The sequence below is a fragment of the Anomaloglossus baeobatrachus genome, chromosome 2 (assembly GCF_048569485.1).
Source record: "Anomaloglossus baeobatrachus isolate aAnoBae1 chromosome 2, aAnoBae1.hap1, whole genome shotgun sequence".
NCBI lineage: Eukaryota > Metazoa > Chordata > Amphibia > Anura > Aromobatidae > Anomaloglossus > Anomaloglossus baeobatrachus.
The window spans coordinates 294619732-294908089 of NC_134354.1; positions in this window are offsets into that span (position 1 = coordinate 294619732).

Consider the following 288358-nt stretch of genomic DNA (forward strand, 5'->3'; position numbering starts at 1 on the left):
AAGACTCCTGGGACGCAGTAAATATATGAAAGAATCGCAGTGACAGTGAAGAAAAGGGGCGCATATGTGAAGAGGCTGAGCGGGTTTGAGAGGGAGTAGAGGTGAACTGGGTTAAAATGTAGTACTGCGCACACGCACAGAGGAAGGTGAAAACAGCGGAGATGACCAAAGGTCAAGAACATGGGAAAAGAAAAAAAAACAAAAATCGGGTGTGAATAACAGCAAGAAAGTTGGTGCATAGGAAAACAGCATTTAGAGTAAAATCTAAATTATTTAGCAGAAACCTAGTAAAGGTGGAACTGACATAAGTGAAAAGGTCATGATATGAAAAACACATTTGGTGCAATGACATTGGTCATTACGATACTCAAAGTGGTACATATAAAATTTTCTTTCTTTTAAAATGAAAAAGAAGGCAAAAAAAACGCGCTGGAAAAAAGAATATGAAGAGACAATATAAATATAATACACATATAGGTATATAAGAATGAAAACCTTAGGTTGTTATTTACTAAATATTCGATTAGATAAAATTCTAGATAAAATTAATATCGACATATTTAAAATAACAACCAATCAAAACTAGAATATGGCACAAAAATTAAGTAAAAAAAGGGTATAAAAATGGGACATAAAAAGTATATACAAAATATGTATATACATATATATGAATATATATATATAACTCTATAGTAAAGGTTTTCTTATAATTTAGTAAAAAATGCCATATCACCTAGTGATGAGGGATTAAAAAATACAACAAAGAATAAATACAATGAATTAAATGAATAAAACCAGTAATAAGGGGGCTAATAAAACACTTCATTAAGGCCAAAGGGTTTTAAAGTGCTGAGCTTATGGATCCAAAACGTTTCCTTCCTGCTCAAAGCCTCAGTCCTATTAAGTACAATAGGGTTGATTTGCTCAATAGGTGTGATTTTAAAATCTATGCTTTTATTATGTTGGATTGTGCAGTGTCTTAATAGGCCATGCAGAAGAAAGCCTGTTCTAATGTTGTGGCGGTGTGAATTGAGCCTATTATGGAGGGCTTGGCTCTTTCTGCCCACATATTGCTTGCCACACATGCAATCTACAAGGTATATTACAAAGCTAGATTGACAAGTTAAATGGTCTTTTATTTTAAAAGACTCATCACCACTGGGGGAACAAAAGGTGGTCCTGCCATGATGGATACTTTTGCAACACAGGCATTTTTTGGCACCACATCTATAAGACCCTGCTGGAGCCAGAGGTCTAAAAGGCACTGATTTCGACCTTAGTTTGCTGGGGGCTAAAATATTTTTGATGGTGGGGGCTCGCCTAAACGTGATCCCTGGAGCAGAGGGTAAAAAAGGCTTGAGGATAGGGTTACTTTGCAGTATGCCCCAATGCCTTAAAAAGACTTTCCTTATGGCTATATTGTCACTGCTATAAGTAGTAATAAAATTCAGGCTGAAATCCTGCTTGCCCGTTGCAGTAGTGTCCCCATCACTGGCAAGTCCCCTAGAGGTCCCTTGTATGGGAGGACGTCTGTCCTTTTTAGTTCCAATGAGATCCCATTGTTTTAAACTGAGGGACTCCTTGTATGCCCTCTGTATGAGGGATTTAGGATATTCCTTCTCTTCGAAACGTTCCCTCAACACTTCTACTTGTTTCTTAAAATCACAGTCCCGGGTGCAGTTTCTCCTAACCCTTTTGTACTGGTTCAGTGGGATGTTCCGCAACCATTTGTTATAGTGCTCACTCCCATAATTTATATAACCGTTTGCATCGACTTTCTTGAAAAAGGTTTTTGTGCATATTTTGTCCATCTCATGAAAAATTACCAGATCTAGATAATGTATTTCGTCGGTATGAACTGTAGAGGTGAATTTTAAGCCCCACTCATTACTGTCCAAATGATCCAAAAGAATTGGACATAGCAATTGTAGCAATGTGAGTTCAACAGGCAGGTCCGTGATACTGTTGTGGAGAAGTTTAAAGCTGGATTTGGTTACAAAAAGATTTCCACAACTTTAAACATCCCAAGAAGCACTGTGCAAGCGATCATATTGAAATGGAAGGAGTACCATACCACTGCAAATCTACCAAGACCCGGCTGTCCCTCAAAAATTTAATCTCAAACAAGGAGAAGACTGGTCAAAGATGCAGCCAAGAGGCCATGATCACTCTGGATAAACTGCAGAGATCTACAGCTGAGGTGGGAGAGTCTGTCCATAGGACAACAATCAGTCGTACACTGCACAAATCTGGTCTTTATGGAAGAGTGGCAAAGAGAAAGCCATTTCTCAAAGATATCCATAAAAAGTGTCGTTTATAGTTTGCCACAAGCCACCTGGGAGACACACCAATCATGTGGAAGAAGGTGCTCTGGTCACTAAACTTACTATTACTGTTAAGCCTGCTTTACATGTTACGATTCTGCATACGATATCGTATGCGATCGTAACCGCCCCCATCGTATGTGCGGCACGTTCAATTTTGTTGAATGTGCCGCACAAACAATTAACCCCCGTCACACGCACTTACCCGTCCATACGACCTCGATGTGGGCGGCGAACGTCCACTTCCTGGAGTTGGAGGGACGTTCGGCGTCACATCGACGTCACGCGGCAGCTGCCCAATAGATGCGGAGGGGCGGAGATGAGCGGGACGTAAACATCCCACCCACCTCTTTCCTTCCACATTGCCGGCTGGAGCCTCGGGAGGCAGGTAAGATCTGTTCAATGTTCCCGGGGTGTCACACACTGAGATGTGTGCTGCCTCGGGAACTTTGAACAACCTGACATGCAATTCGGCAGGATTCAACGACGTCTATGCGATGAACATTTTAAAACGTTTTAAACGTTTACGTTTGGCAATCGCACGTACCTGTCACACACTACAATGTACCTTACGATGCCGGATGTGCGTCACTTATGACGTGACCCCGCCGACACATCGTAAGTAGAGTTGAGCGCGGTTCTAGGTTCGAGGTTCTCCAGTTCTAGGCTCGAGTGATTTTGGGGGCTGTTCGAGATCGAACTAGAACTCGAGCTTTTTGCAAAAGCTCGATAGTTCTAGATACGTTCGAGAACGGTTCTAGCAGCAAAAAGCAGGGCTTTTTACAGCTACAGTGTGCAGGAGTCATCGCTGGCAGCCTGCCAGAAGCTGGTAACCAAGATAAACATCGGGTATCCAACCAAAGCGCTTTGGTTAGTAACCCGATGTTTACCCTAGTTACGTGCAGGAAGCCCACACTTCCCCGCTCAGCTCGCTCCGCCCCCTCCTGCCCGCGGCATGTACACATACATACATATACATACATACACACACACACACACACACACACACACACACACACACACATGGTCCCGCTCGGCTTACCTGCGGTGATGAAGTCCCGACCTCAGCGCTGTCACTGTCCTCCATGGCCGCCGCTTGTCACATCACCTTCTCTTGCTTCCGACCCGAGACTGACTAGCGGTGACATCACATGCCTCTCGCGATACTTGGTGTGAAGGCGCCGGTCATTGAACTCAGTGACAGGGGCTGTCAGTGTGCTGGAGATCAGCGCAGGTAATGTACCTCGCTGACAGCAGCACTTGTCATGCCCTGCAGTGACCTGGGCTGACCCATTGATGTTAGCTCAGGTCACTGCACTGCTCTCCCAGCCAATGGGGAACATCCTGCTCTTCATTGACTGGGACAGTGTGGATCGTCATGGCAACCCCTTGGATTACACCAGACCTGGATTTGTTTTTCATTCTAATAAATTGGTTAAAGAGGGAATGTTTTGGGGAGTGTTTTTTCAAATAAAAATGTGTTTGTCGTCTATTTTTTTTTATTACTGACTGGGTTGGTGATGTCGGGTATCTGATAGACGCCTGACCTCACCAACCCCAGGGCTTGATGCCAGGTGACATTACACATCTTGTATTAACCCCATATATTACCCCGTTTGCCACCGCACCAGGGCGCGGGATGAGCTGGGGCGAAGCACCAGGATTGGCGCATCTAATGGATGCGCCACTTCTGGGGCAGCTGCGGCCTGCTATATTTAGGCTGGGGAGAGTCCAATAACCATGGACCTCCCTCGTCTGAGAATATCAGGCCCCAGCTGTCTGCTTTACCTTGGCTGGTGATCCAATTTTGGGGGACCCCTACGTGTTTTTTTTTTAATTATTTATTTAATTTAAAATAACAGCGTGGGGTGCCCTCAGTTTTGGATTACCAGCCAAGGTGAGGTTGCCAGCTGTGGTCTGCAGCTGTCTGCTTTACCCTAGCTGGCTACAAAACTAGGGGGAACCCTACGTCATTTTTTTTTTTTCATTTTTTTGGCTAAATACAAAGCTAAGCACCCCTTAGTGCCACATGAAAGGCACCAAAGGGTGCTCCACTTTTTCTCCACTTTTTCTACATTTTTTTCTCCATTTTTTCTCCACTTTTTCTCCACTTTTTCTCCACTTTTTCTCCATTTTTTTCTCCACTTTTTCTCCACTTTTTCTCCACTTTTTCTCCACTTTTTCTCCGCTTTTTTCTCCACTTTTTCCTCCACTTTTTCTCCACTTTTTCTCCACTTTTTCTCCATTTTTTCTCCACTTATTCTCCATTTTTTCTCCACTTATTTTCCACTTTTTCTCCACTTTTTCTCCACTTTTTCTCCACTTTTTCTCCACTTTTTCTCCATTTTTTTCTCCACTTTTTCTCCACTTTTTCTCCACTTTTTCTCCATTTTTTTCTCCACTTTTTCTCCACTTTTTCTCCACTTTTTCTCCATTTTTTCTCCACTTTTTCTCTACTTTTTCTCCACTTTTTCTCCACTTTTTCTCCATTTTTTTCTCCACTTTTTCTCCATTTTTTTCTCCACTTTTTCTCCACTTTTTCTCCATTTTTTTCTCCACTTTTTCTCCACTTTTTCTCCACTTTTTCTTTATTTTTTTCTCCACTTTTTCTCCACTTTTTCTCCATTTTTTCTCCACTTTTTCTCCATTTTTTTCTCCACTTTTTCTCCACTTTTTCTCCACTTTTTCTCCATTTTTTCTCCACTTTTTCTCCACTTTTTCTCCACTTTTTCTCCACTTTTTCTCCACTTTTTTCTCCACTTTTTCTCCACTTTTTCTCCATTTTTTTCTCCACTTTTTCTCCATTTTTTCTCCACTTTTTCTCCATTTTTTCTCCATTTTTTCTCCACTTTTTCTCCACTTTTTCTCCATTTTTTCTTCACTTTCTCTCCACTTTTTCTCCATTTTTTCTCCACTTTTTCTCCACTTTTTCTCCACTTTTTCTCCATTTTTTTCTCCACTTTTTCTCCATTTTTTCTCCATTTTTTCTCCACTTTTTCTCCACTTTTTCTCCACTTATTCTCCACTTTTTCTCCACTTTTTCTCCACTTTTTCTCCATTTTTTTCTCTACTTTTTCTCCACTTTTTGTCCACTTTTTCTCCATTTTTTTCTCCACTTTTTCTCCACTTTTTCTCCACTTTTTCTCCATTTTTTTCTCCACTTTTTCTCCATTTTTTTCTCCATTTTTTCTCCACTTTTTCTCCACTTTTTCTCCACTTTTTCTCCATTTTTTTCTCCACTTTTTCTCCACTTTTTCTCCATTTTTTTTCCCCACTTTTTCTCCACTTTTTCTCCACTTTTTCTCCATTTTTTCTCCACTTTTTCTCCACTTTTTCTTTTTCTCCATTTTTTCTCCACTTTTTCTCCATTTTTTCTCCGTTCTTTTTCTATGGTCGGTCTACCCATTAGCTCTGCCATGCATACTGTAGCTCTACACCTACTGCACATGTTACTTTATGATTGACATCTCTTTCGTACCAGAGCTGTCTAAGTCTACTCTGACCCCATATTTGTCATTACTTTATTGTCCTTGTACTGTATTATGACATTTGTATCATGTGTTTCATTTCTTGCTGTGTTGCAATTTTTTTGCTGCATCCCAATTGTACCTCTACATTGTACGAGTTTATGTTATTGTTCTCTCACTCTTATTTGATACTGATTATTGTCATTTTTCATGATTACATGCAAATAAGTCCAATCTGACGAAGGCTCAGGCCGAAACGTCATTTGTAACTTGCTTTGGACAAAAACATATATGCTTATGAAAAAAATTTTTTTCTTAATACGGACCAATAAAGAGTGATTTTGCATTACTATCCGTTGTGACTTACTGACTTAGTCTGGGAGATTTAGAGTGCCGAGGTTACTCACTAATTTTATCTATTATTACCTCTGAGCCCCTATATACCAGTGAGCAGAGCTTCCTCTACAGTAGTTCTCCTGATTAGGCATGCCCTTACCTCATGAGCAGGGCATTGCAGCTTTGGTAGCAACCATTACGACATGGACTCTGCTGCTGTGGACCCGAGAAGAGTGAGTGCAGATTCATTGCACCCACACTCCTCACATGAAGGGTCCGCACTCCTAGAAAATGGGGGATACGTTCCCTGAGTGTCTCTCCCCCATATTCTAGACGGTCCAGAGTTGTCGTGGGACCCCTTTATTTTTTTTCTTACAATAAATTGGTGAAAGAGGAAGTGTTTTGGGGACTGTTTTTTCAAATAAATTTCTTTTGTCGATTTTTTTTTTTTGTTAGTACTGACAGTTTATGATGTTGAGTATCTAATAGACGCCATGACATCACAAACTGCTGGGCTTGATCTCAGGTTACTTTACAGCTAGTATCAACCCGATTTATTACCCCGTTTGCCACTGCATCAGGGCACGGGATGAGCTGGGGTGAAGCGCCAGGATTGGCGCATCTAGTGGATGCGCCACATCTGGGGTGCCTGCGGCCTGCTATTTTTAGGCTGTGAAGGCCCAATAACTATGGACCTTCCCACCCTGAAAATACCAGACCACAGCTGTCCGCTTTACCTTGGCTGGTGATCCAATTTGGGGGGGACCCTACTTTTATTGTGCAATTATTAATATTTATAAAATAATTATAAAAAAGAGCCTGAGGGGACCTCCACATTGGATCCCCAACCACGGTAAAGCTGCCAGCTGTGGTTTTCAGGCTACAGCCGTCTGCTTTACCCTAGCTGGCTATCAAAAATGGGGGGACCCAACGTCATTTTTTTTTTAACTATTTTTTAAATAGAAAAAATTAATGGGCTTCCCTGTATTTTGATTGCCAACCAAGGTAACGGCAGGCAGATGGGGGTGGCAACCCATAGCTGTCTGCTTTATCTGCGCTGAGAATCAAAAATACCGCGGAGCGCTACGTCATTTTTTTAAAGATTTATTTTTACAGCACTGTGATGTCCAGTAATCAAAATACAGGGAAGCCCATTTTATTTTTAGTTATTTAAATAAATAATTAAAAAAAATATATATGGGCTCCCGCTGCATTTTTTGTATTGCTAGCTAAGGGTAATCCAAGCAGCTACTGGCTGCTAACCCCCACTGCTTGGTGTTACCTTCACTGGCAATGGAAAATCCAGGGAAGCATTTTTTATTTTTTTTGCCAAAAAACTACAAAAAAAGGACGTGAGCTTCGCCATATTTTTGTATGCTAGCCAGGTATAGCAGGCAGGTGCTGGAAGAGTTGGATACAGCGCCATAAGATGGCACTTCTATGAAAATGCCATTTTCTGAGGCGGCTGCAGACTGCAATTCGCAGCAGTGGGGCCCAGAAAGCTCAGGCCAACCTGTGCTGCGGATTCCAATCCCCAGCTGCCTAGTTGTACCTGGCTGGACACAAAAATGGGGCGAAACCTACGTCATTTGTTTTCTAATTATTTCATGAAATTCATGAAATAATAAAAAAAGGGCTTCCCTTTATTTTTGGTTCCCAGCCGGGTACAAATAGGCAACTGGGGGTTGGGGGCAGCCGTACCTGCCTGCTGTACCTGGCTAGCATACAAAAATATGGCGAAGCCCACATAATTTTTTCAGGGGGCAAAAAACTTCTGCATACAGTCCTGGATGGAGTATGCTGAGCCTTGTAGTTCTGCAGCTGCTGTCTGTCTGTATGGAGAAGAGCAGACAGCAGCTGCAGAACTACAAGGCTCAGCATACTCCATCCAGGACTGTATGCAGAATTTTTTTGCCCACCAAAAAAATGACGTGGGCTTCGCCATATTTTTGTATGATAGCCAGGTACAGCAGGCAGCCACGGGCTGCCTCCAACCCCCAGTTGCCTATTTGTACCCGGCTGGGAACCAAAAATATAGGGAAGCCCGTTTTTTTTTAATTATTTCACTTATTTCATGAAATAATTAAAAAACAAATCACGTGGGCTTCGCCCAATTTTTGTGTCCAGCCGGGTACAACTAGGCAGCTGGGGATTGGAATCAGCACAGGTTAGCCCGAAGTTTCTGGGCGCCTCTGCTGGGGATTTCAGTCCGCAGCCGTCCCAGAAAATGGCGCTCTCATAGAAGCGCCATCATCTGGCGCTGTATCCAACTCTTCCAACAGCCCTGGAGCCGGGTGGCTTGTTGGGTAATCATGAGTTAATACTGGCTTTGTTTTACTAGCCAGTATTAAGCCAGAGATTCTTAATGTCAGGCACGTTTGACCCGGCCATTAAGAATCTCCAATAAAGGGTTAAAAAAAAACACCACACAGAGAAAAAATACTTTAATAGAAATAAATACACAGACATATTAGAGACTCCATCTTTATTACCCCCTGTCAGCCCTCCACGTTCCTGCTCTTCTGTCTTCTTTCTTTCTAGTGTAGTAGTAGTGACGATTGTAGTGAGGATGAGGTTCACCAGCTCATCACTTGGAGCTGGGGAACCTCATCCTCACTACAATCCTCACTACAATCGGGAAGCAGCGTGCAGCCTTCACTCCGTGAGTGATCAGTGCTGGCTGTCAGCGGTAACAGCGGTAACGCTGACAGACGCGTTACCATAGCAACGGTGCTCCCGGAGCCGCGGTTAGCGGTTACGTCACCGCTAACTGCGTTGCTATGGCAACGGTGATCTCCGTTAATGACCGGCTGTGTCAGCCGGTCCCTAACGGAACGGGGAGTCGACCGTGTGCTAGAGCATATGTGCACCGTGTACTGGAGAGATGCACTCGCAGGTCCTACATGACGCGTCATAGTCATGTGACCAGTCTGTAGCCAATGAGATAATAGCCACGTGACTGGTCACATGGCTATTTTGACGTCACGATAGGTCCTGCATCTCTGCTGGCAGTGCCGTCACCGGGAGGATTCAGCGATCATCGGATGGAATAGCGGCAGGAGACAGAGTGCAGAAGGGATCGCGAGGACCGGTAAGTGTTATGGAAATGTTTTTTAACTGTTTGTGTACATTTATCATGCATTTTTATGTGTTTGTGATTGCCTCCCATTATAGCCTATTGGTTCTAGTTCGGTTCGTCGAACGTTCGACGAACCGAACTCGAACGGGACCCCCGTTCGGCGAACCGACCTCGAGCCGAACCGCGACCGGTTCGCTCATCTCTAATCGTAAGATATATTGTAGTGTGTAAAGCGGGCTTTACTCATTAAAATCTATGTTAATCTTTTCAACTCCATGTGTTCACAGGGTTTGTGTGTCCATGTGAACCACACATATGTCCATTAGATCCACATGAAGTCATGTCCATTTTTTTACCATCAGCATCGATGAAAAGAGCTTATAGAAGTTTATGGGTTGGTGAACAACAAGTACAGCACACGGATGACATTGATGTGATATCTGTGTGTCGTATGTGTGACACAGACTAGAAATAATTGTATTCAATAAATTAATGTTTCCATGTGTTAAAAATGTGCAAAGATGATAGACAAATGGATAGATACAGATAGATTGATAGATACAGTGCCTTGCAAAAGTATTTGGCTTCCTTGAATTTTTTAACCTTTTCCCACATTTCAGGCTTCAAACATAAAGATAAAAATTTTAATGTCATGGTGAAGAATTAACAACAAGTGGGACACAAGTGTGAAGTTGAACGAAATTTATTGCTTATTTTAAACTTTTTAAAAAAATAAATAACTTAAAAGTGGGGCGTGCAATATTATTTGTCCCCTTTAAGTTAATAGTTTGTAGTGCCACCTTTTGCTGCGATTACAGTTGCTTGGGGTATGTCTCTTCCTTTGCAAATAGCTCGAGCTGAGTGAGGTTGGATAGAGAGCATTTGTGAACAGCAGTTTTCAGCTCTTTCCACAGATTCTCGATTGGATTCAGGTCTGGACTTTGACTTGGCCATTCTAACACCTAGATATGTTTTTTTTGTGAACCATTCCATTGTAGATTTTGCTTTATGTTTGGGATCATTGTCTTGTTGGAAGACATATCTCCGTCCCAGTCTCAGGTCTTTTGCAGACACCGACAGGTTTTCTTCAAGAATGGTCCTGTATTTGGCTCCATCCATCTTCCCATCAATTTTAACCATCTTCCCTGTCCCTGCTGAAGAAAAACCATGATGTTTGACAGTGGTGATGGTGTGTTCAGGGTGGTGAGCTGTGTTGCTTTTACGCCAAACATATCGTTTGGCATTGTGCCCAAATATTTCGATTTTAGTTTCATCTGACCAGAGCACCTGTTAGGGCCAGATGGATGGGCAGACCCGGGAGGTGTATCCACTGGACCGAACTCCCCGAAGAGGGAACGGAGTCCGGTAGCCGGAGCACTTTAGGTAGCAGAACAGTCCGTGCAATTAGAACACAATGGAGAAGTCCCTGGGACCACGGGGTCACTGATGGTGGTCCGGGTGACAGAGCTCAGGTTCGGAAGCCGGGATGATGTCAGGCGGGGTCCGGAACCGTTGGAGCGAGATGACGGGTCACCGCAGGGAACCGGGATGGTACGGACTGTCAGGATGGTAGATAGGCAGCGTTCGGGGTTCGAGATACAGCAGGACCGGATGGCAATGCAGGATCGGCTCTAAAAGAGAGAGAGGTAAGTATCTCACAGGAACACAAGGAGACCTGACTCCTAGCTTGGGAAACACGAACAACAGGCCCCGCCCCCTTGGACATTAATCCCCTTTATACCCTGTACCTGTGTGCATCATTTCCTGTCAGTGGACACTGGCCCTTTAAGAAAGGGTCAGTGACCGCGCGCGCGCCCTAATGCGCATGCGCGCGGCCCGGGTGCCAGAAGCCAGGGCAGGAAGCTGAGAGGAGGAAGCAGCAGAGCCGGCCAGGGGCTGGGAAGCCGACAGGCGCCGGGAGCGGGGACCAGGGGGCCTGGGAAGCGCGGCCAATGGAGGCTGGAGAGCGGGGAGCGTGGCAGGTGAGCCGGGGAGCGGAGCAGAGGACCCGGGGAGCGTGACAGTACCCCCCCCACGCCCCCCTCCCCGCAACCGGGACAGGAAGGCACGGATCAGCGGAGTGCCCACATTCTCCCTGGGCTCCCAGGATCTATCCTCAGGACCATACCCTGCCCTGTCCACCAGGAAGAACTGTCGGCCTCGTACGGTCTTCATGGCCACGATATCCCTTACCGCATAGATGTCGTCCTCAGCAATAGGAGGAGGAGCCGGACTGGCAGCAGCGGAGAAGGGACCAAGGACAACCGGCTTGAGCAGAGAGACGTGGAAGGAGTTGGGTATCCTCATCGTGGCCGGAAGCTGCAGTTTGTAGGAGACCTCATTGATCTTGCCGATGACTTTAAACGGTCCGATGTAGCGAGGTCCCAGCTTGTAGGATGGTAACTTCAATCGGACGTACTTGGAAGCAAGCCAGACGAGATCTCCCGGAGAGAAACATGGAGGATCCAGACGTCTCTTGTCCGCGTGTCTCTTCATCCGTAGGGAGGCACGTGCAAGGGACGCCTTAACTGAGTCCCAAATGGTTGTAAAGTCACGGAGTACTGCATCAGCAGCAGGGATGTCCGAGGAAGAGGATACAGGCAATGGGACAGACGGCTGAAGTCCGTAGACGACATGGAAGGGAGAACAGGAGGAGGACTCACTGACGTGGTGATTATGGGAGAATTCAGCCCAAGGAAGAAGTGTGGACCAATCGTCATGATGGGCGTTGACGTAGTGACGTAAGAAAGAGGTCAATATCTGATTGACCCGTTCCACTTGGCCGTTCGACTGAGGATGGTAGGCTGAAGAAAAGTCCAGAGTCACTCCCAGATGTTTACAGAGAGCCATCCAGAAGCGGGAGGTGAACTGAGTTCCTCTGTCGGACACAATGTGTGATGGAAAGCCGTGCAAGCGGAAGATGTGATGTATATAGGCGTCCGCGAGTTCCTGGGCAGAGGGCAGTCCAGCCATAGGGACGAAATGGGCCATTTTAGAGAACCGATCCACCACGACCCATATGACTGTGTGTCCGGAGGACAATGGCAAGTCCGTAATAAAGTCCATCGCAATGTGTTGCCAGGGAACTGAGGGTATGGGCAGAGGCAGAAGACGGCCATATGGCAGGTGTTTGGGCGTCTTGTTCCTGGCACAAGAAGAGCAAGCAGAGACAAAAGAGGCGACGTCCGTGCGAAGGGATGGCCACCAGTAATGACGTACAATCGCACTCCATGTCCTCTTCTGACCAGCATGACCGGCTGTTTTCGAGGCATGGCCCCAGTGTAGCACTTTATGCCTGTCTGTCTCAGAGACATAGGTCTTCCCGGGCGGTATCTGGGCCAGGGTGACAGGAGCCACCGGAATAATCTTACTTGGACAGACGATGGGTTGGGATGTCTCCTCTTCCTGCTCCATGGGCATGAAAGACCTAGACAAGGCATCAGCGCGTACATTCTTGTCCGCTGGTCTGAAATGGAGCTGGAAATCGAACCGGGCAAAGAACAAGGACCACCTGGCTTGCCGGGGGTTCAGTCGCTGAGCAGACCGCAGGTATTCCAGGTTTTTGTGGTCCGTGTAAATAATGACGGGGTGCACTGCTCCTTCCAGAAGATAGCGCCATTCCTCCAGAGCCAGTTTGACCGCCAATAGCTCTCGGTCACCGATGGTGTAATTGCGTTCAGGGGCGGAGAAGCTCTTGGAGAAGAAACCGCAAGTCACCATCTTCCCGGAGGAGGACTTCTGCATGAGCACTGCTCCGGCTCCTGAGGAGGAGGCATCCACCTCCAAGGTGAACTGGCGGTTTAACTCTGGACGGTGGAGTACAGGAGAGGAGGCAAAGACTCGCTTTAGAGAGCCAAACGCGGCGTCGGCCGCAGGTGACCAGTCCTTTGGATTAGCCCCCTTCTTGGTCAAGGCGGAGAGAGGAGCAGTCAGAGCAGAGAAGTGAGGAATGAACTGGCGGTAATAATTGGCGAATCCCAGAAAACGTTGGATTGCCTTCAGTCCAGAAGGAGGAGGCCAGTTGAGAATGGCAGAGACCTTCTTTGGGTCCATCTGCAGTCCGGTCTCGGTGATGAGGTAACCCAGGAAGGAGAGAGAAGACTGTTCGAAGACACACTTCTCGTACTTGGCGTACAGACGATTCTCTCTCAGTCTTTGTAGAACCTGTTGCACGTTCTCTCGGTGGGTCTGGAGGTCCGGAGAGAAGACAAGGATGTCATCCAGATATACCACCACACAGACGTAGAGAAGGTCCCGGAACACGTCGTTCACTAATTCTTGGAAGACGGCTGGTGCGTTACACAGGCCGAAGGGCATCACGCAGTATTCATAGTGCCCATCACGAGTGTTGAACGTGGTCTTCCATTCGTCCCCCGAGCGAATACGGACCAGGTTGTAGGCACCCCGAAGATCCAACTTGGTGAAGACACGAGCTCCTCTGAGCCGATCAAACAATTCGGGGATGAGCGGCAGGGGGTACTTGTTTTTTACGGTAATTTGGTTCAATCCCCGGTAGTCTATGCATGGTCGTAGGTCGCCCTCTTTCTTCTTTACGAAGAAGAAGCCAGCTCCAGCAGGAGAGGAGGATCTCCGAATGAATCCCCTAGCCAGGCTCTCTGTGATGTACGTAGACATGGCCCTTGTTTCGGCTGGAGACAATGGATATATCCTTCCTCGAGGTGGTGTAGTTCCCGGGAGCAGGTCAATGGCACAATCGTAAGGACGATGTGGCGAAAGTACCTCTGACTACTTCTTATCAAAGACGTCTACGAAGGACCAATAGGCTGAGGGTAGTCCCGGTAGGGTCTCTGGAACCGGAGGTCGCCGGATGGGTTTTATGGTCTTCAGACAGGTATCATGGCAAGAAGACCCCCATCGAGTGATATCGCCAGTGCCCCAGCTGACTGAAGGTTCGTGTGTCCGCAACCAAGGAAGACCCAGCAGGATTTGATGTGACATGTGTGGGAGGACGTAGAGAGCGATGTTCTCGGTGTGCAGAGCACCGATACGCAGTTCAAGCGGCTTGGTGATCCAGGAGATGGTGTCAGAGAGAGGTCTCCCATCCACAGAGGCAATCACAAGAGGTTTGGCGAGTGGAGTAACAGGCACCTGGTATTTGTCCACCGTGGCCTGCCGGATGAAATTGCCTGCTGCCCCAGAATCGAGGTACGCCTCAGCCGTAAACCGCGTCTCTCCCGTTGTCACTTGCACAGTCCATGTAACCGGGTCTGAGAGAGTCCCAGCACCTAGGGTGGCCTCTCCTACCAACCCTAGGCTTTGGAGTTTCCCGGTCTCTCTGGACAGGCGCGTAGCAGGTGTGTGCCCTCTCCGCAGTAGAAGCAGAGACCCTTGGCGAGTCGCTCTGCTCGACGTTGTTCAGACTGTCGCACACGGTCGATCTGTATGGGCTCATGGACGGAGGCACCAGAGGTCGTTGACTGGAGTACGGCGGGCTTCTGTGGAGGAGAGGCATGCCGTACCGGACGTCTCTCACGGGACACCTCTTTGGACCGCTCCTGAAAGCGAATGTCCACTCGAGTCGCTAGGGTAATCAGGGCGTCCAGGGTGGACGGTACGTCACGTCCAGCCAGCTCATCTTTGATTCGACCCGAGAGTCCTTCCCAGAAGGCGGCGGTTAGGGCCTCAATATTCCACCCGAGTTCTGAAGCCAAGGTGCGGAAACGGATGGCGTATTGACCCACCGTCAGAGTTCCTTGACGTAACCGGAGAAGAGATGAAGCAGACGCGGAGGCGCGGCCTGGCTCGTCAAAGGTGCCGCGAAAGGCCTGCAGGAACTCTTGGAGATTCTTGGTCATAGGGTCCTCCTTCTCCCACAAGGGGTTCATCCACGCCAGTGCCTCGCCCTCTAGGTGAGACATTATGAAGGCGACCTTGGCTTGGTCGGAGGCAAACAAATGCGGCAGCTGCGTGAAATGAAGGGAGCATTGGTTTATAAACCCCCTGCAGGTCTTGGGATCTCCGGCGTAACGGGATGGTGAAGCCAAACGAAGTCTGGAAGCATCCGAAGAGGCTGCCACGGGAGCGGGAGCCGTGGATTGACTAGTGGAGACCCGGGGCGCAGAAGATGTGACCGAGGCTTGTAGCGTGTTCAGGCGGGCGTCCACGGAAGTCATAAAGTTCAGCATGCGGGTCTGGACTTCACGCTGGCGTTGGAGTTCCTCTTGCAAGGCCGCTAGTACTTCGGCGGGATCCATGGCCTGTTCTTACTGTTAGGGCCAGATGGATGGGCAGACCCGGGAGGTGGATTCACTGGACCGAACTCCCCGAAGAGGGAACGGAGTCCGGTAGCCGGAGCACTTTAGGTAGCAGAACAGTCCGTGCACTTAGAACACAATGGAGAAGTCCCTGGGACCACGGGGTCACTGATGGTGGTCCGGGTGACAGAGCTCAGGTTCGGAAGCCGGGATGATGTCAGGCTGGGTTCGGAACCGTTGGAGCGAGATGACGGGTCACCGCAGGGAACCGGGATGGTACGGACTGTCAGGATGGTAGATAGGCAGCGTTCGGGGTTCGAGATACAGCAGGACCGGATGGCAATGCAGGATCGGCTCTAAAAGAGAGAGAGGTAAGTATCTCACAGGAACACAAGGAGACCTGACTCCTAGCTTGGGAAACACGAAGAACAGGCCCCTCCCCCTTGGACATTAATCCCCTTTATACCCTGTACCTGTGTGCATCATTTCCTGTCAGTGGACACTGGCCCTTTAAGAAAGGGTCAGTGACCGCGCGCGCGCCCTAATGCGCATGCGCGCGGCCCGGGTGCCAGAAGCCAGGGCAGGAAGCTGAGAGGAGGAAGCAGCAGAGCCGGCCAGGGGCTGGGAAGCCGACGGGCGCCGGGAGCGGGGACCAGGGGGCCTGGGAAGCGCGGCCAATGGAGGCTGGAGAGCGGGGAGCGTGGCAGGTGAGCCGGGGAGCGGAGCAGAGGACCCGGGGAGCGTGACAGCACCTTCTTCCACTTGTTTGGTGTGTCTCCCAGGTGGCTTGTGGCAAACTTTAAACAACACGTTTTATGGATATCTTTGAGAAATTGCTTTCTCCTTGCCACTCTTCCATAAAGACCAGATTTGAGCAGTGTACGACTGATTGTTGTTTTATGGACAGACTCTCCCACCTCAGCTGTAGATCTCTGCAGCTCATCCAGAGTGATCATTGGCCTATTGGCTGCATCTCTGATCAGTCTTCTCCTTGTTTGAGATGAACGTTTGGATGGACGGCCGGGTCTTGGTAGATTTGCAGTGGTATGATACTCCTTCCCTTTCGATATAATCACTTGCACAGTGCTCCTTGGGATGTTTAAAGTTTTGGAAATCTTTTTGTAACCAAATCCGGCTTTAAACTTCTCCACAACAGTATCATGGACCTGCCTGTTGTGTTCCTTGGTCTTTGTGATGCTATCTGCAGTTTAACCCCATTACGACAGCCTTACGGAGATAAACGGCGGCAGAATCAGGTCCTTATTCTGATCCGCCGTCTATAAACGGCGGTCAGAAAAAGGTAAATAGCGCCCCCTAGCGTCAGAAAATCTCCGGGGTTTCAGCTACCGAGGGTAGCTGAGACCCTGGAGATCATGATTCGGGACGGTTTTTCCGTCCCCCGGTCACGTGATCGCCGTTACACACGGTGTAACAACGATCACATATAAGAAAATATAATCGTTGCTGAAAAATGCTTTTTCTCCCATCTGACATGATCAATCATGTTAGATGGGAGAAAAATGTTCTCCCCAGATCCTCTCCGGTCCCCCGGTGCTGACACGGTCCCCCACGGCCCCCCCCCCGACCCCCACCATGTTTTTAGCCTCCAAAATGGCGACCGCCAGCTCTGTGCGGCCGCCGAGAAGTGTCACAATCTGGTGATCTCTTTCACATCTAAGAGAGATCACCGGATTGTGACATAAGTAAAAGCTCACCCGGTCCCCTCCGGTCCTTCCCCGGTGCTGGCACGGTCCCCCACGCCCCCCCCCCCCCCGATCCCCACCATGTTTTTAGCCTCCAAAATGGCGACCGCCAGCTCTGTGCGGCCGCCGAGAAGTGTCACAATCTGGTGATCTCTTTTACATCTGAGAGAGATCACCGGATTGTGACATAAGTAAAAGCTCACCCGGTCCTTCCCCGGTGCTGGCACGGTCCCACACGGCCCCCCCACCATGTTTTCAGCCTCCAAAATGGCGACCGCCAGCTCTGTGCGGCCGCCGAGAAGTGTCACAATCTGGTGATCTCTTTCACATCTGAGAGAGATCACCGGATTGTGACATAAGTAAAAGCTCACCCGGTCCCCTCCGGTCCTTCCCCGGTGCTGGCACGGTCCCCCACGGCCCCCCCCCCCCCGATCCCCACCATGTTTTCAGCCTCCAAAATGGCGACCGCCAGCTCTGTGCGGCCGCCGAGAAGTGTCACAATCTGGGGATCTCTTTTACATCTGAGAGAGATCACCGGATTGTGACATAAGTAAAAGCTCACCCGGTCCCCTCCTTCCCCGGTGCCCAAGTACCATCAATGCCCCCTCCCCCGTTCTCCTCCAGCTTGTCTAATAGCGGGCGCATGCGACCGCTGCAATCAGCTTCTTCTGTCCCATCTAACGTGCTCAAACATGTCAGATGGGTCAGAAGTGTGCTCCCCCGGTTCCCTCCGGTTTCCCCTGGTACCTCAATAAAATTACAAGTCCCCCGCGGCCCCCCTTCTTCTCTCCTGCTCCAATATGGCGGGCGCATGCGCAGTGTGTCCACAAGAATCTGCCTCCTCCACATAGCAACCAGTTTCATTGGTTGCTGGCATTTTATCACTGTGGTAGATCCTATCACAGTGATAAAATACCCAAAATATTTACAGAAATGGCAGCATTTGGGTCTGCCTCCCTCCTCTCTCCCTTGTAGTTGATCTGGGAGAGAAGAGAGAGAGAGACTACATCTGCTGCTGCTTCTTGTCAAAAAAAAAAAGAATAGTTTATCATAAATTCAGCAAATATCCTCACCCCAAATATCCTCACCCCAAATATCCTCTCCCCAAATATCTTCATCACCTCTTTCAGCATTCCCCTTAGTTAGAATTTTTCATTTTCTATTTTAGATCAGGGTTAGTGTTAGGGTTAAAAAAAAAAAAAACAAAAAAAAAATTGTATTTTTTCTTTTTTAGTTAGACAGTGAAAAAAAAATGGCTCGCAGAACATTCACTGCTGAGCAGGTATACACGCTGCTTGCCGCCAGCAGTTCAGGCTCAGATACAGAGTCTGCCTCTGAAATCGAGGGATTTTCAGATAGTGACGACTCCGCTTCCTCCACGGGATCCCGCAGCCCAATGGTAGCCACTGCTGGAGCTTCGGCGGCTGGCCCCGTCACTGCTGGAGCTTCGGCGGCTGGCCCCGTCACTGCTGGAGCTTCGGCGGCTGGCCCCGTCACTGCTGGAGCTTCGGCGGCTGGCCCCGTCACTGCTGGAGCTTCAGCGGCAGGCCCAAGTACTGCGGTCCCACCTGAACTATGGTATCCCAACGAATCATTTTCCCCCCAAATTCCCCCTTTCATAGCAGCCCCTGGAACCAAAATAAACATAACCAATTTTGCCCCCTTCGATTTTTTCAAAATCTTTGTAAACCAAGATGTACTAGACCTTATTGTCCAACAAACCAATTTGTATGGCCATCAGTATCACTCCCAAAACCCCAACTCCATCCATTCCCGCTCTTGGATCCCCACAACCGTCTCAGAAATAAAAAAATTTTTAGGCCTTACCCTCAACATGGGTTTAGTAAAAAAACCCACTCTCCGCTCGTACTGGGCTACTAAAAGTGTCCACAGCACCCCTGTGTTTGCAGCCGTAATGCCCCGATCCCGATATGAGACCCTTTTACGATTCTTGCATTTTAGTAATAATGCCCAAGCCCCCCAAAGAAATGACCCAAACTATGACCGCCTTCAAAAATTGAGACCCCTAATTTCCCTCCTAAAAGCTTCCTTTCTAAATTCATACACCCCTGAAAAAAATGTTTCTGTAGACGAGTCCCTTATGAGTTACAAGGGCCGTCTGTCATTCCGCCAATTTATACCCTCCAAACGTGCCAGATATGGTATAAAATTATATAAAATGTGCGAAAGCACAACCGGGTACACATGCACCTTTCTAATATACGAAGGTAGGGACCGCCAAACTAATCCCCCAAACTGCCCCCAGACAATTGGCATCCCAGGCAAAATTGTCTGGGAGCTAATGACCCCATTTTTACAGCAAGGATACCATGTGTACACAGATAATTATTACACCAGTATCCCCCTTTATAAATCCCTCCATGCTGCAAACACAGGGGCCTGTGGCACAATCCGTAAAAACAGAGTTGGTCTACCGTCACAGTTGGTGTCCAGACGTCTGGAGAAGGGTGCGTCCTGCTCACTGGCAAGTGACCATCTTCTTGCCATGAAATGGAGAGATCGCAAGGACGTATTCATGCTCACCACCCTGCATGCGGGCACCACTGTGACGGTCAGAGACAGGGGCACCACCAGGGACAAAGAGAAGCCAGTCTGTGTTGCAGACTATAACAAGTATATGGGAGGCGTAGATCTGTCGGACCAGGTGCTTCAGCCTTATCTGGTCAAGCGGAAGACAAGGGCCTGGTATAAGAAGGTAGCAATCTACCTGATCCAAATAGCTACTTATAATAGTTTTGTGCTCTATAAAAAATCGCAAGGACCACTTGCCTTCCTCCAATATCAGGAGACCATTATTGAGCATCTCATTTTTGACTCTGAGGCACAGGAGGAAGCCTTCCAGTCGGAGGATGTGCGAAGACTGTCGGAGCGCCATTTTATTCACCCCATCCCTTCCACTCCCACCAACAACCGTCCTCAAAAAAGATGTCGGGTTTGTAGCAAACACGGCAGGAGGAGAGATTCTCGCTACTACTGCCCCATGTGCCCGTCCCAACCAGGCCTTTGTCTCTCCCCCTGTTTTGAGACCTTCCACACAACTAACCATTATTGAATTGCCATCACTTCCCCAAAATTGTATAATTTTATTTTTTTGCACATAATTGATATTTTTGGTTCATTGGACCCCAGCAGAGATTCTATTATTACATGTCAAATAAAAATTACTATTTTCATCAGAACAACACATCTTACCCCATTTCACAAATAATTCCAGGACACAATCATCAAACTATTATTCAGACAAATCCTTGTCCACATGCCCACGTCGGCATACTCCAGAATGTGGACCCCACTAACGTTCTTGAAAAGTCTGATCATTTGACAACTTTCCAGGACTCGGTCACTCACAAACATTTTTATTTTACCATTTATCTTAGTTTGACGGTATTTACGACTGTCATGCTACACAAAACTTGTCTTTGCATTTATATTACTTCTTTATCTTGGTGATATGGGCACGATCATTTTATTGGAGGATCTCTAGTAATGAGGCTGTCCCATATTCATACGCTATGGGCTATACTGTATGGTTTTTGCCGAACCTCCTGGACAGGCCATAACTTTTAGCATTCTGTACGATATTGGTTATTTTGTGCACATAGCGGTTCCTACCTTGGCGGGCAGAAACTTGTTATGATGTACCACGTCGCTTGGCACATTCATCCCTCATATAGGGATTGATGGGGCTAGGAAGACGTTGTATGACCAGTCTCTTTGAAAAATAAACCTGTCCTTCTTGCCCCGCTGGTGTTCATTCATCTTTGGAACAGACTCAGGTTTGCCACATAGTGGCTGCTTATTCCTCCATATTTTGCCCTTCACTCTTCTTCCTGCTACAATAGCAATTACGCAATAACTGTTTTCTTAGCAAGACCAAGTTTTATAATCAACAAACATGTTTTTAGGGGCATGCCGCCCTTTGTGAGTAATAACTCCTGGAAAGATTTTCTTGTTTGATAGCTCAATATCTCTGTAATCCTTGAATGATCCTGGAATTCCATCAGTTTTACCCTGAAGATCAAATGGTGCACCATCTATTATAGGCACATGCATGTGTTGCATCAACTGCATACAAAATGGTGGTGGCAAACTAGTCACTACCATCACTAGATAAATACATTACAGGGTATAATTTTCAAAAAATACATTTATGTGGGTTTTATGTTGTTCTTGTACCACATAGGCTCTGAAAATATGACAATCTACTATTCCAAATAGAGATAAATTTGCTTTCAAAAATTGAAATATTGCTCCTTTCCTTCCAAGGTCTGCTGTTTGTCCAAACAGAACTTTTTGACTACATGTGAGGTATCACCGCGCTCATAAGAAAGTGGGTAGCAAACTATGGGGTCCAAGTGTTGGTGTTACTTCTTGAAAAAGTGAGAAAATTGATTCTAAAGCAACATTTTTGTTAAAAAAAATAAAAATTTTCAATATAACAACCTAATGTTATCAAATTCTGTGAAGTACCTGTTAGTCCAAAATGCTCATTATACCCCTAGATAGAAGCCTTAAGGGGTCTAGTTTCCAAAATGGAGTCACTTGAGGGGGGTTTCTGCTGTTTAGGTACCTTAGGGGACCTGTAAATGCAACATGGTGCCCGCAATCTGTTTCAGCCAAATTTGCTTTCAAAAATTCAAATATTGCTCCTTTCGTTCCAAGCCTTCCCATTTGCCCGTACAAAGGTTTCTGACCACATGTGGGGTATCAGCACACTCATAAGAAAGTGGGTAACAAAGTGTGAGGTCCAATTTTTGGTGTTACCTCTTGAAAAAGTAAGAAAATTAGTGCTAAAGCAACATTTTTAGGTAAAATGTTTTTTTTTGTTTTTTTTCATTCCATATTACTTTAGTTCCTGTGAGGCACCTAAAGGGTTAATAAACTTCTTTGATGTGACTTTGAGTACCTTGAGGGGTGCAGATTTTAGAATGGTGTCACTTTTGGGTATTTTCTGTCACCCAGGCCTCTCAAAGTCACTTCAAATGTGATGTGGTCCCTAAAAAAATGGTTTTGTAAATTTTGTTGAAAAAATGGGAAATTGCTGATGAACTTTGAACCCTTCTAACTTCCTAACCCCAAAAAATTTTGTTTCAAAAATTGCGCTGATGTAAAGTAGACAAGTGGGAAATGTTATTTATTAACTATTTTGTGTGACATAACTCTCTGGGTTAAGGGCATAAAAATTAAAATTTTGAAAATTGCAAAATTTTAATTTTTTTTGTCAAATTTCAGATTTTTTCACAAATAAAATAAAAAAATATCATCCTAAATTTACCTCTAACATGAAGCCCAATATGTCACGAAAAAACAATCTCAGAATCACCGGGATCCATTGAAGCGTTCCAGAGTTATAACCTTATAAAGTGACACTGGTCAAAATTGCAAAAAATGGCCTGGGCATTAAGTACAAAACTGGCTTCGTCCTTAAGGGGTTAAACAGAACACTGAGACTATCACAGAGCAGGTGCATTAATACGGAGACTTGATTACACACAGGTGGCTTATATTATCATCATCAGTCATTTAGGACAACATTGGATCATTCAGAGATCCTCAATGAACTGGAGTGAGTTTGCTGCACTAAAAGTAAAGGGGATGAATAATATTGCACGCCACACTTTTCAGTTATTTTTTAAAAAAGTTTAAAATACATTTCGTTCAACTTCACAATTGTGTCCCACTTGTTGTTGATTCTTCACCATAACATAACATTTTTATCTTTATGTTTGAAGCCTGATATATGGGAAAAAGTTGAACAATTAAAGTATGTGAAAGTGTCTACTTGTGTAAAGACGGATACCACACATACTGGAGACACTGATGTGTGAAAGGGCTTTATAGACAGTTCTCACACATATTACATGTAGAGCTATACAAAGACACTGTGCTATACATGGTTTACAAACTATTAACTATAGTTTAACAACAATATTTAATTTATTGTAGGACATATGTTTAAACAAAAACAAAAACAAATAAAATGAATGTGTAAACGATAAATATTATGTAAAGGATTATTTTCAGAAAAATGTATAGATTGTGCTAAAAATTATACATCATTTTCTGAGGTTACGAGATTTGAAGCACTGAATGTATGAACTGAAGGCACGTGTAAAATGTCACATTACTGTTGTACACATCAGGCGTGAGTTCGCAAACTACTGAAATGCTGCAGCTTGTTCCTTTTCTTTTGTTCAGGAGGACCTCCCATTTTATGTGCTCCAGCTGAGGCCAAAGAAACATTAAAACCCAGAGGACATGACAAGGTTGCTGAGGAATTAATGAATTTTTTTTTCTTGCTGATTTGTGCCAAGTCTTTTTGTTAGTCTGTAAAGTTTTAACCCTTTTAACATTTCTAGCTGGTAAACGATTCTTTTACCAGTGTGTTCTATGCAATATTTGATTGAAAAATACATGAACATTTTAAGACATTACCCAATAGCTTGTATTTGTAATACTGACTATTGCCAGATGATCAGATTCTGCAGTCCTAGCTGAGTCACAAGGACATCTTCACACAGCATACATTTCAAGCATTTTTAATGGTGCTTTTCACATATGTTTTTTTCTCCTTCATTATTTGGTACTTGCATTTTATCTTAGTGTTTTGATAGTTCAATAAATAATTGCCAGGAAAGAACTGTTATAAAAATGCCATTCCTGTTTATCAAAAAAAGCTCTGCATTGACACCAAATAACTTAGACCCTAAGTCATCAAATCGTTTTCAACAAAATCCTGGCAACATCACAATTGGCTAAAAGAACAATAAAAGAATACAAGAGGACAGCATTCCTTCTATGTTTACATACATCTTTATGTTGTGACTAATAGGTAGAGCTTGATACATAAGAATACTATCAACTACTTCCTTAAGGGGTTAGGTTATAATGATGGGTGAGCACTAAGATGCTCAAGTGCTTGGTACTCTTCCAGAAAAATGAATCATGTTTCATATTGACTTACATTATTCTTGATAATCGAGTGGATGCCATCCAAGCATTTGACCTGCTCGTTTTGAGTACTGAGCACTCGAGCATCTTATTTCTCGGTCATCACTAGTGGGGTAAGCATGGGATGCATGCCCCTGAATTACACCAAAACCGTGCCTAATTAATCACCTATGTTCTTTAAAAGAGTTGTAGGTTGAAAACATGTTATCACCAATCAGTAGTAGAGATGAGTGAACCCAAAGTTCAGTGTTCATACCAAACACAGACTTTAAAGAAAAAAATATAGAGTTCAGATGCTTTACTTATGAAAAACCATTCATATGAGCATCGCTGTGCTCGGGTATGCTCAGAGTTCAGCCCACTGTGAGCCACTTGCACTGTTTCAATGGCCCACATTTGGGAAAACAACAACATGATCGGATATAGTGTGTATCACACAAAAAAAATGAAAAACCCAATCAACCAGACCTTGGAAATGTTCTGTTTATGGCTGGCTACATGTGAGTGTAGACCTGAACTGCCCAATTAATGACTTCCATGGGCGTTCAGATATTAGGTTTGGGACTCAAACTGAACTTTATCGAAAGTCCGGCTGAACCTGCTGAACCGGACTTCCATGGGTCCACTCATCTCTACTCAGTAGCATAGGTGATAACTCATTGATCGATGTGGGTTTGACCAGACCGGGTCACTTATGTAAAATGTTGTTTTCCTCATTAATTTCCAAATGTTTTAATATTGTCCAAATTATTATTATTTAGTTATTTTGTATCATTATTATTTGAATCAGATTTGCAGTTTTTAATACGAAAGATAAAACATAGATTTCAAAACCAAAAAGATTTATTTCATTTATTTATAGAGTTTCCTGATTTCAAGTTCTAAGACAGATCAATGATATTTGTCCTAGCTATGGTCAGGATGAATTCACCATGTAGTGAACAGCTATCTGTAGGCAGATGCTCTAAAATAGGCATTTATTGTCCTTATGGCTGCCTTCAGAAACATCAGCAGTCAACACAGTGTGATTAATACACACAGTTGGTGGACCTGAACGGAATTGTGTTTAAACATGCCTATATGTAATATAAAGGTTTACAGTCATGTATACACTATTGCCAATATATTCACATTTGTTGCAATAAAGCGATCAGGCAATACTACAGTCAAATATGACTTAGTGACGGTGCCATATTTTTGTACTATTTCGTAAAAAAAAAAGTAACAGTAGTTCACTTTTCAAACATCTCATCTAAGTATAAATTCAGTAGCTCTTGGGTAATAGTTGTTGCAGATTTCCACTTTCAGCAGAATTATTCAGCACTAAAACATTGTGTGAGAATCAAATATTTTACATATGGCGCATTTACGCAGCATAATTATTCAAAAATGTGAAACAGACTACTAGTAATCACACAGCGAATAATGCTCGTTTGTTTTTTAAAAATGATTTTTAAATTTGCTTAAGCATTATTATTCTCTGTGCATATCAGAAGTGCAGTCAGCCTCTCTAAACAAGCTATTAAACCAGTAGTAATTCGGCTGTCATGGGTTTGGCAATGTGCATAACTGTTATTACATGTAGCAACTATTGTCTTCATTATCACAACATGGATAATTACAGGACAAAATAGCACAAACAAACCAAAGCGGTCACACAGTACAGTATAGAGAAACTCCAAAAATGAACACAGTGCCATCTGTAGTCCCTCCAGCTTAGCTGCAGCTGTTGTATATTACACAGGAGTAGTGATGGGTGGACCTGCACTGTAAGGCTATGTGCGCACAGTGTGTTTTTCGTGGCGTTTTTGCGCGTTTTTCGGGTGTGTTTTTGGCCTCAAAACTGCAGGACTTTGCTTCCCCAGCAAAGTCTATGAGTTTTCATTTTTGCTGTCCGCACACATCTGTTTTTTTACCTGCGTTTTTGAGTTAAAAAAAAATGGACATGTCAGTTCTTTCCTACGTTTTTCTGCGTTTTCCCCCCATGCAATGCATTGGAAAAACGCAGCAAAACGCAGAGATCAAAAACGCAGCAAAACGCAGCCAAAAACACACCAAATCGCGGCAAAAACGCATGCGTTTTTTGATGCGTTTTTTTGACGCAGGTGCGTTTTTGTGCGTTTTTAGCGGCCAAAAACGCACAAAAATGCAGCGTCAAAAAGACGCAGTGTGCGAACCTAGCCTAAAAGTCAAGACCCGCGTGGTTTCAAACGTACCTGAGTAATTTTCAAGGAACTCTGGGTATCCAGATCCGGCACTGGGGTAATAAAAAACAATAAACGTAAAATAAAGAAAAAAGTAATAAAGTCAGCATACTATACTTACCGAGTCATTAGCGTGGTCATGACTGCTCCTGCAGCCATTCATTCACTTCTCGGGCCGCTCATTTACATCATGCATATGCACTGCTTTCCACGCCCATCGGCATCTGAGATTGGTTGCAGTCAGATGTGCCAGGCTGGGGATACACATGCTTATTGAGCCCCCAGCCTAATAAGGACCTCCAGGGATGATTTGTGGCTAATAAAATGGTGAAAGTTTTTTTGTATTTTATTCCAAATAAAGGATTTTTTCAGTGTTTGTGTTTATTTACTTTTACTTACAGATTAGTAATGGGGGGGTCTCAAAAATACTTCCCATTACTAATCTAGGACTTAGCAGCAGCTGTGGGCCAACAGTAATCCTTTTTTTCCCAATTGCCACTGCATCGGGGCAATAGGGAAAAGTGAGATCAATCCCGGGCCGGAACTGGATTTTATTTTTTACTCCAGTTAGATACACCCATAGCCGGTTATCTGCGAGTCCACCCATCACTACACAGGAGTCATTGACCACATTGTCATCTAGAAGAACTATAGAATGTGTCGCAGTTCATGGATTGGTTTTACCAATTTTAAATGTTAAATGTTACCTTACATTTACTTTTACATACAGTTAGGTCCAGAAATATTTGGACAGTGACACAAGTTTTGTTATTTTAGCTGTTTACAAAAACATGTTCAGAAATACAATTATATATATAATATGGGCTGAAAGTGCACACTCCCAGCTGCAATATGAGAGTTTTCACATCCAAATCGGAGAAAGGGTTTAGGAATCATAGCTCTGTAATGCATAGCCTTCTCTTTTTCAAGGGACCAAAAGTAATTGGACAAGAGACTCTAAGGGCTGCAATTAACTCTGAAGGCGTCTCCCTCGTTAACCTGTAATCAATGAAGTAGTTAAAAGGTCTGGGGTTGATTACAGGTGTGTGGTTTTGCATTTGGAAGCTGTTGCTGTGACCAGACAACATGCGGTCTAAGGAACTCTCAATTGAGGTGAAGCAGAACATCCTGAGGCTGAAAAAAAAGAAAAAATTAATCAGAGAGATAGCAGACATGCTTGGAGTAGCAAAATCAACAGTCGGGTACATTCTGAGAAAAAAGGAATTGACTGGTGAGCTTGTGAACTCAAAACGGCCTGGGCGTCCACGAATGACAACAGTGGTGGATGATCGCCGCATACTTTCTTTGGTGAAGAAGAACCCGTTCACAACATCAACTGAAGTCCAGAACACTCTCAGTGAAGTAGGTGTATCTGTCTCTAAGTCAACAGTAAAGAGAAGACTCCATGAAAGTAAATACAAAGGGTTCACATCTAGATGCAAACCATTCATCAATTCCAAAAATAGACAGGCCAGAGTTACATTTGCTGAAAAACACCTCATGAAGCCAGCTCAGTTCTGGAAAAGTATTCTATGGACAGATGAGACAAAGATCAACCTGTACCAGAATGATGGGAAGAAAAAAGTTTGGAGAAGAAAGGGAACGGCACATGATCCAAGGCACACCACATCCTTTTTCAAACATTGTGGAGGCAACGTGATGGCCTGGGCATGCATGGCTTTCAATGGCACTGGGTCACTTGTGTTTATTGATGACATAACAGCAGACAAGAGTAGCCGGATGAATTCTGAAGTGTACCGGGATATACTTTCAGCCCAGATTCAGCCAAATGCCGCAAAGTTGATCGGACGGCGCTTCATAGTACAGATGGACAATGACCCCAAGCATACAGCCAAAGCTACCCAGGAGTTCATGAGTGCAAAAAAGTGGAACATTCTGCAATGGCCAAGTCAATCACCATATCTTAACCCAATTGAGCATGCATTTCACTTGCTCAAATCCAGACTTAAGATGGAAAGACCCACAAACAAGCAAGACCTGAAGGCTGCGGCTGTAAAGGCCTGGCAAAGCATTAAGAAGGAGGAAACCCAGCGTTTGGTGATGTCCATGGGTTCCAGACTTAAGGCAGTGATTGCCTCCAAAGGATTCGCAACAAAATATTGAAAATAAAAATATTTTGTTTGGGTTTGGTTTATTTGTCCAATTACTTTTGACCTCCTAAAATGTGGAGTGTTTGTAAAGAAATGTGTACAATTCCTATAATTTCTATCAGATATTTTTGTTCAAACCTTCAAATTAAACGTTACAATCTGCACTTGAATTCTGTTGTAGAGGTTTCATTTCAAATCCAATGTGGTGGCATGCAGAGCCCAACTCGCGAAAATTGTGTCACTGTCCAAATATTTCTGGACCTAACTGTATATGCACTTGTACATGGGCGTTTATGTCCACCTCAATGTAGGTATTTGTATACACTAGCATGGATCTATCAATACATGTGAAACAAGTGTTTATCCACTTGTTCAATATACTATTCATTTATGTGGGGCTTTTAGGGTAGGAGGAAGAGGGGGGGTAGGAAGTAAAATTTATTAATTTTAACAGCTTGAATAAGAAGGATTAAACTCAAAGATTTTTCTTGTAATGAGTTATCCAATCCTTTAGATATATGTTCACCTCTTAAAATTATATTTACATGTATAACCCTTAAAAAGCTTCAAATATAAATATTAATTATATCACAATTTGTTTTTGTTATTTGTAGGAGAAAAATAAATTTATGAGAAATTCCAAACAGAAGCTGAATGTCCATTAAGACTAAATCCTATGAAAGAAGCCACCTAGTAAATGATAATTAAATCTGAAAGATTATCCCTCAGGCAGCATGGAGGCTTGTGATTTTGCATTACCTAGCAATGCAATAGGGTTGCTCCTGCAACAAAGGGATTTTCTGATCCTGTGATCAGTATAAATCTTGCTGTCCTTCCTATGGGAAATAGAGTCAATGTGTTATAAACGCTGGTCATGCCCTGTTTGCTCTAACATGAAAGTATTTAACTATTGATATCGAGAAACAAAACTGCCTGATGCTTTGCTTGCCTCACAGATACAGAGATATTGAAAATAAAAGTAAATGCTTACAAGATATTTAATGCTTACTTACAGATGTAGCCAAATTTTTACTTTACAAATAACACGCCATCTTGATAACTTTCCCAGATAGTAATAGTAATATATATATATATATATTTACTAATTTTGGATATTAAATAGATCAAAGTACATTGACTCACTAAGATTCATTGACAGCAATTAGACATTATGTGACAATGGGTGTACAGTACAAACTGCATATAATCTACCTGAAATATTAATGCTAAGACAACCACTTCTGATCCCACTTGTTTCTCCCAGTTAAAATAAAAGACCCTATAGTCATCCCACTTTCTGGTACCTTTCCAGTGTTGTCGTTAATCACGGTTTGGGGCTCACATGAGATTGTGACGTTACAAGAGCCCCACACCCAATGACTGCCGGCTTCTCTCTCCCCACCTTAGGACCAAATGAGTTAATTAACAGGAAGTGATGCTACGCCTGCCACTCACTTCCTGTTGATTGCTCATTTGGTCTGAAGGCGTTGCCGAAAAAGTTGGCAATGATTGAAAGCGGGGCTTCCGTGATGTCACAATGTCACGTCAGCCCTGAACCGCGATTACCGACAGCCCTGGAACGGCGACAGAATGGGTGGTGAGAACAGGATCTTTTATTTTAACAGGAGGAAACAAGTTGAATAAAAAAGGGAAGTCCTAGTAGTGGACAACCCCTTTAATGCATTGTATCATATTTGTGTAACCTGGAGCTCTTGAGCTATAAGGCAAATTCTGCAGCTCGGTCCATCACTAACCAGGTACCTTTTATAAAACATTTACATCAACTTATGTGATTATGGGACCCCCTCAGGCATCTGTGTCTTTCCTCACTTTGCATTACACTTTTTATATCTTTACTAAAATCACTTATTCATATTGTCAGTATAGTCTTTGATGTCATGATTTCTAAAGTCATCAATGACCTTCTTGCAGTTTATATTTGTGGTAAATCTTTTATGGAAATCAATAAAGCCAATAACAAGCTTGTGAAAAAGCTAGAAAAAAACAATTGCCCCACACAACATGGTGAGGTTAGCCCTTCATTTTCATTTTCTGTTCTAAAGGGAAAATTTGCTTGCACATTCAAATGAATTTGATATTCAATCAATGAAGATTAACTTGCCTAAGGTAAGATGGTTTTTACATTCATAAGGAAGTCAAATACGATTATGCATATGAGGAAATTCTACAGAGATGACTAGAGTATAATATATGATAATTATTTGAAAGGATATACTTACTCACTGATTTGCATATCTAGAGAGCCAGACAGAGATGGCAGAATGCAAAAGGTAAAGAGATTCATAGCGTTGAACAAACCAGAAGAAAACTACAGAAATAATGCAAGAAGTTAAACTGTACACAACAAAGACATAGGAAGACATAAAACCGTTAAAAATATCACAATATTTCCACTCAGAATAAATATGCATGTGGGAGTATATCAGAATCAAAATGTCATTTACATATTTCAAATGACAGAAAAAAGGTCATGATCTCCGCTTCTTACTAAACACTTGGGGCTTCATTCTATTCAATGCAAAGTGGTTTGAGAAGTGACTTTTAATGAGATTTAGGCAAATATCTAGTTTGCTTATCTATTGCTAGGTCTAGTTCTGACAGGTCTGTCTGACACATATCATTTCACATTCCTGCAGATCTGTATTAAATTTGGAATTGAAAGATGAACTAAAATAACTTTTTAAAAGATATTATGTATGAAATGCTTTAAAAGTAAAAAAAAACATATAAAGCCTAGGAAGTCAGGTTAGAATGTTCTCCAGCATCTACATTTAGGGTGTAATAACCCTTACTTATTACTTTAATTGGTACGCTATCATTAGAGAATTACTTATTGTTCAAATTAAGTTTGCATTCTATTATTTAACCCCTTCATGACAATTGATGTACACTTACATCATAGTTGGGAAGGGGTCCCAACAAAATGACATAAATGTACACCATGGCGATTAAAAAGGCATAGGAGCTGTGCCCACACGATTACTGCTGGGAGCGTATGATAAATAGCCAAGAACCGGTTTTCATCGACAGATGCTCCCCGCATCGTCTCTGCCTGTTTAACCCCCTAAATGCCAAGAGAGTAGCAGCATTTAGGGGGCTAGAAGAGGGAGTGCGCTTCATCTCCCACCAGATCAAGACCCCTGCGACGTAATCACTGGGACCCGATTGTTGCCATGACAACCTGAGGTCGTCACAATGACCACCGGCTCAACCATCTACAGCAAGCCTGTTAGACCTTCCCAGGAGCATGATCTGAGGTGATTCTGTCAGAGTAGCACCGACAGGTATAATGTATTGCAATGCTTGTGCATTACATTATTGCAATGCTTGTGCACTACATTATATTATATCAATAGTCATGGGCGGACTCACAGGTATTTGGGATTGGCGTGTGTAACTGAATTTTTAAAAAAAAAATAAAACCTTTCTAGCCCGTAATTGATCCCAGATAACTGGATGCTGCTGCCCATATAAGTCTATAGGGACTAGAATCCGGCGCCTAAAAATGGTAGTAGAAGGGATAGGGGGATTAGAGCAAGCACACTATACTTACCAAGTCTTTGGCTGTAACTGCTTCCAGGCCTCTTCTTCCAGGGCATCTGTGATTGGTTGCAGTCAGACGTTCCCTCAGCCTGTGTGAGAATGCCTGACTGCTTGCAATTACACACCCTGTGTAGTGCCGGCTCCCTTAGTATGTCGGCTCTCCTCTGCATCCTTGCGCAATGCTCCTGGCCTCCCTCCTTTCCGCCACTCACCTATGGTGCAGTCCCCACCTCGTTCCCCCCGTAGATGCCGATGGTAGTGACAGTGTAGCGCCGGCTCCCCTAATACATCAGTGCTCCTGTGCGACCTTGGACAGTGTACCTGCTTCCCTTTTCTGTGCCGTCCACGTGTAAGTGCATTCCCTGGCTCATTCCCCCATGGATGCCCATGTGATTGTATTGTCAGCTCTGCTCCCACCTAGGCTGCAGGCTCTGCACATGTTGTGTGGGGTTTCCTGGTCTCCAGTCTAGGGGGTGTGGCTGCAAACTTCCTATTCTTTTATATATCTTTTATTTATTGCTAAAGTGTCCCCAGCCTATTGCTGTAAGGCACCAGCTATTTAAGGCTCCTCCCCCAGATAGAAGGTGCCAGAGCATTGCATTGTATGGTATTTCATGAGGTTTATCTGAGTGTTTGTATTGTGCTGTTGCTGCTATGGGACTGGAGTCTGCTGCTGCTGTATCCCAGTGTATTGTATTATCCCAGTGTCTGATTCCGGTTACCTGTCTGAGCCTGCTTTCCTGTCAGTAGTCTGGTTAACAGTGGATCCAGAATATTCAGGCATCAGCGTATTTAGGGAAGAGCATAGTCAGTCACCGGAAAATTATTAGACTCCAGCCTAGTCTGTGTGTTTTGTATTTGAAGTCTTGTGGTGTTTCCTGTTATCCTGCCATGTTATGTACCCTTGGATCTGTTGTATCCTGTGAATAAATCGTGTTTTAATGTTCAACATAAAGTCTTGAAGTACCTGCTGTGCCGGCATCACTCTGCTGAGGTCCACACCTGGTGTGCCCACACCACTCTGCTGTGGTTCAGGTCTAAAAACACAAAAAAACTGAGCTGTAACAAATGTTCAATAAACATGCAACATTACAAGCATGTGAATTGCAGCCTCAAGACTAGAAAAAAACTTATTTATAGTCAGGGTATTTTTCCTACAATTTTTCTCCTTGGTTTTTTTCTAGTCTTGAGGCTGCAATTCACATGCTTGTAATGTTGCATGTTTATTGAACATTTGTTACAGCTCAGTTTTTTTGTGTTTTTTGTCTGTTATCTTGCTTGAAGGCAAGTTGGGGGTGCAGCCCTCCTGATACTGAGGCTGAACAATTACCTGCGTCTCACTTTTTGCTGTGTATTTAATCTGGGACCCAGCTGACCACTTTACCATTCATATTGAAGTTTTGGACATGACACAAGTCAGGTACAGAATATGTTTTTAACTTTAGTAGGTTAGGGACTGTCTCAGATGGGTACACCGTGACGAGGTGAGACAGCTTCTTACCTTTTTGCAAAAATGTATATACTAAGTACCCTGTTATTAAGCACTTGCAATTTATTTATTTATAGTCAGGGTATTTTTCCTACAATTTTTCTCCTTGGTTTTTTTCTAGTCTTGAGGCTGCAATTCACATGCTTGTAATGTTGCATGTTTATTGAACATTTGTTACAGCTCAGTTTTTTTGTGTTTTTTGTCTGTTATCTTGCTTGAAGGCAAGTTGGGGGTGCAGCCCTCCTGATACTGAGGCTGAACAATTACCTGCGTCTCACTTTTTGCTGTGTATTTAATCTGGGACCCAGCTGACCACTTTACCATTCATATTGAAGTTTTGGACATGACACAAGTCAGGTACAGAATATGTTTTTAACTTTAGTAGGTTAGGGACTGTCTCAGATGGGTACACCGTGACGAGGTGAGACAGCTTCTTACCTTTTTGCAAAAATGTATATACTAAGTACCCTGTTATTAAGCACTTGCAATTTATTTATTTATAGTCAGGGTATTTTTCCTACAATTTTTCTCCTTGGTTTTTTTCTAGTCTTGAGGCTGCAATTCACATGCTTGTAATGTTGCATGTTTATTGAACATTTGTTACAGCTCAGTTTTTTTGTGTTTTTTGTCTGTTATCTTGCTTGAAGGCAAGTTGGGGGTGCAGCCCTCCTGATACTGAGGCTGAACAATTACCTGCGTCTCACTTTTTGCTGTGTATTTAATCTGGGACCCAGCTGACCACTTTACCATTCATATTGAAGTTTTGGACATGACACAAGTCAGGTACAGAATATGTTTTTAACTTTAGTAGGTTAGGGACTGTCTCAGATGGGTACACCGTGACGAGGTGAGACAGCTTCTTACCTTTTTGCAAAAATGTATATACTAAGTACCCTGTTATTAAGCACTTGCAATTTATTTATTTATAGTCAGGGTATTTTTCCTACAATTTTTCTCCTTGGTTTTTTTTTGTGGTTCAGGTCTGTTGTTACTGAACCACTCTGCTGTGGCTCTTGCCTGAGTTCCTGAGCCTGTGGACCTATGCCTGATGATCCCTGCCTGATTACCGTGGTCACCTGATGACCTGTTACAGCAGATGACCGGTGCCTGATGTCCTGTGCCAGCTGATGATCTGTGCTTGATGTCTGGTGCCACCCGATGACCTGTGCCAGCTGATGACCCCTGCCTGATGTCCTGTGTCTGGTGTCTTGTGCCTGATGTCCTTTGTCTGCTGGTGCCTACCCTGTCCGTTCCTCTTCAGGACTGTGCCCCTTGTGCTGCTCTGAGTTGCTGTTCCCCCAGTCCTGCTATCACCCTACTCTGCTGAGCTGCCACAGTCCCGGTCACTGCCCTGGGAGTGCCAAATGGTGATTCACCTCACAGTGGGCACTTAGTCAAGACCCTGCCTCCAAAGGGTAAGCCCGGGTTCCCCCCGTGGTCCAGTGGGTCCATTTCTACACTCCACGCTCGCCACAGTACCACCATCCCAAGGTGGCGAGCACGTGACAACCTGTCTATGGGTCGCTGTAGATTGGTGCAAAAACAAAATTTAAAAAATTTGTTGTAGGGTCTCTTGTATTATGATACCCAGGACAGATAAAGCCCATGGCTACAGGCTGCAGCCCTTAACCATGCGCTTATTTTGGCTGTGTATCAAAATATGAGTAACTGCATGCTGCTTTTTTTTTATTTATTTATTTAAATAAATAACTTTAAGAAATGGATTGCAGTTCCACCCCCTCCAATTTTGATACCCAGCCATGATAGAGCCAACAGCTGGGAGCTGGTATCCTTAGGCTGGGAGACCAATGCTTATTGGGCTCCCCAGCCTAAAAATAGCAGCCTGCAGCCTCACAGGATTGTCACATTCCATTAGATACGACAAGACAATCCCAAAACTTTACCCAGTTCATCCCGATTGCCCTGGTGCCATGGCAATTGGGGTAATAAGGGGTTAATAACAGCTCCCAACTGCCAGTAAGCCAAAGATTAGTAATGGGAGGAGTCGATGAGTCCCTCCCATTACTAATATGTAAGTGAAAGGAAATAAACACAAACACCAAAATATCCTTTTTTTAAATAAAATTCAAAAATATACCCTCTTTCACCAATTTATTAACCCCAAAAACACCCAGGTCCGATGAAATGCACATGAGGTCCCACGACAAATCCAGCTCTTCTACATTTGAAGGCACAGCGAGCGGCTTAGTACATGATCGCTAGCTGTGGGATTCAGGCAGAGAATGAGCCAGAGCGATTAGTTATGATGTCATTCAGGTTATTTACGGGCACAGCTGGCGGTTCTCATGGTCATCTTTCACCTGTGACAAGAGGTAACCTGACCTCAGGGGACCTCAGTAAACTGTGTTTACAGACCTGCATCTCATGGCAGAAAGCTGTCTTTTGTCAAGAGATGCAGATTTTGTGCTGAAATTTTTACACCATATTTATGCACCCAATCTACACCTCCTGGCAGAAAATCGCATCACTACCGCATCATACCACATGAAGTGTTGATGCTTTTTTTTGTCAGGAGGTGTAGATTGGGTACATGAATATGGTGTAAAAATGTCATCATTAAATTTGCATCTCTTGTCCTAAGAATGCAAAAAAAAAAGATTTCTACACTATTGCGGTGTGGTTTTCTTTCAGGAGGTGCACATTTGGTGTTTAAATGTCTGCACCAGATTTCAGCACTAAATTTGCACCTCCTGGTAGAAGGCCGTACCGAAACGGCATCAAAACATTTTTTTTTTACATTTTTTTTTACATTGCCAGAGTTCCTTGAGAAACATGGGCTTGGGTCTGGTACTTTTGAAACTTCTACAGTTTGGATCTGCCCATCACTATATATTAACAATAAAAGTTAATGTCTCTAATAGGGATCAAGTAAAAAAAAGTTTTAAAAAAGTTAAAATGTAAAGATATTTTTAATGAATCAGAAAATAAAAAATGAAGGAAAATTATAAAACTGTGATAACAGTGGCACTCCTTCCCTCCCAAGCCCTGTGCTAAGGCCAAGCAGTACTGTACAGTCATGTGTGAGGGTACAGGAGAAATGATGTACCTAGTGTTCCTTTTTCTTACCTATTCCCCTTGTGAAAATTAGAAATCTGGCATTAAAACAACATTTTAGTGGTAAAAATGTAATTGTATTTTCTTTACTGCCCAAATGTATTACATTTGGGGAGACACCTGTTGGTCAATATGCTCAGTGCACCTGTAGATGAATTTATTGAGGGGTACAGTTTGTAAAATCGGGTCACTTATAGGGGGTTTCTACAGTTCTGGCACCTCAGTGGCTCTGTCAATCTGACATGACACCTGCAAATCATCCCAGCAAATTCTGCAGTCCAATTTTGCGCTCCATCTCCTCTCAGCTTTGCATTGAACCTCATAAGTAGTTCCTAATTATATTGAGGGTATTGGCACACTCAGAAAAAATGCACAACAAACTATAAGGTCCACTTTTTTCTTATTAGCTCTTATAAAAATTAAAAACTTGTGGCTAAAACAACATTTTAGTGAAAAAAAATCTATCTATTCTTTTTTCACCGCCCAATAATATAAAATTAAGTAAGATATCTGTGGTATCAAAATGCTCACTGCACCCATAGATGAAATCAATGAGGGGTTTACTTTGTAAAATAGGTTCTTTTATTTAAGACCTGCTTTTCTGGTATGTCTGGGGCTCTGCCAATGTGACCACAAAACTGAAAAAAACACACCAATTAAAATATCAAACTTTATTAATAAACACATTTTCAAAAAGTTGATGTAAAAACCAGGTTGCTACACATATAAATCAGGAAAGGGGCCTAGGGCAAGAGTCCTGATATCGCCCTTCCTGACCGCAGAGGTTGGCACCCTAATGTAGCTCAATGGCGCCCCCGCTCAACGATGACTAACCCGTCTGACCCTATACTGAATATTATAGTGCTGCTGATCTAAATGAAGGGCTTACAGAAAATACAGTGAATATTCCTTATTATCCACATTCATTCAGACCAGTTTATATTTTCTTGGGTGGGTTTTTCCACTATAATAATATTCCCATAATCCAATGACCAGTTATAATTGAGTCTACAAATAAATACTCCTGATCAAAGTAGATATAGATATTTTACATATATCCTAAAAGCTCAATTAGCTGGTCAAATCAGGGTCAAATAGAGAAAAAACTTCACGTGTGTGCAATAATATCCATCATAATTAATGTTAAAAAACAAAGCCCAATGGCCAGTACTTAGCTACACTCAGCAACTCATTGACTGACGCGTTTCTCCCCCAAAAATAATCAGTTGGAGGTTCATCAGGGGCTGTCCTCAATCAGACCACATCATATGACAAGAATAGGGCCTTATCATTCAGGAGCTGTCCTCAACCAAACCAATTTGTATATCAGTCAGGGACCATGCTGTTCCACATAGCTCAAAGCGTACACGCCGGTAATATAGTGGCTAATGACGATATGTGACATGGCATTGCCAAACCATTCCAACTAAATCTCAACTCCAATATGGAGCTCCTTCCCTCCAGAGCTTTGCAATGTGGCTCAAAAATAGTTTTTGACCACATATGGGGTATTGGCAAACTCAGGAAACATTGTGTAACAGATTGTATTGTCAATTTTCTCCTAATAAACTTTTTGAAAATTAAAACTTTGGGGCTAAAGCAACATTTTAGCGGAAAAAAATGTAATTTTCTATTTTTTTTCAGCCGTGAATCACCTGAAGGATAAAATTGCACACTACATCCACAAAATGAATTCTTTGAAAGGTGTAATTTCAAGAATGGGTTGATGTGTGGGTGTTTCTGTTGCCTTGGCATGTCAGGGGATCTTCAAATGCAACATGGCATGTGCAATCTTTTCAGCCAGAATTGAGCTCCAAAATCAAATAGCAATCTTTCCTTTCCTAGCTCTTTCGTGTGCCTAAATAGTAGTTTTCCATTACACATGGGGTATCGGTGTACTTAGGAGAAATTGCACAACAAATGGTATGATCCACTTTCACCTGTTACATTTGTCAAATGCAATATTTGGGTTTAACTTTTTCAATTTCATAGCTCAATGTTATAAAATTCTATAAAGCACCTGGGGGTTCACGGTGCTCATCACACATCAAGATATATTTCTTGACGAGTGTAGTTTTCAAAATAGGGTTACTTTTGGGGGTTTCCACTGTTTAAGCACATGAGAAACCCTACAACCACAATATGGCAACCACTATTGATTCCAGACAATTTTATGTTCCAAAAGTCATATGGTTCTCCTTCCTTTCTGAGTCCTGTCGTGTGGCCAAATAGTAGTTTCCCACAACATATTGAGTGTTGTTGTACTCAGGAGAAATTTCACAACAAATTATATGGTGGATTTTTTTCTTGTTTCCCTTGTTAAAATGCAATATTTGGGGCTAAAGGAAAATTTTTTGGGAAAATGTAAAATTTTCATTTTTTTCCTTCCACATTGCTTTAGTTCCTGTGAAGCACCTGAAGGATTAATAAACTTAGATGTGGTTTTGAGCAGGTTGGTGTCACTTTGGGTATTTTCTGGCACATAGGCCTCTTAAAGTCACTTCAAATGTGATGTGGTATGTAAAAAAATGGTTTTGTAAATTTTGTTGGAAAAATGAGAAATTGCTGATACATTTTTATTATTCTAACTTATTAACTAAAAAATAATATTGGAAAAAATAGTACTGTTGTAAAGTAGAAATGTGGTACATGTTATTTATTAACTATTTTGTGTGACATAACTGTCACCAAATTGAATAATAATAATATTTATTCATTTATATAGTGCCATTAATTGCTCAGCACTTTACATACATTGGCAAAACTGTCCCCATTGGGGCTCACAATCTATATTCCCTATCTTTAGGTCTTTGAAGTGTGGGAGGAAACTGGAGTACCTGGAGGAAACCCACGCAAAAGGGGAGAACATACAAAGTCCTTGCAGTTGTTGTCCTTGGTGGGCATTTAACTCAGGACCCCAGTGCTGCAAGGCTGCAGTGCTAACCACTGTGCCACCATGCTGCCCAACTTCCTGATATTTTCACAAATAAAAGGACAAAATATCATCTTCCATTTACCACTGTCATGAAATATAGTATGTCATGAAAGTACAATATCAGAATCAATGGGATCCATTGAAGCGTTCCAGAGTTATTACCACATAAAGTGACACTGGTCAGAATTGAAAAAAATTGTCTTAATCAGGAAGGTGAAATAGGCTTGAGGATGAAGGGGTTAAGAATTGTTGACAATATTATTTTTTCATATCACAGTTTGTATTAAAACTAAAATTGTTAATCTCGCAAGTTTCACACTGACTTCTGGGGCCTATTTTAGACTTATACTTCCTGTCCTTTCATAGAATAGATTTCAGCATTGCTCATCATCAGCAGTGGCAGGATTTCAACAGCCGGTCAACAGAAGGTGAGACCTCCTATACACTGATTAGAGCCCCCAAACATATTAATCTAATATTGGATGAACTTGCCGATATCGATGAATTTGGTTGATAATCTAATGTTTATGTTGCCACCAGTAAACCAACTGTAGATCAGACATGTCTGATTTTGGACAACCCATCGCTTTGGTCTCCCAGAGATCAGCCACTAATAGACATTTCTGGAGATGAAACACTCATAAAGAACACAGGAGCACTTTGCTATATAAGCGCACCTGTGTATTGAAGAGTTAAGGCCGCTTTACATGCAACAACATCGCTAATGAGATGTTGTTCGGGTCACGGAATTTGTGACGCATATCCGTTCTTGTTAGCGACGTCGTTGCGTGTCACACGTATGAGCAACCGCTAACGATCAAAAATACTTACCTTATCGTTGATCGTTGACACGCTGTCCATTGCCAAATATCGTTGCTGTTGCAGGACGCTGGTTGTTTGTGATTCCTGCGGCAGCACACATCACTATGTGTGACACCGCAGGAACGAGGAACCTCACCTTACCTGCGGGCCGCCCGCAATGAGGAAGGAAGGAGGTGGGCGGGATGTTCGTCCCGCTCATCTCCACCCCTCCGCTTCTATTGGGCCGCTTAGTGACGTCGCTGTGACGCTGAACGAACTGCCGCCTTAGAAAGGAGGCGGTTCGCCGGTCACAGCGACGTCGCTAGGCAGGTAAGTATGTGTGATGGGTCCAAGCGATGTTGTGCGCCACGGGCAGTGATTTGCCCGTGTCGCACAACTGATGGGGGCGGGTATGCTCGCTAGCGATCTCGCTAGCGAGATCACAGCATGTAGAGTGCCCTTAAGTCGAACCATCGGCTGAACCATTGTTTGTCTGACAGCTGTTCTTTCATTTTTGGCAGGCTTTAGGATCCATCAAGCAGAATAGGTAATGTCACAGCTGATCTTGCTCCCCTTCCATTTGCAATAGCCTTTGCATAGGCTCATTACACACTTTAACACAAAAGGTAATGCCAGAGTCTATTCATTATGACAAATGAGTAATAGCAACAAAATGTACATGTACTGTCTCCACAAACTGCAGGAATTTAGGAACTAAAAAGCCCCAGTGGCCAACGTGAAAATGATAAGATTTCTATATTTTTATACAGATTGTAATATGGGAAAAAAAAGTGCCAGTACTACTTAAAAAAATCATTTAAAAACCTGATTTAAAGAATAGATTACTTTTCTCATGATAGCATTCCTTTAATAATTGTTGCCATTAACCCCTTTCCTAGAATTAAATATTAAAATCTATGAGTATAAAAACAAAATTGCTTTTACATGGTCGTTGTATAAACTAATTTGTTTAAGTGGGTGTAGAAGGGTGATAGATCCGATTTGTGAGGGTAGTGCTAGTTGTTTACTATTCTCAAGGTAGGGACAACTATAATAGTTGCACTTCTTACTCCAGTAGCTTTTGTAAGGAGATTGGGGATGAAATATCTATCCCTCCCTTTCACCTACCTACCAGCGGAGGTGCACTATACGTTGTTGAGTACCCCCCGCTCCACGTCGTCTCTCCCTATTTTCTCCCTGCAGCTCGTCAGTTGCAACCGGGAGACCCACCACCAAGGAAAATAGATAGTGCATTCAAAGTCCTGCAGGTCCCATAGTGCCGGCTGTTATGTAGTACTATGAAGTACTCTAGTACATAACAGCCGGCACTATGGGACCTGCAGGACTTTGAATGCAGCCAGCTATTGCATATTGGACGACTGACCCCATTATGGGCCACTGACATCATGCTCTGATTACCGGTACCCTTGGATCTTTAAGAAACAAGCCTCGGATCAGTTATTCCCCTGATGAACCCCTACGAAAAATATAGGGGGGAAACGCGTCGGGATTACGGGATAGACTCTTGGATGGTCCCGGCAGATAAGTTATCCCTGCTGGGATTTTATATCTATATATAAAAATAACATTTTTTTTTCATTGATCTGAGATTTATTTAATATCTATAATATGGCTAGAACATACTTATGTACGGCTGAACAGTGAATTGTGACTAATTGCACTATCTATTTTCCTTGGTAGTGGGTCTCCCGGTTGCAACTGACGAGCTGCAGGGAGAAAATAGGGAGAGACGACGTGGAGCGGGGGGTACCCAACAACATATGGTGCACCTCCGCTGGTAGGTAGGTGAAAGGGAGGGATAGATATTTCATCCCCAATCTCCTTACAAAAGCTACTGGAGTAAGAAGTTCAACTATTATAGTTGTCCCTACCTTGAGAGTAGTAAACAACTAACACTATCCTCACAAATCGGATGTATCGCCCTTCTACACCCACTTAAACAAATTAGTTTATACAACGACCATGTAAAAGCAATTTTGTTTTTATACTCATAGATTTGAATATTTAATTCTAATAAAGTCATTTTTTTAGGAGTTTTTTTCTTCTCTTGGTTTTTCACAATTTTACTCCTACTATATATCAGCTTTGGTTATAAGCATTAACCCCTTTCCCCAGAAGCTTGTTTTCACCTTCTTTATAACGCCAAATTTTACAATTCTGACAAGTATTATTTTATGAGATAATAACTCTGGAACGCTTCGACATATTCCAGTGATTCTGAGATTTTTTTTCCTGACACATTGCACTTTATGTTAGTGGTAAGTTTTGTTTGGAGTAATTTGCATTTTTTTTAATGAAAATATTGAAAATTTGATAAATAAAGTGAAAATGTAGCAATTTTTTGGCTTTTAAATTTAATGCTCTTAAACAGATACAGTTGAAACGAGAAGTTTACATACACCATCTAAAAAGACACATTTGCAGGTTTGTCTCACTATCTGACATGAAATCAGAATAAATCTTTCCCGTTTTCGGTCAATTAGGAACCAAAATTATATTTGCCAAATGCCAGAATAATGAGAAAATTATTTTTTTAGTGACCACATTTCCCTTCAAGTGACTTTGAGGGATTTACGTGACAGAAACATGCAGTGTAAACAGATGCATAACTGAACATGACATAATATGACAAAAAATATTTTGTCTTTTATTTATTTTTTTTCTTAGATTTCCTTTAGGAGTAATTCATGACTATATTCTTTGTACCGTGTTAGCCAGTAGATATAAAAAAATTTGTTTAAAAGAACTGAAGTCCTCAGTGGTTGATACCTTTAATGGCTAACTGAAAAGTTGGTAATAAATAGCAAGCTTTCCAGACTACTCAGGTCTCTTCTTCAGGCTCAGCATACTCAGCCTGATGAAGAGACCTGAGTAGTCTTGAAAGCTTGCTATTTATTACCATCTTTTCAGTTAGCCATTAAAATGTATCAACCACTGAAGATTCTCAGTTGTTTTAAAAAAATGTTGATATTCTTACATTCATGTTTTGTATGCTTTAGCATTATAGAGTGCAACTGTCATTTTTTGGTCACTGTAGATATGCACCTGTTCACACTGCATGTTTGGGAGTGCAGTCAGTCTTTTTGTCTAGTTTGTGAGATCATGCCTTCTGACTGTGCACCCCCCATTAGCCACAGGTGATTTTATTTTCTAGTAGATGGTTCCTAGTTGCCCATACACAGAATGTTTTTAAACCCAGAGAGAGGCTTAAATTCAGAGAAGGTACCCAGTATATGAGATTGCCTTGATGTGGCTACTGGGCAGATATAGAAATTGCCATTTTTAATGCTAAATATCGCCATTTTTTTCTTAGATGTCCTTTATTAGTAATGCATGTCGATATTCTTACATTCATGTTTTTCATGTTTTAGCATTAGAGAGTGGAACTGTCTTTTTTTGTCATTGTATGTCATGTTCAGTTATGCACCTGTTCACACTGCATGTTTGGGATTGCCATCAATCTTTTTGATGACCAGTGGAGTCTGACATTCAGTGTCTCATGGAGAGCACAGGAGCAATCGGCTGAGCAAAGTCTATGAGTTAAGGCCCCGTTACACGCAACGACATCGCTAACGAGATATCGCTGGTGTCACGGAATTCGTGACGCACATCTGGCGTTGTTAGCGACATCGTTGCGTGTGACACCTACGAGCGACCGCTAACGATCCAAAATGCGGCAAAAATCATTAATTGTTGACACGTCGTTCCTTTCCCAAATATCGTTGCTCATTTTGGATGCAGGTTGTTCGTCGTTCCTAAGGCAGCACACATTGCTACGTGTGACACGGGAACGACGAACAACAGCGTTCCTGCATCCTACTGCAACGAGGTGGGAGTGACGTTAATGCGGCTGCTCTCCGCCCCTCCGCTTCTATTGGTGGCCCGCTGTGTAACGTCGTTGTGATGCCACATGAACCTCCCCCTTAAAAAAGAGTTTGTTTGCCAGCCACAGTGACCTCATTAGGAAGGTATGTGCGTGTGACGTGTACTAGGGATATTGTTCGCCACGGGCAGCGATTTACCTGTGAAGCACGCACGATGTCGCAGCGTGTAAAGCGGCCTTTAGTCAGGAAAGATATACAGTATATCACAAAATTGAGTATACCCCTCACATATTTATAAATATATTATTATATCTGCTCATGGGACAACACTAAAGATATGACACTTACAACCAATATAAAGTAGACAGTGTACAGCTTGTATAACAGTCTAAATTTGGTGTGCCTTTTAAATAATACAACACATAGCCATTAATGTCTAACCCATTGGCAACAAAAGTAAGTACACCCCTAAGTGAAAATGGCACAAATTGTGCCCCATAAGCAATTTTGCGTCCCCATGTCATGTGATTCATTAGTATTACAAGGTCTCAGGTGTGAATGGGGAGCACGTGTGATATATTTAGTGCTACTGCTCACACACTCTCTCATGCTGCTCACTGGAAATTCAAGATGGCATGTCATGGCAATGAATTCTCTGAGGCTCTAAGAAAGAGATAAAGAGATATGTTGCTCTAAATCAGAGGTGGGAAACCTCCGGCCCACGGACCGTATGCGGCCCCCGATGACTTTTTATATGGCCCCTGAGCTCATTCCCAGGGATCGCAGTACTTGGGTGGCAGCTGCTATCTTGTCGGTTGCCGGCCCTGTGTGGTGGGCATACTATTAGGTCCTCAGCCTGCTGGCCTGTGCCAGCGTGCTGAGGACGTACTTTGTGGGTGTGGTAAGTGCGAGATACACTGTGCTCTCATCCCACAGAAGAGGAGCATCAGGTTTACCGTCTTCCCATTGGTAGATGCCTCCCGGTGCTGTGAGCCTCCTGCTCCGACAGTGCTGTGAGCCTCTTGCCTCCCAGTGCTGTGAGCCTCCTGCCTCCCACGGTACTGTGCGCCTTTTGCCTCTCGTGGTGCTGCGAGCCTCCTGCCTCCCTCGGTGCTGTGAACCTCCTGCCTCCGACGGTACTGTGTGCCTTCTGCCTCTTGTGGTGCTGTGAGCCTCCTGCTTCCAGTGGTGCTGTGAGCTTCCTGCCTCCCATGGTACTGTGAGCCTCCTGCCTCCAGTGGTGCTGTGAATCTCCTGCCTCCTGTGGTGCTGTGAGCCTCCTGCCTCCCATGGTGCTGTGAGCCTCCTGCCTCTCATGGTGCTGTGAGCTTTCTGCCTCCCGTGGTGCTGTGAGCCTCCTGCCTCCCACGGTGCTGTGAGCCTCCTGCCTCCCGCGGTGCTGGGAGCCTCCTGCAATGCTGGGAGCCTCCTGCCTTCCGTTGCTATGTAACTCCTGCCTCCCGCTGCTGTGAGCCTCCTGCCTCCAACGGTGCTGTCTGATTCCTGCCTCCCATGGTGCTGTGGGCCTTCTGCCTCCCACAGTCTGTGAGCCTCCTGCCTTCCACAGTGCTGTGAGCCTCCTGTCTCCCATGGGGCTGTTTGACTCCTGCCTCCTGCGGTGCTGTGACCCTACTGCGGTGCTGGGAGCCTCCTGCCTCCCGCTGCTGTGAGCCTCCTGCGGTGTTTTGTGACTCCTGCCTCCCATGGTGCTGTGAGCCTACTGCGGTGCTGTGAGCCTCCTGCTTCCTGCTGCTGTGAGCCCAACACCCAGTGCTGTGTACCCCCCTAGTACTGTGAATGTCCACCAGTGCTATGTGCCCCCCTCCCAGTGCTGTGTGCAACCCCCACCCAGTGCTGCGTGCCACCATCCCGTGCTGTATGCCACCCCCTCAGTTCTGTCTGTGCCCCCCAGTTCTGTTCGTGCCACTCTAGTGCTGTCCTGTCACTGACAGTGCTGTCCGTGCCTGGCAGTACTGTCTGTGCCCCCCAGTGATGTCCTAGGTCCATCCCCTCCTGTAATGTGTATATCTCTCCAGCCCCTCCTGTGATGTATATATGCCCCCAGCCCCTCCTGTGATGTATGTGTCTCCAGTATCTCCTATGTGATGTATATGATTTATCAATCTGTTGACTGCGCTCCAGACTGAGATAAACCTGGAAAAGCAGTTGTGAGAAGCAACATGATCAATATCACCAAACATCATAGCTGCACCAAAGTGAAGCAGCTCCAGCTACCACAGTAGGGGTGAGTTAATTAATTGCTTGACGAAATATATTTTGGTAATTTTCAAGGTGATAATTTTGTGTGGCCCCTGAAGGTTGTCAGAAATTTCCAAATTGTCCCCGGCAGAAAAAAGGTTTCCCACCCCTGCTATAAATAAAGACGACTGTCTATAAGAAGACAGCCAACACCTTGAAACTGAGCTGCAGTATGGTGGACAAAACCAAACACTAGTTTAACAAGACAGGGTCCACTCAGAACAGGCCTCACCATGGTTGACCAACTTGAGTGTACATGCTTAGTGTCCTTTCTAGAGGTTGTCTTTTGAAAATGCACGTATAAGTGCTACTTCTAAAGGTGTTTTCAACACATGCAAAGACATGAAACCATCGAGATATCCATAAATTACATTATGTGTAATATGAGAAATGACAGATGGAAAAAGTATTGAAAACATGAAGAAACAGAGGTGCAACAAGAAATGGAAAGTCATGATACCAGCTAAAATCAATCAGCAACTAGAAAGCATGCCTGTCACTTAATGAAAAATAATACCAGCTGGTTCAACTGATGGCCTACAAAAAGGTGTTAGAAAAAACACATAGAACTATATAAAAAAAACTCACCAAAAGGAGCCAAGACAGATGATGTATGCACACACAGAATATGGTGAGCATTCCTCATAAAGATGGCTGCAGCCCAGGTGCAAGATGCTGATGTCACAGCCACTCAAACCTCCACACTAAAGGGAAGGGGCAACTGTTTAGCATAGAACTTGCACACTAATAAGGCTTGCACTGGGAGCCCATCATATAATTGGTGAAATGCACAGTGTCTGAACTGTAACATATAAATGACGCCAAAAACCTAGGTTAGGCGGGCCCATCAGCACTATATATAAGTGCCTTTCACACGGATACGCGAGATGCACAGTGTCTGAACTATAGCCTATAAATGACGCACAACACCAGGTCAGGCGAGTCAGTTAGCACTATATGAGTGCATAACACATAAAAGGCGAGCTTACATATTTTGGGCCAAAATACAAACTAATATCTCACTATTTGAGGTATGGCACATTTTATCGATTTTTACAGCATGTATGTGGAACTTTTGAATTCCGGTGGTAAAATGGTGAGCCTCTCATGTGTTATGCACTCATATAGTGCTAACTGACCCGCCTGACGTGGTGTTGTGCGTCATTTATAGGCTATAGTTCACACACTGTGCATCTCGTGTATCCGTGTGAGATGCACTTATATATAGTGCTGATGGGCCCGCCTAACCTAGGTTTTTGGGGTCATTTATAGGTTACAGTTCAGACACTGTGCATTTCACTCATTATATGATGGGCTCCCAGTGCAAGCCTTATTCGTGTGCATGTCTTATGCTAAGCAGTCGCCCCTCCCCTTTAGTGTGAAGGTTTGAGTGGCTGTGACATCAGCCACTTGCACCTGGGCTGCAGCCATCTTTATGAGGAAGGCTCACCATATTCTGTGTCTACTAAAAGGTGTCTCATTACCTAGGTGCCACACAAGAAACATCTCATAATAAGTAAAACCAGTGAGCTGTGTCAAGACCTGTGCAACCTTTTTTTTGCAAAACATACTGATGGCATTGGATGTAAAAGAATTTCCAAACTACAAAAAGTTACAGTAAGCACTGTTGAGGCCATAATTCTGAAGTGAAACTAGCATCATTTCACCATAAACTGGCCATGAGCAGGTGCTGTCTGAAAGACCAAAAGTTTGGACACACTTTCTCATTCAAAGAATTTTCTTTATTTTCATGACTCTGAAAATTGTAGATTCACATTGAAGGCATCAAAACTATGAATTAACACATGTGGAATGAAATATTTAACAAAAAAGTGTGAAACAACTGAAAATATGTCTTATATTCTAGGTTCTTCAAAGTAGCCACCTTTTGCTTTGATTACTGCTTTGCACACTCTTGGCATTGTCTTGATGAGCTTCAAGAGTAGTCACCGGAAATGATTTTTACTTCACAGGTGTGCCCTGTCAGGTTTAATTAGTGGGATTTCTTGCCTTATAAATGGGGTTGGGACCATCAGTTGTGTTGTGCAGAGGTCTGGTGGATACACAGCTGATAGTCCTACTGAATAAACTGTTATAATTTGTATTATGGCAAGAAAAAAGCAGCTAAGTAAAGAAAAACAAATGGCCATCATTACTTTAAGAAATGAAGGTCAATCAGTCTGAAAAATTGCGAAAACTTTGAAAATCTCCCCAAGTGCAGTGGCAAAAACCATCAAACGCTACAAAGAAACTGGCTCACATGAGGACCGCCCCAAGAAAGGAAGACCAAGAGTCACCTCTGCTGTGGAGGATACGTTTATCCGAGTCACCAGCGTCATAAATCACAGGTTAACAGCAGCTCAGATTAGAGACCAGATCAATGGCACACAGAGTTCTAGCAGCAGACACATCTCTAGAACAACAATTAGAGGAGACTTTGTGCAGCAGGTCTTCACGGTAAAATAGCTGCTAGGAAACCACTGCTAAGGACAGGAAACAAGCAGAAGATACATGTTTGGGCTAAATAACACAAGGAATAGACATTAGACCAGTGAAAATCTGTGCTTTGGTCTGATGAGTCCAAATTTGAGATCTTTGGATCCAACCACCGTGTCTTTGTGTGACACAGAAAAGGTGAATGGATGGACTCTACATGCCTGGTTCCTACCGTGAAGCATGGAGGAGGAGGTGTGATGTTGTGGGGGTGCTTTGCTGGTGACACTGTTGGGGATTTATTCAAAATTGAAGGCATACTAAACCAGCATGGCTACCACAGCATCTTGCAGCGGCATACTATTCCATCCGGTTTGCGTTTAGTTGGACCATCATTTATATTTCAACAGGACAATGACCCCAAACACACCTCCAGGCTGTGTAAGGGCTATTTGACTAAGAAGGAGAGTGATGGGGTGCTATGCCAAATGATCTGGCCTCCAAAGTCACCAGACCTGAACCCAATCGAGATGGTTTGGCGTGAGCTGGACCGCAGAGTGAAGGCAAAAGGGCCAACAAGTGCTAAGCATCTCTGGGAACTCCTTCAAGACTGTTGGAAGACCATTTCTGGTGACTACTTCTTGAAGATCATCAAGAGAATGCCAAGAATGTGCAAAGCAGTAATCAAAGCAAAAGGTAGCTACTTTGAAGAACCTAGAATATAAGACATATTTTCAGTTGTTTCACACTTTTTTGTTAAGTATTTCATTCCACATGTGTTAATTCATAGTTTTGATGCCTTCAATGTGAATCTACAATTTTCAGTCATGAAAATAAAGAAAACTCTTTGAATGAGAAGGTGTGTCCAAACTTGTGGTCTGTACTGTATATAATTAAAAAATTGGTGACATGTTCAATACTCATGTGCTTTAAATGTATTTGAGTGAATAAACAGTCAATTTTCTAAAAAGCAAGAGGTTTGTTTTTCAGTACCACTTGATGATGACCATTAAATAGACATTGAGCCAACACTGACTATAGGATGTTATGGAGCTAAACTTGTAAGGTCGTAGATAAGCCTCCTTGCCACCAAAAAAAAAAAAAAAAAAGAGAAAAAACAAGTAGCACTCACCAGCCAGAGATTAAGTTGGTTCTCTGGATAGTGAGTGCTGCTTGTTTTTTTTCTTCTGTTTTTTTTTTGAATGGGCAATGTTTGCTTACAGTGCAATATTTGTATATCTCGGTTGGTTTTGGACTGTGAATTTTACCTTTTGAATATCTCATCTAAATGTAGAACTCATCTCTACAATGCCCCATGTTCCACAAGATTTAAAAATCTACAAATGCAGCAAAAATGCATTAATACAAAACCTGACACTGAAATATTTATGTGAGGCTGTTCAGCTTATTGAGATTAATTCTGTGCATTCACCAAACGCTTCATTGACACTGGTGCTCGTTCAGTGTTGATGTGAGAAAAATTGTTGTCTGACTGTGCATAAAATAAATGACAAGTAGATGTGGAAATAAAGGTATTACTGTACATGTAAACTAAACAGTTCATTGTAAAAATGCAAATGACAACAAATCTCGTATTAAAGTATTATTGGGCAAGAATATGGTTCATATTTTAGACTGGATAAGCAGCATTTCATGGAAAAGAGATTGCAAAAATCAAAATGTGACTGTCATTAAGGTACCAACTGGAGCAAAAAAACATTAATTGTTAAGATTCCATACCCTGTTCATGATCATGACCCCTAAACAGCAGTGCCGCCATAGTATATATGGCACATGCTAGATGTAGTGCTTCTTAGAGGTTTTGCATTGGGATCAGTTCAAAAGTGGACCTATCAGGAGACTTTAAAATAAAAAAAACTGCACATAATATTAAATAGAGCTCGTAACTGTTTTATTCTGATATTAAGATGCATAGTTTATTGACTTATCAGTTTGTAACATTTGTGTCAGTTCAAGTCCCATCCGTTTCTGCTTTTGCCACTAGGCGGCATTTTGAATTTGTTGTGAGTGATGCGTAACAATGTTAGTCATGTTTTATACCTAGGACTTTTATTACTCCATAAGGATTTTTCGTTTTTGACAGCCCATTGCAGAGCTGCCTGCAATTTAAACCCCTGGATCTCCTACTTCCACTGTCAGTCAATTAGTTTGGCTACCTGGCTGATGCTCTTGTCCTTGTCTGTATTGCCTTCTTGATTCCTCCCACTTTCTGATCTTGATTATGAATTTTGACCATCCACTTGCTTTACTATTTTGTCCCTGACGTGACCTCTTGTCATTGACCCTACATGACGACCCATTTTGCTCCTGGTTTCTGTCTCTGGATGACTGTTCTTCTGGAGAAGACATTCAGTGGAACTCGTTATAAGACCAGGAGTTAAAAGGTGAACTTCCTGGTTTATCTACAATTTGTCAGATTACACTATGTGCAGAATTATTAGGCAATTTGTATTTTAGAGGGTTTTTTTTATTGATCAACAACTATGTTCTCAATCAACCCAAAAGACTCATAAATATCAAAGCTTAATTTTTTTGGAAGTTGGAGTGTTTTGTTTTTTAGTTTTGGCCATCTTAGGAGGATATCTGTTTGTGCAGGTAACTATTACTGTGCAGAATTATTAGGCAACTTAATTAAAGCTAAATATATTTCCATCTCACTTGTTTATTTTCACCGGGTAAACCAATATAACTGCACAAAATTTAGAAATAAACATTTCTGACATGAAAAAACAAAACCCCCAAAAATTTGTGACCAATATAGCCACCTTTCTTTATGATGACACTCAAAACCTACCATCCATAGATTCAGTCAATTGCATGATCTGTTTACGATCAACATTGCATGAAGCAGCCACCACAGCCTCCCAGACACTATTCTGAGAGGAGTACTGTTTTCCCTCCATGTAGATCTCACATTTTATGAGGGACCACAGGTTTTCTATGGGGTTCAGATCAGGTGAACAAAGGGGCCATGTCATTATTTTAGACCTTTACTGTCCAGCCACAATGTGGAGTAGTTGGATGCATGTGATGGAGCATTGTCATGCATGAAAATCATGTTTTTCTTGAACGATACCAACTTCTTCCTGTACCACTGCTTGAAGAAGTTGTCTTCCAGAAACTGGCAGTAGGTCTGGGAGTTGAGCTTCACGCCATCCTCAACCCAAAAAGGTCCCACAAGTTCATCTTTGATGATACCAGCCCATACCAGTACCCCACCTCCACCTTGCTGGCGTCTGAGTCGGAGTGGAGCTCTCTGCCCTTTACTGATCCAATCTCTGGCCCATCCATCTGGCCCATCAAGAGTCACTCTCATTTCATTAGTCCATAAAACCTTTGAAAAATCAGTCTTAAGATATTTTTTGGCCCAGTCTTGATGTTTTATCTTACGTTTCTTGTTCAAAGCTGGTTGTTTTTCAGCCTTTCTTACCTTGGCCATGTCCCTAAGCATGGCACACCTTGTGCTTTTTGATACTCCAGAAATATGGCCAAACTGGTGGCAAATGGCATCTTGGCAGCTTCACGCTTGATTTTCCTCAAGTTATGGGCAGTTATTTTGTGCCTTTTTTGCCCAACACGCTTCTTGCGACCCTGTAGGCTACTTGCCATGAAACGCTTGTTTGTTTGGTGATCACGCTTCAAAAGTTTGTCAATTTCAAGATTGCTGCATCCCTCTGCAAGACATCTCGCTATTTTGGACTTTTCAGAGCATGTCAAATCTCTCTTCTGACCCATTTTGCCAAAGGAAAGGAAGTTCCCTAAAAATTAAGCACACCTTATATAGGGTGTTGATGTCATTACACACACCCCTCCTCATTACAGAGATGCACATCACCTGATTTACTTAATTGGTAGTTGGCTTTCATGCCTATACAGCTTGGAGTAGAACAACATGTATAAAAATTATCATGTGATCAAAATACTCATTTGCCTAATAATTCTGCACACAGTGTATTATCATTATTTATTATTATAGCGCCATTTATTCCATGGCCCTTTACAAGTGAAAAGTGGTATACATAGTATTGACAAGTGCAATAATCATAAACAAAACAAAGCACAGACTGGTACAGCAGGAGAGAGGACCCTGCCCGCGAGGGCTCACAGTCTACAAGGGGTGGGTAAGGATACAGTAGGTGAGGGTAGTGTTACATCTCGTGGCTCTCCTGAGGCAAGGACTGAGGCAGTCTCCCATTCCTTGCCTGCCACGAGCACTCCTGCTCAGCAGCGCCAAAGGTCTGCCAGACTGCGCAGTGTGCAGGAGAAACCTTCTCAGAGAGGCAGCAGAAGGGTGACACCTAGTGGTTCTCCTGTTACAAGGAGTGAAGCGGTCTCCCATTCCTGGCCTGCCGCAGACTCTCCTGCTCAGCGGCCCCGAAGGTCTGCGAGGCTGCGCAATGTGCAGAGGTTTACTGCTCAGGGAAGCAGTGAGATTCCCGTTATCTCTGCACATTGTGAGACCGAGGATCCCGCCTCTATTTCCCAGAGGCAGGAGGGTGAGCATGTGCAATGCGTGGTGGGTCCTGATTCGCTCACTGACGTCACACGGCTTGATGACAAGGCTGGTGACGTGGTGAATCCTGACTGGCCAGGCTGGGACGTCGTGGACCCTGATTGGGTCAAGTCCGTCATCTCCGCCTCGCGCCCGCCCTCGGGTGGAGCTGCACCTCCTTAAAAGCTCCCCCTGCCATCATGGCGGCGCGCGACCGTCCTTCTATGTTTGGATGTCTGGCAGCGTGCTGCCACGCCACTGCTCAGGCATTACTGTCTCTTGTGGGCTTGGCCCTTGCTGCTCCGGCAGTACCTCGTTTGCAGGCCGCGTTCCTGCCTTGCTGCTCCGGCAGTACCCCCGTCAACAGGCCGTGTTCCTGTCCCAGGTGAGCTCCTCAAGTCTCCATTGGACTCACCTGGTTATTGAAAGCACACGTGCGTGGGCACCTCTGTGCTACCCTCGTGCCATATTCTCGTGACTTCCACTGGCACACGTGCGTGGGCACCTCTGTGCTTCCCCGTGCAACAGGTACACCGAGCCGTGAGATCTGTGCCATACAACCCTCACGGGTTAGGGCAGATCGGTGTACATAGATCGTCTGTGACATTCCAGACGATCGCTAGCAGCAACCCGCTCACTCTTCACCCACCATAGCGGCGGTCCCTTACACCGCACAGTGGACCTTGACCGGCGGAAGCAGTCCATTTCCCATCTTGGCACGCTTCCCCGGGTCCCCCTCGTAACATTATGGTCGCGCCAAAGGTCTGGCTATGGCTGAAGAGCAGCAGCAGTTGCTGCGTTATGTGCAGCAGTTGGAGTCACGATTGGCAGCAGTGGAGCAGTCTTCCTCCGATAAGACTACTCTGACGACAGTCGCCACCCAGGCGGCTACCCAGGAAGTGCTATTGGGCGGAAGGTCTCCTCGCCTTGCGCTTCCAGAGCGCTTTAGCGGCAACAGCTCTGAGTGCCGTGGTTTTATAAACCAGGTTACCACCTACTTAGAGCTGTCCGCGACTCTTTACGCTACCGAGAAGGCGAAGGTAGACTTCGTCCAGTCCCTGCTCACAGGGAGAGCGCTGAAGTGGTCCACGCCGTTGTGGGAGCGCGGAGATCGTGTGGTGAATAACTTAGCAGCTTATCTTGGGGCCATGAGAATGGTGTTCCTCGGGCCTCAAGTCACCCACGATTCCGCGCTGCGCCTCCTACGACTTCGGCAAGGGTCTGCTTCAGTCGGGGACTTTGCTGTACACTTTAGGACACTGGCCACAGAGCTGGACTGGCCGGATAAGGTCCTTGTCCCTGTGTTTTGGGAGGGCCTGGAAGGGTTTGTCAAAGACGCACTGGCCACACGTGAGGTGCCTGCCACTTTAGAGTCCTTGATTCAGGTTGCCTCTCGCATAGACATCCGCCAGGCGGAGCGAAGGCTCGAGGTCTCTTCAGCACCCACGTCTTCTCGGCCTAAAAAGCGTCTGACTCCCATCTTCCATCAGACAGGTCCCCCAGCCAGTCCTGTAGGCGACTCCGTGGAGTAAATGGAGGTGTCCAAGGTGGTCTCCTCTGCCCCAGGTTCTCGGTCTTGTGTCATCTGCTTTTCCTGTGGGCAGAGGGGACACATAGCTACCCGATGTCCCAAACCGTCGGGAAAAGACAGCGTCTAGTTTCTATCAGAGGGGGGACTCTAGACGCTACTTCTCCCTCTAGGTTGACTATCAGCGCCCAGTTGCAGTTCGGCACTACTCTCTTCTCTGCCCTGGCTTGCTTGGACTCAGGCGCTGAAGGCAATTTCATCTCGACCTCCCTGGCAACCCGATACTCAGTTCCCCTGGTTCTGTTGCCCAAGCCACTCAGGGTCCGGGTAGTCGACGGGTCCATACTACTCGATCCTATCACCCAGATCACCATCCCTCTCAGGATGGATGTACCACCGGGACACCATGAGCAGGTGTCCTTCCTGGTGCTTCCAGGGGGGACGGATAAGATCCTACTGGGCCTTCCCTGGTTGAGACAGCATGCTCCTATACTCAACTGGGCAACAGGGGAGATCTCATCCTGGGCAGGATCCTGTAGAGAGCACCTCGTGACTACCGAACCACCCGCTACCATTAGGTCGGTTGGGTCCTCAGGGAATACTGAGGGGCCGGGTTTACCGACACCTTATGAGGCCTACAGGGATGTCTTTTCCAAAAGGGCCGCAGATACTCTTCCTCCCCACCGGCCATATGATTGCCGAATAGACCTGAAGCCAGGCTCCGAGCCCCCCAGGGGCAGAGTGTATCCACTCTCTGCTCCAGAGACGGAGGCTATGTCCAAATATATTCAGGACAGCCTGGCGAAGGGGTTCATTCGCAAGTCTATTTCACTGGCTGGTGCAGGGTTCTTTTTTGTGCAGAAGAAGGAAGGGGATCTGCGCCCCTGTATCGATTACAGGGGATTAAATGCAATCACAATCAAGAACAAATACCCTTTGCCCCTCATTACTGAGCTATTTGATCGATTCCGCGGGGCAAAGGTCTTCACAAAGCTGGATCTACGCGGGGCGTATAATCTAGTGCGAGTCCGAAAGGGCGATGAGTGGAAGACCGCCTTTAACACCAGGGACGGTCACTACGAGTATCTAGTAATGCCCTTCGGACTCTGCAATGCCCCCGCCATATTTCAAGACTTTGTGAATGACATTTTCCGGGATTTGTATCTTTCCGTGGTTGCATACCTGGATGACATTCTTATCTTCTCCCCCGATCTTACCACCCATCGGAGGGATGTCATCCGAGTACTTAAGAGGCTCCGCACCCATTCGTTATATGCTAAGCTGGAAAAGTGCGTTTTTGAACAGGAATCCTTGCCGTTCCTGGGGTACATAGTGTCCAGTCAGGGGCTAGCAATGGATCTGGGGAAGTTGGAGACAGTGATGAACTGGCCTGAGCCCCGCTCGCTGAAGGCGATCCAGCGATTCTTGGGGTTTATCAATTATTATCGCCAGTTCATTCCCAACTTCTCGACGGTGGCAGCACCCATCATTGCCCTTACCCGCAAGGGCGCTAATCCCAAAGCATGGACACTGGAAACGGTAGAGGCATTTCACACTCTCAAAACTCACTTCTCCAGAGCTCCCATCCTTCATCGTCCAGACATCTCCAAACCCTTCCTACTGGAGGTAGACGCCTCTTTGGTCGGTGCAGGTGCAGTCCTGTACCAGAAAAACGAACGAGGAAGGAAACATCCGTGTTTCTTTTTCTCCAAGACCTTTTCTCCGGCCGAGAGGAACTACTCCATAGGGGATAGGGAGTTACTGGCGATGAAACTAGCATTCCAGGAATGGCGGCATCTCCTGGAGGGTGCGAAGCATCCATTTGAGTTTTTTTCTGACCACAAAAACCTCACATACCTCCAGACAGCACAACGTCTGAACCCAAGGCAGGCCCGTTGGTCTTTATTCTTCTCCCGGTTCCGCTTTATTATCCGCCACCTGGCCGGTGAGAAGAACGTACGGGCCGATGCCTTGTCACGTTGTATGGTTGTGTTGGAGGAGGAAGAGGAGGAGCCTCGTCTTATACTACCCCCGGACAGCTTGAGGATGGTCACTCCCACTTCTTTGGACCAGGTGCCACCTGGCAAAACCCTCGTTCCCCCTGAACTACGGAACGAGGTGCTATCGTGGGCCCATGCCTCCAAGGTCGGGGGTCACTTCGGGGTCAAAAGGACCAGAGACCTGGTGACCAGGCATTATTGGTGGCCGAGACTACCCCAGGACATACAGGAATATGTGGGAGCCTGTATGTCGTGTGCTCGGAATAAGCCGTCCCGGCAGAGACCGGCAGGTCTTCTTCACCCACTGCCAGTGCCGGATCGTCCCTGGGAAGTGGTAGGGATGGACTTCCTGGGAGATCTGCCCAAGTCAGCAGGGCACAGGGTCGTATGGGTCATCACGGACCACTTCTCTAAAATGGTCCACTTGGTGCCTCTCCCACGACTCCCGACGTCACGTGCTCTCGCCACCTTGTTCATTCGGCATGTATTTAGGTTGCATGGCATGCCTGACAAGGTGGTGAGCGACAGGGGTCCCCAGTTCGCGTCTCGCTTCTGGAGAGAGCTCTGTAAGCTCCTGCAGATAGAGCTGAACATCTCCTCCGCATACCATCCCGAGACCAATGGACTAGTGGAGAGGACTAATCAGACCTTGGTAACTTACCTCCGCCATTTTATATCCGCGCACCACGACAACTGGGCTAACCTCCTTCCTTGGGCCGAATTTGCCATTAACAATTCGGTCCATGAATCCTCTGGCCAGACTCCGTTCCTACTCAATAACGGACAACATCCCAGAATCCCAGTTCCGATGCCCATTACGTCACCCGATACTAGAGTGGAGGATTGGGCGACCAAGGCCCGGGAGATCTGGGATGACACCCAAGAGGCTCTTAAAAGGGCTAAAGACCGGATGGTGACAACGGCTGATGTTCGCCGCCGCCCTGCACCATCCTTCGCCCCTGGTGACCTAGTATGGATGTCCTCTAAGAATGTTAACCTACGGGTACAGGCAGCCAAATTCGCCCCTAGGTATCTGGGTCCGTTTAAAGTACTACAGCAGGTAAACCCAGTGGCATATCGACTCCAGCTCCCTCCACGCTGGGCTATAGCCAACACCTTTCACGTGTCCCTCCTGAAACCCGTACGACTTAATAAATTCTCGGGGTCCCTGCCGGCTCAAACCGACTCCCCGTCCGACGACCCTGAGGTGGCAAAACTTGTGGAGACAAAAGTCATACAGGGCAAGAGGTACTACCTCGTGGAGTGGGCCGGCCGTGGTCCGGAGCATAGATCCTGGGAGTTGGAGGATCATATCCGCGCCCCGGGTTTGATAGCGGCCTTCGAGCACGGACAGGGGGGGGGCCTAGACGGGGGGGTAATGTTACATCTCGTGGCTCTCCTGAGGCAGTCTCCCATTCCTTGCCTGCCACGAGCACTCCTGCTCAGCAGCGCCGAAGGTCTGCCAGACTGCGCAGTGTGCAGGAGAAACCTTCTCAGAGAGGCAGCAGAAGGGTGACACCTAGTGGTTCTCCTGTTACAAGGAGTGAAGCGGTCTCCCATTCCTGGCCTGCCGCAGACTCTCCTGCTCAGCGGCCCCGAAGGTCTGCGAGGCTGCGCAATGTGCAGAGGTTTACTGCTCAGGGAAGCAGTGAGATTCCCGTTATCTCTGCACATTGTGAGACCGAGGATCCCGCCTCTATTTCCCAGAGGCAGGAGGGTGAGCATGTGCAATGCGTGGTGGGTCCTGATTCGCTCACTGACGTCACACGGCTTGATGACAAGGCTGGTGACGTGGTGAATCCTGACTGGCCAGGCTGGGACGTCGTGGACCCTGATTGGGTCAAGTCCGTCATCTCCGCCTCGCGCCCGCCCTCGGGTGGAGCTGCACCTCCTTAAAAGCTCCCCCTGCCATCATGGCGGCGCGCGACCGTCCTTCTATGTTTGGATGTCTGGCAGCGTGCTGCCACGCCACTGCTCAGGCATTACTGTCTCTTGTGGGCTTGGCCCTTGCTGCTCCGGCAGTACCTCGTTTGCAGGCCGCGTTCCTGCCTTGCTGCTCCGGCAGTACCCCCGTCAACAGGCCGTGTTCCTGTCCCAGGTGAGCTCCTCAAGTCTCCATTGGACTCACCTGGTTATTGAAAGCACACGTGCGTGGGCACCTCTGTGCTACCCTCGTGCCATATTCTCGTGACTTCCACTGGCACACGTGCGTGGGCACCTCTGTGCTTCCCCGTGCAACAGGTACACCGAGCCGTGAGATCTGTGCCATACAACCCTCACGGGTTAGGGCAGATCGGTGTACATAGATCGTCTGTGACATTCCAGACGATCGCTAGCAGCAACCCGCTCACTCTTCACCCACCATAGCGGCGGTCCCTTACACCGCACAGTGGACCTTGACCGGCGGAAGCAGTCCATTTCCCATCTTGGCACGCTTCCCCGGGTCCCCCTCGTAACAGGTAGACATGGTCGTGCGGTGCTATAGTAGACTGAGGGTTACAGCAGGTTGTAGGCTTGTTGGAAAAGTTGTGTCTACAGGTTCCTTTTGATGCTTTTCAAGGTAAGCAAGAGTCTGATATGTTGTGGCAGAGCATTCCAGAATATGGGATAAGCACGGGAGAAATCTTTGATGCGGTGGTGGGAAGAGGAGATGAGAGGGGAGTAGAGAAAAAGATCTTATGAGGATCGAAGGTTATGTGCAGGTAAGTACTGAGAGACTAGGTCACACATGTAAGGAGGAGATAGGTTGTGGATGACTTTGTAGGTCATGGTTAGGGTTTTCAACTGTAGTGGTTGGACAATGGGAAGCCAGTGAAGGGATTGGCAGAGAGGAGAGGTCGGGAAGTAGTGGGGGAAAGGTAGATTAGTCGGGCAGCATAGTGTAGAATAGATTGTAGGGGTGCGAGACTGTTAGAAGGGAGACTAGAGAGCAGGAGGTTGCAATAGGCCAAGCGGGAGATAATAAGGGCAAGCACTAAGGTTTTTGCAGCTTCTTGGGAAAGGAATGTACTAATCTGGGAAATATTTTTGAGTTGGAGATGGCGGAAGGAGAAGAAGGCTTGGATGTGTGGCTTGAAAGAGGGAACAGAGTCTAGAGTTAATCCCAGGCAGCGAGCACGTTGGACTGGGGAGAGTGAGCAGCCATTGACTTTGATGGCTATGTCAGATGGGGTGGGAGTGAGGAGGAGGAAAGATAAATTCTGTTTTGTCCATGTTCAGTTTCAGAAATCGAGCAGAGAAAAAGGGTGAAATAGCAGACAGACATTGTGGGATTTTGGATGGAGTGGCTTGTGCCAAGTATCTCTAAGGTAGCCTTTTTAAGCATGTAGCCTTTGAAGACCTAGACTTATAAAATGCTCATTTTAATATTAGACTGGAAAGGTTCGATATGGTCTTTCTGACATGGATTCTCATACTAATTACAACAGCCTCATCAGGTCTAAGAAAAATATGTAATATTGTTAGCAGTTTGAAATTTGGTGACATGCCATGTGGTATGAAAGGTTCTATGAACAGATTACTGTGCTATATTTGCACTGAACCACACATTTCTACTACAAGAACAACTAATGATGTTAAACATCAGTCATTTATTTGATTGAATCTTATAGACAAATAATAATAAATATTATTAAGGGAAAGTGATATCACGAAAAAAAAAATGCATGAAGTGTGGATAATGGCATGCAGTATAAACGCAAAATGACATCCTGGAAAATCAAAATACAGTCAGGGCCAGAAATATTTGGACAGTGACACAAGTTTTGTTATTTTAGCTGTTTACAAAAACATGTTCAGAAATACAATTATATATATAATATGGGCTGAAAGTGCACACTCCCAGCTGCAATATGAGAGTTTTCACATCCAAATCGGAGAAAGGGTTTAGGAATCATAGCTCTGTAATGCATAGCCTCCTCTTTTTCAAGGGACCAAAAGTAATTGGACAAGGGACTCTAAGGGCTGCAATTAACTCTAAAGGCGTCTCCCTCGTTAACCTGTAATCAATGAAGTAGTTAAAAGGTCTGGGGTTGATTACAGGTGTGTGGTTTTGCATTTGGAAGCTGTTGCTGTGACCAGACAACATGCGGTCTAAGGAACTCTCAATTGAGGTGAAGCAGAACATCCTGAGGCTGAAAAAAAAGAAAAAATCCATCAGAGAGATAGCAGACATGCTTGGAGTAGAAAAATCAACAGTCGGGTACATTCTGAGAAAAAAGGAATTGACTGGTGAGCTTGGGAACTCAAAAAGGCCTGGGCGTCCACGGATGACAACAGTGGTGGATGATCGCCGCATACTTTCTTTGGTGAAGAAGAACCCGTTCACAACATCAACTGAAGTCCAGAACACTCTCAGTGAAGTAGGTGTATCTGTCTCTAAGTCAACAGTAAAGAGAAGACTCCATGAAAGTAAATACAAAGGGTTCACATCTAGATGCAAACCATTCATCAATTCCAAAAATAGACAGGCCAGAGTTAAATTTGCTGAAAAACACCTCATGAAGCCAGCTCAGTTCTGGAAAAGTATTCTATGGACAGATGAGACAAAGATCAACCTGTACCAGAATGATGGGAAGAAAAAAGTTTGGAGAAGAAAGGGAACGGCACATGATCCAAGGCACACCACATCCTCTGTAAAACATGGTGGAGGCAACGTGATGGCATGGGCATGCATGGCTTTCAATGGCACTGGGTCACTTGTGTTTATTGATGACATAACAGCAGACAAGAGTAGCCGGATGAATTCTGAAGTGTACCGGGATATACTTTCAGCCCAGATTCAGCCAAATGCCGCAAAGTTGATCGGACGGCGCTTCATAGTACAGATGGACAATGACCCCAAGCATACAGCCAAAGCTACCCAGGAGTTCATGAGTGCAAAAAAGTGGAACATTCTGCAATGGCCAAGTCAATCACCAGATCTTAACCCAATTGAGCATGCATTTCCCTTGCTCAAATCCAGACTTAAGACGGAAAGACCCACAAACAAGCAAGACCTGAAGGCTGCAGTTGTAAAGGCCTGGCAAAGCATTAAGAAGGAGGAAACCCAGCGTTTGGTGATGTCCATGGGTTCCAGACTCAAGGCAGTGATTGCCTCCAAAGGATTCGCAACAAAATATTGAAAATAAAAATATTTTGTTTGGGTTTGGTTTATTTGTCCAATTACTTTTGACCTCCTAAAATGTGGAGTGTTTGTAAAGAAATGTGTACAATTCCTACAATTTCTATCAGATATTTTTGTTCAAACCTTCAAATTAAACGTTACAATCTGCACTTGAATTCTGTTGTAGAGGTTTCATTTCAAATCCAATGTGGTGGCATGCAGAGCCCAACTCGCGAAAATTGTGTCACTGTCCAAATATTTCTGGACCTAACTGTACGTTCTTATAAAATAAAGTGCTACAATAAGTATATAAGAAAAGGATTGCATTCCAGCATATCCAATTCCTGACAAATAAATTGATATGTTAATCTATAAATGAATACATCAATATACTTACGTAGCCATGATATCATAACCAAACAGTATACGAACATTACATATTATAGCATATTGTTATGGTTGCTGTGGCTCTGGAGACTATCTTCGGATTTCTTGCTACTGCACATGTGCAAGCGCTGGAGACTAAGTCCTATCTTGGAGCCATTGCACATGTGCGGGTGACATCATCGCTGACACGAGGTCACATGTCTCTGATACCTTCTAAGCTGATTGGCCGCTGGTCATGTGCTTAAGACACGTGGTCACATGTCTCTGACACCTTCTATGCCGATTGGTCGCTGGTCATGTGCTTGTGACGCTTTGCTCGGTGATAGGCCAGCGTGACGTCATTCCTGTCGTTCTGGCAGCGGATTGGCTCTGGTGTCCTCCATCTTGGATGAGGCACAAAGTCTATATAAGACCCTGACGCACGCCGCCCGGCGCTCAGTACTCTTGGTTCATGCATGAGGGTAGACGCCCTGTGCACGTCCCTCTAGGCATCTCTCTGTAAATGATAGGTGAGCACTACCGGCAGGGTAGCGTTCTTATACCTTACAACTTCGGCTGGAGTCCGTATCCTTACTTCTTAGTGGAGCGGACATAGGCAGGTGCCTGAGGCACATGGTTCGGAAGGGCCTTGTGATTCTACTCGTAGGTGGACGTTGCCGCTAGGGTAACGTTCCTTATACTGCGCCTGGCAGTTGTTCGTATCCTCGCACACTAGGGGAACGAACAGAGGTAGGAGCTTTGTGCGGCTATGCTGCTGTCCGTCTCTTTTGCACCACTAGAAGAGCGGACCTAGGCAGGTGCCATATCTAGTGGTTCGTGTCCTCGCACACTAGTGAAGCGAACGCAGGTAGGAGCTTTGTGCGGCTTACGCTGCTGTCCGTCTCCTGGCACCACTAGAGGAATGGACCTAGGTAGGTGCCATTTCACACTCACTGCTTTTGTCTCTGTGATCATTAACAGAGATCATTCCACACACCCTCCAAGTAAGGGAGGAATTGCCTTATTTACTAATTATATTCCTCTGTGAGTTTAACAGAGGTATTGCACTCTGCCATAGTCTGCAGCAGAGTCTTTGCACGGTGGACCCTGACTGTCTGATATTCCTTTAGGTTTTATTATCAGACAGCCCCCCGTAACATTAGGACTGAGCCAAGGGTCTGGCAGTTATGGCAGAATATCAGCAGTTACACCGTTACATACAAGTACTTGAGTCGCGGCTCAAGAGTATAGAGGATAAACCTCAGACCATGGTGACATCTAAACATGATCCTCGACTTGCTCTGCCAAACAGATATTCTGGCGATGCCAGATCATGTCGTGGTTTCATTAGTCAGTGTCAGATACACCTAGAGGTCAACTCTTCTCGCTTCTCTACGGAGAGGTCCAGAGTAGGCTTTATCATCTCCTTACTTCAGGACAAAGCCTTAGAATGGGAGACTTCCCTACGGGAGCGCTCTGATGTGGTTGCTCTGAGACATCAAGACTTTCTTGATGCTCTTAAGGCAGTATTCATGGGTCCGTAGGTGACCCATGATGCGGCCCTGAGACTGTTAGATCTATCTCAGGGTTCGTTATCCACTAGTTCTTATGTCATTGCTTTTAGAACTCTGGTGGAAGAACTAGATTGGCCAGAGGTGTTGATTCCTATCTTCTGGAGAGGGTTAGCAGGCTATGTCAAGGATGCTCTTGCTACTCGTGAGGTCCCTGCTTCTCCGGAGGACTTGATCACATTAGCAACGAGGATCGATGTACGCCATAGGGAACGTAGACTCGAGGTCTCTTCCTCACGCCCTAAGCATCGGGCTATTCCAGTTGTTGAGGCTCCACTACCATCTTCCTCAGCATCTGAAACATCTCCCACTGCTATGGAGTTAGGTCATACGTCCTCCAGACTATGCAAGTCTGGTCCTCCTATATGTCACGTATGTCGTCAGGCTGGGCACTATGCCAACAAGTGTCCTAGCCGTCAGGGAAACTCCCAGGCCTAGTAACCATTAGAGGGGGGTTATTAGAGACGTCTTCTGCACCCTCTAAGTGTAGTATCCCAGGTCAGCTCTCATTCTCTGAGAATACATGGCCTATTATGGCTTTTGTGGATTCCGGAGCTGACGGGACTTTTGTGTCCTCAGGATTTGTAAAGAGACACAATATTCCCTCTATCATGTTAGAGGCACCTATTCCTGTCCGTGTTGTTAATGGGACTATGTTGTCTGACTCCATTACATTGAGGACAGTTCCCTTGCGCCTTTCCCTGTCTCAGAGTCACATAGAGGAGATTTCTTTTCTTGTTTTGCCTGAGGGTATAGACGACGTCCTTCTGGGTCTCCCATAGCTTCGGACTCATGCTCCCCTAATTGACTGGGAGTCCGACAGCATTATTAGTTGGGGTTCGAAATGTCAGTCCCAATGTCTTCCCTTACCACCTAAGGTCGTTGCGGTTGCATCAACTGATCTCTCTCCCATACCTACACCCTATTTGGATTTTGCTGATGTGTTCTCCAAACAGGGTGCTGAGGTTCTTCCACCTCATAGGCCGTATGACTGTGCCATAGACCTTATCCCAGGTTCGGTTCCACCTAAGGGCAGGGTTTACCCCCTGTCAATACCTGAGTCAGAGGCCATGTCGACCTATATAAGAGAGAGTTTAGAGAAGGGGTTCATTCGGAAGTCTGTCTCTCCCGCGGGAGCTGGGTTTTTCTTTGTTCGGAAGAAAGAGGGTGATTTGCGTCCCTGCATAGATTACAGGGGTCTCAACGCAATCACAATAAAGAACAAATACCTGTTACCTTTAATTCGGAGCTCTTTGACAGACTGAGGGGAGCTCAGGTTTTTACGAAGTTGGATCTGCGGGGTGCGTATAACTTGGTACGAATTCGAGAGGGTGACGAATGGAAGACCGCTTTTAACACCCGAGACGGTCACTATGAATACCTCGTCATGCCTTTTGGTTTATGTAATGCACCCGCAGTATTTCAGGACTTCGTAAACGATGTGTTCAGGGATTTACTGTTATCCTCCGTCGTGGTGTATCTGGACGACATCCTGATTTTTTTCTCCTGATCTGGAGACTCATCGTCAGGATGTCGTTTGTGTCCTTTCCCATTTAAGGGAGCACTCATTGTTTGCTAAACTCAAAAAATGTGTATTCGAGCAGTCATCCTTGCCTTTTTTGGGCTACATTATCTCACAAGAGGGTCTGGCTATGGATCCTGCGAAGCTCTCTGCTGTCCTGGAATGGTCCGAACCTCATTCCTTGAAGGCGGTGCAACGCTTCTTAGGATTCATAAATTATTACAGGCAGTTCATACCCCATTTCTCTACTTTGGTGGCCCCTTTGGTGGCCTTGACTAAGAAAGGTGCTAATCCAAAAGTCTGGTCTACTGAAACATCCCAGGCTTTTGAGGCAGTAAAAAGACACTTTTCAACTGCTCCCGTTCTTCAAAGATCCGATGAGAATAAGCCCTTCCTCTTGGAGGTTGATGCCTCTTCAGTGGGTGCTGGTGCGGTCTTGTATCAAAAGAACGGTGCAGGTAGAAAAAGGCCTTGTTTCTTCTTTGCTAAAACCTTTTCACCGGCAGAGAGAAACTATACCATTGGGGATAGGGAACTGCTCGCCCTGAGACTAGCCTTGGAGGAGTGGTGTCACTTGCTATAAGGAGCGAAACATCCTTTCCAGGTCTATACAGACCATAAGAATCTGACGTACTTACAAACCGCTCAGTGTCTGAATCCTCGTCAAGCCCGCTGGTCCTTGTTTTTCTCCCGCTTTCACTTCTCCATCAACTATCTGTCTGGGAGTAAGAATAACCGTATGAAGACGGTGTCCGATCGGTTTCGTCGCCCGGCTCCTGTCTTTTCTCCAGGGGACTTTGTGTGGCTCTCTGCAAAACACGTGAAACTTAGAGTGAGCTCTGCCAAATTTGCTCCTCGCTTCCTGGGTCCTTATGAGGTTCTTCGACAGGTAAATCCTGTAGTCTACCAATTGAAGTTACCCGTCCATCCTAGGATCCATGACAGATTCCATGTTTCACTGCTAAAGCCGGCTATTTTACCTCCCACTCGTGAAGTGCACTTTCCTGCCTCTGATTCCTCTCGCTCTAGCTATGAGGTACGAGCCATAGTTGGTTCTAAGATGGTTAGAGGGCGCAGGTTCTTCTTGATAGATTGGGAGGGCTACGGCCCGGAACATCGCTCTTGGGAGCCTGAGGAGGCTGTCCATGCTCCCGACTTAGTTGCCGATTACCTGCGTCGCCGGAAGGGGGGCCCTTGAGGGGGAGGTACTGTTACGGTTGCTGTGGCTCTGGAGACTATTTTCGGATTTCTTGCTACTGCACATGTGCAAGCGCTGGAGACTAAGTCCTATCTTGGAGCCATTGCACATGTGCGGGTGACATCATCGCTGACACGAGGTCACATGTCTCTGACACCTTCTAAGCTGATTGGCCGCTGGTCATGTGCTTGTGACACATGGTCACATGTCTCTGACACCTTCTATGCCGATTGGTCGCTGGTCATGTGCTTGTGACGCTTTGCTCGGTGATAGACCAGCGTGACTTCATTCCTGTCGTTCTGGCAGTGGATTGGCTCTGGTGTCCTCCATCTTGGATGAGGCACAAAGTCTATATAAGACCCTGACGCACGCCGCCCGGCGCTCAGTCCTCTTGGTTCATGCATGAGGGTAGACGCCCTGTGCACATCCCTCTAGGCATCTCTCTGTCTATGTTAGGTGAGCGCTACCGGCAGGGTAGCTTTCTTATACCTTACAGCTTCGGCTGGAGTCTGTATCCTTACCTCTTAGTGGAGCGGACATAGGAAGGTGCCTGAGGCACATGGTCCGGCTGAGCATTGTGATTCTACTCGTAGGTGGACGTTGCCGCTAGGGTAACGTTCCTTATACTGCCTCTGGCAGTTGTTCGTATCCTCGCACACTAGGGGAGCGAACAGAGGTAGGAGCTTTGTGCGGCTTATGCTGCTGTCCGTCTCTTTTGCACCACTAGAAGAGCGGACCTAGGTAGGTGCCATATCTAGTGGTTCGTGTCCTCGCACACTAGTGGAGCGAACGCAGGTAGGAGCTTTGTGCGGCTTACGCTGCTGTCTGTCTCCTGGCACCACTAGAGGAACGGACCTAGGTAGGTGCCATTTCACACTCACTGCCTTTGTCTCTGTGATCATTAACAGAGATCATTCCACACACCCTCCAAGTAAGGGAGAAATTGCCTTATTTACTAATTATATTCCTCTGTGAGTTTAACAGAGGTATTGCACTCTGCCATAGTCTGCAGAAGAGTCTTTGCACGGTGGACCCTGACTGTCTGATATTCCTTTAGGTTTTATTATCAGACAGCCCCCCGTAACACATATATTGTACATATAAAGTGATGTGCTATAGGCAATAGATAAATTCATAAATATAATTGAATAGCCATAATACTATGCAACCATAATCAAATAATGTAAGGAAAAGATGCGCAACAAAAAAATTGTACGTCTCAAATGTCTTATAAGTGTGCATGGCAAATATGTATAAGAAAAGCACAAGGAGAATTAAAGGTATCGAAAATGTCAGTAAATGATTGACAGTACAAGCCCCACTGCATGAATGATGTGTCCAATGCGCATTTTGCCTGCAACCTCAACAGTGGTTCACACTTTATTTTATATGAACCTATTTGGATTTTCCATGATATAATATTGAATTTACACTACATATCCTCATCCCCACTTCGTGTATTTTATCTTTTGTGACCTCACTTTCCCTTAATCATTGTTATTATTGTTTGTCTATATGATTTGATAATATAAATTTACTAGCTGTAGTACCCAGTGTTGCCCGGGATAGTAACTGTCTCTCTGTCTCTTTCCCAGTCTCTCACTCCCCTCTCTCCATCTCTGTCTGTATATCTCCCTCTCTGACTGTCTCTCTCTGTCTCTGTCTGTCTGTCTGTCTCTCTCTCGCTGTGTCTGTTTCTCTGTCTCTGTGTCTTTGTCTCTGTGTGTGTGTGTATCTGTCTCTGTGTGTGTCTCTGTCTCTGTGTATGTCTCTGTGTGTGCCTGTGTGTGTCTCTGTTTGAAAGCCAAGATAGGGAGGGCACCAAAATTATATACTACAGGGATCAATACCACAAGCACATCCTAGACAATAGAGTTTAAAGGAAAACAGCGAATGTGCAAAAAAGTGGGATCACCAGAAATATGCTTTTGAATATTGGACAAATGTATTTATTAATTAAAGACACCAAGAAAAGACACATATTAATCATCAGATATATCCAGAAATCAATTAGCCAGATAAACAAACATGGAGAATGCAGGAAAGACCTGTCCAAAAGAGAACATGGCTCTAAATACACCTAAACAATACTACCTGTAGACAGACACACAGGGGTCAGATAAAGATAGGATGGGTGAGGTCAAGACCCCACGCGTATCGCCACTGAACGGTGTGGCTTCCTCAGGGGAAAGTGTGTTGTGTGGTTACTAGTATCCGTTTTATACATAAATATAATTAGAATATTACCTACCAGCATGAAATTGAGGGTATTTAATGCTGGTAGGTAATATTCTAATTATATTTATATTTCCTGCATTCTTCATGTTTGTTTATCTATCTAATGGATTTCTGAATATTTGTGATACATGGTTTAAGAACTGTCCAGACTCCATCTGGCCCTTTAGGGCACATTGTTTTGGCCGGTTCGGACACTTTTTTCTATTTAACCTGTGTATCTTAAAACCTGCTTGCTGGCATTGTTTTACAACTTATTTTGTCACTCCTATTTAATGGGGCTCAGGTTTGCAGAGGGTGTGAGGTTTTGGAGTTATATACCATTGGCATCTATTGTGTCTTTTTTGTAAGCTTTTGCTTTTTTTAATTGATTTTAATATGTGTGTTTTCTTGGTATATTTAATTAATGAACAAATTTGTACAGTATTCAAAAGCATATTTCTGGTGATGCCACTTTTTTGCACATTCGCTGTTTTTCTTTAAACTCTTGTGTGTGTCTCTGTGTCTCTGTCTCTGTGTGTCTCTGTCTGTGTATGTTTCTGTGTGTGTCTCTGTGTGTACCTGACACATAAGCTGTCTTATACTAATAATGTCCTTGGTTGCTGCAGGCACCTTTAAGCCCTGTTTTCAAAAAATAAAATACATGAAAATTATACCACAAATGTACTCACAAAAAGTAAAACAAAACACTGACACTACCCTACCATCTATCATAGCATCTACCAAGCTAAGTACCACAAATGTACTCACCTAAGAAATCTTTAGAGACTGTTGATACATATTTTGTTTCTGCATTAGTATTCAGTTAGATATAGCAAAATATAAGATTTCAATGTTCTCATGATACAACATATACTGTATAATGTAAGTTACACTGGAATGTTTAGTTGTTGAATATCCAACCCTTAACGACCCATGACGTACTAGATACGTCATGGATTGTGTGCCGGTAAGCCCCGCCCCCTGCCACCGGCAGGCGGCGGCGATCGGCGCACATATCAGCTGTTATCAACAGCTGATATGTGTGCCTGCTAGCCGCGGGTGGAATCGCTTCCACCCGCGGCCATTAACCCCTTACAAAGTCTTGGCAGCGATATGAATATGGGCGCCGCCATGACAGTGACTTACCCCGCCCCCACCGGAAGTCACGTGACATGATCACGTGACTTTCGGCGGTTGCCATGGTAGCACAGGGTCATGTGATGACGCCTGTAGCTAACAGGAGTCACTTCCTCTCAATGCCGGAATACAGCCGGCATTGAAAGTGAAGCAGCAAATCTGCAGTTCTCAGCTCTGTAGCTGAGATCTGCAGATAGTGCAGAGCGATCGGATTGCTGATCGCAATAGCCCCCTAGGGGGACTAGTAAAATAAAAAAAAAAAGTAAAAAAAAAAGTTTTAAAAAATTAAAAAAAAAATAAAAAAACCTAAAAGTTCAAATCACCCCCCTTTCACCCCATTGAAAATTAAAGGGTTAAAAAAATAAAAAATACACACATATTTGGTATCGCCACGTTCAGAAATGCCCGATCTATTAAAATATAAAATCAATGAATCTGATCAGTAAATGGCGTAGCGGCAAAAAAATTCAAAACGCCAAAATTACGTTTTTTGGTCGCCGCAAATTTTGCGCAAAATGCAATAACAGGCGATCAAAACGTAGCATCTGCGCAAAAATGGTACCATTAAGAACGTCAGGTCGAGACGCAAAAAATAAGCCATCACTGAGCCTCAGATCCTGAAAAATGAGAACGCTACGGGTTTTGGAAAATGGCGCAAAACGTGCGCCTTGTTTTTTGGACAAGCTTGTGAATTTTTTTTAACCCCTTAGATACAAGTAAACCTATACATGTTTGGTGTCTACAAACTCGCACCGACCTGAGGCATCATACCCACAGATCAGTTTTACCATATAGTGAACACGGTGAATAAAATATCCCAAAAACTATTGTACAATCCCACTTTTCTTGCAATTTTTCCGCACTTGGAATTTTTTTTGCCGTTTTCCAGTACACTATATGGTAAAACTTATGGTTTCATTTAAAAGTACAACTCGTCCCGCAAAAAACAAGCCCTCATATGGCAAGATTGATGGAAAAGTAAAAAAGTTACGCCTCTCGGAAGAAGAGGAGCAAAAAACAAAAACGCAAAAACGGAAAGTGCCCGGGGGCTGAAGGGGTTAATGTTCTACATAAGACCCACAAACAATCTTTCCCCTCCTAATAGCTTAATTGTGTCCGGATTTCAATGCTAATGAATGTGCCTGGTTCAATTACAGGCATTATTATTCATATCCTTAGTTGTATTAAAGATAGTAAAGTGATTTTAAACATGTAGCATCAATGTAAATGTGGCTTACAAATAGTTAAGAAAATATTTAGTCACAGGTTATGTTTGTATATAAAAAAATATTGGTGTAGAAAATAGAATATGCTAATGTTCCAACATTTTCTGACTAGTAAAACTATATGTAACATGATGTAAGGGAAGTTTCATTTATACAAAATCTAATTAATGTTGACTTAATGTTTACTGTACATGTTGTTTATAGCCTGATCATCAAGGAAGATATGTGCCTATGAGTGACTGATATTTCATTTTATCCCTCTGACATTTGTGATCACACACCATTCTGTCATTGTCGATAAGTCCATGAGAGCTATTGAAATTTCCAACCCTGAAATCACTAACGTTGCTCTCAGGGTTCTAGACTTGTTGACATCAATTCCATTCTTGTGGCACTGAAACTGTGCCTGTGTGTCCTATCAACTTTGGATAGTGCTTTCCAACATGGAAAAACATGGGTAACATGGTGTCCAGACAATTGTTCAGCAATGTAATCATGCAATATAAATTCATGTAGGAAAAAAAGCAGACATTTAGGGACATATTTTGGATTCTCAATCATTAAATGTTAGGACTGTAAATGCATATATAACTAAAATACCATTTTGTTGTTTAAGTGTTCCCTTTATTTTTTTGAGAAGTATAATATACATACCATAACATTAAAACAATCAGTTTCAAGTGAATCATATGAGCCCATTACATTGTTGTCTGTTTACAATTTGCCCTTCTTTGTAACGTGAGATGATAGAGTATTTTGAAATTCAAATTTGGCAGGTTCGATGAATTTCCAGAAAAATTTGATGTACAACTAGTGATGAGCGAGTACTAAAAAGCTCGGGTGCTCGAAGCTCGGGCCGAGCCTCCCAAGATACTCGTGTACTCGGGCCGAGCAACGAGCCCAATGTTATCCTATGGGAGACCCGAGTATTTTTGTGAAATGACCCCCCGGCAGCATGTAGAAACCCTAAAAATGTCACAAAAGTCTCAGAAGAGTGCTCAAATGACATGGCAACAGCATGGGGAAGACCCCTTGAAGCATTTATCACTCAAAAGTCACAGCTGTGAACAATTTTGTCCGCGTTTCACGCTATTTTTACGGACTCACCAGAAAACCTTCCAAAATGACCCCAAAATGATTTTTCATGGCAGAAATGTTAAGGGCACATACCCAATAGTGAGATAGAGCTGGTGTATGTTACTTTTTGAGATTAATACATGAAAGATTTTACGTGAAAACATTGTGTGGCACTCCGATGTCCCTGAGAAGAGACGTACATGAAGGCCTCTTGAGTCTAATGTGCCCATTTTGAGGAAGTGAGTCTTTGTAGTATTTTCCTTTGCCAGGGCAGTCCAAAATTGTGAGGTTCACCAATGCCCCTGCATACAGACGTGCATGAGGGCCTGTAAACCTGAAGTGCCCATTGTAAGGAAGTGGGTCTATTGTAGTATAGCCCTTAGGCAGGGCAGCCAAAAATTGGGAGGCTCCACATTGTCCCTGGATAGAGACGTGCATGATGGCCTGTAAACCTGAAGTGCCCATTGTCAGGAAGTGGGTGTATTATAGTATAGCCCTTAGGCAGGGCAGCCAAAAATTGGGAGGCTCCACATTGTCCCTGGATAGAGACGTGCATGATGGCCTGTAAACCTGAAGTGCCCATTGGAAGGAAGTGGGTCTATTGTAGTATAGCCCTTTGCCAGGGCAGCCAAAAATTGGGAGGCTCCACGTTGTCCCTGGATAGAGACGTGCATGATGGCCTGTAAACCTGAAGTGCCCATTGGAAGGAAGTGGGTCTATTGTAGTATAGCCCTTTGCCAGGGCAGCCAAAAATTGGGAGGCTCCACGTTGTCCCTGGATAGAGACGTGCATGAGGGCCTCAAAACATTAAGTGTCCATTGTCAGGAAGTGGGTGTATTATAGTATAGCCCTTAGGCAGGGCAGCCAAAAATTGGGAGGCTCCACGTTGTCCCTGGATAGAGACGTGCATGAGGGCCTGTAAACCTGAAGTGCCCATTGGAAGGAAGTGGGTCTTTTGTAGTATAGCCCTTTGGCAGGGCAGCCAAAAATTGGGAGGCTCCACGTTGTCCCTGGATAGAGACGTGCATGATGGCCTGTAAACCTGAAGTGCCCATTGGAAGGAAGTGGGTCTATTGTAGTATAGCCCTTTGCCAGGGCAGCCAAAAATTGGGAGGCTCCACGTTGTGCCTGGATAGAGACGTGCATGAGGGCCTCAAAACATTAAGTGTCCATTGTCAGGAAGTGGGAGTATTATAGTATAGCCCTTAGGCAGGGCAGCCAAAAATTGGGAGGCTCCACGTTGTCCCTGGATAGAGACGTGCATGAGGGCCTGTAAACCTGAAGTGCCCATTGGAAGGAAGTGGGTCTTTTGTAGTATAGCCCTTTGGCAGGGCAGCCAAAAATTGGGAGGCTCCACGTTGTCCCTGGATAGAGACGTGCATGATGGCCTGTAAACCTGAAGTGCCCATTGGAAGGAAGTGGGTGTATTATAGTATAGCCCTTTGCCAGGGCAGCCAAAAATTGGGAGGCTCCACGTTGTCCCTGGATAGAGACGTGCATGAGGGCCTCAAAACATTAAGTGTCCATTGTCAGGAAGTGGGTGTATTATAGTATAGCCCTTAGGCAGGGCAGCCAAAAATTGGGAGGCTCCACGTTGTCCCTGGATAGAGACGTGCATGAGGGCCTGTAAACCTGAAGTGCCCATTGGAAGGAAGTGGGTCTTTTGTAGTATAGCCCTTTGGCAGGGCAGCCAAAAATTGGGAGGCTCCACGTTGTCCCTGGATAGAGACGTGCATGATGGCCTGTAAACCTGAAGTGCCCATTGGAAGGAAGTGGGTCTATTGTAGTATAGCCCTTTGCCAGGGCAGCCAAAAATTGGGAGGCTCCACGTTGTCCCTGGGTAGAGACGTGCATGAGGGCCTCAAAACATTAAGTGTCCATTTTAAGGAAGTGGGTGTATTATAGTATAGCCCTTAGGCAGGGCAGCCAAAAATTGGGAGGCTCCACGTTGTCCCTGGGTAGAGACGTGCATGAGGGCCTCAAAACATTAAGTGTCCATTTTAAGGAAGTGGGTGTATTATAGTATAGCCCTTAGGCATGGCAGCCAAAAATTGGGAGGCTCCACGTTGTCCCTGAGTAGAGACGTGCATGAGGGCCTCAAAACATTGTTCCCATTGCAAAGGAGCGGGTCTCCTGTCATTGTAATGTCCATTCTGCAAAGAATGGGCGAAAAAATTTACCACTGGGGGTATACCTGAAACAAAGGCCTAAGTATTGCAATTTGTAACGGTCATCATCATGGTGGCGCATGAGGAGAAGGAGGAGCAGTCCAGCGATTATCCAAAGTCCAGAAATGTGTACCCATGGGTGAGTGGAGGTACATGGCAAACTTTAAATTCCGCTCTCATTTGCTGGTGGTGTGGTGAAGTCTGGCCCAATCCAACCCTTGTTCATCTTGATCAGAGTCAGCCTGTCAGCATTTTCAGTTGACAGGCGGGTGCGTTTATTTGTAATGATTCCACCTGCGGCACTAAAAACACGCTCTGACAAAACGCTAGCAGCAGGGCAGGCCAGGACTTCCAAGGCGTAGAGAGCCAATTCATGCCACGTGTCCAGCTTGGATACCCAATAATTGTAAGGCACAGAGGAATGTCGGAGTACAGTTGTTCGATCTGCAAGGTACTCCTTCAGCATCTGGGCAAACTTAGGATTTCTTGTGGCACTACCCCGCACCTCAGGGGCTGTGGTACGTGAGGGGCTGAGAAAACTGTCCCACATCTTAAAGACTGTTCCCCTACCTCTGGCGGATTGGACTTGTGACTCTCTCGGCTGTACGCCTCGGTTGTCCACTGATTCCTGACCTATGCCGCTAGCGTTTTGTGAGGGGAATGCTTTGCCTACTTCCGTGACTATGGCCTTCCGGAACTGATGCATTTTGGTTGACCTCTCCTCCACGGGAATAAGAGACAAAAAGTTCTCCTTGTAGCGTGGGTCTAACAGTGTTACCAACCAGTAATGATTGTCGGCCAAGATGTTCTTAACGCGAGGGTCACGAGACAGGCAGCTTACCATAAAGTCAGCCATGTGCGCCAGACTCTTAACAGCCAGGACTTCAGTAGCCTGACCAACAAGATGACTGAACATGCTGTCCTCCTCCTCCTCCTCCTCCTCCTCCTCATCTACCCTGTCCTCTGGCCAGCCACGCTGAACCGAGGATATGACTGGTGTGCATGTCATATCCTCAATTTGGCCGGAGAGTTGCTCCATGTCTTCATCCTCCTCCTCGTCATAGTCCTCCACTGCACGTTGTGATGAGACGAGGCTGGGCTGTGTGTTATCACCCACACCCACTACTGTTTCTTGCTGCAACTCATCGCGCTCCGCCTTCAATGCATCATGTTTGTTTTTCAGCAGAGACCGTTTTAGAAGGCAGAGTAGCGGTATGGTGACGCTAATAATGGCGTCATCACCACTCACCATCTTGGTGGAGTCCTCAAAGTTTTGGAGGATGGTACATAGGTCTGACATCCATCTCCACTCCTCAGGTGTTATGTGTGGAGTTTGACCCATTTCCCGACGGCTTAGGTGATGCAGGTACTCAACAACTGCCCTCTTCTGCTCACATATCCTGACCAACATGTGCAGAGTTGAATTCCAACGCGTGGGGACATCACACACCAGTCTGTGAGCCGGAAGATGCAAACTGCGCTGAAAGCCGGCAAGGCCGGCTGAAGCAGTAGGTGACTTTCGAAAATGTGCAGACAGGCGGCGAACTTTTACCAGCAGATCAGACAGCTCTGGGTATGACTTTAGAAACCGCTGAACCACGAGGTTGAGCACATGGGCCACGCATGGAACATGTGTCAGCTGGCTTCGCCTCAAAGCCGCCACCAGGTTCCGGCCATTGTCACACACGACCTTTCCTGGCTTTAGGTTCAGAGGTGTGAGCCAGTGATCTGCCTGCTGTTTCAGAGCTGTCCACAGCTCTTCTGCATTGTGGGGTTTGTCACCTATGCAGATTAGCTTCAGCACAGCCTGTTGCCGCTTCGCCGAGGCAGTGCTGCAGTGCTTCCAGCTTGTGACTGGTGTGGAGGGTACAGTGGATGAGGATGCGCAGGAGGAGGAGGAGGCTGAAGAGCATGACATTCCGGAGCTGTAGAGTGTGGGTGAAACACTGACTGAGGTAGGGCCTGCAAACCTTGGTGTGGGAAGGACGTGTTCCGTCCCTCGCTCAGACTGGGTCCCAGCTTCCACAATATTAACCCAGTGTGCCGTCAACGAGATGTAGCGGCCTTGCCCACAAGCACTTGTCCACGTGTCTGTGGTTAGGTGGACCTTGGGTGAAACAGCGTTGTTCAGGGCACGTGTGATGTTTTGTGACACGTGGTTATGCAACGCGGGGACGGCACACCGGGAGAAATAGTGGCGGCTGGGGACCGAGTAACGTGGGACAGCTGCCGCCATCAGGTCACGGAATGCTTCTGTCTCCACCAGCCTAAAAGGCAACATTTCCAGCGCAAGCAGTCGCGAAATGTTAGCATTTAGAACTGTGGCATGTGGGGTGTTGGCAGTGTATTTGCGCCTGCGTTCAAAGGTTTGCTGAATGGATAACTGAACGCTGCGCTGGGACAAGGACGTGCTTGATGATGGTGTTCTTTCTGCGTAGGCAACTGCAGGTGCAGGAGTGGAGGAGGCTTGTTCGCAGGCAGCATGGACAGGGGATTGGCTCGCATGCACAACCAGCGAAGACGTAGCAGTGACATCAGCAAGCACTGCTCCTCGACTCTGTTGTACTTCCCACAAAGTCGGGTGCTTGGCTGACATGTGCCTGATCATGCTGGTGGTGGTCAGGCTGCTAGTTTTGGTACCCCTGCTGATGCTGGCACGGCAGGTGTTGCAAATGGCCTTTTTTGAATCATCTGGATCCAACTTAAAAAACTGCCAGACTCGGGAAGACCTAACATTTGTACAGGCACCTTGTGTCGTCGTGTTGTTCCGGGGAACGGTTGCCTGACTTCTGCCTGGGGCCACCACCCTGCTTCTTACTGCCTGTTGTGATGCTACGCCTCCCTCCCCCTGTGCACTGCTGTCCTCGCTCTGCATATCCTCCTGCCAGGTTGGGTCAGTTACTGGATCATCCACCACGTCGTCTTCCTCTTCCGCACCCTGCTCCTCCTCCTGACTTCCTGACAATTGTGTCTCATCATCGTCCACCACTTGTTGAGACACGTTGCCAACTTCGTGAGAACGTGGCTGCTCAAATATTTGGCCATCTGTACAGACGATCTCCTCATGACCCACTTCAATATGAGCTGGCGAGAGGCCAGAATGTGTGAATGGAAACGTGAACAGCTCTTCCGAGTGTCCAAGTGTGGGATCATTAATGTCCGAGGAGGACGTGTACTCAGCCTGGTGGTAGGAAGGAGGATCAGGTTCAGAAATGTGCGGTGCAGTATCACGGCTACTGACACTTGACCGTGTGGAAGACAGAGTGTTTGTGGTGGTGCCAATCTGACTGGAAGCATTATCTGCTATCCAACTAACAACCTGTTGACACTGGTCTTGGTTCAAGAGCGGTGTACTGCTGCGGTCCCCAAGAATTTGGGACAGGACGTGCGAGCGACTAGATGTGGCCCTTTGTTGTGGCGAAATTAGAGCTTGCCCACGACCTCGGCCTCTGCCTGCACCACCATCACGTCCACTTCCTTGTTCCTTGCCAATGCCCTTGCGCATTTTGCAATGCTGTGCACTGCTGACGTGTATATTCACTACTTGTGCGTTATATCAAAGTTTCTTGAAATTGCACACAAGTGCACCTGTACGCTGCCACCAACAGGCACACACGTGCGGTTTTAAAAACCAAGCATGGACGCAATAAGAACCTAACAGGTTTTTTTGGGGAGCGACAATTACAGACAAGTCAGACACTATCTGGACTGTTTTACACTGTGTACACCAGCCCCAGATATGATGAAGGCTGGTATACGGTCACCACTACCCTGCCTGCCTGCCTGCCTGTATACTGGTACAATAGTCCTGACAAGGACTCTTTTGGTCACTAGCCTGTATTCAGACCTGGCTATACCCTGCCTGTATATAGCAACAATAGTCCTGAGAAGGACTCTGCTACTGTACTCCGACCTGGCTATACCCTGCCTGCCTGTATACAACTAGAATAGTCCTGAGAAGGACTTTTGGTCACACTGTTTGCAGCCCTGCAACTGAAAAAGCTATAAAGGGCCGCAAAGCTTTCCCTGAATCAGCGACACTCTCCCTGCACTGACAGTCTGGATAGCTGTGAGCAGAGCACAGCGCGCCGGCCGATATAAAGGCTCGGTCACGCTGTGCAGGCCGGCCAATCACTGCAATTCCACAACTAACAGGGCTGTGGCATTGCAGTGGTCTGCCAGCCAATCCCTGCATGAGGGCTGGCTCTCAAAAGAGCGCCAACATGCAGAAATGAAGACCACGAGTACAGCACGAGTATCGCGAGATTACTCGGTCCCCGCCGAGCAGCCCGAGTACAGCGATACTCGTGCGAGTACCGAGTAGTTACAAGCATGCTCGCTCATCACTATGTACAACATATCTGTTCGCTGCCTATCTCAAGCACTGCTAATCCTATGATTGTCCTGGAAGACATATGTGACACTCTAAGGACTCCTAGGACAATGCTGAACCATTTTCCAGCTCTTCAATTGCAAACACTAACTTAAAAATGTCAGTAACCTCAACATATGTGGTAAAGGGTTGTTAACAGGTGGAAATCAGCAGCCTGTTTAATAATTAACAACCCAGATAGAATTTTTATTGTTTAGAAATTTAAAAATGTACAATAATGTTTTCTCTGACTATTGTGATCAAGCACACCATTCTCATTAAAGGTTTAGTTTTAGCAATATCCCATGCAGTGAGATTATTCATTTTTATGGGATATCAGTAGTAACAGTGATTCCAAGCACACCATTCTGTCATTGCCGATTAATCAATTCCTGCATCGGGGCCAAATCACAGATTAATAATATTGCTCACAGAGTCCTGTAGTTGTTGACCATCATTCCATTCTTGGCACTGAGACTGTGTCTGTATGTTCTGTCATCTTTGGAAGGTAATTTCCAATATGGAGTACCATGGGAAACATTATGTCAAATGTGGGCAGCATGCAACATGCCAACAAATGACATTGCTGAATGAAGAACCTGTTTTGGAGGGAGATTTGTGATGCTGCAACTGAACAACTGACAATAAAAAAAATCCATTACCAGAAGGGTCAGCCATTACTAATGTCAATTAAATTCTGTTGAACCTGAAATCTTTAAAGAAGTAATGCCTTTTCAAGATAACTGTATAAAGGAAACATGTCACCTTGAAAAATTTTATTTACCTGCAGATGTAGGGTTAAATTCACTAGTAGAATCCTGTGCAGAATTATGTCTCTGCTCAGGCTGGTCAGGAAAAACAGTGATTTTGTGTGGGTCTATGTACCCAAAGAAAGAAAAATCCAGCGCAGTTCCTCAGGATGAATTAAAATCCAGTTTATTGGTAACAACCTTTAAAGATATTTTTCAGTAAACAGCAGGTGTAAAAGTGACCACACAGTTACAACATAGGACTACGCGTTTCGACATGCTGTCTTATTCATGTTCCAAACAAGAAAGGATCACGACAGTCAAAAAGCACCATTGCAGCCTATTGTTACCAAACAGACTTTGGAGCTTGTAGTCCTGGATCATGTCAAACTAATACCCAGTAGAACAGGCTACACTTATGCCCTAGCAATAGTGGATCGTTTCTCCAGGTTCTTAGAGGTCATCCCAGTCAAGGACTTAACCGCAAGGACTGCAGCAAAAGCCTTTCAAGTACATTTCTGCAGACCACATGGATAGCCTGACCACGTATTAACAGATCAAGGACCTGCATTTGAAGCTAAGATATTTCAGGAGTTCTGCAACCTATACGGATGCAAGAAGATTCGTACCACTCCTTATCATGCACAGACCAATGAAATGTGTGAAAGAAGGAATCAGATCATCATTGAATTGCTGAAGACTCTCCCACTAGAGGAAAGAAACATGTGGCCTGAGAAGCTACCAGACCTAGATATACTAATCACCAAGCGCAGTACAAGAAGATGCAAGAATGCATTGAAAACAGCTTGAGCCAGAGTCAAGAAAAACAAGAGAAGGACTTTAACAAGAAAGCAAAAACTGATCCTTTACCACCAGGAGAAATAGTACTGAAAAGAGAGAGAAGAGTTCACAAACTCGACGAACCGTGGGAAGCAGAACCCTACACAGGCTACCTTCTAACACAAACAACAAGATAACATGGGTAATTACCAAGGATCAAGGAAAAACTACATCTATAGTATCAAGGGACCATTTGAAGAAATGCCCGGAACAGTTAAACTTCAAGAAGAGATTTCCAGTATATCTGAAGTGCAAGAACCAAAAGAAAAGGTGATAATACTTGGAGACTTTCCCGAGATCTGGCCTCCATACAATGGAACCATAATCGTACCAGTGATTACATTCCTTCAACAAGTGGAAGACGTCATTCAAGAAGAAATACCTGCTGTAGCAACACCAGAGGAGCCTACAAATAGTACACTCATAGACAATCAAACCAGAAGATTGAGGAGGGACAGACAAACACTTATTTCACTTAGAGACTCTAGAGTGACACAGACACCACATACCAGAGCACCACAAAGACAAGTTGACACACCAGGATTACATAGATCAGTCCGTAGCAACCTAGGTCAACCTCCGCTCAGGCACAGAAAATAAGGTAGAAGGCAGAAAGCCACAATATAAGGGTAGGAAAAGGATAGCATAGTAAACCTTCCTACATGGCACACTCTAAACATATGAAAAACAGGGAGGACAAGCAGAGTGTAATGCAAAATGACAATATTTATTATACAAGAAGGACTGGCACAAAAGGAGAATCAGCGGCAAAATCAGAGGCATGTGTATAACAAGTGATGTATGAAAAACGTATAACATACACATACAGTGTCAAATAGCAACTGTGAGATGGCAATATAAACATGGAGTGCTATGAAAAAATCATGATGAGGCAGGTATATAGTAACTGCCAATACAGGAAAATGGGCAAAAGTCATAAGTCACCTACCCATTCCTTTCACTGCTTCACAGCAGTGAAAGATTTATATCTTTTTGCCCGGAAGGTTGTTCTAAGTAAGCTCCATAATAAACGCACCCTCTCTGGAGGACTATTGGACCCTAATGAACAGCAGGCTATACGGGATCTCGAGGAGCTGCTAGACGAGGTTGCGCCCACTTCGCAAGACAAGTTTCCACCATGTGCTTTACCCAGATCGACCAGGTTTCCCCCCTTGTCCGTTTGTCCTGCTGTCGAGATATTAACTAAACTTGTTGTCAGTGATTTTGAAAAATTGTCCAGGAAACGTCGCTATGATAATCTAACACATCAGGATAGACTGGCGATTGAGTCCCTGGACAAGTTGGACGACATTGTTATCAAGCCTGCGGACAAGGGGGGAAACATCGTGATCTGGCCCACTATCATGTACGAGAGGGAGGCACTTCGCCAGCTACGTGATAAGGCTACCTACCACCGACTCCACTATAGCCCCGCTCAAACTTTTTCCGCTCAACTCCAGTCTATCCTCGGCAGAGCATGTGATGATGGTATCATCAGTAAGCAGGTTGTAGAGGGACTCAGTACGTTTTCCAAAAATATCTACTTTTTATGTACTGCCAAAAATCCACAAAGATGCAACTTGACGAGTTCATGGGCCGACTAGGCATGAATTCTTTCAATATCAGGTTAACCCATAAGAGTGACGCAAGGCGTTTGGATTTTCTTGATATTGACATTGAAATTGATGACAATCGGGTTATCCAGACGGATGTTTTCCGTAAAACAACTTTGGTTAACTCCTTGCTGCATGCCTCGTCGTCCCATGATCAGTCTACTATCCGGGCCATACCGACAAGCCAATTCTTGCGCATGAAGCGCATTTGCTCCTCTGACCTTAAGTTTGAGGAGCAAGCGGCGGACCTTACGATTCGTTTTCAAGAGCGGGGTTATAGTAATAGGAGCATTAAAAGAGCTTACTTACGGGCAAAACATACCCCTCGTTCTACCTTGCTTTATGGTGGCGCGGCTAAGTCTGGAAGCTCCTCTGATTCAAGTTCAATTCGGTTCATCTCCACTTATAACCATGAGTGGAATAACATGCGGTCTATTTTGAGCAGGCATTGGGGGGTTCTTCAGTCTGATCCCACCCTTCGGAATTTATTATCCAATAGCCCCCTTATGACACCTCGTAGGTCACGTAATCTACGTGACATTCTTGTCCGGAGCCATTACATCCCACGCCAGCCCAGTACTTTCCTGGACCTTGGTAGTCCCCTTAGGGGCTGTTTTCCTTGCGGCCACTGTCTGGCCTGCAGCAATGTCCTTCGCACTTCGTCCTTCACTTCTGCTGATGGTGACCGCAGTTATGAGATTCGGCATTATATATCATGCGGCACCAGCAATGTGATTTACTATGCCACGTGCGGTTGCCGCATGATATACAGTTAGGTCCAGAAATATTTGGACAGTGACACAATTTTCGCGAGTTGGGCTCTGCATGCCACCACATTGGATTTGAAATGAAACCTCTACAACAGAATTCAAGTGCAGATTGTAACGTTTAATTTGAAGGTTTGAACAAAAATATCTGATAGAAATTGTAGGAATTGTACACATTTCTTTACAAACACTCCACATTTTAGAAGGTCAAAAGTAATTGGACAAATAAACCAAACCCAAACAAAATATTTTTATTTTCAATATTTTGTTGCGAATCCTTTGGAGGCAATCACTGCCTTAAGTCTGGAACCCATGGACATCACCAAACGCTGGGTTTCCTCCTTCTTAATGCTTTGCCAGGCCTTTACAGCCGCAGCCTTCAGGTCTTGCTTGTTTGTGGGTCTTTCCGTCTTAAGTCTGGATTTGAGCAAGTGAAATGCATGCTCAATTGGGTTAAGATTTGGTGATTGACTTGACCATTGCAGAATGTTCCGCTTTTTTGCACTCATGAACTCCTGGGTAGCTTTGGCTGTATGCTTGGGGTCATTGTCCATCTATACTATGAAGCGCCGTCCGATCAACTTTGCGGCATTTGGCTGAATCTGGGCTGAAAGTATATCCCGGTACACTTCAGAATTCATCCGGCTACTCTTGTCTGCTGTTATGTCATCAATAAACACAAGTGACCCAGTGCCATTGAAAGCCATGCATGCCCATGCCATCACGTTGCCTCCACCATGTTTTACAGAGGATGTGGTGTGCCTTGGATCATGTGCCGTTCCCTTTCTTCTCCAAACTTTTTTCTTCCCATCATTCTGGTACAGGTTGATCTTTGTCTCATCTGTCCATAGAATACTTTTCCAGAACTGAGCTGGCTTCATGAGGTGTTTTTCAGCAAATTTAACTCTGGCCTGTCTATTTTTGGAATTGATGAATGGTTTGCATCTAGATGTGAACCCTTTGTATTTACTTTCATGGAGTCTTCTCTTTACTGTTGACTTAGAGACAGATACACCTACTTCACTGAGAGTGTTCTGGACTTCAGTTGATGTTGTGAACGGGTTCTTCTTCACCAAAGAAAGTATGCGGCGATCATCCACCACTGTTGTCATCCGTGGACGCCCAGGCCTTTTTGAGTTCCCAAGCTCACCAGTCAATTCCTTTTTTCTCAGAATGTACCCGACTGTTGATTTTGCTACTCCAAGCATGTCTGCTATCTCTCTGATGGATTTTTTCTTTTTTTCCAGCCTCAGGATGCTTCACCTCAATTGAGAGTTCCTTAGACCGCATGTTGTCTGGTCACAGCAACAGCTTCCAAATGCAAAACCACACACCTGTAATCAACCCCAGACCTTTTAACTACTTCATTGATTACAGGTTAACGAGGGAGACGGCTTCAGAGTTAATTGCAGCCCTTAGAGTCTCTTGTCCAATTACTTTTGGTCCCTTGAAAAAGAGGAGGCTATGCATTACAGAGCTATGATTCCTAAACCCTTTCTCCGATTTGGATGTGAAAACTCTCATATTGCAGCTGGGAGTGTGCACTTTCAGCCCATATTATATATATAATTGTATTTCTGAACATGTTTTTGTAAACAGCTAAAATAACAAAACTTGTGTCACTGTCCAAATATTTCTGGACCTAACTGTATGTAGGTCTTACCAGCAGAGAATTACGTAAACGTGTGAGGGAACATGTGAGGGACATTTCTGCGGCCCGGACGGTGGTCGATACTTCTAGCTTAAAGACCCTTCCACGTCATTTTCGTGCCTTCCATAATTGTGATTCAAGATCCCTACTAGTTAGGGGCATTGATGTCATTCATGGGGGCGCAAGAGGAGGGAATGTACGGAAAATCTTAGCCCAACGTGAAACCCGCTGGATTTACACTTTGGGAACACTGTCCCCTAGGGGGTTAAATGAACATCTTAGCTTTGCACCATTTTTGCGATAATCACTGTCTTCCTCCTGTTTCCCTGGTTTTAAGTGCCTCATTTTAATTATATAAATTTTGTTTTTAATTTTAGTAAAAAATTCTTTCCTGGCACTTCCTAAGGAACGCTGAATTCTTCCGCATGGCATTTACTCATTCATTACATGACTGTGATCACGGACTGGGACCTATATTCAAGACTGAAGATCTTCTGTATTTTACATCTTTCCTTGTCTGCGTGATCACGTTTGTTTATGTTTTATGCCACCTCCCTCGTCCCTCCCTCCTCTGCGTCTGACAGCTACACCTCCGGGTTTACCTTTCCGGTCTCCTCGGCATCTTGAATCGCCTCTGCGCATGCGTCGAGTGTGGGTGACGCGTCCCCATTCCCGCGCATGCGCATACTGCATTGATGGGCGTTGATCGCTGGGGATTCCGGAGCCCGGAACACCTATGGTGCGGCTGTGCTGACGTCGATGGGGGAGTGACCAGGGAGGTCTGGCGCCATGTTTAAAAGCATGGCTTGCTCACAGCGTTGTTATCCCCCTGAGGAAATGATCATACCAGTATAGGATCGTGAAACGTATGCGTCGGGGTCTTCTCCAGGGGTACCTCTCTGCTGCTACTCACAGGCTGTGTGTGGACCATAGGTATGCATTTCCTGCCTTAGGTCATTGCTGCCCATTGCCTGTTACTTCTTATGTCTCACCTGATGGTCAGTGTGTCTGCAATCTGGTGTTTATTATGCAATTGTTAATTGTTGTTGTTTTCACTGCACGTGTCTCCGTGCGTCGTACCCGCGTGTGCGTGATTGCCGCACGGAGACATGTCCATTTTTTTCTGGCATCACTGATGTCCCACGGACCACGCAGTGGTGTGGTCCGTGAAACACGTGCCAGAAAAAAATGTGCATTTAAAATAATAAACATTTTAACTCACCCGGCGTCCAACGATGTCCTCTGCAGCCCGTGCAGCTTGCTGCTTCTAAGCCGGCTGATTACTGTCGCGCATCTTAATGATGCACGACACAGCCGACCCGTAAGCAGCTGCTGCAGGGGTCACCGCCGGCCGGATGCTGCACCGCGGGAGGATTCAGCACCACGGAGAGCGGGAGCGGGCACAGGTGAGTTGATTGCTAAGTGCAATCACGGGCTACGGAGAACGGAGCCCGGATTGCACTTAGACAACCCACGTGTGCCGTGATTCACGGCACACGCAGGGACATGTGCGTGTTTTACACGCCAGTGAAAAACGTCTGTGTTTTTCACTGACGTGTGAAACGGGCCTTACCCTGTAAAAAGTTGAACCAGTTGTGCATCACCAAAATACCACCAGTGGACCCTGTTAAAGCACCGCCACCAAGAGAGGCCGTGTGCAGGAAAAGGTCCGGGACAGAGATGGTCCGGACCTGGTCACCAACGGAACCGGTGACCTGCCTCCTTAGTGGGTTCTGGGACCAGGAACTTTGGATGGTGGGTGCAGGGAGGGGTACTCCAGTTATTGAAATGTTTAAGCTTGAAACTCCCCTGTGCGGGAAGACCTGTTGTTTTTCAGTTATTTGTGTGGAAAATAAAAGTGTAACCAGTTTCACTTACAGCCCAAAGACGTGCTGGAATTAACCAAGGGGGAATGTAGCGCCCCTGAAGACATCAGGGAGCTACAAGGTTATGCATCCCCACCAGGATGCAGGGCCCCATAGGGACCCTGAAGCCTAGTGCCGGTCACACACAAACACCTACCTGGAGGTAATCCCAGTTTTCCCCAACAATCCCCATACAATGGTACAGGGCTAGGGTCTGACCAATGGATGGCCGTCTAGAGGTGGCGCCAGTCCAGTGCACTAGTTGACCTGGTGGGAGGGGTGGACTGAGGAAAGGGAGTCAGATAGTCTGAGGGAGTCGAGGAGTGAAGGTGGACAGGAGGAGACGCACTGACATCATGGGGTGACAGTAACCTAGTGCCCATCAGAGTAGTTGCTGGAGGAGTACGGTGGAGTACTCCCGGAACTATGCACCAATGGGATACAGGACCCTAGGACAGGCAGAAGCTCCAAGCTGGCTAGTTAACACCTGCACAGTGAGGGGACCATCAAGGAACTCGCTGACCCTAAGAATCTGAGACTCAGTATCAAAGAGAGAGTTGAGGACAGGACTGGAGACTCCAACCTCACAGGGTTCACGCTACTGTCAGGCGAACAGCAGTGGAAAGAAACACCACCGGACAGGGATTTCCAGTGTCTCTACGCCACGGGGACCCACCAACCAGAGACAGGTGCAGGGGAAGAAGGCACCAGATCACTAAACTGGCACTGGGACTAAGGGAACCTGCAGGTGAAACCAGCCGGCCTCGGGTAACCAGTTACCACCAGCAAAATTGAGTAAAAACCCAGTGGCACTGAACTCTTGTGTGGACGTGAACTACCTTCTTCCGACAACCATCGCATCACCTACCCTCTGGGGCCCAGCCCTGCTTGTGGAGGGCCTACCATCCAGGCTTCCATTAACACCAGCCCCTGTAGTGGACATTGTGCAGCGGCGGCTCCATCCACATAGCCGCAACACTGCAAGTGGTGTTATGTGTGAACATTATCCTAACCCCTTGCAAATATATCCCTTTTAAAAAAAGGGCCCAGGGCACGGAACCGGGCAACGGTCACCAAAGTGACATTCCCCAAATATACACCGCCCGGGACCGAGTACCCCATAACCCTGGGTGTGACATTAACCATATCAGAGTTTTTACATAGATTTATTCCTGTTGTTTCCTGCTGTATTTTGGGGGGGGGTTTGGCTCTGCTCACACTTCCAAATTTCTGCCCAGTTTTTGACAATAGTGCCTTACTACTTTGTACCATGTTTTATATTATTTGTATAAAGTGCCTTGCGAAAGTATTTGTCCCTTTTGAATTTTTCAACCTTTTCCCACATTTTAGGCTTCAAACATAAAGATACAAATTTTAATGTTATAATGAAGAATCAACAACAAGTGGGACACAATTGTGAAGGTGAACGAAATTTATTGCTTATTTTATATTTTCGTAAAAAATAAATAACTGAAAATTGGGGCGTGCAATATTATTCGGCCCCATTACTTTCAGTGCAGCAAACTCACTCCAGAAGTTCATTGAGGATCTCTCAATGATCCAATGTTGTCCTAAATGACTGATGATGATAAATATAATCTACCTGTGTGTAATGAAGTCTCAATATAAATGCACCTGCTCTGTGATAGTCTCAGTGTTCTGTTTAAAGCACAGAGAGCATCATGAAGACTAAGGAACACAACAGGCAGATCCGTGATACTGTTGTGGTGAAGTTTAAAGCCAGGTTTGGTTGCAAAAAGATTTCTAAAACTTTAAACATTCCAAGAAGCACTGTGCATGTGGACTGCCCCAGGGCTATGGGGTACTCGGTCCTGGGCCATATATGTACGGGGATGCTGTGTCACGGGTGTGTAATGGCCGATGCCCGGTTCCGTGACCTGGGGGTCACTTTTAAAAGGGGTTATATACAGGGGAGATTAGAGAGTTTATGTCTTGACGCCACTTGCGGGTTGCAGCTAAGTAGATGGAGCCACCACTGCATAGTTTATTGCCACTGTGGCTGATGGTGATGGCAGCTTGGATGTTGGGCACTCCACAAGTAGGGCCAAGCCCCAGGGGATGAATGATGGAGTTCGGCATGGAAAGAAGGGAGACCATACAAAGAAAATGCAGTGCAATTAGTGTTTACTCACAGCGATGGTGATGCTGGTTCACTGAGGACAGCTGGTTTCGACTCCTGGTCCCTTTAGCCCCATTGTCGGTGTGGTAACCTGGTGGCTTCTTTTCCCTGCACTTCTCACTGGTTGGAGGAACCCTGTGGCTTGGAGCGTCTGGGGGTCCCCTCCTGTTTGTCGTTCAGAGGGAACTACTGGGGATGTCAGAGGCGTATCTAGGGGGGGGCTGGCGGGGCACGTGCCCCGGGCACAGTGTCAGGGGGGGCGCTGTCGGGCTGCCTGATGCAGCACTCTGAGTCTCCCCAGCGCACGGGACCAGCGTCAGCACCTTTCAGCAGGGGCGGTGATGTATGCTGCGGCCCCGCGGCCGAGTTTCGTGGCCCGAAGCACTGATGCCGGCAGCTGCAGGCTCTTAGATCCACACCTGAATGCAGCCTTCACCGCTGTGTAGGGGTTAAGTTTGTCTGTGGGCGGAGCTAGCACGCACCGTGCACTGCCCTGCCGTCCCACAGATGAATGTGAGCAAGGATGGTTGACCTTAGGGAGATCAACATCCACCACTGCGGAGACACCATCACGTGTTTCTCAACGCAGTGATTCTAGAGCAATGCCCCCTGGGAAATATTCAAAGCAAGAAGGCCTGCGGAGACACCATCACATATTTCTCAATGCTGGCAGGAAACTAGCCAGGTCTTTCACCGGGAAGGAACAACCACGGGAAGGGCAGTCTCCAGTCAAGGAGACCACCTATGCCAAACATGGTATCCATCCACAGACAGCCGTTTCGGGGTATTTGCCCCTCATCAGTGTGGAGTAGGAATCTGGCTAGTGGGACATTGCCTAGTAAAAGACTATGTGAGCAAGGATGGTTGACCTTAGGGAGATCAACATCCACCACTGCGGATACACCATCACGTGTTTCTCAACGCAGTGATTCTAGAGCAATGCCCCCTGGGAAATATTCAAAGCAAGAAGGCCTGCGGAGACACCATCACATGTTTCTCAACGCTGGCAGGAAACTAGCCAGGTCTTTCACCGGGAAGGAACAACCATGGGAAGGGCAGTCTCCAGTCAAGGAGACCACCTATGCCAAACATGGTATCCATCCACAGACAGCCGTTTCGGGGTATTTGCCCCTCATCAGTGTGGAGTAGGAATCTGGCTAGTGGGACATTGCCTAGTAAAGATGTCCCACAGATGAAGGTAGATGATAGAATGTATGGGCTCCGTCCAGGTATGCCTTAATTTGTCATGAAGCTGGTCACGCCTATTACCTGGAAGGATCCCATACATTCTAGGCTCAACGCACAGAGGAAGAAAGGAGCCGCCGAGCTGTATGTCCTGTCACCCCCAGTGCTGTATACCCCGCAGAACTGCCTATAATATCCCTCCCCACCTCAGTTCTATATACCCCCAGAACTGTCTATAACCCCCCAGTGCTGTATACCCTGCAGAACTACCTATAATATCCCCCCACCCCAGTGCTATATACCCCCAGAACTGTCTACAACCCCCCAGTGCTGTATACCCTGCAGATCTGGCTATAATATCCTCCCCACCCAGTGCTATATACCCCCAGAACTGTCTATAACCCCCCCAGTGCTGTATACCCCGCAGAACTGCCTATAATATCCCCCACCCCAGTGCTATATACCCCTAGAACTGTCTATAACCCCCAGTGCTATATACTCCTAGAACTGTCTATAACCCCCAGTGTTGTATACCCCCAGAACTGTCTGTCCCCTGATCCCAGTGCTGTATATCACCCCAGAACTGTCTGTCCCCTGACCCCAGTCCTGTATACCCCCCCCAGAACTGTCTGTCCGCTGACCCCAGTGCTGAATAGCACCCCAGAACTGTCTGTTCCTTCACCCCAGTGCTGTATACCCCAGAGCTGTTTGTCCCCCACTCCAGTGCTGTATACCCTCAGAGCTGTTTGTCCTCCACCCCAGTGCTGTATACCTCCCAGAGCTGTTTGTCTCCCATCCCAGTGCTGTATGTCGCCCACTCCAGTGCAATATACCACCTAAGAGCTGTATACCCCCAGAGCTGTATCTCTCTCCAACCCAGTGCTGTATACCCCCAGAGTTGTTTTTCCCCCCACTCCAGGGCTGTATACCCCCCAGAGCTATATACCTCCTCAGATCTGAATGCCCCCCTCTAGTGCTGTATGCCCCCTCTGGAGCGGTATGTCCCCCCATTGCTGTATGCCCCCAGCCTCCCCTGTGATGTATATACAGCAGTGTCAGTGTGCTCTGTGTGTGGCTATGTCTTTAAGTCATGGCCACTAATCAGCGCGGCACAGCAACATGCCCAGGTGGAGCTGGATGTGAGACAAGCGGGGGAGGTGAGTGAGGCTGCTGCCGGCTTCCCCATATTAATAATATCTGTAATGTGTCTGTGTGCATGTATGATGTGTGTCTGTGTACGTCAGTGTATATGACTGTGTATAGATTTATCTCTATTTATATGTATGTATGCTTGTATGTGTACATATTTGTATATGTGCGTGTCTATGTGAGGATGGGGCCCATTGAGACTCTTTCACCCAGGGCCCACAAAAACCTGGAGCTGGCCCTGCCTGCAGCTGCATTTTGCCGCCCCCGTAGTGGGAGCCGGTTATTCTCTGAGTCCGGCTGTCAAGAAAAGGGGATAGCATGAGAGGATAGTGTGAAGCCATAGTAAAGAGGAGGAGTGTGATGAGGGGCACAGTATAAAGACTGGGCAGTGTAAGGGGACATAGTGTAGAGGACAGTGTGAAGAGACAGTATGGAAAGTAGAGGGCACTGTGGAGGGCATGTACCATAAGAGGGGCTGCATGTGCGTCATGTTTTGTGCAAAGAATACAATGAGAGGCCATTATTTATTCAGGTGCACAGCGTAAGGCAATATTTTTATATAGGAGTATTATAATCATTCTGCTATTTTTAATGGTATCATGCCAGGATGTTCTGCAGAAGAGCGAAGAAGATAGAAGTCTGCAGAGACGAACTGTTGATGTGAAAAGTCATCATGGCGTCTGGACTAGATGACTCTGATCAGAGACAACATCATCTATAAGGTACCTGAATGTAAATGTTTATTTGTGATACTAATTCTCATCATTAGGCCTCAGTCCCACTTGCGCATTGCTTCCCATACAAGATCATCAGATGCAATATTCTAATGACCGTCGACTCAGGCTCTGCTGCGAGCATGAGCCGAGTGTCATGCGACTGTGATCCGATCTTGCGATCGGATCACAGCTGCGGACAAGACAAAGGGAGGGAGTAATTTCTCCCTTCTCCACGGCCTCTCTGCGTACATTGTACTGCACTGTGATCACATCCAAGTGCAGTGTGATGTTTCACACGCTCCCGTAGACTTGTATGGGTGTGTGAGCTGAAAATCTCTGACACTCGCAGCATGCTGCAATTCTTTTCTCATGCCAATATATCATGCAAAATCAATTGCAGATGGACACTCGATGTTTTATCAGATTGCACTCATCCGTGCAAAACGCAAGTGGAACTGAGGCCTTACAGTAGTTCCTGTATGGTCCACAGTCTGATGATGACTGTTAACTCCCAAGTATCTACTTACCATTGTTAAAAGGAACCTGTCACCAGGTTTTTGTGACTCCATCTGAGAGCAGCATAATGTAGAGACAGAGACTCTGATTCCAGCGATGTGTCACTTACTGGGTTGTTTGCTGTCATTTTGATAAAATCAATGTTTTCTCTGCTGCAGATCTAGCAGTTATACAGAGCTGATGAATATGCTGGTCTACCTGGCAGCATGCCAAGCAGTCCTGTAATGATAATCTACTGCTAATAAACAGTGATTTTTATCAAAACTACTCTAAGCAGCACAGTAAGTGACACACTGTTAGAATCAGGATCTCTACCCCTACATTATGTTGCTCTCAGAAAAGGTGTTAAAATCCTGGTGACAGACTGCCTTTAAGGATGTATTGGAAGTTGTAGATTCCTGCAATGGAAATGTCTGTGTCTGACCTGACATTTCAATTGATATACCATGCTTGTGGTTCTGATGATGTATTTCTTTACTGAAGAGGGTTTTGATGCTGTTTCTGAACTGGTGGGGTTATATTGATGTATTTCTGTACTGCTGGTGGTTGTGATGAATTTCTGTACTGCTGGTGGTTGTGATGCCGTGTTTCTGTATTGATGGGGGTTCTAATTATGTATTTCTGTACCTCTGGTGGTTCTGGTGCTCTTACTAGTTCTGATCCTGTACACAAGTAGCAATACATAAATTGTGAGATTGGACAACCCCTTTACTTAGAATTCGGCTATACTGCTTAATTTTATAAGTAAAGTCTTGTCCAGGTTTGAGATGAAAGTTTCTAGTCTCTCTAGGTGACTGCAGGCTTCTAAATTCTCACAGCTTGCACTGCACATTTTTAGGATTCTCCAGTGGCATTGGCAGGAGTGGACAGTCATGTGAGCGAAAGTATGAGATTTTTATATTTCTGGCCACATTCTGATTTCACGTGTCCGGCCTTACTCAATTCATTTTTATTGAGCGAGGCCATACATGTCTAGTTGGGATGTGACCACATGAATGTAAATCGCATACTAGCGGTTTCGTGACCTCCCACTCTCACCGCAAGCAGCAGAGAATCCTGACAGTGTGCAGTGTGAGAATTCAGAAGTCTGCAGTCACATAGAGTGACACATAGAGTGACTGCAGATTTTTATCTTAAACCTGGAGAAGCCCTTTACTTGAAAAGATTAAACGGTTTAACCCAATACTAGCAGCGTGCAATATACTCCCTGTCAGGATTCAGCTCTGCTTCTGGTTCTAGTAGTCATCATATGGCCCCACCACTCATATATGATTTTCATACCTGCATGTGACAATTAGCTTTTCTTCCTAAGTTTCTCTTTGAACATCGAGTGAATTATTAGGAGCAGCTCATCATCATGTGACTGTAAGTGTGCAAATCCCATTTGAATAATTGGTCACATGGGGGGGGCGCCAAATTGAATTCTTGCCCCAAGTGCTGGAAAGCCTAGATACACCTCTGGGGATGTTTATGTGTTGTGATATACACAAGCGGTCGTATTGAAATGGAAGGAGTATGATGCCACTGCAAATTTACCAAGACCTGGCCGTCCCTCAAAAATTTCATTTAAAACAAGGAGAAGACTGATCAGAGATGCAGCCAAGAGGCCCATAATCACTCTGGATAAACTGTAGAGATCTACAACTGAGGTGGGAGAGTCTGTCCATAGGACAATAATTAGTCGTACACTGCACAAATCTGGCCTTTATGGAAGAGTGGCAAGAAGAAAGCCATTTCTCAAAGATATCCATAAAACATGTTGTTTAATGTTTGCTACAAGCCACCTGGGAGACACACCAAACATGTGGAAGAAGGTGCTCTGGTCAGATGAAACCTAAATCGAACTTTTTGGGTACAATTTCAAATTATATGTTTGGCGTAAAAGCAACACAGCTCATCACCCTGAACACACCATCCCCACTGTCAAACATGATGATGGCAGTATCATGGTTTGGGCCTGCTTTGCTTCAGCAGGGACAGGGAAGATGGTTAAAATTGTCGGAAAGATGGATAGAGCCAAATACAAGACCATTCTTGAAGAAAACCTGTTGGAGTCTGCAAAAGACCTGAGACTGGGACAGAGATTTGTCTTCCAAAAAGACAATGATCCAACACATAAAGCAAAATCTACAATGGAATGGTTCACAAATAAACGTATCCAGGTGTTAGAATGGCCAAATCAAAGTCCAGACCTGAATCCAATTGAGAATCTGTGGAAAGAGCTAAAAACTGCTGTTCACAAACGCTCTCCATCCAACCTCACTCAGCTCGAGCTTTCTACAAAGGAAAAATGGGCAAGAATTTCAGTCTCTCGATGTGCAAAACTGATAGAGACATACCCCAAGTGACTTGCAGCTGTAATTGCAGCAAAAGGTGGCGCTAGAAAGTATTAACTTAAAGGGGCAGAATAATATTGCATGCCCTAATTTTCACTTTTTTATTTTTTACAAAAATTTTAAATAAACAATAAATATCGTTCACCTTCACAATTGTGTCCCACTTGTTGATTCTTCACCATAAAATTTTAACTTTTTATCTTTATATTTGAAGCCTGAAATGTGGGAAAAGGTTGAAAAATTCAAGGGGGCCGAATACTGGCGCAAGGCACTGTATATTGTATATAGTGTTATTCTATGTTTTGTCCCTCATCTATATATATTTTCTTCTCTCGGCGACTCTGAACAAGGCCATCTTGGCTGAAATGTTATTATTTGGTCGAATATCCTGGTCGCACTGTGGATACACTGTTGGGGTTCAGGCTTCCACCTCCACTGTACAGTTGGTGCGGAAAGTATTCAGACCCCTTTAAATGTTTCACTTTTTGTTTTATTGCAGCCATTTGATAAATTTATTGCAGCTATTTGGTGAATTCAAAAAAGTTAATTTTTTTCTCATTAATGTACACTCTGTCAGAAAAACACAGAAATGTAGAAATTTTTGCAAATGTATTAAAAAAGAAAACCTGAAATATCACATGGTCATAAGTATTCAGACTTTTTGCTCAGACACTCATATTTAATTCACATGATGTCTATTTCCTTGTGATCCTTCTTGAGATGGTTCTACTCCATCATTGGAGTCCATCTGTGTTTTATTAAACTGGTAGGACTTGATTTGGAAAGGCACACACCTGTCTATATAAGACTTCACAGCTTACAGTGTATGTGAGACCAAATAAGTATCATGAAGTCAAAGGAACTGTCCAAGGAGGTCAGAAACAGAATTGTGGCAAAGCACAGATCTGGCCAAGGTTACAAAAGAATTTCTGCAGTACTCAAAGTTAATAAGAGCACAGTGGCCTCCATAATCCTTAAATGGAAGACATTTGGGACCATCAGAAGAGCCTTTATGAGAGAGGTAAAGAAGAATTCCAAGATCACTGTGGCTGAGCTCCAGAGATGCAGTAGGGAGATGGGAAAAAGTTCCACAAAGTCAACTATCACTGCAGCCCTCCACCAGTCAGGCCTTTTTGGCAGAGTGGCCTGACAGAAGCCTCTCCTCAGTGCAAGACATATGAAAACCCACATAGAGTTTGCAAAAAAACACATGAAGGACTCCCAGACTATGAAAAATAAGATTCTCTAGTCTGAAGAGACGAAGATAGAACTTTTTGGTGATAATTTTAAGTGGTATGTGTGGAGAAAACCATGCACTGCTCATCATCTGCCCAATACAATCCCAACAGTGAAACATGGTGGTGGCAGTATCATGCTATGGGGGTGCTTTTCAGATGCAGGGACAGGACGACTGGTTGCAACTGAAAGATAAATGTGGCAAAGTATAGAGCTATCCTAGACGAAAACCTCAGTATGAGATCTGCCTGCTGTTGTTAACCAGTTAAATTATGCTGTCAATTCCGTACAGCGGGATTTAACACACGCCACCAGGGAGCGCGTCATCGGTGGCCGCTTGACATGATCACGGGCCCCACTTTCACATCATCGAGCACTTTTAGATTAACTAGAATGGCGATTGTGAGCCAAACTCATTCATTCAGCAACTGTTTTTAACACAACATATGCTGTTTTGAAAGAATGAGCAAAATTGATATGTAATATTTATTTATTTATTGTATCCCTTTTATAAAATTAAATATGTCAGTCCAGGGTGTATGCAGAATTCACAGTACAAATCCAATCTGCAGAGAAACAATGGAGTATCCTTTTTCAAATAAAATATTTCTGTATTTTTTATTCATGTCACAAAATTTCATTATAGACCAGCTACCAATGAAGATAGTAATAAGTGATGTTCCTGAAATTTTGTACAGCAGCACCTGAATAATTAGTTAATAAATATTAAAAACACATCCAGTTTCCTATTATTGCAAATTGTGATAGGTATTATTTTATCTTTATTACTACCAATATTTTCTGTTAGCATTACATGTTGCTGGAATGCAACAAAGCTTTTAATTTTGAATGAAAAATTATTCATATTTTTTCTGCTCAAAAATCAGTCAATACTAAAACATCATCCATATAATACTTGGCATTGACTGCAACTATTACCCTTTAGATAGTAACCCCTTAATTACCACCAATATGCATTAATATGGTGGCTGTTAAGGAACTTTACTCCCTTATTGCCATTTTAAAATGGCGATCAGTAATAAATAAACAGCACCCGGGGGGTGAAAATCATGAAGGTGACAGCTGTATATGACAGCTGATACACTGTAGCATCGATCCCAACCAGTTTTTCAATTAACCCCTTTTACACCACTCTCAATATCTGGCATCTAGGTGAATAAAAGGGAGTTAACAGAATCCTTATAACACTATTGATCCTCCATGATCCTAATGGTGACCTGTTAGATTCCGCTATACGCAGGGTCTAACAGGTGTGTCAGTGAATAAATGACAGGTCTTAGGCACTACAGTAGACGAGTACTGCAATGCATGAGACCAATGTTCAAAAAGAAAAATATTCATGTCCCACAGTGGGACTAAGGGGAAAAAAACGTAAAAAGTGAAATAAAATGTGATAAAAAAACAACTGAAAAAAATACAAACAAATAATGAAAGCCCGTCTCACCACTTAGAAGGCAGCCTTTTCGTAAAAACAAGAATAAACACAAAAGTATACACATAATTGGTATCATCGTGACCGGAAAGACTACAAACTACAAAACTGTCATGTTATTTATTCCAAACAGCTAACATCGAAAAAAAATATTAAAACATAAATATAGTAAGTGGTTCTGTCGAGCTTTTTGTCTGAGTCGCATTTTTGTGGGATTTACATGGAAGCCCCATAGTAAGTGTTCAGTTTAGAAGAAAACAATGTGATGCCCACCTTATAATGAAAATGAATAAAAAAATTCTGTACCCCAAAATGTTACTAAGAAAAACCCTACCTTATTCCACAGAAAAACAGCTCCCATTCAGGTTTATCATCTGTCACTTGAAATATAGGAGGCTCCCACGTTACTGATAGGACAAAGACTCTGGAAAAGCGAAATGGCTCCCACACCTCATATAACATTCAGGGAAATTTGCGCTCCCAAACCCAAATACTCCCATCTTTCTGAGACTCACTGTTCCTAAACTGCAGTAAGCAGCCACATGTTTGGGGTTATTGTAATGGCCAATTAACAATTTACGAGTGTATGTTGGTAAAAGCACAGGCTGAGCACAATGAATTGGTACTAAACTGGCAAGTTCCCATTTCTCCTGACAAAAAGTGTTTTGTGGATGTTACGAAATACCTTATTTTTTGAAATATAAGATACACTTTTTTCCCAAAGATTTTCGAGAAAAGGGTTGATGCGTCTTATAGTCTGAATGTACCTGGCTATGGCTGTGGTGGGAGCAGCAGAGGACACAGGAGAACAGGAGACAGAAGCAGGGTTACAGGAGGCAGGAACTGGCGATGTTGCAAACAGTGTGCCTGCTAAAAAAGAAAATGAATATTCACTACTCCCCATGTTCATAATTCTGCCCTCGTATCAATACTGAACCTGGCAGTGAGAGGTGGGCGGTATTATGGTGTAGGAAGCAATGAATGTTGATTCTCTTTGATAGCGGGCACATGAAGTCACATAGCCGCCAGCTTACTGCAGTGGCTGGGACATTAATAAAGAGAATGAATATTCACTGCTCCCCATGCCCATAATCTGGGCATGGGGACAAGTGAATATTCTGGTAGTTGATATCAGCATCTAATTGGGCGCGCTAACATTGACGTCATGCTTTGCACCGCTTACATGCTGAAGTCAGTTGCTGGCATCAGAAGAGGACACCATGCACCTGAAAAACAGATGGAAAGTGAGTCAAAATGTTTATTTTTTATGTGTGCGGTGATTTGGGAGGCATATACACCAGGATGGGGATCATATGTACCAGGATTAGAAACATATATACCAAAATTGGGAACATAGATACCATGATGGAGATCATATATGAATATAAAGTTTCTCTACTTTCTCTTCCTCCCTGATGAAGCTGCTAACGGGACGCACAGACTCCCTGACGGCTAAACATTTGTTGGTGGGCTGGGGGGAAGCTTCCAATCTGGGATCTGGCTGTTTGGTCCTTCGGTGCTGACATCTGCACTTTTTGGTGGGTAATTGCGCTTAATGGTAACAACAATGCCCCATTTCTGCGGGTTACCTATGCACCTGACACTTTAAACCATTCATTGGGATATAGGCAACTTATTGTCCACTTATTTTGGAGATATGTCTGATTTATGTGCACTGGCCACTTTAATATAAAATCCTTGCTGACTTCCCATAATATCAAATTCTGCTTGCATGTATTTATTTGTAATATGACTGTACTCTTTATTATTATTCATATGATTACAGCTATGTGCAATATGTGCAATGTATACCTATACCCAGTCATTCCATGTGTATGTTTTTAAACACCTCAGTTTTTATATGTGTATTCAGCAGAACCCCTTCCTCCTTTTTTGATAATAAAAATATTTGCACAGTGTACTCCTTTTCCTCCTATTTTTCAAATATTTGGCATTAGTAGCTCAGCGGCCTCATTTTGTATTTGTCCAGCAGTACCAAAAAGGACCTGCCGACAAGAGAAGCACTAGGGGGCAGTCTGATTTTGACAAATTGATGAACAGTGGGTGGATCTTGTGAGACAGCCACCCAGCTGTTCGTGACAATCTGGTGGCAGCGGTTGGATATCTTAGTGACTCCCTCGGCTGTTCATGACGTTGGCATATTGGAGTCCTGGTGTCCCTTCTATACCGCTACCATACTCCCATCCCCAGTAATTTAGCCCCTTATTAAAATAACCACAGACACATAAATGGATAAAATGGACATAGCAGCCTTTATTTAAACATAACTTACAATAACATTATAAAAGGGGGTTGTGGTCCTCGAAGCTCAAACAATCTGATGATCACCCAATACTCCAATCTTCCCTCCCCCCTAAACCCACATTACTTCCAGCCGCAACCACCAACTCGGGAGCACCAAAACAAAGATGAGGGGGAAGGGTTAAACCACCAAACATGGGAACCGACACCACCAAGCCGACGTTCCCCCATGATCACCAGACCAACCACCCAAACCAGTAAATTAAAGGGTTCCACCTCCATTGGGACCCACAATCCAATTTACACAAACTTCAAGGACCCCACCCCAACCGCCACAACGAGAGCACTTTGACCCCCTCAAATCCTCGAGACCCTCCCTACCTGACTGCCATGGCCCGCTCAATACCCTCCTGAATCCCCAAGGACCATAAGTCCGTCCCCACTGCATTCAGGTGGACCCCATCAGCCAACCAGTAATCCTGGTCCACCGCCTCCAAATCAAAATGGCGTACCGCCACAACCCCATTCCTCACCACAAAGGCCAAAATTGACCGATTGATTTTTATACGAGTCTTATTCAGCCTTTTCACAGAACGGGCCCTACGCCACGTCCGTCTCAGGACCATTTGTGACCAGACCGTCCGAAGTCCTGGCACAGAAACCCACAGCCGCAGTAAATCATGTTTGATATCCCTTATCAGTTCCCGACCCGCCACTATCCCCACATCATTTCCCCCAACATGCAAAACCAGAATATCTGGCGCCTGATCCAGCCGCATCGCCCTGTGCACCTCGGGCAACACCCTCATCCACCGCATGCCCTGGAAACCCAATCAACTGATGACCGCAGCACTTTGTGCAAAGCCCAGCTGACGTCCATCCAAACGAATGTCCGCCCGGATCGCTACCCAGTGCACAAAGGAGCGGCTCAATATCCAAACCAATCGGGAAATCTCTCCTGCAAAAGAAGACAACAAAACATCACAGTACCATAACATAACCAAACAGCTCCAACAGCTCCCCGCATTTTAAACATTTTTAAAGGCGCACGTAACTCAAATATCTCCTGGATTCCCACCGACCTATCCTCCGCACTACTTCTGAACTCAAACCGCACACCGCCACCTCCGTTGCCACTCCTATCCTAAAAGAATGAGGCGCATAGCAACCAGGATCCAGGTCAAGACCCTCCACACACCTCCGAAAAATTGCCCGATACTGGTAATTCGATAAAAACGAACTATCTTAGTGACAAAGCAACGGACAGTCCCCCCGTGGCCTCAACCTCCAAAACTCCCGCAAACACCTTACCGGACACGATACCCAGCACCACACGCCGCCCTCTCCCGGCTTGATCCGTCTTTGACCTCCGAAGCCAAAATTCCACGCTATTCTCGAATAAAAGCACGTTCTGCGCCTGAATCCCCCCTGACCTTGCCGACTAACCGCCACCAGCTCCCCAATCCTGAGCGCTCAAAAAAAGCGAAAAAAAACGCCAGACGGAACAAAATAACCTCAAAAACTGAACTGCACACCATACTCAATTGGGCCCCTAAGTGTTCCAAAAGAGCAAAAGATACTGGCCTCCTCCTATGTTCACTGCTCTGCCCTCGGGGAAACCCCTTCAATGCCTGCCGCACCAAAAAAGTCTTTGTTAAATCCGGCCTGTTCCGCAACTTAAAACCAAAGGCCAAGCCCGCTACCTCTCAACCCACCTTTGCCTGGGACCAACCCCATGCCGACCACCGCCCGACCCACAAGAGCAACACGCCTACCTGATCCTCCACCGACCGAATCAAGTCAAAAGACTGAACCCAATCCTCCCATTGTTACCAAGCCTGCTGATAAGCCGTCCAAGTCGCCTTTGCCAATGATCCCTTGATTAAGTGTCCAACGGCCCTCATACCACACTCCAGAGTTCGGGAGGGCACTCCAATCCCTCAGCCATAGCCCCTGACGCCAATTCCCTGAAGCGGTCCCACTGGAAACGAGAGAGAGCATCAGCAATAGAATTCAGCACCCTCGGCACGTGAGACGCAGAAACACAAGCATTGATGGACAAACAAGCCAACACTAATTTCTGCAGCACCCTAATCACCGGGGGAGAATTAGCCGAAATATTATTAACTGAAAACACTACCCCCATGTAGTCACAGTAAAACCGAATCCATCTGTTCCGAAAACGCTCCCGCCACAGCATAACTGCCACCAAAATCGGGAAAATTTCCAACAGCGCCAAGTTCTTCGCCAAACCCACAGAACACGAAGCCTCCGGCCACCGCTCCGCACACCACTCCCCTCCAAAATAGGCCCCCAAAGCCTTGACCCCCAGATGCATTGGTAAACAGATCTAACTCCGAATTACCCACCTGAGGCTCCATCAACAGTGACCGCCCATTGTAGTCCACCAGGAATTAATTTTTCCCATACCTCCAAATCCGTCTTAATCTCGGCCGACAGACACACAAAATGGTGAGGTGCTAGCACCCCCATAGTGGCCATCGCAAGCCTCCGTGAAAAAATCCGCCCCATTGGCATCACCCGACACGCAAAATTGAGTTTGCCCAGCAATGATTGCACCTCCTGCAGGGTGAGTTTTCTAACCCTCAGTGCCCTTGTCACCTCCTCCCTGAGGGCCACCACCTTGTCCGCCGGTAACCGAAATTCCCACCTGTCCGAGTCAATAACAATCCCTAGGAAAGAAATACATGTTGCCGGACCCTCTGTTTTCCCCGGCTCCAAAGGGACCCCGAACCGCCGAGCCACCTACTCAATCGTTGCAAGCAAATTCTGGCAAACCATTGAGTCCCCCGGAACAACGCAGAAAAAAATCGTCTAAATAGTGAATAACAGACTGCAAATCAGAAACATCCGTAACCACCCACTCCAAAAAAGAACTAAACGCCTCGAACAATGAAAAAGACAACGAGCATCCCATGGGCAGGCATCTATCAACAAAATAAATCCCTACTCAAAAACAGCCAAGCAAGCACACACTATCCAGATGAACTGGCAACAGCCGAAATGCCGATTCAACATCCGTCTTTGCCATCAGGGCCCCCTTTCCACACCGCCTCACCCAATCTGCCACCTCATCAAAGGACGTATACACCACTGAGCATAAGTCAGGATCTATACCGTCATTTACCGATCCCCCCCACGGATAAGACAAGTGGTGAATAAGATGAAACTTATTCGCCTCTTTCTTCGGCACCACCCCCAGCGGGGAAACCACCAGATCGGGAAAAGGCGGGGACCTAAAAGGCCCCGCCATACGCCCCAACGACACCTCCTTTGCCAACTTTTCCAGAACCACCTCCGGATGCTGGCTTGCCGACTGTAAGTTCTTAAAATGCCCCGGTCTCTCTCCCGAAGGAATACAAAAAACAAATTTGAAACCCCTCGCCAGTAACTCCGCATCCTCCCTCTTCGGGACCCTACTTAGATAGGGGAGCATCTCGTGAAGTTTCACCGGAGTCTCCCCCTTTCGAATTACCAAGTCCCCCCTTGACCCTGCTATGCCGGAAACACTTCGCCGCCCCGTGATTGGTTCCACTACAGTGCAAGCAGTGGTGCTTAAACTTACACTGCTCCCCAAACTTGGACTGGCCCTCATTAAAGAGCCAGCAGAGCCCTGATTTTTGGGATTCCGACTGATCTGTGGCTCCCCGGCCGGATTGTTGCCCATACCGCCCCCCCAGCCTGGCCGGAAGCCCCGGCCACCCCTGGAAAGGATTGCCCATACCTCGTCAGTGCCATTACCCACAACCAGAGCCCAATATCCTTCTGGTCCCATCTTATGGATGGCCGAATAGCTTTCCGCTGACGAAACTGTTCGTCATACCGCAACCAGATCTGCCCCCCATACACCCTTTAGGCTTCCCCAATGGAATCCATATTGCAGAAAAGATGTGAACAATTGTCCGGCGCCTTCTCTCCTATAACACTGGCTAGAATTGAAAATGCTTGCAGCCAGTTTGTGAAAGTCTGCGGGATCAGCCGCCACCGCCGCTTCTCCTCATCCTCTTTTTTGTTGTCGTCTTTCTTAGGCTTATTCAAATTTAATTTTTCTAGCGGCAGCAAAGAGAAGATTTCTACATATTCATCCCTCCAAATCTTCTCCCTAACCTCCTTCTTTAAATGTGACCCCAGCGGCCCCTCAAAGCACACGTAAACCTCCCCCCTCGCCTTATCATCCAAGTGAATCATATCCTTGTCTTTCTCCGTCTGCATTGAAACCGACACGGGATCGGACCCCCTGTGTACCCCCGACGGACTCGCAGCCACCACCCCGACACTTGAGACCCCCGATCACACCCTCGCCAAGGCACAACCCCCGACACTCCCGCTCCCCTCCAACCACGCCAACAACTGCCTGACTTCAGACAAGACCTCCCCAACCCCTACTGACCCTGATGGAGTCGCCTGAACCTAAGCCCCCATCCCAGCCCCCGCCGGACCCGCCACACTACCCGGAACATTAATAGCAAAAGGGGATGAACAAAACATAGAACTGTACTCACCAAGCTGTGCAGAAGCTGTGATCCCGCCAGCCGACAATCCTGATTCCTGCCGTCCAGCCATCGCCACTGGCGCAGCGTAGCTCTCTTGCCTGCCGTCCTCCACTCATCCAAGCGGCAATGGTAACCTCAGATCGGTCGGTCCCGAACCCTATCCAGGCAGCCCCCACACTGCTGCTCCTGGTTCCCGGCCACCAGGCTGCCGCTGAGACCCAGAGCCGTCCTGCCCTGGCCCGCCAACCTCCTGCTAGGTTTCCCAACTTCCGTCCAGAGCTGCACCCGTAGTCAAGCCAGGCCGCCCGACAGGGACACCACCAGTGCGGCCCGCCAAAGAATCCAGATCCTCCTGATGACAGGCAGCAGTAGCCCCTCCGACAAGCTGAGGCCTACTCACCACCGCCGACCTCAGCCGTGGCCTTGAATTCCTCCCAGCGTGGAGGGGGCTCCAAAGGCTGAACACCTCCCCCACTGCCAGAGGGTCCCGTACGGGGCTTCTCCGCTGCCTCTGAGGTCCCGCAGGCGCTGTACCGGACCACCCCGGCTCCAGCTAAGGCCTGCGAGCAGGCCGCGTCTGCTCAGCCACCGGCCCAGATCCTCCAGGAGAGAGCCTCTCCAGAGGCCTGGACCTGCAGTATGGCTGCCCCCGTGTCATCGGAAAGACCTCCACGGCCGCCCCAGGAGCCTCCAGCAACCGTGGACTTTCACTATGAGCAAGCCGCGCCTGCGGCCTAGCTGGGGCAGCCGCGCCTGACGCCGCACCGCCGGTCAGGACCGCCCGCAGCTGCTCCTCCAACCAGCCAGGGGGTTGGCGCCGGCTGTCTCCCGCAGCTCCTCCATTAAGCCGCTGACATCCGCCATAGGTGATCTGTATTGTGGCACACACTGTGACCACAATTTCGTCTGCCACAACGCACTGCAATGGCTCCCTCCCCCTTGGGCTTACAATTTTTCCCCCTAACGGTCCCTCTATGACCCCACCCCTCTCCCACCTCACCCTATCATCCCTAGCCACGTCATGCCGGCCTCCACCTACCCCCTGGGGAGGGCGTGGAGGTTCCGTCCGGGCACTTGACAAGGATGCAATAGTTACGGCAGCTGTAGATGAATTTATTAAGAGGTGCAATTTCTACAATGGGTGAAATTCAATTTTTTTTTCTACTGTTCTGGCACCTTAGAGGCTCCACGAATGTTGCCCGCAAGTTATTCTATAAAAATTGGTGCTCCCAAAGCCAAATATCTCTTCTTCCTGCTCAGCCCTGTTCTGTGGCCAAATAGTAATTTATGATGACATATAGGGCATCACTGTGTTTGGAAGAAATTGTGCAATAATTGTGTGGTCCAGCTTCACCTATTAACCCTTGTGTAACTGATAAATTTGCTACTAAAAAAAAAACATTTTTACCACTAAGATGTTATATTTCACATCTCAATGGTATATAATTATATGAGCCACCTGTGGGTTCAAAATACTCACTATACCTCTAGTGATAAAGAAAAGTCCAGTTCACTCACCACCAGGTGCATGGATCACACGGTCAACCCCTAGGTGAAATCCTTAAGCAGAGAAGTTTACCATATGGAGTCACTTTTTGGGAGTGTCTGCTGTTCTGGCACCTCAAGGGCTCGTCTAATGGAGCCCACAATCTACTCAAATGGAATATGTGTTTGAAAAGTCAAGTAGCGCTCCTTCCCATCCCTGCCGTGCACTCAAAGAGTAGTGATGTGGCGGGGTAGCTCATGAAATTGCAGTTTTTTGCCAAAAATCTCAAATTTTAATAATAAGTACAGTTTGGAATTTTCATTGCAGTAGTGCACAGTTAGTGCTGGCTATCTTGTTTTTTCTTCATTTAATTGGTCGGTGGCTGACCCCCACCTTGCCATGCACCCCAATTTGGGTTGTATTCCACCTGTCTTGATTTTGCCAATTGGTGGCTGTTCCCATTCACCCATCAAGCCCTGTCCACAGGCTATTTACTTCAAGCAGCATTTGCTTGGGCCTGTCCTGCCCATAACCATGATTCAGTCATGGGTACGGGATTGAAAAGCACCAGGTAAGTGCTGCTATAAACAATTCAACTTTTTCATATGTGAGGTGATATGGCACATTTTATATAAAAATATTTATGAGTAGGACTGCCCCAAAGAGATTTGCCGTGATGTGGCGGAGTAGCTCAAGAAATTGCAATTTTTTGCCAAAAATCTCAAATTTTAATAATAAGTACAGTTTGGATTTTTTTAGTGCTGTAGTACACATTTAGTGCTGGCTATCATGTTTTTTCTTCACTCAAAGAGTAGTGTACAAGCACATATGGGGTACTGCCATGTTTGGTAAAAATTGCAAATTACAAATTGTCCTGCCAATTTTCTCCTATTACCCCTTGTGTGAATTCAAACACATTTTAGCAGTGTATTAAGAGGTTAAAATGTGCGTATTAAGAGGTTTCCCTTATTGCAGAATGTTGTGCATTATTTCAGCGTTAAGCCATACCTTTCTGGTAATCTACACCCCCATCTAGCTACTGTAACCCCTTGTCCATCAAAGCACAGAAAGTGTCTAAAATACATAATAAATATGGTGCAGGCCATGAAACATAGTTTTTGGTGCAAATTGTGCATTTAGCTTGATGTAATCTTCTCTAATGGGTAAATGCATAACTGAAACTCTGCATGCTGGATTTGCTAGCAGAGCTCTCACTATCCTTTCAGGGTTGTCCGGCATCTGACCAATTTCAAAAACACATTAAAAATGTCCCAATGCTTATAAATAGACTTCCTTTATGTCTCCTTTTCTTCCCAAACACTCATATTTCTATTCTTGCCTAAGAAAAGTTAGTTAATTAAATACAATAACGGTTTAATATTCTAAATTCCCATTTTCCGTGGCACCCTCCCCTTTGCATGTGCATCAGTTTAGTCAGCACTGCCATCTATTGTACACAACAATTTCTGAGTATCTAACCATGTTTATTTCTTTTATTAAGGTCTCCAAATTTGAGCAGTCAATTCAGATGTGCTCACTTTAGGGCAAACTAATGTATTTGATATTTTTGCTGAAATATTAAAATGGAATGTAAAATGGGAAGAAGGAATGTATTTATTTGACTCCTTTGCACAGTTATGGCTCTAGCTTTTAAAAGAGTGCTGTAAATTCATCAACTCCACACGATTTTGTCAAATCTGACAGCTAACTTCGATGTTACGACAAATCTGGCCCCAGAGGATATTAAGGAAAGACACATGAGCCTATAATTTTCTTCTTCCACATGTAAGATGCTATAATGATCAAAAGAAAATGACTTTCTAACTACCACATCTCTTTGTGCTGTTTTCTTCATGCCTTCTGCACTAATTGAATCCCCCCAGAGTCACTGTATCAATTCTAACTTATGTATTAGGATTTAATCAGGCATGTTGAAAGACCAGCTTGGAGAGGTGAGGGGTCTTTTGTGAGGTGTCCATCTGCCTCAGATATTAGAGCCAGCTGAATGCAATGTGGATGGATAGCCCATGAAAGAACTGTCAGGACGCTGTCTATGAGATAAATTTTGGAAGGCAGTTCATCTAAGAATCCAAAATAGGCAACATTTTTGATATTTGTAACTAAAATCATAATATCGATCTATGGAATTCTTTTAAAGGAACTGCATTTCATTACTTTGCATTCCCCTTTGGAGATATCATACAAGAAGCATAAAACAATAATTCTATTAGAAGTTTCAGGGAATAACAATGATATTCTGTCAATTAAAAAAACCTGGAAGTGCACAGAAAAAACGAATCTTAGATGTCACAAAACAATTCAAACTGAGAATATACACATTACAATGGCTGAGGAACAACAACATTTTTATGGGCTAGTCAAATTCTAGAACAATAGATATGCTACAGAATTAAATAAAAAGAAAATAAATAAAACTGACCTTAACAGCATTGGTGGAGGAATTTACTCTGGCTATGTACTAAAGAGGTCAAAGAAATTCTAAATCAATTGACATAAGTAAGCCCCATACTTATCATAAGACAAAATAAGACTTGTCATAAGACAAAATAAAAGAAGCGGTGTTATAACTTCTAAGCAAAAATTGTAACAATAAGATTAAGTTGGAAACAACCCTAAAAAAGGTCTTAATCAATTTTATGGCAATTTTGGGCTAGACCACAGAAGTAAAAATCATATTTAGATGATGAAATGGCAATTTGTGGCTGGACCATAGAGTTGATAATTAATATTTAGATGATGAAATGGCAATGTTTGGCTGGACCACAGAAGTTGCAATCACTATTTACAGTGCTGGCCAAAAGTATTGGCACCCCTGCAATTCTGTCAGATAATACGCAGTTTCTTCTTGAAATGATTGCAATCACAAATTCTTTGGTATTATTATCTTCATTTCATTTGTCTTCAATGAAAGAAAATAAAAAAAATTGTCATAAAGCCAAATTGGATATAATTCCACACCAAACATAAAAAAGGGGTGGACAAAAGTATTGGCACTGTTTGAAAAATCATGTGATGCTTCTCTAATTTGTGTAATTAACAGCCCCTGTAACTTACCTGTGGCACCTAACAGGTGATTGGCAATAACTAAATCACACTTGCAGCCAGTTGACATGGATTAAAGTTGACTCAACCTCTGTCCTGTGTCCTTGTGTGTACCACATTGAGCATGGAGAAAAGAAAGAAAACCAAAGAACTGTCTTCACTTGAGAATCCAAATTGTGAGGAAGCATGAGCCATCTCAAGGCTACAAGTCCATCTCCAAAGACCTGAAAGTTCCTGTATCTACGGTGCGCAGTGTCATCAGGAAGTTTAAAGCCCATGGCACTGTGGATAACCTCCCTAAATGTGGAAGGAAAAGAAAAATTGAATAGAGATTTCAACGCAAGATTGTGCGGATGGTGGATAAAGAACCTCGACTAACATCCAAACAAGTTCAAGCTGCCCTGCAGTCCGAGGGTACAACAGTGAAAACCCGTACTATCAGTCAACGTATGAATGAAAAGGGACTGTATGGTAGGATACTCAGGAAGACCCCGCTTCTTACCCCGAGACATAAAAAAGCCAGGCTGGATTTTGCCAAAACTTACCTGAGAAAGCCTAAAATGTTTTGGAAGAATGTTCTCTGGTTAGATGAGACAAAAGTAGAGCTTATTGGGAAAAGCCATCAAAATGGAGTTTACAGGGAAAAAAAAGGCATTCAAAGAAAAGAACACGGTCCCTACAGTCAAACATGGCAGAGGTTCCCTGATGTTTTGGGGTTGCTTTGCTGCCTCTGGCACTGGACTGCTTGACCGTGTGCATGGCATTATGAAGTCTCTGAAGACTACCAACAAATTTTGCAGCATAATGTAGGGCCCAGTGTGAGAAAGCTGGGTCTCCCTCAGAGGTCATGGGTCTTCCAGCAGGACAATGACCCAAAACACACTTCAAAAAGCACTAGAAAATGGTTTGAGAGAAAGCACTGGAGACTACTAAAGTGGCCAGCAATGAGTCCAGACCTGAATCCCATAGGACACCTGTGGAGAAATCTCAAAATGGCAGTTTGGAGAAGGCACCCTTCAAATCTCACGGACCTGGAGCAGTTTTCCAAAGAAGAATGGTCTAAAATTCCAGGAGAGCATTCTAAGAAACTCATTGATGGGTACCGGAAGCGGTTGTTCGCAGTTATTTGGCTAAAGGTTGTGCAACCAAGTATTAAGATAAAGCCTGCTTTACACTATCAATTTATCGTGCGATTGCACCCGCCCCCATCGTTTGTGCGGCACAGGCAATTTGATGCCCATGTTGCACAATGTTGTTAACCCCCCGTCACACGTACTTACCTTCCAAACGACCTGGTTGTGGGCGGCGAACATCCACTTCCTGAAGGGGAAGGGACGTTCAGCTTCACCGCGACGTCACACAGCGGCCAGCCAATTGAAGCGGAGGGGCGGAGATGAACGGGATGTAAACATCACGCCCACTTCCTTCCTTCCGCATTGCCGGCGGCCGCAGGTAAGCTGCAGTTCATCGTTCCCGGGGTGTCACACGGAGCGATGTGTGCTGCCTCGGGAACATTAAACAACCTGACGTTCGATATTTAGAAAATGAGCGACGTGTCAACGATGAACGAGAAGATGAGTATTTCTGCTCATTCATAGCTGTCACACGCTACGATATCACTAACAATGCCGGATGTCCGTCACTTACGACGTGACCCCGCCAACATCTCGTTAGATATTTCGTAGCGTGTAAAGCCCGCTTAAGGGTGCCAATACTTTTGTCTGGCCCATTTTTGGAGTTTTGTGTGAAATGATCAATGATTTGATTTTTGTTTCATTCTCTTTTGTATTTTTTCATTGCAAGCAAAATAAATTAAGTTAATAATACCAAAGAATTTGTGATTGCAATCATTCTCAAGAAGAACCTGAGTATTGTCTGACAGAATTGCAGGGGTGCCAATACTTTTGGCCAGCACTGTATATGCTGAAATGTCGATTTGGGGCAAGCAGCAAAACGTCAGATTTAAATATCATAATTTAGATGCTGATATTTTAATTGCTGGCATGACCACAGAATTAGCAATCAGGATTTAGATGCTGAAATGTCAGTTGGTGCCAGGACAGAGTTATTATGAATTTGTATTTACTATATCTGCATTTATATGGAGCAGCAGCACTGTCCCCAAGCTACAGCAGTCTCCAAATGGCGCCGACGCTACATGTCTTCTTTTTATATGCAGAGGGACATGTGACTTAGGCAGCCAATGACACAAGCCCTGTGTCTTAACATTATGGATGGTTTATGTGTCTTGTTTGGCTGCCAAAACATGAAACATATTTAGTTAAGAAAAAATAGAGTATGCCGCTCCTCTGCCCTCTCCCCACTCTCTCCCATTATCAAACACCTCCCCCAGTCATCATACAGCACCACTTTCCTAGTCAAAGTCATAATAATGTGGAAGAAAAGCATTAATGCAACTGCGAACAGTTACTGTACAAAGTCGAACATTGCCTATTTTTGAGAAAAGTGCTGGTGCTTCTGAACCCGAATCCAAATGGGCAGGGCTCGTGCCGAATTTGACATTGACAAGCCTAAGGAGGAAAACTCGCACACTAGATAACTTCATCCACTAAATTTATGTTGAGAACCTCTAACTTTGCTCTTCACTTTGCCAAACAGACGTAATTCACCACTCTGATATCCTCACTTTCCAACACTCCAAACAAACTCTTTGACATCTTCACTCTCTCCTCAGTCCTAAAGTGCAGAACTCTATCATAGACATTTGTAGTGGTGATCTTGCCTCCTACTTCACAGAAAAAATAAAAAATTTCCAGCAGGAAATCAGCTCCCGACCACAAAGCGGCGTAATTCCCATCCCTCCCCACATCTCACCTGGCTCACTCTGCACATCTGACCCAGTCACAGAGGAAAAGTCTCCAGGCTCCTCTCTTCTTCTTGTCCTACTACACGCCCTACTGACCCCATTTCCTCGCACGTTCACCAGTCTCTCCCTCCGGTTGTCACTACTCACTAAAATCTTTAATCTTTCCCTGTCTTCTGGCACCTTCCCCTCGTCCTTCAAACACTCTATCATCACTCCATTATTTAAAAAAAATGTTCTCATGACTAGAGATGAGCGATCCTGTCAAGGACCAGATTGGTTCAAGGTCGCCGAGCCCGCCTGAGATCACTGATCGGATCGGCGATTCTAGCCGATCCGATTGTTGATCTTAGCTGAATCCATTAACTTTATTGGGAGGCAAAAGTGATGTGTTGTAAAATAATGTATGGGGGCTGTAAAATGAAAAATAAATAAAAAAGGTTTACAGATTGGTTGGAGTCACAAATGCTGTGTGTGTCCTTATAATGGTATAAAATAACTAAATATAACAATTGGCATAGGGTCCCTCCTGTATTGATACCAGCACAGATAAATCCACGGCTACAGGCTCCAGCCCCCAGCCTTGCACTTATCTTGGTTGTGTATCAAATTAAGAGGATCCATATGTGGCTTTTTTAAAAACAAATATTGAAATAAATCATTTTTAAAAACGGCATGCCGTTCACCCCAGTTTTGATACCCAGCCAAGATAAAGCCCAGCTGGTATCCTCAGGCTGGGGAGACCCATGCTTATTGACCACCTCGGCCTAAAAATAGCAGCTTGCAGCCGCCCAGGATTGTTGTATCCATAAGGGAATAATGTCAGCTCACATCTGTCCTGGATTAGTGACTGGTAGTGGTTTATGAGACCCTCCCACCACTAATCCTATAAGTAAAAAGAAATAAACATAAACACACAGAAAAATCCTTTAAAAATATAAAAAACTCCCTCTTTCACCAATTTATTAACTACCAAAACACCAAGGTCTGACGTAATCCACACTACGAGGTCCCATGACGATTCAAGCTCTGTTACATCTGAACTATCAGTGTGTGGCCATAGAACATAACCACACATGATAAGTTCAAGCAGAGACTGAGCCGCAGCAATGAGCAGTGAAGTCACTTAGGTTATTTGTGGTCAAAGCTGGAGGTTCCTACAGCTCGCCACCTGTAACCGCATGTGGTAGTGATGCGTTTTGTTTTTTTTGCCAGGAGGTGTAGATTGGGTGCAAGAATATGGTGTGGAAATTTCAGCACCAAATCTGCATCTCTTGGCAAAAAAAATGCACAAAAACGGTTCTGATGCCGTTTCGGTGCAGTTTTCTTCCAAGAGGTGCAAAGTTAGTGCTGAAATGTCTGCATCAGATTTCAATCAGGAGATGCAGGTCTGTGAATTCAGTGAGAGTTATTTGACGTCCCCTGAGATCAGGTTACCTGGGGTCACAGGTGGAGTGCTGTGGGAACCTCCAGCTGTGACTGCAAATAACCCAACTGACATAACCGCTCATTGCTGAGGCTCCGTCTCTGCCTGAAGTTACAGTGTTCGGACATGTTTTATTGTCGCACGCTGTTAGTTCAGATGTAGCAGAGCTGGAATCTTCGCAGCACCTTGCATGGATTACATCAAACCTGGATGTTTTGGGGTTAATAAAGTGGAGAAAGAGGGAGTTTGTTTGTATTTTATTTCAAATAAAGGTTTTTTTTCAGTGTTTGTGTTTATTTCTTTTCCCTTACAGATTAGTAATGGGGGTCTCTTAGACACCTCCCATTACTAAAGTAGGGCTTAGTGGCAGCTGTGAGATGCAATTAACCCCTTATTACCCCGATTGCCACCGCACCAGGGAAATCGGGAAGGGCAGGGGAAAGTGGATGCAACAATACTGGGAAGCTGCAGGCTGCTATTTTTAGGCTGGGGGGCTCAATAACCAGGGATCTCCCCAGCCTGAGAATAACAGCTCTTAGCTGTCAGGTTTCATCATGGCTGAGTATCAAAATTAGGGAGGACCGCTTGCCATTTTTTAAAATTATTTATTTTAATAACTGAAAAAAAGGTGCATGCGGTTCCTCCTATTTTGATACACAGTTAAGATAAGCGCACAGCTTTGGATGTGGACTATAGCCATATGATTTATCTGTTCTGGTATCAATAGATGGGGGATCCTAGGCCAATTGTTTTGTTTATTTTATACCATGATAGTGACTCACAGATAGAGTCTGTGATTCCAACCAATCACAGATGTTGCCTTGCGGCGGGGTCTGACAGCAGCCAATCAGAGATGCTGGTGAATGGGGAAAGCAGTGAATCAGGATGAGGGATAATCTGCGGCCCTGGATGTACAGCTGTGGAGCACTTACAGTCGCGGGGAGGTTCAATAAGTATGTATTAATTTTACCCTTTTGCTTCCTTTATTTTTTACATTGGCCAGTCAACACCATGTCAATACTTGACAAGTCTGTAATGGGCAGGGAGAGGATGTTTTTTGCCATCCGAACATTTACCGATCCTTGGAAAAATCGACAAATTTTGCAGTAAATGATCCAATCCTGATTTCATCCCGCCAAAGATCATACAATTTTATCCTGCACAACTAACTACAGACCAGTCTCCAATCTCCCTTTCATCTCTAATCTCTTGGCGATCCTGGTCTATGTCTGCCTTACATGCTACCTCTCTACTCACTCTCTTTTAGATCTATTACAGTCCGGCTTCTGCCCCCTACATTCTACAGAATCTGCCCTCATCAAAGTGAGCAATGACCTTTTTACAACAAAATGTAATGGTGACTACTCTCAGCTTATTCTTCTTGACCTCTTTGCAGCCTTTGACACTGTTGACCACCATCTCCTACTTGCTAGGTTCCACTCAATCAGCTTAAAGGACACTGCTCTCTCCTGTTTCTCTTCCTATCTTTCTGAATGATCTTTCAGTGTATCATTTGCTGGCTCCACTTCATCTCCTCTTTCTCTCATTATTGGGGTCCCTCCACAGCCTCCCCAGGGTTCAGTCCTTGGCCCTAGTCTCTTCTCTCTCTACATGGCCCCAACTGGACAGACCATCATCAAATTTGGCTTCCAGTGCCATTTTTATCTTGATGATACACAACTATATACTTCATTCCCTGAACTCATTCAGCTATGCTACTGAACATCAGGGACTGTCTGTCCACCGTCTCCAACATCAAGTCCACTCTTTATCTGAAATTCAACTGTTCAAAATCTGAACTTCTTCTGCTCCTGACATCCACTAATCTCCCTAAATCTGACATCTCTCTCTCTGAGTGCGGCACCATAAAAACACCTAAGCAGCAGGTTCACTGTTTGGATGTTATGTTTGACACCAATCTTTCCTTTACCTCCAATATACAATCTCTTAAATCTCTGGAATCCACCCCTTTCTGACCATGGAAACAACAAAAACCCTTAGTATGGCCCTGATACACTCCCTCTTTGATTATTGTAGTAATCGGCCTCCCCCTCACTAGACTTTCCCCTTTTCAATGCATCCTTAATGCAGCAGCCAGGGTCACCTCTTTGGCCAATTGTTATTCGGATGATTTCGCTCTCTGCCAGTCCTTGCACTGGTTTCCCATACATTATAGGATTCAATTTAAATTGGTTGTTCTCATCCACAAACCTCTCCACTATGTGGCACCCTCCTACACCTTCAGCCTCATCTCAGTCTATCACCCTACCCATTCTCTGTGCTCTACAAGCACTTTTCGACCAACATCTGCACTAATCCAAGCCTCCTTCTCCCAGCTCCAAGACTTCTCTGGAGCTGCGCCAATCCTCTGGAATGCCCCTACCCAAGAAATTAGAACTAACCACAACTTACACAGTTTTAGATGCTCTCTAAAAACATCTTTTTAGGGTGGCCTACCATGTTCTAATCATAGTCCTTTTCTATACAGCCCACTCACTCTTTCTCTGAACATAATTCTCCAGCAAACTCCCCCACACTGAAAGCACTACAAAAATTGGCTGGTGACTGGCTCATACAGCCTTTTTCTATCTCTCATTTGTTCAAGATGGCTGGACCAACATCGTAAATAAGCACCTGTACTTTGTGTCTCCCTCTCCACATTGTAGATTTTAAGCTCTTACATGCAGGGTTGTCATTATTTTTGTTTTAATTATTGTATTTTCTATAACAGTTACTTACGACTATATATGAATCTCTGAATCGTAAAGTGCTGCGAATATGTTGTCGCTATATAAATAAAGACCATTATTATTATTATTGCCTCTCAAAATGACATACAAAGTTCTTTGCATTCTGGCCCTATTTTAAATCTATGCCTTCAACTCTGGCCATTATCCCACAAGATGTTCTTTTTTAATTCTCTCCCTCTTCTCTTTTGAGACTTTCATTTCCTGGAATTCACGCTATATATTAGACACAATTCTACACTTCAGGTTTTGCAAATCAATTTAAAAACATACACCTATAGCTAACAAAGTTCACAATTTATCATACATAACTTTTTTCCACTAACACCATATTCACAATTGTAGATACTGTTTTTATCACAAACCTACCCTCAGGCTGTCTTTTTCATATGAGTTTATAAGACTTACCCCTTAGGGAGTGAGCCAATTTTGACCTTTATGACTAAGTCTAATTTTTGAAATCTGACCAGTGTAACTTGATGTGGTAATGATTCTGCAATGCTTCAATATATCCCCGTGATTCTGGGATTGTTACTTAATCACAAATTGTACTTTATATTAGTGCTAAATTTTGTTTGTTTGTTTGTATGCTTATTTGTAAAATATCAGAAATTTTGTGAAAATGTTGAAAATTTAGCAAGTTTAAAACTTTAAATCTTTACATCCTAAAAGGAGTTAGTCATGCTGTACAAAATAATTAATGAAAACATTTTGCATATGTCTACTTTACATCTGCATAATTTTTTAAACGTCATTTTATTTTGTTAGGGTCTTAAAAGGGTTAAACGGTTAATAGAAATTTGTCATTTTTTTCAAGAAATGTACAAAACCTGTTTCTTTAAGGCCGCTTTACACGCAGCGACATCACTAAAGCGATGTTGTTGGGGTCACGGAATTCTTTGTGTGTGACACACGTGCGATTGAAAAAGTTCGCAAAATCATTCAAAATCGTTAATCGTTGACATGCTCCTCTATTCCCAATTATCGTTGCTGCTGCAGGTACGATGTTGTTCGTCATTCCTGCGGCAGCACACATCGCTATGTGTGACACCGCAGGAACGAGGAACCTCACCTTACCTGCGGCCGCCGGCAATGAGGAAGGAAGGAGGTGGGCGGGATGTTACGTCCCGCTCATCTCCGCCCCTCCGCTTCTATTGGGCGGCCGCTTAGAGACGTCGCTATGATGCCAAACGAACCGCCCCCTTAGAAAGGAGGCGGTTTGCCGGTCACAGCGACGTCGCTAGACAGGTATGTGTGACGGGTCTGAGCGATTTTGTGCGCCATGGGCAGCAATTTGCCCGTGACGCAGAAACGATGGGCGCGGGTACGCACGCTAGCTATCTCGCTTGCGAGATCGCAGCGTGTAAAGCGGCCTTTAGGGACCTCTTCAGATTTAATTGGATTTTCAGGGGCTCTTATTTTGGAAATTCCCCAAAAGTGATACAATTTTAAACACCGCACCCCTGAAATAATCAAAAAACTGATGTTATGAAATCTTTAACCTTTCAGGTGCCTCACAAAAATAATGCAAATTAAAATACTAAAAAAAAAGGTTTAAAATGTTACTTTAGGACCAATTTTTTTACTTTTAGAAAGTACAGCACAGGAAGTTGAATAGCACAATTTGTTACCCAATTTGTTATGCTTATACCCCACAAGTGGTCAGAAACCTTGGTTTTGACAAACGGCAAGGCTGAGAAGGGAAGGAGCAATATTTGAATTTTGGAACACAAATTTGTCTGAAATAGATTGCAAACACAATGTCACATTTGCAGGGCCCCTAAGGTGCCTTAAATAGCATAAACCCTGCACAACTAACCTCATTTTTTAAACTACACCCCTGAAGGAGTTTATTCACAGGTATAGAGAGTATTTTTAACCCATAGCCACTACATAGAATTTTATAACATTTGTTCTTCATATTGAAAATTTTGATACTCTTCACTAAAAAATGTTGCCTTGGCCCCAAATTTTTTACTTTTGCAAGAGGTAGCATGAAAAGGTAGATGTCATGGCTTATTACTCGCTTTCTTCTGAGTATGGTCATATCCCACATGTAGTCAAAATGTTTTGTTTGGACAAATGGGAGAGCTCGGCACAGAAGGAGGACTAATTGAGTGTTGGAACACAAATTTGGCTGAAATAAATTGAGGGCACTAGGTCACATTAGCAGGGCCCCTAAGGTGCCTAAACAACAGAAACCCCCCACAACTGACCACATTTATGAAACTATACCCCTGAAGGAATTTATTCAAGGGTATAGTTAGCATTTTGAACCCATGGCTACTACACAGAATTTGATAACATTAGGTTGTTATATTGCTAATTTTCATTTTTATCACAAAAATGTTGCTTTATCCCCACAATTTTCACTTTTGCAAGGGGTAATATAAAAAAGTGGACCACACAGTTTGTTACACACTTTCTATGAGCATGGTGATACCCCACATGTAGTAAAACAGCATTTTAAACCTATAGATGCTTCACGTAACATTTTGAAATGTAGATATGACAATGAAAATTATGGGTTTTTTTATGCGAAAATGTTGTTTTAGTCCCAAATTTTGCAATTTTCACAATGGATAATAGTTCAAAATGGAATGCATAATTTGCTACACAATTTCTCCTGAATGCTATGATACTGATATGTCATCAAAAAATGCTGTTAGGAAACATGAAAAGGAAAGAGCTCTATTTCATTTTTGGAGCGTAAATTTGTCTGGAGTAGATTGTGAATGTAATGTCACATTTGCAGAGCTCCTAACATGAAAAACCACCAGAAACCCCCCAACAACTGACCCCATTTTCATCTAGGGGTGTACTGTGCATTTTGTATCCTACAAGTGACACACAAAACTTTATAACATTTCCATGTGAAAACAAAAATTACATGTTTTCACTAAATGCAGGATGTGGTCCTTTCCAGGAGTGAATTCAGATTTAACTAAAGTTTTCCAATAAGATTTAACCCGATCCAACCCATAATTGATTAAAGCCAATGGAGGTTAAAATACATTAATAATTAAAATACAATGTCTTTCGGCTGGTCATCATTATCTTTCTTCAGGTAAAGAATTAAATTTTTCGATAAAATATTGTTTTAGCACCAAATATATTATTTACATTAGGGATTATAGAAGAAAATTAATAGCTTTAATTTGTTATTCATTTTCTCTCAAACATAATGATACCACATTTGTGGTCCAAAACTAATGTTAGGGCACATGCAAAATTCTGAAAGCAAAGATAATTATTTAATTTTTGGACTGCAAATGTGGACACCATGTTGCATTTGCAGAGCCACTGCGGTGCCAAGAAAGCAGCAACACTCACATGGAAATTTTGCTGCTTAAGGAATTGATAGGGTAGGGTTTTTAGGCTAAAATTTTAGCTCCACTGTTTAGGCACTTCAGGGGGTCTCCAAACGCAACATGGCATCTGCTAATGATTACAGCTAATTTTGCTTTAAAGAAATTCAAGTGGCGCTCCTTCCCTTCCGAGCCCTGCCGTGCACCCAAACAATTGATTTCTACCACACATAAGGTATCAGTGTACTGAGGAGAAATTGCACAATAAATGTTATGCGGCTTTTTTTCTTGATACCCTTGTAAAAAAAAAGCTATCTGGTTGAAACAATAGTTTTGTGGTAAAAATGTATTTTTTCATTTTCACGGCTCAACGTTATAAACTTCTGTGAAGCCCTCGGGATTCCAAGGTGCTCAACAAACATCTAGATACTGTACATTTCTTGAGGGGTTAAGTTTCCAAAATGGGGTCACATGTGGAGGAGCTCCACTGTTTAGGCACCTCAGAGGGTCGCCAAACATGACACAGCGTCCGCTAATTATTCCAGCTAATTTTGCATTCAAAAATTCAAATGGTGCTCCTTCAATTCCGAGCCTTGCTGTGCACTAAAACAATTGATTTCCATCACATATGAGGGTATTCGCATACTCAAGAGAAATTGCACAATAAATTTTATGGTGCATCTTTTCCTTGTATACTTGTAAAAAAAATCTATCTGGTTAAAGTAACAATTTTTGTAGTAATTTTTTTTTTAATTTATTTTCACGGCTCAACGTTATACACTTCTGTAAAGTCCCCAGGGGTTAAGGTGCTCAACATCTCGATAAATTCCTTGAATGGTCTAGTTTCCAAAATGGGGTCACTTGTGTGGGAGCTGTATTGTTTAGGCACTTCAGGGGCTCTCCAAATGCGACATAGTGTCCGCTAATGATTCCAGCTAATTTTGCTTTAAAAAAATCAAATAGCACTCTTTACCTTTCCAGCCCTGCTGTGCTCTAAAGCAATTGATTTCCACCACATACGAAAGTATTGGCATACTCAAGAGACATTGCACAATACATTTTATGGTACATTTTTTCCTTATACCCTTGTGAATATGCAATACTTTTTAGCTAAAGTAACATTTTGTGGAAAAAAGTAAAAAGCGTTGGCTTCTGTGAAGCACCTAAAGGGTTAATAAACTTCTTGGATGTGATTTGTAGCAGTGTGAGATGTGCAGTTTTTAGAATGGTGTCACTTCTGGGCATTTTCTGTCACCTAGGCCTCTCAAAGTCACTTCAAAAAAATGGTTTAGTAAATTTTGTTGGAAAAATCAGAAATTGCTGATAAACTTTGAACCCTTCTAACTTTCTAAAAAAAAATGTGTTTCAAAAATTGTACTGATGTAAAGTAGACATGTGGGAAATGTAATATATTAACTATTTTGTGTAACAACTCTCGGATTTATGGACATAAAAGTGTGAAATTGCAACATTTTTGCCAAATTTCCAATATTTTCACAATTAAACTCAAACAATATTGGTCTAAATTTACAACTATCATAAAGTACAATATGTCACAAAAAACTAGGTCAGAGTCACTGGGATCCGTTGAAGCGTTCTAGAGTTATAACCTGTCAAAGTGACACTGGTCAGAATTGAAAAAAATGGTCTGGTCATTAAGGTGAAAATGAGCTTGGGTTTAAAGGGGTTAAACACTCTGTAGACCTTACTCCATTACACTCTATGTTCTATAAGAAGGAATGATAATAGCGGTTTGCTTGGGACAGAACTTGGTAATTTAACACAATCAACCCTTTTTTACAGAAACTGAACCATACCCCGAAATTTCTCCCTGTACTAGCAAGTTCTTAATAGCAGCTATTTTTGAATAATTCCTTTACAATGGCATCTTCTTTGTGGCAGCAACAGGTCATTTAAAACAATCACCCCTACCTAAATACTTTTTAAACACACTATACTCTACTCCGATATTGTGACCTGCATTAACAAACTCTTATAACAGTGTATTAGAATGATCTGTTTAAAAAATATGTCTTCTTTATAGCAGCAGTAGGCCATTTTAAACAATCAACTGCCTAAATGCCTTTTCACATAAATGGTTCCCTAAAGCTCTCCCTGTACTAAATTCAGCTTGCAGCGGTCTTTTGACTTAGCCCTGAAAATGGCTGTTTGTTGAATCTTCCAGCCGGTCCTGTCACGTGCTAACGCTGTCCCTTCTCCAACAGCAGCTCTCCCTATACTCGCTCCAGACAAAATAAACATAAGATGACGTTGGCATGTCTTACATAGACCCGATGATATAGATATAAAAATAGGAAAACGGGTTTTAGCCGCGCTAAAAAACCACTGTTGCCAGGATATTAATAAAATCTCTTTTTATTTCAGCATTCCAACGCGTTTCAGAGACAAAGACCGTCTCCTTCGTCAGGGAAAAGAGAAATCATACACACAGTTTGCAGACCAGTCACTTATAGAGGAGTCTATACTGCCACGTTGACATCTATGACGTCAATGCTCACATGGTATCGAAGTGACTCATAGAAACGTGAAACTGCAAAGGAGGAGTGTTTTCCATTAACACATAAAAATAAAGTGAAAATAAATACATCAATAAAGGCATAAATAAAAAATATATGATTGTTTTTTTCAGAGCGCGTCAATATGTTAACAAACATATGTATTTAATACAATTTGCGAATCTAAAAAAAGGGGGGAGGTCATTTGGTTTTCCATGGGGTGGTTAGTAATTAACCATTACAGCAAGCTAACCGGTTTAGATGAAATGAAGATTTAGAAGGTTTCACTGGTATCACGGAAAAGCAACATTTAGAAAAAATGGGGGAAAGAACGTGAGAAGGAGGTGACATGTAAAAATATTTTGTACAGAAATCAAGTGTGATGATTTGATGGGGAAAACATGTGCGCATTAAAAGTCTGTTAAAAACATAAATATATACTTGTATAAAAATATATATATATATAATGAAACTATAGCCAAGATGTTAGAAAATGTTCCTAGAAAGCAGGAAACAGTGTAGATGAGCAGCGGGAGTGAAAAGGGAAAGAGCGCATGCGTGAAGAGACTAAGCAGGTTTCAGAGCGAGCCGAGGTGAAATAAGTTCAAACCGTGGGAACTAAAAAGAAAGCGCACGCGCAGAACATCAAATGTAACACAGTGAAGGTGACTCAAGTTCAGGGCCGTGGGAAAAGCAGCCCACAGCAGGGTCCTGGTGGTAGAAGGAGGACCAGAGTGGGATATATGGAAAAAAGGGGGGGCTCGTGTGAAAAAGGGTGAACATGAGTGAATAACTAGATAAATAAATTTCAATTTGAAAGTGCGGTGCAGGTGAAACTAGCGTTAATAGAAAAACATGATATCAGTGGGATATGCCTGTCATATTGTTACGAAGGATAAAAATGTATAGCTGCATTAAAAGGGAGACTATGTCAATAATACATGGCAACGCGCTGGGATAAAATACTTAAAAACAAAGTTTAAACTACAGGACAGCACTGTACGCATATGATTCATAAAAATTGTATAAAAATAGATGTAAAATGAATGCTGATATTTCATGAACAAGTAACAAGAAATATATTATAATATAATATAATATGAATTATGCATAAAAAATTGATGATAATGATAATACACCTATATATACATATATATATATATATATATATATATATATATATATACATGCATGCATACAAATAAAAGGGACATTTCAAGGGGAGCAAATATACAGATGATAATATAAATAATTGGATTGCAATGGGTAAAAAAACGAATAAAAAATTGATAAAAAGGCCGATATCTAAGAGCTAATAAAAAAGGTCAGCCACCTCATTTAGACCAAAGGGATTTAAAGTATTGAGTTTGTGGATCCAGAAAGTTTCCTTATGGCTTAGAGCCTCGGACCTATTGTGCACGAAGGGGTTGATTTGCTCGATAGGTGTGATCTTAAAATCCAAACTTTTGTTGTGTTGGATCGTACAATGTTTTGAAAGGCCATGTAGGAGAAAACCAGATCTTATGTTATGGCGATGTGAATTAAGCCTATTGTGAGGGGCTTGGCTTGTTCTGCCAACATACTGCTTGCCACAAATACAGTCTATAAGGTATATGACAAAATTCGATTGGCAGGACAAACAATCTTTTATTTTAAATGATTCATCCCCATTTGAGGAGCAAAAGGAGGTCCTGCCATGACAGATGCTTTTACAGCATAAACATTTTCTGGATCCACATCTGTAGGAACCTGCTGTAGCAAGGAATTTAGGCTGTGCTGGTTTGGACCTCCGTCTACTTGGGGCCAGAATATTTTTAATCGTAGGGGCCCGCCTAAAGGTGATCCCTGGAGCAGGGGGTAGTATAGATTTAAGGATGGGGTCACTTTGAATTTTGTCTGTCAAATCTGCGGTGTCTATTCCTCTTTAGAAAATGGCTGCCGCTTCATTAGTCAATTAGTTATTCCATGCTTTCCCCGCCCACCGGCGCCTATGATTGGTTGCAGTCAGACACGTCCCCAAGCTGAGTGACAGCTGTCTCACTGCAACCAATCACAGCCGCCGGCGGGCGGGTCTATATCGTGCAGTAAAATAAATAAATAATAAAAAAAAAAAATGCGGTTTCCCCCATATTTGATACCAGCCAGGATAAAGCCACATGGCTGGAGGCTGGTATTGTCAGGATGGAGAGCGCCACGGTATGGGGAGCCCTCTGGCCTAACAATATCACCCAGCAGCCGGCCGGAATAGCCGCATCCATTAGATGCGACTGTCCTGGGGGACTCTACCCAGCTCATCCCGAATTGCCCTGGTGCGGTGGCAATCGGGGTAATAATGAGTTTAATCATGCCAGGCGTCTCCCCGAGATAGCGTCCATGATTAAACTTAAAGTGAAAGTAAAGAAACACGCACACACACCGAAAAATCATTTATTTGGAATAAAACACAAAAAATCACCCTCTTTCATCCCTTTATTAACCCACAAATACCCCTCCAGGTCCGACGTAATCCACACGACATTGTCAGCTCTGCTACAGAACACGAGTGCTCTTAGTTATCAGCTCCACTTGAATCGTGCGGTCAGCAGAGACTTCAGCAATGCAGAAGTCAAGATTACCAAATCCACTTATCTGTACCTATAGGAGCAGTAGACTAGTGGATAGAGTGCTTGCATAAGAACAAGGTTGCAAGTTCTAGTCCCAGTAAAGAATTTTTTAAAATTTTTAAATTATAATTATTATCTATTTATAAAGTGAAAGTTAATAAACACACACCACGAAAAATCCTTTATTTGGAATAAAGACAAAAAAACACCCTGTTTCAGCATTTTATTAAAATCCTCCAATACCCCTCCAGGTCCGATGTAATCCACACGACACTGTCAGCTCTGCTACAGAACACGAGTGCTCTATCAGCTCCACATAGCAATCAAGTGAAGTGGTCAGCTGAGACTTCAGCATTCCGACTTCAAGATTACCAAATTACTGCCTATCTTTATCATAAGAGTCAGTAGCTGAGTGGATAGAATGCTCACCTATGAAACATGAGGGTGCGAGTTCTAGTCCCGGTAATTTCTTTGTTTTTTTTTAATTATATTTATAATATATTTATAATTATAATTTAATTATGCACTGAGGGGAGGAGCCGGACATCAGCTGTGAGCGCTCTCTCTCCTTTCTCTCTCTCTCTCTCCTTTCTCTCTCTCCTTTCTTTCTCTCTCTCTTTCTCTCCTTCCTCTCTCTCCTTTCTATCTCCCCTTTCTTTCTCTCCTTTCTCTCTCCCCTTTCTTTCTCTTCTTTCTCTTCCCTCTCTTCTTTCTCCTCTTTCTCTCTCTCTCTTCTTTCTCTCTCTCTTTTCTCTCTTTCTCTCTCTCTCTTCCTTCTCTTCTTTCTCCTCTTTCTCTCTCTCTTCTTTCTCTCTTTCTCTCTCTCTCTTCTTTCTCTCTTTCTCTCTCTCTTATTTCTCTCTCTTCTTTATCTCTCTTCTTTCTCTCTCTTCTTTCTCTCTCTTCTTTCTCTATTTCTCTCTCTTCTTTCTCGCTTTCTCTCTCTCTCTCTCTTCTCTCTCTCTCGCTTTCTCTCTCTCTTTCTCAGACCTGGCGATGATCAGCTGATACGGTCACCTGACGGAATTAGCTGACACTATAAGTCGAGCGGTGAGGCCGGCTTTTTACCGCCCGGCCGGCTAAACTATCAGCTGATGCCGTTGGACAGGAGTCTGCACTGAAGTGTGTAGTTTGTTTTGTTTTTTTTTGCACTGATGCATCAGCTGATTGTATAACAGCCGTTTATACAATCAGCTGCTGTGTCATGTGATTCAGGCCCTTTAACCTGACACATCATCTGATCGCTTTGCCTTCCAGTAAACCGATCAGATGATATTGGATCCGGATTGGGCGGTACGGGGCCCTTGACCCAGGATTACTGCGGAGGGGGGTTCTTTATTTCAATAAAGATGGAGTCACTAATTGTGTTGTGTTTTATTTATAATAAAAATATTTTTCTGTGTGTTGTGGTTTTTTTTATCGGTACTAGAAATTCATGGTAGCCATGTCTAATATTTGCGTGACACCATGAATTTCGGGCATAGGGCCAGTTGATAATTTACAGCTAGCCCCAACCCCATTATTACCCAGCGAGCCACCCGTCACCAGGGCAGCTGGAAGAGTTGGATACGGCGCCAGAAGATGGCGCTTCTATGAAAGTGCCCTTTTCTGGGTCGGCTGCGGACTGTAATTCACAGCAGAGGGGCCCAGAAAGCTCAGGCCAACATGTGCTGTGAATTCAAATCCCCAGCTGCCTAGTTGTACCTGGCTGGACACAAAAATATGGCGAAACCCACGTCATTTGTTTTTAATTATTTCATGTAATAAGTGAAATAATTAAAAAAAAACGGGCTTCCCTATATTTTTGGTTCCCAGCCGGGTACAAATAGGCAGCTGGGGATTGGGGGCAGCCCGTAGGTGCCTGCTGTACCTGGCTAGCATGCAAAAATATGGCGTAGCCCACGTCATTTGTTTTCTAATTAATTCATGAAATTCATGAAATAATTAATAAAAAAAGGGCTTCCCTATATTTTTGGTTCCCAGCCGGGTACAAATAGGCAGCTGGGGGTTGGGGGTAGCCCATAGGTGCCTGCTGTACCTGGCTAGCATGCAAAAACATGGAGAAGCCCACATAATCTTTTTGGGGGCAAAAAACTCCTGCATACAGTCCTGGATGGAGTATGCTGAGCCTTGTAGTTCTGCAGCTGATGTTTGTCTATATGGAGGAGATCAGACAGCAGCTGCAGAACAACAAGTCTCAGCATGCTCCATTCAGTAGTGTATGCAGGAGAGCAGACAGCAGCTGCAGAACTACAAGACTCAGCATACTACATCCAGGACTGTATGCTGGAGTTTTTTGCCCTCCAAAAAAAGACATGAGCTTCGCCATATTTTTGTATGCTAGCCAGGTACAGCAGGCAGGTACGGCTGCCCTCAACCCCCAGCTGCCTATTTGTACCCGTCTGGGAATAAAAATAAATAGGGAAGCCTATTCCTATGAATTTCATGAAATAATTAAAAAAAAAATCCACATGAGCTTCGCCCCATTTTTGTGTCCAGCCAGGTGCAACTAGGCAGCTGAGGATTGGAATCCGCAGCACAGCTTAGCCCGAGCTTTCTGGGCCCCTCTGCTGCAAATTGTAATCCGCAGCCGCCTCAGAAAATGGCGCTTTCATAGAAGCGCCATCATCTGGCGCTGTATCCAACTCTTCCAACAGCCCTGGAGCCGGGTGGCTTGCTGGGTAATAATGAGTTAATACTAGCTAGTAAAACAAAGCTAGTATTAAGTCAGAGATTCTTAATGTCAGGCAAGTTTGACCCAGCCATTAAGAATCTCCAATAAAGGGTTAAAAAAAAAGACACCACACAGAGAAAAAATACTTTAATAGAAATAAATACACAGACACACTTAGAGACTCCATGTTTATTACTCCCTCTTATCCCTCAACGATCCTGCTCTTCTGTCTTCTTTCTCCTTCAACCCAAGCAGCTCTGCTACATCAGCAGCGCTGCATGGGAGGAAGACACTGCTGTTCCTGTGCAGTCTTTTCACTCCGTGAGTGACCAGAAGCTGCTGCCTGTAAGCGGTGACATCACTGCTGACAGGCGCGTTGCTATAGCAACGGGATCTTTGTTTTTGACCGGCTGTGGCAGCCGGTGAATAACGGAACGGGGAAGCAGAACGGGGAGTCGACCGTGTGCCAGAGCATGTCGCCGGTACACGGAGATATACAAACGATCCCTGCGTACTGGAGAGATGCACTGACAGGTCCTAGCATGACGTCAAAGCCATGTGACCAGTCTGTAGCCAATGAGATAATAGACACGTGACTGGTCACATGGCTATTTTGACGTCACGATAGGTCCTATGCTGGTGATGGTTACCGGGAGGACGCAGCGATTATCGGATGGAAAAGCGGCGGGAGACAGAGTGCAGGGCGCATCGCGGGGACAGGTAAGTTTTATGGCAATGTTTATTAACTGTATGTTTACATTTATAATGTGTTTTTATGTGTTTGTGTTTGCCTCCCATTGGTTTCAATGGGGTTCGAGAGGTTCGTCGAACGGCTCGCCGAACCGAACTCGAACGCGGCCTCCGTTCGAAGAACCGCGTCGAACTCAAGCCTCTAGAGATTTGCTCATCTCTACTAGTTACACCAATTGGGAAACACATATTGGGTCCTTATGTCCTTTATCCTGCCTGGTACAAATAGCTGTATCATATTGATACTGACTAATGGGATTTTACACAATTCTTTATATATACGCTTTGATGTAAACCCATCTGTGGCATTTTTGTGATTGAAATACCTTGTTAAACCTTGTGGTCATGTTTTTCTGCTTATCCTATATGTTCTGCAAATATTGATGCAGAATTCTCTATTTTATATATTCAATTAACACCTTCCGGATTGATTATGGCGCATCAATGTTTTTAACTTCTTTACCGAAATTTGTCACCTTTTTCATAATAAATGATGTTTATTTGCACTAGAAAAACTCGGATTGTTTGTCCCTTTTGAACTATAAATATGAGTTTGTGCTTTCCGTGGAGTCCTCGGAAACATTGGAACCCTGGGATTTTTTCTAATATGGTTATATGGAACCTTTTTCTAATATTGATATGTCAGTGTATTGATGACTGCAGCACTGACAGTATACTGCAGCTTAGCAGTTCTGCCAGTATAAGTGTAATACTCCTTTTAGAGCCCCTAAGCATACTGATGACTTACTCGTGACTGATATTTACTCATTATATCAGTGCTGCAACAATGTCTTACACCAGAAGTAGCAGCGGAGCACCATCAGTGTACCCTCGGAAGGTGAGTGCAGCACAATTTTTATTTTGTAACAAACCGTAGGCATGAATTAAAAATTATCGGAAAAAGATAATTAAAAGAATAAAAAAAGAAAAAGTTTTATCAAAGTTTTATTTACTGTTAAAGTGACCTGATACCTGATTATATTTACTGGCAAAACACAAAATGGAAAAAAGATTCTGGTGAGACAGCAATTACAATATTTGTACATGCCCTAATAGAAATGAGTGTTTGATCACCAAAGAAAGACTAAGTCGAATTTAATGAAATTCTCAAAGAATTCAAATACTCTATGATTCGATTTGCAAGAGTAGTAAAAAAAATGCCCTGTGACAATTTACAGAATGCGAAAGACTGAGAAAGCATGCTAATGATGACATCAGACATGGTTGTACATGATATCCCATAATATCAAGCAGCTATCATATCATAAAAGATGGGGGCCCGACAATCAGCAGCCCGACAATCAGCAGTATTTTAATATAGGTTCTCCAGCTGTTACACCGTAGGTGCCCTCGCACTCCGTGTGTTACAGGTGTTGATGCTCTCACCCTGGCACCTTTACATTCTCCGCAGCATCTTTCCCATCCTCCAGTGCCCACCCATGGCCCATTTGCTGCTCCTGTGGCACCCCCACAGTCTGTCTGTCTGGGGCGCTGACACTCCCTGCCAGCTATTTCCTTGGTTCTGGCTCCCGAGGCCCAAGCCTGTGCAGCAGGAATCTTGGAACCCCTCTTAGGGCACGGCTGTGCTGCTTTCCCTTTTCTTAAAAGGACAGCGTAACCTAACCCGGAAGTGCTTCTCAGCCAGTTGCTAAGACACAGTGTATATAATGCATCCTCCCCCATTAAGAGATGCCTGTTCAAAGTGTCCCTTTAGTAGTTCTGCATGTGCTAGTTGTCAGGTCCCTGTGATTCTGTCTGCACTCCATATATTATCCAGTGACTCTGTTTGTGTGTCCACCTAGTCAGTGGATGTGTCTGCCTGTACTCTCTTTGAATTTGCCTGTCTCTGCAAGCATACATCAACCAGCCCATGTCCGCCAGTATCAACCTGCAACTGTCTGTAAGATCCTCTTCCTGATATGTACCAGTAACCAGTCTCTGTTCTTTGGGACCAGCTGCTGAGGTACTGAGATCCCCCAGGGCAGCCTCCTTTCGGTTACCTACCACCACATGTATGTATTTCCTTCCCCTATTGTTGCAGTGAATAGATATGAGCCACCCCCCAGTGTTCGAGTTCGGTTCGTCGGACGGCGGCTCAGTTTGGCGAATGTTCGACGAACACCTTCGAACCCCATTGAAAACAATGGGAGGCAAACACAAACACATAGAAAACACCTTCTAAGGTGCCCAAAAGGTAACAAACAACTCACAAGAAACCACAAACACATGGAAAGTGATAAGTACATATACTCATGCTGAAACAAAAAAGCTGGATGAGTAAAAGGAGGAGGAGACACAGATATAGGCATGTCATAGCCTTCTAAAATCATCTAAAACACAGCAAGACGACTCCAACCAGAGTCTCCTTTTTTTCCAAAAATTGAGCCACAGACACCACTTAAGTGGCATCAGTTGTCCCCCAGTTGCAAACTTGACATGTTGCTTTGCATGAAGCACAATCCAAATCCACAAGCCTTTACTCTCCCCAGGATGACACAGGGGTAGAAAAGTCCTTGCTGATCAATGACTTCTTTATCTTGATGAACGATCATCTAAAACATAGCAAGGGGACTCCAACCAGAGTCTCCCTTTTTTCCAAAAATTGGGCCACAGACACCACTTAAGTGGCATCCCTTGTCCCCCAGTTGCAAACTTGACAGGTTGATTTGCATGAAGCACATTCAAAAATTCACAAGCATTTACTCTCCCCAGGATGACACTGGGGTAGAAAAGTCCTTGCGAAACCATTGTTCTTGATGAACATTAGTCTGTCCACATTGTCACTGGACAGACGCGTGCGCTTTTCTGAAAGCACACCCCCAGCAGCACTGAAGACAAGTTCCGAGAGAACGCTGGCTGCAGGACACGACAAGATCTCCAAGGTGTAAGTGGTGAGCTCAGGCCATTTTTCAAGATTTGAAGCCCAAAATTAGCAAGGCTCCAGTTGCAGAGTCATGGCATCTATATTCACTTGGAGATACTTCTGTATCATCCTCTCCAGCCATTGACTATGTGTCAGACTTCTTGTCTCTTGTGGCCTTGCAAAGGATGGTCTAAAAAAATCATGAAACGATTCAATAAAATTGTTGTTACCACCAGATATGGTGTTGCTGGTATGGTTTAACTGATGATGACTCGACAGTCCCATGGTTGGAAAGTTACAACTGTGAGATTCACTCTGTGCACCACTGGTGTTTAGTGGAAAAGCCGAGCTAAGATTGCATAACAGCTACTGCTGATACTCCTGCATACGTGCGTCCCTTTCCATGGCTGAAATTAGTTCACCAAATTTTGACTTGTACCGGGGATCGAAGAGTGTGGCAACCCAGTAGTCAGCATTACTTCTAATTCGGACAATCCGAGGGTCATGTTGTAGGTACTAGGTAGTGCAGCATGAAGGCGCTCATGTGTCTTGTGCATCCATGCGGACCAAGTCCTTGCTGTGTTTGTGTCGGCGAGGTGATAACCGTGCTTCCTTCCTCTGACATCTCCCCCCAATCTCGAACAACCGAAATTTGACCAAGGTCTCCCTCATCTGCTGAGTCTTCCATGCCCATCGCCAGTTCGTCCTCCATTTCTTCCTGGGCTCCTGCACCTCCCTCAACAGTTTGACTGCTAGCATGCTCTCTTGTTAATCCCTCTCCCCCACTGTCCCATGCCTGCCGCCTTGGTAATGCTGAACGTCTGGACCTTGTAGATCTTGGTATCCCTTCCGCGTATGAATCCTCCTGTACTTCCTCCCCTTCCTGGAATTGTCATGCTGATAATGGCAATGTCAGCGCTAAACATCTTCGTCGCCATGTTGAAACTGTGCAGAAGAGTGCATAGGTCCTTGATCTGAGACCACTTTATCAGCGTGATCTGCCCCACCTCTGCATCTTGTTGGCCCAGGCTATACGTCATAACGTATTGCACCAGGGCTCTGCGGTGCTGCCACAGTCACTGCAACATGTGGAGAGTCGAACTCCAGCATGTTGACACATTGCATGTCAGGCGGTGAACAGGCAGGCTGAAAGACTTCTGTAGCGATGCAAGTCAGTCAGCTGCGCTGTTTGAACGGCGGAAGTGAGCAGATAGTGACCGTGCCCTGTGCAGAAGCCCATCTAGGCCGGGATAGTGGGTTAAAAATTGCTGGACAACAAGGTTCAACACGTGAGCCATACAAAGCACGTCTGTCACCTTGCCCCAGCGAAGGGCCGCACCCAGGTTTGCAGCACTGTCGCATGCGGCATTCCCTGGCTGCAGGTTGAGTGGAGACAACCAGTTACAAAACTCGATCTCCAGAGCTGACACAACTGGTCAGCTGTGTGACTCTCATTTCCCAGACATTTCTACGTAAAGACCGCCTGATGCCATTGAGCTCTGCTGCCAGCATAGTAAGGAGGTGTGCGGGATTCCTTGTGCGCAGTTACCACCCATGTAGCCTGACCAGACTTTGGATGGAGGTGGAGGACCCAGATGAGGTTGAGGAGGCAGAAGCAGTTAAGGAACTTCTACACACAGAGGATTGATGCACAACTCGTGAGGACGGCAAGATTTGTACAGCAGACCTTTCTCCATTTCTTACCATAGTTAGCCAGTGCCCAGTCAGTGACATGTAACGCACCTGTCCATGCTTACTGGTCCAAGTATCTGTGGTGAAATGCACCCTGTCACACACAGAGTTTCTCAAGGAAGCGGTGATGTTGTGTGTGACATGCTAGTGTAGCGCAGGCACACCTTTCTTGGAAAAGTAGTGGTGACTGGGCATCTGGTACTGGGGCACTGCGACGGACATAAGGTCTGGAAAATCCGCTGTGCCCACCAGGCGGAAAGGCAGCATTTCTGTAGCCAACAGCTTGCAGAGGGTGAAAGTCAACCTCTTAGCTTTGTCATGGCTAGGAGGAAATGGTCTTTTATTTGTCCACATCTGAGGGACCAAGGGCTGGCTGCTGTGCTGAGACGGCGTTGAGTATGGTGTCCCTGGAACACTGCTGGTCTGTGAGGAAAGTGCAGGTGGAGACATAATGTTGCCTTCATCTAAAGGTGGTGCTCTCGATATCTGAAAGAGCTCAACACCAGCAGCTGTTTCCACTTCCAAAACAACTGACGACCTGCCAATCACACTGCTTTTTGCGGTTAAAGAGGTGGAAGGTCTGCGTCGCAAAGCATGTGTGACTGCTGTCCCCACAGTCATAGAAGATGAAGAGCGCGCTGATGGACTTGAAGGGGCAGGCGGCGGTTGGCGCGCTCCGCTAGGCTGCATTGTAGCACATTGTATGCTTAATATCCATGTGACGGTTCATGGACGAAGTAGTCAAACTAGTGAGGTTTTGCCTCTACTTAGAGATTGGTGACAAATCTTACAGATGACATGAGTTGGGAGGTCCTTTGCGATGTCAAAAAAGGACAAGGCTAGGCAAGGCTTAGAGCCCATACGACCTGCAGAGCCACCCCTACTTGTGCTCAGAGGCAGAGTTGTGGCTGAGGATGCAGTTGTTGATGTGCTTCCAGTACTCTATACGTCTCTGTCCAGGAAGGCACAAGCTAACCTCATCGTCAGTTGCATCCTCCTCCACCGCCTTTTCTGACCTCATCGAGTGCCTGACTGTGGGTTGACAGTAAGTGGGATCTACAACCTCATCATCACCCTGTGTGTTTGCCCTTCCCTCGTCCTCAGAGCTAAACTCTTCCTGCCGTGACTGAATAGTTAAGTTGTCATTCCAAACAGGTATCGGAGTCTCATCATCATCAGAATGTTCCTCATTGTCTCCACCAAGAGGAGTTACAGTTTGGGAATGAGGGTCTACATTATGCTCAGAAACGTCTTCATCAGGGCCTGAATCTGACTCACAAAGCTTCTAGCCATCACTGCAGATCATTTCCTGGTCTGGACTCACTGTAGCTTTGGAGCAGACCTCTGATTCCCAGGCAATAGTGTGGCTGAACAGCTCTGCAGACTTAACCATCTCTGTTACCCCATAGTCTGCAGGGCGGGTGGAGACTTGATAGCTGTTAGAAAGCAAGTGCGATTGGGGTGACAACTCAGAGGACTGGAGTCTTTGGGATGTTGAAGTTGAGGTGGAGGAGAGGCCATTTGATGGAGCACTTGAGATCCATTCAAGCATGTGCTTTTTTTGTGCATCATCTACCTTTGCTAGAGTTGTTCGGTTCCGTAAAAAAGGGATCACATCAGATTGTCCACGGAAAGTAGTAGACATTTTACTTTTGCTGGAAGATGGCCTTTTTTCAGCAGATGTTACTGTTGCTTTACCACCTACCCCACGGACACAAACTTTTTTTCCCTTTCCAACATGCCTGTTCCCCTTTCCACCAGCATCTGTCCTTTTGCCACTCATTTTGTTTGTGAACAAATTGGACACAAAATGTCGTAGCAAAAATGGACAGGTGGTGTAGATTGCAGAGGTGGTCTAGCTTTATTGAGAGCTGAAGAACCAACACTGACTATCACAGACAATGAAAGTATGGCCCTAAAAATGGCAGCACTTTTTGCAATTAAAATTGCGTAGCAAAAATGAACATGTGGTGTACAATGCACAGGTGGTGTAGCTTGCTTAACAGCAGAGGAACCCTAACGTAGTATCCCAGACAATGAAAGTATGGCCCAAAAAATGGCAGCACTTTTTGCAATTAAAATTGCAAAGCAAAAATGGACAGGTGGTGTACAATGCAGAGGTGGTATAGCAAAATTGTCAGCAGAAGAACCCTAACGTAGTATCCCAGACAATAAAAGTATGGCCCTAAAAATGGCAGCAGTTTTTGCAATTAAAATTGCGTAGAAAAAATGGACAGGTGGTGTACAATGCACAGGTAGTGTAGCTAGCTTGACAGCAAAGGAACCCTCACGTAGTATCCCAGACAATGAAAGTATGGCCCTAAAAATGGCAGCAGTTTTTGCAATTAAAATTGCGTAGCAAAAATGGACAGGTGGTGTGCAATGCACAGGTGCTGTAGCTTTCTTGTCAGCAGAGGAAGCCTCACTTTCTATCCCTGACAATAGAAACTATGCCCCAAGGTATTGCCTGAGCTGATTTAGCCAAGCACTGTGATATAAACCCCTGCACAGCGCTGACACAGAACTGCCTAGCAACAATGGCTATGAACGGCTGTAATGTAGCCCTGAAAAGGGCTGAAATTACAAGTAGTCCATAATCCCTAAAGCGATGTGTAGATTGCACTGTATGTCTATAGCGCACACAGCAGCAGCGGGAGCGGTGACTGTCACCCACCCGCAGCAGAGAGATAATGGCGGCGATGGGGAAAGTGGCTGAGTCTTATAGGGCAAAGACATGTGACATGCACAGCCTATGACACATGCCCTTGCTTGTCTGGCAAAAATCCACTTTGCTGTGTGTGTGTCTGTGATTAGCTAACAGCCTGGCCCACCCCACTGTACGCGCGGTTAAGAAAAAAAAAATGGCGATCGCCATTCTTTCAGCACTCAGCAGCAGCACTGATCTAAACCCCGTCCCCCCCGCACACTATACGCTAAATTTTGATAATATCATTAATAACAGTGACTCACAGTATTACTGTGAAAAGCCAGCTAGTAACTACCTACGCTTTTTGGTGATCGAGCCATTATCGATCGGTAACTCGAACTGTAGAACTTGAAGCAAATCGTTCGAGTTCGTCGAACGACTCGAACACCGCCCAAAATCACTCGAATTTGAAATTGGCGAACCGTTCGAATCGAACGTCGCTCAACTCTAGTAGTGAAGTCTTGCTAGCTGCTCAGGTCTGCTCTTCCAGATCAGTAAACAATATCTTGGACCAGTGTATCCACTCCCTCCTTGTCCTGTTTGCTAGGCATTAGTGATGAGCGAGTACGCTTGTCACTACTCGGTACTCGCACGAGTATCACTGTACTCGGGTTACTCGGCGGGTACCGAGTAATTTCGCGATACTCGTGCTGTACTCGTGGTCTTCATCCCTGCATGTTGGCGCTCTTTTGAGAGCCAGCTCTCATGCAGGGATTGGCTGGCAGACCACTGCAATGCCACAGCCCTGTTAGTTGTGGAATTGCAGTGATTGGCCGGCCCGAACAGCGTGACCGAGCCTTTATACCAGCGGGCACGCTGTGCTCTGCACACAGCTATCTCGTATTCCCTGCTTTCCTCACCCACAGGCGCCTATGATTGGTTGCAGTGAGACACGCCCCCACGCTGAGTGACAGGTGTCTCACTGCACCCAATCACAGCAGCCGGTGGGCGTGTCTATACTGGGCAGTGAAATAAATAATTAAATAATTAAAGAAACCGGCATGCGGTGTCCCCAATTTTAATACCAGCCAGATAAAGCCATACGGCTGAAGGCTGGTATTCTCAGGATGGGGAGCCCCACGTTATGGGGAGCCCCCCAGCCTAACAATATCAGTCAGCAGGCGCCCAGAATTGCCGCATACATTAGATGCGACAGTTCTGGGACTGTACCCGGCTCTTCCCGATTTGCCCTGATGCGTTGGCAAATCGGGGTAATAAGGAGTTAATAGCAGCCCATAGCTGCCACTAAATCCTAGATTAATCATGTCAGGCGTCTCCCCAAGAAACCTTTCATGATTAATCTGTAAATTACAGTAAATAAACACACAAACACCTGAAAAAATCATTTATTAGAAATAAAAAACACAAACCAATTCCCTCGTAACCAATTTAATAAGCCCCAAAAAGCCCTCCATGTCCGGCGTAATCCACGGACCTCCAGCGTCGCTTCCAGCTCTGCTGCATGCAGGTGACAGGAGCTGCAGAAGACACCGCCGCTCCTGTCAGCTTCACACAGCAACTGAGGTGAGTAGCGCGATCAGTTGCTGTCAGTCAGGTAACTCACAGCCTCCGCTGTGATCCAGCGGTGGCCGCGGATAAGCTTAGTGACAGCTCAGCTGACCGCGCTACTCACCTCATTTGCTGCGTGGAGCTCACAGGAGCGGCGGTGTCTGCTGCAGTTCCGGTCACCTCCATGCAGCAGAGCTGTAAGCGACGCTGGAGGTCCGTGGATTACGCTGGACATGGAGGGCTTTTTGGGGCTTATTAAATTGGTTACGAGGGAATTATTTCTAATAAATGATTTTTTTTCAGGTGTGTGTGTGTGTTTATTTACAGTAATTTACAGATTAATCATGGAAGGTTTCTCGGGGAGACGCCTGACATGATTAATCTAGGATTTAGTGGCAGCTATGGGCTGCCAATAACTCCTTATTACCCCGATTTGCCAACGCACCAGGGCAAATCGGGAAGAGCCGGGTACAGTCCCAGAACTGTCACATCTAATGTATGCGGGCAATTCTGGGCGGCTGCTGACTGATATTGTTAGGCTGGGGGGCTCCCCATAACGTGGAGCTCCCCATCCTGAGAATACCAGCCTTCAGCCATATGGCTTTATCTGGCTGGTATTAAAATTGGGAGGACCGCACACCGTTTTTTTTAATTATTTAATTATTTATTTCACTGCACAGTATACACACGCCCACCGGCTGCTGTGATTGGGTGCAGTGAGACACCTGTCACTCAGCGTGGGGGCGTGTCTCACTGCAACCAATCATAGGTGCCGAAAAGCAGTAAAGCAGGGAATACGAGATTGTTTAATGAGCGGCCGGCTTTTTCAAAAGAGGAAAAGCTGCCGGAGTTTAGTGAACAGCTGTGCAGCGCCGCGGCAGTGATCGGGGAACGGTAAGTATGAGAGAGGGGGGAGACTGACCGACAGACTGTGAGAGGGGGACAGACAAGACAGAGAGAGACCGACAGACAGACAGAGAGACCGACCGACGGACTGAGGGAGATAGAATGAAAAAAAAAAATGACCGACATCGCTAGTAAAAAGCACAAAATGTGCGTTTTGGACATCGGAGTGCCACACAATGTTTTCACTTAAAATCTTTCATGTAATCTCAAAAAGTAACATATACCAGCTCTATCTCACTATTGGGTATGTGCCCTTAACATTTCCGCCATGAAAATTCATTTTGGTGTCATTTTGGAAGGTTTTCTGGTGAGTCCGTAAAAATGGCATAAAACTCGGACAAAATTGTTCACAGCTGTGACTTTTGAGTGATAAATGCTTCAAGGGGTCTTCCCCATGCTGTTGCCATGTTATTTAAGCACTCTTCTAAGACTTTTGTGACATTTTTAGGGTTTCTACATGCTGCCGGTGGTCATTTCATAAAAATACTCGGGTCTCCCATAGGATAACATTGGGCTCGGTGCTCGGGCCGAGTACACGAGTATCTTGGGATGCTCGGCCTGAGCCTCGAGCACCCGAGCTTTTTGGTACTCGCTCATCACTACTAGGCATCACACCAGCCTATGGATAGGAGGTCAAAGAAGACAGCTCATCAATTTGATTGTGATGTTCTATTTCATTACTCAATCACATTGACAATGGAGAGGTAGTCTCTTTCTTTCAATTCAAAGGGATATATAAGATTGTGCTGTAGCATTTTACTCAGCGTGACTTTGACTTGACTGATATGAGCTATATTGCCGTAACATTACCCTAATAACAGTCTTTTATATTCTTCACACACTGCAAACAGAGCAGGCAGTAATCCCGAGTGTTTGTTTTTTTTATTTACTAAAGTAGAATTCTTAATCCAAGGCTTGTGCCTGCTTCCTGTAATATGAGATGGGCAAACCATATCTCTATATTTTTTTATTTAAAGGGAAACTGACAGGATACATGATGCCTAATTAATGGGCAACAAGTATCAAAAATTGGCTGCAGTGAAATTTCAGAGAAAAACATACTTTAAAAACCAACTAGGGACAAGCCACCCAGGAGACTAGTCAGACAGGTCGGTCCCCAGTGCTTTCTCTCTATCCATTGTCTATGACTGACAGGTCTCTCCCTATATGATTCTTATGTAGGATGGTACCCGTCAGGGACTGACTCAAGGAAGGAAGAAGCCGACAGGTACCTGCCTCTCTGACTAGTCTCTTAAGCGGGCTTTACACGCTACGACATCGCTAATGCGGAGTCGTTGGGGTCACGGAATTCGTGACGCACATCCGGCCGCATTAGCGATGCCGTTGCGTGTGACATCGATAAGCGATTTTGCATCGTTGCAAAAACGTGCAAAATCGCTAATCGGTGACACGGGGGTCCATTCTCAAATCTCGTTACTGCAGCAGTAACGAGATTGTTCCTCGTTCCTGCGGCAGCACACATCGCTCCGTGTGACGCCGCAGGAACAAGGAAGCTCCCCTTACCTGCCTCCCGGCCGCTATGCGGAAGGAAGGAGGTGGGCGGGATGTTACGTCCCGCTCATCCCCGCCCCTCCGCTGCTATTGGGCGGCGGTTCAGTGACGTTTCAGTGACGTCGCTGTAACGCCGCACGGACCGCCCCCTTAGAAAGGAGGCGGTTCGCCGGTCACAGCGACGTCGCCGGACAGGTGAGTATGTGTGACGGCTGTGGGCGATGTTGTGCGGCACGGGCAGCGATATGCCCATGTCGCGCAACAGATGGGGGCGGGTACCCACACTAGCGATATCGGAGTGTGTAAAGTAGCCTTTAGGTGGCTTAGTCCCCAGTCAGCTTCTAAAGTATGTTTTTCTATGAAATGCCACTGCATGCAACCAGTGTCTGATACACTTATGAGAAAAAGGGTAACAATGTTTTGAACTTGTTTGACTTTCAAGCTCCATACCTTATCATTCACTAATGTTTTGATTATGAGACTACTTTCATTTTATAGACAAGCATCCTGGCTATCTCATACACAAATTGGTTTTTCGACTGTTCAGGCTATAATCAGCTATGCAGATTCTTGTCATGTCACTGCATTGATACTGTTTTGCTCTTGGTGGTGGAAAAATATTTTTCTTCTTGTATACCACAAATTACAACCTGTTCTCGTATTCCCAAATAGCTCAGTGTGTTATCAGGTTGATTCCTGAAGGAAAGGTCACTGGTTCAAATAAAGGGTTAACAGATCAAGAAATTAAAGGAACCATCAAGTTCAGTGAAGGAAGCCTGATGATATGGCTTTGTTTGACATCCAAAGGCATTAGATACTTGACCAGCATAAAATATGATTTCAGTATTGAGCTGTATGTAAGTATCTGTCACAATGGTAGGACAACAGAGAGTGGTTCCCTCTATTTCAGGTGTCATGAGATCGCACAGCAGGGCTACAAACACACTTGAACAGGTTAATATTGCTGGATGTGCAGATTCTCTTTCATACGGTGCTGCAAGGGTAAAGTACTTCATCTGGTCTTTAATTCTAGATGAAAAGCTGGGTTTCAGCTGTTCTGAATTTTCCATTGACCTCAGCTTAGGGAATTGCCAGAGACAGCTTTGCTGTTCTTTGGTCTCAGGATTGGAATTGTGAGCGACGGGCTAAGAAATCATTTTTGGAGCTGTAGCCAAAGATTTCTGTGTGGAAGCTGTGTAGTGTTTTCCCTTCTTTTAATCCCATTTCAGTTTGTCTCACTAAACTATTCCCTTTACTCCTTCCTGTAGTTTCATGTGGCCCATATAATTGTGTTTCTTTTACCCCTGTATGTGTCGCGGGCGGAGGAGGGGACGCCGCGCTCTCCCTTCTGCTCGGGTCCGGCTGGCACTGCGGCCTGCTGCTGCCGCTGCTCGGTGGCTCGAGCGATGGGCCGGATCCCGGGGACTCGAGCGGCGCTCCTCGCCCGTGAGTGATAAGGGGGGTTGTTTGGGTGTGGGGATTGTTTATTGTCCGTGACGCCACCCACGGTTGTGGTGATTTGTTAGCACCACCGCTGCTCTGTATGGGGATCCCGGGAAGGATGGTATGGAGCAGCCAGTTGTTGTGTTGCCCCTCCGTGGGTAGGGGTTGGTGATCCCGGGCCCTGTGATGAGTTGGGAGATGCAGGGCTTGGTTGGCGCAGGGACGCGGGGGCAGCGCTGTGCCTTGCGGCACTGTGGTACTCACTCAGCCTGAGACGATTACACAGTTCTCGGTAAAACACACGGCTGGAAAGACGGTTCCCACGGACGGCTGAACTTGCTTTCCCCAGTAGGTGACGGTGATGGTCACTCTGTCCTGCACCTATGTTTCTGTGTTGGTAGCGATGGGTTCCCACCGGTAACCCGCTCCCCGGCTTGGATATGGGCTGGAGGAGCCCTACTTTGCCCGCAGGCGCTGGCCCTGAGAAACTGGTGCCCTGGCGGTGGCGGTGTCTCTCCTCAATGGTTGGACTGTTGCCTTCAATCGGGACTTGGTTGTTTGGAGACAGACGTCCCCTTCACTGACAGATTTGACAAATTTACGGTGACTCCTAGCCTTGCCGGGGTCCGAGAGGCCCCTGCCTTGGTGCTGACTGTTCTTCGTATACTGCTCCAGACCGCCGGGCCACTACCCGTCCGCGGTCCTTCCAGCAACCTCCGAGCAGTCCCCCTCCAGACTGTCACCGCCGTCTGCTGACCTTGCTGACACTGTCCTGGCACACAGCCGGACCAACTTCAGGCTTTCTTACTGACACATTTACTCTTTTCTTCTTAGCTCCACTACTACTTCACTTCCCTCACTAGACTTATCTCTGTTCACGTAGCTCCTCACTCAAGCTCTCCCTGAGCTAATCTCTGTTCTTTCCACTTCTTCCTCCTGAGCTAAACAGCACCTCCTTCTACTTCCTCCTTCTAAACTCTTCTGCCAGGTTCTTCCCGCCTCCAGGGCTGTGAACTCCTCGGTGGGTGGAGCCAACCGCCTGGCCCACCCCCTGGTGTGAACACCAGCCCCTGGAGGAAGACAACAAGGATTTTGGTAGCTTTGGTGTTCCTAACTGGGGTGTAGGGTGTGGTGGTGTGATGACCTGTGACCCCTGGCTTGCCCAGGGCGTCACATATGTCTCATCCTCTTTGTGTCTTTAACCTAAAGTAAAACTAGTGTTCCCACTGCCCTGCTCACTAGACAGAGCCATGTTCAGCCAAAGACAGGGATAGGAACGTGATCACCGCACGGCATGAAAGAACCCATCTGGGGACGTGAGGGAGTTCATGGTTGTTTAGGGTAAGTTGCAGGGATTTTCATTCCCTAGTGGCAGTGTATACCTTCTCCCATCCCACTTTGCACCCACCCGCCCCCTTGGTAGAGTGCAACAACCAGGAGCTGCCCTGGAGTGGTACCTGGTGCCCATCATCAGACAAGTCTGCCCATCAAAGGCTCTAGTGAAAATTGGGTAGACACTTAGGGGTACTTTACATGTTGCGACATCGCTAGCATCGGCTAGCGATGCCGAGCGCGATAGTACCCGCCCCCGTCGCACATGCGATATGTGGTGATTGCTGCCGTAGTGAACATGATTGCTACGGCAGCTTCACACACACATACCTGCTCAGCGACGTCGCTGTGACTACCGAACTATCCCTCCTTCAAGGGAGAGGTGCGTTCGGCGTCACAGCGACGTCACCGCGACGTCACTAATCGGCTGGCCAATAGAAGCGGAGGGACGGAGATGAGCGGGACATAACATCCCGCCCACCTTCTCCCTTCCGCAATGCCGTCGGGATGCAGGTAAGGAGATGCTTGTCGCTCCTGTGGGTTTACATGCAGCGATGTGTGCTGCCGCAGGAGCGACAAACAACATCGTACCTGCGGTCGACTCGACATTATGAAAATGAACGACACTACACAGATCACCGATTTTCGACGCTTTTGCGATCGTTTATCGGTGCATCTAGGATTTACACGTTGCGATGTCGTTACCGGCGCCGGATGTGCGTCACTAACGACGTGACCCCGACGATATTTCGGAAGCGATGTCGCAACGTGTAAAGCCCCCCTAAGTCATGCCCTTCTCACAGTAAGTCATGTTCTGGAAGCAGTCAGTCTACGTCCCTCTCTTCACTCCATTACTGTTCTGTGACAGTGACAGTATCCCACAAGAAGAATTACTTTGTACACTCAAGTACTATGGGCAGGAAAAGAACAACATAGTATTCCAGCAGGACAACGATTTGACGCATACATCGAGACTGTCCCACACAGTCCCCACATCTCAAGCCGATCGAACACTTGTGAGTAGAGTTGATGAAAAAGCTGTACACAAACCCAAGGGAGTCAACCAGTATGCATCAAAACTGGGAACATGTAGAAGAGACCTGTAATCAACTTTGGCCAAGATATGCTTAAATCTGATCAAGAGCATGAGCCTTGGGAGACCAGGTGTCTACATTGCTGTCTCTGGAGCTCGGAGCTAAAGCAGTGGTGGTGAAGGACCTGGGCTGATGTCATGATAATGTGACCGTAATGGGCAGAGCTCAGCAGAGAACTGATGTGGATTGACCTGTAGTAATCAGCATAAGAGAAGTGGTTGTGCAGAACCTGTGGTGATGTCTCGATCATGTGACTCTAATGGGCAGAGAAGTGATGAAGTAGGACCTTTGATGTAATCATATTACAATGATGGGGGTGTTAAAAAAAGAATCTTGCCTGAATGCGAGTGACAGTGACTGATCCCAACAAAAGTGCCATCCCTATAACTAAAACCTAAAGTACTATATTTACTGCATTCACCAAAAGCATATAAAGTTATTTTAAGATAAATATATAGAATTTTTTAAAAAACCATGTTAGTGATGCGCATTGCATCATTTAAAACATATTGGGGCGGTTTAATATAAAAAAAATGCAGCAGGAATTTTGGTTCACTCCTCCTTACAGATCTTTTCCAGATCTTTCTGATTTCAGGGCTGTCACTGCAAAACATTGAGTTTCAACTCCCTCCAAAGATTTTCTATTGGGTTCAGGTCTGGAGATTGGCTAGGCCACTTCAGGACCTTGAAATGTTTCTTACAGAACCACTCATTATTTACCTTGGCTGTGTGTTTCGGGTTTTTGTCATGCTGGAAGACCTAGCCACAACCCATCCTCAATGTTCTTACTGAGCAAAGGAAATTGTTGGTCAAAATCTTGCAATACTTGACCCCATCCATACTGCTTCTAATACAGCACATTCTTCCTGTCCCATTTGCAGAAAAGCACCCCTAAAGTATGATGTTTCCATCCCCATGTTTTACAGTTGGGAAGGTGTTCTTTGAGTTGTACTCATCCTTCTTCTTCCTCCAAACATAGCAGGTTGAGTTGACACCAAAAAGTTTCATTTTGGTCTCATCTGATCTTCTCCAATGCCTCTTTTAGATCATCTAGTTGGTTATTGGCAAACTTTACACCTTTACACGTGCCTGGACATGTGGTGGCGTGAGCAAGTGTCCTTGCATGCCCTGCAAGATTTCAATACATGGCGGTATAGTGCATTACTATTGAAAATCTTTGAGACTGGGGTACCAGCTCTATTTAGGCTGTTCAGATCATTGACCAGGTCCTCCTGTGCAGTTATGGGCTGATTACTGACCTTTCTCAGAATCATCCTTACGAGGCAAGATCTTGCATGGAGCCCCTGATCAAGTAAGATTGACAGTCATCCTCCATTTTCTAATAATTGCGCCAACAATTGTTGCCTTCTTACCAAGCTGCTTTCCTATTTTCTGTAGCCATCTCAGACTTGTGTAGGTCTAAAGTTTTATCTTTGGTGTCTTCAGGCAGCTTTTTAGGCTTGGCCATGGTGGACAGATTGGAGTGTGATTGATTGAGTGTGTGGACAGGTTTCTTTTATAAAGGTAATGAGTTCAAACAGGTGCAATTAATTGAGAGACAGAATTGTTGCTGGTTGGTAGATGATCAAATACTTATTTCATGCAATAAAATGCAAACTAATTATTTAAAATTTATACAATGTGATTTTCTGGATTTTTTTTATTCTGTTTGTCACAGTTGAAGCATATCTATGATAAAAGTGACAGACCTCTCCATTCTTTGTAGGTGGGAAAACTTGCAAAATCAGCAGTGTATTAAATACTTATTTTCCCCACTGTATGTGTATTACATTGCTCTCTTACTGTCTTCATTTCACTTGACAGTATAATATTTAGAATTTAATCAGCATTTCATTGTAGGACATAGTTTTGTCTTTGAATATGGGTTTCAACTACTTACTTTAAGCATTCCTTTAGAACAATTGTTTGCTAGTATTTGATAACTCAAGAGGGCAACATCTACAATGTCCATCCATATATTATAGCTATGATAAATATTATGTTAGCAATACTAAAAGTAAAGTGCTAAAAGTAGAGTTTACATTTAGCCTTTTTATCTTTTCCTATACAATCTGCCAGAGCTATATTGTTGTGTTAGGGATTCAAGTAGTAGTTGTAAGCAAGGTATGGTGGGCTAATTTAGGCAGTTTTGTTGTCACAAAAATTTCACCCAAACTGCAACCAAAACTGCAAAAAAAAATCCAAGAGTGCCTGGAAATGTAAAAATAAAAAACTCTTGTAATGATGTTGTGTTTTTGGTGCGCTTTTGATGCGTTTTTGACCATGCGTTTTTAATGCGTGTTTTTGAATAGAAGCAAGCCAAAAACGCAAGACAATAAAACATGCTGCAGTATTTTTGTCAGAAGTTTGTGACAAATAATCTGCGGACAAAAAAACTGCAATGTGTTCACAGCAAATCTGAATTCTTGCAGACTTTGCTGGGAAGTCAAAAGTGAGACAATTCTGACAACAAAACTGCAACAAAAACTGCAGCGTGCATGTATAGCCTAAGTTGATGCTTTCCTTGGCCGCAATCCTACTATAACACACCAATTTACCGTGTCTACTTGGGTCCTTATGTAGCACCCAGGGGGCAGGGGGAATCAGGCACGGGGTCTCGTACCTGAGTTGCTCGTCACTGGGCCGGTGTGGTGGTCTGGGATGTCGCGGTGGCCTGCCTAGCTTCGGGTCCCGAAGTGTACACCAATAAGGAAAGAGGATGATGGGGATTGTAATAGGAAGATTGTCGTGATGCCACCTGTGGTAGGCGGCCAGGGATTAGCCGCTTCTGCTGTCGCTGTCCTCTGGGGCGTATGGCAATAGCAGCTGAAGATGGTATTGCTCCCCACAGGTGGAGCTGGCCCCGGGGAGGATGATGAGGGGAGTAGTGATGGCGATGGCCTTTGGCGCTGAGGTGCGGGTCGGCGACACCAGTAATAAGAGTCCGAGTCAGATGATGCGGTTCCAGGTGTCTTTACTCACTCTTTGTGCTGCTCGCTTTGGTAATACTGGTCACTCGCTGTGATGTGTCCCGTCAACCTCGGATAAGTTAGAAGCAGTCACCGGTGTTTGAAAGAAGATATATATCTTTGTATGTGTTAGGCAGTGGAGATAAAACAAAGTTTGTTTAAAAGAACTGAGAGTCCTCAGTAGTTGATACCTTTTAATGGCTAACTGAAAAGATGGTAATAATAGCAAGCTTTCGAGACAACTCAGGTCTCTTCATCAGGCATGGACAGACACCCCAATCATAGGACAATAAAACTTTCACACTGCTTATCTATGAACTACAACAATATTTATGGCCACAACAATTTGCCCCCTTGCCATAGTGATAGTTCTGCTTCACATAACTTGTTTATTTTTTGGGGGGTTTTTTTTACTGCCCTATTCTATGTCCTGTTGTGTATAAATATGTGACTCTTCAGATTTTTTGTTATACCATGCCTGGTGAAGAGACCTGAGTAGTCTCGAAAGCTTGCTATTATAACCATCTTTTCAGTTAACCTTTGAAAGAAGAAAGTTCTTATTCAGAGTTGCCTTTCCAGCTGTGGGAAACCTGGGCAGAGCTCCTCTGCTCCCAGCCGCAGGCCCCGTGAAGACAAGAGAAGAAAAAGGTGATAGTGTTGTGTCCCAGAACTGGTGTCCCCGGTAGACTGACTGAAGTTTGTGTGAGTTTGCTCCTACTTCTACCCCAAGTGGAACCCGCCCCTCAGGTGGCTGGCTTCAGTGACCGGGGAAGTCCCATGCCTCGTGATGGCTACCCCCCTGCCTATCCTTAGCCATCTTCCCCTGTGAGAAGGCTCCTAAGCTGTATGTAAAGTGTGAATGTGGAACACCTGTGATTAACCCTCTCCTTACCTGAGGCGAATATCGCACCTTAAATAAGGTGCAATACTCTGTGGTGACTGGAGCCTCAGGGGCGCCACACTTACATGCACTAAATGTACTAAAATGCCCCAAAAATTATTTTTAAAAATTGCGCTATTAATGAATGGGAAAATATACATTTAACACAAAGATTTTATTTTACAGTTCGCTTCATTTTTAAACGGAAAAAAACGCACAGGCAAAATCTGTAAAACAGTGATCTGTGTAAATTTGCCCCTAATATCATTACTAGTCTATAATATATATGTGGTTTTCAATTACTTAGGCTTCCATTTTTGGGTTATATATTAACCACTGATTCCAAATAAATTAATTTCAATCAAGCTTCCACAGTTTTGAGATCACATGTATATTATAGAGAACAATTAATTTGTATGAAACAAATGTACATTTTAGGGACAATATGCACTAATACAGATATAATGATTCATTTTTTTATTGCATATTTTACTATGTGCTTTTGTTTATTCAGCTTGCTGTGGCATGTGGGGGATTTTATTTGCATATTTTACCTTTTATAACATTGTGAGTTGTCAGAAGAGCAGTACATTGATCTATGCATATTCAGTGTCATAGTTCAATGAGACAATTAGTCAGCAATGGATGTCTAGTTTACAAGACACATTGAGATGATCTATGTTTCAATGACGGTGTAGACCACAGAGCATCTCTGTAGCTTCATCCCTAAGTGCAGAGGATGTCTTTCAGAGTGGAAAGCAGAAGGTGACAATGGGGTCATCATGCCTTTTTCTCTGAATGGAAGCCTCTTGAGTGAGGCACCATATGTCGTCTCTTTCCTACCCATATAAGAATTTTAACGGGTATTGGATGGAAAAATTGGCACAATTCATCTATGCAGTTTCTCAGCTGGTCTCCACACCCCACTTGACATGAAAATGACCTTTCCTTTGTGGACTCCACAAAATAAAAAGATGACATCCCATCCAATGAATTAAAATGTTTTCTACATCCCATTTAAATGATGGCTGTAAAAGCGTGTTTGTTAGAAAGCTGAGGACTGTCACTTAGAAGCAAATTTACAATTAATAACATAAAAAAACTAAATGTTTATTTAGGATTTTATTAAAAGAGAAGTAAAATAGAGCTAAAAGGCCAAGGTTTATATGTAATATGAGCATACAAGTATTATAGATAAAGATGTGCAAGTGATTACATATACTTTATATATATATATATATATATATATATTATATATATTATATATTTATATTATATATTTAAAAGATGAACAAAGAAAGTAAACATTAAAAGTATAATTACCGCAGTAAGTGCCTTTAAGATAGAATGAGAATAAATATCTATATATATAATTGCCTTATTCTGTCTGTCTGTCTGTCTGTCTGTCTTGCTCCAAAATTGTGTCCTTACGGTGACACAAAGCGGATTGGCCGCTGGCCTCGCCATGGCCCCGCCCCCCGCACGGATTGGTCTCTCGCCCTGGCTCCCCCCCACACGGATTGGCCGGCCGCTCGCACAGGCTCCGCCCCTACACGGATTGGCCTCTCGCCCCAGCACCCTGCACGTATTGGCAACTCGGCCACGCCCCGCCCCCCTCACGCAATGCACGCTCGCTCTGGCCCCGCCCCCCGCACGCATCCCCCGAACTGACACGGAGACACGACTCCCAGGTGAGTACTGTACCCCCGGGAGCCCACACCAGCATACGCCGCCAACCCAGCCGACACATACCCTCGCATTGCTGGGGTTTGCCGCCGTATGCTGGTGTGGGCTCCCGTGCAAGTGGGGGACGGGATGCGCTGGTAACCATGGTAGCATAGTTACCAGCGCATCAAGGTCCTGCAGCGGCGGAAAATCCACACGCACACACATAACAACAGACATACACACATACACACACTCACTCTCACACACACCTCTCACACACATCAGATCGCATCCACACACTCACAGCATCCGGAGATATCGCTTGCTTCTCGGCGGCGATACTGTGCTGTGAGCTTCCAGGACCTGCCGGAGGATCACATGGCCAGAAGCATGTGGTATCTTCGGATGTTGTGAGTGTGAGCGCGTATGTGCAATATCGTCAGTGTGTGTGTGTGTGAGTGTATGCGATCGGGTGTGTGTGTGTGAGTGTATGCGATCGGGTGTGTGTGTGAGTGTATGCGATCGGGAGTGTGTGAGTGTATGCGATCGGGTGTGTGTGAGGGTATGCGATCGGGTGTGTGTGAGTGTATGCAATCGGGTATGTGTGAGTGTATGCGATCGGGTGGGTGTGAGTGTATGCAATCGGGTGGGTGTGAGTGTATGCGATCGGGCGGGTGTGTGTGGGTGTGAGTGTATGCGATCGGATCTGTGAGTGTCGGCAGAGGAGCACGGCGTGCTGGAGGAGGCTGGGAGGAGAGAGGCTGATCCTGGGGAAGGCTGGGAGGGGGAGGCTGATGCTGGGGGAGGCTGATGTTGGGGGAGGCTGGGAGGGTGTAGGCTGATGCTGGGGGAGGCTGATGCTGGGGGAGGCTGGGAGGAGAGAGGCTGATGCTGGGAGAGGCTGATGCTGGGGGTGGCTGGGATGAGAGAGGCTGATGCTGGGGGAGGCTGATGTTGGGGGAGGCTGGGAGGGTGTAGGCTGATGCTGGGGGAGGCTGATGCTGGGGGAGGCTGGGAGGAGAGAGGCTGATGCTGGGGGAGGCTGATGCTGGGGGTGGCTGGGATGAGAGAGGCTGATGCTGGGGGAGGCTGATGCTGGGGGAGGCTGGAAGGAGAGAGGCTGATGCTGGGGGAGGCTGGGAGGGTGTAGGCTGATGCTGGGGGAGGCTGATGCTGGGGGAGGCTGGGAGGAGAGAGGCTGATGCTGGGGGAGGCTGATGCTGGGGGAGGCTGGAAGGAGAGAGGTTGATGCTGGGGGAGGCTGATGCTGGGGGAGGCTGGGAGGGGGAGGCTGATGCTGGGGGAGGCTGGGAGGAGAGAGGCTGATGCTGGGGAGGCTAATGCTGGGGGAGGCTGGAAGGAGAGAGGCTGATGCTGGGGGAGGCTGGGAGGGGAAGGCTGATGCTAGGGAAGGCTGGGAGGAGAGAGGCTGATGCTGGAGGAGGCTGGGAGGAGAGAGGCTGATGCTGGGGGAGGCTGGGAGGAGAGAGGCTGATGCTGGGGGAGGCTGGGAGGCAGAGGCTGATGCTGGGGGAGGCTGGGAGGCGGAGGCTGATGCTGGGGGAGGCTGGAAGGAGAGAGGCTGATGCTGGGGGAGGCTGATGCTGGGGGAGGCTGGGAGGGGGAGGCTGATGCTGGGGGAGGCTGGGAGGAGGGAGGCTGGGAGGAGAGAGGCTGATGCTGGGGGAGGCTGGAAAGAGAGAGGCTGATGCTGGGGGAGGCTGATGCTGAGGGAGGCTGGGAGGTGGAGGCTGATGCTGGGGAAGGCTGGGAAGAGGGAGGCTGGGAGGAGAGAGGCTGATCCTGGGGAAGGCTGGCAGGAGAGAGGCTGATGCGGGGGGAGGCTGATGCTGGGGGAGGCTGGGAGGGCAGAGGCTGATGCTGGGGGAGGCTGGGAGAAGGGAGGCTGGGAGGGGGGAGGCTGAGAGAAGAGAGGCTGATGCTGGGGGAGGCTGAGGCTGGGAGGAGAGAGGCTGATGCTGGGAGGAGAGAGGCTGATACTGGGAGGAGAGAGGCTGATGCTGGGAGGAGAGAGGCTGATGCTGGGAGGAGAGAGGCTGATGCTGGGGGCAGAGAGGCTGATGCTGCTGCAGCATGGGGGATGGAGCACGATGGGGGGTGCGCAGCATGGGGGATGCACGTTTGGGAGTGCGCAGCATGGCGGATGGAGCACGTTTGGGACTGCGCAGCATGGCGGATGGACCACGTTTGGGAGTGCGCAGCATGGCGGATGGACCACGTTTGGGAGTGCGCAGCATGACGGATGGAGCACATTTGGGAGTGCGCAGCCTGGCGGATGGAGCACGTTTGGGAGTGCGCAGCATGGCGGATGGAGCACGATGGGGGGTGCGCAGCATGGGGGATGGAGCATGATGGGAGGTGCACACCTCCCCCCAACACACTCACACACACAACACACCACACACACACTGGGAACCACAAACACCGCCCTACACAGACACCCACACACACAGACAACGCTGCACACACACAACACCCAACACACAAACACCGCGGCATACATAAATATACGCACATACCGCACAACACACACATTGCACAAAACATACCTCCCCCCAAAACACACCACACCCACACAAACCGCGCAACACACACACACACTTAACGCTACAGAAACACAGCGCTCCACAAAGAATGCAACACACGCAACACACAAACAACACCGCTCTCACCCCCTGCCACACCCAGACAACACCCAGAACATGTACAGCGCCCTACACAAACACTTGGTAACTACACACAACAACATCTATATATATATATAGCAAAAATCATACATTAACTACACAATACGTAAATTCTAGAATACCCGATGCGTAGAATCGGGCCACCTTCTAGTATAAAATATAAAATCTAGTTCATTGTCAGGCTGGGATCAGATAAGCATTTTCCATGGTCTGCATATGAACCACAATGTTTGGTCTTCCTTATTTTTTCTTCAGGTAGGGAGACCTGCGGTCAGTCTGGGTATTGGACATGTTGAAATACGCTTGTGTAGCGCCCCTGAAGCCATCAGGAGCTACAAGGTACTGCATCCTGTCAAAGATGCAGGGCCTACCTCCAGGGACCCAGAAGACCAGTGGCGGTAACACCAAAACACATATATAATCCCTGTTTTTCCCTTCCCCAAGGACTGGTGACAGACTAGGGTTAGACCCAATGGATGGCCACCTATGGGTGGAGCCGATCCAGTCCACTAGATGACAGCCAGGGAGGAGGGGTCAGACAGTCAGTAAGTGGAAGTGTGAGGAGACGGACGTAACTGTACTGATGGGAGAGTGTACTGGTGACCTGTGGGTCCAGGTGTTTGGTGTCCGGTGGAGTATGGCGGAGTACTCCCAGAACCATAGCACCGACGGTGTGCAGAGCCCTAGGTCAGGCAAACACTCCAGGCAGACTTGATAAAATCTGCACAGTGAGGGGACCATCCAGGACCTCACTGACAGTAAAATCCGGGGGCACCAGCAGTGACGGGAGAACCAGGGACCGGAACGGAACACCGACCCTACAGGGTTCAAACTGCCCGCCGTATGGACCAGAGACTGAAAGACTACCAGGAGGGAACCCCCAGACACTCCAAGCCACGGGTTTTCACCAACCAGAGACAGGTGCAGGGGAAACAAGCCACCAGGTTACCACACCGGCACTGGGACTAAGGGGACCAATGGTGAGGACCAGCCTTCTTCAGGTTGCCAGCCATAACAACGCTGTGAGTAAAAAAAAACAATTACACTGCAATCCCTTGTGTGGCTTACCTTCTTTCCACGCCTAACTCCATCACCTACCCCCAGGGGCCTGGCCCTACAAGTGGAGGGCCCAATATCTAGGCTGCCATTAACACCAGCCCCTAGAGAGACTGTACAGTGGCAGCTCCATCTACTTAGCCACGACCCGCAAGTGGCGTCACGACAAAACCTTTATTATTATTCCCCTGTACATAACCCCTTTCAAGCGATCCCCAGGGTCATGGAACTGGGCAACAGCCACCCAGTGAACTGTCCCTGTAAATATACGGCCCAGGACCGAGTACCCCATAGCCCTGGGGTGAGTCAGCTTTCTGGAGTCACGAACAGAAACTTTATTATCATTCCCATGTACATAACCCCTTTTAAGCGACCCCCAGGGTCATGGAACCGGGCAACGGACACCCAGTGAACTGTCCCAGTAAATATACTGCCCGGAACCGAGTACCCCAAAGCCCTGAGGTGCGTCAGATGTTTGGCATCACGAACAGGATTGGACTAGACCCGTTAACACCGGGTGATGTGCGCCTTATGGACTGTTTTTGTGATTGGTGAAACTGCCGTCATATTGGTGTGAAAACCTGACTGTGCCACAGCAGTGGTAAAAAGGGGGTGAAAATCAACCCTGCCCCCTGGGAGTGTCCAACAATGTGAAAATGAAACTGATTCAGAGTACTGGAGCCCTGCAGCAGAATGCTTCTGGGAAGGAGAGGAGAATGGCCACTCCAGGAGAGGAGAGAAGTGCACCAGGTCGATCTGAAAGGTGGACTGCTTGGAGGCTGGAAGAAAAGGTCTGGCAACTTTGCTGTGTCATGCAGGCTCAGCAGCTCCAGCAGATAGAGGAGTGGAGAGCCAGTATGATGGAGGTTGTGGCTACCATGCGGGCCCATGAGAACCGGACGCCGCTTGCCCGGGTCGCATCAACCTGTCTGCCGCAATCCACCCTCGACCAGGCCGCATCACCGCCAGACCTGGCCGGACTAGACCAGGCTACATCACCACCTAACCCCGAACGCAGCCCTCCAGCACTACCAGTTGGCAAGAAAAATTAATGTCATATATGCTGCATAAGTGTTTTTTGTTTTGCAGGTTGCAATTGGACTTGAATACCAGAATACCAGAATTCTGAATACCAGAATTATGACAAAATGTTAATATTGCCTCCTGAAAAGGAAATGTTTGCAGTTGTTGAGCATTGGAAAACTTTTCCGGTATGCACTGAGTTTTTATATTTGAGGCCCAGGAGTGCTGCAGTTTGCTGCCGGGATATGTGGCGCCCCTGAAGCTCTGATCACCACAGGGTACTGCAACTGAGTTAAGGAGCAGTATCTATCTATCTGGGGTAAGTGACAGGTGGTTTGCCGGTGCTCACACCAGACACGTTTCACATACAGTTAGGTGCCTTCCCCACGGGGCGGGGGGGTAAACTGGGGTGGGCAGGGAGAGTTAGCCATCTAGTAGTATGGGACTTCTTGGTCACCAGGACAACCACTGGGGGGCGGGAGCCATATGAGGTATAAGAGGAGGTAGCCATGGCACATAGAGAGCTTTCTGGAGGGACGTCCCACGAGACCAGACTGGGTGCAGGAAAGCACCAGTGCTGGTGGAATGACACACAGTTTGTCTTTCCGTTGTGGAGCCTGGGGCTTGTGAGCTGGAGCTCAGCCCTTGTTCCTTCTGCTGATCGCTGGAAAGCAAGGACAAAGTGTTATGATCCGGAACCATGAAAGACCACCACAAATCATTGGTAAAAGGTGACAATAGCATTGGCAACTAATCTGGCCGCCATCCCCTTACTAACCATCACAACTAGAAGTAGCCGAGGGGTGAACTAACATCCTGTGCACCGCGAACCCAGCCGGAGAACTAAAGGAAGGAAAGATAAATAACTCTCTGCCTCAGAAAATAGACAAGAATAGCAAGCCCCCCACATTCAAAGACTGCGGTCATATAGGAAAAACACAATACACAGATAGATGACAGGATTAGCAAAAGGTGAGGTCCCCACTGACTAAAATAGGAAAGGACAGGAAAGGGACTGATGGTGGCCAGAGAGAAACCCTGCAAAAATCCAAATTCCTGATAGTACAAAAAGTCCCTCAGATCGCACGATCTGAACTCAGTCCTATACCAGGTGCTTTTGTCATACCAATGAACAGAAAACAAGAATCACAACAAATTCAACAAGCCACAAACACATGGACCCAAAGGAGCTATACTCCAAACAAAACTGCGGGGAGTTCCCCAGCCCAACTGAGGGGGAAAATCCCTGCATGCAAATAAACTGAAAACAACCACAGCAAGTGACAAACCCAGAAAAGAGCAAAAGAACCGAACAATAAATAAAGAGCAAGCACTTATCTGGGGTAGATGTGGTGTGGAGCAGAATGAAGCAGGCTGGTGATACAAAGAACAAATGACATCCGGCATCGCCTGCTAACAGACCAGGATTTAAATAAGCAGAGAGTTAGCAAAGGAAACGCCCATTGCACAACACACCTGGTCCAAGTCCAAACCATTCCTGGCCACCAGAGGTTGCCTGCCAGCAGCCAAAACATAACTAACATTCACAACAGTACCCCCCCATTGAGGAGGGGTCACCGAACCCTCAGCAACGCCACCGGGTCGCTCGGGATGAGCATGATGGAAGGCGCGAACCAACTTGTCCGCATGAATGTCAGAAGCCACAACCCAAGAGTTATCCTCCTGCCCATAACCCTTCCATTTCACAAGGTACTGAAGCTGACGCCTACTGCGACGGGAATCCAGAATTTTTTCAACCTCATACTCCAGATTCCCTTGTACCAAAACAGGGTCAGGAGGCGCTGCTGCAGGAACTGTTGGCTCCACATGTTTCTTCAACAAGGACTTATGGAAGACATTGTGAATTTTAAATGACGCAGGCAGCGTCAAACGGAAAGATACAGGGTTGATAATCTCCGAAATCTTATAAGGTTCAATAAATCTGGGCTTAAATTTAGGAGATGGAACTCTCATAGGAATATTTTTAGAGGACAACCACACCATGTCCCCTACTTTAAACCGGGGACCAACAGTCCGACGCCCGTTGGCGAACTTTTGGGCAGTTTCTTGGGACTGAAACATTTTATCCACTACCTGCCCCCAAATCTTCTGCATTCTGTTGACCACCGAATCCACCCCTGGACAGTCAGACGCCTCAAGCTGCCCTGAGAGGAACCTAGGGTGATACCCAAAATTGCAGAAAAAGGGGGACACCAATGTGGTAGAGCTAGCTCTATTGTTAAGGGCAAATTCAGCCAAAGGCAAAAACGAAACCCAGTCATCCTGATCCGCAGAAACAAAACACCGTAAATAGGTCTCCAGGGTCTGGTTAGCCCTTTCAGTCTGACCGTTGGTCTGAGGATGAAACGCAGAGGAGAAAGACAGCTGAACACCCAATTTGGAGCAAAAAATCCTCCAAAACCTGGATACAAACTGCACCCCTCTGTCAGAAATAATGTTTTCGGGAATACCATGCAAACGAACAACATGTTGGAAAAACAAAGGCACCAACTCTGATGAAGACGACAACTTAGATAGGGGAACCAAGTGGACCATCTTGGAGAATCTGTCACAGATCACCCAAATCACAGTCATTTTCTGAGAGACGGGAAGCTCTGAAATAAAATCCATAGAGATGTGCGTCCAAGGTTTCTTAGGTACAGGCAAAGGCAATAATAGCCCACTAGAACGTGAACAACAGGGCTTGGACCTAGAACAAACTCCACACGACTGCACAAAACGACGGACATCCCGGGACAGGGGGCCGGATGTCCTGTTATGATCCGGAACCATGGAAGACCACCACAAATCATTGGTAAAAGGTGACAATAGCATTGGCAACTAATCAGGCCGCCATCCCCTTACTAACCATCACAACTAGAAGTAGCCGAGGGGTGAACTAACATCCTGTGCACCGCGAACCCAGCCGGAGAACTAACTATCCAAAGGAAGGAAAGATGAATAACTCTCTGCCTCAGAAAATAGACAAGAATAGCAAGCCCCCCACATTCAAAGACTACAGTCATATAGGAAAAACACAATACACAGATAGATGACAGGATTAGCAAAAGGTGAGGCCCCCCACTGACTAAAATAGGAAAGGACAGGAAAGGGACTGATGGTGGCCAGAGAGAAACCCTGCAAAAATCCAAATTCCTGATAGTACAAAAAGGCCCTCAGATCGCACGATCTGAACTCCGTCCTATACCAGGTGCTTTTGTCATACCAATGAACAGAAAACAAGAATCACAACAAATTCAACAAGCCACAAACACATGGACCCAAAGGAGCTATACTCCAAACAAAACTGCAGGGAGTTCCCCAGCCCAGCTAAGGGGGAAAATCCCTGCATGCAAATAAACTGAAAACAACCACAGCAAGTGACAAACTCAGAAAAGAGTAAAAGAACCGAACAATAAAAAAAGAGCAAGCACTTATCTGGGGTAGATGTGGTGTGGAGCAGAATGAAGCAGGCTGGTGATACAAAGAACAAATGACATCCGGCATCGCCTGCTAACAGACCAGGATTTAAATAAGCAGAGAGTTAGCAAAGGAAACGCACATTGCACAACACACCTGGTCCAAGTCCAAACCATTCCTGGCCACCAGAGGGAGCCTCCCAGCAGCCAAAACATAACTAACATTCACAACACAAAGAGGACATTTACACTGCCACCGGTAACCACCTGGATCTTGACCAGATAACCAGAGACTTACCAGCAGTGAACCAGTATGCTCTCGGACAACCTACTAACCAGAGCTCTTCACCTCATTTCCATTATTTACCGGTGATGCTGTCCCGCGCTCCGGCGACTACAACCACCATCTTCTATCCCCTGGGGCCTGGCCCTATTTGCAGAAGGCCGCAACATCGACACTGCCATTAACATCAGCCCCAGCAGTGAGAGACTGTGCAGCAGTTGCACCATCTATATAGCCGCAACCTGCAAGTGGCTTCACTACAAGAACTTTATTATCATTCCCATGTAAATAACCCCTTTTAAGCGACCCCCAGGGTCACAGAATTGGGCCACGGCCACCCAGTGTACTGTCCTGGTAAATATACTACCCAAAGCCCTGGGGCGTGTCACTTGCATCGCCTTCCATCGTACCACTAAATCTCTACATAGTACAGCATCAATTTAAATCCACTATCCATGTACAATTCTTGAACATCAGTACTTTTAAACAATAAATGCTGTCATATTGATTGTGGGTTAACCAACTATCATTTTATTTTATTTTGACATATATATATTGTACTTGTCATAATCTGGCTGCCGGATAGCGAGGGACAAAGGGCTCCTATGCTGCCTCTCACTCTAGGGGACCCTAGGCTATCCCGAACCTCAGGTTTACCAATAATGGTGGAGATGCCTAAGTCTCGTACCTGACTTTTCTCTTGACCAGATACAATCTGTTACCCCCCAGGAAGGAAGGAGCAGGATTGTGATGGTAACACAGATTACTACAGACTGTGAAAAACCAAAACTTAGACACACTGCAAACTGACATTGACAAATAATAAGAGACTAATGAGAAAAATAAAACCAGGAAAGTAGCAACAAAATGACAAACAAGTAAACAACACAACTGCTCATGACAATAAAGAACTACAACCACCATTTAGGCCTTGTGCGCACTGGGAAATGGAATTTTCTTGAGAAAATTCCGCATGCTCTCAAAGATTACCGCACCCGCGGTAAAAAACCGCGGGAAACCGCATGCGGTTTGCCGCGGTTTGCTGCGGTTTTACCGCGGTATTATTCGCGGTATTGCCGCGGTTTTGCCGCGTGCGTGTTGGGATGTGCATTATTGCATTCAATGCAATAAAGCACATTGAAAAAAAAAAAAAAAAAAAGTCATTTAATTCTGAGATAGTAGATAGACAGAAGAATAGATAGGGGGATAGACAGACAGACAGAGGGATAGATAGATAGACAGACAGATAGAGGGATAGATAGATAGATAGATGACAGATCGCTGCATTTCCCACGGTCGGCAGTGAGTTCACATTACCGGCCGTGGGAAATGACCGGTAATTACCTCTGCTGTCTGCTGCATTCATTCAGCGCTGTGTCTGTGACAGTCGCGGCTGGATGGAAGCAGCGCAGGACCTGTGGATTACGCCGGAGCGGTGGATTACGCCGGAGCTTTGGTGCGGGAGGGGTTAATAAAAGGGTGAACGAGGCTTGTTTGTTTTATTTAAAATAAAGGATTTTTCGGTGTCTGTGTTTTTTTCACTTTACTTACGGGTTGATCATGTCAGCTGTCACATAGACGCTGCCATGATCAAGCCTGGAGTTAATGGCGGTGGTCCCCCACCACCATTAACCCCTTGTATTACCTTGCTGCCACTGCTACACGGTGGCAAGAAGAGCCGAGGACACGCCGGTACTGCCGCATAATGCATGCGACAGTCCCGGGGCAGCTGCGGCTGATATTCTCGGCTGCCGGAGGGGGAGTGAGGCGGGGGACATTATCCCTGCCCCTTTCCCTCCCCAGCCTGAGAATACCGGGCCGCCGCTGTGTGCTTACCTCGGCTGGACGGTAAATATGCAGCGGAGCCCACGTTCTTTGTTTTCTATATTTCCGTTTTCTTTCTATGTGTGTTCTATGTGTCTGTGTCTATGTGTTCTATGTCTGTGTGTCTGTGTGTGTGTGATCTGTGTGTGTTTACTCTCTGCACGGCTTCCTCTTCCTGTAATGACATCACTTCCCTGCAAACCGCAGACAGGCGATGTACATTACCGGAGGTAAACCGCGAAATACCGCAGGGAATAACGCAGGAAAACGCAGTGAACCGCACAGAATTTGTTGCCTGCGTTATTCCCTGCGGGATTTCATGATTACATTGGAGTCAGAGGAGTGAAATCCCGCAGCGATGTGCGGAAAAGAAGTGACATGCACTTGTTTTTGCTGCGGGATTCCCGCAGCAAAACATGCAGCTGTCAAATTCCGCCCAGTGCGCACAGGATTTTTTTTCTCCATAGGAATTGCTGGTGATTCACTGCAGAGATGTTATGAACATTTTCTGCAGCGAAACATGCAGCAAATCCGCGTAAAATCCGCGGCAAAATCCGGTAAGTGCGCACATAGCCTAAGGCCCGTTTCACACGTCAGTGAAAAACAGTGACGTTTTTCACTGGCGTGTAAAACACGCACATGTCCCTGCGTGTGCCGAAAATCACGGCACACGTGGGTTGTCTAAGTGCAATCCGGGCTCCGTTCTCCGTGGCCCGTGATTGCACTTAGAGATTCACTCACCTGCGCCCGCTCCCGCTCTCCATGGTGCTGAATCCTCCCGTGACACAGCATCCGGCCGGCGGTGACCCCTGCAGGAGCTGCTTCCGGGTCGGCTGTGTCGCGCATAATGAATATGCGCGACAGTAATCAGCCGGCACAGAAGGAGCAGGGAGAACGGGCTGCAGAGGACATCGCTGGACGCCGGGTGAGTTAAAAGGTTTTTTATTTTAAAAGTACGTTTTTTTCTGGCACGTGTTTCACGGACCACACCACTGCGTGGTCCGTGGGACATCAGTGATGCCAGAAAAAAATGGACATGTCTCCGTGCAGCAATCACGCACACGCGGGTACGCTGCACGGAGACACGTGCAGTGACAAATCACTGACGTGTGAGCAGACCCATTCATTATAATGGGTCTGCGTATGTCAGTGATTCTGGTACGTTTAAAAAAAAGCACAAACGTACCAGAAACACTGACATGTGAAAGGGGCCTTAGTCTGGATCACAAAACTTCACCAGACCAGTATAGATACACTATAGCTGGCATTAGTGAAATAGTCTAGCCAGCATATATAGCAGAGGAATGTGAATGGCTCCCCCACAACATGTGATCAAAGAGAGTAACAAGTAGCCCAGCAGAGATTAACTCTTGCTAGCCTCCCTAAGCCTGTAGGTCGATGTCCGCGTCTCCCTGTGCTGATCACAGACTTCAGAGAAGTTAGCAGGCAGAGTGCCGCCAGTCTCTGTAGTTTCCACAGATCCTGAAGACACAATGACAGTTTCTCTGGATGGAGATGGTGAAAACTTGATGGTATGGTGATAAAATGTGTACATCTAGAAAGCCTATCTACAATCCCTTTTTGTCAGCAGAGGAGGGTAAACCCATTATAAAATTAATAGAAATGTCTAACTAAGGTTGATACTCAAAGACTGCAAACATCCCAAAGAATTAAACTGTGATCCCTTAAGGTGCACAGTTGGCACACGCAGACCCAAAGGTTGCCACATCCTTCCAGATTTTGTGCCATCAAAAGCGACGCAACATTATATTAAGAGTTCCTTTAATCCCAGAGTGACCAGCAAGAACAGAATCATGATGTTCCCACAAGACCGCAAGACAAAGATTCAGAGGAACAAACTACTTGTAAGTAGAGATGAGCCACCCCCCTAGAGTTCGAGTTCGGTTTGGTTCGTCGAACGGTGCCCCATTCGACGAGCCGTTTGACGAACCGTTAGACGAACCTCTCGAACCCCATAGGAAACAATGGGAGGCAATCACAAACACCTAAAAACACCTGAAAAACACCCTCAAAGGTGTCCAAAAGGTGACAAACAACTCCCAAGACAACACAAGCACATAAGAAAGTGACAAGGACAAATACCCATGCGAAAACTAAACAGCTGGACAAGGAAAAAGAGGATGAGACACAGATATAGGCATGGCATGCCCTTCTAAAGTCATAAAAAACACAGCAAGGAGACTGCAAGCTGAGTCTCCCAGGGGTGGTTGGTTTGTGGAATTTAGTCCGTGACGCCACCCACGGGTCGTGGTGAAGATAGGCACCACCGCTGTTGGTGACGGGGATCCCGGGAGCAATGGTAGGGAGCAGCTGGGATGTTGTTTTCCCCCTCCGTGGGTAGGGGTCGGTGGTCCCGGGGCCGGTGATGTGACGGAGAGGCAGGGTCGGTGAGGTGCAGGGTTGCAGGGGCAGCGCGGCGCGGTGCGGTGCCGGATGGCACGGGTGTACTCACTCAGCAAGAAAGGTACAAAGTCCTCGGTAAACCAAATGGCTGGATGGACGGGTCCCACAGCCGGCTGCAGTGTCTCTCCCCGGACAGGTGATGGTGGCTGTCTTTCCCTGCACCTTGATGTTCTTCTGCTGACTACTATGGATTCCCAACGGTAGTCCGCTCCCCGATGTATGAGTACCGGAGGAGCCCGTTTGCCCGCAGGCGCTGGCCCCTGGGTCTCTAGCCTTAGGCGGTAGCTTTATACCCTCACGGTGTGGGCTGTTGCCTTCAATCGGGACTTTTACTGTTGTGAAACCCTTGGGGTTCCAGTCACATTCGGATCTGACTATTGACGGCGGCTCCAAGCCTGGTCGGGGTCCGATGGCCCTGCCTGTGTGTGCTGGCTTCACTTCGCTCCCCGGTCGGTACAGGCGGGCCGTCGCCCGTCCCCGGTCCTACGGTTCCGCGTTGCTCCACCACTCCTGCAGACGGCCACCACCGTCTGCCAACCTTGCTGTCAGTGCCTGGTCCACAAACCCAGACACCCAAGTGTTTGCTCCTCTCACTTCGAACTCTCCAACTCAACTCCCACTTTTCCCGCCTCCAGGACTGTGAACTCCTCGGTATGTGGAGCCAACCACTTAGCCCCGCCCCACCTGGTGTGAACATCAGACCCTGGAGGGAGGCAACAAGGATTTTTGTTTGGCTGGTGTCCCTGTCTAATGGGGGTGGGGGTGTTTGTATGTTATCTGTGACGACCTGGCTAGGTCAGGGCGCCACATTCCCCCTTTGTAAAATGCAGACCATCCGCGGGCTGCCCGTCTGTTACGGTTGCTGCGAGCACTGGAGACTATGTCTAGATTTCTTGCTACTGCACATGTGCGAGGGCTGGAGACTAAGTCCAGATTTCTTGCTACTGCACATGTGCGAGCGCTGGAGACTAAGTCCAGATTTCTTGCTACTGCACATGTGCGAGCGCCGGAGACTAAGTCCTATCTTGGAGCCATTGCACATGTGCGGGTGACATCATCGCTGACACGAGGTCACATGTCTCTGACACCTTCTATGCCGATTGGTCGCTGGTCATGTGCTTGTGATGCCTTGCTCGGTGATAGGCCAGCATGACGTCACTCCTGTCGTTCTGGCAGCGGATTGGCTCTGGTGTCCTCCATCTTGGATGAGGCACAGAGTCTATATAAGACCCTGACACACGCCGCATGGCGCTCAGTCCTCTTGGTTCATGCATAAGAGTAGACGCTCTGTGCGCGTTCCTCTAGGCATTCCTCTGTCTATGCTAGGTGAGCGCTACCGGCAGGGTAGCGTTCTTATACCTTACAGCTTCGGCTGCTGTCCGTATCCTTACCTCTTAGGGGAGCGGACATAGGCAGGTGCCTGAGGCACATGGTCTGGCTGGGCCTTGTGGTTCGACTCGTAGGTGGACGTTGCCGCTAGGGTAACGTTCCTTATACTGCGTCTGGCAGTTGTTCGTATCCTCGCACACTAGGGGAGCGAACAGAGGTAGGAGCTTTGTGCGGCTTACGCTGCTGTTCGTCTCTTTTGCACCACTAGAAGAGCGGACCTAGGCAGGTGCCATATCTAGTGGTTCGTGTCCTCGCACACTAGTGGAGCGAACACAGGTAGGAGCTTTGTGCGGCTTACGCTGCTGTTCGTCTCTTTTGCACCACTAGAAGAGCGGACCTAGGTAGGTGCCATTTCGCACACATTGCCTTTGTCTCTGTGATTATTAACAGAGATCATTCATCACACCCTCCAAGTAAGGGAGGAATTGCTTTACTTACTTATTATATCCTTCTGTGAGTTAACAGAGGTATTGCACTCTGCCATAGTCTGCAGCAGAGTCTTTGCACGGTGGACCCTGACTGTCTGATACTCCTTTAACTTATTATCAGACAGCCCCCCGTAACACCGTCCATCACCGGTTTTATTTTTTTCCAAAACTGTAAAGATATAAATAACATGTAAACATCTTCAAAGATAAGCATTTTTGGCTAGAACACTTGAACGTGGCACATATATAAAACATTTTTGATAATAACGGACGGACGGACGGATGTCTTCTGCTCTCCCACCCAAGCAACCTAGCTCTGATGCTGCCCCTAAGAAGTGGACAGCACCCCTTGACCCCAGTCCAGGTTCAGGCTGTCCGAGCGGGAACGGGTACGGTTACTCGCACCCGGCTGTCACTTCAGGGGACCCCACGTTATTGGGGGACCCCTGACCCCCGGAGGATGGCCACCGGTCCTGGTGGTGGCCCGGCCCCTGCCTGCTCTGCTGCGGGCCCTTCCTTCAATCTGCCTCTCCAGACGTGGCTCCAATGGAAAATCCCCCCTCAACTTATTTACAAGCCCACAAGTTCGTGGGTGGCCTGCCAGTTCTCAGCCATGTCCATGAGTAGTCTCTCATGCAGGTTGTAAAACACACAGGGTCCCTCCGGGGACAACTTGCTGGCAACGGCCGGAATAATCACACAGATAATCAGGTAAAGGTTCACGGTTCATTAGAGTCATTCAATCACATATTTACATGCTTAACATATGACACCCCTAGATGGTAGTTTCCCTGTACCTAAGCGGGGGTTGGCCTAGGTTGGGGTGCGTGGACCTTCTGGGCCCAATGCTATCAGTGGCAGGCAAGGGGACAGAGGAGACAGTCAGCTCCTCTTCCCGTCTACTGTGTGGGGCCGGCGAAGACTCATGGGGACTGGGTACAGGTGCAGCCCTGGGCACTGGTTCACTGGCGGGTACTTCCGTCTCTTTTTCCTCCACGGTTGTGGGAATATTATCACCGGAATAAGCACCGCGCCGTTCTGTGTAGACCAGTCCGCTGGGAAATCTTCCATTACTGTGTGGATCACCTCTTTCTCCTTCTCCTCGGTTGGTCTGGGGGTTGGAACTTCAGCTGCTACCTTCAACGGTGATGGACACCTCTTCAGGTGGTCCCTGGACACCGTAGCTGAAGTCTTCCCCTGGCCACGACTAATCTGGTAGGCCTTCTCATTCTCCCATTCAGTGGGTTGTATGACATACGGGGTCCTTTCCCACTGGTCGTCGAGCTTATGGGTTCTTCTTTTTCGTTTCAGCACTACATCTCCAGGTTTAAAGGGGCCAGCTGGAGCCCGCTTGTTGAAATACTGTTCCTGCTGTTCCCGGCTCCGACACAGGTTCGTTTCCACGTACTCCTGAACCTGTCGGTACTGCGCTCTCCGCCGAGTGTCCCATCCAGCAGTCGAAGGGAGGGCTTCTGGAGCTTCCAAACCCATTTCTAGGTCAACCAGCAGCCGGCCCGGCCGAGCTCTCATCAGGTACGCTGGTGTACATTTGGTAGAGCTGGAAGGGATGTTATTGTACATATCGACCAGGTCAGCTAGCTTTTCTGGCCACAGGTTCCGCTCTTCTAGCGGTAACGTCTTGAGGAGACGCAGGACCAGATGGTTCATCTTTTCACACATGCCATTGGTCTGGGCATGGTAAGGCGTGGTCCGAATCTTCTTGCAGCCGTTCAACTGGCAGAATTCTTGAAACACCTCCGCTTCAAAAGCCGGGCCCCGGTCGGTAAGCACCCTCTCTGGGTACCCGTGCGGTCGGCAGAAATAGGCCTGGAATTCTCCAGTGGCAGTACGGCCGGTCAGGTCCTTGACTGGGACAACCACCATGAATCTCGAGTAGTGGTCTACGATGGTCAGGGCATAGGTGTACCCACTTCAGCTAGGGGTGAGTTTGACGTGGTCTAGGGCGACCAACTCCAGCGGCTGGTGGGTGATGATCGGGCGTAGAAGGGCTTTCTGGCTGGCATCGTCCCTTCTTCGCAGTGCACAGGGACCACACTCTCGGCACCAGGCCTCCACAGACTCCCGCATTTCACTCCAATATAACCGCTCTCTCAACAACATCTCCAGCTTCTTCCATCCAAAGTGCCCGGCACCGTCATGGTAAGCCCGTAGAACTGTGGGCACACTAGCTTGGGGGACCACCAGCTGACGAACCTTCTCATGGGTCTTCGGGTTGATCAGTTCCCGATACAGTGTACCCTGGTCCAGATGCAGCTGGGCTCGTTCTTTCCACAGTCGTTGGGCCTCGGGCGGAGCAGCGGGGTACAGTCCAGTGGAACCTTGTTCAATAATGGTCTTGACCACTTGGATGGCAGGCGCTTGGTCTTGGGCTTCTTGCCATCCCTGACTTGGCAGCGGGTCCAGGCTCGCCTGTTGCTGCTGGACATGCAGCTTCTCGACCGGTGGCTGGTGGAATGCGGGCAGCTCGATTTCTTCGAGATCGTCGCCTTCCGGTCCCTCATCCGATAGGTGGGGCATCCGGGATAGCGCATCCGCGTTGGTGTTCTTGCGGCCGGCTCGGTACTTGATCGTGAAGTCATAATTAGACAGCCGGGCTACCCACCGCTGCTCCAACGCGCCTAGTTTGGCTGTGTCCAGATGGGTTAATGGATTATTGTCCGTATAGGCGGTGAACTTAGCGGCTGCAAGGTAATGGCGGAATTGCTCAGTAATGGCCCACACCAGAGCTAGGAACTCAAGCTTGAAGGAGCTGTAATTCTCAGGGTTCCTCTCCGTGGGCCGGAGTTTTCTGCTGGCGTAGGCGATCACTTTTTCCCTTCCATTCTGGACCTGGGACAGGACGGCTCCCAAGCCTACATTACTGGCATCGGTGTAGAGGATGAATGGGAGATTATAGTCGGGATACGCCAGGATCTCTTCCCCTGTCAAGGCTGTTTTCAGCTGGCGGAAACACTCTTCGTGTTTCGCTTCCCATGCCAACGGGGTTCCAGAGGGCCTGCAAACCTTGGTCTGTCCCACGAGGAGGTCTTGCATGGGGGTGGCCATCTTCGTGTACCCCTTAATGAAGCGACGATAGTAGCCCACCAGGTCCAGGAACTGCCTCACCTCTCTCACTGTGGTCGGTCTCAGCCAGTCCTGAAAGGCAGTGATCTTCTCGGGATCTGGGGCGACGCCTTCCGCGCTCACCACGTGTCTGAGGTACTGTACCCTCCTAGGTTTAAGTAGGTGGCACTTAGAGGGCTTCAACTTCCTCCCATATTTGGCTAGGGATGCGAACACTTTAGCCAAGTGTTCCAGATGAGCCTCGTACGTTTGGGAGTACACGATCACATCGTCCAGGTACAAGAGGACAGTTTCGAAGTTGAGATGTCCCAGGCAGCACTCCATGAGCCGTTGGAAGGTTCCAGGAGCATTGCACAGCCCAAACGGCATGCTGTTAAACTCACAGAGTCCCATGGGAGTGGCGAATGCCGTCTTCTTACGGTCCTCTGGCGCAACCGCTACCTGCCAGTACCCGCTAGTAAGGTCAAGGGTAGAGAAGAAGTTAGCCGTTCTCAGTGCAGCTAGTGACTCTTCGATACGGGGGAGAGGGTAGGCATCTTTATGCGTGATCTGGTTGATCTTCCGGTAATCTACACACATTCTCATGGTGCCGTCCTTCTTCTTGACCAGCACCAGTGGGGCTGCCCAGGGACTACAGCTATCCCGAATGACCCCTGCCTCCTTCATGTTCCTCAACATGTCTTTAGCGCATTGATAGTGTGCTGGCGGAATGGGCCTGTATCTCTCTTTGATAGGTGGGTGTAGGCCTGTAGGGATATGGTGTTGAATCCCCTTAATCCTCCCAAAATCTAATGGGTGCTTGCTGAAAACCTGCTCATACTCTTGCACTACCCTGTATACCCCCTTTTTGTGATGTGTGGGTGTGGTTTCAGTACCTACGTGTAGTTCCTGGCACCACCCCTCTAACTGTGCAGAGGGTGTATGGTTACTGACAGGGGATGCCGAGGTAGGAGGGACAGCTTCGTGAATGGTGTGAGGGTCTAAGATGAGCAACTTGGTGAGGGTAGCATAACGGGGGAGCCTGACTTCCTCCTCTCCACAATTCAGCACTCTTACAGGCACTCTCCCCTTTTTAACGTCAACCACCCCTCTGGCCGCAATCACCGTGGGCCAGTGTTTAGAAGGCGTGGGTTCCACCATTGCCGGGTAGTAGCGCCCCTGGGGGCCTACTGCTGTCCTGCACCAGATCATCATTTCACTCCGGGGTGGCACTACTAAGGGGGCCAGTTCCATCACCCTCACCCCACCAATCTCTCCGCCAGTCGAGCTCACTTGTTGCCGATACAGCAGGGCCCAGATCTCACGCTGCACAGCCCTCTGTCGGCCTCCTCATGCGGTGGTGGCCAACTGCTGCAACAGATTCAGCACTTCACTCATACAATGCTCCATTACGTTGGTCCCCAAGATTACTATCGGGGTGTGATCACTGGGTTCATTCATTACCACAATCATCCCTTGATTCTTTAACCCCCGCACGTCCCACAGTCAGGGTCACTTGCTTATAGCCCACCTGGGTTAGCGGGAGTCCATTGGCTGCAATCAGGGTCAGACTATCATCAGAGGGGGCAAGTTCATCAGTACCCCAATACTGCTGGTACAGTGTATATGGTATGGTGGTTATCTGTGATCCCGTGTCCAAGAGGGCTATGAGCGTGATGCCTTCCACTGCCAGGGGGATGATGGGGCGAGCTCCGACATACCGGTCTCGCCAATCAGGGGGGCCGTTGGTGTCTACTCCTGAGGATTGGCCCTTGGCCCCAGGGGTTGCTTGTTTAACGGGCACCGCCTAGATGAGTGGCCAGGCTTGCTGCACCTGTAACAGATAGGAGGCCCATACTGTGAGTCATTGGTCCTTCTCCGCTGCATCCAGGGGACGTCCTCCAGGCTGTCGGCGAGCTGGATCCCTCCTGGGGGCTTGACTCTCGTCGGAAGCTGGAGTGCGGCGAGGATCTTGGCTACGCCTCCATCCATGCGGCGGACCTGGTCGGCTAGTTCCTTCATCATCCCGATGGGTGCAGCAGGAGGCGGTAGAGCCGGAGTTGGAGGCACCACCGTGATAGGAGCGGTCTCAGCCGGTCATGGGGCCGCCTCAGGAGTGTCTAGTGCTGGGACCTGCAGGGCCTTGATGGCCCGCTCTTTCAGCACTGCAAAGTCCAGATTAGGGTGTTCTAAGGCCCACAGCCGCAGCTGCTTGCGGTCTTCCATGGACCCCAGTCCCTGCAGGAATTGCTCCACTAGCATCTTATTACTGTCCACATCATTAATGGTGTCCACCCGCTTCAGTGTACGAAGGGCTGTTTGCAGGCGCAGGGCGTAATCTCTTACATTGTCCACAGGCCGTTGCCGGCACTGATAAAACTGCATCCGCAGCTCCGCGTCGGTGCGGGTCTAAAAAGCGATTTGTAGTTTTTCGAAAATGGTAGTCATCGAGGCCCGGTCCGTGTCGGTAAGGTCTCCGCCTCCTGATCAGCCGCGCCGGTTAGCTGCCCTAGCACTACCGCTGCCCGCTGTCTATCAGCCAAGGGATATAAATCGAGGACCGGGCTGATCTTTTTCCGGAACACCTGCAAAGCATCAGGCTTCCCATCATACTGAAGTAGCCAGGTAGCACCGGGCACATAGGGCAGGGAGAACGGCATCACCTGGGCGACCGCTGGGCCCGCGGCCTACCCCGCTCCTGCGACCAGAGCAGGGGCTATCCCGTTCCCATCTACGGGCGCGGCGGGAGCTGCAACCGCCACTCCTCCAACAGCTCCGTCAGGCGCAGACATCTTTTTCCCGTCCCCCTTTGGTACTCTTCAGCACTTCCGTTTGTTGAGGGCGGGGCTTCGCATTCACGCCTTCACTGCTAGGAGAAGATGCTCGAGCGGGAGATTTTCGTGCCAAGATGGCGGCGCTTCAAAATTTTCGGCGGAGATCACAAGGCGCACTTCCACTGGTAAGTAGATGAATTCAATCCTGTTTGTGACGCCAAGTTGTCGCGGGCGTGGAGGACGTCGCTGCTGCGCTCTCGCTAACGCTCGGGTCCGGCGCTGCTGCGGCTGCTCGGTGGCTCGAGCGGTGGGCCGGATCCAGGGACTCGAGCGGCGCTCCTCGCCAGAGAGTGAAAGGGGTGGTTAGTTTGGGGAATTTAGTCCGTGATGCCACCCACGGGTCGTGGTGAAGATAGGCACCACCGCTGCTGGTGACGGGGATCCTGGGAGCGATGGTAGGGAGCAGCTGGGATGTTGTTTTCCCCCTCCGTGGGTAGAGGTCGGTGGTCCCGGGGCTAGTGATGTGACGGAGAGTCAGGGTCGGTGAGGTGCAGGGTTGCAGGGGCAGCGCGGCGCGGTGCCGGATGGCACGGGTGTACTCACTCAGCAAGAAAGGTACAAAGTCCTCAGTAAACCAAATGGCTGGATGGATGGGTCCTGCAGCCGGCTGCAGTGTCTCTCCCCGAACAGGTGATGGTGGCTGTCTTTCCCTGCACCTTGATGTTCTTCTGCTGAATACTATGGATTCCCAACAGTAGTCCGCTCCCCGGTGTATGGGTACCGGAGGAGCCCGTTTGCCCGCAGGCGCTGGCCCCTGGGTCTCTAGCATTAGGCGGTAGCTGTATACCCTCACGGTGTGGGCTTTTGCCTTCAATCGGGACTTTTGCTGTTGTGAAACCCCTTGGGTTCCAGTCACATTCGGATCTGACTATTGACGGCAGCTCCAAGCCTGGTCGGGGTCCGATGGCCCTGCCTGTGTGTGCTGGCTTCACTTCGCTCCCCGGTCGGTACAGGCGGGCCGTCGCCCGTCCCCGGTCCAACGGTTCCGCGTTGCTCCACCACTCCTGCAGATGGCCACCACCGTCTGCCAACCTTGCTGTCAGTGCCTGGGCCACAAACCCAGACACTCAAGTGTTTGCTCCTCTCACTTCAAACTCTCCAACTCAACTCCCACTTTTCCCGTCTCCAGGACTGTGAACTCCTCGGTAAGTGGAGCCAACCGCTTAGCCCCGCCCCACCTGGTGTGCACATCAGACCCTGGAGGGAGGCAACAAGGATTTTTGTTTGGCTGGTGTCCCTGTCTAATGGGGGTGGGGGTGTTTGTATGTTATCTGTGACGACCTGGCTAGGCCAGGGCGCCACAGCAGCACTTGTGCCCCTGTTGTACACTTCACAGGTACATTTCCATCACGCACATTCAAAAATACGCCAGTCTTAACTGTCCCCAGGATGACACCAGGAAAGGTCTAGCCAAAGTTTTTGCTGATCCCAGATCTGTTCATCTTGGATCATTTTTAAAAACACAGCAAGGGTTACTCCAAGCAGAGTCTCCCTTTTTCCCAAATATTGGGTCCCACAGACACCACTTCAATGGCATCACTTGTGCCCCTGTTGTACACTTCACAGGTAGATTTGCATCAAGTACATTTCAAAATACCCCAGCCTTAACTGTCGCCAGGATGACACCGGGGTAAGTAGCAAAATCTTTCCTGAACCATGACTTGTTCATTTTGGCTCGTTTTTAAAAACACAGCAGGGAGACTCCAAACAGAGTCGCCCTTTTTTCCAAAAATTGGGCCACACAGACACCTCTTCAGTGGCAGCACTTGTGTCCCAGTTGCAAACTTGACAGGAACATTTGCATCAAGCACATTCCAAATCCACAAGCCTTTACTGTCCCCAGGATGACACAGGGGTAGTAAAGTCCTTGCGAATCCATGACTTGTTCATCTTCATGAACGTTAGTCTGTCCACATTGTCACTGGACAGACGCGTGCGCTTATCTGTCAGCACACACCCAGCAGCACTGAAGACACGTTCTGAGACAATGCTGGCAGCTGGACACGACAAGATCTCCAAGGCGTAAGTGGCGAGCTCAGGCCATTTTTCAAGATTTGAAGCCCAAAATGAGCAAGGCTCCAGTTGCAAAGTCATGGCATCGATGTTCATTTGGAGATACTCCTGTATCATCCTCTGCAGCCGTTGACTATGTGTCAGACTTCTTGTCTCTGTTGCCCTTGCAAAGGATGGTCTAAAAAAAATTTGAAATGATTCAATAAAATTGTTACCAGCAACAGATATGGTGCTGCTGGTACGGTTAGACTGTTGATGATGAGACCGTCCCATGTTTGTCAAGTTACACCTGGGAGATTCACTCCGTGCACCACTGGTGTTTGGTGGAAAAGCCAAGCTAAGATTGAGTAACAGCTTCTGCTGATACTCCTGCATACGTGCGTCCCTTTCTATGGCTGGAATTATTTCACAAAATTTGGACTTGAACCGGGGATCTAATAGTGTGGCAACCCAGTAGTCATCATCACTTCTAATTTTGACAATCCGAGGGTCATGTTATAGGTAGTGCAGCAAGAAGGCGCTCATGTGTCTTGCGCATCCATGCAGACCAAGTCCTTGCTATGTTTGTGGCATAGAGGTGCTAACCATTATTTTTTCCTCTGACATCTCCCCCCAACCTCTTTCAAGTGAAATGTGACCAAGGTCTCCCTCATCTGCTGAGTCTTCCATGTCCATGGACAGTTCGTCCTCGATTTCTTCATGTTCTCCTGCACCTTCCTCAACATTTTGCCTGCTACTATGCGCCCTTGTTAATCCCTCTCCCCCATCGTCCCATGCCTGCCGCCTTGGTGATGATGAACGTCTGGACCTTGGTGATGTTGTTATCCCTTGCGCATATGAATCCTCATGTACTTCTTCCCCTTCCTGTTGAACCACCCCCTGACTCCGCATTTCAGGCGATGAACCGGCAGGCCAAAAGACTTCTGGAGCGATGCAAGTCACTCAGCTGCGGCGGTTGAATGGCGGAAGTGAGCAGACAGTTTTCGTGCCCTGTGCAGAAGGCCATCTAGGCCGGGATAGTGTGTTAAAAATAGCTGGACAACAAGGTTCAACACGTGAGCCATACAAGGCACATGTGTCACCTTGCCCAGGCAAAGGGCCGCACCCAGGTTTGCAGCATTGTCACACACGGCCTTCGGGCGGCTTTGCACGTTGCAACATCGCACGTGCGATGTCGGTGGGGTCAAATCGAAAGTGACGCACATCCAGCGTCACTTTCGACATCGTTGTGTGTAAATTCTAGATGATACGATTAACGAGCGTCGTTATCGTACATCGTGGCAGGCTCCGACTTTTCTATAATTATGCTGCCGTGACAGGTACGATGCTGTTCCTCATTCCTGCGGCAGTACACATCGCTGTGTGTTACACCGCAGGAGTGAGGAACTTCACCTTACCTGCCGCCGGCGGCTCTGCGGAAGGAAGGAGGTGGGCGGGATGTTTACAGTCTGCTCATCTCCGCCCCTCCGCCGCTATTGGCCGCCTGACGTGTGACGTCGCTATGACGCCGCACGACTTGCCCCCTTGGGAAGGAGGAGGTTCGCCGGCCAGAGCGACGGTTGCAATTCAGGTGAGTGCATGTGAAGCTGGCGTAGTAATAATTTTCCTATGCCAGCTATCACAAGATATCGTACCTGCGATGGGGGCGGGGACTATCGCGTGTGACATCGCAGCATTGGCTTGCGATGTCGCAACATGCAAAGCCCGCCTTACCTGGCTGCAGGTTGAGTGGAGACAACCATTTATGAAACTCGGACAGCAGAGCTGACCACAACTCAGCCGATGTGTGACTCTTATTTCCAAGACATTTCAAGCTAAAGACCGCCTGATGCCATTGCGCTCTGCTGCCAGCATAGTAAGGAGGTGTGCGTGATTCCTTGTGCGCAGTTACAATGCTGGTGGCCTGACCAGGCAGGCTTGGGGTGGAGGTGGAGGACCCAGACGAGGTTGAGGAGGCAGAAGTGTTGGAGAAACTTATACATACAGAGGATTGACGCACAAGTCGTGGGGATGGCAAGACTTGTTCAGCAGACCTTTCTCCATCTATCACCATAGTTACCCGGTGCCCAGTCAGCGACATGTAACGCCCCTGTCCATGCTTACTGGTCCAAGTATCGGTGGTGAAATGCACCCGTTCACACACAGAGTTTGTCAAGGAAGCGGTGATGTTGTGTGCGACATGCTGGTGTAGCGCAGGCACACCTTTCTTAGCGATGTAGTGGCGACTAGGCATCTGGTACTGGGGCACAGCGACAGACATAAGGTCTCGAAAATCCTTTGTGTCCACCAGGCGAAAAGGCAGCATTTCGGTTGCCAAGAGCTTACAGAGGGATAAAGTCAACCTCTTAGCTTTGTCATGGGTCGGAGGAAATGGCCTTTTATTTGTCCACATCTGAGGAAGAGATATGGCTGCTGTGTGTAGATGGTGGTGAGTAGTGTGTACCTGGAAAAATGCAGGTTTGTGAGGAAAGTGCAGGCGTAGACATGATGTTGCCTTCATCCAACATTGGTGCTATCGATGTCTGAGAGAGCTGTACACACGCACTTGTTTCCCCTTCCAAACCAACTGATGATCTACCAAGCAAACTGCCTGTTGCGGTTACAGTGGTGGAAGGTGTGCGTGGAAAACCAGGTGTGACAGCTGTCCCCACAGTCATAGAAGATGAAGAGCGCGCGGATGCACTGGACGGGGAAGGCGGTGGTTGGCCCGCTATGCTACGCCGCTTTGCAGCACAGTGAGCTTCCCACTGGCAATTATGCTTGGTATTCATGTGACAATTCATGGAAAAAGTTGTCAAACTGATGTGCTTTTTGCCTCTACTTATAGATTCCCGACAAATTTTACAGATCACATGATTTGGGAGATCCTTTTCAATGTCAAAAAAGGACCAGGCTAGGCAAGGCTTAGAGGACATGCGACCTGCAGAGCCACCCCGACTTGTGCTCAGAGGCAGAGTGGTGGCTGAGGATGCAGTTGTAGACGTGCTACCAGTACTCTGACTCTGTCCAGGAAGGCGCAAGGTAAATTCGTCATCAGTTGCATCCTCCTCCACCGCCTCTGTTAACCTCCTCAAGTGCCTGACTGTGGGTTGACAGTAAATGGGATCTAGAACTTCATCATCAAACGTTGTGTTTGCACTCCCCTCTCCCTCAGACCTAGCCTCTTCCTGCCCTGACCGAATATTTAAGTTGTCATCCCAATCTGGTATTTGCGTCTCATCGTCATCAGTATGTTCCTCATTGTCTCCACCAACAGGTGTTACAGTATGGGAATGAGGGTCTACATTATGATCATAAACTTGGTCATCAGGGCCTGAATCTGAGTCACAAAGCTTCTGGGCATCACTGCAGGTGGAGGAGGTGGAGGAGAGGGCACTTGTTGGAGCACTTGAGATCCATTCAAGCATGTTATTTTTTTGTGCATCATCTACCTTTCTTACAGTTGTTCGGGTCCGTAAAAAAGGGAGCACATCGGATTGTCCACGAAAAGTAGTAGACAAATTACTTTTGCTGGAAGATGGCTTATCTTCAGCAGATGTTAATGTAGCTTTGCCATCTTCTCCACGGACACAAACTTTTTTTCCTTTTCCAACACGCCTGTTCCCCTTTCCACCAGCATCTGTCTTTTTGCCACTCATTTTGTTAGTGACAAGATTAGCCACTTAAAATGTGGTAGCAAAAATTGAGAGGTGGTGTATATTGCAGAGGTGGGCTAGCTTTATTGACAGCTGAAGAACCAACACTGACTATCCCTGACAATGCAACTATGGCCCTAAAACTGGCAGCACTGTTTGCTATAAGAATAGCGTAGCAAAATGTGCATGAGGGTTGAATGCAGAGGTGCTGGGACTTGCTTGGCACCAGTGGGACACAAAATTAGTATAGCAGACACTTTGTGGATGCCAGTAATTTTCAGCACTGTTTGCTATAAAAGTAGCGTAGCAAAATGCGCATGAGGGTTGAATGCAGAGGTGGTGGGACTTGCTTGGCACAAGTGGGACACAAAATTAGTATAGCAGCCACTTTTTGGATGCCACTAATTTTCAGCACTGTTTGCTATAAAAATAGCATAGCAAAATGTGCATGAGTGTTGAATAGTACGTGAAACATTTTTGAGTTTAAATCATTGTTTCAGTTGGTCTTATATAATATTCTAATTTTCTGAGATAATGACTTTTGGGTTTTCATTGGCTGTAAGCCATAATTAACAACATTAACAGAAATAAACACTTGAAATAGAGCACTCTGTTTGAAATGACTCTATATAATATATGTGTTTTCCTTTTTGTATTGAATTACTGAAATAAATTAACTTTTTGATGATATTCTAATTTATTAAGATGCACTTGTATGTGTTTGGCCCTTTTTTATTTTGGTTTGGCAAGGGTCCATACATTAATTCATGTGTAAACTAAACATTTGGTCTTTCCTTCAACAAAAATATGAATACTGTCCCACAAAGGGTTTGTATTGTTAATAAAGACAAATGATTATCCTCGTTGAACGACGACTTGTACCATTACCATATTGATAAACTAAACAAACTCCTTTGCCATTTCAAACATACAATATACATGAGATTGTTTTGTTCATCATTGCAACTGTAAGACCTGCGAAAAGAGAAAAGTCAGTATCACAAACAAAGAATGAAGAAGTGAGTGCAAATGTGAACTCTTCCACAATCATGTTTCTGTTATGATATCTTCTAACAACTCCACATGATACACATTAAGAGTTTAATGACAGACCCAAGACCCCCAATGTCCCTCCGAGGTCTTCTACACAATATCATTCCATATGGCGAAAAGGGATAACTATTGTCAGGATTTCCTGAGGGCAGTAGTGAAACTTAATGAACTTTTTCCTCAGCAGAAAAACTTTTTCTGCTGATTTTTCTATATTCCTTTCTGTTTCTATCAATTCTAGTCCCAATAAATATTTCATTTGAGGTGTTATTGCTCCCATTGATGGAGTGTTTGGTTTAAGCCACTCAGTAAATAGTGTTAACTAAAAATGTATGAATGTTTTTAGGGATCTTTACTTTGTCAGACACTCCTTGTGATTCAGATTCAAGGGGACGTATTTGGTGGAAGAGCAGATCCTGTGGCATTTGTAGAAGTTTCATTCCCCAACATGCTTGAAACTGGTCCCTTACTCGCTTCCAATAAGTCACTACTACCTTACGTACAGTTAGATGCTTTCTCACTGGGATTGGCCTAGAGTAGATAGAGAGGTGGTCATCACTAGACATGGGACTTACTTTTCCGGTCACTAGGAAACCACCTGGGGGGGGCGGGCACCACTTGGGGTAGAAGTAGGAGCAACCTTCACACAATCTGCTGTCAAGTTGGGACTACAGCTCTGGCAACACAACACCACCTTCTTCCTTCTTTCTTCTTCATGAAGCCGTTGGCTTGAAGTGAGAAGCTCAGGCCGGGTTCCTCACTTCTACAGGGGCAACCCTTAGGAAAGGACATTTCCTATTACGGGTGGCTATCTCCAACTTATCCGGGATCAGCTGGGGTCCATGACGGCAGAGACCGGTACCCAGAGAGCAGGACTTGAACTGTGAGTAAAAGACCTGGAACCGCAGCAGCTGACTCAGCCTCTTATTGCTGGCGCCCCACACTTCGGCGCCAACAGCCACCACTGCCACCTCCCTCATCCACCTCGGGGCCCGTTCCACCTCTGGGGAGTAGAACCATCCTTGCTGCGATGCCACCAGCCCTGGAGGACATCACCCGCAGTGGCAGCTAATTCCTGGCCGCGTACCACAGGTGGTGTCACGAGACAACCACCACTCCCATCATCCTCAACCTCCATCATCCCACCACCATCCCATCTTCTACCATCCTCATCCATCCCCTTTTATTGTACACCTTGGGGCCAGGAAGCTGGGCAGTCGCCATTGACTATACCACATGGGAACAGAAGGGGCGTGTCATCATGGACGGAACCAAAATGAGTGCAAAGGTGTGGATGGAGCCCAGAAAGAGCACGAAGGAGAGCTCCACTGCCGGAAACTGGCAGGAAACCCCGTGCCCACAAGGACATGTCTACTGAGGAAGCAGAGACTGTTCCTATAGTTGTAGCAGCAGCTCCGGTGTTGCCATTTACCATGCCGTACCCTCTGGGAGCTACTTAGTTACCACAATATTCAGGGGAAGCCTATACCCTGACCGACTTTAAAGAGAGAGTTTACGATTTATTCCAGATGTACCCTATGGCTGAGGACCAGAAAGCCAGCATCCTCATTGGCCAACTGACCGGGGCAGCTCGGCGAGAAGTCAAGTCCTGGCCAGAGACTGATAAAAGAGTGGTAAAGGACATTTTGACTAAACTCAAGGAAACCTTTGATACCTTTACAGCAGCTGAAATAAAGATGCGGTTTTACGGATGCAAGCAAAGGGTGCAGGACTGTATACGGGACTATGCTTTAAATCTTCAGGAGGCGATGAGAGCTGTGCGGCAGGTGGAACCGGAAGAAGTGAAAGATGAGAACCGCCTGCTGACTGACTAGTTCATCGAGGGGCTCCTGTCTGATGCCCAGCGGACGCAGATGCAAAATCCTAATCTCAGCTTTGCAGAATTCACAGATCGGGCCATCAGGGCGTTGCGCGAACCAGGAATTGGTGCCAGCTACCCCAGTGATAAACCTGAAAAATTGATCACCACTCAAAAATAGCCTATGTAATCACAATAGAAATGTAGTTCACAGTGAACCAAACAAAAACCTATAAAGAACTACAACATGCTATTTTGAAAAATCTTTATTGGTAAGTATAAAAAATACACAAGATTAAAATGTATGCACAGTAAGAAGATGACTTGAAGAGGAACAACTTCATTTAGGGTATAGTTATAAAGAATCAAATAGATCCATAAAGTATCATCTGATTAGCCCTAATGCACAAATTTTACATGCCACATATGAGTTTACAAAATATTAATAAAGTTGATCCATGTGAATGAACACTCTGCAAAGCAGGTAGATGGTAGATGGAAACATGACAGCATGTCTATAATAATGATAACAGATGTAATACTGCATTGACTGTAAGAAAGCATGGACATTCAATGATGTAATAGGGGGTGTCAGGAATCAAAGATACATACTAGTAGGTAATGCCATAACTAACCTTCAGGAAAGGTATGGACAAAAGTTATAATGAATGAGAATCTCAACACACCGCATTACATACATATAATAAGTCACCTGCAGATATACAGAACATCCAAAATAGTCACATGCTTAATCTTACCACAGAACACCCTGACGCGTTTCGCCGAGGCTTTATCCAAGGGCGCTTATCCCAGTGATAGTGGAAGCCAAGAAAAAAGCCTTGGGTAAGGACTCCATCAATGAACTGCGGCTCCAGATCCTGGAGTTGATCAGAGGTATGGCTACTTTGACCAAGGCGGTGAAAATCAAGCAAGGGGCTCAGCAACCTGTAATCACTGAGCCGGCCTCCAGCGCTGATGACCTTCCCTGGCAGCAAGATGGAAGAAACCCGCCACCTCAAGTACCTGACCGTTATGATGCAAACGGTCAGCCAATCTGTCGGCGTTGTGATAAAGTGGGACATTTCGCCAGAAGATGTCCCTTGAGTGCTCAGAGCAAGGGGGCTGGGACCTGACCTCTGGTACCACCAGCAGTCAAGAAAGAGTAAATGTTTTCTTATGCATATGTTGATATTTTATTTTGTTGCATTTGAACATTGTTGACAGGTAAATGTTTGAAATGTTGAATTGAAAATGCCTCCCATAAAGGGAAGATTGTGAACTTGTTTATATGCATACCAAAAAAGTTGCGGTGTATTAACTCTGTTTGGATGCTGCCTGGCAGTGCTGCCATTTGCCGTAGGGGAATCTGGCACCCCTGAGGCTTCAGTCGCCACAGGGTACTGCACCTCACTTAAGGGGTTAATCACCAGTGTTTCCACATTCCAACTTACATACAGTTAGGTGCTTTCTCACTGGGATTGGCCTAGAGTAGACAGGTGGGTGGTCATCACGAGACATGGGACTTTCCCGGTCACTAGGACAACCACCTGGGGGGTGGGTACCACTTGGGGTAGAAGTAGGAGCAATCTTCACAAAATCTACAGTCAAGTTGGGACTTCAGTTCTGGCAACACAACACCACCAAATGTTTTTTAAATCTAAATCCCATTGAGAATCTGTGGCAAGACTGTTCACAGACACTCTCCATCCAGTTGCACTGAAACAAAGATCATATGCAAAGAAAAATAGGCAAACAATTTCAACCTCTAGATGTGCAAAGCTATTAGAGACAAACCCCAAGGGACTTGAAGCAGTAATTGTAGCATAAGGTGGTCATTTAAAGTTTTGATTCAGGGGGAATGAATACAAATGCATATCCCAAATTCTGATTTATATTTTTACATTGTTAAAATATGTAGAAAGCCATGGATCATTTCTTTTACACTGTACAAATACTTGCTACTTTGTGTTGGTATATCACATAAATCCCAATAAGATACATTTAGAAAAGTTAAACATTTTGGAAAAGTTCACAGGGAATGAATACTTTTTCAAAGCACTGTATATACAGTGCCTTGCGAAAGTATTCGACTCCCTTGAATTTTTCAACTTTTTTCCACATTTCAGGCTTCAAACATAAAGATACAAATGTTAATGTTATGGTGAAGAATCAACAAGTGGGAGACAATTGTGAAGTTGAACGAAATGTATGGCTTATTTTGAACTGTTAAAAATTTAAAAAATAACTGAAAAGTGGGGCGTGCAATATTATTCAGCCCCTTTACTTTCAGTGCAGCAAACTCACTCCAGAAGTTCATTGAGGATCTCTGAATGATCCAATGTTGCCCTAAATGACTGATGATGATAAATATAAGCCACCTGTGTGTAATCAAGTCTCCATGTAAATGCACCTGCTCTGTGAAAGTCTCAGTGTTCTGTTTAAAGCACAGATAGCATCATGAAGACAAAGGAACACAACATGCAGGTCCGTGATACTGTTGTGGAGAAGTTTGGTGACTAAAAGATTTCCAAACCTTTAAACATACCATGGAGCACTGTGCAAGTAATCATATTGAAATGGAAGGAGTATCATACCGCTGCAAATCTACCAAGGCCCGGCCGTCCATCCAAACTTTCATGTCAAAAGAGAAGACTGAACAGAGATTCAGCCAAGAGGCCCATGATCACTCTGGATGAACTGCAGAGATCTACAGCTGGGAGAGGTGGGAGAGTCTGTCCATAGGACAACAATCAGTCGTACACAGCACAAATCTGGCCTTTATTGAAGAGTGGCAAGGAGAAAGCCATTTCTCAAAGATATCCATAATAAGTGTCGTTTAAAGTTTGCCACAAGCCACCTGGGAGACACACCAAACATGTGTAAGAAGGTGCTCTGGTCAGATGAAACCAAAACCGAACTATTTGGGCACAATCCCAAACAATATCTTTGGCGTAAAAGCAACACAGCTTATCCCCTTGAACACACCCTCCCCACTGTCAAACATGGTGGTGGCAGCATCATGGTTTGGGCCTGATTTTCTTCAGCAGTGACAGGGAAGATGGTTAAAATTGATGGGAAGATGGATGGAACAAAAAACAGGACCATTCTTGAAGAAAACCTGTTGGAGTCTGGGACAAAGACTTGTCTTCCAACAAGACAATGATCCCAAACATAAAGCAAAATCTACAATGGAATAGTTCACAAATAAACGTATCCAGGTGTTAGAATGGCCAAGTCAAAGTCCAGACCTGAACCCAATCGAGAATCTATGGAAAGAGCTGAAAACTGCTGTTCACAAACGCTCTCCATCCAACCTCACTCAGCTCGAGCTGTTTGCAAAGGAAGAATAGGCAAGAATTTCAGTCTCCCGAAGACATACCCCAAGCGACTTGCAGCTTTAATCGCAGCAAAAGGTGACGCTACCAAGTATTAACTTAAAGGGGGCGAAAAATACTGCATGCCCCACTTTTCAGTTATTTATTTTTTAAAAAAGTTTAAAATAAGCAATAAATTTTGTTCATCTTTACAACTGTGTCCCACTTGTTGTTGATTCTTCACCATAACATTAAAATTTGTATCTTTATGTTTGAAGCCTGAAATGGGGGAAAAGGTTGAAAAATTCAAGGGAGCCGAATACTTTGGCAAGGCACTATATATAATATATATAATATATATATATATATATATATATATATATATATATATAACAAAAAAATAATAACCGGGCACAGCTAGTCTCTTAGAGAAAAGCTGTGGTAAGAGCTAAAAGAATCCGCTTTCTCCAGGTGCCCATCCACAGAATCTAGTCCACATAAATCCAAAGTGGACAGAACAGGCAGTACTCACTGGAGTTGAAAGCACGATTCTTTTATTCTTATTTTCCTTGCTCTTACATGTGGTAGAATGGGTATATAGGAGGGGAGGTGAGGGAGTCTAGGATGTCGGACGACGGTGGGACGTTTCGCACAGCTTGTGCTTCCACAAGTCCTTGTGATAATGGACGTCAGATCCGCTCCTTATCAGGATAAATGCGGAAGGTACGTCACACAGTGATTTAAAATTAACTAGACAAAGTCTAATGTAAATTAACCAAAACTACATTGCAAATATGAAAAGAAGTCATATATACTAAACATTATTTAGCACATCTTCAGGACATTTAATATTCACTATTTTCTAGAAACACTGCAAGGTCATTTTTATCGTTCCTGCTGAGCGGACCCATAGCTTGTAGATCTAGTATAAGCCTGGATTCTTTTTGTAACAAGAGGCGATGAGTATCGCCTCCTGTTGGACTAGGATTAACCTTCAACAAACCTGCAAAGGTCAAACAGTCAGGGTTACCGTTATGGTTTTCCCTGACATGTTTAATGAGTCGGGGTGAACCAATCCCTGAGGCAATAGATTTATAGTGTTCCCTGAATCTCACGTATAGAGGTCTAATAGTTTTCCCTATGTAAAATCTCTTACATGGACAGAAAATTACATAGAGTAAAAATTTGGTTTTGCAGGAGATAAAGTCATCAATTGAAAAGATTTTATTACCAACTTCTATTGTGTTTCCCACGGAATGCTGCCCACAATATTGGCAATTTCCGCATTTAAAGTAGCCTAAAGTTCTATATTGTTCCAGCCAGGTTTTTTCTTTCTCACTAATATATCAATTTCTGACCAAGATGTCACCTAAATGTAGGTGACTTCTTACATTTCCTCCAAATGTAGCAATGGATATTATGGTCAAACAGTTCAATTTTAGTTTAGTCAGTCTACAGGACATGTCTAAAAAAATTAAGGTCTTTGTTCCTGTGTGCATTTGCAAACATTAGTCTAGATGTTTTATGTTTCTATTGGAGTAATGGCTTTTTCCTGGCAGAGTGGGTTTTCAGCCAATGTTGATACAGTACTCGCTTCACTGTGGATAATGACATAATCTTACCAGCTTCTGCTAGCATCTTCACAAGGTCTTTTGAGTTTGTTCTTGGGTTGATGATATGCACATGTCTCACCTAAGCACATTCATCGCTTGTACACAGAACCCGTCTCCTTCCTGAGCTGTATGATAGCTTGACATTCCCATCTTGTTGTTACTTGCATATAATTGTTTGTACAGATGAACAAGGCATCTTCAGGTATTTGGAAATTGCACCCAAGAATGAACCAGACTTGTGCAAGTCCACAATTCAGAAGCTTCCAAAGACAGGATATCATCATGCAGGTTGTTTCCATATTGTTTGTAGGCAAGGTATAATTAGTGTATGCAAACATTTGACTTTGCACAAAGTAATAAAATGCCTTAAAATATTCTCACTCATTATTCTGGCATTTGGCAAACATAAATAATTTTGAAAATCCGAATTGACCTAAAACGGGAAAGATAGTGAGGAAAAACATGCATATGTGTTTTTTTAGATGGTGTATGTAAACTTCTGGTTTCAACTGTATGTACATATAAACTGCATATTTATATTGATTATACAGAGAGTGAATAAGTAATGAACACCACCAATTTTCTAAGTAAATATACAGAACAGACCAAAAGTTTGGACACACCTTCTCATCTCTAGAACAACTGTTAAAAGGAGACTGTGCAGCAGGCCTTCATAGTAAAATAGCTGCTAGGAAACCACTGTTAAGGACGGGCAACAAACAGAAGAGACTTTTTTGGGCTAAAGAACACAAGGAATGGACATTAGACCAGTGGAAATCTGTGCTTTGGTCTGATGAAGTCCAAATTTGAGATCTTTGGATCCAACCACCGTGTCTTTGTAGAAAAGGTGAACGAATGGACTCTACATGCCCGGTTCCCACCGTGAAACATGGAGGAGGAGGTGTGATGGTGTGGGTGCTTTGCTGCTGACACTGTTGGGGATTTATTCAAAATTGAAGGCATACTGAACCAGCATGGCTACCACATCATCTTGCAGCGGCATGCTATTCCATCTGGTTTGTGTTTAGTTGGACCATCATTTATTTTTCAACAGGACAATGACCCCAAACACACCTCCAGGCTGTGTAAGGGCTATTTGACTAAGAAGGAGAGTGATGGGGTGCTACGCCAGATGACCTGGCCTCCACAATCACCAGACCTGAACCTAATCGAGATGGTTTGGGGTGAGCTAGACCACAGTGAAGGCAAAAAAGCCAACAAGTGCTAAGCATCTCTGGGAACTCCTTCAAGACTGTTGGAAGACCATTTCCGTTGACTATCTCTTGAAGCTCATCAAGAGAATGTCAAGAGTGTGCAAAACAGTAATGAAAGCAAAAGGTGGCTACTTTGAAGAACCTAGAATATAAGACATATTTTCAGTTGTTTCACACTTTTTTAAGTATTTCATTCCACATGTTTTAATTCATAGTTTTGATGCCTTCAATGTGAATCTACAATTTTCAGAGTCTTGAAAATAAAGAAAACTCTTTGATTGAGAAGGTGTGTCCAAACTTTTGGTCTGTACTGTATTTCTAAAGGTGCTATTGACATGAATATCTTACCACATTTTGCTAACAATCCATCCATTTCACACAGTCAAACAAATAAAACCCTAATTGTCCATAAATTAAGTTATTTGTAATAATGAGAAATGACTCAGAGAAGAAAGAGAGTTGCAAAAAGCCATGGCCATGACACCAGCTGTAATTTATCAGTAATTAGAAAGCAATCCCACCCCTTTGTGAAAAATAATATCAGCTGGTTCAACTGATTGGCCTATAAAAAAGTGTCTCATTACCAAGGTGCCACGCAAGAAACATCTCATGATTGGTAAAACCAGTGAGCTGTCTGAAGAATTTCACAACCTTATTGTTGCAAAGCATACTTATGAAATTGGTTTCAGAATAATTTCTAAACTAATTAAGGCTACAGTGAGCAGTATTGGGGCCATAATCTGGAAGATATTATCCAGAAGTGGAGAAAACATCTTTTACCATAAATCGGCCATGATCAGGTACTCCCTGCAAGATTTCAGACAGAGGAGTCAAAAGATCTATCACAAGAGTTGTCCAAAACCAATAACCACCGGGGGAGAGCTATAGAAAGACCTAGAATCCACAGGTATTACACTGAAACCATATGACCTGTATGCACGCTCACCATATAAGACTCCATTGCTAAATAAAAAGAATGTTCAAGAGAGTTAAAAGTTGGTTCAATGACATTTAAACAAGCCTGTGAATTACTGGGAGAATATTGCCTGGTCAGATAAGGCCAAAATTTAACTCTTTGGATCCATTAATACACACCATGCTTGGAGGTCAAAAGACACTGCACATCACTCCAAAACACCATACCAACAGTGAAGCTTGGAGGTGGGAACATCATGCTGTGGGGTTATTTTTTAGCATATGGCACTTGTAAACTTAACATAATTGATGAAAGGATGAATGGACACGTACAAAGACATTATTAATAAAAAAAAAATCTGCTGCCATCTATTGACATTTCAGCAAGACAATTATTGCAAATGCACAGCAAAGGAAACTCTCAATTATTTTCAGAGAAAGAAAATAAAGCTGCTAGAATGGCCCGGCCAATCACCTGACCTAATCAAATCTAAAATTATTGGAAGAAACTAAAGTTCAGAAATCATAGAATTAGCCCACAGAACCTTCAGTATTTGATGAGTGTTTGAGTGGGAAAAATGGGTCAAAATCGCACCTGACCAATGCATTCATCTAGTTTCTCCATACATTTCAGAAGGCGATTTGAAGCTGTCATCACAACAAAGTATGTTAAATACTTTTTACTGTCATTTCTCATTATTACTAGTTATGAGCTACTTGCAGATAACCAGGACCAGCTGATCCCGGTGTTCTGGTTTCCAAAGCTCGGTTCCGGGCGGGATTCTGGTTCCCATATAAGTCTATTGGGACTAGAATCCAGCAATTAAAAAGGGTGTTAGAAGGGATAGGGGGATGGGAGCAAGCGCGCTGTACTTATCGAGACACCGCCATGGCTGTACGCTGCCCCCAGGCCACGCATTCAATTCCGATGTCGCACATTAGGCTCATTCCATATGTACTGCTTTCCCCACCCACCAGTGCCTATTATTGGTTTCAGTCAAATGTGCCCCCAAACTGAGTGGTAGCGTGTCAGCTGACTGCAAGCAATCACAATATAGAAAAAATTCTGGCACACAGTCAAGAAAAGGGTATACCAGTCAATGGATTGCTTGTGAATACTTGTGATTTTACTAAAAAAATGCCAATCAAGTTGTGCAACAGTTCTCAAATTACAAATCCATCCGATGCTTCGGCTCTATAAAGAGCCTTCATCTGGGACACAGTTTATACTGGATAGAACAAGATATATCAAAGAATTATTATAGCATAATGACATCACAAACACATACAAGTAATAGTCCAACATCGTTAGTGAAAACAACAATGTAGCAGAACCAGGACCGTCATGCGATATCGTGTGGATTACAGTGGAACTTAAAGGATCTTTATGGGGGTTAATAAAGAGGGGAAAGAGAGAGCTGTATTTTATTTCAAATAAAGGATTTTTCTCTGTGTTTGTGTTTATTTTTTTACTTATAGGATTAGTGATGGGGGTCTCAAAGACCCCTACCCATCACTAATTCTGGGCTTGATGACAGTTGTGTATTGTCATTAATCCCTATTACCCCGATTGCCACCGCACAAAGGTAATCGGGAAGAGAAAGGTAAAACACTTGGATTGCCGCATCTAATGCATGCAACAATTCTGGAGCAGCTGTGCTATTCTTAGCCTGGGGGGGTCCCAATAATCATGGGACTCCCCAGGCTGAGAATACCAGCCCCCAGCTGTTGGGCTTTATCATGGCTGGGTATCAAAATTGAGGGGGACTGCATGCCGTTTAAAATTATTTATTAAAATAATAATAAAAAAAAGTCGCATGCAGTTCCTCTTTTTTTGATACACAGCCAAGATAAGCACAGAGCTGGGGGCTCCAGTCTGTAGCCTTGGGCTTTATCTGTGCAGGGTATCATAATATGGGGGGCCCTAGGCCAATTGTTTTATTTATTCAATTTTGCACCACGATACTGACCCACAGACAGTGTCTGTGATTGGTTGCAGTCAGCCGCTGTCAAACGTGCTGGGGGCATATCTGACTGCAACCAATCACAGATGCAAGGACGGCCAGTGGGCAAGGAAAGCAGTGAATATGGATGAGCAATGATGAGCGAGTAGGAAAAGGTTCTGCCCAGTGCAAGGAGGAGAGATACACCATCAGTAAATTTCCAGGTACTTTATTTTTGCTTAGTTCCAGTAAAAATGATCATGTAATCATATGAGCATGCCAAGGCATGACCCCCAGTGGAAAAATGACGTACAGCAACGCGTTTCGGCTACTGGAGTAGCCTTTGTCAAGTGGCTTTACTTGGTGATGTGAGTCCTTTTATATACCCATGCATAGAATTCCTCCAAATAAACAGGTGCAAATCCTTGATGAATTCCTTCAAATTAACCCATAACAGTCCATAGGGCCTTGGATGTCCATGTTTCAAGGTATAACAATTTGTATGGAAGAAAAAGGGGTTACATATGTACATTTCCTATCAACTCCCACCAATCTGTAAAATTTAAAAATCTCATTGTATCAGTATATTCATATCATATAGTCATCCAAACAACGTAATTCAAATAATCAGAAATGTATTACATACATATTGCATTTTGAATCATTAACACTCTGATATATAAATAAAATAAATATGCATCTACATTCCAAAATATTTTACAACGATCTATGAAAATCAATAGTGCATCTCACTAATAGAATCTTATTGACAAATGGTTATTGTGCATGTAAAGATCAAAATGGTAAAAATTATACAATGCTTTGTCACAAAGAGTGCATTTTATACTGTTCATAGTTCACGCTCAATTTTTGAATGCATTAAGAGTGAATATACATTTCAGGTCAGTTCCCGACAATCCATAACGATTCAAATGTACATTATATCAACAAATTCATATTGCAAACAATGGTCGTGGGACATATATAAAAATCTGAGTAGTGCGATTTTTGTCAGAAAAAACATGCTTAGTAAATACATACAACTCAGCTTGTACCTGAAATATGAATAGCAGATAACAAGAAAAATTCGATAGATTGGATATGCATTTCAAATTTAATCGCAACAGTCCATAAAAATACTAATATACATCGCATTGACAAGTTCATATAGGAAAGAATAATTATAGAGTATCTAAGTTACTGAATAATGCGACATTTATCTGAAAAAATATATCTGATATATATGCAGAACTCTGTTCACACCTTAAAGATGAATACCAAGAAACTGAGAGAATTTAGTAGATTGAAACAGTGATTTAGACTATATGAGCCATAAGGGGGAGAGGGGAGAGGAGAGAAAAAGAGAAAAGGGGGAAAAAAAAAAATTCTCTATTCTCTCCCTCCCCCCTCCCATGCCCATACATCTATTTCATTCTAATGACCAAAAAAAGATCAGCTATATTGTAAAATCAGATCTTTACGTATATTGAGCCCATTAGGCTGCCTCGTCCCCAATTTAAAGATCCAAAAGGACTCTTTGTTCAATATCTTGCGCCTATAACAACCTCCTCTTATAGGTTTATGGACTTTCTCTATGCCAGAAATCTAAAACCACTATTATCGCCCCCGTGTACCTCTGAAAAGTGCTTTGATACCATTAATATGCCTATTTTATTGGCGCCAAGAGCATCCGATAAGTGCCACCTTATCCGTTTCTTGAGGGGGCCCGTTGTGCAACCTACATACTGTATTCTGCATAGAGTACAAGTTATTAAATAAATTACTCCACTGGTGTTGCAGTTTATAAACCCCTTGATGTTATAGGTACAACCATTAGCTTCTGAAGTGAAAGTCTTAGTTTTACTGGCATAGGAACAAGAAATACAGATGTTATGGTGACACTTAAAAAAGCCCTTGAATTCTAGCCAAGTAGGACTTTTTTTAAGGGGAGGCTGTAAAAATCTTGGCAATTCAATATTACCGATCGTGGGAGCTCTTTTAGAAATATATCTGATGTCACATTTAGATAACACTTCCCTAGTTATCGGGTCGCTGTTTAAGATGGGAATATATTTTTTAACAATGTCCACTACATCATTAAAATCTTCGCTATAAGTTGTAACAAAGTTCAAATAATTGCCATTAGGTGGAGATTTCTTTCTATCACCCAATAATGATTCACGTTTTATTTTCTCAATCTCATTACATGACCTGGCCACCAAATCTCTTGGATACCCTCTGTCTAACAATTCATTACATTTGTTTCTAAGTTCTCTATCAAGATGCCTGCTGTCTGAACAATTTAGTTTGGTTCATATTAATTCCCTTTTTCTGGATGTTGGATGTCACGTGTCTGGGATGACATGAACCAAATCTTAAAATGGTGTTCTCTCTTATATCTTTATCAAATGGTATGGTTGACACACCCGACGCACCCCTGCCGGCCTTCAGGATGATGTCCAGGAAGTTAATTTTTATTTTGATAATTTGATGTAAAATGTAAATTAAAGTCATTAGAATTAATGTATTCCATAAATCGACCTATTTTTTCCTGACCACCACCCCACACCAGCAGGAGGTCGTCAATGTATCTTCCATACCATTTTATTTGTTTATGCCACGGGTTGCTGTAATTCATCAAAAAAATCTCTTCCCAGAAACCCATTGTGAGGTTAGCAAGGGAGGGAGAGTATTTCCCTCCCATGCTAACGCCTTGTTTCTGGATATAGAATACACCATTAAAGAGAAAATAATTTCTATTGAGAAGATATTTCGTAACATCCAACATAAATAATTGCATGTCATGGTCATAATTACTATATTTAGATAAAAATGTCTAAGAGATGCCATGATAAGCTCATAAGCAATAGAAGGATAAAATATTTTGGAATGTAGATGCATATTTATTTTATTTGTATATCAGAGTGTTAATGAAGAAAATGCATATGTATGTAATACATTTCTGATTATTTGAATTACATTGTTTGGATGACTATTTATATGATATGAATATACTGATATGATAAGATTTTTGAATTTTACAGATTGGTGGGAGTTGATAGGAAATGTACATATGTAACCCCTTTTTCTTCCATACAAATTGTTATACCTTGAAACATGGACATCCAAGGCCCTATGGACTGTTATGGGTTAATTTGAAGGAATTAATCAAGGGTTTGCACCTGTTTATTTGGAGGAATTCTATGCATGGATATATAAAAGGACTCACATCACCAAGTAAAGCCACTTGACAAAGGCTACTCCAGTAGCCGAAACACGTCGCTGTATGTCATTTTTCCACTGGGGGTCATGCCTTGGCATGCTCATATGATTATATGATCATTTTTACTGGAACGAAGCAAAAATAAACTACCTGAAAATTTACTGACGGTGTATCTCTCCTCCTTGCGCTGGGCAGAACCTTTTCTACTCGTTAGTCACAGGCAGCTGCACCTGCAGCCCGAGCAGCAGAGAAAGATATGTACATACTTGAAAGGGTGAGCTGAAGTTTTGTATATTTATCGAGCAATGATGAGCGATCCAGGAAGTGAAAGAGAGGCCGTCGGAGCAGTGAATATTTTTATCAGGGCTACATCTATTCAAATACATGTGCATCTTTCAGACGCGCGTACATTTGATCAATGCAGCCGGTGACAGGAGGCAGTGGAGCTCCTCAGCCCTGCACTGACATGCAGTGGCCAACATCACACTGCCCGCCGAGGCAGCAGAGAAGAGGACGTGCAGGCCTGCAGAGAAGAGGTAAGCGCTCAAGAGGAGCCAAAGAAAAAAAAAATATTCTCACCTGCCCTCCATTCTCGCTGCAACGGAGCCGTCGCTGCAGGCTGACTTCATGGCTTCTCTGCAGTTAAATGTTTTATGGCACTGCAAAGCATTTAACTGCAGTAAAGCCATCATGGCATCCTGCGGCGGTGGTGCCATGCACCGGACGAGATCATGGAGGGGTCTATGAGCCTGCGGACTGGTAAGGTAAGGACACCGCAGGAATGGAGGACAGGTGAGAATAACTTTTGTGTGTGTGTAAACAATGGCATAATAGGGGACAAGAAGGGGACTGGATTGAGGACATTACTAAAGGATGGGGGGCCTATTGCTACACTGCACAAGGATGGGGGTCCCGTTGTTACAGGGCACAGGGAGGGGGGACCCGTTGCTACATGGCACAGGGATAAGGGGTCCCGTTGCTACACGGCAAAGGGATGGGGGGGCCCGTTGCTACATGGCATAGGGCAGGGGAGCCCATTGCTACACGGCACAAGGATGGGGGGGCCTGTTGCTACATGGCACAGGGATGGGGGGCCTGTTGCTACACAGCACAGGGAAGGGGGGGCCCATTGCTACACAGCACAAAGATGGGGGGGCCCATTGCTACATGGCATAGGGAAGGGGAGCCCATTGCTACACGGCACAAGGATGGGGGGGCCTGTTGCTACACAACACAGGGATGGGGGGCCTGTTGCTACACAGCACAGGGAAGGGGGGCCCATTGCTACACAGCACAGGGAAGGGGGGGCCATTGCTATACGGCACAAGGATGGGGGGGCCCATTGCTACACGGCACAGGGATGGGGGGGCCCATTGCTACACGGCACAGGGATGGGGGGCCCATTGCTACACGGCACAGGGATGGGGGGCCAATTGCTACACAGCACAAGTATGGGGAGGCCCGTTGCTACACGGCACAGGGATGGGGGGCCCATTGCTGCATCGCACAGGGATGGGGGGCCTATTGCTGCATGGCACAGGGATGGGGGGCCCATTGCTACACAGCACAAGGATGGGGGCATTGCATTTTATTGGGGTCTATTTTAATTTTTGAAATTTACCAGTAGCTGCTGCATTTCCCACCCTAGGCTTATACTTGAGCCAATAAGTTTTCAGTTTTTTGTGGTTAAATTAGGGGCCTCAGCTTATACTCGGGTCAGCTTATACTCGAGTATATGCGGTAATTTCAGATGAGGGGGCCTTGGTGGGGGAGGAACGGTATTACTTTACAAGTGACATTATGGGGCAGTGGGGGACTTTATGGGGAAATGAGGGTCATTATGAAGTAATTAAGAAGGGATTGTGACAGGCAGCATAGTATAATGAGGAATGGGGGAATTTATGCAGAGGGATATTATAGAAACGGCAAGTTTTTTGGGGTACATTATGGAAAGGGGCACTTTGTGGAGCTATTTTGGAGAGGAACAGTCTGTGGGGTGATATTTTGTGAAGAAAAAACAAAAATCCAGCACTAAATGTGCACTTCAGCACTAAAAATTGCAAACTGTACTTATTATAAAAATTTTGAGATTTTTGGCAAAAAATTGCAATTTCTTGAGCCACCCCGCCACGTCACGGCAAATCTCATTTGGGGCAGTCCTACACTAAAATATTTTTATAAAATGTGCCATATGGCCTCACATATGAATAGTAGAACTGCTCTTAGCAGCACTCACCTGGTCTATTTCAATCCCGTACCCATGACTGAGTCATGGCTGTGGGCGGGACAGGTCCAAATGCTGCATGCAGTAAATAGCCTGTGGACAGGGCCTGATGACTGAATGTGAACAGTCAATTGGCTGACCCACACCTTGCTATGCACCCCAATTTGGGATGTATTCTACCTGTCTAGAAGCAGTTCTACTATTCATATGTGAGGCCGTATGGCGCATTTTATAAAAATATTTTAGTGTAGGACTGCCCCAAATGAGATTTGCCGTGACGTGGCGGGGTAGCTCAAGAAATTGCAATTTTTTGCCAAAAATCTCAAAATTTTTATAATAAGTACAGTTTGGAATTTTTAGTGCTGAAGTGCACATTTAGTGCTGGCTTCTTGTTTTTTCTTCATTGGGGTGATATTTTGTGCAGGAAGCAATTAACAACCCCTTCTGATTCCACTTGTTCCCCCAGATATTATTAAATAAAAGGGGCCAGGATGAGGGACATACATTATTGGTTTATGGTGGCAAAAAGAGATAATTACTAGTGATGAGCGAGTACTAAAAAGCTCGGGTGCTCGAGGCTCGAGCCGAGCATCCCAAGATACTCGTGTACTCGGCCCGAGCACCGAGCCCAATGTTATCCTATTGGAGACCCGAGTATTTTTGTGAAATGACCACCGGCAGCATGTAGAAACCCTAAAAATGGCACAAAAGTCTCAGAAGAGTGCTCAAATGACATGGCAACAGCATGGGGAAGACCCCTTGAAGCATTTATCACTCAAAAGTCACAGCTGTGAACAATTTTGTCCGCGTTTTATGCCATTTTTACGGACTCACCAGAAAACCTTCCAAAATGACACCAAAATGAATTGTCATGGCGGAAATGTTAAGGGCACATACCCAATAGTGAGATAGAGCTAATGTATGTTACTTTTTGAGATCAATACATGAAAGATTTTACGTAAAACAATGTGTGGCACTCCGATGTCCCTGAGAAGAGACGTACATAAAGGCCTCTGAGTCTAATGTGCCCATTTTGAGGAACTGAGTCTTTGTAGTATTTTCCTTTGCCAGGGCAGTCCAAAATTGTGAGGTTCACCAATGACCCTGCATACAGACGTGCATGAGGGCCTGTAAACCTGAAGTGCCTATTGGAAGGAAGTGGGTCTATTGTAGTATAGCCCTTTGGCAGGGCAGCCAAAAATTGGGAGGCTCCACGTTGTCCCTGGATAGAGACGTGCATGAGGGCCTGTAAACCTGAAGTGCCCATTGGAAGGAAGTGGGTCTATTGTAGTATAGCCCTTAGGCAGGGCAGCCAAAAATTGGGAGGCTCCACGTTGTCCCTGGATAGAGACGTGCATGAGGGCCTGTAAACCTGAAGTGCCCATTGGAAGGAAGTGGGTCTATTGTAGTATAGCCCTTAGGCAGGGCAGCCAAAAATTGGGAGGCTCCACGTTGTCCCTGGATAGAGACGTGCATGAGGGCCTGTAAACCTGAAGTGCCCATTGGAAGGAAGTGGGTCTATTGTAGTATAGCCCTTAGGTAGGGCAGCCAAAAATTGGGAGGCTCCACGTTGTCCCTGGATAGAGACGTGCATGAGGGCCTGTAAACCTGAAGTGCACATTGGAAGGAAGTGGGTCTATTGTAGTATAGCCCTTAGGAAGGGCAGCCAAAAATTGGGAGGCTCCACGTTGTCCCTGGATAGAGACGTGCATGAGGGCCTGTAAACCTGAAGTGCCCATTGGAAGGAAGTGGGTCTATTGTAGTATAGCCCTTAGGCAGGGCAGCCAAAAATTGGGAGGCTCCACGTTGTCCCTGGATAGAGACGTGCATGAGGGCCTGTAAACCTGAAGTGCCCATTGGAAGGAACTGGGTCTATTGTAGTATAGCCCTTAGGCAGGGCAGCCAAAAATTGGGAGGCTCCACGTTGTCCCTGGATAGAGACGTGCATGAGGGCCTGTAAACCTGAAGTGCACATTGGAAGGAAGTGGGTCTATTGTAGTATAGCCCTTAGGCAGGGCAGCCAAAAATTGGGAGGCTCCACGTTGTCCCTGGATAGAGACGTGCATGAGGGCCTGTCAACCTGAAGTGCCCATTGGAAGGAAGTGGGTCTATTGTAGTATAGCCCTTAGGCAGGGCAGCCAAAAATTGGGAGGCTCCACGTTGTCCCTGGATAGAGACGTGCATGAGGGCCTGTAAACCTGAAGTGCCCATTGGAAGAAAAGTGGGTCTATTGTAGTATAGCCCTTAGGCAGGGCAGCCAAAAATTGGGAGGCTCCACGTTGTCCCTGGATAGAGACGTGCATGAGGGCCTGTAAACCTGAAGTGCCCATTGGAAGGAAGTGGGTCTATTGTAGTATAGCCCTTAGGCAGGGCAGCCAAAAATTGGGAGGCTCCACGTTGTCCCTGGATAGAGACGTGCATGAGGGCCTGTAAACCTGAAGTGCACATTGGAAGGAAGTGGGTCTATTGTAGTATAGCCCTTAGGCAGGGCAGCCAAAAATTGGGAGGCTCCACGTTGTCCCTGGATAGAGACCTGTTAGGTTCTTAGTGCCTCCGTGCTTGCATTTAAAAACCGCACGTGTGTGCCTGTTGGTGGCAGCTTTCCGCTGCACTTGTGTGCGTTTTGCAAAAACTTGGATATAACGCACAAGTCTAGTGAATACACATCAGCACAGCATTGCAAAATGCGCAAGGGCGTTGTCAACGAACAAGGAAGTGGACGTGATGGTGGTGCAGGCAGAGACCGAGGTCGTGTGCAAGCTCTAATTTCGCCACAACAAAGGGCCACATCTACTCGCTCGCACGTCCTGTCCCAAATTCTTGGGGACCGCAGCAGTACACCGCTCTTGAACCAAGACCAGTGTCAACAGGTTGTTAGTTGGATAGCGGATAATGCTTCCAGTCAGATTGGCACCACCACAAACACTCTGTCTTCCACACGGTCAAGTGTCAGTAGCCGTGATACTGCACCGCACATTTCAGAACCTGATCCTCCTTCCTACCACCAGGCCGAGTACACGTGCACGGACATTACTGATCCCACACTTGGACACTCGGAAGAGCTGTTCGTTCACGTTTCCATTCACACATTCTGGCCTCTCGCCAGCTCCTGTTGAAGTGGGCCATGACGAGATTGTATGTACAGATGCCCAAATATTTGAGCAGCCACGTTCTCACGAAGTTGGCAACGTGTCTCAACAAGGGGTGGACGATGATGAGACACAATTGTCAGGAAGTCAGGAGGAGGAGCAGGGTGCGGAAGAGGAAGACGACGTGGTGGATGATCCAGTAACTGACCCAACCTGGCAGGAGGATATGCAGAGCGAGGACAGCAGTGCACAGGGGGAGGGAGGCGTAGCATCCCAACAGGCAGTAAGAAGCAGAGTGGTGGCCCCAGGCAGACGTCAGGCAACTGTTCCCCGGAACAACACGACACAAGGTGCATGTACAAATGTTAGGTCTTCCCGAGTCTAGCAGTTTTTTAAGTTGGCTCCAGATGATTCTAAAAAGGCCATTTGCAACACCTGCCATGCCAGCATCAGCAGGGGTACCAAAACTAGCAGCCTGACCACCACCAGCATGATCAGGCACATGTCAGCCAAGCACCCGACTTTGTGGGAAGTACAACAGAGTCGAGGAGCAGTGCTTGCTGATGTCACTGCTACGTCTTCGCTGGTTGTGCATGCGAGCCAATCCCCTGTCCATGCTGCCTGTGAACAAGCCTCCTCCGGCCCTGCACCTGCAGTTACCCACGCAGAAATAACACCATCATCAAGCACGTCCTTGTCCCAGCGCAGCGTTCAGTTATCCATTCAGCAAACCTTTGAACGCAGGTGCAAATACACTGCCAACGCCCCACATGCCACACTTCTAAATGCTAACTTTTCGCGACTGCTTGCGCTGGAAATGTTGCCTTTTAGGCTGGTTGAGACAGAAGCATTCCGCGACCTGATGGTGGCAGCTGTCCCACGTTACTCGGTCCCCAGCCACCACTATTTCTCCCGGTGTGCCGTCCCCGCATTGCATAACCACGTGTCACAAAACATCACACGTGCCCTGAACAACGCTGTTTCAGCCAAAGTCCACCTAACCACAGACACGTGGACAAGTGCATGTGGGCAAGGCCGCTACATCTCGTTGACGTCACACTGGGTTAATATTGTGGAAGCTGGGACCCAGTCTGAGTGAGGGACGGAACACGTCCTTCACACACCAAGTTTTGCAGGCCCTACCTCAGTCAGGGTTTCACCCACACTCTACAGCTCCGGAATGTCATGCTCCTCAGCCTCCTCCTCCTCCTGCGCATCCTCATCCACTTTACCCTCCACACCAGTCCCAAGCTGGAAGTGTCGCGGGCGGAGGAGGGGACGGTGCGCTCTCCCACTGCTCGTGTCAGGCTGCCGCTGCTCTATGGCTGCTTCTGCTCGATGGCTCGAGCGATGGCCGGATCCCGGGGACTCGAGCGGCGCTACTCGCCCGTGAGTGAAAAGGGGTGGTTTGGGTTTTGGGGATATTGTCCGTGACGCCACCCACGGTTGTGGTGATTGTGTGGACACCACCGCTGCTCTGGACGGGGATCCCGGGAGCCTGTGACAGGGAGCAGCTTTGTTGTTATTTCTCCCCTCCGTGGGTAGGGGGGTTGGTTGTCCCGGGGCTTGGTGATGGGGTAGAGATGGATGACAGGCGGGTTGCGGGGCCTGATGAGGTGCAGGGTCGCAGGGGCAGCGCTGTGCCGCACGGCACGGAGCTACTCACTCAGCCCAATGATGATGACACAGTTCACGGTAAAACAAATGGCTAGATGGACGGGTCCCTCGGACGGCTGCGGTTGTTCCTCCCTGCAGGTTAGTGATGACTGTCTCTCCCTGCACCTAAGTTAAGTGTTGGTAGTGATGGTTTCCCACCGGTAACCCGCTCCCCGACCTGGATATGGGCCGGAGGAGCCCCTTTTGCCCACAGGCGCTGGCCCTGGGAGACAGTTGCCCTTGGCGGTGGCGGTGTCTCCCCTTCACGGTTGAACGGTTGCCTTCTATCGGGACTTGGCTGTTTGGAAACCCTGAGGTCCCCTTCACTAATGGATTTGGCAAATTCACGGCGACACCAAGCCTTGCCGGGATCCGAAAGTCCTCTGCCAATGGTGCTGGCTTCTCTTTGTATACCGGTCCGGTACGGCCGGGTCACCACCCGTCCACGGTCCTTACGGCAGACTCCAATCGGCCTCCATTGCAGACGGTCACCACATCCTGCCAACCTTGCTGTCCTGTCCGGGCCACACACCCGGACCAACTTCAGGCTCTTTGCTGTCACTTTTCTCCTCTCTACTACTTTCCTCCTTCCACTTCCTTAGCTTAACTCTCACTGCCTGTGTTTTCCCTCCTCCTTGGTGGGTGGAGACCAACCGCCTGGCTCCACACCCTGGTGTGGACAATAGCCCCTGGGGAAGGAAACAAGGATTTTGTGTTTTGACTATGATATGCCTGCAGGGAGTGTGGGGTGTTTAAGTGTTGTGCTCTGTGGCCCCTGGCTTGTCCAGGGCGACACAGAAGCACTGCAGCACTGCCTCGGCGAAGCGGCAACAGGCAGTGCTGAAGCTAATCTGCATAGGTGACAAACCCCACAATGCAGAAGAGGTGTGGACAGCTCTGAAACAGCAGGCAGATCACTGGCTCACAACTCTGAACCTAAAGCCAGGAAAGGTCATGTGTGACAATGGCCGGAACCTGGTGGCGGCTTTGAGGCGAGGCCAGCTGACACATGTTTCATGCGTGGCCCATGTGCTCAACCTCGTGGTTCAGCGGTTTCTAAAGTCATACCCAGAGCTGTCTGATCTGCTGGTAAAAGTTTGCCGCCTGTCTGCACATTTTCGAAAGTCACCTACTGCTTCAGCCGGCCTTGCCGGCTTTCAGCGCCGTTTGCATCTTCCGGCTCACAGACTGGTGTGTGATGTCCCCACGCGTTGGAATTCAACTCTGCACATGTTGGTCAGGATATGTGAGCAGAAGAGGGCAGTTGTTGAGTACCTGCATCACCTAAGCCGTCGGGAAATGGGTCAAACTCCACACATAACACCTGAGGAGTGGAGATGGATGTCCGACCTATGTACCATCCGCCAAAACTTTGAGGACTCCACCAAGATGGTGAGCGGCGATGACGACATTATTAGCGTCACCATACCGCTTCTCTGCCTTCTAAAATGGTCTCTGCTCAAAAAACAACCATGATGCATTGCAGGCGGAGCGCGATGAGTTTGAGCAAGAAACAGTAGTGGGTGTGGGTGATAACACACAGCCCAGCCTCGTCTCATCACAACGTGCAGTGGAGGACTATGACGAGGAGGAGCATGAAGACATGGAGCAACTCTCTGGCCAAATTGAGGATATGACATGCAGTCATATCCTCGGTTCAGCGTGGCTGGCCAGAGGACAGGGTAGATGATGAGGAGGAGGAGGAGGAGGACAGCATGTTCAGTCATCGTGTTGGTCAGGATACTGAAGTGATGGCTGTTAAGAGTCTGGCACACATGGCTGACTTTATGGTAAGCTGCCTGTCTCGTGACCCTCGCGTTAAGAACATCTTGGCCGACAATCATTACTGGTTGGTAACACTGTTAGACCCACGCTAAAAGGAGAACTTTATGTCTCTTATTCCCGAGGCGGAGAGGTCAGGCAAAATGCAGCAGTTCCAGAAGGCCATAGTCACGGAAGTAGGCAAAGCATTCCCCTCACAAAACGCTAGCGGCATAGCTCAGGAATCAGTGGACAACCAAGGCGTACAGCCGAGAGGGGCACAAGTCCAATCTGCCAGAGGTAGGGGAACAGTCTTTAAGATGTGGGACAGTTTTCTCAGCCCCTCACATACCACAGCCCCTGAGGTGAGGGGTAGTGCCACAAGAAATCCTAAGTTTGCCCAGATGCTCAAGGAGTACCTTGCAGATCAAACAACTGTACTCCGACATTCCTCTGTGCCTTACAATTAATGGGTATCCAAGCTGGACAGACACGTGGCATGAATTGGCTCTCTACGCTTTGGAAGTCCTGGCCTGCCCTGCCGCTAGCGTTTTGTCAGAGCGTGTTTTTAGTGCCGCAGGTGGAATCATTACAGATAAACGCACCCGCCTGTCAACTGTAAATGCTGACAGGCTGACTCTGATCAAGATGAACAAGGGTTGGATTGGGCCAGACTTCACCACACCACCAGCAAATGACAGCGGAATTTAAAGTTTATAACGGGAATTTGCCATGTACCTCCACTCAACCATGGTAACACACTTCTGGACTTTGGCTAATCGCTGGACTGCTCCTCCTTCTCCTCATGCGCCGTCATGATGACCGTTACAATAGTTAGGCCGTTGTTTCAGGTATACCCCCAGTGGTAAATTTTTTCGCCCATTCTTTCAGAATGGGCATTACAACGACAGGAGACCCGCTCCTTTGCAATGGTAACAATGTTTTGAGGCCCTCATGCACATCTCTATCCAGGGACAATGTGGAGCCTCCAAATTTTTGGCTGCCCTGCCTAAGGGCTATACTACAATAGACCCACTGCCTTACAATGGGCACTTCAGGTTTACAGGCCATCATGCACGTCTCTATCCAGGGACAATATGGAGCCTGACGCTGCCACCGACAGGCACACACGTGCGGTTTTTAAATGCAAGCATGGACGCAATAAGAACCTAACAGGTTTTTAGGAGCGACAATTACTGAGAAGTCTGACACTATCAGCCACTGCTGACTGACGTGTATTATTCACTAGACTTGTGCGTTATATAATAGTTTGTGAAAAACGCACACAAGTGCACCTGTACGCTGCCACCGACAGGCACACACGTGCGGTTTTTAAATGCAAGCACGGACGCACTAAGAATCTAACAGCTTTTTAGGAGCGACAATTACTGAGAAGTCTGACACTATCAGCCACTGCTGACTGACGTGTATTATACACTAGACTTGTGCGTTATATAAGTTTGTGAAAAACGCACACAAGTGCACCTGTACGCTGCCACCGACAGGAACACACGTGCGGTTTTTAAATGCAAGCACGGACGCACTAAGAATCTAACAGCTTTTTAGGAGCGACAATTACTGAGAAGTCTGACACTATCAGCCTGTTACGGTTGCTGCGAGCACTGGAGACTATGTCCAGATTTCTTGCTACTGCACATGTGCGAGCGCTGGAGACTAAGTCCAGATTTCTTGCTACTGCACATGTGCGAGCGCCGGAGACTAAGTCCAATCTTGGAGCCATTGCACATGTGCGGGTGACATCATCGCTGACACGAGGTCACATGTCTCTGACACCTTCTATGCCGATTGGTCGCTGGTCATGTGCTTGTGACGTCTTGCTCGGTGATAGGCCAGCATGACGTCACTCCTGTCGTTCTGGCAGCGGATTGGCTCTGGTGTCCTCCATCTTAGATGAGGCACAGAGTCTATATAAGACCCTGACACACGCCGCATGGTGCTCAGTCCTCTTGGTTCTTGCATAAGAGTAGACGCTCTGTGCGCGTTCCTCTAGGCATTCCTCTGTCTATGCTAGGTGAGCGCTACCGGCAGGGTAGCGTTCTTATACCTTACAGCTTCGGCTGCTGTCCGTATCCTTACCTCTTAGGGGAGCGGACATAGGCAGGTGCCTGAGGCACATGGTCTGGCTGGGCCTTGTGATTCTACTCGTAGGTGGACGTTGCCGCTAGGGTAACGTTCCTTATACTGCGTCTGGCAGTTGTTCGTATCCTCGCACACTAGGGGAGCGAACAGAGGTAGGAGCTTTGTGCGGCTTACGCTGCTGTTCGTCTCTTTTGCACCACTAGAAGAGCGGACCTAGGCAGGTGCCATATCTAGTGGTTCGTATCCTCGCACACTAGTGGAGCGAACGCAGGTAGGAGCTTTGTGCGGCTTACGCTGCTGTTCGTCTCTTTTGCACCACTAGAAGAGCGGACCTAGGTAGGTGCCATTTCGCACACATTGCCTTTGTCTCTGTGATTATTAACAGAGATCATTCTACACACCCTCCAAGTAAGGGAGGAATTGCTTTACTTACTTATTATATCCTTCTGTGAGTTAACAGAGGTATTGCACTCTGCCATAGTCTGCAGCAAAGTCTTTGCACGGTGGACCCTGACTGTCTGATACTCCTTTTAGGTTATTATCAGACAGCCCCCCGTAACATTAGGACTGAGCCAAGGGTCTGGCAGTTATGGCAGAATATCAGCAGTTACACCGTTACATACAAGTACTTGAGTCACGGCTCAAGAGTATAGAGGATAAACCTCAGACCATGGTGACAGCTGCACATGATCCTCGACTTGCTCTGCCAAACAGATATTCTGGCGATGCCAGATCATGTCGTGGTTTCATTAGTCAGTGTCAGATACACCTAGAGGTCAACTCTTCTCGCTTCTCTACGGAGAGGTCCAGAGTAGGCTTTATCATCTCCTTACTTCAGGACAAAGCCTTAGAATGGGCGACTCCCCTATGGGAGCGCTCTGATGTGGTTACTCTGAGACATCAAGACTTTCTTGATGCTCTTAAGGCGGTATTCATGGGTCCTCAGGTTACCCATGATGCGGCCCTGAGACTGTTAGATCTATCTCAGGGTTCGTTATCCACTAGTTCTTATGCCATTGCTTTTAGAACTCTGGTGGCAGAACTAGATTGGCCAGAGAAGGTGTTGATTCCTATCTTCTGGAGAGGGTTGGCAGGCTATGTCAAGGATGCTCTTGCTACTCGTGAGGTCCCTGCTTCTCTGGAGGACTTGATCACAGTAGCAACGAGGATCGATGTACGCCATAAGGAACGTAGACTCGAGGTCTCTTCCTCACGCCCTAAGCATCGGGCTATTCCAGTTGTTGAGGGTCCACTACCATCTTCCTCAGCATCTGAAACATCTCCCACTCCTATGGAGTTAGGTCATACGTCCTCCAGACTAGGCAAGTCTGGTCCTCCTATATGTTATGTATGTCGTCAGGCTGGGCACTATGCCAACAAGTGTCCTAGTCGTCAGGGAAACTCCCTGGCCTAGTAACCATTAGAGGGGGGTTACTAGAGACGTCTTCTGCACCCTCTAAGTGTTGTATCCCAGGTCAGCTCTCGTTATCTGAGAATACATGGCCTATTATGGCTTTTGTGGATTCCGGAGCTGACGGGATTTTTGTGTCCTCAGGATTTGTAAAGGGACACAATATTCCCTCTATCATGTTAGAGGCGCCTATTCCTGTCCGTGTTGTTAATGGAACTATGTTGTCTGACTCCATTACATTGAGGACAGTTCCCTTGCGCCTTTCCCTGTCTCAGGGTCACATAGAGGAGATTTCTTTTCTTGTTTTGCCTGAGGGTATAGACGACGTCCTTCTGGGTCTTCCATGGCTTCGGACTCATGCTCCTCACATTGACTGGGAGTCTGACAGCATTATTAGTTGGGGTTCGAAATGTCAGTCCCGATGTCTTCCCTTACCACCTAAGGTCGTTGCGGTTGCATCAACTGATCTCTCTCCCATACCTACACCCTATTTGGATTTCGCTGACGTGTTCTCCAAACAGGGTGCTGAGGTTCTTCCACCCCATAGGCCGTATGACTGTGCCATAGACCTTATCCCAGGTTCGGTTCCACCTAAAGGCAGAGTTTACCCCCTGTCGATACCTGAGTCGGAGGCCATGTCGACCTATATAAGAGAGAGTTTAGAGAAGGGGTTCATTCGTAAGTCTGTCTCTCCCGCGGGAGCTGGGTTTTTCTTTGTTCGGAAGAAAGAGGGTGATTTGCGTCCCTGCATAGATTACAGGGGTCTCAACGCAATCACAATAAAGAACAAATACCCATTACCTTTAATTTCGGAGCTCTTTGACAGACTGAGAGGCGCTCAAGTTTTTACGAAGTTGGATCTGCGGGGTGCGTATAACTTGGTACGAATTCGAAAGGGTGACGAATGGAAGACCGCTTTTAACACCCGAGACGGTCACTATGAATACCTCATCATGCCTTTTGGGTTATGTAATGCACCCGCAGTATTTCAGGACTTCGTAAACGATGTGTTCAGGGATTTACTGTTATCCTCAGTAGTGGTGTATCTGGACGACATCCTGATTTTTTCTCCTGAGCTGGAGACTCATCGTCAGGATGTCGTTCGTGTCCTTTCCCGTTTAAGGGAGCACTCATTGTTTGCTAAACTCGAGAAATGTGTATTCGAGCAGTCCTCATTGCCTTTTTTGGGTTACATTATCTCACAAGAGGGTCTGGCTATGGATCCTGCGAAGCTCTCTGCTGTCCTGCAATGGTCCGAACCTCATTCCTTGAAGGCGGTGCAACGCTTCTTAGGATTCATAAATTATTACAGGCAGTTCATACCCCATTTTTCTACTTTGGTGGCGCCTTTGGTGGCCTTGACTAAGAAAGGTGCTAATCCCAAAGCCTGGTCTACTGAGACATCTCAGGCTTTTGAGGCAGTAAAAAGACACTTTTCAACTGCTCCCGTTCTTCAAAGACCCGATGAGAATAAGCCCTTCCTCTTAGAGGTTGATGCCTTTTCAGTGGGTGCTGGTGCGGTCTTGTATCAAAAGAACGGTGCAGGTAGAAAAAGGCCGTGTTTCTTCTTTGCTAAAACCTTTTCACCGGCAGAGAGAAACTATACCATTGGGGATAGGGAACTGCTCGCCTTGAGATTAGCCTTGGAGGAGTGGCGTCACTTGCTGGAAGGAGCGAAACATCCTTTCCAGGTCTATACAGACCATAAGAATCTGACGTACTTACAAACCGCTCAGCGTCTGAATCCTCGCCAAGCCCGCTGGTCCTTGTTTTTCTCCCGCTTTCACTTCTCCATCAACTATCTGTCTGTGAGTAAGAATAACAAGGCAGACGCCCTGTCTCGCTCTATGCTTTCTACCCAGGAAGAGATTGACGAACCTCGTCTTATCCTTCCCTCCAGGGTTTTTCATACGCTCTCCCCTGTGACGTTAGACCAAATCCCACCGGGCAAGACCTTTGTTCCGCCTGATCGACAGAATGATATACTGTCATGGGCCCACACCTCAAAGGTGGGTGGGCATTTTGGTATTAGGCGGACACGAGAGTTACTGGAGAGGTGGTATTGGTGGCCACACTTAGCCAGCCACGTCAAGAGATATGTCGGTTCCTGCTACTCGTGTGCTCGCAACCGTCCATTACGGCAGAGACCGGCTGGTCTCTTGCATCCTTTACCAGTGCCAGATAGACCATGGGAGGTGGTAGGCATGGACTTTGTGGGTGATCTTCCATGTTCACAGGGACATAGATTTGTGTGGGTCATTACGGACCATTTCTCCCGGATGGTTCATCTCGTACCGTTATCGAGAATCCCATCTTCCAGGGTACTAGCCAAACTATTCCTCAAGCATGTCTTTAGGCTTCACGGGATGCCAGATCGTATCATTTGTGATAGAGGCCCGCAATTTACTTCCCGTTTCTGGCGAGATCTTTGTAGCCTTCTGCAAATTGAGTTGAATCTCTCTTCGGCATACCATCCGGAGACTAATGGTTTGGTTGAACGTACCAATCAATCTATGATTATATACCTTCGACACTTTGTTGCTGAGAACCACGATAACTGGTCCTCCCTCCTACCCTGGGCAGAATTTGCCCTTAACAATTCGCTGGCTGAGGCCACTGGGCAGACACCGTTCGTACTCAATAATGGGCAACACCCTAGGGTACTGGTACCGTTTCCCGCTGCTGCACCTCCTCCTCTTGTGGCCGACTGGGCAACTAATGCCAGAGAGGTTTGGGATCGGACTCAAGAGTCGATCCAAGCAGCTAAGGACCGTATGAAGACGGTGTCCGATCGGTTTCGTCGCCCGGCTCCTGTCTTTTCTCCAGGGGACTTTGTGTGGCTCTCTGTAAAACACGTGAGACTTAGAGTGAGCTCTGTCAAATTTGCTCCTCGCTTCCTGGGTCCTTATGAGGTTCTTCGACAGGTAAATCCTGTAGTCTATCAATTGAAGTTACCTGTCCATCTTAGGATTCATGACAAATTCCATGTCTCACTGCTAAAGCCGGCTATTTTACCTCACGCTCGTGAAGTGCACTCTCCTGCCTCTGATTCCTCTCGCTCTAGCTATGAGGTATGAGCCATAGTTGGTTCTAAGATGGTTAGAGGGCGCAGGTTCTTCTTGATAGATTGGGAGGGCTATGGCCCGGAACATCGCTCTTGGGAGCCTGAGGAGGCTGTCCATGCTCCCGACTTAGTTGCCGATTACCTGCGTCGCCGGGAGGGGGGCCCTTGAGGGGGAGGTACTGTTACGGTTGCTGCGAGCACTGGAGACTATGTCCAGATTTCTTGCTACTGCACATGTGCGAGCGCTGGAGACTAAGTCCAGATTTCTTGCTACTGCACATGTGCGAGCGCTGGAGACTAAGTCCAGATTTCTTGCTACTGCACATGTGCGAGCGCCGGAGACTAAGTCCAATCTTGGAGCCATTGCACATGTGCGGGTGACATCATCGCTGACACGAGGTCACATGTCTCTGACACCTTCTATGCCGATTGGTCGCTGGTCATGTGCTTGTGACGTCTTGCTCGGTGATAGGCCAGCATGACGTCACTCCTGTCGTTCTGGCAGCGGATTGGCTCTGGTGTCCTCCATCTTGGATGAGGCACAGAGTCTATATAAGACCCTGACACACGCCGCATGGTGCTCAGTCCTCTTGGTTCTTGCATAAGAGTAGACGCTCTGTGCGCGTTCCTCTAGGCATTCCTCTGTCTATGCTAGGTGAGCGCTACCGGCAGGGTAGCGTTCTTATACCTTACAGCTTCGGCTGCTGTCCGTATCCTTACCTCTTAGGGGAGCGGACATAGGCAGGTGCCTGAGGCACATGGTCTGGCTGGGCCTTGTGATTCTACTCGTAGGTGGACGTTGCCGCTAGGGTAACGTTCCTTATACTGCGTCTGGCAGTTGTTCGTATCCTCGCACACTAGGGGAGCGAACAGAGGTAGGAGCTTTGTGCGGCTTACGCTGCTGTTCGTCTCTTTTGCACCACTAGAAGAGCGGACCTAGGCAGGTGCCATATCTAGTGGTTCGTATCCTCGCACACTAGTGGAGCGAACGCAGGTAGGAGCTTTGTGCGGCTTACGCTGCTGTTCGTCTCTTTTGCACCACTAGAAGAGCGGACCTAGGTAGGTGCCATTTCGCACACATTGCCTTTGTCTCTGTGATTATTAACAGAGATCATTCTACACACCCTCCAAGTAAGGGAGGAATTGCTTTACTTACTTATTATATCCTTCTGTGAGTTAACAGAGGTATTGCACTCTGCCATAGTCTGCAGCAAAGTCTTTGCACGGTGGACCCTGACTGTCTGATACTCCTTTTAGGTTATTATCAGACAGCCCCCCGTAACACAGCCACTGCTGACTGACGTGTATTATACACTAGACTTTTGCGTTATATAAGTTTGTGAAAAACGCACACAAGTGCACCTGTACGCTGCTACCGACAGGCACACACGTGCGGTTTTTAAATGCAAGCACGGACGCACTAAGAACCTAACAGCTTTTTAGGAGCGACAATTACTGAGAAGTCTGACACTATCAGCCACTGCTGACTGACGTGTATTATTCACTAGACTTGTGCGTTATATAATAGTTTGTGAAAAACGCACACAAGTGCACCTGTACGCTGCCACCGACAGGCACACACGTGCGGTTTTTAAATGCAAGCACGGACGCACTAAGAACCTAACAGCTTTTTAGGAGCGACAATTACTGAGAAGTCTGACACTATCAGCCACTGCTGACTGACGTGTATTATTCACTAGACTTGTGCGTTATATAATAGTTTGTGAAAAACGCACACAAGTGCACCTGTACGCTGCCACCGACAGGCACACACGTGCGGTTTTTAAATGCAAGCACGGACGCACTAAGACCCTAACAGGTTTTTAGGAGCGACAATTACTGAGAAGTCTGACACTATCAGCCACTGCTGACTGACGTGTATTATTCACTAGACTTGTGCGTTATATAATAGTTTGTGAAAAATGCACACAAGTGCACCTGTACGCTGCCACCGACAGGCACACACGTGCGGTTTTTAAATGCAAGCACGGACGCACTAAGAACCTAACAGCTTTTTAGGAGCGACAATTACTGAGAAGTCTGACACTATCAGCCACTGCTGACTGACGTGTATTATTCACTAGACTTGTGCGTTATATAATAGTTTGTGAAAAACGCACACAAGTGCACCTGTACGCTGCCACCGACAGGCACACACGTGCGGTTTTTAAATGCAAGCACGGACGCACTAAGAACCTAACAGGTTTTTAGGAGCGACAATTACTGAGAAGTCTGACACTATCAGCCACTGCTGACTGACATGTATTATTCACTAGACTTGTGCGTTATATAATAGTTTGTGAAAAACGCACACAAGTGCACCTGTACGCTGCCACCGACAGGCACACACGTGCGGTTTTTAAATGCAAGCACGGACGCACTAAGAACCTAACAGCTTTTTAGGAGCGACAATTACTGAGAAGTCTGACACTATCAGGACTGTTTTAGACTGTGTACACCAGCCCCAGATATGATGAAGGCTGGTATACGGTCACCACTAGGAATGGCTATATACCCTGCCTGCCTGCCTGCCTGTATACTGCTACAATAGTCCTGACAAGGACTCTTCTGGTCACTAGCCTGTATTCCGACCTGGCTATACCCTGCCTGTATATAGCAACAATAGTCCTGAGAAGGACTCTGCTACTGTACTCCGACCTGGCTATACCCTGCCTGCCTGTATACAACTTATTGTATGTCCTGAGAAGGACTTCTGGTCACACTGTTTGCAGCCCTGCTCCGGAACTAACTATAAAGGGCCGCAAACCTTTCCCTGAAGCAGCAACACTCTCCCTGCACTGACTGTCTGGATGGCTGTGAGCAGAGCACAGCGCGCCCGCCGGTATAAAGGCTCGGTCACGCTGTGCAGGCCGGCCAATCACTGCAATTCCACAACTAACAGGGCTGTGGCATTGCAGTGGTCTGCCAGCCAATCCCTGCATTAGGGCTGGCTATCAAAAGAGCGCCAACATGCAGAAATGAAGACCACGAGTACAGCACGAGTATCGCGAGATTACTCGGTCCCCGCCGAGTAGCCCGAGTACAGTGATACTCGTGCGAGTACCGAGTAGTAACAAGCATACTCGCTCATCACTAATAATTACTGTAAGGGCAAATTAAGGGAGAATATTACTGCTGTAATATAAGTTAATTTTGAGGACACTGTCTGTCTTCCATGGGGGAACAAAAGTCTGATGTAGTGTAGAAATTGGGGGAAAAGTGTGGAATGTGCTCTGGAAGTGATCATATATAGGTGACTGTGTGTTATTTTCTGCAGATTCATGTAATGGTAGTGTGACGCCCTGGACCAGCCAGGGGTCACAGGTAATGACATCACCACACCCTACACCCCGGTTAGGCACATCTAAGCTAGACCAGAAATCCTTGTTTCCTTCCACAGGGGCTGATGTCCACACCAGGGGGTGGAGCCACCCGGTTGGTCTCCACCCACCAAGGAGTTCACAGTCCTGGAGGAGGGAAAACTGGCAGATTAGTGTTGGAGGAGGAAGTGAGAGGAGTTGAGTGGTAGAGGAGCAAGTGTGAGGAGAAAAGTGACAGCAACAGAGCCTGAAGTTAGTCCGGGTGGGTGCCCCGGACAGAGACAGAAAGGTTAGCAGACGGCGGTGACCGTCTGCAGGAGTGGCCTATCGGAGTTGCCGTGAGGACCGTGTACGGGTGGTGGCCCGGCGGTACCGGACCGGTACACAAGGAGAAGCCAGCACCATTGGCAGGGGCCTTTCGGATCCCGGCAAGGCTTGGAGTCGCCGTGAATTTGCCAAATCCGTCAGTGAAGGGGACTCCTGGGTCTCCAAACAACTAAGTCCCGATTGAAGGCAACAGTCCAACTGTATGAGAGAGACACCGCCACCGCCAAGGCACCAGTTTCTCAGGGCCAGCACCTGCGAGCAAAGAGGGGCTCCTCCGGCCCATATCCAAGTCAGGGCGCGGGTTACCGGTGGGAACCCATCGCAACCAACAGAAGTACTAGGTGCTGGGAAAGAGACAGTCACCGTTAACTACCGGGGAAAAGCAACAGCAGCCGTCCGTGGGAACCGTCTTTCCAGCCGTGTGTTTTACCGAGAACTGTGTCAACGTCTCAGGCTGAGTGAGTACCACCGTGCCGTGCGGCACAGCGCTGCCCCTGCGACCCTGCACCTCACCAGGCCCCACACCCGGCCTGTCATCCACCCCTACCCCATCACTGGGCCCCGGGACAACCAACCCCCTACCCACAGAGGGGAGAAATAACAACAAAGCTGCTCCCTGTCACCGCTCCCGGGATCCCCGTCCAGAGCAGCGGTGGTGTCCACACAATCACCACAACCGTGGGTGGCATCACGGACAATAAATCCCCAAAACCAATCCCCTTTTCACTTACGGGCGAGGAGCGCCGCTCGAGTCCCCGGGATCCGGCCCGTCGCTCGAGCCACCGAGCAGCAGAGGCCGCAGCAGCAGCGGCAGCCGGACCCGAGCAGTGGGAGAGCGCAGCGTCCCCTCCTCTGCGGGCGACACACTTGGCGTCACGAACAGGATCTTACCACTCTGCCGTTGGGTAGAGGTGCGCCTTGTTACCGCCGGAGGTGTCCGGCCAGAAAATTTCAGAAGCCGCCATCTTTGGCGCGCAAAGTTCCCGCTCGAGCGTCTCCTCGAGTAGTGGAGGCGCGAAGGCCAAGACCCCGCCCCGATAGAGGAGGAGCCGGAAAGAGGCTAAGGGAGACGCGGATGGAGGAATGGCGGCGTCCTCGAACTGGAGCGCGGGAGTGCCCGCTACCGGAGCGTCCAAGCTCTGGGGGAGCCGAGGGGGAGTAGCCTTTGAAGACTGCGGCCCGGGTGAGCTCCCCGCCGGGACCGCTGCGTGGCTGGAGCGGGAGCTGGGCCGATTCTGCTTGAAGGTGAGGGCGCAGTGCCTGCAGCAGCTGCTGGACTGAAAGGCGGAGATGCGCAGGATGGTTGCCGAAGTGAGGGCCCGTGAGCAAGGGGCCGCTGCGGCCGTGCCGCGTCACGACCAGTCCACCCAAACCCCAGAACCAGCCCTGATTGCATGGGAGCCGGGGGCCAGTACCACAGCCGGAGGCACAGAGAGAATGTCGCTGATGGAAGAGGGGGTTCCGACCATGCTGCCCCCGCCACCGTTCTTAACGGCCGTCAGTGGCTCTGGGCTGAACTGCCTGTGGAAGGAGAACCCGATGTACCGATCGGTCCCCGAGTGGGCTGACCCCCTGCGGTGGTAGCCGCTCCAGAGTCAGCGGAGCTCCGCTGCAAGTTGTCCCCGTTGGGACCACCAGTGTGTATTTAAAAGTTCTGCAAATTTGAAAATGAAAATGATTAACAGAAGTTAACCTGATTAGCCTGCTGATTTGAAACCGGTCATTGCCGGCACCGTTGTCCCCGTGGGGACCCTTCAAACAGTTGCATAAAGAACTCTTTATGAACAGGCCCGAGAACTTGCAGGGCAACCACAAACTTGTGGGATGCAAATATTAATGTTGTTGTTGCAGCTTCCACCGTTGCCGCCTCCGGAGAGGCAGATTGGAGGGAGGGCCCGCAGTGGAGCAGGCTGGGGCCCAGCCACCACCGGAACTGGTGGCTACCCTCTGGGGGTTCCAGGGGCTCCCCATGGACGTGGGTCCCCTGGAAAGGACAGATCCCGCTCGGGTAACTTGGTGCAGGACTGGGGTCAAGGGGTGCTGCCTGTTTTCTTAGGGGCAGCATCAGGGCCAGGTTACTTGGGTGGGTGAGAGCGGAAGCCGTAACCGTTAACCGTTTAAAACCGTTTGCAACGTTTAAGAAAAGTGCCTCCCGTTGTGGGATGATGTTACTATACTTGTATGTGTTTTTATCTTTTACAGTTTAAAAAAGAAAAATAAAACCGGTGTTGGACGGGCAGCCCGCGGACGGTCTGCATTTTGCTAAGGGGGAATGTGACGCACTGGACCAGGGAGGGGTCACAGGTAATGACATCACCACACCCTACACCCCGGTTAGGCACATCTAAGCTAGACCAGAAATCCTTGTTGCCTTCCCCAGGGGCTGATGTCCACACCAGGGGGTGGAGCCAGGCGGTTGGTCTCCACCCACCAAGGAGTTCACAGTGCTGGAAGAGGGAAAACTGGCAGATTAGTGTTGGAGGAGGAAGTGAGAGGAGTTGAGTGGTAGAGGAGCAAGTGTGAGGAGAAAAGTGACAGCAACAGAGCCTGAAGTTAGTCCGGGTGTGTGCCCCGGACAGAGACAGCAAGGTTAGCAGACGGCGGTGACCGTCTGCAGGAGTGGCCTATCGGAGTTGCCGTGAGGACCGTGGACGGGTGGTGGCCCGGCGGTACCGGACCGGTACACAAGGAGAAGCCAGCACCATTGGCAGGGGCCTTTCGGATCACGGCAAGGCTTGAAGTCGCCGTGAATTTGCCAAATCCGTCAGTGAAGGGGAGTCCCGGGTCTCCAAACAACTAAGTCCCGATTGAAGGCAACAGTCCAACGATATGAGAGAGACACCGCCACCGCCAAGGCACCAGTTTCTCAGGGCCAGCGCCTGCGGGCAAAGAGGGGCTCCTCCGGCCCATATCCAAGTCGGGGAGCGGGTTACTGGTGGGAACCCATCGCAACAAACAGAAGTACTAGGTGCAGGGAAAGAGACAGTCACCGTTAACTACCGGGGAAAAGCAACAGCAGCCGTCCGTGGGAACCGTCTTTCCAGCCGTGTGTTTTACCGAGAACTGTGTCAACATCTCAGGCTGAGTGAGTACCACCGTGCCGTGCGGCACAGCGCTGCCCCTGCGACCCTGCAGCTCACCAGGCCCCACACCCGGCCTGTCATCCACCCCTACCCCATCACTGGGCCCCGGGACAACCAACCCCCTACCCACAGAGGGGAGAAATAACAACAAAGCTGCTCCCTGTCACCGCTCCCGGGATCCCCGTCCAGAGCAGCGGTGGTGTCCACACAATCACCACAACCGTGGGTGGCGACATGGACAATAAATCCCCAAAACCAATCCACTTTTCACTCACGGGCGAGGAGCGCCGCTCGAGTCCCCAGGATCCGGCCCATCGCTCGAGCCACCGAGCAGCAGAGGCCGCAGCAGGAGCGGCAGCCGGACCCGAGCAGTGGGAGAGCGCAGCGTCCCCTCCTCTGCCCGCGACAGTAGCAAATGGTGATGACGGTCAGTGCGGGATGAAGAGGAAAAGAGAAGATGAATAACCTCAGCTAGAGACGTCACTGGTAAGTCAGTGTATAATGTCACTGGTGATCACTGTATTACCTACAGTTAGGTCCAGAAATATTTGGACAGTGACACAAGTTTTGTTATTTTAGCTGTTTACAAAAACATGTTCAGAAATACAATTATATATATAATATGGGCTGAAAGTGCACACTCCCAGCTGCAATATGAGAGTTTTCACATCCAAATCGGAGAAAGGGTTTAGGAATCATAGCTCTGTAATGCATAGCCTCCTCTTTTTCAAGGGACCAAAAGTAATTGGACAAGGGACTCTAAGGGCTGCAATTAACTCTGACGGCGTCTCCCTCGTTAACCTGTAATCAATGAAGTAGTTAAAAGGTCTGGGGTTGATTACAGGTGTGTGGTTTTGCATTTGGAAGCTGTTGCTGTGACCAGACAACATGCGGTCTAAGGAACTCTCAATTGAGGTGAAGCAGAACATCCTGAGGCTGAAAAAAAGAAAAAATCCATCAGAGAGATAGCAGACATGCTTGGAGTAGCAAAATCAACAGTCGGGTACATTCTGAGAAAAAAGGAATTGACTGGAGAGCTTGGGAACTCAAAAAGGCCTGGGCGTCCACGGATGACAACAGTGGTGGATGATCGCATACTTTCTTTGGTGAAGAACAACCCGTTCACAACATCAACTGAAGTCCAGAAAACTCTCAGTGAAGTAGGTGTATCTGTCTCTAAGTCAACAGTAAAGAGAAGACTCCATGAAAGTAAATACAAAGGGTTCACATCTAGATGCAAACCATTCATCAATTCCAAAAATAGACAGGCCAGAGTTAAATTTGCTGAAAAACACCTCATGAAGCCAGCTCAGTTCTGGAAAAGTATTCTATGGACAGATGAGACCAAGATCAACCTGTACCAGAATGATGGGAAGAAAAAAGTTTGAAGAAGAAAGGGAACGGCACATGATCCAAGGCACACCACATCCTCTGTAAAACATGGTGGAGGCAACGTGATGGCATGGGCATGCATGGCTTTCAATGGCACTGGCTCACTTGTGTTTATTGATGACATAACAGCAGACAAGAGTAGCCGGATGAATTTTGAAGTGTACCGGGATATACTTTCAGCCCAGATTCAGCCAAATGCCGCAAAGTTGATCGGACGGCGCTTCATAGTACAGATGGACAATGACCCCAAGCATACAGCCAAAGCTACCCAGGAGTTCATGAGTGCAAAAAAGTGGAACATTCTGCAATGGCCAAGTCAATCACCAGATCTTAACCCAATTGAGCATGTATTTCACTTGCTCAAATCCAGACTTAAGACGGAAAGACCCACAAACAAGCAAGACCTGAAGACTGCGGCTGTAAAGGCCTGGCAAAGCATTAAGAAGGAGGAAACCCAGCGTTTGGTGATGTCCATGGGTTCCAGACTTAAGGCAGTGATTGCCTCCAAAGGATTCGCAACAAAATATTGAAAATAAAAATATTTTGTTTGGGTTTGGTTTATTTGTCCAATTACTTTTGACCTCCTAAAATGTGGAGTGTTTGTAAAGAAATGTGTACAATTCCTACAATTTCTATCAGATATTTTTGTTCAAACCTTCAAATTAAACGTTACAATCTGCACTTGAATTCTGTTGTAGAGGTTTCATTTCAAATCCAATGTGGTGGCATGCAGAGCCCAACTCGCGAAAATTGTGCCACTGTCCAAATATTTCTGGACCTAACTGTATATACAGATTTCCTGCTTATAAAGTCATTGATGATCACTGTATTACCTGTACACTGACACTATATACAGAGCGCTTGTGTATAATGGCATTAATTGTAATATTAGTGTTATTAGTATTGTGGGTTTTATTCATGATCATTAATTGTAGTATTCGTCACTGTTTAGTAGTAATATGTGGTCTTGTCATGATTTGGTGGTATTAGTCTCTTGTATATAGTATTATTTAGTCATTATGTAGTCTGGTCATAGTGTCGTGGTATTTCTCCCTTGTATGTGGTAATATTGGGTTACTATGTGGTCTAATTATGGTGTGGCTGTATTTCTCTCTTGTATGTGGTTGTATTCAGTCACTGTGTGGTAGTAATATGTGGTCTGGCTATGGTGTGGTGGTATTTCCCCTTGTATGTTGTATTATTGGTCTTAGTATAGTGGATTGTGTTGTGTATAGAGGTCACTTTTTCTCTCTGATATTACTATGGGAAAGATTCTTTATTTCCAATAGTTTAAATATTTGAACGTTTAACCCCTCCCTGTCCTGTGATTATTACACAGCAGCAAATATGCACTTACAGAGGTTCTCCAGTGAAAACAAGTAATCGCCTTTTACAAGGCCTCGTGCATATAGTATTTGGTGAGTTTTTACTTCAGTATTTGAAGCCAAAACCAGGAGCGGTAAAATCAGAGGAAAAGTAGAATAGAAACACAGCACCACTGCTGCATTTTTCACCCACTTCTGATTTTGGCTACAAAACAAACTCACCAAATATTGAAAGTGTGAACGTGGCCTAAGGATGAGTGATAACTTATTCATCATTGGGGTCAGATTGCTGGGACCCGCACTGATCGGCAAAATGGGCAACTTTTAAACCCCATTACACTGGAGCTCATGTCTGACTCGATTCCTGATCCACTCATTCCCTCAGTGGCCGTGAGCGCTCTGCCTGTTTTTATCTGACCTCCCCAAAGAGGATGAATGGAGCTGCGGTCACACATCCCACCTGCTGCCATTGCATTGTATAATGGGGATAAAAGTGTCCTATCAGGGATACTGATTTGATACCACCAATCAATAAGTTATCACCAACCTAAGCTGTTGATTGGTGATAACTTGTCACCAAAGAACCTTTACTGCAAACTGCTGTAGTTATACATCACAGTTATGGTGAGCACAGGAGATGTGCAGGAGCCGCCTGTGCTTTACAGTCAGTGCCTCACTATAACTGTTTTGTGATTAAAATGGACATGGAGACTGACATTACACAGGATGGTGCTGCCACCTTGTGGACAAGTGCTGAAACTGCTCGAGAGGTGGACGCTGTAAAATCTGATCCCCTCCCTCAGGCACTTGTTGTACAGGAAGTAAAAGTGCGGGAAAAGGACACTGAGCTACTGGAGCTGGAGCTGAGCAGACCTGCCTTGGACTGCCCTCATCGCTGAAGTGTGAGGGATTGCCAGAACTGCTGCAGATGGGATACTGGACTCAAGGGACCTCAGGACCGTCTCCTTCCTCTGTACCAAGAGACTGTAAGCTAGTCCTCTGTTGAGAGGGCTGAAGATCTTCTCTCCCTTGGAGTCGCCGCCGTTTACCCGGAGTCCAGGCCTGCTACGTGGGAGCCCTCCCTCCTTGTTTTTTGGACTGGTAATATAACCTATAGGGCAAGTCAGGGACAGAATTCTTGTTTATCATTGCTGGGTTTTTTTTTGTTCTGCGCCGCGCGTCTGAAGTTAAAGACCCGGATAGCAAACCCTGGTTATGTGTGCTGCTAAGCCAGCGGTGTGTGTCATTGAGATTTTTACGAGTAAAGAAATGTACCCTTACATAAAATCCGAGCGTGGGGATTTTGTTGGTGCAGATTATGGGAACTCAGCCGCGGCCTTACCCGAGGTCACTATATCTGGCGGAGTCGGCAGGACATTCCCCGATATGCGAACGCCCTCCAAGTACTGCTGGAACAAGCCTGCAAAAATGGAGAAAATCTAGCTGGTACATCCTCCCGGACCTGGTGCTGAGAGACCAATTCGTAATAGGACTGAGAGATCCGTATCTCAACCGCTCATTGCAGGACTTACTCCGGATAAATCGAGCCCTTACATTTGCTTAAGGTTAAACAAAAAGCCATAGAACATTCTAGGGGACCTGTTACGGGAACAGAGACTTATACCGCTACTTGCAGATCCATGTACAGTACAAATACTCTGAACAGCGACACGGAGGAACTGAAGCAGATGGTGGTGGATTTACAGAAGCAGGTGCTGCAGCTCACATTAGACCGACAGGCGGATAAGCAAGTGAGACGGCAACCTAGCCGGCCTATGGGAAAGTGCTGGACATGTGGTGACCCCTGTCACAGAGCAAACCGTTGCCCCCAGAACTCCTTCCAACCCGACCCGCAGCCGTTCCATCGAATGGACTCTCAAACACCCCAGCAAGCGGAGTTTCACTCGAAACAGCGGATGGAGCCCCAGGCCTATTCACTAGAACTGCCAAGCCATACCTCTCAACAGCGGGCACCTTTAAACTAGACATCCTGGCTGAGGAGGCTCACTCGACCAGGAAGGCCAAAGAGAAAAGGAACCAAAAAAGGAGCCAGCTTGCATCAAACAGCCCTACACTGAAAGTAATGCTAGAGGGGGTTGCCGTGCAAGGACTAATGGATACTGGATCCCAGGTGTCCACCATCTCAGAGCAGTTTTACGAGAAATATCTACAACCACGGGCTGCTTATGACCCGAATACCGTCATCAAGATCAAAGTGGCCAATAATCTACCCATTCCAGTAATGGGAGTAGCTTGGATGAGCACCGAAATGTGTGGACAGGACCTCGGGAAGAGGGGGATAATCGTGGTCAAAGAAGGCTTCGGTTCGGAAACGCCCATGATTATTGGGATGAACATCCTGAAAGACCTAGACCTGGTTTTGTTTACCAAGCAGGGACCCAAGTACTGGCAGGAAGTTACCACACACGAGGCCACCCGCCGAGCATTCCGAAGAGTGGTTCGGGCCTGCAGCCTACAGCAAATGGCAGAGGAACAATGGCCCATAGCCACTATCACCGTGCCTCGCCACACTAGGATCACCTTACCGGCTGAAAAGGAGACAATTATCTCGCTACCCCTTAGCACCACAAGACCGCTTGAAGGCGTGGAGGTACTGATTGAGCCGCAAATCCCAAGGGAGGGGAAACTGAACCCATTAGTCGCTCGCACTCTGGCTGTCGTGAGGAGGGGAAGGATCCCTGTCAGTCTGAGCAATACGGCTAGTGTAGGCGTCGACCTAGAAGCGGGGACACAGCTCGCCAGAGTCTACGCCCTACCTACAGAGGTGAATCCCAGGGGCCCCCTCCAGTTTGCCCCATCGGCAGAGGGAGACTGGACAGTGACTGTCTCTGCCATGGCCACCGCCACAGATGACACTGAAGCTGGAGAGGAGCTGCTAGAGAAGTGTCAGATGGATACATCCCAATACTCTAAACAGGAAGTGTCCCAGGTGGAAAACTACTGCAGGAACACCAGGCGTCCTTTGCCCAGCATGACACCAACTTTGGATGCACCACCAGTATCCAACACGAGATCCCTACAGGTAACGCTTCTCCTATCCGTGAGAGATACCGGCAGATACCACCCCAGCAATACCAAGAAGTGAAAAACCTCCTGAACTCCATGCTCCATGCCGGAGTGGTACAAGAGAGTCAGAGCGCCTGGGCTGCACCGGTGATAATAATTAAAAAGAAAGATGGATCCCTGAGGTTCTGTGGGGACTACCGCCGCCTGAATGCTTGCACCATCCGGGACTCATACCCTTTGCCGAGGATCGAAGAATCCCTGACGGCTCTGAAGAAAGCCAAGTACTTTTCCTCCCTGGATCTGGCCAGCGGCTATTGGCAGGTACCCATGAGCGAAAAGAACAGAGAAAAGACCGCTTTCATCCTACCCATGGGTCTGTATGAGTTTGACAGGATGCCCTTCGGCCTGGACAATGCGCCGGGAACTTTCCAGAGGCTGATGGAGCGCTGCTTGGGAGACTTCAGTTTTGACTTCACCCTCATCTACCTTGATGACATTGTGGTCTATTCAGCCACGTTCGAAGAACATCTACAGAAGCTGGGCCGCGTGTTCCAGAGGCTAAGGGAACATGGCTTGAAGTTGAAACCCAGCAAGTGCCGTCTTCTACAGCAGGAGATCGATTACCTGGGTTACAAGGTTCTCGGCCGAAGGTGTACAACCATCGCCGGAGAAAATAGCCGCTGTACGGGACTGGCCACAGCCCACAACTGTCAAGGAAGTAAGGACTTTCCTGGGACTGGCAGGCTACTACCGCCGGTTCATCAAGAACTTCGCCCGGCTTGCCGCACCACTACACAACCTGCTTAGAGGAACCACCAACAGTCCCAGAGGACGACTCATCAATTGGGGACCTACCCAAGAAGAGTCCTTCCAAGCTCTAAAGGGTGCCTTGATGTCGTCCCCCATCCTAGCATATGCAGATTACACCCTGCCCTTTCAATTACATACTGATGCCAGCCTACAGGGTCTGGGGGCAGTACTCTCACAGGTACAAGAAGGCAAGGAACGTGTTGTAGCCTATGCCAGTAGGTCCCTACATGAAGGTGAAAAGAATCCCACCAATTACAGTTCATTCTGGCTGGAGCTGTTGGCCTTGATGTGGGCAATGACTGAAAACTTTGTCGGATATCTGACGGGGACAGAAGTACTAGACCTGACGGATAACAACCCTTTGGCCAACTTAGAAAATGCAAAACTTGGGGCTATGGAGCAGCGATAGATGGCTCGGCTCTCCAAATTTAACTACAAGATTAAATATAGAGCTGGGGCTGAAAATCAGAATGCGGACAGCCTGTCCAGAAGAACATCCCCCTCGCCCACTAAGGACCGGGACGAGGAGCTGGAAGGAGACGAGATGCCTGACTTCGCAAGACTAGCCCGGCAGATGATGGATTGTCGCCAGTATGCTGTGGATGAGGCTGGCACTCCAGTAGGGTCCCCATTGTCCCCCCAGGAATGGTGCAGAATCCAGGACCGGAATGCTGAATGTGCCCTACTCAAACAATGGGTGAAGCAGCAGCAGAAGCCGTCCTCTGACACGCGGTCATGACTGTCCACCAGTACCCTGATCCTGCTCAGCCAATGGGATCATCTGATTCTGAGAGAAGGAGTGCTATACCGGAGGATCTTCCTATCCCACATGCTGGAGGAGTGCCTACAGGTTGTAGTGCCGGCCCAAATGGCCCGTGAGATGGTGGGAGAAGCACACTAGAGGAACGGCCACTTTGGGATAGACAAGACCTTCCGGTGGATCCAACAGTCCATCTACTGTCCGGGACTCCGCAAGCTGGTTGAAGATGTCTTCCAAGCCTGTCGCACCTGTGAGCTTTACAAGTCCGCTGAGCAGCGTGCACCTGTCCAAACAGTTAAGACATCCAGGCCCCTTGAGCTGTTGATGGTGGACTACCTGTCGATTGGGATGGTGAGTGGTGGCTACCAATATTGTCTGGTTATGGTAGACCATTTCACAAAATTCGCAGTTGCTGTTGCTACCAAAGATCAGACTGCCGAGTCAGCTGCGCGGGCCATCTGTCGACAGTTCATCCAGGTCTATGGGTGTCCGGAGAGGTTTCACTCTGATCAGGGGGCTTGTTTTGAAGGTCAAATTATCGAGGAACTGCATCGGATGTATGGGATCCAGAAGTCCAGAACCACCCCTTACCACCCACAGGGGAATGGTGCATGTGAGCGCTTTAACCAGACTATACTCCAGTTGATCCGCACCTTAGCCGATGACAAGAAAGACCAATGGCCCAATTCCTCCCAGATCTAGTGTGGGCCTACAACAATCAAGTCCACTCCGTGATGGGCTTTACCCCACACACCCTTCTCTTTGTCCGCCCAGGAAAAGGGGTCCATGACCTAAACCTGACCAGTCCTGAAAAAGATACCGGCGGTACCTATCCATCCTGGCTACACACTCACCGTCATAAGATGGAAACTGTATACCGACTGGTAGGCCAACAAATCCGGGGCCAGAGACATGCTGACCCGCTCCCCGTACAGGAAAAACCCTTAGAAGTAGGACAGCTAGTCCTGGTCCATATTAAGAAGCCTCAAGGAAAACTCCGAGCTAAGTGGGAAGCTGAAGTCTATCGGATAGTTGAGCGCCCCTACCCCGATGGTCATGTGTACAGAGTCCGGGGCAAAGATAGCAGCAACTCTCGCACCTTGCATCGGAATATGTTGCGCCCCTGCCGATCCCAGCCTGACCCCCTGACCACAGTACCTGGTGAGAATGACACTGCTGACATGACTGACACCATTGATATTACTCAGCATAGTGACCTTGTTGACTCCGGGACTGATTATCCGCCTGCTCAGACTGGCTCTCCCTCTAGGGAACTGACAGACGTAGAGAGTGTAACCAGTGATAGAGTGGAGGGAAACCAACCTCTGCGGCGTACAACCCGCACCACTGCCGAGGTTCCTCCTGGACAGTCTTATAGGGATCAGTATGTATGGTCCACTTCTCAGCCTCCCCCTGCCACAGCCTCAGTCCTCTCTGCCTTGGAACCTGTGAATGTTGACAGGGACTGCCAACCTTTCAGTGGGGGGATATGTAACGAGGCGAGCAGCTCTGACTGTTTTGTGATTAAAATGGACATGGAGACTGACATTACACAGGATGGTGCTGCCACCTTGTGGACAAGTGCTGAAACTGCTCGAGAGGTGGACGCTGTAAAATCTGATCCCCTCCCTCAGGCACTTGTTGTACAGGAAGTAAAAGTGCGGGAAAAGGACACTGAGCTACTGGAGCTGGAGCTGAGCAGACCTGCCTTGGACTGTCCTCATCGCTGAAGTGTGAGGGATTGCCAGAACTGCTGCAAACGGGATACTGGACTCAAGGGACCTCCGGACTGTCTCCTTCCTCCGTACCAAGAGACTGTAAGCTAGTCCTCTGTTGAGAGGGCTGAAGATCTTCCCACTTCTCTCCCTTGGAGTCACCGCCGTTTACCCGGAGTCCAGGCCTGCTACGTGGGAGCCCTCCCTCCTTGTGTTTTGGACTGGTAATATAACCTATAGGGCAAGTCAGGGACAGAATTCTTGTTTATCATTGCTGGGTTTTTTTTGTGTTCTGCGCCGCACGTCTGAAGTTAAAAGACCCGGATAGCAAACCCTGGTTATGTGTGCTGCTAAGCCAGCGGCGTGTGTCATTGAGATGTTTACCAGTAAAGAAATGTACCCTTACATAAAATCCGAGTGTGGGGATTTTGTTGGCGCAGATTATGGGAACTCAGCCACGGCCTTACCGAGGTCACTTCAGTAGGCACCGCACATTGTTCTTTGAAATCCTCTCCTTTGTCATCCCATAAAGTTTTAGGCCAGTTTCAGACATCAATGTTTCAGGCACGTATGACATCCGTTTTTAACATGGACGCCACACGTACCCATGTTATTCTATAAAGTTACACACACTTCCGTGTTTTCACATGGATTGTGTGACCCCTCGTGGCCCCGCACGCACACACGCAGACATGTCCATTTTTTTGCCGGTAGCACAGGTGTCACACGGATCGCACACTGATATGATCCATGTGACATCAGTGGGACACGTACCGGAGAAAATACAGGTCTTTTAAATAAAAAGATTTCCTATATTTACTTGTATACAGCACTGTTTTCTTGGCTCTGCTGCCTCCGGTTCCTTACCGTCGCTCATTATACTCACTGAATATTCACTGCATTGAGGAGCTGGAAGCAGGAGCAGTGCTGGGGACTGAAGTGCCGGGGACCGCATCGCTGGGAACAGATGAGTATCCAGGTGTGTGTGTGTGTGTGTGTGTATTCAGTGTATACATGCATGTGCGCTATGTGTGTGTACGTGCTCGGTGTATACATGTGTGTGTGCGTGACGCCCCGGAACAAGCAAGGTAGTCACAGATAAGGCCCCGCACAACACCAGTCCCCTCACTTGGTAACACCAGCCAACCACATAACACCCTAGTCACCTTGCTCAGGGCTGGATGAAAACACCAGGGGGCGGAGCCAGGTGGTTGGCCACGCCCACTGAGGAGTTCAGAGAGCCTGAGGGAGGAAAAACACGGTGAGTTCAAAAAGAGTCGAGCTTGAGAGTGGAGTGGAGGAGGTCAGGCCTGTAGGTCAGGCCTGTGACAGACTGACAAGTGCCAGGGTTTGAGCCCGGGCACCTCTGGCTAGGAGTTAGAAACAATGCAAAAACGGCCATATCAGTTGCATTTCATACACTAGGGCGACACTAAATAGTGCTAAGAGGCATACGCCTAGGAGGCATACGGAGGCTTCTGTCTGCAGGAGCTGGAAGATGGCTCGGTGGAACCGTGGTGGACCGGGACAGGGTAGTGGCCCGCCGGTACCGACCCGGGGAACCGACTCGGAAACCGGAGCACAAGAGGGGGTACTCAGACCCTGAAATGAGGTCTAGAAACTACTGGACTGAGTTAATTAACTGATTGCGCTCTGGACTATAGGTCCTTTCCCACCCAAAGTCCCTCATAGAATACAACAGCCCAACGAGGGGATTAGAAAGCCACCGCCAAGGCTCAGAGATCCCACGGGCCAGCGTCTGCGGGCAAACAGGCTCTTCCGACTTCTACAAGCCGGGGAGCGGACTCCTGATGCTGCAAGCGTAGGTAGTCCAACAACTCAAACAGGTGCAGGAGAAAGGCAGAGACCACCAACTGGGTGGGGGAACCCAACTGCAGCCGGCTGCGGGCACCGACCACCATTATCTTGGTTTACCAGAGACTCAAGTGTTTCATTCTAATAGTGAGTACACCAGTGCCCTCCGGCTGCCCATCTCTCTGCACCGCCAAAGCACCCCCAACGGGTCCCGGGGCCACCATCCCTGCCCATGGAGGGGTTAACAACTTGCTGCATACCATCTCCCCTGGGTGCCCCGTAACTGCAGCGGTGGTGTCCACCTTCACCACATCTCATGGGTGGCGTCACAAACTTAAAACACGGCTCCAGCCATACACCTACGTCCCCCAAACCGTCAACCCCTTTTTGGTCGGAGTGACCACAGGACCCCTGAGTCCTGAGACCCTCGAGCCACCCACTGAAGGTCCGGACCCGAGCGGCTCGGTTGCAGCCGAGCACGGGGCGGCACATCTGCTATGTGTGTATACATATGTGTGTATATGTGCTCAGTGTATACAGTAAATGTGTGTGCTATGTGTGTGCTATGTGTGTGCTGTGTGTGTGTGTGTGTGTGTGTGTGTGTGTGTGTGTGTGTGTGGAGTGAGGACCTGGAAGCCGGATCATTTCGGGGACAGCATCAGAGACTCATCAAAGTTCCCAATAAACTCTGAGGAACCCGTGAAGTCACCGTCCTGATACCTGCTATGTCGCTGTGGTGTCATTAGGATGTCATCAGAGTTCATTGGGAACTCCAATGACCTCCTGGATGGCACTGCACACACACTGATTGCTGTGAATACTCACCTGCAGCAGAGCCGAAGAAAACAGCGCTGGATACAGGGATACAGGTGAATATAGAAAATCTTTTTATTAAAAAGACCCGTGTTTTCTCCAGTGCGTGTGACACGTTTGCAAACACAGGTATGACACACATATGATACACGTATGATACACATATGACCATAACCATGCGTGTGACTTGTATCTGATTAAACACGGACGTCTGAAACCGGTCTTAAAGCCATCACCTCCAAAACCATTTTTCTTAGTCTTATTACTCCAGAGTATAGAGTCCCATAGCACTGATATTGTTCAGCATAGGCCCTGGCAAATTGTAGGAGAGCATTTTTTTGTTAAAAAAAAGCAGCAGTTTCTTAGATTTGCTCCCTGCCTGTATATAAACACCAGAAGCACCAACAAGGCAGGCATTTGTCTTTAAAAAGTGATGATTTTTAGCTGATTTTTACAATTTTAGATGTCTAAAATGTCTATTAGTGCAGTTTATTATAAGTTGCCACCAGTGACCATCCGTTTACCTATAACCAAATATGTTGAGGCCATCATGACATTTCTAAGGCTATTCCATTAACTTATTCACACATATAGCTGTAAGAGTACAACTGTGCTGGGGGATCACATATGGATGGAGCTCATAAGCTGAGGTCCCTCCACATCAGGCTGATGCTGGTTATAGTAAATAACCGGCATCTGTCTCTAACAGCCGCTGCGTTCCAGGCTAGGAGAAAACAGAGTGTAAAGGTGGCTTTACACGCTACGATATTGTTAATGTTTTATCATCGGGGTCACGTTGTTAGTGACGCACATCCGGCGTCATTAACGATATCGCAGCGTGTGATACTTACCAGCGTCCTTAAGCGACCTCAAAAATGGTGAAAATCGGTCACCATGAATAGATCATCCCAAACTCAAAAATCGGTAAGGGTTGTTTATCCATGTTGTTCATCGCTCATGCGGCAGCACACATCGCTGTGTGTGACACCGCAGGTAGCGAGGAATGTCTCCTTACCTGCCGCCGGCCACAATGCGGAAGGAAGGAGGTGGGCGGGATGTTACGTCCCGCTCATCTCCGCCCCTCCGCTTTGATTGGCCGGCCGCTTAGTGACGTTGCGGTGACACCGAACGTCCCTCCCCCTTGAGGGAGGGATTGTTCGGCAGTCACAGCGACGCCGCCGACCAGGTAAGTGCGTGTGACGCTGCCATAGTGATAATGTTCGCTGCAGCATCGAACACACGATATAGCATGTGCGACGGGGGCGGATACGGTACTTACACGCTCGATATCGCTAGAAATTGCTAGCGATATCGTACCGTGTAAAGCCACCTTTACATATGTCATTTCCAGGCAATATACGGTAAGTCTTTTCAGTATTTCCATTAATGGTAAACTGATTCACTCCAAATCCAATTTCTTTTTCCAAAATTCATCAATACTGGCAAATTCAAATCTCAAAAGATTAAATTATCTTTTAAGTGGCCCTACTCTACATCCAAAACTCTGTAACTTCATATAGTATCCATCAGTAAAGTAAAATCATTTCATATTTCTTCAAAAAGCATATTGCAGAGGTATACCCTAATAGAGTTGAACATTTATGAGACTTTAGTGAGCATTAAAAGTGGCATTTTGAATTGAGTTTGAAACAAATCGGTACATTAGGTGTTCTGAGCTATTTGTTCTTGATTGATTCATTTACTTGAAATGGTAAAAAGTTTGTAAATTCTGAAAATAAATGTAATTTACAATAAAGTAATTTTGATTACAACTGTAGATGAACTGATGGACAAGTAAAGGATGCATACATGGTTACTTACTTAATAGATGAAAGATAGATAAAATGTAGATGTGATAGATAGAAAAGATAGCTAGATAGATAGATAGAGGGATAGATAGATAGATAGATAGATAGAGGGATAGATAGATAGATAGAAAATACATCTTACCGCTTACAGAGTGCTGCTGTGGCCTTTTTTTGTATTTTGCAGTGTATTATGCACTCATACGGTAGCAGCTTCAACCTGTTCACTCTTGCTTTATTCTGTTAGGAGCTACTGGTCAGTTTTTGTTATCTGTCAGGTGTAACAATTGCAGTCGAAAAGAGTGTGATCTTGACTAGGCGTGTGCAGAAGGGAGGCCAGCAGACATGAGTGCATATTTCAGCTTTTTGTGCATCATACATGTACACATTCTGCTGAAATGCCTTGCAGTACAGAGACCCGCCAGGGCCCAAGATTGCAATACATGCTGCCAGCCAATAAGAAACCAGCAACTGATGTCATTGTACCAGTCACAAGCGGCACATATCAAGGACAACATGCACTGTCATCTGCACTGACTATAGAAGAGGACGTCGTATGTCTTGGGATTGGCGAATTGTGGGAAAAATACATTTTTATTAGAATGTGTTGGAGAATAGATGCAAAGCAGACAGGGAACATTATTACAGGATGGACTCAGGAGGCGAAACATTATTACTGGAAGAGACCTGGATAGGGACATTGTACAAGGATGAGGGACATTATACCAGGAAGGGTCCACAATGGGGAACATTAGACCAGGATGGGGAACATTATTACTGGTAGGGGGTCAGGTTGGGGAACAATATTATTTGAACAGGCCAAGGATGGGGGACATAATACCAGGAAGAGGCCCAGGATGGGAGACATATATTATTGAAAGGTGACAGGATGTAGGTACTACACCAGGTTAGGGGACATTATTAATAGAAGGGGCCCAGGGTGTGCAACATTATACCAGGAGTGGGCCCAGAATGTTGGACATTATTACTTGAAGGGTGGGAAACATTACTAGGGTGGGAAACATTTTTATGGGAAGGCTCACAGGATGTTGCACATTATATCTACAAGTGGCCCAGAATGGGGGACATCGTTACTGGAAGGGGCAGAATGGAAGACATTATGCAAAAAAAAAATGTCCCAGGATGGGTGATATTAGTACAGGATGGTGGACATTTTTACTCTATAGGGGGGCAACACATATATCTTGATAGGATTAAGAATGCTACAAGGGCCAAGGGCCCATACATCTGATCAACATGCAGTTGGTGGCCAAGGACAAATTTTGCACTGGGAGATATCAGATTCTAGTTACTGTTATTTGCAGTATACTAATTGAGGATGGTGACTGCCTCCATATTTGGCTGAGCACTCCTCTTATGGGCTTCGGGCTGTTTTTAATCAGTGTTGGACGCTACATGCCCTTTAATCGTGTAGGTTTTCAGCCTTTAGAGAGGCATAGTTGATAAATATTAGGTGTAGGGTTCCATCAAAGAAAGGCACACCTTGTCGTGGCTAACATGAATTGGCCAATTTGTGCTCTAAATACCTTAATTTTATATATTCTCTATAGAAGTCCATATTTCATATATTCAATGTTTACATTTAGATAGATAGATAGACAGAATATATGCAGGAAAGAAATCCATTTGTCCCTGTTATTTGCAGCACTGCTTTACTCAATAGCCACCAGCATTATGCGAGTGCTGGGCCCCTGCTGAGAAGGGGACATTTTTCTCTATTTGACCACAAAAGCAATTTTAGATCATTATTTTCCCACAGTAATAAGCCTGACTTTTCTAGGGCATTGGCATGCTTTATTAGGCTTTTAAACAGCTCCGTTAATGCACATCTAAAATTCGACTTCTTTAATGAGGGTTAAAATGACTGGTTATGGCATTTGTTGTCACTATGAAAGCACACAAAGCTGTTGACTCTCCAGCTATGAGGAACAGTGACAAGATAACCGCAACGTGTGCGCTGTGAATGGCTGCACTTGGAAGACACAGTGCTTGGCTGCTACCTATGTAGCTCTGCTAGTGCTTGGTTATCACAAAAAGCTGTGGACAGATACATGGCATCTGTTAACAGACTGCAAGCTGTTATATGGGCATCTGTCCTCAGATCCAAACACAAAACAGATGTTAGCTTAATGCAAAATAAAGGAACAATTACACATAGCTTTTATATCAATGTTGTCATGAATTCCCCCAAGAAAGTTAAGGTGCTTAGGAAAAACAAATTGAGTCAAAACAAACTATAACAAGTCAATCTATCAAAATGTAACACGCACCTATCTACATGAGCAGTCAGGGGATGTCACAAACACAGAAATGCACATAATAAATGTTATGGTAATATCAATATTTGTATACTGATAGAAAGATAATAGATACACCCACATTTATATACTGATTAGATTTTATTTGTAGATAGACAGTTAGAAAAGATATATACCATTGATAGATTAATAGATAGATAATGGATAGATAATGGATAGATATATAGATAGATAGAGGGATAGATAGATAGATAATAGATAGATAGATAGATAGATAATAGATAGATAGATAGATAGATAGATAATAGATAGATGGATAGATAGATAATAGATAGATACTGATTGATAGATAGATAGATTTTAGATAGAGGGATAGACAGATAGATAGATAATGGATAGATATATAGATAGATATATAGATAGATAATAGATAGATGGATAGATAGATAATAGATACTGATTGATAGATAGATATATTTTAGATAGAGGGATAGACAGATAGATAGATAATGGATAGATAATGGATAGATATATAGATAGATATATAGATAGATAATAGATAGATGGATAGATAGATAATAGATAAATACTGTAGATAGATAGATAGATAGATAATAGATAGAGGGATAGACAGATAGATAATTAATAGATAAATAATGGATAGATAGATAGATAATGAATAGATAAATAATAGATAGATGGATAGATAGATAATAGATAAATACTGTAGATAGATAGATAGATAGATAATAGATAGAGGGATATATAGATAATGAATAGATAAATAGTGGATAGACAGATAGATAGCTAATGAATAGATAAATAGTGGATAGACAGATAGATAGCTAATGAATAGATAAATAGTGGATAGACAGATAGATAGCTAATGAATAGATAAATAGTGGATAGACAGATAGATAATGAATAGATAAATAGTGGATAGACAGATAGATAGATAATGAATAGATAAATAGTGGATAGACAGATAGATAGATAATGGATAGATAATGGATAGATATATAGATAGATATATAGATAGATAATAGATAGATGGATAGATAGATAATAGATAAATACTGTAGATAGATAAATAGATAATAGATAGAGGGATAGACAGATAGATAATTAATAGATAAATAATGGATAGATAGATAGATAATGAATAGATAAATAATAGATAGATGGATAGATAGATAATAGATAAATACTGTAGATAGATAGATAGATAATAGATAGAGGGATAGATAGATAATGAATAGATAAATAGTGGATAGACAGATAGATAGCTAATGAATAGATAAATAGTGGATAGACAGATAGATAGCTAATGAATAGATAAATAGTGGATAGACAGATAGATAGATAATGAATAGATAAATAGTGGATAGACAGATAGATAGCTAATGAATAGATAAATAGTGGATAGACAGATAGATAGATAATGAATAGATAAATAGTGGATAGATAGATAGATAGATAGCTTGATAGATAGATGATAGCTAGAATATTGGAACAGCACATTAGAAAATGAGAGATGGTTGCAAGTCTTCTCATTTCCAAAGATAGATCATATAAAAGAAAAAATAACAGGCAGCGCTCCAGAAAAAAAATAGTAAAAAGTAAAAAGTGGACTTTAATAGCCCATGTGGCATGGCGATAGAGGATAGATAGATAATAAATAGATACAACAAAAAAAGAGACTGACAGGACTTCCAATTGTGAACAAGTGCGTATCTGTGCATGATACATAATGTCTACAAAAAAAGAGGAGCAGTCACATAGCTTTAAATTACTAATAACAATCTAGAAAAAATGTGAAACATCTTGAACATATTTTTCTATTTGTCGTTTAAAGCTTTATCATTATAGTGTGCGACTGTTCCTCGTTTTTGTAGATAGAAAAATAGATAGATACATACTGTAGATAGATGGATGGATGAATGGATAAATAGATAATAGATAGATAGATAGATATATGGATGGAAGGATAGATAGATGGATAGATAGATAAATAGATAGATATATATTTAAATAGATAGATAGAGGGATAAATAGATAGATAGATAGATAGATACAAAGAGATAGAAAGAGAGATAGATGGATATATATTTAAATAGATAGATAGATAGAGGGATAGATAGATAGATAGATAGAAAGAGGATAGATAGATAGATAGATAGATAGAGAGATAGATGGCCAGATAGATATATAGATAGATAGATAGATAGATAGAGGGATGGATAGATAGATGAATAGACAGATAGAGGGATAGATAGATAGATAGATAGATAGATAGATGAATAGACAGATGATAGATAGATAGATAGATAGATAGATACATGGATAGATAGACGGATAGATAGATACATGGACAGATAGGTACATAGATAAATGAATAGATAGATAGAAAATAGATAGATAATAGATAGATAATAGATATATAGATGGATAGATAGATAGATAGATAGATAGATAATAGATATATAGATGGATAGATAGATATAGATAGATAGATAGATAGATAATAGATATATAGATGGATAGATAGATAGATACTGTAGATTAGATTCATGTATGCATTGAAAATTATAATTCCCCATTTACTATTTTAATGTTAATCTATAGTGGTGTAATGGTGACAATAATTGCAGTAATCTCATTGATCAGTGCGGGTTAGGGATCTGTTCAGGACATGGCTTCAGCAGCAGGACCCTGGAATATTTTCAATAATGGGAAGAAATCATTACAATGCACACAACTGACAACAATAAAATCAGCTGATGGTTAATGTGAGGACATCAATGTGATGTGTCTGTAACATACCAAATAGGCTTTTAATTTTCTGGGGAGGTTGGGGGCGTCTCTGCAATGCCTGCATCAATCATCATCATGAGAGCTTCAGGTCCTACGTCCCCAGGGTCCTCTTTTTTCTAAAGGACTCCTTTTTAGATTTCTGACTGGGGGCTGTTTTACCAATACCACGTGTCACATAGACTAATTGCTGACTTATTCCCCTTATGATGATAAAACACATGTCATTTCAGCATAGAACATGCACACAAAGAATTTTAAAATGCCTCACTGCAGAATGGCTGGTGTTATATTCCTCAATAGCTCGGAAAGTTCTTGTCTTCGAGCTTCTCTGCATTTTGGGTACAGACTCAGCAGGAAATTTTAGCTTTTTTATTTTTAACAAATTCTAAGGATTGAATTATGCTCTAAATCTTGTGCTGGGGATGTTTGCACAGATTCCTGATCAAAAATAAATAAATATCTAAATAAATGTGAGTAAATAGGGTTTCTTGACCTTTTTCACATGCAGTGTAAAAATGCAAAACATTCATGTGGTAAACCCATGAGAATCTATGGATTAATATAAGCAATTATTTTACATAGTGTATGTATTATATGCACTATATGTAAGACAACACTATTATGTACAACAAGTAATTGTTTGGGGGGTGGGGGAGGGGCAATATAGATTTTAAATTAGGGTTTGGGGGCCTCAAACTACTCCCGTAGGCCAAATCTTGTAATGAATGTGGAAGCCAAATGTACAGACCCTCGAAATGGGCACATTAACACACATAGTAAGAAACTATAGGCACTCCACATTCTTAATATGGTGTCTGCAGAAATGTTATATTTGTCCTGCCCAAAAATTGGTGGGACTTAAAAGAAGGTGGTATGGCTGACTGCGGCCTGAGAGTCACTATAATTGGGCTACATTATAGCATAAATCTATTCTGGTACATGGAAATCGTGACTTTAGATTCTGGAGCACATGGTCATATTTCAAAGTGGCAAATTCACACACCATCATGCACATTGTATAGAGTATATACTGTACTACTAGTGTTCCTAAAGCTAATAACTAAACTAAGGAATAGATCCAAAACACAAAGAAAGGTTTTTCCGTTGTAGAAAGTCATTTAGTCAGGGGTACCTGGCACACAAAAAATATTTTCATCAGTGTTTTGGATCCAGGTTTCATCAGTGTTGGGTCAGAGTTTCACTTTTAACCATTAGTGTTTACGCCCTTGCCGACCTGACAATTTTCCATCTTTGAGTTTTTTCCTCCCTTTCCTCCAAAGCCATTACATTTTTCTACTTTTCTTTCAATATAGCCTTGTGATGGCTTGTTTTTTGTAGGACAAGTATAATTTTTTAATAACTCCATCCATTTTTTTCATATTTTTTTATCTTTATTGTATTTGTTAGTCCTGTTAGGGGACTTGAGCTTGTAATCATCCATCACTTGTGCTACTTACAGCAATATTGCTGTATACAGCAAACCACAGTCTTCTTTGAACACCAGCCATAGGCTGGCCATTACATGAATACCATCATGACAGGCACAATGCTCTTTAGCAGTCCCCCGGCTGTTATGGAAACCCATCAATACCCTGTGATCGTGGTGTCAATGCCACAGTCACACGTTGACAGCCACACTCATAGCTCAGCTCCACAAATGACTGTTAGAAGCAGATGATGGCTGAATAATACAGCTATCATCTGCTGGCAAAGATGTGGGCTCAGTTCCAGAACTCGCACCTATATGTCATATGTTGTTAAGGGGTTAATCAATGAGTTTTTTTAAATAAATAAAAGTAGTTAATAAATTGTAAAGTTTCTCCAATCTATTGCAATATTTATCTCAGACAGTACATGGGTTGTACATGGCTGACAATGGTGCTGTCAGTGATTTTTTTTTTTTGTGGACCCACAGACTTGTTGATTAAAACTAATATGTGACTCAGATAAACATGTATTTGTTTATGTTTGGTATTTTTGCTAACCACCTCAGTCAGCAAAAACACATGAACATGTAAATAATCACATAGAATGTAATGGGCACATGTTCTGTCAGTGAAAAAGATAGATGGAACATCTGTTATGCGCCGGAGTCAGCCTCCTTCATGGCTCAGACTCCGAGTGCCCTCAGGTGCTTCTGCTTCTTTGTCCGAGATGCCTCCTGCAGCTACTGCCCAGCCTAGGTGCCCGTATCAACGTCTACCTCGACTTCGTGACGTTCTGCTGGCTACTCGGCTGCCAGATTCTAAATCCAGAAATCGGGCTACTGAGCATGCTTGGGTTGTATGTGCTCAGCCAGAGTCTAAGTCCACAAATCAAGCCACTGAGCATGCTCGGGTTGTTTGTGGTCAGCCAAAGTCTAAAGGCCCCGTCACACGCAGCTTACCCGGCCCCGTCGTTTGTGCGTCACGGGCAAATCGCTGCTCGTGGCGCACAATATCGTTCAGAGCCATCACACAGACTTACCTGCCTAGCGACGTCGCTGTGTCCGGCGAACCGCCTCCTTTCTAAGGGGGCAGGTCGTGCGGCGTCACAGCGCTGTCACTAAGCAGCCGCCCAATAGAAGCGGAGGGGCGGAGATGAGCGTCCGTAACATCCCGCCCACCTCTTTCCTTCTGCATTGCCAGCGGCCGCAGGTAAGCTGTAGTTCGTCGTTCCTGCGGTGTCATGCGTAGCGATGTGTGCTGCCTCGGAAACGACGAACAACCTGCGACCTCAACAATCAACGATTTTTTGAAAATGAACGACGTGTCAACGATGGACGATTTGGTGAGTATTTTCCATCATTAACAGTCGCTCGTTGGTGTCACACGCAACGACGTCGCTAACGATGTCTTAGGTCCAGAAAACGGGCTACTGATCTTGCGTCTGACGTGGGATCTTCTCATTGGCCGTTGGATGTCAGCTGTCTTGATGACACGGCATCCCAGGATTGGCCATCGAATGTCAGCTGTCCTGATGATGCCGCATGCCTGGATTGGACGACACCCATGCTGACTTTGTGTGAGCTTGTTTGGGGAGGTGCTTAGGTTATATATAGACGCCGCTGATGCCAGACGGTGCTCAGTCGTTAACATGTCTCATGGTGTGTGGGTGTTAGGCAGGGTCACTTGATTTGCGTCTAGTATTGCGGTAGTATGCTGGTTAAGCATGCAGTGCACCGCTTATAGGCAACTTGCTTGAATTGTGTCCTAGTACTGGTGCGTATGCTGGTTAAGCGTGCGATACACCACATAAAGACAGATCACTTGAATTTGCGTTATCCTTTCCTAAGTTCCAGTGTGTACGCTGGTTAAGCATGCAGTACACCGCATATAGGCTTGAATTTGAATTTACCCTTTTCTAAGTACCGGTGTGAATGCTGGATAAGCGTGTAGTTCACTGCATAAAAGACGCATGAATTTGCGTTGCCTTTTCGTTTGTTCTTTGGTCATAGACAACAGCATGGGTAGTGGTCTGTAGCTCTGACCTTGAGGTTTATAGTAGATTCCCTATCACACAGTAGTTTAGTCTGTGTGAAGTCAACACAGGCTATAATGCACTCAGTTATCAATCTACTCTCTTTAGTCGTTGTCTGCCTAGCCCTCTGGGCTCTTACCAGCTACATACCATCCTTAGCATGGTAGACCTTGGGTTACGCTTTGGTTTCTATACTCATTCCTTCCTAAGCCACCAACCCTGTAATAACATGTCTTTGATTCACAGAAGTCTGACTGAGGCCTAAGTTCCACTCCTGATTTTAGTTTTAAAATACTGTTACAAAATACTGACCAAAAGAAGCCTTAGGCCTTGTGCGCACACTGCGATTTTACCTGCGGTTTTACCCGTGGTTTTGCTGCAGAAATTTCTTGAGAAATGTTTGTAATCTTTCTGCAGACATTTCCCAGCAAAACCTATGGGAAAAAAATTAGCTGTGTGCATACTGCATTTTTTTCTCAAGAAAATTCTTTCTGCAGAATTTCTTGAGAAAATTTCTTGAGAAAATGTGCATGTCACTTTTTTTCCGCAGGTACCTGCGGTATTTCACTCCATTCACTGTAATGTAATCGCAAAATACCGCGGGTATACCGCTCGGTATAGCCGCGTTTTACCTGCGGTAATGTTCATCACTGCCTGCGTTTTGCAGGGAAGTGATGTCATTATGACAGGAAAAGGAAGCAAAGCATAGTAAACACTAGAGATGAGCGAACCGGTCGCGGTTCGGCTCGAGGTCGGTTCGCCGAACGGAGCTCCCGTTCGAGTTCGGTTCGTCGAACGTTCGACGAACCGAACTCGAACCAATAGGATATAATGGGAGGCAATCACAAACACATAAAAATGCATTATAAATGTACACATACAGTTAATAAACATTGCCATAACACTTACCGGTCCCCGCGATCCCTCCTGCACTCTGTCTCCTGCTGCTATTCCATCCGATGATCGCTGAATCCTCCCGGTGACCGCCACTGCCAGCAGAGATGCACCGTTGCTATGGTAGCGCATCTGTCAGCGTTACCGCTGTTACCGCTAGCAGCACTGATCACTCACGGAGTGAAGGCTGCACGCTGCTTCTCGTGCAGCTTTCACGGAGTGAATGCTCCACGGGAAGCAGCGTCTTCCCCCATGCAGCAGTGATGTAGCAGAGCTGCATTTGTTGAACGAGAAAGACAGAAGAGCAGGATCGGGGAGGGCTGACAAGGGGTAATAAAGATGGAGTCTCTAATGTGTCTGTGTATTTATTTCTATTAAAGTATTTTTTCTCTGTGTGGTGTCTTTTTTTTAACCCTTTATTGGAGATTCTTAATGGCCGGGTCAAACGTGCCTGACATTAAGAATCTCTGGCTTAATACTGGCTAGTAAAACAAAGCCAGTATTAACTCATGATTACCCAACAAGCCACTCGGCTCCAGGGCTGTTGGAAGAGTTGGATACAGCGCCAGATGATGGCGCTTCTATGAGAGCGCCATTTTCTGGGACGGCTGCGGACTGAAATTCGCAGCAGAGGCACCCAGAAACCTCGGGCTAACCTGTGCTGCGGATTCCAATCCCCAGCTGCCTAGTTGTACCTGGCTGGACACAAAAATGGGGCAAAGCCCACATCATTTGTTTTTTAATTATTTCATGAAATAAGTGAAATAATTAAAAAAAACGGGCTTCCCTATATTTTTGGTTCTCAGCCGGGTACAAATAAGCAACTGGGGGTTGGAGGCAGCCCGTGGCTGCCTGCTGTACCTGGCTAGCATACAAAAATACGGCGAAGCCCACGTCATTTTTTTGGTGGGCAAAAAACTTCTGCATACAGTCCTGGATGGAGTATGCTGAGCCTTGTAGTTCTGCAGCTGCTGTCTGCTCTTCTCCATACAGACAGACAGCAGCTGCAGAACTACAAGGCTCAGCATACTCCATCCAGGACTGTATGCAGAAGTTTTTTGCCCCCTGAAAAAATTATGTGGGCTTCGCCATATTTTTGTATGCTAGCCAGGTACAGCAGGCAGGTACGGCTGCCCCCAACCCCCAGTTGCCTAATTGTACCCGGCTGGGAACCAAAAATAAAGGGAAGCCCTTTTTTATTATTTCATGAATTTCATGAAATAATTAGAAAACAAATGACGTAGGCTTCGCCCCATTTTTGTGTCCAGCCAGGTACAACTAGACAGCTGGGGATTGGAATCCGCAGCACAGGTTGGCCTGAGCTTTCTGGGCCCCACTGCTGCGAATTGCAGTCTGCAGCCACCTCAGAAAATGGCATTTTCATAGAAGCGCCATCTTCTGGCGCTGTATCCAACTCTTCCAGCACCTACCTGCTATACCTGGCTAGCATACAAAAATATGGCGAAGCTCACGTTCTTTTTTTGTAGTTTTTTGGCAAAAAAAATAAAAAATGCTTCCCTGGATTTTCCATTGCCAGTGAAGGTAACACCAAGCAGTGGGGGTTAGCAGCCAGTAGCTGCTTGGATTACCCTTAGCTAGCAATACAAAAAATGCAGCGGGAGCCCATATATATTTTTTTAATTATTTATTTAAATAACTAAAAACAAAATGGGCTTCCCTGTATTTTAATTGCTGGACATCACAGTGCTGTAAAAATAAATCCTTAAAAAAATGACATAGCGCTCCGCGGTATTTTTGATTCTCAGTGCAGATAAAGCAGACAGCTATGGGTTGCCACCCCCATCTGCCTGCCGTTACCTTGGTTGGCAATCAAAATACAGGGAAGCCCATTAATTTTTTCTATTTAAAAAATAGTTAAAAAAAAAAATGACGCTGGGTCCCCCCATTTTTGATAGCCAGCTAGGGTAAAGCAGACGGCTGTAGCCTGAAAACCACAGCTGGCAGCTTTACCGTGGTTGGGGATCCAATGTGGAGGTCCCCTCAGGCTCTTTTTTATAATTATTGTATAAATATTAATAATTACACAATAAAAGTAGGGTCCCCCCCAAATTGGATCACCAGCTAAGGTAAAGCGGACAGCTGTGGTCTGGTATTCTCAGGGTGGGAAGGTCCATAGTTATTGGGCCTTCACAGCCTAAAAATAGCAGGCCGCAGGCACCCCAGACGTGGCGCATCCACTAGATGCGCCAATCCTGGCGCTTCACCCCAGCTCATCCCGTGCCCTGGTGCAGTGGCAAACGGGGTAATAAATCGGGTTGATACTAGCTGTAAAGTCACCTGAGATCAAGCCCAGCAGTTTGTGATGTCATGGCGTCTATTAGATACCCAACATCATAAACTGTCAGTACTAACAAAAAAAAAAAAAATCGACAAAAGAAATTTATTTGAAAAAACAGTCCCCAAAACATTTCCTCTTTCACCAATTTATTGTAAGAAAAAAAATAAAGGGGTCCCACGACGACTCTGGACCATCTAGAATATGGGGGGAGACACTCAGGGAACGTATCCCGCATTTTCTAGGAGTGCGGACCCTTCATGTGAGGAGTGTGGGTGCAATGAATCTGCACTCACTCTCCCCGCGTCCACAGCAGCAGAGTCCATGTCGTAATGGTTGCTACCAAAGCTGCAATGCCCTGCTCATGAGGTAAGGGCATGCCTAATCAGGAGAACTACTGTAGAGGAAGCTCTGCTCACTGGTATATAGGTGCTCAGAGGTAATAATAGATAAAATACACTATGCATGGCAGAGCTAATGGGTAGACCGACCATAGAAAAAGAACGGAGAAAAAGTGGAGAAAAAGTGGAGAAAAAGTGGAGAAAAAACGGAGAAAAAAGTGGAGAAAAAGTGGAGAAAAAGTGGAGAAAAAAGTGGAGAAAAAGTGGAGAAAAAGTGGAGAAAAATGGAGAAAAAAATGGAGAAGTGGAGAAAAAGTGGAGAAAAAATGGAGAAAAAGTGGAGAAAAAGTGGAGAAAAAATGGAGAAAAAGTGGAGAAAAAGTGGAGAAAAAGTGGAGAAAAAGTGGAGAAAAATGTAGAAAAGTGGAGAAAAAGTGGAGAAAAAATGTAGAAAAGTGGAGAAAAAGTGGAGAAGAAGTGGAGAAGAAGTGTTTGTTCATGCCAGATGGGAGATAAATAATTTTTTACCGGCGCTGTCATTTACTGTAACGTGATCATCGGTGTACGGTGTATACCTGTGATCACGTGAGCGGGGACCGGAAAAACCGTCCTGAATCATGATCTCCAGGGTCTCAGCTAGCCCTGAAACCCCGGAGATTTTCTGACGCCGGGGGGCGTTATTCACTTATTTCTGCCTGCTGTTTATAAACGGCAGATCAGAATAAGGCTACATTAACACGACTGATCCATTTTTGCGGTCTGCAAAAAACAGTCCGTTTTTTTTCACGGGTGCATCCGTGTGGCATCCGTTTCCGTTCCGTAGACGGTCCGTATGTCATCTGTTTGTCATCCGTGTGCCTTCCGTTTTTTTTGTGTACTGCAAAAAAACTGAAGGAGGGTAACTGCATAAATTTACCCAGGATCCATAGCTTCATCCTACATGAGACGGTCACATGTTCACTCCAGTGCCATTTTCTACTGCTTTTCACAGCGTAGAGCACTCTGGTGATTTTCTTGTGCTTGTGCACTTCATATCAGTCTTTTCTGTCATTATAATGGCAGAAAGACACATAGTGTCCCCCTCTCCTGCATTTTGTAATTTTGCACCCTTTGGTGCCTTTCATGTGGCACTAAGGGGTGCTTAGCTTTGTATTTAGCCAAAAAAATGGAAAAAAAAATGACGTAGGGTTCCCCCTAGTTTTATAGCCACCTAGGGTAAAGCAGACGGCTGCAGCCTGCAGACCACAGCTGGCAACCTCACCTTGGCTGGTAATCCAAAACTGAGGGCACCCCACGCTGTTATTTTAAATTAAATAAATAATTAAAAAAAAAAAACACGTGGGGGTCCCCCCAAAATTGGATCACCAGCCAAGGTAAAGCAGACAGCTGGGGTCTGATATTCTCAGACTAGGGAGGTCCATGGTTATTGGACTCTCCCCAGCCTAAAAATAGCAGGCCGCAGCCGCCCCAGAAGTGGCGCATCCATTAGATGCGCCAATCCTCGTGCTTCGCCCCAGCTCATCCCGCGCCCTGGTGCGGTGGCAAACGGGGTAATATATGGGGTTAATACCAGATGTGTAATGTCACCTGGCATCAAGCCTTGGGGTTGGTGAGGTCAGGCGTCTATCAGATACCCGACATCACCAACCCAGTCAGTAATAAAAAAAAATAGACGACAAACACATTTTTATTTGAAAAAACACTCCCCAAAATATTCCCTCTTTAACCAATTTATTAGAAAGAAAAACAAATCGAGGTCTGGTGTAATCCAAGGGGTTGCCATGACGATCCACACTGTCCCAGTCAATGAAGAGCAGAATATTCCCCATTGGCTGGGAGAGCAGTGCAGTGACCTGAGCTAACATCAATGGGTCAGCCCAGGTCACTGCAGGGCATGACAAGTGCTGCTGTCAGTGAGGTACATTACCTGCGCTGATCTCCAGCACACTGACAGCACCTGTCACTGAGTTCAATGACCGCCGCCTTCACAGCCAAGTATCGCGAGAGGCCCGTGACGTCACCGCTAGTCAGTCTCGGGTGGAAGCGAGAGAAGGTGATGTGACAAGCGGCGGCCATGGAGGACAGTGACAGCGCTGAGGTCGGGATGGCGGGACTTCATCACCGCAGATAAGCCGAGCGGGGCCATGTGTGCAGAGTGTGTGTGTGTGTGTGTGTGTATGTGTGTACATGCCGCGGGCAGGAGGGGGCGGAGCGAGCTGAGCGGGAAAGTGTGGGCTTCCTGCACGTAACTAGGATAAACATCAGGTTACTAACCACAGCGCTTTGGTTGGATACCCAATGTTTATCTTGGTTACCAGCTTCTGGCAGGCTGCCAGCGATGGCTCCTGCACACTGTAGCTGTAAAAAGCCCTGCTTTTTGCTGCTAGAACCGTTCTCGAACGTATCTAGAACTATCGAGCTTTAGCAAAAAGCTCGAGTTCTAGTTCGATCTAGAACAGCCCCCAAAATCACTCGAGCCGCGAACTGGAGAACCTCGAACCACGAACCGCGCTCAACTCTAGTTAACACACACACACATCACACACTCCCTGGACGCCGCACGGAAGCACTTCCGTTTGACCTCCGTCGGGTGCCCGTGCAGTCTGTGTCCCGCTCCAGCCCGACGGCTGCCCCGACTGCAGTGTCAGTTTCTGCCCACACAGCAGTATCAGCAGCTTCTCACACTGCAGTGCTGGCAGCCGCGGGGATGACGAGCGCTGCTGTCAGGAGGTTAGATGAGATCATTACCTGCAGTGATGATCTCCTGCTCTCCTGACGTCAGCGCTGTCACTGACTTCTATGCGGGCGGCCCGAGACTGCGACTAGCGCTGATGTCACGGGCTCTCGCGATACTGCTGAGAACGCGGCGGACATAGAAGTCAGTGACAGCGCTGACGTCAGGAGTGCAGGAGATCGTCACAGCAGGTAATGATCTCATCTAACCTGACAGCAGCATTCGTTATCCCCTGCAGTGACCCGGGCTGACCCATTGATGTTAGCTCAGGTCACTGCACTGCTCTCCCAGCCAATGGGGAACATTTTGTGTTCTTCATTGACTGGGACAATGACTATGGTATGGATCATCGTGGGACCCCTTATTGGAGTACGCCGGACCTGGAATTGATTGTTCTTTTCAATAAATTGGTGAAAGAGGGAATGTTTTGGGCAGTGTTTTTTCAATAAAACTTTTTTTGTTGTCTATTTTTTATTTCTTACTGACTGGGTTGGTGATGTCGGGTATCTGATAGACGCGTGACATCTCTAACCCCAGGGCCTGATGCCAGGTGACATTACACATCTGGCATCAACCCCATATATTACCCCGTTTGCCACGGCACCAGGGCAACGGGATGAGTTGGGGAAAAGCGTCAGGATTGGCACGTTTAATGAATGCGTCACTTCTGGGGCGGCTGTGGCCTGCTATTTTTAGGCTGGGGAGAGTCCAATAACACTGGACCTCCCTAGTCTGTGAATACCAGACCACAGCTGTCCGATTTACCTTGGCTGGTGACCCAATTTGGGGGGGGACCCCACGTTTTTTGTTTTAAATTATTTATTTAATGTAAAATAACAGCGTGGGGTGCCCTCTCTTTTGGATTACCAGCCAAGGTAAAGCTGCCAGCTGTGGTTTGCAGGTTGAAGCCATCTGCTTTACCCTAGCTGGCTACAAAAGATAGGGGGAACCTCACATCAGTTTTTTTCTTAATTAATTATTTATTTTTTGGCTAAATACAAGGCTAAGGGTGCTTTACACGCTGCAACATTGCTAGCGATCTCATTAGCGATGTGACACACCAGATCGCAGATGCGATCTGCCAAGATCGCACATAGGTTGTTTTTTATAGCGCTGGTCACATGTGCGATGTCGGCAGATCGCTGAGATCGCTAGCGATGTTGCAGCGTGTAAAGCACCCTTACGCACCCTTTATTGCCACATGAAAGTCACTAAAGGGTGCCAGCTTAGAATATGCAGAGAGGTGGGACATTATATAGGTCTTTCTCATCTATTATCTATTTATGTATCTATCTATCTAGTCATCTATCCATCTTTCCCTCTATCCATTATCTGTCTATCTATCTATCGATTATCTATCTATTATCTATATTATTTATTGCAGTTACAGCATAAAAAACCGCAGGGACCAACCTGCGGAAAAACCGCAGCAAAACCACGGCAAAAACGCGGTTTTGGTGCGTTTTTTTACCGTGGGTGCAGTAATCTTCAACTCCCAGAAGTTACTCAAGAAATTTTCTTGAGAAAAATCACTTTTCTAGTGCGCACATAGCCTTAAGCCAGTTTCACACAGATGTATTTTTGGCACATTTTGCTCCTATATTATTGCCGAGTGTCCTGGCTTGGCTCCTGGTCTAATGTCCTGAATTGACAGTAATTCACCAATTAATTCTTGGAGCGTATTTGATGCTCACAAAAAAGTCTATAGTTTTATATGTTGTAACGTTGCACCCCGCAACCTGGGGGTTCCACTCGCTTGCAGCGGTGTGAGGTAGCTTCAGCAGCATATGTATACAGTCTCTTTATATGAATTCCGGCAGTTTATTTAAAAACACTCTCAGCATAAACTGCTCTTAAACATAAACGGTCCACGTACCGTGGGCATCCAGTCCATTATAAGTCCATAGTGGAAGTTTTAGCAACTTCCCCAGTGTCTGGCTCCTGCCAGCGTACATCTCTAGCCAAGGTTCCTTCCAGCACCCAGGGCCCTCTGCAGACCCCTGTCTGTCTCTCCTCCAGGAGAGATTCGGCCCTACAGCCCTGCCCTGGCTGCACTCACTTCAGTCTCAATTTCAGAGCCCTGTGTTCAACCTCCACACAGGCTGATACACCCAGAGCTCCCTGCTCTGCTCTCACTCGTTTCCAGCACACACACTGGAAGTCTAGAGCCAGTCTCTCTCTAGACTGCCCTAGACACACTCCACCCAGGTTCAGAGACAGGATTGCTTTAACCCCTGGAGCCACACCCACAGGTGGTAAGGAGTGTGTATTCAGCATCACACACCTTTCCATGGCTCTGCATGTAATGCAATCCTGTGGAACCACAGGTCCCAGCCAACTTCACATTGCAGAGCACCCACGCTTCTGCAAAACATACCGGCCCTTTGTAATACAGCCGGTTGATACTTCACATACCCTCCCCTTCTGTTCAAACCCGTAGGGGAGAACACTTGCCCACGACCTGGGGCCGCGAGACAGGGTATCCCCGCTGCCATGCCCCACCAGTCGAGAGAGCCGTCCAAGGTGCCCAAGAGCATTAGTCCCTGAGACATCGCCCGACACTGTCACCAAACCCTGTCGTGTCAACCTAGGGTTAAAGGACGTCCCCTTTCTGGACCGTTCTCTCCCTGGCCCCCTCCCAGGGTCACCGTAGTAGAGAGACACGTCCTCAGTCAAACCTACAGTCTTGTCCTAGGCTTACTCGTGTACCCCCAGGGCTACTGTCGGGAACTCTAAGCTCATAGCGGCCACTATCTACAGTACATCGTAGGTTTCTTCTCTGTCGGTGATTCTTTCTATCGCGTGTCTTAACTACTGGACCGACACGCCATCTTCCACTTCTTTCCCCTGAACAACGGGTGGAAGACGGCTGCTGTCCACCACACAGTTGGCGAAGCTGCTCCTCAATTTTCAGGTTTTCTTGCCTCAACCGCTCCATGTCACGTACATGGTGTACCCGATATTCAAGAAGGCTTCAAATGTTTCCAAGACTCTCTACAGTCCCGACACAGATGAACGGAACCATACCAGCTTCCCTGGGTATCTTGCTCTCATTAGCAGCAGGGATTCTTAATCTCACTAATCCCGATTTATTCACCATGTCTTGCATGACTCGTCCGGTTCTTCCAATGACTCTCCCCACCAGAGCCCAGGGTACTAGGACGAGATCTTCCGCCAGACTCTGCGCTTTCCTTTTATACTCTAGCTGTCTAGTGGCTTCTTCATTTTGCAGTTGGACCTGCCACTTCATACGAACACATCTGAAGTGCATGTCCTTTAGAATAGCCACCCGGTGCCCAGTAATTGCAGTGGTGGACAATATCACTAACTGTTCAGCCTCTGGAGTACAGTAGACCTCACACGCTTCCACAGCTCTCTTAAATTCGTCATACATGCCCTCGGTGGCACACGCGTCTCTTAAGTCCTCAGGTATATCCACCATCACTTGACTACAGAAGTCTCATTCATCCCTGCCGCTTGCACATGCTTGTCCAGTTTAGCTTTCAGAGTCAGCTCTCTTTGGGCCTCCCCTGCTTCAACAAGTTTGGTCAGGATCGACACTCGCTGCTCCATCTGCTCCAAGGCTACCTGGGACCTGGACTGGTACTCTGCCAAGCGACTTCGGAGCTCTGCCACTTCTTTCTCCAGCTCTCTTACTCGACTCTCAGTAGCCTGCCTAAGAAGTATCTCTTGTTGCAGATGGTCTTTGCTCATCCTCTTGAATGAGTCTTCACTTGTGGACCTCTCTGGTCTACGACACCCTCTTTCCAAGGCTTCTTCCACCTCTACACCTCTGGCTTTTTCGTGGGGTTCAACTTTGTCATAGTCACCCCTCTCTTGGGTCTCAGCTGCTTCACCTTCAGCCACCTCACAGATAGGTGGCTCGTCAGCTTGCTCAGAAGTGGGAGAGAATTTGGCTTTCAACTCTGGGGTCGGCTCCTTCTCCATGGCTTCATCGCACGCACCACTGTTGTCCCGATTTATCGGTTTCTCTGGCAGCACGTCATCGCTTGCCAGTGTACCCACCTCAGCTGCAGAACCTTTGGGTTTCTTACTCTTCTTACCCATGACCTTCTCTATATCCTCCATCTTGGTTTTACCAAGCAGGTCAGGCAGGCTCTCAGTCCTGGATGAGACCTCTGGTCCAGACTTCACCTCCTCAGAGGCTCTCTTCACTTCAGCGCCAGCTGTTTTTTGGGTCTTCACTGCATTACCTTCAACTTCCTCTGGGGTCTCTGCAGTGTCACCCACAGCCTGGGTGTCACACCCTTCAACATGGCACTCTGTTCCTTTTAGAGATTTGGGGCTGAATTCACTGTCATCCACCCCAGCACCCGGTAGTTCACCAGTCTGCTCACCATGACTGTTGGGGATTATTTATCCCCCCTCACTCTCCAGGATTCCATTTCCTATACCACTCTCGCTTGACAGACTATCAGCTGCACCCGGGGAAATCATAGGGAGCACCCCCATTACGTCCTTCATTGGCTCCTTTTCTGCATTTTCACCCTGCTGATTTCTGTCGTTACAATGTGTCAGTTCTGTCTCTGATTTTTCTTTCTTTTGTAGGATATCACCATCTATCTCTACCGTAGCAGTTGTTACTGGCACCATGTCTTCATTACCCAGGCATGTCACTTTCTCTGCACCCTCAGACGGCATACACTGTGCCCCCTCTCGCCGCTTATTACATCTTCGGCGTTGAGAGGATGTTTTACCCTTCTCGCCCATCTGTACCTCACTGTACTCGTTTGTCCCCTTTCTAGAGTTAGTGTCTTTACTGGAGTCATCATCACTCCCCCTGGTGTCCTGGACTAACATGTTCCCGCTTAACCAGGTGTCAGTCTCCTCCCCTGAAACTACTTGGGTTTTAGTGGTCAAACTGTCACTTCCCTTTGGAGACGTCACGTCACTGACTTGGGGAGACCCTCTATGACCCTTGGTCACCCCTAACTCTGGACAGTCCTTATTTGGAGGTGCCATCTCCTCTTTGCACCTCAATATACCACAGGGGATCGATATAACCTCATAAGGTAAACAGGCTGTCTTAGGCGGGGGCCGACTCATTCCTGTGCAATCGGTCCCAGCCTCTGTCTTCCATAAGTCCTTAAACAACTCAAAGTCCTGTCCTATGATAACTGGATAGATCAAATCCCGAACCACACCCACGTCTGGGCGCCCCATATGGTCGGGCGTCTGAATCATTGGCCAGAGGATATTCTTTAGTGGTCCCATGCACACAGCTTCCTTCTATTGTCCTACCATCCATAAAATGGAGATTGGGCATGGGTCTCACTAAGGTCAACCGGCTTCCCGGGTCTAACAGACCAAACACACGTAGCCCATTCAAGTCCTCGGAGCACTTCTGTGGCCTCACATTGGATGGATAGCCTATACCGCAGGTAGGACATAGGTAAGGCGAACCCCATTGCCCCTTGCTATAGTCCACCTGTTCGGCTTGAGAATGCTCATCCCCCTTGTGGGTCATCAGCGCTTTCTGAGGCGCTGCCCCCTGTTGGGTAACCACCGCCTTCCAGGACTCCGCCCCCTTTTGGGTAACCATTCCTTTCTTGGACTCCGCCCCTTTTTGGTAACCACCCCCTTCTGGGACTCCACCCCCTTTTGGATAACCATTCCCTTCTGGGACTCCGCCCCCTTTTGCGGTTTCCATGCAATGTCCTCCTTAGCCCCCAGTTCACACCGTTCGCCCTTATCTCCCTGGGCACCCAGTGTCCATACTGGCCCCCGAAGGGAACGCTCAAACTGGTCCATGGCTGCGACATCACTACAAACTGACAGCTCCTGCTGTCCCCAGACCAGGAACTGGTACAGCTCCTCCATAGCATCCGCAGGGACCATTCCCTCTTTTTGGCTTTCAGCCCCCACTGCTGTCACTGGACCTCCTGGCACATGCTGTTGGTGCTGCTGGCTCTGCAGAAGCTGGTTCAGGAGCCCCTCCATGCTGCAACGAGAAGAGGAACAGGAGGGGCGCTCCAATGGGTAATACCTGGTGGTCAAAGACAGGGGGGGGTTAGAGAACCACTAACCTTTCCGGGTTGTACCGCCCGTACAACCAGGATCTTCAGCCTGTGGTGTATCGCTGCTCGCCAAGCAGGGCCTCGCAATTCCGCCTGGCCTGGAACCTCCAGTCACTGGTCTCTCGCCACTGCAGCACAGAACCCCGTAGACCCACTGATTCACCGCCAGCAGCTGGAGCACGCTGTCCCTGTTCGTGGACCCGCCGATCCACCACCAGCTGCTTGAGTGCGCAGACAAAATTTTCGTCGACCCGTCAATCCACAGCAATACTTCCTAGGCCGTTGCCCTTAGCAACCAGGCTGTGTTGCCCCTAGCAACCAGACCGCATGCCCGCATGCTCCACCATATGTAACATTGCTCCCCGCAACCTGGGGGTTCCACTCGCTTGCAGCGGTGTGAGGTAGCTTCAGCAACATATGTACACAGTCTCTTTATAAGAATTTCGGCAGTTTATTTAAAAACACTCTCAGCATAAACTGCTCTTAAACATAAACTATCCACATACCGTGGGCATCCAGTCCATTATAAGTCCATAGTGGAAGTTTTAGCAACTTCCCCACTCTCTGGCTCCTGCCAGCGTACAGCTCTAGCCAAGGTTCCTTCCAGCACCCAGGGCCCTCTGCAGACCCCTGTCTGTCTCTCCTCCAGGAGAGATTCGGCCCTACAGCCCTGGCCTGGCTGCACTCACTTCAGTCTCAATTTCAGAGCCCTGTGTTCAACCTCCACACAGGCTGATACACCCAGAGCTCCCTGCTCTGCTCTCACTCGTTTCCAGCACACACACTGGACGTCTGGAGCCAGTCTCTCTAGACTGCCCTAGACACACTTCACCCAGGTTCAGAGACAGGATTGCCTTAACCCCTGGAGCCACACCCACAGGTGGTAAGGAGTGTGTAATCAGCATCACACACCCTTCCATGGCTCTGCATGTAATGCAATCCTGTGGAACCACAGGTCCCAGCCAACTTCACATTGCAGAGCACCCACGCTTCTGCAAAACATACCGGCCCTTTGTAATACAGACGATTGATACTTCACAATGTTTTATTAATAAATTTGACATACATTTTTAGTTATTTCATATTTTGTCTATAAAAGAAAAATGGATATGGTGGCCCTCAGGTGGTGGGATAGATGGTGGTTTTGTGATAAACGCACTTCCCCTTTGGGGTGGGAGACTGCACCTGGATAGAACCCATTCAGAGAAAGAGCGGGTTACCAATAGATAAGATAGGGAGGGGCTAATTTTCACTGGGGCAGCTTGCTTGACTTGGATGCTGCCCTTGTTAGGGCACGAGCACTGACTTTGTTACCCCTTTCTTCCAAGTCGGCCCTCTTTTGCCCGTGTTTCCAGTGGTGTGAGATCTACTCGGAAAGAAGTTCGGTGAGATCTATCCATTTTATTATTCTTTATTGCACTGCACTTTTTGTATGTTGGTCTTTTTTAGACAGTATAAATTAAAAGTTATATTTTAATCCTTGCTTTATATTCATATTGATTAGGATTTGGGCTGCTTATCTGGCCTGCGTAGCAGGTATCGCTCTCTTTACCAATAGATAGGATAAGCGTCGGAGTGGTGGTGTGTTCAATACCCAGCGCATAAATGGTTTCATGTATCTGAAGCCCACAGTGCACAGATAACAAACTGGGATTCTGCTTAGAAATTCCAAATATCATATCCATCATTTGAAACTCATGGTAATAAGAGACAATGATTAAGATATCTAAGTAAGGAGATGTTACCCTTCTGCCCATACAGTTGTATACTGAATTAGGCTGGGGGTCACACAAGCATATGAATCAGCCATGCACAATTCCATAAAAAAATCAGTTTGTACTTAGTCCAATTTTATTCAATAAAGCAGGTCAGATCTACAGGTTTTTCCTCGTAATCGGGCTAAGGAAAAAAATCGTTGCATGCTGCGATCGACAGAGCATCAACACTAGTAACCCACAAGGAATTACAAGGATGCTATACCGTCAATAAAAATCTCTTTATTATTCTTTTTATCATAAAAACACACAATAATCAGAATATTCGCACAGCAACCAATCAGGGAAGTGGAAATCACAATTACAACCCTCCTAACAGGGGGAGGGGTTGGTGCAAGCACATCGACACTATCAATATATTTTAGACAATTTATAATACTCTCAAAGGAGCACTAACTAGTCAATTGGTTGATGGGGGTGGAGTCAATCCATGAGAAACAGTCCATATACGGACACCAAGTTTTTTTCCCCAAAAGGAGTATTAGTCTCTCCACATTGTCTCCACCTCCACCACAACCTTAACTAAGATGATAAGTCAGTAACTCTTCAAATTGGCATTGCAATAGCTATATCAATTTGATTACTCTGGCATTGCTGAAATAAGCCAATGGGGGAGCATCCCACAATAAGGTAATAACAGAAAGGGATACTTTTATAAGTTCGCAATCCTAGCCTGTAAAACCCGTTTGCATAGGCAGACCACACTACCCCTCATACACTTTCTCTGCTAAGATAGAACACAATTGTAAGACTCTATCCATAAATGGACACAGCATAATTTATGTCAGAGCCAGCCATATAACAAATACAAAAATCATCAGTGTCACAAACCTGAGTAATCCATTGTCAGTGCGCCCGCACCCACCACACCTCAACGCGTTTCAACTGCTTCTTCTTCAGGAGGCAGGTGTATGAGGTGTGGTGACGCGGTGTCCTATTTATGCGGCCAGACCCATATAATTCCTTTCAGGTGTCCCATACACTTACCACTATTCCACGTGTACTACCGGCGCGGGCGCCGCCATGACAGGGGGATGTTTCCAAATCGCCCTGTGCTTGTTCCGGTCACATCTGGTGACCGCCCACCGCCGCGGCCATGGCAACGCGATGCCACGGCCGCCGCGCATGCGCGGCCACCCGACAATCGCCCGTAATGGAGCACAGGGTATCCCCCGCCTGACATTGCCGCGCACAACACATGCTATTGGTTCAGAGCCGGATGACATCAGCTCCACCCAGTCGTATGTGCCTGAGACAGGGCAGTCATATATCATACCACAAATACAACTGTACCATACATCCTCCCGCTCAGACACATAGCGACATTAGTGTAAACTACCTATTCCCATAGATATGGCAGCATATAAGACAGTTACACATTTCACGGCCCTGCGTGTGCATGAAAATACTTAATCAAGGGGACGACGGGTATAGCAGTACACCATTACTCATACACACAGGGTGTATGCAATGTGTATGGGATCAGCACACTCCCATTAGAAAGCCCTATCCCCACAAATTTATACATTAATCATTCCATGCCTATATGTATTATATTCATAACAGAACCACATATTGGGCCCTAATCAATACATTTTTCAGTAGTATAACTGAGTAAAGAATTTCCATAGTATTTTCAAAAGGCCAGAAACCAGTTTTTACATCCACAATATAATATATACCTCTATATATAGAGGCTTCATATTTAATTAAAGGGCACTATAAATGAGGATGTGTCGCTTCCATCAGGAATCCAAAATCTTCTTTACAAGAGTCCGTCTTCCATCCCGCACATAGGTACAGATCTTTAATCCATCCCTTGGACACCACTAATTCACCACACCAGTCATCCCTCTTCTCCATGAATGAAATACAAATAGTGCATAGGTTCTAGAAAAAATACAGCTCCTAGAAAAACACAGCTCCATGGAGAAAAGACAGGGATATTATTAGTACACCCTATAAATACTACAATTCAAACCCTGCATTTAAACAATTATCACATATTAAAAAATAATAATAAAAGTATTAAAAACAATAAGACAGGCATCTCGTGCTAAGGAACCCTAACAGGGGCTTTTAGAGGAATGCACTAAAACCGAAATTCTCGTTTAGCCCATCTGCGGATACTGTGCCCAGCTGGTATATCCATCAGCTTTCCAGTCTCGCTAGGGATCTACCTATATCTCCACCACGAATATCTACCTTGATTTGATCTATCGCCTTTACTCTGAGATGTCTTGAGTCAGAGTTGTGATGTTCTTTAAAATGGCGAGGAATTGTTTTTAATTTCTCACTGTCAGTTGCCTCCTTTGAGTTCTTAATGTCCCTGACATGCTCACCCACACGGATTTTCAGCTCTCGGGTGGTCATGCCAATATACAGCAAATCACACGGACAGGAGGCTTGGTAGACCACAGCTCTAGAAGTGCAGCTTAGGTATAGTCTGATGTTATATTCTCTATTGTCCCTAGCACCTCTGAATGTTTTTGCTTTTTGCATGTTTGCACATGCTTTGCACAGTCCACATGGGTAGAAGCCTGCAGTTGCTGCCTTATTACGACTGCTCTTGATAAACCCATAATGGCTGTGCACCAGATGATCTTTAATATTCCTGGCTCTACGTGCCGTCATTAAAGGGTATGATGGCAAATTTTTACCCAAAATTGGATCCATTTTCAGAATTCCCCAATGCCTCTTAAGGATATCACCAATATCCCTCCAGCGATTATTATAGGTGGTGATTAACCGTACCTCACCTTCTTTCTGAATTTTAGGTACAGAATAATTTGGATATAGAAGGGACTCTCTGGTGCATGTCCCTGCTCGATTAACCCCACGCTTTATCATTCTCTTACTATATCCGCGGCAAATGAACCTCTCAGTGAGGTCCTTAGCTTGTTCAGCAAACGTCACCTCTGAGGAACAAATCCTTCTGGCCCTAAGAAATTGGGCCACGGGGATGCCTCTGATGGTTGCGGGAGTATGAGATGACTTAGCGTGGAGAAAGGCGTTGGTAGCCGTCGGCTTTCTATAGATTTCAGTATCCAATCTGCCCTCAGTTGTAATTATGATTTTTATATCCAAAAATTCTATCTCACTGCCAGATTTATATGTTAGGAATACGTTGATGGAATTTTGATTGAGTCTATCTATAAATTCAGTAAGCTCATTGGGGGACCCCTCCCATAGGAACCAGATGACGTCAATGAACCTCATCCAATTGTGCACCCTATCAGTGCCGACATCTGGTTCCGTAAGGAAAATTCGTCTCTCCCAGGCCCCCAAGAACAAATTTGCATAGGCCGTGGCACAAGCCGCACCCATGGCTGTGCCCCGCCTCTGAATATAGATAGACCCTCCAAACATAAACACATTGTGCGTTAACACGTATTCCAATAAAGTGAGCAACAGTTGCACCAGGGCCCTCTCAAGATTACTGGTATTTAGGTAGTAGGCAACGGCCTCAAGTCCATCATGGTGACTTATGGACGTGTATAAACTCTCGACATCCGTAGTCACCATGATGGTCCCTGGGTCAACAGTGATGTTATCGAGTCTCCTGAGTGCCTCCGTAGTGTCACGGATATATGATGGGAGGGAAGCCGCCAGGGGCTTCAGATAAAAATCCAACATCTGGCATACTCGCTCACAAAGTCCGTCCAAACCCGACACTCTCGGACGCCCAGGAGGATTAGACTGATTTTTGTGCAACTTGGGAATCAAATATAGTGTAGGCATCTTAGGATGTTTAATCAATAAGCTATCATATAGTTTCTTCGGAACGACGCCCCTCTGGTGGGCATCGTCCAGAATTGCCGCCAATTCGGCCTGAAATGTCTGTGTGGGATCCATATATAGATTCTTATAACACATCTGATTCCCAAGTTGTTTTCTGGCCTCCCTCTCATACAATATGTTTGGCCAGATGACAAGTGTGGTGTCTCAGATTAGTTTGTGCCTGTGTAATTACAGGATTCTGTCCACTACTATCAGATATGGACTTTAAAACTAAGGCAGTGTGGTGTCTCAGATTAATTTGTGCCTGTGTAATTACAGGATTCTGTCCACTACTATCAGATATGGACTTTAAAACTAAGGCAGTGTGGTGTCTCAGATTAATTTGTGCCTGTGTAATTACAGGATTCTGTCCACTACTATCAAATATGGACTTTAAAACTAAGGCAGTGTGGTGTCTCAGATCGACAGAGCATCTTGTATAATGGCCATTCATACAAGTCTATTGGTGCATGTGAAAGATCGGACTGCACTCGGATGTCATCCAAGTGCAGTCCGATATACTCAGAGACAGGCAATGGAGATGAGGAGAGATTAATCCCTCTTTCTCCTCCTGACTTGTTCTTCGATTCTTGTATGAAAGAGAATCAGAACACAGTAAATGACGCTCGCAGCAGAGTTTTATCCAAGTCTCATTTCCATTTAGCATCTGATTCTCTTGCATTGGATGCTGTATGCAAAAAGTGACTCCGGCCTAATATACAATAGATAATATATATATTATCTAATGAGTCTGGTTTGTGTAATTTTACTATTTTATTAATACAAGTCTAATGTAAATGTTAATAAAAGTTACATTTTATTAGAACACGAGTGATGAGCGAGTGTGCCGCCCCCACGTCAGTAGCAGCCGGGCTGCTCGCATCCGGACACGCAGTGTGGCTCAAGGGATTCTCCGGACCCAGTTGTCATGCGGACACTCCAAATCAAAGGGGGATGTACTTGTACGGGATTTGCCGTAGTCAGTCTGTGACGCCACTCACAGTGTGTGGTGAAGTATGGCACCACCGCTGCTACTGTGGGACACCCGGGGCAATGGGATAGCAGCTGGTTGATAACACCTCCGTGGGTAGGGATTGTTGCCCTGGGACCTGGTGACTTGGTGCAGGGGACAGGGATGGCAGGGGCCGGCGCACCTGGTCAGACCAGGGAGTCTCAGCTTACTCACGGTTAAAGAAATCAGACAAGTCCAGTGGTTAACCAAGGTGCTGGTGGCCGGCCGCCGCGGCCGGGTGTTCTCTGGTCCCCCACCCGGGCTGGTGGTCTGTGTCACTTTCCTCTGCACTGTGTTGCGATGTGGTGGACTTCCCAGTGTGGAACGCAGGAGTCCGCTCCCGGTACTATTGTTGGGAGCCGTGCCCTCTGATGCTGACCCGTGGGATCTACCGGGCCCTGGCGGATGCCGTATCTCTATCTGTGAGTGGTTGTCTGCTTTTGGGACTTTGGTTAGAACAGGACCTATAATCCTGCCCTCAATTGGTTAATTAGCTAGGCCGTAGGTTCCGGTCCGGGCTTCAGAGTCCAAGTACCCCCTCTGTGCACGATTTCCGAGGCAGTTCTCCGGTGTCGGTACCGGCAGGCTCCAACCCTGCCCCGGTCCACCTCGGATCTCTGGCTGCCGTCTTCCCGTCTCCTGCTAGACTCGGACCACCATCTGCCACCTAGCCAATGCACCAGAGCTCCAACCACGGCACCTCTGCTCTCGAGCTTCACCGCCTCCACTCCACTCAACTTGAGCTCTAAACTGGAACTACTCCTTTTCCCGCCCCGGGCTCTCCAGACTCCCTAGGTGGGCGTTCTCCATCCGCCTGGTCCCGCCCATTGGTGTGCCTGTCCTTCCCTGGGGGAAGGTGACTAGGGTTTCAGGTCGGCTGTGTGTAAACCTGTGAGGGAAAGTGTTGTGTAGGGGCCTAATCTGTGTGACTACCTGGTTTTACCAGGGCGTCACATGAGCGCTGAAATGCTCAAGTGCCTGGACTTCATTCATGTAAGAAGTATAATGGAAGTCAATGGGAAACTTGATCATTTTTCCAGAAGACCTCCCCAGGAGGGCTGTGAGGGCAGGAAAATCGCTGAAATGGATGTTAAACAGCACTTAAATGGAATGGAAACAGCATGGAGATGAGGCCTGGACACATCGCTGACTCCCAGATCACTGCTGGGAACAATTTTGTCAGAGTAATAGGCTGTTCTCACATGTTGGATTAGATGCGTTTTTGAGTGCAGATTTGTCACAAAACCTGAAGGCAATCATGATTCCAGCAAAGAGAATGAGAATCCTGAAGTGTCATACACACGTTGCTTATTTGTGACTTGCAGATTTGGTGCAGAAAATTCTCCACTTTTACAGACTGACAGTAAAAAAAACAATAGACCTCCAAAAAATGGATTTAGCAGGAAAAAATGTTAGGAAACATTATTTCCTGTAAAATGACTTGAAAAGGCAAATATAAAAAGGCAAAATTAAAAAGAAAAAACAAAAGCCTCCTCCCCCCTTAATAGCAGGGCCATCTCTCACTGTAATTCCCCATCGCCTATGATTACAGTAGATGACATAGTAGAGGGGTAAATAAAACTATACCGACTGGTAGTCATTGATAAATGTAACTTTAATATGTTACTATGTAATCTGGGCACGTTGTGTGTGACATGATCAGACACTTCCTGTATAATTTATGGAGGGAAGAGTTCTGAAACTCACAAAGCCTATGCGGACAATGCAAGAACTGCAAAAACTTAGAAGGAAGAGGGACTCCGATACATCGTATACATAAAGGAGGACCTCTGCATGCACCATCAGCGGCACGTCCACTTCCTTGTCCTTTACCGCATGAATTGCACATTTTAAATTAGGTATATAATATATATTTGCAAACTTTCCAATATTAATAGGGAAAATAAAATATGTAGCCCTGAAAAGTACTTTTGTTTTTAGGTTGCAGTATTAGTATAGAAGGATTGTTTTGCTACAAACCCTGCCTATACACCTGCTCTAATTCCAAGCTATCCCTCCTGCAGCAGCTATCTCTTCAGTGACTGAAGGTACAGCGGTGTTAATGCAAAAAAATACAGTATTTAGCCCTGAAAAGGACTTTTGGGTTTTAGGTTTCAAACAGCAGTATAAGTGTACAAGAACTGATTTGCTTTAAACCCTGCCTATTTGCCTGCTGTAAACTCTCTTTCTTAGACCAACTCTCCCTGAACTGAAGTGTGACAGGCATTGCGCTCCCGGGTCTTATATAATACCGGATGATGCAATGTAGTCGGCCAATCACAGTAATGCCAACATGGCTACAGCATTACCTTTTATGGCAGGCAATTTCCTCGTGTTTATTGGCTGTTTAAAAGCAACAAAACATTTGTGGGGGAGACTTGAACATGGTGCTCAACCACCCCGATGCTCAATTGAGTATCGAGCAATGGCAAACACGCATCACTACACATCACTATCCTTTATGTATTTAAATTGTCTCTCCAGGAAAGGAGACAAACTCTAGCGCAGCACCACCTATTGGAAGTAGCGATCCTAAAAGTCAAAAGTGGATTTTTAACAATCCTTTGCATATGACTTAGCATTTATGCCAGATCAGAATCCCAATTTGCAGACATGGTGTTTTGGGGTGCTTGTCCCTCGTCAGTGCAAAGTATGGGGTGTCTGATCCGGCTCCTGAGAAGCTATGTGGGGACCACGGGGGAACACTATTCTCCTTAAGGAGACTTTGCAAGACAGTCTGGCTGCCAGTAAGGGGACTTATAGCTTATAGCAACAATGCCTCTCTGGGAAATATTCAAATTGTCTCACCAGGAAAGGAGACAAACTCTAGCGCAGCGCCACCTATTGGAAGTAGTGATCCTAAAAGTCAAAAGTGGATTTTTAACAATCCTTTGCATATGACTTGGAATTAATGCCAGATCAGAATCCCAATTTGCAGACACGGTGTTTCGGGGTGCTTGCCCCTCGTCAGTGCAAAGTATGGGGTGTCTGATCCGGCTCCTGAGAAGCTATGTGGGGACCATGGGGGAACACTATTCTCCTTAAGGAGACTTTGCAAGCCAGTCTGGCTGCCAGTAAGGGGACTTATAGCTGCAATGTCCCTCTGGGAAATATTCAAATTGTCTCTCCAGGAAAGGAGACAAATTCTAGCACAGCGCCACCTATTGGAAGTAGCGATCCTAAAAGTCAAAAGCGGATTTTTAAGAATCCTTTGCATATGACTTAGGATTTATGCCAGATCAGAATCCCAATTTGCAAACACGGTGTTTCGGGGTGCTTGCCCCTCCTCAGTGCAAAGTATCGGGTGTCTGATCCGGTCATGAGAAGCTATGTGGGGACCACGGGGGAACACTATTCTCCTTAAGGAGACTTTGCAAGCCAGTCTGGCTGCCAGTAAGGGGACTTATAGCTGCAATGCCCCTCTGGGAAATATTCAAATTGTCTCTCCAGGAAAGGAGACAAACTCTAGCGCAGCGCCACCTATTGGAAGCAGTAATCCTAAAAGTCAAAAGTGGATTTTTAACAATCCTTTGCATATTACTTAGGATTTATGCCAGATCAGAATCCCAATTTGCAGACACGGTGTTTCGGGGTGCTTGCCCCTCGTCAGTGCACAGTATAGGGTGTCTGATCCGGCTCATGAGAACACTATTCTCCTTAAGGAGACTTTGCAAGCCAGTCTGGCTGCCAGTAAGGGGACTTATAGCTGCAATGCCACTCTGGGAAATCCTTTATGTAGCTATTTTTCTGACCACTGGAATCAGGTCACTGCCCTATGTGCTCCTCTGTGATGAGCTAGCAAAAACCTAGTCATATTCTATTTTTTAAGGGAACCTGTCAGGTTGGATAACTCTATTAATCTACAAATATGTGGAAAATGTGCAGGTTGATAGCATTACGAAGTTGCCCAGCCTCCGTATTGACAGCGTGGCACATGAGACAGAATAAAAATCATTCATCTTGGGTGTGCTGACAGTGACACAGCTGTGCTGGTGTGCCACAAGCACTTTGACAGTGCATCAGTGCAGAGCGAACTTTCAGTCAAAGTGCCAGGGCATGCTTACAGTCTCAGCAGTATTGTGATCAGTGACTGTAGATTGGCAGGCATACCTGAATGACTGAAAGCCAATGGCACTCGGGAGGAATAATGTTAATTTTCTCCACTTTCAGTACTGCAGCTGGGCACTTTCCTGTTATCATGCATATTAACCCTATATTTACAGGTTAATAATAATAATAATAATAATAATACAGGCTAAAACATCCAGTGCATTTTGTATTAAAACAGATTTTGTGCAGTAAAATAGCATATGAATGAAATTTTGGGAAGTAGTCTCTGTAGGGTACATTACTGTGAGCTTGAAATTCACGGCATCTCGATTTATGTTAATGTTACCATGGATTTCACCTTTTGCAATGTAAAAGATGACATGCATGGCTTAACAGCACCTGTTTAACAAACCATATCAATACTGCATTTCCGCTGAGATGTCCCATTGGAACATACAGTTAGGTCCAGAAATATTTGGACAGTGACACAATTTTCGCGAGTTGGGCTCTGCATGCCACCACATTGGATTTGAAATGAAATCTCTACAACAGAATTCAAGTGCAGATTGTAACGTTTAATTTGAAGGTTTGAACAAAAATATCTGATAGAAATTGTAGGAATTGTACACATTTCTTTACAAACACTCCACATTTTAGGAGGTCAAAAGTAATTGGACAAATAAACCAAACCCAAACAAAATATTTTTATTTTCAATATTTTGTTGCGAATCCTTTGGAGGCAATCACTGCCTTAAGTCTGGAACCCATGGACATCACCAAACGCTGGGTTTCCTCCTTCTTAATGCTTTGCCAGGCCTTTACAGCCGCAGCCTTCAGGTCTTGCTTGTTTGTGGGTCTTTCCGTCTTAAGTCTGGATTTGAGCAAGTGAAATGCATGCTCAATTGGGTTAAGAGCTGGTGATTGACTTGGCCATTGCAGAATGTTCCACTTTTTTGCACTCATGAACTCCTGGGTAGCTTTGGCTGTATGCTTGGGGTCATTGTCCATCTGTACTATGAAGCGCCGTCCGATCAACTTTGCGGCATTTGGCTGAATCTGGGCTGAAAGTATATCCCGGTACACTTCAGAATTCATCCGGCTACTCTTGTCTGCTGTTATGTCATCAATAAACACAAGTGACCCAGTGCCATTTAAAGCCATGCATGCCCATGCCATCCCGTTGCCTCCACCATGTTTTACAGAGGATGTGGTGTGCCTTGGATCATGTGCCGTTCCCTTTCTTCTCCAAACTTTTTTCTTCCCATCATTCTGGTACAGGTTCATCTTTGTCTCATCTGTCCATAGAATACTTTTCCAGAACTGAGCTGGCTTCATGAGGTGTTTTTCAGCAAATTTAACTCTGGCCTGTCTATTTTTGGAATTGATGAATGGTTTGCATCTAGATGTGAACCCTTTGTATTTACTTTCATGGAGTCTTCTCTTTACTGTTGACTTAGAGACAGATACACCTACTTCACTGAGAGTATTCTGGACTTCAGTTGATGTTGTGAACGGGTTCTTCTTCACCAAAGAAAGTATGCGGCGATCATCCACCACTGTTGTCATCCGTGGACGCCCAGGCCTTTTTGAGTTCCCAAGCTCACCAGTCAATTCCTTTTTTCTCAGAATGTACCCGACTGTTGATTTTGCTACTCCAAGCATGTCTGCTATCTCTCTGATGGATTTTTTCTTTTTTTTTCAGCCTCAGGATGTTCTGCTTCACCTCAATTGAGAGTTCCTTAGACCGCATGTTGTCTGGTCACAGCAACAGCTTCCAAATGCAAAACCACACACCTGTAATCAACCCCAGACCTTTTAACTACTTCATTGATTACAGGTTAACGAGGGAGACGCCTTCAGAGTTAATTGCAGCCCTTAGAGTCCCTTGTCCAATTACTTTTGGTCCCTTGAAAAAGAGGAGGCTATGCATTACAGAGCTATGATTCCTAAACCCTTTCTCCGATTTGGATGTGAAAACTCTCATATTGCAGCTGGGAGTGTGCACTTTCAGCCCATATTATATATATATAATTGTATTTCTGAACATGTTTTTGTAAACAGCTAAAATAACAAAACTTGTGTCACTGTCCAAATATTTCTGGACCTAACTGTATTATTAAAGTTCTAGTAAGAACCCAAAATGCCAAAAAGCATTTTTATAAAATATTTCAGACCCCAAAGAAACTACTAAAATGCAATAATCCAAACATTCATGGCACAATTTATAAAGACTGGTGTTTCCAATGCTAGTATTAAACAAAAATCTTGCTGACGTAAGATGTGGTTTATCAGCAAAGGGCGAGTTTTATTTAAAACTTAATTTTTAATAAATATCATATAAAAGAACTGGTTATGCACTGAATAAAACAGACCCATTCTAGACAGGTAAAAAAGAAAAAAAAATGCCAAATCCACAAATTCACATCCACAAAAATGGTAAGTGTAGGCTCAGCAAACGGAATTATGGTAAACCGGACATGTATACAATCAAATGATAGTAGTCAATCACCTAAATGTAACTCGCAATGATGTATCTATTCTACTCAACGTGAAAGATGGTGACTAATTAGTCCAAGTGTGAGATGTGTGTTGGCTCACCAGTATACCATAAATGCGTAAAATATATATGTGCTGTACAAATGTGCCACCCCCGTGCCAGCAGCCATGCTGCTCGGATCCAGATCTGCGGTATGGCTCGAGGGACTCTACCGGACCCGGGGGGGTCGCGCGGAAACTCCGAATAAAAGGGGGGACGTATTTGTATGGGGGGTAGTTGGAAAACTGTCTGTAACACCACACACGGTGTGTGGTGAGATGTAGCACCACCACTGCTGTTGTGAGGCTCCCAGGGGCGATGGGCTGGCAACTGGATGTTAACCCCTCCGTGGGCAGGGATGGATGCCCCAGGGCCCAATGTCTCTGTGCAGGGGATGATAACGGCAGGGACCGGCGCACCCGGTCAGGCCAGGAGAGTTAGGGGCACTTTGCACACTACGACATCACAGGTGGGGTCATGTCGAAAGTGACGCACTTCCGGTGTTGCTCTCGACATCGTAGTGTGTAAATCCTAGATGATACGATTAACGAGCGCAAAATCGTCGTAATCGTATCATCGGTGTAGTGTCGGGGAATTCCATAATTACGCTGCTGCGACGGTACGATGTTGTTCCTCGCTCCTGCGGCAGCACACATCGCTGTGTGTGAAGACATTGGAGAGAGGAACATCACCTTACCTGCTACCCGCAGCTCATGCCGACTATGCTGAAGGAAGGAGGTGGGTAGGATGTTTAAGTCCCGCTCTGCTCCGCCCCTCCGCTGCTATTTGCCGCCTGCCGTGTGACATCACAGTGACGCTGCACGAGCCGCCCCCTTAATAAGGAGGCGGTTTGCTGGCCAGAGCGATGTTGCAGGGCAGGTGAGTGCATGTGAAGCTGCCGTAGCGATAATGTTCGCTAAGCCCGCAATCACAAGATATCACAGCTGCGACGGGGGCAGGGAATATCGCGCTCAGCATCGCAAGCATTGGCTTGCGATGTCGTAGTGTGCAAAGTGCCCCTTACTCACTGTTGAATCAATCACACAAGTCTTTTGGTAAACCAAGGTGATGGTGGCCAGCTGCCGCAGACGGGTGTATCTGGTCCCACACCCGGGTTGATGGTCACTGCCCTTTCCTCTTTGCACTTTGTGTTTGGTTGTGTAGACTTCCCGATGTGTAACGCAGGAGTCCTCCTGGTCCTCCGGTTGGGAGCCGTGCCCGTCAGACGCTGACCCGTGGAATCTACCGGACCCTAGCGGATGTCCTATCCCTCTCTGTGGGTGGTTGTCTACTTTTCGGGACTTAGGTTGGGACAGGACCTGGAATCCTGCCCTCAATCGGTTAATTAGCTAGGCCGTCAGTGTCGGTCCTGGCTTCAGGGTCCGAGTACCCCCTTGTGTGCACAGTTTCCGGGACGGTTCTCCGGTGTCGGTACCGGCGGGCTACAATCCTGCTCCCGTCCACCTCGGATCTGCCGAGCCGTGTTCCCGTCTCCTGCTGGCGGTGACCACCGTCTGCCACCTAGCCAATGTGTCAGGGCTCCGACCCTGACACCTGTCAGCTTCTCCTCCTTACTCCTCTCAACTCCAAACTCCGACTGCTTGTTTTCCCGCCCCGAGCTTTCAAGACCCCTAGTTGGGCATTTTCCTTCCGCCTGGTCCCGCCCACTGGTGTGCCTGTCCTTCCCTGGGGGGGTGACTAGGGTTTTGTCAGCTGCTTTAACCCTGTGTGGGAGCGGTGTTGTGCGAGGGCCTGAACTGTACGACTACCTGGTTTTGCCAGGGAGTCACACAAACACACAAGAGTTTAGAAAAGAAATCAATGTAAGCATACACTGATCGGTCCCATATTACATTTCCGGTGATATCAATAAACTGATATTTTGATATGGCAAATCCTAACTCAGGATGGAGTTAGAGCAATAAGTTAGTGAGGATGTGGATCACAAGAAGGAGAGGGGCGGCCATCTTGGGGGCAGTCTGAAGTAACAGAAGACCGAGAGAGGACATGCCAGAAGGGGATTCAGTAACATTCATGAATGAAAGCATCCCATCATGACCAGAGCAGTGGCAAAGTTGAGCTGATCATGACCATGACTAGAACCTGGTCAGATGGGAGAAGATTTCTTGCTGGAATGCTGCGGAAAGATGGAGAATGCCGGACCTAGTGTGAGAGGTGTTGGACATCGGTGAGGAATCAAGTCACAGTCATCAGCAAGTGATTTAAAGGGAACCTGTCAGCAGAAATTTTGCAATAAAACTAAAAGATTCCCCTTCTGGAGCTCCTGGGCTGAATTCTAGAAAGGTTCCTGTTGCTATTGTGCCCACTTTGAGACCTAAATAAATACTTTATAAATTCTTACCTTTTTGTATGCAATTTTTTTTTATGGTCACGGGGGCGGGCTGTCTTGCGTCCGTTATTCGCCCTCCTGCCATTGTACGCCGTCCCCCATTGCTCATTTACATACACGAGGACGCCCTCCTCATGTAACTGTCCTCCCGAGGTCTCGTGCATGCCCAGTGCCACTCTCGCGGGACTGAGCACTGTGCAATGTGTGAACGCTGATGAGGTGATTTCGCAGGCGCGAGATTATGGGCGGCGCTGTGATTGTCATCAGTAGTGTCATCCAAGTACCCGCCCATAATGTCGTGCCCGCGCTTTTCCTTCTGCCTCCAAGCGCTGGCCATATGAACCATGTTGCCTATTACCGCGGGCACGAGATTATGGGTGGGTACTTGGATGACGCTGCTGATGACAATCACAGTGCCGCCCATAATCTCGCGCCTGCGGTAATAGGTGGGTTTATATGGCCAGCGCTTGCACATAACGGTGGAGGCAGAGGAAAAAGCGCGGGCACGAGATTATGGGCGGGTACTTGGATGACGCTGCTGATGACTATCACAGCGCCGCCCATAATCTCACACCTGTGCTATCACCTCATCAGCGTTCACACTTTGTACAGTACTCAGTCCCGCGAGAGTGGCACTGGGTATGCACGAGACCTCGGGAGGACAGTTAGATGAGGAGGGCGTCCTCGTGTATGTAAATGAGCAATGGGGGACGGCGTACAGCGGCAGGAGGACGAATAACGGACGCAAGACAGCCCGCCTCCGTGACCATAAATAAACATTTGCATACAAAAAGGTAAGAATTTATAAAGTATTTATTTAGGTCTCAAAGGGGGCACAATAGCAACAGAAACCTTTCTAGAATGCAGCCCAGGAGCTGCAGAAGGGGAATCTTTTAGTTTTATTGCGAAATTTCTGCTGACAGGTTCCCTTTAAAAAAAAAAGGGAACAGTCTCACCCGTCTATCATGTCCTGAGGGGGTCCATGCACTTCAGACTGTATTGTAGATCTCCATCTGGTTAGACAGAGAGAGGTATTGGAATAGAATTATTATGCCCTAAAGCCCCTAGTATCGCAAAGACTCCAGCTCTAACAAGGGCAGTCTACAGCTGTCCCTGCATAGACAAACCTTATGCTCACCCTGTGTGCCTCATAACATTTTCTCCCTTTTAGGGTCATCGTGGAGAACAAATGCATGCATTAGTTAGTATATGGGCTAAAGTATCATCAATCCAGTAGTAAATCTGGACCTAGGTTGAACTAGATGGACCTAGGTCTTTTTTCAACCTAAGTAACTATGTAACTAAGCTAATACAGCAAAATGCAACAAACCAAGCTATTTTGGTAGAATTTATAAAGACTTGTGTATTCTATGCTAGTACACTGGAGATCAAAATTAAAGAACAACACACTAATCCTGTCTTTCTGAGCCAAGTGTATGTACATTCGTTTGCGGTAATTCTTCCCATTTTCTAAATCCGTTTATAAAGAAAAAGAGTTTCCAATCACCTCTTGTATGGTCCCGCTACTCATTCATGACCCTTTGTATCCTGGAAGCAACCTCACGGTCCCACAGATAAACTTTGCATCTTTTGTAACACTGTTCTGGTGGCATGGACCTTCAAAAGTTGATCAATGTAGATTACATTATTTCTCAAAAAGCAAGTGATCATACATTGTTCTCTAATTTTGATCTCCAGGATATATAAGAAAAATCTTACTGAAGTCAGATGTGACAAATCTATTAAGAGACACAAACCTGGTAGATTGTCTATAAATAGGGATGGGCGAACCCAAACTGTAAAGTTCAGGGTCCGTACCAAACACATAGTATCCGTGTACACAATCCTGATCATGAGCTTTCCTGGGAAGTTTGTGTTACAGTTCGGGTCCAGAGGCTGTAAAAAAAGCACATTATTAAAAAACATTATGATCATACTTACCGGTCCCGCGACGCGTCCTGCAAACTCTGTCTCCCGGCCGCTTCCGCATCTGTCCGATCATTGCTGTGCTGCCCGGTAACCAGCACTGACTAAAGGACCTTCCGTGATGTCATGGACATATGATCAGTCAGGTGTGCATGTTGTATTACCTCATTGGCTACAGACTGGTCACGTGACTATGACATCATCAAAGGTCCTGGTGAGCCGTGATGCGATTGTCGCATCGCATCACGGAGCACAATCTCCCAACAGCAGCAGATAAGCTGTGTTTATTTTCATGCAGCTGAGGCGCTACTGTCCTGAGAGCGGGGTGATGCATTGCGAGACGCAAGTGCAATCATGCACTCACTGTCAGCCTCTGCTTCATCACTCTGTGCAGAGTGATATAGCAGAGCTGACATGGGTCTCTTTGCTTCTCACTTTGTATAGACACTGTCTGTGCACAGTGATGAAGAAGAGTTGACATTGCTGTCCCTGTGGATTAAGTCAGACTAAGGTTTTTTTTATAATAAAGATGGCATCTCTAAATGTTTTTTCTTTTATTTCTAATAAAGATTTTTTTCTCTGCGTTGTGTTTTTTTTTACTGTTTCCTAGAAATTCAGGGTGGCCATGTCTAATTTAGCGTGACACCATGAATTTCGGGCTTAGTACCATCTGAGAATACAAGATGGTATTAACCCCTTTATTACCCAGCGTGCCACCGCCACGTGGGCCGCTGGACAAGCCGGGTAACGCGCCTGGATATGGCGCTAAGAAACAATGAGCCATTTCCAGGGGCTGCAGAGAATCCCAGCCCCCAGCTGCCTGGCTTTACCTGACTGGCGATCAAAATATGGCAGGAGCTCACACATTTTTTTTTTTATTTATATTTTTAAATAAAAAAAAATGAATGGGCTTTCCTGTATTTTGATCACCGGCCAAAGTAAATCAAGCAGATGTGGCTGGCAGCCCGTAGCCGTCTGTTTTATCTGCTCTGAGAGCAAAAAATACCGCGGAGCGCTGTCATTTTTTTTAATGATTTATTTATTTTTACATGATTTATTTATTTATTTATTTTTTAGCTATTTAAAATAATAATTAAATAAAAAATGGGAGCCCAGCATATACCCAAGCATCTCGCTGGTACTTGGCACTCGTTGAGTATACCGAGTACTGAGATGCTCAGGCGAGTACCGAGTATTGGCGAGCATACCGCCCATCACTATCCAGTGACACTAAAGGACCTTGCATGACGCCATAGCCATGTGACCAGTCTGTAACCAACGAGGTAATACAACATTCACACGTGACTGGTCACATAGCTATGATGTCACGGAAGGTCCTTTAGGCTGGAAACACACTTATGCGTGTAAAATAGGTCCGAGTTGCATGAAACAAACTCGGCCAATTTTAGTTCACGTTAGGTCAGTGTGCAATGCAAGTGCGATGCTTTTTTTTAATTATTTAATGACTAGCAGAGCGTGTGTAATGCGTGTGTGATCCGTGTGTGATCCTTTTCTTTCTCAGCAGCTGTCATCTGCCATTCAGCTCTGCTACATGGCTGCTGACAGCAGCCAGAGACAGAGCCATGTAGCAGTGCTGAATAGCCACTGACAGCAAACACAGACAGAGCCGCACGATCAGAATGAAGTCGGATGAACGTCACCCGACTTCATTGTCATCCCGTGGCTCTGTCTGTGTGGCATGGCCTGATTTTTGGTCACCGGTGAAGGTCTCACTGGTGACCACAAATCCCCTGAGTGACTTAAGTGATCTGTGCTATCAGCGGTGCCATCACTGAGGTTACCCATGGCCACGGCTGAAGTCCTCCCGCTGAGATCTGTGGCCGCGGGTAACCTGAGTGATGTCATCGCTGATAGCGAGACTCACTTCAGTCACTGCGGGGAGCTCACAGAGAGCAGTCGTGGTCTGTGACTGCTCTCTGTCAGCTTCCAATGTAGCAGAGCTGACAGCGTCGAGGGACCTCTGTAGATTACATCGGACATGGAAGGGTATTTGGGGTCTTGAATAAAGTGGTGAAAAAGGTTGTTTTTTTGTTATTTATTTCAAATAAAGGATTTTTGGGAGTATGTCTTCATTTTCTTAATCTTACAGGTTAATCATGGAAGGTATCTCTGGGAGACGCCTGCCATGATTAATCTAGGACTTAGTGGCAGCTATGGGCTGCTGCCATTAACTCCTTATTACCTCGATTGCCGCACCAGGGCAATTCGGGATGGCCGGGTACAGTCCCGGGACAGTCGCATCTAATGGATGCGGCTATTCCGGGCGGCTGCTGACTGATATTGTTAGGGTGGGGGGCTCCGCATAACATGGGGCTCCCCATCCTGAGAATACCAGCCTGCAGCCATGTGGCTTTACCCTGGCTGGTATTAAAATTGGGGGGAAATGCAAGCCGTTTTTTATAAATTATTTTTTTTTTTTTTTTACTGCATTATATAGACCCGTCCACCGGCAGCTATGATTGGTTGCAGTGAGACAGCTGTCACTCAGCAGTGGGGGCGTGTCTGACTGCATCCAATCATAGGTGCCGGTGGGCGGGGAAAGCAGGGAATACGAGATTGAATAATGAGCGGCCGGCTTTTTCAAAAGAGGAGAAGCCCCCGGAGCAGTATGAACGCCGTGCAGCGCCGCGCTGGTGATCGGGGATTGGTGAGTATCAGAGTGGGGGGAAGAGGGATAGACCGACATGGACAGAGAGAGAGACCGACAGAGAGAGAATAGAGACCAAGAGGGAGAGACCGACTGACAATAATCGCATGTTTCTCAAAACACTGGAAATGAGTGAGGTCTCACAATGTCGGTCAATCTCTATGATTGACCGACATTGTGAGACCTCACTCATTTCCAGTGTTTTGAGAAACAGGCGAATAATGTATTTAGAAAAACGAATGTCACTAGGATGGTGTGAGTGCCGGTCTGTGTGACATGCATTTTTTTCACGCTCCCATAGAGTTGCATTGGAGACACTCATGCGAGAAACTCTCCAAAACACAGTATGATGCAGATGGGAGCTGCCTCATTGTTTAACATGTGTCTGAGTGCAATGCGAGAATTTCTCGCATTGCATTACTGCGAGAAAATCGCAAGTGAGAGGCCGGCCTTTGGCAGTGCTGGTTACTGGGCGGAACAGCAATGATTGGACGCAGAAGCAGAAGTGGCGGGAGACAAAGTCTGCAGGACGTGTCGCAGGACCTGTAAGTATAATGAAAGTGTTTATTATTAACTATATTCTTTATTTTACAGCCCCTCCGCCCCATCCCATAACTGTAAAATCTAAGTTCGGTGTTCGGACGCATGTTGGTGTTATCTTAGAACCCGAACTAGAACTTTACAAAACGTTCAGGCGACGCTCCCAAACACAAACATTGGGGGGTTCGCCCATCACTATCTATAAACAAAATATCCACAAGCTGTGAGCTGGCATAGATTTCTGAAATAATTTATTCCACTTTTATGTCTTAAATTATAATAGATTTGTCTCTATACCCCTTTTTCTCACTCCGTTTGTAGATACTAAAGATGTATAGTTTTACTTTTAAGTGGTGAAAAAAACTTCTGAAGTTTGTAGCATTCTCATTTTTAGGGATCTGGGGGTCACTGATGGCTTATTTTTTGATTCTTGAGCTGACATTTTAATTATACCATTTTTGCCTAGATGCAATGTTTTGATCTTCTGTTATTGCATTTGATTGCAATGTTGCTGCAACCAAAAAAATGTAATTCTGGCATTTTGATTTTTTTTCTCACTACGCCCTTTACTTTATCAGATTTATTGATTTCATATTTTGATAGATCGGGCATTTTTGAACACTGTGACACCAAATATAGCTATTTTTTAAATATTTTTATTGTTTTATTTTCAATGGGGCAAAAGGGGGGGATGATTTGAAGTTTTAGGGGGTTTTTTCTTCATATTTTGAAAAACTTTTTTTTTACATTTTTACTTGATTTCACTATTCTCCCGCAATGTCCGATAGCTTCTACTGTACAGAGCAGTGCTTCAGCATATATCTGAACAACAGAAATGTTGATATCCTTGTGGGTGTCGGTGCTCTGCTGTCATTCACAGGAAGTGAGTCATCACAGCAAAAGGGTCCATCAGCTGAACCCACACTGTCATACCAACCCATTGGCACCCCATGATTGCATCACTGGGCCGCCAATAGCAGCGGGGAACAGCGTGGTCCCCACAGGAGTGCATTAGATTGTGTTATCAGTGGTTGACATTGCGATCTATGTGGTAAACAGGCAGAGGTGGATCTCTGATACACCTGTGCCTGTTAGCTACACAAATCTTCTTATCATGTCTGCCCGCATTAAAGGGCCATGCAAGACCAAGAACATATATAGATATATACGTCCTTGGTCATGAAAGGGTTAAAATAAAAAATATGCTCCTATAAAATCTATACCAATGTTTTTGTAAGCAGTGCGATGCAAAACTGATGCAAAAATGACTAAAATTCCAAGTTGTTAGACGTTGCATATTATTAGCAGAATTTCTCCACATTTTCATGCAGTAAATTGGCAGTGTATCACTGTGCCAGCGAAGTACAGGAGATTTTGGCCATTCTCATCTACATGTTGCATATGCGGATTTAGTGTAACAAATGCTGATTTTGCTGATGATTTTGAATGCAGATAAGCTGAAGAATAATCTACAGCAAGTCTGCTAAATGTGAACATACCCTAACTGCACATTACCATTAGTATGTGATTTTAACTGTTTACTTACCAGAATGCACAGCATTGTTCCTATGTATGTGTGTTGTTTTTGATGCAATGTATTCGCCTTATAGCCCATCCATGGGGTCAAGTAGTATGAAGAGTGTTGCATAAGCCATATGTGCTGCTAATGGTCCTTCTCTCTGATAACCTATTGATATATTTAGACTGAAAATGGGGATAAAAGCAATGTGCCATAGGAATAATGTAGGCATTACTGAATGATTTGTAAAGCTGCACATAGTGCATTATCCTATTAAGTATAACATGATAAGTATAGGTATAATATGCACAGTAGAGCCAATCTGTGAAGTGGCTTTAATGATAGTAGTCCATTTATAATTGTATAGTGTAAGGCCTAAGTACATAAACCACTTCCTATTAAAATGCAGATTGCACGGCCAGGTCTTGGGAGACAAGCCATAGGTGATGTTTGCGGATGGCAAATTTCTAAACATGCTACCGACAACTGGCAAATATTTTTATAGGAATTGAATGTAAGCTGCCAATAAACCTGTATGCTATGACTTCACTATCACTGAAATATATGAGCTTTAAGAAGCTACTTCTTCAGTAAAACATGGTTGTAGTAAGTTAAGGCCCAGTCACACTAAACAACTTACCAGCGATCCCAACAACGATACAACCTGATAGGGATCGCTGGTAAGTTGCTAGGAGGTCGCTGGTGAGATGTCACACTGCGACGCTCCAGCGATCCCACCAGCAACCTGACCTGGCAGGGATCGCTGGAGCGTAGCTACACGGGTTGCTGGTGAACTGTCACACAGGCAGATCTCACCAGCAACCCGTGACCAGCCCCCAGCCAACAGCGACGCGTGGAAGCATGCTGCGCTTGGTAGCTAAGGTAAATATCGGGTAGCCAAGGTAAGGGCTTCTTGGTTACCCGACGTTTACTGTAGTTACCAGAGTCCGCAGAAGCCGGCTCCCTGCTCACTGCACATTCAGTTGTTGCTCTGTCGCTGTCCCACACAGCGATCTGTGCTTCACAGCGGGAGAGCAACAACTAAAAAATGGTCCAGGACATTCAGCAACAACCAGCGACCTCACAGCAAGGGCCGGGTTGTTGCTGGATGTCACACACAGCAACATCGCTAGCAACATCGCTGCTACGTCACAAAAGTCATTCCTTAGCAGTGATGTTGCTAGCAATGTTGCTTAGTGTGACGTGGCCTTTACTGTACATGTTCTAGAAGAAACATTGACAAAAGTAACTTTGACTTAAGCTGTTTTTAATGACATTATAGAGTACCTAAGTGAATGCTAAGTTGTGCTTCGAGTACTCAGATGTCATCCGAGTGCTGACCCATTTTTTCACTGGCCCATAGGCTTGCATTGCCAATTTTGATGCAACCCACAAAACTTCACAGACGTGTGAAAAGCCCCAAAGACTATCAAAGATACAAGTGCTAATTGTGAAAGACACAGATATCACTTTTACATGAAACTCAGACATGTGCATGAGCCCTTGACAATTTCCCATATGAGTTACATGCAACGGCCATCACTGTGCAGTCTAAATTTACATGAGATTATAGATTATAGATTATATTACATTGTGAAATATCTTCCTTTTATTACTTTTAATGAAACCAGTTAACTTTCTGCCATAATCATCTTTCATTTACTGTGGCAAGTTTTTCTTCTGGCTTTATAGGAATGTACTGTTTTTTTTGTCTAGTATTGTATCAATGAAAGACAAAAATATGCAGCAGATTTCATGACACGGCAGGTAGTAGAGATGAGGAAACTTGTTCGAAAAAGGTTCGCAAATCTCAAATTTAGCACGAACCTTGCCCATTCGGGTTCGGGTTCAGATCCCCAGCATTTTTCTCACAATCGGTAAATTTTGGCCTTTATTCGGTTACTATTCGCATTTGCACTAATGCTTTTCTAATACCCTATTATCACTTTGGCTAGGATAGTAGTGCTGCATGATGAGCATGGAAGAGGAGGTGTTTGATGAGGGGAGGCTGTGAGGAGAGGTCATAGGAGCGGTGGACTGGTTATTTTTATTTATTTATTTTTTATTAACTTAATGTGTAGCTGTTCCGGCAGCCAGTCAGGGCACAGAAACTATCCACAGCATTCAGACACAAGGGCTTGTGTCATTAGCTGTCTAAGTCACATGTGCCTCTACATATAAGAAGTTGTTATGTGCGTCATTTTGAGACTGCTACAGATTGGGGAGGGTGCTGCTGCATGTATATCACTACAAATAAATACTAATTCATAACTCTGTGCTCCTGGCACAAATAGATATTTCAGCATATACACATTGATTGCTAATCCTGTGGTTCTGCCACACATTGAAATTTCAGAATATAAATTCTGATTGCTTAATCTGTGGTCCTGCAGTCTGCCACAAATAGACATTTCATCATATAAATTCTCAATGCTAATTTTGTGGTCCTGTCTTGGTCGTACAGTAATCAAAAGGTGTGTCCACCACTGTTACTGACTCGCCCACCCCAGGGCTATGGGACACCCGGTGCCGGGCCGGACTAGTCCGGGGGGTCGTCAGTGGTGGCTGGGCCCGACTCCGTACCCTGGTGGGGTCAATTAATATGGCTTCAGTGTCTTGGGGGTGATTAAAGTTTATATTTGTCGTGACACCACCTGTGGTTTGCGGCTATTAAGCCGCTGCTGCTGTATGAGGCCTCCGGGGCTGGTGGAATGGCAGCTTGGATGGTCCTGCTCCCCACAGGTGGAGCGGTACCCCGAGGCACAGTTGGTGCTTGTAAGTGTCTATGCAGTGATGGAAGTCTATGAAGATGAAATAACAGAGGCAACACCAAGGGTGCAATTTCAAGATGTTTACTCATAGTTCCTGGTAGGTGCACACTGGTGCCTCTGGACTGCTGAGACCCACTGTCAGGGACCTCCGCCGATCCTGGGTAGATCTGGGGGTAAAAGCCGGTGCACCCCTCTATGTGTTCCTTTCTTCAGCTGTCTCCTTAAGCCTTGCCCTTGTTGGCTGAACCTGGCTCGGCCTCCACTACAGCCTCTGGGCCAGGGGCTTGCCTGTCGGTAATTTACCCCCTTTCTAGAGGTTCTGCTGTGGGCTGTGGCCCGGGGAGCTTGCAGCTTTCCCTGGGCCTCGGTTTTTACTTTTGGAGATGACTTTTCCTCCTCCAGTGTCTAGGGACCGTCCCCTGTGTGCAGCTTGATCCCTCCACCGAATCTTATTATTGTGGAACAGGCCACGAGCCTGAAAGCTATCTGTGGCCCTGGAATCCCTTCTTTTCTCTACTTGGTGTCACCTGGACCCTCTGAGTCCCAGGGTCTTCACCAGGAAGCGTCGCTTTCTTCTCTTGCTCCTGACTGACTAGAGCACTTCTCCTTTCAGCTCTCTCTGCAGACTCTCACTTCTCACTTCTCTGCCTCCCGCAGACTTCCTCACTCCCCTCCTCCCTGAGGTAAACTGAAACTCTCTCTTGACCTTCCTTACTACAATGCTCTCGGGTGGCTCCTCCCACCCCCCAGTTGCTAAGCTACCACCCTATGGGAGCAGGGATGGGTCTTACAGCCCCTCCCAGCATGCAGCATGGGAGGGTTGCTGCCACTGTCCCTGGTCCCTGTGTGTACCTAACAATGGGTGTAGTGCAGATTTGCCTGTGGACCGGCGTTCACCCCTTTCCTTACCCAGGATGGGACATCACACCACTGGATGGGGTGCAATGTCTCTGTGGCGACGGAAGCCTCAGGGGCGCCACTCTCCCCCACAGCGAATCCCAGCACGTCCTTGGGCTGAAAAACAACAAGAACAGTGGGAAGAAATTGCAAAAGAAAACATTTTTGTGTACACATGAAACTTTAAAACTCTCGAACTTTTCTTCCCTTTATGGGAGGCGCATATACTTGAATGTTGCAAAAACTTTAAAGTCTTTTTAAACTAGAGCAGACCAGCCACATTTTGTCCAGTGGCCTGGTTACACATCAGCATACTTCACATATAAACACATGTAACTGCGGACCACTTTCAAGTCCAGTGGCCCGGTAACACATAAACAGTGTGGGGGGGGTCATCTTCAAAAAGCACAAAGGGGCAGGAATGCAGGGAAGGGTGTCATCTTCAAAAAGAACAGTGGACAGACATACAGGGGCTATTTACAGTTCGGCATCTTCTTCTTTCTTTTAATTGCAGAGGTCCTCATCTGGCTCAGCTCCCTGTGACATGGAAGCTGCAGTAAGGTTGGTCTGGGTCCCCTGGGAGCTCGCGCTGGAACTGTTGCGGGGTAATCGTATCAGAGCTGCGTCCTCCTCTGGCTGTTCAGGAGTCTGATCTTCAGCCACAACAGTTGCTGGGATAGACGGCGTTGCGGCCTGGTCTGATCTGGCCGGATAGGGTGTTTCTGTGCCGGATGTCTCAACAGGGACTTCAGTCAGGATCACAGCATGGATCACAGCTTGGGTCTCAGCGGGCATTGCAGAATGGATCCCAATGGGCATCGCAGCATGGATCCCATTGGGCATCGCAGCAGGGATCGCATTCGGGATCACAGCATGGATCGCATTCAGGATCGCAGCAAGGATCGCATTCGGGATCGCAGCATGGATCGCGGCGGGCATCGCAGCGGCCTCTGGTAGTAACGCCGGCGGGTTCAGCACACCCAATCGGGCAGGGGCAGTATAGGACTCACCCAGGTCTATGCCGGAGATGCTCTGCAGCAGGATCGCCATCGCTGGTGTGGGCTCTGGATGGTTGTGGGCGGCACTTCCACATAGGCCTTGCTGCACAGACACCTGCAGATTCCTCATGGCCAGCACCATCTCCTTCCCCCACACGGCTGTCTCCCATCCGCTCTGCTCGTTCATCCTGTCAGCCGTTCTCCCGACCTCAGCCTCCAGCTCAGCGGCAGTCACAGGCCTGATCCAGGTGAGCTCCTCCTGGCCTCCGCTTGCAGGAGCCATCTTCTTTCTTCCTCAATACAGCAGCATGCACTGCCAGGGATTGTCTTTTTCTAGCGCGCCATTTTTCATTCTCTGCTCTGCATAGCAGACATGGTCTCAGCTTCGCGCTCTTCCGGCAAGACCAAAGGGGCGGGGCTTACTTTCGCGCCCTTTCCTCAGGAACGCCCCCCTTCTTCCCGCTCTTTGCAAGCTGTAATGGCGGCGGTTCTCACAGTAAAACACACAGTCTTTTCAAAGGCGCACAGTACCCGGTGGGCGCCGGGCACATTATCCTGTTCGTGACGCCAAAGTTGACTCGCCCACCCCAGGGCTATGGGACACCCGTGCTGGGCCGGACTAGTCCGGGGGGTCGTCAGTGGTGGCTGGGCCCGACTCCGTACCCTGGTGGGGTCAATTAATATGGCTTCAGTGTCTTGGGGAGTGATTAAAGTTTATATTTGTCGTGACGCCACCTGTGGTTTGCGGCTATTAGGCCGCCGCTGCTGTATGAGGCCTCTGGGGCTGGTGGAATGGCAGCTTGGATGGTCCTGCTCCCCACAGGTGGAGCGGTACCCCGGGGCATAGTTGGTGCTTGTAAGTGTCTATGCAGTGATGGAAGTCTTTGAAGATGAAATAACAGAGGCAACACCAAGGGTGCAATTTCAAGATGTTTACTCACAGTTCCTGGTAGGTGCACACTGGTGCCTCTGGACTGCTGAGACCCACTGTCAGGGACCTCCGCCGATCCTGGGTAGATCTGGGGGTAAAAGCCGGTGCACCCCTCTATGTGTTCCTTTCTTCAGCTGTCTCCTTAAGCCTTGCCCTTGTTGGCTGAACCTGGCTCGGCCTCCACTACAGCCTCCGGGCCAGGGGCTTGCCTGTCGGTAATTTACCCCCTTTCTAGAGGTTCTGCTGTGGGCTGTGTCCCGGGGAGCTTGCAGCTTTCCCTGGACCTCGGTTTTTACTTTTGGAGATGACTTTTCCTCCTCCAGTGTCTAGAGACCATCCCCTGTGTGCAGCTTGATCCCTCCACTGAATCTTATTATTGTGGAACAGGCCACGAGCCTGAAAGCTATCTGTGGCCCTGGAATCCCTTCTTTTCTCTACTTGGTGTCACCTGGAGCCTCTGAGTCCCAGGGTCTTCACCAGGAAGCGTCGCTTTCTTCTCTTGCTCCTGACTGACTAGAGCACTTCTCCTTTCAGCTCTCTCTGCAGACTCTCACTTCTCACTTCTCTGCCTCCCACAGACTTCCTCACTCCCCTCCTCCCTGAGGTAAACTGAAACTCTCTCTTGACCTTCCTTACTACAATGCTCTCGGGTGGCTCCTCCCACCCCCAGTTGCTAAGCTACCACCCTATGGGAGCAGGGATGGGTCTTACGGCCGCTCCCAGCATGCAGCACGGGAGGGTTGCTGCCACTGTCCCTGGTCCCTGTGTGTACCTAACAATGGGTGTAGTGCAGATTTGCCTGTGGACCAGCGTTCACTCCTTTCCTTACCCAGGATGGGACATCACACCGCAGGATGGGGTGCAATGTCTCTGTGGCGACGGAAGCCTCAGGGGCGCCACATTACTTTTACAATTTAGCTTTTTTGTATGTATGAAGCACCTAATATTCCTCCTATTCCTCCTTTTTTTATGCCTGCTGAGTCACAACAAGCCATTTTTTGGTAAATATTCTTATTCGGGTCTCCTTGTGTGTTGCCAGTAGTGGCAGGGGTCTCCAAACACCAGGCCTATACCTGTCACTCATCCACCTTTTAGTGATCAATGTTTAAACTAGAAATGCTGGGCCAGGCCTTGTTTAAGGCCCTGTCCCATGCATCCATGCTGTGCCATTATACTACCTGTACTCTATGGAAATTGATGCCACTTTAGTGGTGGCTGCCCCTAATTTTTTTAAATGTGGAGACTCCAAGTTGGGTTTCCATATTGTGTGGATATGTTCATTGAACTGTTTGGCAAACACCGCAAAAGTCGGCAAACCAAACTTTGAAAGGTTCGCTCATCTTTAGCAGGTAGTACTATCAGTGACTACATCTTCTTCTGGTTTACTCCCAAAATCATACAAATAAATTAATGACTCGTGTGTTTATGGCAAGGAACCTCATTTGTCATGGCTTGGAAGTAATTATCACCTGAAAATAACTGTGAAGAATACACACTAGACTGTACTACCAGTATAAAGTTACCGTCACACTAAGTGATGCTCCAGCGATCCCACCAGCAACCTGACCTGGCAGGGATCACTGGAGCGTCGCTACATGGGTTGCTGGTGAGCTGTCAAACAGGCAGATCTCACCAGCAACCAGTGACAAGCCCCCATCCAGCAGCGACACGTGGAAGCGATGCTGCGCTTGGTAACTAAGGTAAATATGGGTAACTAACCCGATATTTACCTTGGTTACTAGCGCACACCGCTTAGTGCTGGCTCCCTGCACTCCTAGCCAGAGTACACATCGGGTTAATTACCCGATGTGTAGTCTGGCTATGTGTGCAGGGAGCCGGCACTGACAGCGTGAGAGCGGCGGATGCTAGTAACGAAGGTAAATATCGGATAACCAAGGAAATGGCCTCTTGGTTACCCGATATTTACATTGGTTACCAGCATCCGCAGAAGCCGGCTCCCTGCTCACTGCACATTCAGTTGTTGCTCTCTCGCTGTCACACACAGCGATGTGTGCTTCACAGCAGGAGAGCAACAACTAAAAAATGGTCCAGGACATTCAGCAACAACCAGCGACCTCACAGCAGGGGTCAGGTTGTTGCTGGATGTCACACACAGCAACATCGCTAGCAACATCGCTGTTGCGTCACAAAAGACGTGCCTCAGCAGCGATGTTGCTAGCGATGTTGCTTAGTGAGACATGGCCTTTAGTCAGTCTCAAATTTAATGCTTAATCCTTTTGTTATTCAGGAGATAAGGCACTGCCAGGGCAATTTGGCAGTGATTTTATCTTCTCCTTTGACAACAGATGAATGCTTATTAGAACCTAACATTCATGTCTATGGGGGAGTCTGGAGAGATCAATGTCGGCCCAAAGCGAGTATAGCCATCAGTTTTAATATACGTAAGGCCAGACTTAGACAGGAGCAGGGGACATAAATTGCTACACCATTCTTTGATGGTAACATCTGAGCATAGGGGTTACAGAATCTAAATTTTAGGTTTAAAATTAGAAGAGAGTGTTAATTCTAAGCTAATTCTGTTAGTTTGATACATTTTCCAAAGCAAAAAGATATTATAATAATAATAATTTGTATTTATTTAGCACCAACATATTCCACAGCACTTTACAATTCAGAAGGGGTTTGTACAGACAATATGAGACATTACAAATTAACAGAACTCAGATACCAAGAGGAGTGAGGGCCCTGATCGCAAACTTACAGTCTATGAGGGAATAGAGGAGGCACAAAAGGTGAATGGGGGGGGAGCTTGTCATGTATGGTCCAGCATCGATTTAATAGGGGATTCAAAACTAGCTTCATGGACCGGTCGCCAGCCAGAATATATACATAGAGAGTATAAACAAATTACATGAAGAGTAATGCAATCAGAAGATACAAGGGAGAAGAATTGGAAGTAGATTAGATTAGAAGAGGGAGGTGAGGTGATAGGCTAGTCTAAAGCTGGTGTCACACATAACGACGACGACAACGACGTTGCTGCTACGTCACCATTTTCTGTGACGTTGCAGCGACGTCCCGTCGCTGTCGCTGTGTGTGACATCCAGCAACGACCTGGCCCCTGCTGTGAGGTCGCCGGTCGTTGCTGAATGTCCAGCTTCATTTTTTGGTCGTCACTCTCCCGCTGTGACACACACATCGCTGTGTGTGACAGCGAGAGAGCGACGAAATGAAGCGATCAGGAGCCGGCACTGGCAGCTGCGGTAAGCTGTAACCAGCGTAAACATCGGGTAACCAAGGGAAGACCTTTCCCTGGTTACCCGATGTTTACGCTGGTTACCAGCCTCCGCTCTCGCTGCCAGTGCCGGCTCCTGCACTGTGACATGTGGCTGCAGTACGCATCGGGTAATTAACCCGATGTATACTGTAGCAAGGAGAGCAAGGAGCCAGCGCTAAGCAGTGCGCGCGGCTCCCTGCTCTCTGCACTGTGACATGTAGCTGCAGCACACATCGGGTTAATTAACCCGATGTGTGCTGCTGGAGAGCAAGGAGCCAGCGCTAAGCGCGGCTCCCTGCTCTCTGAACTGTGACATGTAGCTGCAGCACACATCGGGTTAATTAACCCGATGTGTGCTGCAGGAGAGCAAGGAGCCAGCGCTAAGCGCGGCTCCCTGCTCTCTGAACATGTAGCACAGCGACCTTATGATCGCTGCTTCTGCTGTGTTTGACAGCTAAGCAGCGATCATAACAGCGACTTACAAGGTCGCTGTTACGTCACCGAAAATGGTGACGTAACAGCGACGTCGTTGTCGCTGTCGTTTAGTGTGACACCAGCTTAAAGAAATGCATTTTTGAGGGCTCATTGAAAGGTGTGGATGTTAGGAATTAAACAAATTGTTCTTGGTAGTGTGTTCCAGAGCACTGGCGCAGCTCGTGAGAAATCTTGAAGACGGGAGTGAAAGGTTGGAATTCTTGAGGATGTCAGTCTTAGGTCATACTAATTCTGTATTGACTGACTAAACTAGTACCCAGGAATAATGAAGACTTTGGTGCTACATAGTATTCTTGAAAGGTGTTGGCTACTACTTATAGTAGTGACCAAAAGTTTTGGATTTTTTTAAAAAAGTGGGATTTCTTCTGTTTGGTTGTTGTGATGCCATTTTCCTAGAGATGACTTGAAAGTGCATGAAGTTGTCATCATACAAGACCTTAATTTTAACCAAAAGCTTTTGAATATAGCTATGGTCACTTAATTGAAGAAAACTGACTGCTACAAGTTTTGCATATATTATTTATTGATCATAACATAGAGAGTAATTCAGTGTTTACAATACCATAACTTAGTACTTAGTAGTATAACCTCTTGCTTTAATTACCGCACCACACCAATGGGGCATTGAAGCCACTAGGGTATTCAAGGCATCTTGAGGGATCTTGCTCTATTATGTTTTCATATCAGCAAACAATTTATCTTTAATGCAATAGGTACAAGCCCCAATTTGTCGCCTTAACTCATCCCAAAGATGCGCTATAGCGTTTAAATTAGAAAAAAACAAAGAGAAAAATTGTATGAAACATACCCTGAATAATAATGAATAAAATGCAAGTGCTTAATAACAGGGTACTTAGTATATACATTTTTGCAAAAAGGTAAGAAGCCGTCCCACCTCGTCATGGTGTACCCATCTGGGACGGTCCCTAACCAACTAAAGTTAAAACAATTATATATACCTGACTTTTGTCTATGAAAACTCCAATGTGGACGGTAACAAGTGGTCAGCTGGGTCCCAGATTAAATACACAACAAAGTAGGAAGCAATTGGTTGTTCAGCCTTAGTATAAGGAGGGCTGCACCCCAGCTTGCAGTAAAGCAAGATAGCAGACAAAAAACACCAAAAAACTGAGCTGTAACAAAAAAAAAACCAGTAAACATGCACGTTCCAAGCATGTAAATGGCAGCCTTTAGACAGGAAAAAACCAAAGAGAAAAATTGTATGAAAAATGCCCTGAATAATAATGAATAAAATGCAAGTGCTTAATAACAGGGTACTCAGTATATACATTTTTGCAAAAAGGTAAGAAGCCATTCCACCTCATCATGGTGTACCCATCTGGGACGGTCCCTAACCAACTAAAGTTAAAACAATTATATATACGGTTTAAATTAGGTGATAGGCAACAGGCCAATGCAACAAGCAAACATTTTTCTTTCCTGACCAAATTTTGACTAAATTGAATCTGTGCTTAGGATCATTGTCTTGCCTACTTTGGTTTTATTATGTGTCAACATTACATTCTCCAGAATATCGTTGTATATGGTAGCATTCATATTTCCATCAATTCTATACAGTGGGCCCATAGCAGATGCCGAAAAGCAGTCCAAAACCATGGCATTGCCACCCCAATGTTTCACTGTAAGTGTTTGATATCTTACATTATTATGTTTTCCAACTGGGTGGTATATATAGTGCCATCACTACCAAACAGATTAATCATGGATTCATAGAACCACAACACCTAAAGGCCCTGTTACACACAGGGACATCGCTAGCAAGATATCGCTGGGGGCACGGAATTTGTAACGCACATCTGGGCTCGTTAGCGACGTCGTTGCGTGCTACACCTACAAGCAACTGCTAGCGATCAAAAATACTCACCTAATCGTTGATCGATGACATGTCATTCATTTTCAAAAAATCGTTGCTGGTGCTGGATGCAGCGATGTCGCTGCGTGTAAAGCGCCCTTTAGACCAATCTGTCACTTTCCATTGGCTGTGTTCTTGGTAAACTCAAGTCATACCTTCCAGTTCTTTGTAGAGATATAAGGCTTCTTGATTGGAACTTGTGCACAATCAAGCTTACGGCTCTTAGCCATCACACCACAGTTTGGTGACTCACTTTGACCCCATATTCTTTATTCATATCATGCAAAATCTGTACAGCACGTTTAGGGACATCAGTTACAGACTTTTTCTTCATAATGTGATCAACTTTGGAGGAAGTTTTCCATGGTCGTCCACTTCTGTTTGTCAGCTCTTCCATAACCTCCTTTTACTTATTTTATTTTATGTGATACTTAACTCCGTTTGGCTTTTAACTGACTTCACTCTCAGAATAATAAGCTTCCTGACATCTCGTGATAAATTTGGCTTTGTCTTTACCATGCTTTATCCAAAAACACACAAAGAAACAAAAAAAATGTAGGCAAAATTAGATTACCCATGACAAAATATGCAAAACATTTGGTCCAGCAATTGTGGAAAACTAATACATAAAGGGATAAAAAATGTCAAACACAATTTTCATCCTTCGAGCTGACAACTATTTGCTTCCGGTTTACTAAAATCACCCGGAAAATGGCATCACAATAACCAGACATAAGTAATTACACACAAAAAAACTGCAAAACTTTTAGTAGCTACTGTATATTAAGGATTTATCATGAGGATAATCATTAATACAAGAATAGTGAAAGTTCGATACTCAGCAACTTGACCGATCAGCTGTGTTCACCTCCAGTGATAGATGGATATAAACAGTGTATGCAGCAGCACACCATACCTTCATTGCACTGTTTATTGGTTGCTGACAGATACTGTAGATCAGCTCTTTTCTCTTCTAAAGAACCTGATCTGCAGTACTGAACAACAGAGATCAATTTATTGATCCACTTGGGGATTGAGTTCAAGTCAAACTCCCAAATTCACGCAAATTCAAATATTTTGAAATTTGATTCAACATTTTGAAAGAAAAAAAACATCCTCTTTACCATCATCACCATTTTGCAGTTTGTACAGCAGAGTCATTTTCCATCTCCAGGATTGCATTCTTTAGTGCGTAAGTGCTTCTGATCAGCAGAGTCCTCTCCTTCTTTAAAGTGTAAGTTCTTATGGTTAGTGGGGTCCTCTCTCTTGTGGAGTGGAAGCCATTATGGCTAGCAGGGTTCTTTCTCTCGTGGAGTGTAAGCATTTATGGTCAGTGAGGTCCCCTCTCTCCTTTAGAGAGTAAGTTCTAATGGTTAGTGGAGTCATCTCTCTTTCTCACCTGTGAAGTGTAAGTTCCTATGGTCATCAAGGTCCTTACTGTTTCTCATCTGTAGAGTGTAAGTTCTTATAGTCAGTGGGGTTTTCTCTTTTGCCTGTAGAGTATAAGCTCTCTTATGCCTGAGCCCCTCCACTCACATGGGAATGAACAAACCAGGGGAGATGTTAACCACAGGTCCATTTAAAAGCTTGCAGTACCCTTAAACTGACTGTGTTTTATCTCTGCCTGACCATGGAAGTTGGCACTCTAAAGTTACTGCACTCTAAATTATAAACCAAGTGTAAAAAAAAACATCAGTACTTCTAAAAGAAGTGTTCAAAGGCAGAGAGTGAGACACAGGCTAAAGATATGTTCACATGGCTTGTGTAGGGAAGACGAAAGACACTGAAAGAAACCCAAAAAGACTTATGGAATAAGTGGAGCCTCTTCAAAACCTAAATAATAAAAAATGAGAGAATGCTAGAATAGGAAACACAAATCAACTGCAGGGAAAGTAGAAGCAATAACTCAGCAAGATTATCCTAAACTGTAGAGTTGGAACTAAAATGCATCAACCTGGGAATGCAGCCAGTGCTGAAGGCATGGTTATAGTGTGTATAAATAGCCCATCCCAAGATGTGATAGGACAAACAAAACAAGGAAGAAAACACACCTGAATAGAAATAAATCAGAGAGGCAAGGCAAAAGAAAGACAAAATGAACTAACAGCTGTTTGACCAAGATAAAACAGGCTCTGGTCCAACAGAGGGAAACTGACCACACAACCAGAGGTCACCAGATCAAGCCCCGGAGTGTAGCCATGACAGCTCTTATGTTCAGCAGGCTACTCTAATTTTGTTCTCACTTGTAAAGTGTAAACTTTAATGGTCAGTGGGGTATTCTCTCTCTCTTGCCAGTAAAATATAAGCTCTTATAGTCAGTTGTGTTCTCTCGCTCTCTATTCCCCCATGTGTATATTACGGGCAAATATTCCAGTATTGAAATAAATGTGCTGCAATACTTATCATGTAATTCGACTTTCAAAAGATCCACTCATCTGTATCCAACAGTGTTCACTATACAATGTATGGAGCAGTGGAAGAGCGCAGGTTTGTATGAAGAGCCTAGTATGATTAATTTTATAATTAGATTACATTTTGTCTGATAGCTTATTTCAGCAACTATACTGTGTTACAGTTCCTATGAGCAAAAGTAGCTTGTGGTACAGAAATGTACCGCAAAAAATGCAACTTGTACCGCCAATTCCTGGATCATTCCCATGTCTTTCTAAGCAGCATTACATATGTTGCCTCTGTTGCTCAGACATGTTTTAACTTGAAAGGCAGGAGACATTTCTTTCTAGACATTTGTATCTCGCAGAAGGATCACAGCTGGGTTACAGTTCAGTTCTTCCCCAAGTCTCTTTTGCTATACACCTTGCAAATTATACCCAGAATCAGAACCCAGAGCTGTTCATCTTCACACCTTAAAGGCAGGACACTCCTCTGTTCAATGCCTAACAATAACAGCTTGACTGCCGACAGCCAGCGAGGGGTAAAGGATTATATGTCTGGATCTGTTTAAGGGTCATATCCTTCTCTAGCTGGGTCATTACACAATTATGGCACACAGAGATACACTTAAGTCGAGTGTGAGCCACAGATCTGTTACAAACTACATTTCTATTTTATTACCTTGTGTTTGGATACTAGGAAGGTATAATACATTGACCAATAACTGAATTTATTGTTTGTTGACTGAAAGTTAATGAAAGGTTGCATTTATTCGTAGAAATATATTTGGTATCAATAACTGTAAGATGTAATTCAGCTTCACAGCTAACTATAGCAGTAATATTATTCATGTAAAACATGCAACATAAAGCTATTATTTGTAGAAAATGCTGGCATTTACTCAGTAATTATTATGCCACCTGCAGGTGGCATTTTGTGTAATACGGCAATATGAATATCTTAATTTGTAGCTTAAATTCAAATGTACTTAGACTAGTAGTGACATGAAAGCAATCAATTATGGTGTACGTTAAAAAATAGCATAGAAAGCATCCTCACCATTGATTGCACTATGGTTCATTTGCTAGGACTGAAAGTACAGGGTGTGTGTATATCTAAGTGTATAGTCTCACATATAAAACAGAATGGCATTGGAACCCATACCTTTTGTAGTAAGAATAGTCCCAAAAAACAGCTGGGCGACAGAGGGATCCAGCCCACATACATACATGTTCTGTCATTCTGATTCATAAAAAATCATCTCACGCATGCTTTTTATAGGGTCTATTCTCCAGTATTAAGAATACACAGTTGTGGTTATTGGTTAGTTAAAAAGACTTTAAGATATGTACAACTGTAGATAATTAAGATTTTGTTAACAACATTGTAATTTAATTTCATTGTTCTGTTCTGTGAGCAGAACAACAAAAATAGGGGCTATGCCAGAACCTTTAGATGTTTGAGGGATGTGTTGATATTTCATCATGGCATCACGGCACTTGTCGCGTCATCAAGCAACGCATCCATTTATTCAACGGTTCACTCAAAGATATACAGTTGTTAAAGCAGCATATTAGATTTGTCTAGACTAACTTTGTGTCTTTTCACCTTATTTGATCTTTCTAAAAGTGCATAATTGAAGTGTTCAATAAACTTGGAGAAGGACATCTGCTAAGGTCTATTAGGGGCATGACTTGCTTTGGATTAGACCACTGTGCTGGAATTTTGGTGCTGTATGTATCCTTGAATCCCCACACAAAAAGCCCACTTTCTTTATGGTTTTTTAGACATTTTCCTCCAGGTTTAGGCTTTAGAAGATGCCACAAATTATTCATAGAGTAGCATGTGTTTCATATGAGCTCACATGATAATATAACTGATACCACACAGTAAACAGAACCTCTGATTAATTTGGGCTCATGTTCAATCTCCTATCCCTCACACATTGGTGTGTGCTCTGCTCAAATTCCCTCCCTAACCATCCCTGTATAACTAACAAAGGGGGGGATTGCTCGGCACCACCTGAATTATTAGACAAATCATGTGCCATGTACCTATCAAATCACCTGAACACACACAATATGGCACAAAGAGGCACCAGACTTATGAATAATAAATAATTAATATGGAATAGACCTTGATGTGTGCAAACAATACAATATTTATTTATTTATAAAGGGTGGCAAAACACTCACAATTTTAAAATCATTTAAAATCAGACATAAACACTAAACACTGCCTCCAACGTGTCTCCTTATTGTGTGTGTTCATCCCTGTATAACGCTATGCACTAAAATGAATGTTTAAGAAAGCTACCTTGCTTTCCCTATCCTAATTAGGCCTGTGACTAGTCACAGTGATATTAGTTATAATCTTTATTTTTAATTTAGTTTTTCTATCTAGTGCCAACATATTCCACAATGCATTACATACATCAGCAGCACTGTCCCCATTGGGCTCACAATCTAAATTCCTTATCTGTATATCTTTGGACAGTGGCAGAAAACTTATGCAAACACAGTTGTCCTTGGTGGGATTTGAAACCAGGAGCTCAGCGCTGGATGTCTGCAGTGCTAACCACTGAGCCACTGTGGTGGTGATAACACGATTTCCAAGACCTGGTGTCATCGCCAACTCGTGGAAATATTGTAACTTGTAAATTTCCACAGTCATTGATGATATGGGGCTGCATGTCAGGTAAAGGAACTTGGGAGATGGCTGTCATTACATCTTCAATAAATGCCCAAGTTTGCATTGAAATTTTGGACACTTTTCTTATCCCATCAATTGAAAGGATGTTTGGGAATGATGAAATAATTTATCAAGATGATAATGCATCCTGCCATAGAGCAAAAATTGTAAAAACATTCCTTGAAAGACACCTAAGGTCAATGACATAGCCTGCAAATAGTCCGGATCTCAATCCAATTGAAAATCTTTGGTGGAAATGTGACACCCTGGATTAGCCAGGTCATCCCAGGTAGTCCCATACACACACGTCCCCCCCCCTTAGTAAGGTGACAGCAGCCAAACTACAAAACCCTTCTCACCTCCCTCCGGGTCTGATGTTCACACCAGGGGGGTGGAGCCAGGCGGTTGGCTCCACCCACCGAGGAGTTCACAGGCCCTGAGGCAGGAAAAATGTTCAGTTCCCGGTGGGGAGCAGAGTAGTCTAGATGAGCTTTGACAGTGAAGTGGAGTGGAGTGAAGTTCAAGGGCAGACCTGTGCCTAGGTCTGCCATAGGCTACATCTGGTGTCTGGGTTGGAGCCCAGTCACCTCTGGCAAGGAGGCAGACGGTGGTGGCCGCCTGGGATTACAGCCGGTGGAACCGTAGGGACCGGACACGGGCGGTGGCCCGCCGGTACCGAACCAGGGAACCGATTGGAAACCGGAGCACCCGCAGGGGTACTCAGACCCAGTACGAGGCCCAGAAACAACCGGGCTGAGTCAAATCAACTGATTGAGGACTGAACTTTAGGACCTTTCTCACATAAGACCCGACTGAAGACAACAGCCCAACCATAGGGGTAAAGCCACCGCCCAGGCATAGAGACCCGAGGGGCAGCATCTGCGGGCAAAGAGGGCTCTCCCGACACATATCAAACCGGGGGGCGGACTACTGTTGCTCACGCATAGGAGTCGTGATTTCTACATAAGTGATGTGCAGGAGAAAGGTGGAAACCACCAACCTGTTAAGGGGAAAACTGCAGCCGGCTGCGGGCACCGTTCACCATCTTGTTTGGTTTACCAGAGACTCCAGCGTGTTTGTCATAGTGAGTACAACAGTGCCTTCGGGCCGCGCCACACCGCACCAACACTTCAGCACGCATCCATCCCCTCGCCTCAGCACCTCCCTCAGGCCCCCGGGACCATCATCCCCCTACCCATGGAGGGGGTCAACACCAAGCTGCCCAACACCGTCCCCAGGAGCCTAGTCAACGGCAGCGGTGGTGTCCATCCATTCACCACAACCCGTGGGTGGCGTCACGAACTTAAATCCCCTGCAACCAACCACGGCTCCGGCCGTGGACCTTCCCACCGAAGTCCCTATGTGTAGCGCCAACCCCCTTTCAGAGCGACATGACCCCCGGAGCCGTGAAGAGCCATCCACCGACGAGCACGGATCCGAGCGACTCGGCAGCCGGCCGAACCCCGGGACGGTACAGAAGTTGAAGAAAATGGTGACATTTGACATGACAAGGCTCCAACCTGCAAAGTTGATCTGGCAACAGCAATCATAGAAAGTTGGAGCCAGATTGATGAAGAGTACTGTTTGTCACTCATTAAATCCATGCCTCAGAGACTGCAAGTTGTTATAAAAGCCAGAGGTGGTGCAACAAAATAATAGTGATGTTTTGGAGTGTTTTTTTGTTTGTTTTTCATGATTTCATAATTTTTTCCTCAAAATTGAGTGATTCCATATTTTTCCCCCTGTTTGGTCTTGAAAAGTAACCATTACTGGCTAGCACATTATGTTTTCATGATTTTTTTTAGTGTTTCTTAAAGCCAGAAAGTTGCCATTTGAAATGACTTTTAGTTTTGTGCCATGTCTGTGATCTGCTTTTTTTAAACAAAAGTAAACAACTGAATGAACATCCTCAGAGCCAGGTGAGTCCATAATTTTTGCCAGGGATTGTATATATTTAGATGTCCGAACCCTCTTATTTCTAGAATTCAACCAATGTTGGGCAGATTTATTTGGGCAAATAAAAAACATAGGGTCATGGGAAAGTCCTTGTTTTACCCATTGTCTCAGGGAGGTATAGAAGTTCCTAATCTTCATTATTATCAAAGGGCAGCAATTTTACAAGAAGCACGAGATTGGTGGCACAATAATTTTGCTCACAGATGGTTGCAGATAGAAGCCTATTGCACACATCGAGGCTCTACTAGAGCCCTTTTGGAGAAAGAACTCTTAGGACCATCCAATGTTGAATATGATCTTCTTATTATATCATCTTTGATGTATTGGTGGTCTAAATGGGGAAGATAGAATTTGTTCTTCCTTATTAAAGATATTTTGATAAGGTCAATAGAGTCTTATACTCCTGACTTAAATTTAAGCTCTTGGGATAGATGTGGGATCTCAGTATTAGGAGATATTTAGAAAGATTCATGCCTACTTTCCTTTGCTGATTTGACCACAAAAATTTTTCTACATAAAAGTTGTAATTTTCAATTTCTTCAGGTAAGACATTTTTTGAATGCAGGTTCCATCTATGTTAGTGGTGTGCCTTGTTCTGCTTTGAACAAAGTCTTTCAGACAGATAGGCCAAATGGTAAAGGCCTATCGCTACTTCATAAAATCTTAAACAGTCAAGTAGAAGATTTAAAACTCCTTATATGGTAGCTTAGGAACGGGAATTCGATTTTTCCCTCAACCTCCTGTCAGTGGTGGTCGGCTTCAAAGTGGACACAGAAGTCTTTGCTGTGTTTAAACCACCTAGAACAACTAAAGAACTTTCATATTAGGTGGTATTGAACCCCATCTAAATTGTCCCGATATATTCCTAATTATTCGCCCCTCTGTTGGAAGGGTTGTTTGCAAAGAGGCACTATGGCCCATGTCTTATGGTCGTGTCCAAAGGTTAGAGACTTTTGGGGTGTGGTCTCTGGATTGATATCATCCTTAATAAAACTTCAATTTAATATTAATGCACCTATAGCATTTTTGGTTATTGATTTATAAATTTTTCCTATGAAGTTCTTACCATTATTAGTCCATTATCTAAGAGCAGCTAGACAGAGCTTGGCTGCAATATGTTAATCTCCAAATATTCCATCACTAGAAGATCTTATTAGAAGGATTAATACACTACCAGTATGAAATCCCTCTTGCTTCATATCTGCAAAGGAGATTTAAAACACGGAAAGTTTGGGATTTATGGGATTCTTTTCCTCTTGTTTTATCTTTATCTGGACATAACTTGTAACTAATTGCATAGAAGAGCCTAAGGCGGGCTTTGCACACTACGACATCGCAGGTGCGATGTCTGTGGGGTCAAATTGAAAGTGATGCACATCCGGCATCGCATACGACATCGCAGTGTGTAAAGCCTAGATGATACGATTAACGAGCGCAAAAGCGTCGTAATCATATCGTCGGTGCAGCGTCGGCGTAATCCATAATTACGCTGACGCGACGGTGCGATCTTGTTCCTCGCTCCTGCGGCAGCACACATTGCTGTGTGTGAAGCCGCAGGAGCGAGGAACATCTCCTACCGGCGTCACTGCAGCTTCCGTAGGATATGCGGAAAGAAGGAGGTGGGCGGGATGTTTACATCCTGCTCATCTCCGCCCCTCCGCTCATATTGGCCGCCTGCCGTGTGACGTCGCAGTGACGCCGCACGACCCGCCCCCTTAATAAGGAGGCGGGTCACCGGCCAGAGCGACGGTCGCAGGGCAGGTGAGTGCATATGAAGCCGGCGTAGCGATAATTTTTGTTACACCAGCTTTCACAAGATATTGTACCTGCGACGGGGGCGGGGACTATCGCGTGCGACATCGCAGCATCGGCTTGCGATGTCACAACGTGCAAAGCCCGCCTTACTCTTCAGAGTAAAGTTGGTATGTGTTTCATTTGTTGGGTAAACTCCTCTGTTCTCTCTTCCTCTTCTAAATTTCCCCCTTTATTCCCTCCTGTTACAAACCGGCGCCGCCATAGCCGCAATCAGCGTGCTGCGGTTCCTGTTGCGCCCAGGCGCCGGCTGCCATTCTTGGCCGTGCCTCAGGTCATCCAGTTGGCTGTTCCTTCCACCACGTCTAAGTGTGGAGAGGCGGCTAGTGCGCATGCGTGCGCCGATTTACCCCAGCCAGAGTTTAAGCCCGGTGTTTTGCCTAGTGAGCATGCTCAGCCTGATTGTGTTATGTCTGAGACTAAGTCCTCAGTTCAGGCTACTGAGCATGCTCCCACAATTAACCCTAACAGCCTCTTTGCACAGGTACTTGGACTTCGTGCTGTGTCTAAGTTCTGGGATGTGCCTACTGAGCATGCTCAAACTGATAGTCTGCTTTCTAAGCCTGTTGCTCAGGCTACTGAGCATGCTCAGGCACTTAGTGCACCAGAGGCTAGGTCCAGTAAGGACCTCACTGAGCATGTCCGTCCCTATGATCTGGCACCTCAGTATTGGTCGTCAGACGATGACTGGTGAAGTGTTTGGGGCGTGGCTGCCATGAGGTCATCAATGATGTGGCGGTTCCAGATAGGTCGCATGTGACGTCACTGATGACATGGCACTCTGCTATTGGACCTTGGTGGTTCCACCCTGGGTTTGGGGCGGACCCAGGTT